The sequence below is a fragment of the Delphinus delphis genome, chromosome 20 (assembly GCF_949987515.2).
Source record: "Delphinus delphis chromosome 20, mDelDel1.2, whole genome shotgun sequence".
Taxonomy (NCBI): domain Eukaryota; kingdom Metazoa; phylum Chordata; class Mammalia; order Artiodactyla; family Delphinidae; genus Delphinus; species Delphinus delphis.
Genome location: NC_082702.1, coordinates 40,590,147 through 40,813,525, shown reverse-complemented (window position 1 = coordinate 40,813,525; position 223,379 = coordinate 40,590,147). Strand labels below are relative to the sequence as shown.

The 223,379-nt window shown below is 48.0% G+C and overlaps 11 protein-coding genes across 20 annotated transcripts; 5 read left to right on the top strand and 6 right to left on the bottom strand.

Annotated features, from left to right (window-relative positions):
- Window positions 1–1,513: 1,513 nt before the first annotated feature.
- THAP11 (THAP domain containing 11) lies at window positions 1,514–4,337 on the bottom strand. The gene has a single exon (XM_059998859.1). The coding sequence runs from the start codon at window positions 3,283–3,285 to the stop codon at window positions 2,362–2,364; it is 924 nt and encodes a 307-aa protein (XP_059854842.1). The 5' UTR covers window positions 3,286–4,337; the 3' UTR covers window positions 1,514–2,361.
- Window positions 4,338–7,634: 3,297 nt separating this feature from the next.
- CENPT (centromere protein T) lies at window positions 7,635–13,293 on the top strand. The gene is made up of 13 exons (XM_059998858.1): window positions 7,635–7,815; window positions 8,897–8,987; window positions 9,128–9,215; window positions 9,323–9,419; window positions 9,540–9,676; window positions 9,789–9,825; window positions 10,041–10,189; window positions 10,897–11,058; window positions 11,371–11,691; window positions 11,944–12,034; window positions 12,632–12,808; window positions 12,888–12,992; window positions 13,074–13,293. The coding sequence occupies exons 1-13, from the start codon at window positions 7,703–7,705 to the stop codon at window positions 13,195–13,197; spliced, it is 1,692 nt and encodes a 563-aa protein (XP_059854841.1). The 5' UTR covers window positions 7,635–7,702; the 3' UTR covers window positions 13,198–13,293.
- A 180-nt stretch (window positions 13,294–13,473) lies between these two features.
- Window positions 13,474–31,295, bottom strand: TSNAXIP1 (translin associated factor X interacting protein 1). Its single transcript, XM_059999522.1, is given in 18 exon segments — window positions 13,474–13,714; window positions 13,925–14,031; window positions 14,125–14,251; window positions 14,460–14,569; window positions 14,670–14,816; window positions 14,970–15,095; window positions 15,330–15,457; window positions 15,534–15,623; window positions 15,626–15,689; window positions 15,761–15,870; window positions 15,873–15,929; window positions 16,352–16,487; window positions 16,824–17,017; window positions 17,592–17,685; window positions 18,842–18,968; window positions 19,098–19,210; window positions 27,022–27,124; window positions 31,246–31,295. Coding segments are annotated over 18 exon segments (2,121 nt in total). The 5' UTR covers window positions 31,293–31,295.
- A 593-nt stretch (window positions 31,296–31,888) lies between these two features.
- On the top strand, window positions 31,889–98,301 carry RANBP10 (RAN binding protein 10). The gene is made up of 14 exons (XM_060000806.1): window positions 31,889–32,138; window positions 32,922–33,033; window positions 56,442–56,494; window positions 79,281–79,448; window positions 85,709–85,731; window positions 87,563–87,747; window positions 90,135–90,247; window positions 91,705–91,813; window positions 91,914–92,062; window positions 92,255–92,459; window positions 93,206–93,327; window positions 93,844–93,989; window positions 94,308–94,419; window positions 94,845–98,301. Exons 1-14 carry the CDS (start codon window positions 31,904–31,906, stop codon window positions 94,973–94,975), a joined length of 1,863 nt encoding a protein of 620 aa, XP_059856789.1. The 5' UTR covers window positions 31,889–31,903; the 3' UTR covers window positions 94,976–98,301.
- Window positions 98,302–100,152: 1,851 nt separating this feature from the next.
- GFOD2 (Gfo/Idh/MocA-like oxidoreductase domain containing 2) lies at window positions 100,153–137,679 on the top strand. Of its 5 annotated transcripts, XM_059999077.1 has the most exons (5): window positions 100,153–100,303; window positions 123,915–124,001; window positions 127,193–127,538; window positions 136,126–137,020; window positions 137,118–137,679. In XM_059999077.1, the coding sequence occupies exons 3-5, from the start codon at window positions 127,280–127,282 to the stop codon at window positions 137,206–137,208; spliced, it is 1,245 nt and encodes a 414-aa protein (XP_059855060.1). In that variant the 5' UTR covers window positions 100,153–100,303; window positions 123,915–124,001; window positions 127,193–127,279; the 3' UTR covers window positions 137,209–137,679. The 5 variants fall into 5 exon arrangements, with proteins under 5 accessions (XP_059855060.1, XP_059855061.1, XP_059855063.1 ...); XM_059999078.1 differs by lacking the exon at window positions 123,915–124,001; XM_059999080.1 differs by having other exon boundaries at window positions 136,126–137,679.
- Window positions 137,680–142,321: 4,642 nt separating this feature from the next.
- On the bottom strand, window positions 142,322–143,958 carry C20H16orf86 (chromosome 20 C16orf86 homolog). Its single transcript, XM_060000721.1, is given in 4 exon segments — window positions 142,322–142,731; window positions 142,835–143,082; window positions 143,415–143,644; window positions 143,854–143,958. Coding segments are annotated over 4 exon segments (993 nt in total).
- A 340-nt stretch (window positions 143,959–144,298) lies between these two features.
- ENKD1 (enkurin domain containing 1) lies at window positions 144,299–147,708 on the top strand. Its single transcript, XM_060000718.1, has 7 exons — window positions 144,299–144,568; window positions 144,665–144,859; window positions 145,427–145,599; window positions 146,608–146,733; window positions 146,833–146,996; window positions 147,097–147,233; window positions 147,323–147,708. Exons 1-7 carry the CDS (start codon window positions 144,433–144,435, stop codon window positions 147,481–147,483), a joined length of 1,092 nt encoding a protein of 363 aa, XP_059856701.1. The 5' UTR covers window positions 144,299–144,432; the 3' UTR covers window positions 147,484–147,708.
- Window positions 147,709–147,889: 181 nt separating this feature from the next.
- On the bottom strand, window positions 147,890–149,940 carry PARD6A (par-6 family cell polarity regulator alpha). Of its 2 annotated transcripts, none has more exons than XM_060000719.1 (3): window positions 149,605–149,940; window positions 149,005–149,227; window positions 147,890–148,767 (listed from the first exon to the last, which is right to left on the bottom strand). In XM_060000719.1, the coding sequence occupies exons 1-3, from the start codon at window positions 149,665–149,667 to the stop codon at window positions 148,013–148,015; spliced, it is 1,041 nt and encodes a 346-aa protein (XP_059856702.1). In that variant the 5' UTR covers window positions 149,668–149,940; the 3' UTR covers window positions 147,890–148,012. The 2 variants fall into 2 exon arrangements, with proteins under 2 accessions (XP_059856702.1, XP_059856703.1); XM_060000720.1 differs by having other exon boundaries at window positions 147,890–148,764.
- A 712-nt stretch (window positions 149,941–150,652) lies between these two features.
- On the top strand, window positions 150,653–153,535 carry ACD (ACD shelterin complex subunit and telomerase recruitment factor). 3 transcript variants are annotated; one of them, XM_060000928.1, is made up of 12 exons: window positions 150,653–150,928; window positions 151,011–151,144; window positions 151,297–151,390; window positions 151,477–151,553; window positions 151,664–151,708; window positions 151,824–151,858; window positions 152,014–152,165; window positions 152,244–152,340; window positions 152,427–152,513; window positions 152,706–153,079; window positions 153,209–153,300; window positions 153,382–153,519. In XM_060000928.1, exons 1-12 carry the CDS (start codon window positions 150,830–150,832, stop codon window positions 153,458–153,460), a joined length of 1,365 nt encoding a protein of 454 aa, XP_059856911.1. In that variant the 5' UTR covers window positions 150,653–150,829; the 3' UTR covers window positions 153,461–153,519. The 3 variants fall into 3 exon arrangements, 2 of the variants coding, with proteins under 2 accessions (XP_059856911.1, XP_059856910.1); XR_009517777.1 differs by having other exon boundaries at window positions 150,711–150,928; window positions 153,187–153,300; window positions 153,382–153,535; XM_060000927.1 differs by having other exon boundaries at window positions 150,711–150,928; window positions 152,244–152,325.
- On the bottom strand, window positions 153,535–166,033 carry CARMIL2 (capping protein regulator and myosin 1 linker 2). The gene is made up of 38 exons (XM_060000929.1): window positions 165,870–166,033; window positions 165,520–165,614; window positions 165,376–165,426; window positions 165,078–165,140; window positions 164,854–164,978; window positions 164,634–164,725; window positions 164,361–164,431; window positions 164,173–164,246; window positions 163,953–164,028; window positions 163,761–163,849; window positions 163,544–163,638; window positions 163,379–163,465; window positions 163,185–163,297; window positions 162,993–163,070; window positions 162,786–162,862; window positions 162,590–162,694; window positions 162,335–162,404; window positions 162,101–162,182; window positions 161,906–162,002; window positions 161,767–161,824; window positions 161,466–161,638; window positions 161,111–161,273; window positions 160,929–161,030; window positions 159,414–159,542; window positions 159,221–159,334; window positions 158,894–159,054; window positions 158,731–158,818; window positions 158,399–158,548; window positions 158,183–158,279; window positions 157,512–157,747; window positions 156,564–156,664; window positions 156,118–156,481; window positions 155,909–156,031; window positions 154,974–155,010; window positions 154,760–154,831; window positions 154,405–154,626; window positions 153,777–153,854; window positions 153,535–153,698 (listed from the first exon to the last, which is right to left on the bottom strand). Exons 1-38 carry the CDS (start codon window positions 165,907–165,909, stop codon window positions 153,586–153,588), a joined length of 4,161 nt encoding a protein of 1,386 aa, XP_059856912.1. The 5' UTR covers window positions 165,910–166,033; the 3' UTR covers window positions 153,535–153,585.
- Window positions 166,034–173,027: 6,994 nt separating this feature from the next.
- CTCF (CCCTC-binding factor) lies at window positions 173,028–222,343 on the bottom strand. 3 transcript variants are annotated; one of them, XM_060000276.1, is made up of 13 exons: window positions 222,122–222,342; window positions 217,023–217,139; window positions 215,594–215,706; window positions 192,771–193,560; window positions 192,265–192,435; window positions 189,185–189,318; window positions 185,714–185,834; window positions 184,974–185,123; window positions 181,054–181,214; window positions 180,342–180,524; window positions 179,428–179,563; window positions 175,697–175,858; window positions 173,028–174,532 (listed from the first exon to the last, which is right to left on the bottom strand). In XM_060000276.1, exons 4-13 carry the CDS (start codon window positions 193,549–193,551, stop codon window positions 174,348–174,350), a joined length of 2,184 nt encoding a protein of 727 aa, XP_059856259.1. In that variant the 5' UTR covers window positions 193,552–193,560; window positions 215,594–215,706; window positions 217,023–217,139; window positions 222,122–222,342; the 3' UTR covers window positions 173,028–174,347. The 3 variants fall into 3 exon arrangements, with proteins under 3 accessions (XP_059856259.1, XP_059856260.1, XP_059856258.1); XM_060000277.1 differs by lacking the exon at window positions 215,594–215,706 and having other exon boundaries at window positions 173,028–174,526; window positions 222,122–222,343; XM_060000275.1 differs by lacking the exon at window positions 215,594–215,706.
- Between the last annotated feature and the right edge of the window lie 1,036 nt (window positions 222,344–223,379).

Below are 223,379 nucleotides of genomic sequence, written 5' to 3'. Positions count from 1 at the left end.
AGGCCTGCTGGGGAAATGCTCTGCAGCTAAGCCAGGGGGGATCACAGGTAAAGTTTATAGCAACAAGTCTTCTCCTGACCAGAGATCTCTCAGTTCTCTTGTTCTTCCAGAAGGGTCCTTCACAGATCCTCACTGTCACCCCCACCGCTCCTCCCGGGAATGCCTCATACGACCAGGCTAGGCTTTGTTTAATTAAATCGCAGATCTCTATTACTTTGCCTGACTAGATTCTTCTCTTATTACTCAGTCAGGGAGACTCTGTATTGCCCTGCTTGTGGTGTATCTAGGACCTCCCTTGCTCTGAGCTGTCCTCCTCCCCTCCAGAAGCTAAAACACCAGATAGGTTGTGTGCTCACAACATCCAGACACCAGAGAGTCCTAGCCAGTCTGGCCCTCACCCTGTCCTGGGAGTGCTGCTGAGAGGTTCAAGTGAGCCAAAGCTGAAACAGTCTAAGTCCCTTCAACACACAGGAGCTAAAGGACACACTAAAGAGCATGGCTTGGGCCTGGGAAAGTCCTCACTCCTAATGAAGGAGGGTGGGGACAGTTGAGCAACTGATCCAATACCTATCCATAAAGGGCTTCAGTCCCACCTGGCCTGGAAGGTCACTGCTGTGCTTCCACCACCTTAGGACAAGCCAGAACTAACCCTAGGAAGGGAGAGATACAGTCCCTTCCACATCTAGGTACTGCACAACCTATCTCCCACCCCTCCTCCCTACCACAGACTTGTTTCTCAAATCAGTGCCAAGGGACCAGAAGAAGAGCAGAAATTAGAGAGACATTAATTTTAGAGTCATTCCAGTTTGAAACCACAGGGAAAGACCCCAGGTAAGTGGCTTTTTCCATAAGTAACAGAGAAAGGAGTCATATGTTTTATGGAGCCCAATAAGTGTCCATTTGTGCCCCAACACCCATGTTAAACATGGCTAGCTTTAAAGGCATCTGTAGCTAGCTTTGAGCTAAATTACTTGGAACTATAAATAAAAATGTCACCTTGCCGCTACAATATCCAATCTAAAGAAAGATGTTAACAGCCAAGAAAATGAGTCAAGGGTCACCAATTCCAACTCCTATGCTTAAAGTCCTCTATGGATCCACCTCCTTCACAATGAAAGTGTACCAAAGTCAAAGGTATCTGTATAAGAGTCCATGGCTGGCTCCAGCTACGGTCTTCACTGATTTAAGTAACTGCGTGCCCATGTGTGCCAGACACCATACTAGGCCTAAGGGCTAAAATAGTGAGCAAAATTCAACTCCAGCTGAAAATTCTTAAGGAATTCAAAACCCTCAGAGAAGTGGGCTGCCACAATTCAGTTTAGTTCTCAGCTGCTCCTTCTCCCAGTTGAAAGGACACAGGGAGCTAACCCATGGACAAACCAGGACCATTTGGTGCAATTTCCAAACTCTTCGGGGTGAGCTGGAACTCTGCAAAGACCTTATAAGGCCAGGGTCCTTGTGCTTAGGGCCTCTTTATGGAGAAACCTAGTCACTGAAGCATCTCTACTCTCAGGGTCAGCCTGGTCCTTGAGACCTAAGGCGGCGAAGGTGGAGGCCTAACAGGAAGTCCATCTCCCCATGTTTCAGGGACCCTTAGCTGAGTCCTTATAAAAATAAATTGGCGAAACCCAAATAAAAACCTTACTTTCTGTTTAATCTGTTTTGCCAAACAAACACAGTGAAAACTTTAGTCTGACTAATTGTACAGAAAATAGAATTTGTAACCAGTAGCAAACATAACAGGATAGACCTAAGTCCCTGGCAAGCTGGATCTCCATCAACAGGTCACCTAGATCCCCTTGTCGATGGCCTCCTGGGAGGGAGGTCCTAGGAGGCAGAGGCACAGATCTGCCAGTCCCCATCAGAATCACAGGCTGCACCTGGGAAGGAAAAGCACAAAAAGTAGAACTGATGTTACTTGGATCTCTTATCACTACACACAGAAGAGTTGTCTCTGATTGCCGGCCAAACTCAAGGTTCAGTTGTTTTCCCAAAGCCACAGTCCTTGGGCATCTCGCCTGCATCCCTAGGGGATAAGTTTCAAGTTCAGTGGTTCTGAAGCCTCTGCTTAACCAGAACCTGCAACATAAACTTGGGGTTGGGGAGTCAAGGTAGGGAGGGGTAGACAAAGTCATAATTGCTGGTGTCACCAGTGCAGAGTCTGAGATCCCAGACTTCAGGACCTTGCTTCAGGAGGAAACAAGAGAGGGTGCTTGGTCACCAGCAAAAGAGTCCAGCTGCCCTAAGGCTCAGTACTGCCAACCAGTGCCCCAGGAGTATGAGGGAGTTCAACAGCGGTGGCCTCAGGTCCCTCTAAGCTGGCAGGAGTCTGGGAGTCCCGAAGGCCGAAAGGGGACTCGTTCACATTCCGTGCTTCTTGCGGATGACAGCCATGGCCAGCAGCCTATCCTTCTCGCGTAGTTCTTCACGGAGTTTGGCTTCGGTGAGACGCAGGTGACGGATGCTGCCCTTCATCTCCTTCATCTTCACCTCCATCAGCGCCAGGATGTCCCGCTGCTCGTTCAGCTTGCGCAAGAGCTCCTCCTCTGTGGTGCCTGACGACAACGAGTACGAGTGGTCGGAGCCAGTATCAGGGAAGCCCTCTTCCCCGACCACCACCAACTGGGGGCCCATGGGGCACTCGGCGGCCTCCAGCCCTGCTGTAGCAGCCTCTAACTCCGACGCAGCGGCTGCGGCGGCTGCGCCCTCTGCGGCCGCGAACTCCACTTGCACCGTCAGGTCAATGGGCTTCACATCTTCTCCCGTAGGAGTGGTGGGAGCCGGAGGCACGGATCCCGGAGGCTGGCTGCTGTCCACAGCAGCCTGAAGGGTGAGGAGCACAGCCGCAGAAGCAGATACCAGGTTCGGCTGCAGCTGGGCGGTCTGGGCAGTGGAGGCGGACGGCGACGGCTGCTGCTGCTGCTGTTGTTGTTGCTGCTGCTGCTGCTGCTGCTGTTGCTGCTGCTGCTGCTGCTGCCTGCGGCGGGCGGCTGCGGCCCCCGCGGGTCTGCGTGCTACTTTGCGCTCGTTGACGCCGCGCAGCGGGAAGATGGTGGGGACCCGCACCGTGTAGGTTTTGCGGCCGCCCTGGAAGTGAACGCTGCAGAGACGGTGGCCCGTGGTGGGCTGGAAGGTGGAGAAGCACCCACTGACGCCGGCACGGGACACATTCTTGAGCCAAAGGCGCCGCAGCTCAGCGTCCTTGGGAAACGTGTAGAAGTGCAACGCCTTGTCCCGGTGCGAGTTGTTGTAGCAGCCTGGCACGCAGCACGTAAAGCCAGGCATGGCTGCGCCGCGCGGCCCGGCCCAGCCCACCGGCCTTCTGAGCCTTTCGACGGCCCGGTCGGTATGCCGCCGCCCGCCCCTCGACGGGCGGCACCGCGCGAGGCCTTCGGCAGCCTCCCACTACTGCCGCCCGGCGCGGCCGGCCTGGCCCGGCGCCCCGCGCCCAGAATACGCCTCCCGTCGGCCCGCGCCGAGCCAGCCGCCCAGCCGCCCGCCTGCGCTCCAGAGTGGGCCCCAGGGACGCCGCGAAGGACCGCCTGGGAAAGAGGACTACGCCCCCCACAATGCACCGCGGCAGAAGCCGCTCACTTCCGGAGCGGGGCGCGCTTGTTCCGGTCTCTTTGCAGGGCACCGCGACAGCCCACGTAGAGCGGACTTTTCCCCTACACGGCTCACCCTCGGCGGACTAGAGAGGCGTATTCGGTTGGAACTCTGTCGCTTGGAGCGCCCTTCGCAAGGACCTGGAATCCTGATGGGGGTCGGGCGGCGCGCGTCTCTCCAGTGCGCAAGCGCCCTGGGCATGTGCCCACGGAAACTATAAGTCCCGAAATGCCTTGCGCTAAACTTGGCGGCTGCGGCCTGGAGCGCCGCCTAAGGGAAAGGTCGGATTGCAAGCGGACCAGGATTCGGACGAGGTTGTGTTGTTCGCCGGAAGCGGTACCCCAACCCTGAGCTGCTGAGTCCACGGCATTCCTGCGGGGGAGGGGAGGAAGGACCTAAGCCTCAGCGCCCCAGAGGACCTCAGGGAGCCCTTTTGTCTGAATTAGAGACTCTCCCCCGACTCAGATGCCGCTTGCCTTGACTGTCTTATTGACCTAAACATAGTCATCACTAGGCGCCTACTGTGCACCGAGCATAGTGCAGGGAGTTGGGAACCTTGCAGGAACCATACCGACCCGGCCTGACTATAGAGGGATGAGGGTCAGACTTTTGGATAATAGATGTGAATGAATGCACACTAATGGATGTCTAATCACAGAAATAAACGCTCCAAAAAAAAAAAAAAATCAACAAGGGAGAGGGAGAAGTGGGAGGCGGAGGCCCAGGAAGAAAAAATCCACGAAAAGCTTGGTTAGGGAGGAGTCGCTGGTTTTTGCCCGGGAACCAGCCTGTAAGAACCTGAGGCAGGAAGGAGCTAGGCTCTGCCCTTAAGGATCCTCAAGGGTAGCCAGAATAGCAGAAGCTCCGAAAGATAACAAACTGGGCCAAGTTAAAAGATTTGTGATTTTATTCTGCCGGTGACTGGGAACTGTTGAAGAGGTGTTAAACGAGAGGTTGGACAGGATTTGTATTGTAACAAGTCACCTCCCCACTCCCTCGACTTCCTTGGGGAAAGTGTTCTAAAGGGCAAGAGAAGCTGTGGAAAACCAGAGAGGAGGCCAGGCACTCGTCATGGAGAATTACCTGTAAGCTAGCCCTCCTTTGTCGAGTTCCCCGTTTCTCCCACTTCTTGCCGTTCTTCACCCTTTCTCCTGACTCTCCTTCCTCACTTTTTTCTCTTCTGATTACAGACCACGGGTATGAATTCGAAGCCTAGTTTATATATTATTTCTAATTATTTGATATAAAAACAAAATAGATCGGGCCTTTTAAAAGTTTGCAAAAGCACTCCAAGTTAACTGTCACTTTTTTAGTTATTCCTTTTTATTTTTGGCTGCATTGGGTCGTTGTTGCCGCACACGGGCTTTTCTCTAGATGCGGCAAGCAGGGGCTACTCTTTGTTGCAGTCCTTGGGCTTCTCATTGCAGTGGCTTCACTTGTTGCAGAGCGCGGGCTCTAGGTGCGCGGGCTTCAATAGTTGTGGCGTGCGGGCTCTAGAGCACAGGCTCAGTAGTTGTGGTGCACAGGCTTAGTTGCTCCGCGGCATGTGGGATCTTCCCAGACCAGGGCTCAAACCCGTGTCCCCTGCATTGGCAGGCGGATTCCTAACCACTGTGCCACCAGGGAAGTCCAAGTTTGTTATTCTTTATTGTAAAACAGACCCATACTTAAAATGTTCTAGAAACATAAACGACAATGGGGAAAAAAAGAACTATTTTTCTGGTCCCAACACCCAAACATTACCATTGCATTTCTGTTTACAACCAATGTAATCCTTGGTTATTTGTGTGGTTTTTTTTTAATTAATTAATTAATTTTTTTTGGCTGTGTTGGGTCTTCGTTTCTATGCGAGGGCTTTCTCTAGTTGCGGCAAGCGGGGGCCACTCTTCATCGTGGTGCGCGGGCCTCTCACTATCATGGCCTCTCTTGTTGCAGAGCACAGGCTCCAGATGCACAGGCTCAGTAGTTGTGGCTCACAGGCCTAGTTGCGCCACAGCATGTGGGATCTTCCCAGACCAGGGCTCGAACCCGTGTCCCCTGCATGGGCAGGCAGACTCTCAACCACTGCGCCACCAGGGAAGCCCCCAGTTTTTTTGATTGTTTGTTCGGTTTTGGTTTTGCTTTCTTGTGTTTTTTGGCCACACCACGCGGCTTGTGGGATTTTAGTTCTTGGACCAGGGATTGAATCCGGGCCCTCGGCAGTGAGAGCGCAGAGTCCTAACCACTGAACCACCAGGGAATTCCCCCAGTGTTTTATTATTTAAAACAATATTTATGGGGCTTCCCTGGTGGCGCAGTGGTTGAGAGTCCGCCTGCCGATGCAGGGGACATAGGTTCGTGCCCTGGTCCGGGAGGATCCCACATGCTGCGGAGCGGCTGGGCCCGTGAGCCATGGCTGCTGAGCCTGCGCGTCCAGATCCTGTGCTCCACAACAGGAGAGGCCACAACAGTGAGAGGTCCGCGTATCGCAAAACAAAAACAAAAACAATATTTATAACATATTATTATTATTTTGTCTGCATTGGGTCTTCGTTGCTGCACACGGGCTTTCTCTAGTTGAGGCAAGAGGGAGCTATTTTTCGTTGCAGTGCACAGGCTTCTCACTGCAGTGGCTTCTCTTTGTTGTGGAGCACGGGGCCTAGGCGCGCAGACTTCAGTAGTTGTTGCTCGCGGGCTCTAGGCTCACCGGCTTCAGTAGTTGTGGCACTGAGGTTCCGTAGATGTGGCTTGCGGGCTCTAGAGCGCAGGCTCAGTAGTTGTGGTGCACGGGTTTAGTTTCTCCGCAGCATGTGGGATCTTCCCGGACCAGGGCTCGAATGTCCTCTGAATTGGCAGGTGGATTCTTAACCGCTACACCAGCAGGGCAGTCCCTGTGTTTTGTTTTGTTTTTTTGACAAATAGTAAATATAAAGTTTAATCAATCGTGTAAACACAGTAAAGACAATCTATGCAAACACAAATAATGCTGTGAAAAGTAAGCTCATTCTCAAATTGTTTTGAAAAGTTTTTAATGTTTTTTCCATATTATCCAGTCCAAAGCTTTACAAATAATAAATAAATATTGCACTTAGGTGGTTGATAGTGATCGCGGAAATGTGCCTGCAAAGGGCTAGCAATTTAAGCCAGATAACACAAAGGTCAGATCTAAATGACGAGGAATATTGATATGATTTTCCTCTGCAGTTCTCTAATTTTGAGAAGCAAGAATCTTATTTTTTCTTTGCTCTATTTTTTAACATAAGCACAAATATGCCCACGCCACTGCCAGTATCTGAAACTTTACACATAATTTAGGAGCATGAAGGAGAACTCCACAGGAAACTCAGAGCTCAAGTTCTATTTCAATTCCCATTAAAATGTAAGAAAGGGGGCAGGGGGCTGTCAATTGGTGAAAATATGGTAATGGAGTCTCCAGCATTAACAGAACTTTTGAGAGCCGAAATTTATCTCAGAATTGATGATGTTTGGAGATTTTAACATCTCTGCTGGATCACAAACAGCCCACTAGCCTCTAAGCCCGCAAACTGATCTCTTGTGATAGATACAGGTCCTATAGACACATCGGTCTTTGCAAATGCAAATCTGATCAGGTCACATATAGAATACAGTTATTTTTTTCCTGGCCCAAATGTGTCTCTCCTCATCTTCGGAGAGGGAGATGAGAATGAGAGACATTCTCACAAATAGTCCCTGCTATTTATTCATGACCTGGCTTATTACTTGTCAGATCCTGAGTTAAACATTATCTAATTGACTCATTACACACACACACACACACCCTTATTAGGTGGTTATCACCCTCACCTTACCTTAGGTGAGGAAACCGAGACTTCGACTGGCTGCACATACTTGCCCAGGCTCAAGGTAAGGATGCCCGCAAAACCCGTTTGCTACCACCACTGTACACACCGGGCGAAGCCGGCGGCAGGACTAGAACTTCAATTCCCGTGGGGCTGTGCGGCAGCCTCGCGAGAGTTGACCTAAATTCAGCAGCATCGCGAGAGTTGGCTTAAATGTGGCGGCGGGAAGGCGGTGATCTGAAGCGGCTACTGAAGGCCAGCTGCTGAAGCGGCTGGGAGGGCTGGCTGCTGAGGCGATGGCGGACAACTATAGCCGGGACAGCGAGCCTACGACGCGCACGCTGCTACGGCGCGTGCTGGATACAGCGGATCCTCGCACCCCGCGGCGACCCCGGAGTGCTCGGACTGAGTATGTGAGGGCGCTGCCCCAACACAAGAACAACCTGAGGGACTGGGCGATGGGGTCCAGAGCTGACCCTGTTTGGAGACGGAAACTGAGTCTCGGAGAGGAGCAGAGTCCAGGGCTCTGAGAACAGGCTCCTTTCTCCTCGCTGGGATCGGGTCAGCTGTTTGTGCGCCCACCCCTGAGACTCCAGGCCGCTCGGGACCTCAGAGCTCAATTATACAGGCGTCCTTGGGGGTCCGCTTCTGGAAGCGAAGGATGGGTGCTCAGAATCTGGACCTCTGCTATGTTCTCTAGGCCAGTTTTCTCCAGAGTATGTCCAGGCATCTGCCCTGAACAGTCTCCCAAGCGGTTCCCAGCTGAAAGATGGGAAAGGAGTTGCAGAGCGTAGCCTGGGTAGCAGTCAGGAGGCAGGAACTGGAAAGATGCTTTGCTAGAGAGCAGCGAATTTGGCCTGACGTGGTGGGAGTGTCAGTGGGTGAGGGCTGTGGTGAGCTTATGGTGCAGAGAGGGTGGAAGATGGCATCTGCTGACTTCCTGGGGCAGTGCAGTTCCTTTATAGACAATGGGAAGCCATTCATCATAGGTTTTAGACCTGTGAGTGATGAGGTGGGAGTTGTGCCAGAGGAACATTTATGTGGTTCTGGAATCTGAGAGGGGATTGGATTGGAGAGAGTAGGGCTGGGGTGACCCATGTGGAGGTTGCTGTCAGACCCTGACTAGTATTTAAAAGGTTTAAAAATATTGAAATATCCCTGAATTGTTTTAGTGTCTAGAATGGATACATTTCCAGTTGTTCCTCTTATCTGTGTGGTTAACCCCTACTTCTGCTGTAGTCACCTCAGTGAAGCCTTCCTCAGCCCTTCTCTCTGGCTGGGTCATCATATTCCTTCTCTCTTCCCATACCCCTCGGCTCCCTTTCATCCACAACCCTGTTGATATAGAACTGGGAATAGGGCTGTGGGAGGGCAAGTGGTTTCTGGTCCCTGTCCCTGAGGGTAAAGGACTTCAGCCAAGATCCCTGACGAAGACCCGTCGCTAGTTCACCCTCCCTACATAATTCTCACAGTTGCTGCTCTTTACACAGTGTCCAGAGAGCCCTGCTTCAAACACCTTCCTCTAGGAGGCTGAGGAGCCAAACAAAGACGACTGCCAGGCGTTGTTCTAATAGAGCCAGGGTAAGTGCTCTACCCGCTGATCACTACAGGGCTCTGGTTGCCTTTCGGGGGCTCTTGAGTTATAGCTCTGCTCTGGAGCCCACCTTGAGGGACTGTCAAGGCAAAGGAACAAATTGATTGCTTGATGCTTTTACCCAAAGTCTGTTGACAGATTGGCCCATGTTCAAGCCAGTGGACACTTGGAGGAACAGACACCCCGGACTCTGCTGAAGAACATCTTACTAACTGGTGAGTGAGCACTGGCCTGCAGTGAGAATCAGGCACCAGCCCTGTGATATCTCTCATTTAGGGCAGCCTTCCCTGCCAACTCCACTCTCTCCTTGCTATTTCTACAGCCCCGGAATCTTCCATCCTAATGCCAGAATCAGTGGTGAAGCCAGTGCTGGCACCGCAGGTGGTCCAGGCTTCCAGACGGGAAAGCGGTCGGGGCAGGTGCAGTAAATTCCCTCCTTGGGCTAGGCTGCTGGGCATTACTAGTCAGGGAGCCTCTTGGGGCTCTAAGAGCCGGAGTTGGGTGCCCTGGCTTGTCTGAGAAAAGCTCCATCCTTGTAGCCTGGAGTTGCAGCTTCCTGAACTTGAGCCCCCCACAACCCTGGCTCCAGGTCTGCTGGCTCTTGGCAGAAGGAAGCAGAGACTGAGGTTGTCAGTGTTTCAGCAAGGAGTGGACTTGGGACTGCCTCCCTCCCAAGGTGAGGTCCTGGACAACACCTGTGGCCACCCTCTCTGTCCTCTGGAGAGACTGAGGAGGACTGAGAGAGGCCTGGGTAACTTATTATGGTTTCTTTTTACATCCTCTTGCAGAGCCTCATGGGAATGCTGATGCCTCTTCCCTCACCAGGTGCTGTTGCCTGTTCCGGGAGTTGGTGGAGGAGAGGCTTGGGGAAGGGGGTGCTGAATAGAATGCAGTCTGGCCATAACTGCTCCATGCTCACAGCATGGTGGCTGGGTTCTAAGAGATGAGAGCACCGGGGCAGCTGGGGGACTCCTGGGGTGGGGGAGGGTGGTTGGACCTCAGGTACCTGACTTTCCTTTGTGCCTTGTCCCTCCCATCAGCTCCCTCAACTTGACCTTCGCCACACCTCTGCAAACACAATCAGTGAAGAGGCCTGGTTTGGCCCGCAGACCTCCTACCCGCCGAGCTGTAGATGTGGGTACACTTTTGCAGGATCTGCGAGATACTTCCCTGGCCTTGGCTCCTCCAGGTAAGGTTGAGATTTCTGTCTTCTGGCCTGTGGGGAAAGTTTCCCCCCATGATTGATGGGAGGTGCTGCTGAGTCCAGGGTTGCTCCTCTCTCCTTTGAGTCAAGAACAGTGAGCAAGCCTGGCCAGTAGGTTTATGAGGACTTTCTGCTTTCTTTCTGCAAATTGCCTCTTGTCTTCTGGGGGCCCAGTCTTAGTCCCTCAGTATCTTCCAGGACCCCATATCCTTGAAGAGCTACAGGACTGAGGGTAGGAAAGGGGTGTGATATGGTGGCTGGAGCTTATTGGGAGGTTAAAAGAGGCTAGGTTTCAGGATCAGCTGTTCAGTCAGAGCTGACCTGGGAGCCTGATTCCAAAAGACAAGTCAAGTTCACCAGGATAAGAGAAGGGTTGCAGGCAGAGGGACCTGAATGAGAAGTGGAGAATGGAGGCATGGGTGAGCAGATTGGGTGGGGCAACCTATGGAGCCTGGGAATGCCAGGCTAAGGAGCAGGAAGGTAAGCAAGGAGAGCTGTGGAAGGGAGATTAGGCTTAGAATAGGCTCAGTCTTCTCTCTCTGAGGGCCACTTGGGCAAGCTTGTGGGTCCACTACCCAGGCCCTGGTGACTGGCTAGCAGAACAGCAGGTGGGCGTGCAAAACACTGAGTGCCCACTGGACCTTGATCTCCAGATGACAGCCTCAGAACCCCTGTTGCTACTCTGCCAACAGACACAGTGTTGGAGGACACCCAGCCCTTCTCCCAGCCCTTGGTTGGCCGTTCCCCCAGTGTGCACCACTCCCTGCCTTGCCGCTCTCACTCTGGGGCTAAAGATGTGGAGAGGGCTGCCAGTCGCAGGACATGGAACAGTGGGCTTGGGCTGCAGAACAACGGTGAGTATGTGGGGCACGCAACCTGGAGCCAAGCCTAGCTTAAGCAAGAATTGGCATTGGTGTTTTTTCCTCCTCAGGCCCATACATGTACCCCGTCACCCCCGAGTCCCTTTGGAGGGCTGTTGATCCCTCCATCCAAGAGCAGAGTCAGTGTTGGGCCAGGAGATTCCAAACCAGTACCCTGGGGCTGCCTCTGGCCCTCTTCCTTCCTTGATGGGCTAGGCTGGGTTTTACTACTCCATTTTTACCTTTCTCAGGGCTACAGCCCTGGCCTACTGCTTTTCCAGCCTATATTCTCTCCCCTTGATTCAGGTGCTGGGAAAGCAGCCCAGCTTCTGGCAGGAAAGGTGGAGGAGGTTGATGCCCTTGCTATGGGCTTTCCGAACATCAGCAGTAATATCTCTGGAGAAGATGGAGTAGAGCCCTTACAGAATGGAGTAGGTGAGGAGGCAGAGGAAAGAATGGAAGAAAGCTTGAGGGAAGTGGAGAAGGCAGCAGAAGCACAAGGATCCGCCAGAGCAGAAGAGCTTGAAGGACACATAGAAGTGACCGAAGCAGAGGGATCCTGGGGGGCTGTCGAGGCCAAGGAGCCAGAAGGATCTTCAGGGGATGAAGACACCTCTGGTAGAACAGGTAAGGGGCCCAGTGCAGGGATCAGGGGGTGGGTGGGTAAGGGACAGCTGTGTCCCTGGCCTTGGAGGAGGGGCTTACCTGGCTTGTGTTTCTGGGCACAGGTGGTCTTGGGCCAGGGAAACTCTGAAAGGCCCCTTGCTTGGCTGGAGCTAGATGGAGCCCTCGAGGAACAGGATAAGGAGGCTGTGGGCCTTCAGGGTTGAGTGAGATGGTCTGGCCTGTGCCCTCTGTAACCCTGCCCTTCCTCTGCAGCAAGCCCAGAGTTGGCCTCCAGCACCCCAGAGTTCCTTCGGGCCAGGCGACTTCAGTTTCTTGAGCCAGCTCCACCGCCTAGCACTGCAGTGTAAGATCCCACGACCCTGTTCCACATGGGCCTCTTGGAAGGGGGCAGGTACTGAGGTTGGCATTGGGTACCACAGAGTTATCACTCTTATCACTCTTCCTTTAGGTATATAGATGATTACCCAGGAGAGCACCCTAAGGTGGGCTGGATGGGGCCCACTCAGCACATCTGTCTGGTGCCTGCTTGCAGGGGCTTAGAGGAGCCTGGGCAGGGGGGAAGTGCCTAGGTTAGTATGCAGTCAGAGAAGGCTTCCTGGAGGAGGATTAGCAGAATGGGACAGGCAGAGTGGGCTGAGTAGGGGGAATGTCCATGCCAAAGCCTGAGGATCATGGGCCTGAGCAAGTACTGGTTTGTATGATGAGGCTAGACTGGGACATTGTGTCCAGATTGTGGAGGGTTGGGGCCCCAGGGAAAGACCAGGCTTCTACATAGCCCCCTGTCCCCACTGCCCCCCAGAAATGGTTGGAGCTGTTGGTCCAGCCTGGCCAAGGAGCACAAGGGCCCCAGTCTTGGCAGGAGCCAGCAAGACTTATGTTTGATTAGCGGCCTCTTTAGGTAGCAGCAGTTCAGCTAACTCTGTTCACTCCTTGCCCCTAGGTTACCTTCAGAGCCTCCGGAGCCTCTGTCGGCCAGGCTTCCTCCCAAGCCCCGAATCCCTGGCTCCAGACCCCGTCAAGATCCCTACAAGACTGGACTGAACCACTATGCGAAACTCTTTAGCTTCTATGCTAAGATGCCTATGGAGAAGAAGGCTGTGGAAATGGTGGAGAAGTGGTGAGTCCTTGACACTTGGGGTGGGGAGAGAAGCCCCTCAGATCATGAACAGTCTGTTTTACCCCTACTTTCTTGGCAGCCTGGACAAGTATTTCCAGCATCTTTGTGACGACTTGGAGGTATTTGCTGCTCATGCTGGTCGCAAGACTGTGAGGCCAGAGGACCTGGAGCTGCTGATGCGAAGGTAAGTGGATGGAAGCAGGGAGGTGCTGGGTGTGGGAGTGCTGGCATTGATTCTCTCATTCTCTATCTTCCTCTGCTGCAGGCAGGGCCTGGTCAGTGACCAAGTCTCCCTGCATGTGCTCGTGGAGCGGCACCTGCCCCTGGAGTACCGACAGCAGCTCATCCCTTGTGCATTCAGTGGCAACACTGTCTTCCCTGCCCAGTAGTGGCCAGGCCTCAACACCTGCCCTGTCCCTACCTGGGGCCCCTTGGCATACACATACACTTCTAGGTTTCCTCCCTGCCCCCCAGCATCAATAAAATGTCACAAACAGAATATGCTGTGCTTTGGTGCATGTTCTGGGACCAGCCAAGCAGCGACCAACCACCCTTCCCTTGACTCCCCAGCATAACCTAGAGAATAGCATGGGTTCAGACAAACAATTTTATAACAACAGTCAGAGGTTAGCAGCACGGGAGCACTCAGGCTGCCCACAGTGGCCTCAGCTTGCAGGTTCCTGCTCTCAGGGCCCCATACGCCTAACATCACTCATCTGAAGCTGTTCCAGTGCAGCCTGGAGCCTTATCACAATGCCTTCTTCCTTTTCCTCGCCCTCTTTTGGCAGTTCTGTCATGGGGAGCTGGAAGGCCTGGCTCAAATAGCTGTTTAGGGTCTGCTTGTCCAGGCTGGGATCAGTGTTCATCAAGGCCTCACGTACCTTGGGTAGGGTCACCTCATCGTGGCTGCCCCCACAAAGAAAGAGAGAGATAGACCTTGACTGTCCTCTCTGTACCTCAGACCCCAAGATGCCCTCTCCCAGGCTTGAGCAGTATGTAGTGCCCAGCAGCAAGCTCGGTGCATAGGGAGACCTGGGGCTTGAGGTGCTACTCTGTGGCCCAGACTGTAGGACTTGCCTATGACTAAGTGAGCCTGAGGTCCCCAGGGTCACTCACAGTTCCAGGTCCAGCTCCTGCTTTAACTCCTGTAAGTATTCATCCTTTTCATCCATGTACTGTTCCCACAGCTTTTGTACAAAGGGCACGCTCTGGCCCTCCTTGTCCTGGGAAGGGGCCACAAGGCAGGGTGAGAGTACACGGCTAGGGTCCAGCAGAGGCTAGGGCAGGACTGGGCAAGTTCCTGGGCCCCAACCCACCTCCATAAATAATACGCAGTAGTTGAGCAAGTCTGCATTGCTGCTGCTGGGATGCCAGCCCCCTGCCTCCATCAGCTCCTGAATTCTCTCGTCCTTCTTGAAGGGGAAGGTACTCTTGAGGGCAGTGCTGTAGGGAGACACGAGGGCTGACAGGCCTGGCTGATGCCTGCCTACCCATCTCCCCGCACCCCTCTGCCAGCCCGACTGGTGCTCAAAAGGGCAGAATGCACTGAGTCTGGCCTTTTCCCACCAGGCTCCCCTTCCCCCTGCACAGCTAGGAGCTTGGCCAGAGGTCATGCTGGGCTGAAGTTTGGGGTGGCCAACTGGTCTCGCACCTTAACTGCTCCATGGTTAGTAGCCCCTCGTTCTGGCTGTCAGCACTGGTCATCTCCTTCAGCAGCTGTGCTATTGTCTCCTTCTGCTTGATGTACACACTCTCTTTCCTCTAGGGGGGAAGCGTTGACCATCTTGCTGTTTCCTAGAGGGGTGGGGATAGAGCTGGCCTATGCCGGAGACAAAGGGTGGAGGGCCAGGCCCAAGCTTACCTTTCCCATCAAGATTGCATAGAACTGACTCATGACCTCATTGGAGTGGAAGAGCTTGGTATATTAAAAAATGGTGTAAGCCCAGGCCATGGCATCACCAGGCCCAAAGCGACGCTCCAGGAAATTGAAGAAGAAATCTGGGAACTTCTGCAGGGTAGGGGGAAGACTGCTTGGTCCGCCTGCCCCACGTCTGTTGGCCCTCCTCCCTGTTCCCTAGCACCTTGAGGGACACCCCCACCCCGCCATGCACCAGAGGACTCAGGCAGCCACACCAGGCCAAAATGGCTAGAGAGATCTGACCTGCTCCTCAGTGATACGTTCCTTCCAGGCATCCTTGAGGAGGTTTACCACATCCTTCTTGGTTGGCTTCTTGTTCTGCATGACACCATCAAACCAAAGGAAAGGGGGGATGGATTCCCCATAACCCTGTATGGAACCATGTCAGCTTATCTCTGGGCCCCTCTGTAGCCCCACCAGCAAGCAGGGCAGAGCCCCAGATAGTTCCCCCAGAACCTCAAGTCTTCTCAGCAGCAAGAAGACTTGCTGGCCATTCTGACTCTGGCCCCAAGCCTCCTGAGCCCAGGGACTTCTCAGCAGCAAGAAGACTTCTGGCCATTCTGACTCTGGCCCCAAGCCTCTTGAGCCCAGGGACTCCCCTACCAGACCACGGAAGAAGTCTTTCTCCTGGAGCAGCCCCTCGCCAATCTCCAGGAGCACATCCACCAGCTGGTCGCTGTTCTTGCCCTCGGCCAGCATTTGCCAGCGATCTCGTCCTCCAGCCACCACATCTGCAGGTGGGGAGAGGGAGCTGGAGTCCAGACCACGCACTTGAGCAGTCCCTAGGGCTCCCATGGCCAGCATTACCTTCACACTTGGACCAGTCTGGCCGCGGTATGGCCGTGCGCTGGATCTCCTGCAGCTCGGAGTAAAACTGGTCCTGCTCCTTCAGCTCGTGTGCAACTGCAACAGCATCTTGTGCTCCTTGCAGAACTCTTCATAGTCGTCTCTCAGGCTGTCCAGCTGTGGGCAGGGTGATTGGTCCTTGCTACTCACCTGCATGGCCCTTCGCTACCCTGCCTGCCCACCAGCACCTGCTCCTGCAGATCCTTGAGGGTCTTCTCCTGCATTTCAAAGTCCCTTCTGGGCACCACGTCTCCAAAGTTGGCCTTCATGGTGTTGAGTTCCATCTGCCTGCGGGTCAGTCTTGCCGGGCCATCTTCAGAGCCACTGTTAACTTCACAGGGTCCTCCTCCCAGACACCTGCCAGGGGGCCCGCCAGCTCATGTCACCCTGCCTCTGGTGCCTGTAGCCCAGGGCAGGGTTGAGTGTCCCTTGGGGCATGTCCCAGGTCTTCCTGCTCTCCCAGCTTGGGAACCCCTGAGTCTTTCCACAGTGCTACCAGCATAGGGCTTTGAGCTTAAATAGAGAAGCCCAGGATGTGGAGTACCAGGCCTGTCCTGCCCTTAGGGAGTCTAGGCTGCTTCAGCTGCCAGTGATTGTTTCCTTCGTAAACAAGTCTATGATTCTCAGGCCAGCTCAGAAGATCCACAGACCCAGGTGGCAGCAGGAACATCTCCCATCGTGAATGAGCAGATAATGGGAGAGTTGAATGAATAGGAGTGGTGAGAGCCAGACTCCTCTCCAGCGCCTCTTCAGGGGAGAGAAACCCACCTTGGGCTTACCTGGGGACTGGGCTAGTGACATGTCTTCCCGCTGGTACCGTAGCTCATTCAGGTCTGCAATAAGGATCTTACGGGCATCTTGCTCGCTGAGGTAGCGCAGATACTCCTCAGCCAAGTTCTTCCTCAGTTTGGTCACCTGTTGGGAAAAGAACAAGAAAGGTAGAAGGAGGAGGAGACTGGTCGTTCCTGAGAATCCAGCAAAGTGCCGAAGCTTCCTCCTGTGGAGAAAATCTGGCAGCCAAGGAGCGGGACTCTGCTGGCATTTGGGGCCATACCAAGCCAGTGCTGAGCTGAGGAGGAGGGCAGCATGTGGAGAGAGGGGTATGGGGGGAGGTGGTGGCTCTGTGTATCATTCCAGGCAGAAGGGTGGAGAGAGCTAGGGGGTCACCCCAGGGCTGAAGGCCTGAAGGTCACCCCTGGGGTGGGAGTGGGAGGAATTGAGGGAGTTGGTCACCATATTACTCCCTTTCACCTCACTCTGCAATGAGATCTTCTCATTCTTCTTATCAATGAGTTTTAGCAAATTCATCTTCTCTTTCTTCAGCATGGAGATTTCATCTCTCTCCTTAGCCCTCATGGCCAGGATCCTCTCGTTGCAGTCCTCATTCACAGTGACAAGCTTCGCCTTCAGGGGCTCCAGAGCCCGAATCTTCTCCCTCTGGTCGGCTAAGCAGGGACAGGTGGGAGAGTCCCTTTGGGGCCATGGAGGACAAACAACCAGGAGACACTGATCCTGAGGTCGCAGTGAGTGGCTATGTCCCTTGCAAACTCGAGGAGTCTATACATGCCTGTTCAAAGCATAGCTCCTGCTTAAGTCCTTCTTGCACTTGCTTTTAAACCAGGGGCAGAGTCCCGATGAGGACCAGGGTCTCACCTATGCCCTTTACCCATACGGCCTTTAGTCCTGCAGCTGCACCATGCCCAGCACCTCCTGAGCCTGGTGAGGGAAGCCCCCTCACTTCCCAGGGGTACACCCTCCCTTCTGGGCTTCACTGTCAATAGAAAAGATGCTCTATTTCCCACAGATACTGCCCCACCATGCTTCCCAAGAATGGGAGGTAGTCAGTTGCCCTGGGGTGCCCTATCACATGACAGTGTAAGCAAAAAGGCTAAGGGCGGCTTGGTGACCTCAAAGCCCAGTTTGTAGCTGCCCCAGCCCTGCTGCAGAACCCAGAAGGTCAGACTAGGATCCTCTCTGCCTCTTCCAGGCTGGGGCCAGGCAGGGAGGCTGCAGTCTTACCCAGAATCACCTCATATGCATTCTTGATGGAGGATAGCAATGGCTTGTATGTTTTGAAGTCCTCTATGAAAAATTCAAAGATTTCTCTGTAAGGCTGGCAAGAAAAGGGAAACTGTCACCTCCTGGCCTATAGCTGCCACTCTCAGTGGGACCTAAGTTTTTCTTTGCTTGGATTAGAAGTGTTCTAGCATGAAGCTGCCAGGCAACTCACATTCAAATAAATGCCACAGGCACCACTGGGGTCTCTCACAGTCAGGGAGCTGAGGGGCGGCTCCATCCCTCTCAGCTGCTCTCTGGTGACCTCTCCTGGTGCTGTCTCTGAGACCTGGCAGACGACCTGGGTCAGGACCTCCCCCTCTCTACCTGAGCCCCCTCTGGCTCTCCAGGCAGCCAGCCTCCTCCATGCACTGTGCTTCAGCTGGCCTCTTACCAGCACCCCTCCCCATCTTACAGCTCTGTGGGGGCAGGAGAAGGTCTAAGGCTCTAGCTTCCAAGTAGAGGTATGGTTTCCTGTCCCACTCGGACACACAGGAAGCTTTCGGAGGCAACACTGTGTATTGGAATGAGCACAGGCTCCCGAACCAGCCCTGAGTTTGAATCCTAGCTCCACTACTGCATAGCCGGATGCCTTCTCTGAGCTTCTGCTTCTTTGTTGGCGAGGTTCCTTTAGCTTGTGAGACCATATCTAAGGCCCCACTCAGAGCCTGGCACATAGACAGTGCTCAGCAAATGCTTCTGTCAGTGACTAAGTCAGAAGTGAGGGATTCCCAGTCATCATTTCCATCTGAGCAGGGATTGGGTGATTCCTTCCCTAATATGCATCAGAATCTAGGTTACATCTAGATTTCTCTCTGTATCTGGCTAAGTTCCTCAAGCTTGGGGCTGTTGTTACTGGGCTGGTAGACATTGTATGACCCCTGCTTGCCCAACTGCCAGGATTTAGGCTCCATTCACTGATACCCAGTGACCCAAGGTCGGTGCTGGGGATCACAGAAGCGACTGGAGTCAGCATTCAGGCCACCTGACTCAGGTAAAGAAACCCAACCCTCAGGAGAGTTTTGGTTCCATGCTGGTAGACTTGCCTGCTCACTGGCTTTGTTAGAGAACAAGTTTCTCTTACCAGGAAGGGGAACCCAAGAGAGCTGGGAAAGGCTGGTCTCACCTGAATGTCTGAAGTGCCTAGTCCTGGTGAGTAAGGTTTCTTCCCAGCCCTGCCCCTGCCCTCCCCCCAGTTATTCTGTGGCTCTGACCTGCAGCCTTAGCTCCTGGGCAGAATCTGTGCCCAGGTCCAGCAGGAGGAGCTCCTTGCGTAGGTAGTTCTCTAGTTGCTCTAGGTACCTTGGCTTGGTAGTGCCCAGGGGCTGCTGCTGCCAGCTACTGCAGGGAGTGGTGGACTGAGATGTGATGGACACCCCACGAGGCCCTTGTGCCCTGGGTCTGGGGCAGCAACACCCCTGCACTGTTTCTGGGCCCAGTCCGTCCACCATCAGGCTAACCCTGGTTTACCCTACTTGCTTCCGGTAGTCATCTGAACAGGGCTTTCGATTATGCAGAATGGTCTGGTCACTGATGTATGTGGGCCTTGGGGACAGGTGGCCACCGATGGAGAACAGACAGGACTATAAGAAGGGAAAGGTGGGGTTACCATGACAATATTGCTCCCCTTCCTGATGTTCCTCTCCAGGCTCCTCCTCCACTCCTGGGTTCCCCCTCCAACATCTCTTAATATGGTTCATAATTAAGACTGTGGTCCTTAGAGTTAGAGAGGGATTAGATTAAACCCTAGGGCCCCCTCATTGGTTATGTGACCACAGACTGAGCCTCAGTCTTTGCATCTGTAAAATGGGAATGGTTGTGCTCCCCATTGCATTGCATTGATGTGAGAATGCAACGAGAAAGAATAGAGAGTGGTTTACACAGACTCAGGCACCTTCTAGGAGCTCAGTAAAGGTGAGTTCTCTTCTGTAGGTTTGTCAGTGAGTATTGAATACCTATGCTATGAAAACAGATATGAGTACTTACTGGGACCATCTCTTGCCCCCACAGCACAGTCCAGCTAAAGAGAGACAGGGGAGGGCAGGCCCAGCCTCAAGCCTGGACTCTCAGGCAGGACTGCAGAGATGCAGCAGGGTGACCTGTGGACCCCAGGAGGAGACTAGGCTCTACCCCCTGGGGGAGGGGGAGGGGAGAGGTGGTAGGGCCCTGAAGTAGTGGGATCTCATTTTGAACCTTGAGCAGGGGTACGGGGTAGTAGTATTTATGAGCTTGTTTTTTCAACTTTTTATGAAATACTCAAAACATGAGAGAAAAAAATGACTCTCTTACCCAGCGAAGCCTACTTCTAGGGTTCATCCATTCAGTCATTCATTTGTTCATCAAACATTTCTGGGTCCATAGCACATGCCAGCCGCTGCTGGGTTCTGGGACATGAAGGAAGCTGGGGGTATGATGGAAGTGGGATGACAAATGAACTGATAAGCAGGTAGTAACTGAAGCTGATGCAGGTCACAGGAGTGTTGGGGCCCTGACTGGAGGGTGCCAGGGGAGGCTGGTCCTCTTAGAGGAGGAAGTGATGATGTCAGTGATTTCAGTAAAGCTTGAGTGACTTCATGGGAGGAGCTGAGGTCACTCTGGAAGAGAGTGATGTGGCAGGGGAGGTGGGGCGGGGTGCACAAAGACTGCCTGGGTAGCGCCAATACCTCAGGGAAACAGCAGGAGTTTTGAAGGGCTATGAACAGGGGCCAATGCCCAAGGAGGGCAGGCGGGCTGAGGCTGAGGTCTGGGCTGGCCAGTGCAGAGGGAACAGAGATGAAGCAGCAGCTTCATGCCTAAGGGCAGTCCTCAAAGCCTTACTTGTGACTATGAAAAAGTCAGAAAACTGCTAAGTGTCTAAAAACAGAAGATTCTTATACAGGCATGAAATGTTTACAAAGAGGCTTAACATGCACTATATCTCTAAGGGTTAAGTAAAGCCTGAAATTAGAGAATAAGCACAACCAGGTAAGATGAAAAACCAGAAAAGATGGAGGAAATAATCCAAAAGGTTATCAGTAATTATTCTCCAGTGATAGGCCCACGGGCGCTTATGTGTCTGTAATCGTGTATTTTTCAAATTTTTCTACAATGCACATAAGTTACTTTGAAGTTTAAAAGAACATTGAATTATTGAATTCAGTATTAAAGCCACCTCTGTGGAAGGCCCTGAGCCCAGCTTTCAGGTTCTTCTGAGATGGAGAGAGACTAGGCCTACCACCCATGTCCCACACATCCAGGTTCTAGGAGTCCTTCCAGGCTAATGGTAACTGGATTCTGACCCTCTTAATGTGGAAAATGCCACTGTTTCCTTGGGCTCTTCTTTGCATTCTATTAGTTCTACCTATTTTTTCTCAATCTTGCAGTCATTCATCCTTTCCCTAAATATTTTGGAAAGTACATAGTAAGCCTTGTTGCTAGGTCCCAGGGAGGACTCCAGCCTCTTGCAAGGGTCTAGGTTGACCCTATCTCTGTACTTCCAGAACTGATGGCATCATACTTCACACTCTTCATAGTCTTTTTTTTTTTTCTAATTGAAGTATAGTTGATTTACAATGTTGTGTTAACACTCTTCATAGTCTTAAGTAACACTCAGCAAATATTGTGGAATAAATATTTAAGGGAGCACAATAATTTAGCTGAATGCAAGGCATAATAAAAATGAAAACACTACTTATTGGGTGTATATGTTCACACATGCTTTTCCTGGGTCCAGAATGCTCCAGCTTGACTATTCAACCTTAGCATCTCAGGGGTTCTCCTTGATACTCTTCCCAATCCCAGCGCCCACACTTCCCCATCATCACACCCCCATCTTCTCTCAGAAACACAGACTTTGTCTGTCTTGTTTACCACTGTATCCACAGTGCCTGGCACACAGTGGGAATCAACAAATATTTGTTGAATAGATAAAAACATAGGGGGGGAAAGAGAGATGATGAAACAGAATTGTAAAGAGTTTAAAGCCCTCCTATCAAAATAAGCTACCTCAAGCAGAGAAAGGTAAAAGACAAATACTAACAGTAATACAGTTGATAATGACAGGTGAGTAGATTTATACATAATTGGAAATAAAGAAGGACAATCTTTTAATGTATACAAAAAACTAATCGTAGGCCACAGATAAGGTGTTAACACATTTTTAAATGAGAAACTGTATACCTTGCATTTCCTGATATAATACAATGAAATAAGAACTGATAATATAAACATACCTCTAAAACACTTAACCATTTACAGAAATTTAAAAATAAATTAATATTTTTCCCGACCCATTTATTACTTAAAGTAAAAATATAACATGTTATAGAAATGTTAAAATTACATGTTCAAAATGTTTGGGATATGATCAGAAAAGCACTCACAAGTTTTTAATTGCTTAAAATCCTTTCACTATCTAAAAATAAATGGTTGGGGCTTCCTTGGTGGCGCAGTGGTTAAGAATCCGCCTGCCAATGCAGGGGACACGGGTTCGAGCCCTGGTCCAGGAAGATCCCAATGCCGCGGAGCAACTAAGCCCGTGTGCCACAACTACTGAGTCTGCGCTCTAGAGCCCGTGAAACACAACTACTGAAGCCCGCACACCTAGAGCCTGTGCTCCGCAACAAGAGAAGCCACCACAATGAGAAGCCTGCGCACCACAACGAGGAGTAGCCCCCACTCGCCACAACTAGAGAAAGCCTGCGTGCAGCAATGAAGACCCAACGCAGCCAATCAATCAATCAATCAATCGTTCTGATGAACCTAGGGGCAGGACAGGAATAAAGACGCAGACATAGAGAATGGGCTTGAGGACACGGGGAGGGGGGAAGGGTAAGCTGGGACGAAGTGAGAGAGTAGTATTAACGTATGTACACTACCAAATATAAAATAGCTAGCTAGTGGGAAGCAGCTGCATGGCACAGGGAAATCAGCTCAGTGCTTTGTGACCACCTAGAGGGGTGGGATAGGGAGGGTGGGAGGGACGTGCAAGAGGGAGGGGATATGGGGATATTTGTATACATATAGCTGATTCACTTTGTTATACAGCAGAAACTAACACAACATTGTAAAGCAATTACACTACAATAAAGATGTAAAAAAATAAAATAAAATCCTTTCACTATTAGGAAAGAAAGCCTCAAGCCTGTGGTTGCCTGAAAAGGAAAAAAATATCATAATAAAAATTTTAAACATAGGAAATAAAAGTAGAAATAGATAAACTGGAAACATGAGAAGCCAAACTTAAAAATCAAGACAGAAAAAGTTTTTTTGAAAGACTATTAAAATTGATGTGATTTTTATAAAAGGACAAAGTAACCCTGGAAGACACCTGGGAAGTTGTCAAAGAAGCACCTAACCTGGTCAGTTAATGATAAGTTTTTCACATTTTCAAGAGGCCAGGCCAACAAGCACATGAAAAGATGCTCAATATCGTTAATTATTAGAGAAATGCAAATCAAACCTACAATGAGGTATCACCTCACACCAGTCAGAATGGCCATGATTAAAAAGTCTACAAATAATAAATGCTGGAGAGGGTGTGGAGAAAAAGGAACCCTCCTACACTGCGGTAGGAATGTAAATTGGTGCAGCCACTATGGAGAACAGTATGGAGGTTTTTTTAAAAAACTAAAAATAGATTTACCATATGATCCTGCTCCTGGGCATATTTCCAGAGAAAATTGTAATTCGAAAAGATACATGCACCCCAATGTTCATAGCAGCACTATTTACAATAGCTAAGACATGGAAGCAACCTGAGTGTTGATCAACAGATGAATGGCTAAAGAAGATGTGGTACATATATACAATGGAATACTACTCTCAGTCATAAAAGAGAATGCAATAATGCCGTTTGCAGCAACACGGATGGACCTAGAGACTATCATATTAATGAAGTAAGTCAGAGAAAGACAAATATATAATATCACTTATATGTGGAATCCAAAAAAATGATACAGGGCTTCCCTGGTGGGGCAGTGGTTAAGAATCCGCCTGCCAAAGCAGGGGACACGGGTTCGAGCCTTGGTCTGGGAAGATCCCACATGCCGCGGAGCAACTAAGCCCGTGCGCCACAACTGCTGAGCCTGCATGCCACAACTACTGAAGCCCATGCACCCTAGAGCCCGTGCTCTGCAACAACAGAAGCCACCGCGATGAGAAGCCCACGCACCACAAGGATGAGTAGCCCCCGCTCACCGCAACTAGAGAAAGCCCGCACAGCAACGAAGACCCAACGCAGCCAAAAATAAATAAATAAATTTATAAAAATAAAATAAAATAAAAATTTAAAATGATACAAATTAACTTATTTACAAAACATAAATAGGCTCACAGGTACAGAAAACAAACTTATGGTTACCAAATGGGATAGAGGGGTGGGTGTGGGGGAGATAAATTAGGAGTTTGGGATTAACATATACACACTACTATATAGAAAACTGCTAAACAACAGGGACCTACTGTATAGCACAGGGAACTATATTCAATATCTTGTAATAACCTATAATGGAAAAGAACCTGAAAAAGAATATATATATTATATATGTAAAGCTGAATTACTTTTCTGTACACTTAAAACTAAGACAACATTGTAAATTAACCAGACTTCAGTTAAAAACAAACAAACAACCAAAAACCAAGAACAAAAACAAAGGGAGACTAGCCTTGAAAATTTCCTGAGCAGACAAAACCAGTTTAGTCATAGAAATAAAGCTTAATTTAGCTTATTTTGGGAGACTTAAAAAATAAAAAAGGCCCATCTTCGTGCTCTGTCTGCCGTTTCTGTAAAGAGAAAAAAGTCACCCTACTTTGATTGCTGGGCATATGCTGCTTTCTTGTCCTGGTTGTTAACAGCTGGTAAGGCCTCCACAAGCGGGTGGTTGGGAGGCGGCGTTCCCGGGAGCTCCGTGCTCTCTGCTTCCCCCTGCAGGTGAAAACGGGAAGGGCGGCCCCGGGGGTCGGGGGCGGCAGGAGGCAACAGCGTCCTCTGGTGGTTGAGAACGGTGTTACTGCCGCCGCGCAGAAGAAAGGGAGTGAAAGAGCCTGGCCCCAGGTCCACTGAGTAGGTGGCAGCTGAGGGGGACGGGGAGCAGGCGCCCCAAGTAATCGGACCTTTCGGGACTGTGGCTGTGCTTGGTCTCCGCTTAGAGTCTACATACCCCTTTCCCTCCCTGATGTCAGGGTCCCCATGTTTGAAGTACCCAGCCTCACAAAGTGTACAGCTCATGTGTCCCCAGATCCTCCAGACAAGACATACTCGCACAAAGAAAACCACCACAGCCCACAGTTCTGCACTGTGAGCTGGAGTTATAAATTTGCTCAGATGTGTTTTTTCACCTGTAAGATTTGGACAATGGCTCTTTGCTTGTTAAATAGTAATAACAATCTTATGATCATATCAACAAAAGCCCCCAAATCTTAATAACACAGTATTTTTTTTTAATTTCAGGGAAAAATATGCTTCCTTTTTTTTTTTTTTTTTTTTTGCCACGCCACGTGGCATGCAGGAATGTGGATCTTAGCTCCCAGACCGGGGATGGAACGTGTGCCCCCTATAGTGGAAGTGTGCAGTCCTAACCACTGTACTGCCAGGGAATTCCCCAGCATTCATTTTTATTTTTTTTTTAATTTTTATTTATTTATTTTAGGTAAGAAGTGGATTTATTTAGAGAGAAACACACTACACAGACAGAGTGTGGGCCATCTCAGAAGGTGAGAAAGGCACCAGGGTATGGGCTTGTTAATTTTCATAGGGGTGGGTAATTTCATAGGCTAATGAGTGGGAGGAGTATTCCAGCTATTTTAGGAAGGGCCGAGGATTTCCGGGAATTGGGCCACCACCCACTTTTTGATCCTTATGGTCCGTCTTGGAACTGTCACGGCACCTGTGGATGTCATTTAGCTTGCTGATGTGAGCATATACTGAGGCTCAAGGTCTAGTGGAATTCGACTTGTCCGCCATCTTGGACCCATTGGGTTCTAATCAATTTATGTCATGTCCTCGGGCTATGTCATTCTTTCAAAGGTTGTGTGCCCTGCCCCCTTCCCTCCTGTTTCATTCCCCTCTCAGAGATTTTACTCCCATATTCTTATGGGAAGCAGAGGGTGATAGTCTGTCTTCTGTAACTGCTTCCAGGCTGAGTAGGGGCATCAACCCTGTCTGTCAGGGAGTAAAAATCTCTGGGTGCCTGATCTAGGGGCCCCAGGGGCAGGGCAGCTCCTTGTTTTAAGTCGGTATGGGCTGGAATCCTCACATAACCAGCATCTTAATGTGGAACTATTGTAATTGTTTCCGTAGCCTTTCTATGAATCTCCTTGATGATGAAGCACTTTTTTTTTAACAGCATCAGAGTACAAAAATATAGTTTTAGATGCTATCCCTTCCAAGGTAGTCTCCCAACCAGGTGTTAGTTCCCCGGAAGTCGCAAAGAGATGGCACAGAAGACGTCACCAACGGTGTTGATGATGAACAGGAGTTGGTCTAGCTATAAGCTTATCACTGTCCCTTCGTGGTCACCAGCTGAAACTGTGCACGTCAAATACAGACTTGAACCCACGTGGCCGGGACTCAAACCCGGTCAAAACCCTGATTGGGACTCGAACCCTTGTGGCTGGGGCTCAGACCCAGCCAACACCCACAGTCTTCCAACTGAGATCACACACCTGGTTTCAGGACTTAATGAAGCTCAGGTTCTTGACGTCTCATTGCAGAAAGAATTCAGTGAGAGACAAAGTGATAGGTAAGAAGTGGATTTATTTAGAGAGAAACACACTCCACAGAGTGTGGGCCACCTCAGAAGGTGAGAAAGGCCCCCAGCATTCATTTTTATATAAAAACTTTAAAGAACATGAATGGAGGGAGAACCTGTCATGAGGCTGGTAAAGAGTCTCTACCTCCAGTGCAGAGCCAACAGCACAATGGAGAAACATCCTTTACTACTGTCTTCACATACATACAGCAATTATGGTGCACATATACCAGCCACTCAAGTACCACATCAGGCACTGTGGCTGTAAAGACAAAAAGATATAGTCATAGCTCTGAAGGACCTTGACAGATCTGGTGGGACCATCCCAGCACCCAGAAGAATGCCTGGCTCATGGCAGGCTGGATGAAGAAATGAGGTCCACTCCAGAATGCTGCGTTGCAGGGGAAGGTTATCTGTGGGCAGGAGCTGAGTCTCTCTCTGCTCGGGGAGGTCTGGGAAGCCTGTTCCGGTGAGGTGCAGCAAGTGTGCACGTTCCCCCATCCCAGAGCCTGCTGGACCTGGCCTCTGAGCCACACTCCCCTAACTGGGGAGAAGCCGCTTGGTGGGGCATAGTTCGGGTGGGTGGTGCTTTTGGGTTGCAGAGAGGGAGGCAGAAAGGATCTGGGGATCAAAATTTAGGGTTCCAACAGGACACGGCCACTAACCAGCAGCGTCTTCCGTTTCTGAGAAAGCTTGCGTTTCTGAGTATTCTTGGCTTCTGTGAGGAAGGAATCATCTACGATCGCTCCTAAAGGTCGCAAGTGTGCTCTGCACAGAGAAGGAGAAGGAAGTGGTGGGTGACAGAGCCTTGAGTGGGAAGTACACTTCCACTCTTCCCAGAGCCACAAGACATGGCTTCCTTTCCCCTCAGAGCCAGGCTCTGGGTCTTCCCAGTGCTGCCTCCAGATTCCCAGAGGTGCTGCCAGCAAGCTCCTGGCTCGGGGCCCAAACCATTTTCCCACATTCCCAGAAACCTTCTCATCACTAGAGTCTCAACAACTCCTGCAGTGGCAGGACACCCTCACCATGAACCCAGAGAACCCTGCAGGCCTATACTTCCCTTCAGTGTTTAGCTGTGGCTGTGATGACAGTTCCGTGCATGTGACAGCCACATTCTGGGGGTGTGATACCAAAAGCAGGTGCTATGGGACAAGAAGTACAGGGTCTGGTGTCCAAGAGCCAGGGTGGGAGTCTTGAGCCTCTACTTACTGGCTGATAGGGCCCAGAGGCTGACATCTGTGTTTCCAATAGGGACCCCCTTGGGCAAGTCATTTAACTTCTTTCAGCCCAGTTTCCTCACAAGGAGGTGGAGACATTTCTTGCATTTTCTATCTCACAATGTTGTGAAGTTTAAGTAAGAGTAAAAGAGATATGCAAAAATAACCTGTAGGGACTTCCTCGGTGGCGCAGTGGTTAAGAATCCACCTGCCAATGCAGGGGACACGGGTTCAAGCCCTGGTACAGGAAGATCCCGCATGCCGCAGAGCTACTAAGCCCGTGAGCCAGAACTACTGAGCCTGCGCTCTAGAGCCCGCGAGCCACAACTACTGAAGCCCACACACCTAGAGCCCGTGCTTTGAAACAAGAGAAGCCACGGCAATGAGAAGCCCGCGCACCTCAATGAAGAGTAGCCCCCGCTTGCCACAACTAGAAAAAGCCAGCAAGCAGCAACGAAGACCCAATGTAGCCAAAAAATTAAAAAATTAAAAATTAATTAATTTAAAAAAACATTAAAAAAAATAAACTGTAAACAGCAAGGAGCTGCAGAGATATTAACTGTGACAGCAGGATGTGGGAAAAGTGGATCATAAAGAACCACTTTTAACTCCTAGGCCTCTTGGGGAGAGCCATCATTGCTCAAGCTAGGAAGGCATTTGGGGGTCTAGAGGAAGGGCTGCCTGTGGGCAGTCAGACTTAGGTGGAACAAAAGGAAGAAGTGATCCCAGTAATCCATGGTGGCGGCAGGTGGGAGTGATTTATGCCACCAGATAGACTTGTGTCTTCATTCCCCTTGCTAGCTGGTGGCCTTGGGTATGCTGTTTAACCTCTTGAAGCTCAGTGTCCTTGTTCATAAAACTGAGACAAGGATTACCCAAACTCCAGGGAAGTTGAGAGCAGTGACGTGATCCCAGTTGGGAAACCCTGTCCTGCAGGGTTCTTCAGTCCTACTTCATGGAGCAGTGACACACCAAACTCCAGTTCTCTATTGTCTCTAAACTGAACAAATGTGAGCAAACCATGTCGAATACGCAGCCGGTGTGGAAAAGGAAAGGCTTTTGCTCAGATGTTTATGGGTTTGAGACAGGATGCAGCAGATCAACCCACCTGCTCACTGGGTTAAATCATACCTTCCTGTCAAGACCAGTCAATTTTCTAAACTCTGTTCTTGCTCCTACTGGAACTACCACATGGGGCAAGGTGAGCAAGAAAACTATGGGGAACTCTACAAATCCTGAGAAGTTGCCAGATGGAAAATCTCTGTAGGTAACATGTTAGTTTTTTGTTGTTGTTGTTGTTGTTGTTGTTTTTCAGAAAGAACTCAGTGAGAGACAAAGTGATATGTAAGAGGTGGATTTATTTGGAGAGAAACACACTCCACAGACAGAGTGTGGGCCATCTCAAAGGCGAGAGTGGCCGGTAACATGTTAGTTTTGAATGCCAAGGGAGACAGTAGTCAAAAACAGATTCGCAAATATTAATTTTAAAAACATCTGGGGCTTCACTGGTGGTGCAGTGGTTAAGAATCCACCTGCCAAAGCAGGGACACAGGTTTGAGCCCTGGTCCAGGAAGATCCCACATGCCGTGGAGCAACTAAGCCTGTGCGCCACAACTACTGAGCCTGCGCTCTAGAGCCCGCAAGCCACAACTACTGAGCCCGCATGCTGCAACTACTGAAGACCACGAGCCACAACTACTGAGCCCGCATGCTGCAACTACTGAAGCCCGTGTGCCTAGAGCCCATGCTCCACAACAAGAGAAGCCACTGCAATGAGAAGCCTGTGCACCGCAATGAAGAGTAGCCCCCGCTCGTCGCAACTAGAGAAAGCCCGCACGCAGCAACGAAGACCCAACGCAGCCAAAAATAAATAAATAAAATAAATAAATTTTAAAACACCTGGTAGAGTCTATACACTTATCCAAAAAGCTTAGGATGCTTCTTTAGTATTATATTAAATATTTTACACCAATTCTCAGAGAGGAATGGGAAATAGATTATCTATATTTCTACTTCAAAGGTGGAGAAAACTCAGTTATTTAACTACTGGCAAGCAGTGGGTTTGACAGGGGGTAAATCCTGGTATTGAGTGAAGTCAAGCTACTGAGTTCCATCCACAAATCTACTGTGCCAGGGATGTGAGGCTGAAAGGAGAAAGCCAATGGGGAGGGGAAACCTGCCGCAGGAAAATGCACAATTCAAAGGTCCCTTTATTTATTTTTTTGGGTACACTGTGTGGCTTGCGGGATATTAGTTCCCCGAGCAGGGATTGAACCCAGGCCCTCGGCAGTAAGAGTGCAGTGTCCTAACGACTGGACCACCAGGGAATTCCCTCAAAGTCCCTTTTAGAGGGTCCTGCTGACATTCGTGTAGTGCTAAGGTCTGGCCCATGCTTCATCATCCTGGCCCTGCTCTAAGGGGAGCTGGAGGAGGACACCCACACTATTCCTCTAAGGGAAGCAGTGAGCTTGGCCCAATATACTATACACCACTAAACACTGGTGAATGAAGAATATGGGCAGGAATGATGTTTTGTACTGTCACCAAATTCAGCATCAGCAATTACATTGTGCTTCCTTCTTAAAATACATGGGGATTCTCTTTCTGAGTCCGTTTCATATCCCTTTCAAACATGATTGCAGTTTCCTAAATCATTCGTGTGTTGGGTAACAACACTCTTTCTCAAGCTTGCTGTCTGGTTTTTGTGATTCATTTCGTGACTTTTCTCGGCTTTGTCTGTCAAGGCGGCATTTAATTTCTTGACTTTTCTAGGCTTTCTCTGTCAAGGCAGCTGACCATGGGGGATTAGAGTTTAGGTGAGATCAGGTTTTTTGCATTAGGAATGAGTAGAAGCGAGAAAGTACATTCATTAAACACTTACTGAATGCCTATTATGTGCAAGAGCTGTCGTGAGAGCTTCATATATGCTGCCTAAATTTTCCCAACAGTTTAAGGTGGGCTGTGTCATTCCCATGTTTGAGATATGGAAACAGAGGCCCAGAAATTAAGAGCCTTCTCTTAGCTCTCAGAGCTAGAAAGGTATTTAGCCAAAATTTTTGTTTTAATATGTATACTTTGTGGCTTTCCTGGCTAACGGAGCTTGTTATCATATTTGCAGTGTCCAGATGCTGCACCCCTGAAGACAGGCAGGAGCTACCTTGAGGCCATGGGATGTTCTTGGACTGCTTAGAGATGCTTCTTTGTCATAAGCCAGTGGGTGAAGAGGTTGTTTATCCTTGTGGCTAATATCTCAGGTATGGGTCTCACATGGCTGGGTTCAAATACTAGCTCCATCACTTATAAACATGTGTAAGACACATGATCTCTTCAGGATTCTATTTCTTTATTTGTAAAATAGTGATATTACTACCTCATAGAGTTGTTGTGAGGGTTAAATATGGTGTATAGAGCACTTGGCACATAATACACGCTCAATAAGAAAAAGCTGGCTATTACTAATGATAAAGTGCGCCTGCCCTTTTACTAGAATATAACGACCTTCCTGGGCTGACAAGTCATCTGAGATTCTGTTTCTGCACCACTGATCCTGTGGGGCTGGAGCCCCAAACCAAAGGACAGAGGCAGGAAGTGCAGAGGTCCGAATCAGGTACCATTTCTCTTTCTGGAAGTACTCAAGGCCTCCTCTCCGCCCTCAGTTAGGCCAGTGCCTACCTCAACGTGGTCGCGAAGCTGGGGCACTGCGGCTTCGGGGAGTCCATGACCCTAGGGCAGCCGGGCAGCCAGCACCAGTGGCCAGGGAAGCTGTGGTAGTTTACAGCCCGTAGCCATGGCGACCAGGTCCCAGCAGCCCAGCGGAGGGGACGGGGTCAGGATTGTGCCACGCCTCCGAGCCCCGCACCCGCGGGCTGGGAGGAAGGCCAAGTAGCAAAGGTGGACTCGAACCGGGAATAGGGTCTCCTCAGAGTCAGTCACTATAGCGGATATGATCCTAGCGACCAGAACTGAGGCAGGGAGATAAACAGAGGCCATGGGGGAGGGAGGTGAACTGAGAGGCCGGAGCCGCGTTGCCAGCGGGAATTGTAGTTTTCGGTGTCCCAGTGTCTCAGCTGAGCAGGCTTATGGCTGAGCGGGTTTGTACTACATCTCCCAGAGATCCTTACGAGCCCAAGCTGGTCCGCCCCTGGAGAGCTCTGCATTGTGGGAAATGGAGTCCAAAATGTGGCGAGGCATAGTGGTGTCGAAGGAAAGGTGCCATACTGGGACTCGGTTTCCCTGCGGCCCAGGTTGGCTCGCTGGCCATTGGCTGAAAGAGGCGGATCTGGTCCCGCTTTTCCCCGCCCCCAGTGACACAATAGCAGCTCCCTCCAAGATGGCGGCGGCGACGGCGGAGCTGGGAGCTGGGAACCTGCAGGTTGGAGACTCCTCCGGCGGGGGCACTGGATGCGGGCTGCCGTCCCCAGGGGAGCAGGAACTGAGCCGGCGCCTGCAGCGCCTGTATCCCGCGGTCAACCAGCACGAGACGCCGCTGCCGCGTTCCTGGAGCCCCAAGGACAAGTACAACTACATCGGCCTCTCCCAGGGCAACCTTCGCGTCCACTACAAAGGTATTGGCCTGTTTGGTCGCAGGGGGAGAAGGCCAGAGCGTCTGCGGGGTGGGTGTGCTGCCCAGCCCGTGCTCCATCACGTCCCTTACGCAGCTCGAGTGCTCCGGCTTGGGCCTTAGTTCCTGCGGGGTGTCTAGGGTGGTGGGGCTGACCAGGCCAAGGATTGACTGCCTAGTCTGCTCTGCCCTGAGACATCTGATGTCAGGAGAACCGCAGCAGGTGTCCAAACCCAGTGCTGGGCTGGACATTCTTCTCAGGGCCTTCCTGCTTGTTTTGGGGTACCTCCGACTCGAGCTAGGCCCTTCACCACTGCTTAGTTTCATAAGTGTCTGAAGAAAGGGGTGGTCACATCCCCTCCATTAGCCAGAGGCCCATGAGCTTGCTCACCTGCCAGACATCCCAGACAAGGCCTAGGGTTCTGCGCTAAAGTTGTGGGGGCGTCTTCCAGGGCTGCCTCTTCCTCCCCTAGTCTTCCAAGTGGGCTGCCTGTATCTTGGAGAGTCTGCCAGCAGCACTAGGGAATCTCTCACATATGCACCCACATTGCATGTACCCTCCTGTGGTTTGAATGGCAGTGTCTCAGGCAGAGCTGCTATTCTCAGGAGGAGGTGAGCCAAAGGTGGGAGGTTTATGTGTTTGCTCAGTTGTTTTCTAATTATTCCTTGGACTATGCAAGGGCTTCCTCTGGCCATGGAGGGGTGAAGTTGCCATGGAGCAGAGAAGAATGAGGCTTCCATTTGCATTTCCTTCTGCTGAAATTTCTTCCTTGCCCTCTTCTATTAGGTCATGGCAAAAATCACAAAGATGCAGCCTCAGTGCGTGCCACCCACCCCATACCTGCTGCCTGTGGCATTTATTACTTTGAGGTGAAGATTGTCAGCAAAGGAAGAGATGGGTAAGCCCCTCCTGACCACATTCTTTCCCCCAACACTGAACTGTTCCCTGTGGTCAGAGTTTGAGGTCTCCTGGTTGACACCTGTGACTGGTGTGAGCTGCTGAGCTGCATTGGTCTGGGCTGCAAAGGGTTGAATAGCGGATACCTCTGTTACCTGGCTGTGGGCATGGCCTGGTCTAAGCAGCAGCTTTTGATGACAAATAGGTACATTTTATAGAGGAGGGGCTTCTCTTTAGTGATAGTGTAATGAGATACATCAACAGGTCAGGGAAACAAATAACAAGTTTACATTAACAAATCAGCGTCCAGAATGGAGTTCCCCCACTGTTGTGTGGTGTTTGTGACTTCCCTCCTTTCACACTCTTGCTGTATTCAAGATTCCTTTTTATCGCATTTAGTCATGGTAGAGGCCCTTGTAGACTTCAAAGGGATAGTAGAGTCTTTGCAGCATTCATCAAAGCTGTGGCAGCCACTGGTCTGTCATCTTAGGGTAAACAGCATGCACATGGTCAGAATCAGATGAGCTTGCTACTCATAAACTTGTTTTTCAGTCCAGGGACTTGAACACCAGTTGGATCAGCTTTAGGAAGGTCCTCATTAAAGTCAGCATTAGGGAGGCTCCCTATTTTAGGGTGATCCAAGCAGATACAGGAAATCAGAGGGGAGATTTTTTCATTTTTCTTCCTTTTCTTCTCCTAGTCTCCCTTTTTTTCTGGCTGTTGTCACAAAGCAGGTGTTTAAGTTATGAAATAACATAATTTTAGCTGCTTTGGAAAGGTTTTCCTCATCAGACCTTAGGTCTGGTGTGGGTAGTTTGTGAACCCCACCAGCGACCTTCCTTCCAACCCTGATGTGTGTTCTTGAGCATTCAGAATACTTCCTCTCTCCTAGGGACTGTTCCTCTTGTGGTACATGCAAAATGCCTGGCCAAGGGGCTCTGCTGGGGGCAATACTGCTGGAATTGGAGCTTTGCCTGCTTCTTCAGTGAAGTTGTAACCTCTGTGCCGGGCAGGGCTCTGTGGTTGTGGGTAGGTCATGGGGCTTTGATCTCCTTGTCTGTACTCTGGGGAGCTAGGCCAGCATCTAAGCTACCTGTAATCCCAGAATTCTATGATTCTGAAATTCTGATTGTGGCAAGCTATTGCATCTTTTACTTTTATCCCCATATAGAGCATTTACCGGTAGGAAGTTTATATTATTGGAGGGCTTTAAATCTTCTATTTTCCCTTTCCACCATCTGATAAAAGCGCATGTATTTAATGTGTTTGAACTAGTGTGAATGAGAACAGCCTCTTAAAACAAAACAAACACTGCAAAAATAGTTACAGTATAGACTGAAATGTTGGTGCTGCAGTCTCATATTGCCAAAGAAATGGAGGGGCATTTCCTAAACTTGTAGGGAAGAAAATGGATTACTTTCTCCAGAGTCCTTAATCGTAGATAACAGCGAGCTAATAAAAGACAAGAACAGTTTTTGAGAAGGTCTCTACATTTCAGTTTAAATGTGGAGACCTGGGTTCCTTCACCTGGCTTTTAACATTTCAGTTATAAGTGGATCTTGCTGGAAAAGGCCCTGTATCTTGTTAGATTGCCTTACTATAGGTATTGCCTGCAAATCCAAAGAAAGTTGAGCATCTTTTCCCAACTTTCCCAGCATTTTTACATGAGGTAAATATAGCTGTTAAGCTGACCTGGAAATCTCAGTTTTAGAAAGGTCCCAGGTCATGTATGCTTGTGGTGGCCTGCTTCAGTTGGCCACTGTCAGAGGAAAGGTGTGTGAATGTCACCTATGGCCTCTTTATGTAATCCCTGAAAGCCTTCCCATGTGGCTAAGATATAGCCAGATGGACCAGGTGTGGTTTTCAGGAGGCCAAGGGCAGTTCCAGGGCAGACAGTGATCAGCTTGTTTCCTGTTTCCCGTCAGTGTTGAAGGTGTTTGGTCCATGACCCAGGTGTTAACCGGTTATGTAGCTTTTCTGTATTATTTAGTTCCGTCCTCATGGCATCTCTGGAAAGTGGCTGGAGCAGATGATGATGTACCTGTTTTGTGGGTGAGCCCTGAGCCCCTGGGATGTTTGGTGACCTGCCTTGGCTGTGGGGCTTAGGGTGCAGTGGAGTAGCCTAACTTGTCAGATGCCCTCACTTGATCCCAGACACGTGTGTCCACGCTGCTGCTGCCTTTCCCTTTTGCATTCCTTCCCTGGGTAGAGTGAGGGAATGTCCAGTTGGATTCTTAGGGGATCACAGTGTTCTTAGGGGACAGAGCTGAAAGGTGCTTAGTGCTGAGTGGGCCCAGACTGACTTACGTGCTCTGCACTGGGCTTGACTGACTTACCATCCCATTGAATCTGTAAACTTGTTTTTCTGTAGATTTGAGTACAGGTTTCCTTTGTAAAAGGTGTTTATGAACCCAGTTGTCAGTGTCATTGTTTTCCCTAAAGGCCTTTGTTCTGACGATGTCTTTTGTAGCAGAACACACTAAGCTTGTCTAATTAGAAAGGTTTCATTTCAAGGGTTATACTGATTCATACCTTCTGTGTGCCAGGTGCATGCTAGGTACAGGGAGAACAACAGTAAAGCCTGCACAGGCCAGCCTTATCCTCAGAGAGCCTCTGGCCTATTCTGTAGCGAGTCCACTGAAAGGCTCTCTACAAGAGGAGGCAGAGCCTGGGTATGGTTTTGAGGGATGAGTAGGAGTTTCTCAGCAGGTGAGGCCTGTTGGGCCTAAAATGAGCCTGGTTGGTAACTGGCTTGACACCTGGGTGCTGGGCTTTCTGGGCACTCCTCAAATATAAGGGAGAGCTGGAGAAGGAGGGGTTATGTTTGAGCTAAGAGCAAGGCTTAGACTGATGGGCTTCAGCTGCATTTGCCGAGTCACCAGAGCTGGGAACCCCAGGAGCAGATCTGGTGGGGTGAGGAGACATCAGAGCCCTGCCACTGGTGCCAGGAGATAAGGGCATCTGGGTTGATCTTGTTAGGAAGCCAAGGAGGCCCTGAAACTGAGGGTCCCTGGGGAAATGACATGCTCAGGCAGAGTTCATGGACCTTTGGGTGTCTCCAGCTCTTAGTGATGACACATGGAGGGTGTGGCTGACTAGGCTGACAGATGCTCCAGTGTGACCCTCAAAATAGACTGTAACATCATCCCAGCAGCACCGGCGGTGGTGGCCTCCTGACATGTGATGAGTGGCTCTACCCAAGAACAGCAAGCCTGGGCTAGAGCACTGGATGGAGCTGCAGGGGTGGGATGCGGGCGCTCTCCTCTCCTCTGCATCTGGTGCTCAGGCCCAGGCCCTGTGGCCCTTTGGCCACAGCCAGCCTGCCTTTCCTTTCACTTGCAGCCAGCTTCCTTTGGCCAGGCAGTAATGTGCTCATCCATTAATTCTCCACATGACAGCGAGGCACCCATTGTTTTGTCCCAGGCCCAGACCTGGGCCCCAGGAGCACAGGCCTGAGGCCTATCTAGAGAGGAGGCAGATAGGCCTGTGCACATGACCTCACAGGCTGGTGTAGGAAAAGCCCATCCATGGTGTGTGCTGTACCCAAGGGTGGCCCAGAGGTTGGACTTCCTCCTGTACCTGAGAGTCTGGGGAAAGCTTCATATAAGAGGTGATGATGCTGAATCTGGAAGGGTAGGTTGGAGGGTTCCAGATGGACAAAGTGAGAAGCGACGCTCTAGACGAAAGGAACAGTGCATCAAAGACGTGGAAGACAGAGCATGAGTTAGGCAGGGGCCAGGTCAGAAATACCTTATGTGCTTTGTCCAGAGAGCTTGGGCTTATCCTGAGGGCAGTAGCGATATACGAGGACTTTGGATCTGCCTGCACTTTTGTTATTTATTTATTTATTTACTTGGCTGCTTGGGGTCTCAGTTGGGGCATGCGGGATTAGTTGTGGCGTGTGAGATCCAGTTCCCTGACCAGGGATCGAACCCAGGCCCCCTGCTTTGGGAGCACGGAGTCTCAACCACTGGACCACCAGGGAAGTCCCCTGCCTGCACTTTTGAGAATGGATAGGGGAGAAGAAACTCTGCTGGTTTGGTTCAGCCAGGCCCCTCTGGCTGAGATTCCTGTCCAGTGCAGGCCAGTGGCTTTATTTTTATTTTATTTTTAAGAATTATTTATTTATTTATTCATTCATTCATTGGCTGCATTGGGTCTTCGTTGCTGTGTGTGGACTTTCTCTAGTTGCGGTGAGCAGGGGCTACTCTTTGTTGTCTCTTGTTGCAGAGCACGGGCTCTAGGCGCGTGGGCTTCAGTAGTTGTGGCTCGCGAGCTCTAGAGCGCAGGCTCGGTAGTTGTGGCACACGGGCTTCGTTGCTCCGCAGCATGTGGGATCTTCCCGGACCAGGGCTCGAACCCGTGTCCTCTTCATTGGCAGGCGGATTCTTAGCCACTGTGCCACCATGGAAGCCCTGGGCCAATGACTTTAGGTCCTTGACTCTGGGCATGGCTTTCCTATAGCAGTTGTCTCTTCTCTCTCTTGGTTGGCCTTTCTCCTATATGGTGGGATGCATAGGCAGGATGTTGAAGACTGGTAGCCAGAGTGGCTTCTCGGAGGTGAAAGGCCTCTGTGTGTGGCTGGTATTCTTTGGTACTCTGGTTTTGTTAAGTCCCATTTGAAAGACAACATTGTCCATGATTTTTCATGGAGACTCAGAGATCCACTCACCCAGTTAAGATCTTACCTGCCATGTTTCTGGTTTGCAGAGCTACTTGAGCACAGGCCCTCCAGTCTAGAGACAGCTTGTGGCTGGCCTCTCACCCTGGGAACCCCACTCCAGTCTCTGTGCATTGTACAGTGCTGTTGAGAAATTTGGTGCTCATCTGTGGACCTGGAGAAGGCCTGTCCTGCCAGCTCTGAGAAGTAGGTGCTGTCTTTGCCCAAGGCAGGTACAAACAGTGATCATGCCCTGTTCTCACCGACATCCCCCCAGTGCTCATGGCCTCAGGAGCAGATGCTGAGCTTTGGGCTGCATCTCTCCCTAGTAACACATTGCACTGTTTCTGGAGATGTGGTGTATTGGGGCTCTGGAGCAGCTTGGAGTGTTGTATTGCTTACCTATATTGGGGGTTAAAGCCCAGGTCTAGTTGGGTGGGTGTACTGAGGTGCAGCTCTGGCCTAGAGTGAGAGGACTGGAGTCCACATAGCATCCTCTTTTCTGGTAAGATCTGTTCCTGCCCTGAGCACATCTGGGCTTCCCTGAGACCTCCCTGCCCACTGTATGTCACCACCCAGGCTCCAACTTCGAGGTGAGAGTGAGGAGTATGGCTTCTTTCTTCATAAATGGGGACTTCCTTGGTCAAGGATCAGCCTCTAGAGAAATTCCTAAAATTCACTTCACATCTACCCCTCCACCACCCCACCCCCATTATTTTTTGTTCTCGGGAATGTTTGGTCTTTTCTTTTCTTTTTGGGGGCCACACCGTGCAGCTTGCGGAATGTTAGTTCCCTGACCAGAGATCAAACCCGGGCCCCCTGCAGTGGAAGCGCAGAGTCCTAACCACCGGACCACCAGGGAATTCCCTGGTCTTTTCCCTAGATGAGTCACCAGGTAAGGGAGATTCCCTGTTAGAGGGGGAGCAGGGAGCTCATCAGAGTGGAGCACAGGAGGCTGGTCTCAGCAGCTCTGCATGGCAGGCACTGTGTGCCATCCTATTCTGGGACCATTGGGAGGGAATCAAGGGCCCAGAGTGGGTGGTCAGAGGTTAGAAGGAAGGGACTGATCACTAGGAGAGGGGTGGATAACACCGTGTCAGAATGTGCAAGGATGTTCCTCTGCCTCCCTAGAAATTTTGTTTAAAATCCACATAAAATGTCTTTCTAGCTCTAGGATCCTTGGTGTTCTGTTGTAATTGAATTGTGAGGTTGTGACTCTTGCTAGAAATGAGACAAGGGGACTTGGTGCTGGAACAGGGCCCAGCCCCCTGCCATGAAGGGGCCAGTGAAAGATGCTCTGGACTGTGTAGGGAAGCAGGGGAGGGGTAAGTCTTAGCATTCCTTGTACACTCTCTTCCTCTCCTACCTCTTGGACCTTAGAGATGGCCTGGGATTCAGGGAAGTTTAGGTTATGGATGACAAGTGTCAAGGCTCAAATAACCCCATTGTCCACTCAGCTTGCATGGCAAATGTTACGGATTGATAGTGGCATTCGTTCTTGTCCAGACAGAGCCCCAGATGTTTTCCCACTGCACAATGCACCAGGCAGCTGCTATCTTTTGGTCAGAGTTGCATCATGAGACAAAACCTACTTACTGGTCCTCAGGGCAGAGACAATTTAAGATGAGAAGAGGTGGAGAGAGGAGAAGGGCAGTTGTGCCCAGATGGTCCAAGGGTTCCGCTTGTCTCTTCTAGAGGACATTGCCGAGGCAGAGCTGAACCAAGAGGAAAGAAGTAGAGGGGATGGTTTGCTGAGCAGAACTGGTTATAACCTGGTCTACAAAACCATGTGTCTGAAATTGGCATGGGCTATTTTATAGAATGCTCTCTTTTAATATCAACTGTTGTGCGAGGAGTTTATTGGTAGTTACATTTGCCTTGCCTTTTTTTTTTTTAATAAATTTATTTTTTTATTTTTAGCTGTGTTGGGTCTTCGTTTCTGTGCGAGGGCTTTCTCTAGTTGCTGCGAGCGGGGGCCACTCTTCATTGCGGTGCGCGGGCCTCTCACTATCGTGGCCTCTCTTGTTGCAGAGCACAGGCTCCGGATGCGCAGGCTCAGCAGCCATGGCTCACGGGCCCAGCCGCTCCATGGCATGTGGGATCTTCCCAGACCAGGGCTCGAACCCGTGTCCCCTGCAATGGCAGGCAGATTCTCAACCACTGCGCCACCAGGGAAGCCCAGCCTTGCCTTTTTTTTTTTAACCAAAATGTATTTTTATTTTACCTATAATTTTCTTTTAAACTGTAAAGGAATACATTCGCTCTTGTAACACCTGACATGGTGTACATTTTAAAAATATCAATAGATAGCAGAAGGGACAGAGAGATGCAGGTTTAAACAAATCCAGGTTATTGCCATTATGTATGTTATATCATTTGAGACTAGTGCAGAAAACAGAAACGATTCCAGATATTTTAAGTTGGAAGGGGTTTATTACATGGAATTTGATGCTTTCAAAATCATTAGGACTTAGTTTCCATGTAATGGTAGGTTACTTGAATAAGACCCCGTGCTGAGAATAATGAAAGATGCTAAGTTACAAACCAGCAAACTCAAGGCCAGTTTCTGGATGAACACCTGTAACTAGAGAACACCTGTAACTAATTAAGGGTAATATCTGAGTACCTAAGAGCATTTGCTGTGTCCACACTGAGCTCTGCTCCAGCTTTATAATTACACAGGGCCAGAGAGGTTAGGGTACAAAGCTTACGGGATGTGGGGTCTGGTGGGAACCCTCTCACATTCAGGTGGGGTGCCAGTTGGTTATACCCTCTAGTTAAGGGCAGTGTCTTTGGTTTTGGAATGTGGTAAGCTCTGGAAATTTTCAAGGCTTGGTACCTGAGTTTCCCAGGAGATTCTTTAGGGAAGGAGCCAGAATGCAGGGTTGTGAATAACCTGCCTAGGGCCACCCATGGGGGCTGTTCCTCCCCTTCCTATCTTGTGGACTCTCTGGGTGTTTTGATGGTGCTGGTGGTAGTGTATGCATGAGTGTCTCCAGACACATTCAGAACCACCTTCCTCTCTGGAAGCATATCCTGTCTCATGGTCCCTTTGCCTTCAGGCTTGCTCTTTCTTGGATGGTACCGGGTTGGGTCCGTTCATCTAATACCCTTCCTCTCAGTGGGGGGGCCTGCACAGAATTGGGCTCAGTGCGTGACTGGGTGGCTTCCTGGTAGAGGGGCAGGGTTGGGGTGCGGCTGCTAGAGGAGCAGCTTGTACACAGTAGCTGGTGTCATGAAGGACTGTGGCTTTAAGCAGGCCCGTCAGACCAGGAAGTAAAATCCCTAGCATCAAATATTAGCCCTCGTTTCAGACCTAAATGTCAGTTGGTGTTTCTCCTGAAATGTCTCGCAGGGACCGTTTTGTAACCACGACCTCAGAGATCCCCTCTGTTGTGGAGGCTGTTGATTTCTTATCTGGGGCAGGTTCTGACAGAGACAAGATTGCCAGCCTTGCGAGCTGCGGCTTACGTGTTAGATGTTAAGAGGAAACTGTCCGATGAGATTCCAGTAGCTCCTTGGGGGGTCTGAGGCAGGGGACGGGGCAGTGGTGACTGGCCGTTTGACCTGAGAGGCTTGACGGCAGAGCTTACCTTCCTGCAGCCCCCGAGAGCCATCTCAGCCCTGAGGCTGAGGAGCTTGTCTCTTCTCTCCTCTTTGTCACTTCCTACCAGAGCTCTGTGGGCCTGGAGACATTCAATTGATGGAACTTAAATTAAAAATGTTCAGGCAATTCCCTGGTGGTCCAGTGGTTAGGACTTGGCACTTTCACTGCCAGGGCCCTAGTTGGATCCCTGGTTGGGGAACTAAGATCCCGCAAGCCTTGTGGCACAGCCAAAAAAAAAAAAGTTCAGGTCCCATAATCATTGGCAACATTTGTTAAAAGTGTCTATGGGCTTGCCAGTCCATAAAATCCACCTTCTCTCTAAGGAGAAATGGATGAAAAGTAAAAAGAGTTAGTTCTGTGTTCTTCACTCTTGTCATCTGCTGTGTGCTTATGGTGAGGGACTTCTTTCTTCTGGCCCTGACCTGAGGTCAGGATACTCCGATGCTTTCCACTGAGCTCTGCCAAGCCCTACTTGTCTTGTCCGGAAAAGCCAGATGAGGCTAATGCTGGCCTGCAGGGCCATAGGAGTGTTTTTGGTGACACTGTGTGTGTGTGTGTGTGTGTGTGTGTGTGCGTGTATGTATGGTAAAATAAATATAAAACGTACCATTTTAGCCATTTATGAAAAATAAATTTATTTATTTTTGGCTGCGTTGGATCTCTGTTGCTGTGTGCGGGCTTTCTCTAGTTGTGGTGAGCGGGGGCTACTCTTCGTTGCGGTGCGCAGGCTTCTAATTGCGGTGGCTTCTCTTGCTGCGGAGCACGGGCTCTAGGTGCGAGGGCTTCAGTAGTTGTGGCACGTGGGCTTAGTTGCTCTGTGGCACGTGGGATCTTCCTGGACCAGGGATTGAACCCGTGTCCCCTGCACTGGCAGGCAGATTCTTAACCACTGCGCTGCCAGGGAAGGTGACCATCTTTTCAGTTCTTTTGAGTGTACACTTAAAAATTGCTTGATTAGCATTCCATGGCGGTCCAGTGGTTGGGACTCTATGCTTCCACTGCAGGGGGCCCGGGTTAGATCCCTGTTCAGGGAACTAGGATCCAGAAGCCCCGTGGTATGACCAAAAAAAAAAAAGAATTGCTTGATTGTTCCATGTTTAACTTTTTGAGGAATCACCAAACGATTTTCCAAAGCAGCTGTACAATTTTATATCCCCACCAGCAATGTGTGACGTTTCTAATTTCTCTACATCCTCACCAACAACTTATTTCCTTTTTTCTTCCTCCCTCCCTTCCTCATCCTAGGTGTGAATTAGTATCTCATTTTGGTTTTGGTTTGCAGTTCCTAATGACTAGTAACGTTGAGCATCTTTTCATGTATTTATTGGCCATTTTTATATCTTCTTTGGCGATACAAATGTCTATTCAAGTCCTTTGGCTATTTTATAATTGAGTTGTTTGTCTTTTTTTTGTTGACTTGTAGGAATTCTATATATATTTTGAATAGTAGATCCTTATAGGATATATGAATTGGAAATATGTTCTCCCATTCTCTAGGTTGTCTTTTCACTTTTTTTTTTTTTTTTTTTTTGCCTCGCTGGGCAGCTTGTGGATTCTCAGTTCCCTGACCAGGGATCAAACCCGTGCCCCCTGCGGTGGGAGTGTGGAGTCCTAACCACTGTACCACCAGGGAATTCCCTCTTTTCACTTTCTTGATAATGACCTTTGATGCATAAAAGTTTTAATTTTGATGAAGTCCAGTTCATCTATTTTTTTCTTTTGGTGCTCATGCTTTTGGTATCATATCTAGGAATCCATGGCCTAAACCAAGGTCATGAATCTTTTCCCCTATGTTATCTTCTAAGAGTTTTATGGTTTTAGCTCTTGTATTATGATCATTGATCCGTTTTGAGTTAATTTTTATATAAGGTATGAAGTAGAAATCCAGTTGTCCCAGCACCAATTGTTGAAGAGACTATTCTTTCCCCATTGAATGGACTTAGCATCCTTGTTGAAAGTAATTCAGCTGTATAAATTTATTTCTGGACTTTTACTTCTATTCTAATAGTCTATATGTCTACCTATGCCAGTACCACACTGTTTTGATTACTGTAGTTTTATAGTAAGTTTTGAAATTGGGAAGTATGAATCCTTTAACTTTGTTCTTTCTTCAAGATTGTTTTAGCTACTTGGGATCCCTTGCAAGTCCATATGGATTTTGAGGACTGACTTTTCCATTTCTACAAAAAACACTGTTGGAATTTTTGTAGGGATTGTGTTGAATCTGTAAATCAATTTAGAGTATATTAACAATACTCTCCATCTTAATAATATTAAGCTTTCCAGTCCATGAACATGGGATGTCTTTCCATTTATTTTTGTCTTCTTTAATTTCTTTTAGCAATGTTTTATAATTTTTTGTATACAAACCTTTTATCTTCTTGGTTAAATTTATTCCTAAGGGTTTTTCTTGTTTGTTTCTTTGTTTGTTTTGATGCTGTTGTAAATGGAATTGTTTTCTTAATTTTCTCCTTCGATTGTTCAGTGTTAGTATATTGAAACTGCTTCTTGTGTGTTGATTTTGCATCCTGCGACTTTGCTATTTATTAGGTCTAGTAAGCTTTCTGTGTATTGTTTGGGACTTTCTATATATAGGATTATCTAGATATAGGATCATGTCATCTGCAAATAGAGATAGTTTTACTTATTCCTCTCCAATTTTTATGCTTTTTATTTCTTTTTCTTGTCTAATCGGTCTGAGTAGAACTTCCAGTACAGTGTTGAATAGCAGTGGTGAAAGGTGGACATCCTTGTATTGTTCCTCATCTTAGGGTAAAAGCTTTCAGTCTTTCACCATTGGGTATGTTGGCTGTGAGTTTTTCGTAAATGCCCTTTATCATGTTGAGGAAGTTCCCTTTTGTTCCTAGTTTTCTGAGTGTTTTTATCATGAAGGGATGCTGGATTTTTCAAAAGCTTTTTCTGTCAATTGAGATGATCGTGTGGTTTTCTTTTTCCTTCTTTCTGTTAATGTGGTTTATTATATTGATTGATTTTATTTTTTTCCTTTGGCTGCATTGGGTCTTCATTGCTGTGTGTGGGCTTTCTCTAGTTGCGGTGAGCGGGGGCTACTCTTCGTTGCCGTACGTGGGCTTCTCATTACAGTGGCTTCTCTTGTCGCGTAGCACGGGCTCTAGGCACGCAGGCTTCAGTAGTTGTAGCATGTGGCCTCAGTAGTTGTGGCACGCGGGCCCTAGAGCACACTGGCTTCAGTAGTTGTGACGCATGGGCTCAGTAGTTGCGATGCGTGGGCTCTAGGGCACGCGGGCTTCAATAGTTGTGGCTTGCGGCCCCTAGAGCACAGGCTCAGTAGTTGTGGCGCATGGGCTTAAGTTGTTCCGCAGCACGTGGGATCTTCTTGGACCAGGGCTCGAACCCACGTCCCCTGCCTTGGCAGGCGGATTCTTTTTTTTTTTTTTTTTTGCAGTACGTGGGCCTCTCACCAATGTGGCCTCTCCCGCCGCGGAGCACAGGCTCCGGACGCGCAGGCTCAGCGGCCATGGCTCACGGGCCCAGCTGCTCCGCGGCATGTGGGATCTTCCCAGACCGGGGCACGAACCTGTGTCCCCTGCATCGGCAGGCGGACTCTCAACCACTGCGCCACCAGGGAAGCCCCAGGCGGATTCTTAACCACTGAGCCACCAGGGAAGTGCCTTGATTGATTTTCTTATGTTAAATTGCCCTTGATTTCCTGGCATAAATCTCACTTGGTCGTGATATTAATCCTTTTAATGATGTTGAATTTGGTTTGCTATAGTTTTGTTGAGGATTTGTGCATCTCTCTTCAGAAGGTATACTGATCTATAATTTCCTTTTCTTTTTATGTCTTCTTGATGGCTTTTTGATTGCTTTTCCAGGGTCTGCCCCATCTTGGTCTTGGAACTGGGTACAACACATTTGCAACAGTACCCAGATATTATTCTGCCAAGAACCGAAGTCTCTAGGCCAGAGCTGGGAAGGTGCTTAGGAGCCCGTTTAGTCCAGTCTCTCTTCTTCTGATAGGGAACCTGAGATGTGGGGTGAAATCAAAGACCCACAGTCCTGAGTTAGGCTGCAGTGTCTGAGACCAGGCTTCAGAGTCTGGGATGTTGTCTCTGGAGCCCTGCCGCAAAGTGTCCCTGTCACTTTAAAACTCTTCAGGGGCTTCTCTTCAGGAGGCAGGAAGGGAATGTCAGACTTGTTGCCAAAGAGGGTCCTTGCGTGGAGCGCTCCAAGCTATCTCTGAGGACCAGGTGGGGGATTACAGCAAAGGGGTGGTCTCCTCCCTCCAGGCCTTGCTGTACATCTTCGAAGGGTGTGAGAGTCCAGAGGCCTGCTTTCTAAGGTCCTGTCCTCTGTCTACCCCCAGGCCTGCCTGGGTCATGGAAGACTCTCCAGTCAGTTAGAGCTGTGCTGAGGCTGTGTCACTTCAGCGGGGTCTCCTGAGGGTCTCCTCTGGGTTATGCTTGGGATGCACCAGGAGCCCCACCTCCTCTACTGAGCATGGATTTTGACCATTTCTTGCTGTTTCTGAAGGTGTGCTCTTCTGATGCAGATTCAGCCCTCCTGTCAAGGCTCAGGGAAGTGAGTATACTGAGGAGCTGACCATGAAGACCAGGTCCCTCATTGCGTCTCTCTGGCATTGAAATGTTGCCCTGGGACAATCCAGGGAGAGTCTGATGGGTGAGAGCCAGCAACCTCTTCAGTATGCAGCCATCAGCTGGCTCTTGAAAATGATTTTTCTATGATTATCAAAGTAATTTATGTTAATTGTAGAAGATCTGGAAAACTAAAGAGAAAAAGGAAGAATCTAAGCTGACTGGAACGGGCTCGCAACTCTCTGCATGACTGCAGTGGTTTCAGCGGACTGTTGCTTTTGTGGGAGAGTCAGCAGAGGCGGATGGAGGGCAGCACGGACCCCAGAAACGACCAGTCCATTCTCAAGGCTGGTCATTTTCCAGGGCCCTGGTTTGGACCTGCTGCCTCAGGGTGGACCTGGCTGTGTGGTCAGCCGAGGGCCACTGCTGCTGCTGCTGCTCTTCTCTCCTGCTCTCTGGGAGATCCTGACCCAGCCCTCTTCTCTCTGGAGCCTGACAGAGAGGCGGAGTCACTCTTCTAGCCCATGTTGTGGTTTTTGCGGTGAAGAGTAGAGACTGAGAAGGTAGAGGCCGACTCATGGCCTCTCTGCCATGAGAGCTTGTCTGTTGTCCCTCTACACTTACTGGCTGTTTCACCTCTCTGACAAATGCTATTTTCTATTTTGCTACCATATTAGAAGAGAGGAGTAAATCAGATGGGTTTACCTTACTTTCAGTCATTTTATGGGGTAAATAACTGTTCCCCCAAGCTTCTCAGATACATCCTGCTACTTGAAAAGAAAGCCCTAGTGGAGATGTGAAGTGTGGGGAACTAAGCTCTGTCTGTGCCTGTCACCAGCTTGGGGAGTGAGAGCCCTTGTTGCGTCCCTCCCAGGAGACCGTGGCAACCTGTGTCTGTTAGTGTTCCTAGCATTGCCTGACCCATTACCAAGAAGGAAGCAAATGCTCACCTTTCTCCTTGGCAGTCCCATGTAAACAGGCATTTGTTTTTAGATGTCCCAAGATCCAGGCCTTCAAGGATGGCCTACTTTCCTTTACCAGATTCCAATACTAGAAGAGCCTCCAGTGCATGAACTAGAAGACAGTGGGGTTGTCCACTCCTTTCAGTGGCTGCCCTGAGGGCTCTCTGGATTCATGGCAATAGCTGAGGAAGCAGACTCTGACAGGCCAAGTGATGTGCCCTTGGGCACATGGTGAAGAGGGGATTTGAATCTGGGTTTGTCCGATATATTTGCTCTGATACAGGTATGTTTCCTGTTCAGCTGTTTGTGCACAGTGTAAAGGCTTGGAGCAGAGCTGGAGCAAGGCTGCTACTGACAGGCACTTAGGCTCCAAACTTTCCAAGTACGTCTCAGAATTGCCCTTTCTTTGGTGACTGGTTGTGTTGGGATGTGTCCTGGGCAGCTCCTCCCCCACCCAGTAAGTTCACCGTATTCTAAAGAACACTTGGCTCTCTCCACATCTTGCCATCCCACTATTTCTTTCCTTGTCCAGCCTTGTCATCTTCCACTGGGATGATTTTGGTAGCCTCTAGTTTTGCCTCTTCAATCCATTTTTCAAATATCAGATGTTTGATCAGTTGCGCCCTTTCTTAAACCCTTTCTGCAGCTTCCCAATGACCTCCCGTGAAGTTCAAACTCCTTAAGCTAGCATGCAGGCTGTGTGTGAATAGCTTGTTTCCGGCTCCAGCTTTGGCTCTTTTTAGGTCTACCCAAGCTGTGACCCAGCCACACTGAACTCTTCTCACTTCCTTGACCACAGGGCTGCTTTCTTGCCTCTACGCCTCAGCACATTCTGTTGCTTCTGCGTGGAACAAGCTCCTTTTTTTTCCCCCTCATCTCCTTTACTAGGTCTTGGCTCAGCCTTCGCTTCCTCTGGGAACCCCCCACTCATTGCACCCTGATTCTCTGGCCCACCCCTGACTTGGCACTGGAAACTGTTCCAGGGCAGGGAATCCGCCCTTGTGTCCCCAGCGCTGTACTAGGCACAGAGGATCTTTGTGGAATGGGTGACTACAGAGGCCTCTATGAAGAGACATTTATCACACCTGTTTTTACAACTTTAGCAAGGACCCAACAGCAGCAAACAACCCATTCATTTTCAAGTGCCACCAGAGATCAACGGAGGGGAGGCAGCGTCAGGGTGACTTCTTAACGTCATTCTTCCTGCTTCTTAGATCCAAAGGTGAACATACTTGGGTTTGGGGTTTTTTTCCTTATTGTTTTGCCTCATTCATGGCAGCCTATCGGAGAGCTGCGACCACATCAGTCCAGGACCTGGCAAGGCACTACACATGTTACTCATCGGTGATTTTTCTTTTTAATAAATTTATTTATTTATGTATTTATTTTTGGCTGTGTTGGGTCTTCATTGCTGTGGGCGGGCTTTCTCTAGTTGCAGCGAGTGGGGGCTCTTCTTCATTGCGGTGGCTTCTCTTGCTGTGGAGCACAGGCTCTAGGCACGTGGGCTTCAGTAGTTGTGGCTCACAGACTCCAGAGCGCAGGCTCAATAGTTGTGGAGCATAGGCTTAGTTGCTCCGCGGCATGTGGGATCTTCCCGGACCAGGGCTCAAACCCATGTCCTCTGCATTGGCAGGCGGATTCTTAACCACTGCGCCACCAGGAGAGTCCCCTCATTGGTGATTGAGAGGAAACCTCAGGTCTTACCTAGATTTTTTGTGAGTGGATGGAGAAGTGAACTTCCCTTGTGCCTGTTATGTCACTAGGTCTGTTGTTGTAAGTCATTTAATTTCACAGTGCTGAAGTCCAATGTCAGCAAGAGGGGAGAATAGTACTGGGGATGTTGTGGCTGAGTTCAGAGCTCACTTACCTGTCATATAGCTCTGTCATGACCTCATACCACCTAGAAGCTGAGGTTCCCATTGAAATGTGGCTGGGAGAGAGCCTGTGACTTTGGTGATAAAATTCTTTACCAACCTGTGAATGGATGAACCCTAGGCGTTTGTTGAATGTCCATTATTTGCCCAGCACTGCACTTGAGTCTTGCTTTTCCTCTGAGGGCTGGAGGCTCCAGCCCATAGCCCCGGCATCCTGAGGTGGGCAGCAGACACAGCATCTGTTCTCCCCACTGTGGTACGAGACGTAGGGTTGGAGCCTGCAGACTTAGGCTCCATCTATTGTGCTTGTTTGTTTGGGTTGAGGGATTGATGTTTGGGAGATATCAGAACCAAATAAACTCATATTCACATGCTGGGTTTTTGGCCAGAGATGACACCTTGGAAAAGGCAGGTAAAGGTATTATCTCCCTGGACCCTAAATGACCAAGCTTGAAGAGAGGAAAAGACTTTATGTAATAACAAATGTTATGATTGGTGGTAGTGGGCTTGAACCTTTTTTTTTTAAACAGTTGTTCTGATATGTGTTCATTTATTTTATTGTGGTAAAATATAAATACATAACATAAAATTTACCATTTTAATCATTCTTAAGTGTACAGTTCAGTGGCCTTAAGTGCATTAACATTGTTGTACAACCATCACCATCATCTGTCTCCAGAACTTTTTCCATCTTGCCAAACTGAAACTCTGTACCCATTAAACAATAACTCCCTATTCTCCCCTCCCCCTAGACCCTGGCAACCACCATTCTTTGTTTTTATGAATTTTATTTCATTTAGCATAGTGTCCTCAAGGTTCATCCCAGTTGTAGCATTTGTCCGAATTTCTTTCCTTTTTACGGCTGTATAATATTCCATTGTGTGTATATACCATATTCTGTTTATCCACTCATCAATAGAAACTTTCTACCCGTTAAAAAACAAAAATTCAGCTGGTGAATTTGAAGATTTAATTGGCTTTATTCAACGGTTCATGAATTGGGCAACATCGCATTTAGCAAGTAGAGAGATACTCCTTCCAAGGGGTTGTACAAAACAAAAGGTTTTTATCTGGCAGAAGGAGGGTGGGGCAAGAAAGTTATTAGCAAAAGAAAAGAAAGGATTGTTTTAGGCAGGACATCTTTTGCAGGAAGGGAATGGTGGGGTTTTATCATGCAGATTACCTCAGTAGTGCTAATCAGGAAATTTCAGATTGATTGTTTAAAGGTCACATTCCTGAGAGAGGTTCAAAGTGCAATTAATTTTTTTTTAAATTAATTAATTAATTAATTTTTGGCTGTGTTGGGTCGTCGTTGCTGTGTGCGGGCTTTCTCTAGTTGCGGTGAGTGGGGGCTGCTCTTTGTTGCAGTGCATGGGCTTCTCATTGTCCTGGCTTCTCTTGTTGCGGAGCACGGGCTCTAGGGGCACAGGCTTCAGTAGTTGTGGCGCACAGGCTTAGTTGCTACGCATGTAGGCATGTGGGAATCTTCCCAGACCAGGGCTCCAACCCGTGTCCCCTGCGTTGGCAGGCAGATTCTTAACCACTGCGCCACCAGGGAAGCCCTAATTTTTTTTTTTTTTTGCGGTACGCGAGCCTCTCACCGTTGCGGCCCCTCCCGCCGCGGAGCACAGGCTCCCGACGCGCAGGCCCAACGGCCACGGCCCACTGGCCCAGCTGCTCCGCGGCTCGCGGGACCCTCCCAGACCGGGGCACGAACCCGCGTCCCCCGCATCGGCAGGAGGACCCCCAACCACCGCGCCACCAGGGAAGCCCTACTTTTTTTTTTTAATTGGGGTATAGTTGATGTGCAGTGAAGTCTTGGTTTGCTGTCCTAGGGGCAGATAACTCCATTTTGGTCTTGTTATTTCTTTTTAATACACCTTTGGCTGATTGTGAATAAAGCCACTATGAATCTGGGTGTCCAGATACCTGTTAGAATTCTGCTTTCAATTCTTTTGGGTATATGCACAGAAGTGGCATTGTTGGATCTTATGGTAATTCTGTGTTTGAATTGCCATATAATTAACTGCCATACTGTTTTCCACAGTGGCTGCACCATTAATACACACGGGTTTCAGTTTCTCTACATTCTCACTAATACTTGTTATTTTCTGGTTTTTTGATAATAACCATACTAAAGGGTGTGAAATGGTATCTCATTGTGGTTTTGATGTGTATTTCCTAACAATTAGTGATGCTGAGCATCTTTTCATGTGCTGATTGGCCATGTGTATCTCTTGTTTATTCAAGTCCCTTGCCCATTTTAATAGAGTTGCTTGTTTTTTTGTTGTTGATTGTAAGAGTTCTTTGTATATCCTGGATATTAAACCCTTATCAGGTATATGATTTGCAAATATTTTTCCCATTTCTTTGGTTGCTTTTCACTGTGTTGACAGTCCTTTGATGTACAAAAGTTAGATGTAGTCCAATTTATTTTTTCTTTTGTTGCCTGTGCTTTGGGTGTCCAAAGAATCCAGGAAATCATTGCCAATCCCAATGTCATAAAGCTTTTCTCCTCTGTTTTCTTCAAAGAGTTTTATAGTTTTAGGTTTTACATTTAGGTCTTTGATCCATTCTGAGTTAATTTTGCATATGGTGTATGGTAAGGATCTCCAACTTCTATTTTTGTTTTTTTTTAATAAATTTATTTTATTTATTTTTGGTTGCGTTGGGTCTTCGTTGCTGTGCGAGGGCTTTCTCTAGTTGTGGCGAACAGGGGCTACTCTTCGTTGCAGTGCACGGGCTTCTCATTGTGGTGGTTTCTCTTGTTGTGGAGCATGGGCTCTAGGTGCACAGGGTTCAGTAGTTGTGGCCCATGCGCTCTAGAGCGCAGGGTTAGTAGTTGTGGCGCATGGGCTTAGTTGCTCTATGGCATGTGGGATCTTCCCGGACTAGGGATCGAACCTGTGTCCCCTGCATTGGCAGGCGGATTCTTAACCACTGCGCCACCAGGGAAGCCCCAACGTCATTCTTTTTTTTTTTTTTTTTTTTAATGGTATGCGGGCCTCTCACTATTGCGGCCTCTCCCGCTGCGGAGCACAGGCTCCGGACGCACAGGCTCAGCGGCCATGGCTCACAGGCCCAGCCGCTCCGCGACATGCGGGATCCTTCTGGACTGGGGCACGAACCCGTGTCCCCTGCATCGGCAGGCGGACTCTCAACCACTGCGCCACCAGGGAAGCCCCCAACTTCATTCTTTTGCATGTGGATATCCAGTTGTCCCAGCACCAGTTGTATATCTATTTGGATATCCACATGTCCCATTTGTTGAAAAGACTATCACTTTCCCATCGAATCGTCTTGGCATCTTTATTGAAATCAGTTGACCACATATAGGAGAGTTTATTTCTGGGTTCTTAATTTAATTTTATTTATTTATTTATTTTGGCTGCATTAGGTCTTCGTTGCTGTGCGCGAGCTTTCTCTAGTTGGGGCATGCAGGGCCTACTCTTCATTTTGGTGCACAGGCTTCTCATTATGGTGGCTTCTCTTGTTGCGGAACATGGGCTCTAGGCACCCGGGCTTCAGTAGTTGTGATGCGTGGGCTCAGTAGTTGTGGAGTATGGGCTTAGTTGCTTGCGGCATGTGGGATCTTCCCGGACCAGGGATCGAACCTGTGTCCCCTGAATTGGCAGGCGGATTCTTAACTACTACACCACCAGGGAAGTCCCCAACTTTTCTTTTCCCAAATGGATGGCATTGATTCTGTATATTGCTTTGGGTAGTATTGACATCTTAACAATATTGTCTTCCAGTCCGTGAACACAGATGTCTTTCCATTTATTTGTTTCTTTTTACTTATTTATTTAAATATTTTATTTATTTATTTGGCTGCGCTGGGTCTTACTTGCAGCATGTGGGATCTAGTTCCCTGACCAAGGACCGAACCCGGGCCCCCTGCATTGGGAGTGTGGAGTCTTAGCCACTGGACCAACAGGGAAGTCCCTGTGTCTTTTTTTAAATTTATTTATTTATAAAATTTTATTTATTTATTTATTGGCTGTGCCGCATGGCTTGCTGGTTCTTAGTTCCCTGACCAGGGATCAAACCCCGGGCCCCAACAGTGAAAGCCCTGAGTCCTAACCACTGGATTGCCAGGGAATTTCCTATTTCTGTCTTCTAAAATTTCAGCAACATTTTAGTTTTTAGTGTACAAGCTTTTTGCCTTCTTGGTAAAGTTAATTCCTAAGTATTTTATTTTTTTTGATACTATTGTAAATGGAATTATTTTCTTGATTTCTTTTTTCCTTTGTTCAGTGTTTATGTTGAAACACAACTGCTTTTTGTGTGTTGATTTTGTATCCTGTGACTTTGCTGAATTTGTTTGTTAGTACTAACAGTTTTTTGTGGAATATAGGATTCCTACATATAGGATCATGTCATCTGTGAACAGAGATAGTTTTACTTATTCCTTTGCAATTTGGATACCTTTTATTTCTTTTTCTTGTCTACTTGCTTTGGCTAGAACTTCTAATACTCTGTTGAATAGAAGTGGCGAAAACAGGCATCTTTGTCCTGTTCCTGATCTTAGAGGAAAAGTTCTCATTCTTTCACCATTGGATATGATGTTAGCTGTGGGTTTCTCATATAAGGCCTTCCTTTTATTATGTTGAGATAGTTTCCTTTTATGCCTAGTTTGTTGAGTGTTTTTGAGAAGTAATTTAATATACCATACAATTCACTCACAGTGTACAATTCACTGTTTTTTTAGTATATTCACAGTGTCCTTATAGTTTTTTTTCTGCTCTTTGCGGATCTTAGACTGGTTGGTTAACAGTTTTTAAGTGTATGAAGACTTGCTGGAAGGCTGCATCTTTTTGTAATTTTAGAACATCATACTTTTGGAAAAGACTTAATATCATCCAATGTTTGAAAAATTGGGACTCATTCCCTTTGAACACTGACTTAGCTTGACCTCATATGAACATGCAACTTAGGCTTCTGTGGGGCTGCTCCCTGTGTCATTGACACTCACGGGGGCATGACATCCAAGTGTGGGTATTGGTCTCCTCTGTGTGCGCTACCCTTAGCTTATCTACTCAGATTCTCAAGTTGACCCTGGGGTTTGAACAGAGGCTCCCAGGCCATCCACTGGTAAACACTGTCCCACCTGTGGGGCAGAGTGTACAGGGAGGTGTTGAGGGCTAACTGCTGGAGGTGGAAGAGGCTTCCCCTATACAGAGACATAAGCAACTTGTGTTTGAGTGCATGTGCCTTAGTAATTCCCTGTTCTCATGGGAAGTTGTGGAACCAGAGCTCTGTTGCTGGTGGCCAAGCATACTCTTCCTGGATGACCCTTGACCTCCCCTATTTGCAGTAGCCTTAAGCAGTTGGGGGTCACCCAGGAAGCACATGTGCTTCAAACATAAGCCCTCATCTTAGTGTCAGGAAACCTGTATGCCAGGGATGGGATCACATGTGATGTTGGGCAGAGGCCAGGCCCCTCTAAACAGGGCAGGATAAGTGGCCTGGCGTCCAAGTCAGGAAAACTCCTGGCTATGTTGCATTTGCATATGTTGATTGATGACTGCAGGGGCAGTTGGGGTAATTTGCTGCTTGGTCAGCTGTGGTGTAAAGGGAATGGAGACCAACTTTTGGCAGCATCTTCCACGTAAAGTAAGGAAGCTGATTATTTGGGCTGCTGTTTTTCTGGGCAAATGTGCAGGTTTTAGTCTAATGGGAATCCTGCCAGCAGGCTTACACAGCTTCTGCTCCTGATGGTCCTTGAAGGTCCCCTCCTGGCAGGAGGTAGCAGGCAGTTTGAGAGTCTTTTGAACCATGGGAGTCATTCTTTGAAGTGCTGTTCCTTTCCCTTTTCTCCTTTCCCTTCCCTCCCCTTTCCCCTAACCCTGTAGGCCAGTTATTCAGCTGCTGCCCTGTGTTGATGCTGTCGTTTCCTGGGTCCTGCCCAGCAAGATGGGGGGGTAGCTGGTTTCAGGGGAAAATGGGTGGGTCAGAGCCTTCCTCCCTGCTCTCCAACACCCAGTGGTGCAGCTGGCCAGAGAAGGGCAAAGGGGCATTTGCTGCAGGTGGAAGTCTCGCAGCTTCAGGAGCACCACGTTGTGGGGACTCTGGTAGTGTTAGGAAACAGGTACATAAGGTGCATGGAACACGCCAGGAGAGAAAAAGAATGGCCCAAGGTGGGGAAATGTATGTAAAATGGTTTCTTGCAGAATTACAACAGGGAACAATTAGAATGTAAATGTAAGCTACTTGGAAATGGTCAAAATAAGGCAACCCCATGTAATTGCTTTTTTAAAAATACATTTTTTATTGTGGTAAAATATACATCACATAAATTTTATCACTTTAACTATTTTTAAGTGAACAGTTCAGTGGCATTAAGCTCATTCACATTGTTTTTATTTACTTATTTATTGTTGGCTGCATTGGGTCTTCGTTGCTGCACATGGGCTTCCTCTAGTTGCGGCGAGCGGGGGCTACTCTTCTTTGCCGTTGCACGGGCTTCTCGTTGCGGTGGCTTCTCTTGTTGCGAAGCACAGGCTCTAGGCACATGGGCTTCAATAGTTGCAGCACGCAGGCTCAGTAGTTGTGGCACACAGCCCTAGAACGCGTGGGCTTCAGTAGTTGCAACGTGTGGGCTCTAGAGCGCAGGCTCAGTAGTTGTGGCACATGGGCTTAGATGCTCCGCGGCATGTGGCATTTTCCCGGACCAGGGATCGAACCCGTGTCCCCTGCATTGGCAGGCAGATTCTTAACCACTGCGCCACGAGGGAAGTCCTTATTCACATTGTTAATGCAACTGTAAAGTTACCCCTTAGCCGTCTTGGTTGGGGTAACCGTAAAGTTACCCCAAGCCGTCTTGGTGTTTTCAATATTGTGAGCTTCTCAACTACCTCTTGATGCTCATATGCGATTAATTCAGGCATCACGTGTGAGTTTCTACTATTTTACACTTAGATAGTGTTGACTTGTTTTTCTTATTTCTAAGTTCTTGGGGAAATACCTCACTGTTTCTTTGTACACTACAAATATTTAGACTAAAAAACCCTGTTCATTTCCTTTTCTGACCTGCCCTCTCATGAGTGCCACTGAGATATCTTTGACAGAGTTGCCCAGCATGGGTCCCACCTGGCTGTAGCTGCCTAAATTGTTTAGGTACCTGGGTGGGAAGAGTATGGGGTGGGTCTCTGGGGCCTCACACACCACCACCTTCAGCTTTGGATGACTGAGGAGACCAGTGGTGAATGTATAGGGCAAGGGTAATGAATTTGGAGACCCCAGAGAAGAAGCCCTGTGTGAGGGGTCTTTACGATCCTATATGAATCCAGCTGGCTTTACTTCTTCCATGTTTTGGTCTTTGCTGAAGAGTGACTTGTCCCTTTGGGCTTGATCTTGCATTATTCTGCCAAGCACTACCTAGGATTGAACTAGTTACTTTAGGCACTTCTTGGGAATAGATTCCGCCACCTTAGCTGGAGCCAGAAACCAAGGGACTGGAAGCAGTGACTCCAGGAAACTTTCCTCTGAAACTGAAGCCGGTGGTTCCTGGTTACAGACACTACCTCCTGTTTCTCCAGCTGCTTAAGGCATTGAGAGATTTCCATTAGAAAATCAAAATGTAAAGGTTCTCCAAGAACCACTAGTTTGTTCAAAGTGTCTCTACATTCATTGCTTTTCCTGTTTTTCTGTCTTTTACCAAGAAATATTTGAGAAGGGAGATGCATAATCATTTGCTAACCAGAATTTTTGTATGTATGCTTTTTCAAAGGTACATGGGAATAGGACTCTCAGCTCAAGGCGTCAACATGAACAGACTTCCTGGTGAGTCATTGGCTAAGAGAACATTTTTCTGCTCTCTTGATCCATTCTGTGATGAGAGTCATGGTGGCAGCCAACAAGCTGGAGAGGACTTTGTTTGCTGGCTGCCTACTTGCTAAGCCAAGCCATTGGGTGGAGGATCCTGAAAGGTGGCCATTGGGCCGGGCTGGTGTGGGCTTCCATTCCAAAAATTAATTGGCAAGTGATTGTCCTTCATGGAATTTGAACTGTTTACAGTCAAAACCAAGTGACCTGAGCTTGCTCCCAGTGGGAATACACCTGATTAGCCCTCACTGCTATTGGCCTTTGCTTACCAGCATGGGACTCTGGCATATATGGAGAGGAAGGCTGCCACCAACATTGGTTCCTTTTTTATCTTACTATGTTAATGACCAGAGTCTTTAAGTGACCTCCATGTGGAAGACAGTTGAGGCAGTTTCTTAATAAATAGGAGGATGTGCGTGAGACTTAGATTTACAGTCAACAAACCTCAGATTTGTGGAAGGCTCTGGACCCTGCAGGTGGGCCTCCTCTACCACCCAGGCACCCTTTCAGCTGTTTTCTGCCCAGCAGTTCATGCCCAGTCCTGGGCTAGGCGCAGTTGAGGGGACAAAAGCCTCTACCAGAAGCTGGTGGGTTCTAGAATATGGTCCTCAGTCCATTTGTCCCTTGAGTGGTGTAAGTGGCATGGTGCAAGCTGTCCTGACACTGTCACGGAGGCAGGAAAAGTCCTTGTGTTTTTGCCCGGGCCCTCTCTCCTTTTTGGCCTCTGACACAGAGAAGGCAGCTGGCTTTTTCCAAGAGTGAGTAGCACTTAAACCGTATGTCTTTTCCAATCTATGTTTAATATCAATCAGGTTTTTTCGTCATTGACATTATAATTTCAAGTACTTGAAATCTAGACCTGCTCAGGATTCAACTAATTGTCAGGAACCTGACTTTTTTAAAAAAATTGGCTTTGATCTGAGCAAAAACTGTCCTTTAGTTATTAATCAGAATGTGTGTGGCATGTTTGGCCTCTTTGTGTAGCGTGCAGCTGTGATCTTTGTTATTCAAGCCTTGGCCTTAGCTGACTAGATGTATCTACAGTGTTCATAGCTCTGTCTCTTTGTGAACAGGGAGCTTAGAAAAATAATTTCCCATCAAAGGTAAACTGATTCTTAAATCTTTTTCTTGCACTAAATGTGCTCCTTGAACTTTTGCATGGCTTTCGTGGCAGAGAAGGTTCATTTTACAAAAGTAACTACTATAATCTGTTATTGGGTGGCACTTTAAGCAACTCTGAACATTGGTTAAATGAATTTTTGTTAATCTGTAAAAGAATACTATGCAGCCATGAAAAAAATGAGGAAGCTTTTCAAGTACTGTTTTGGAGTAATCTCTGGGATGTATCACTAAGTGAAAAATACAATGTATATTATGCTACCAAATGTAAAAAAAATGAGGGAAAATGAATATATCTGTATCTGCTTGTACACGCATAGAATATCTTTGGAAAGCTAAGAAAAACTTGTAATATTGGCTGTCCCTTGGGACAGGGTGGCTGGGGATAGGACTGGGAAGTAAATTTTTCACTTTTGAAGCTTTCACATTTTCTTTCTTGTGAATATATTACCTGTTTTAAAAATATAAATAAAATTAAAATAAAATAACCAAAAGCAAAGCCCCTACATCAAGAAGCCCTCATGCCTGTCTTTTAGCTGGTCTTGGAATGCAGTCTTTTACCATGTGCATGATATTCTGAGTTCCACACACTCATCCTTCTTTAGTAAGAATCGTTTTCGCCTGGCCATTGGGTTTGGGATCCATGGTGTGGAGCAGGTGAGGTAGGAGGAGTTCAAGGTCTGCCTAAATTGACCTGAAACTGTTTGAGATGGAGCCATGTGGAGCTGTCTCAGTCTGTTTGCCTTGTTCATAAGATGGGTCTTTTGACCCCTCTGGGCTGCTTAGAGGTGAGCTGCGGGTCTTGTGCTTTGACATTGTTAATGTAACATTGTTGTGAAGTCGGACCCTGCCTGGCCCTGTAGGGAGAAGGGGCTTGGGGACAGTGGATAAGGTGTTAGTTCATGCACTAACACATCAGGAAAGCTAGCACCTTTTTTACATCCTCACTGGTGCATCTCTCTTTCGGCAAGAGAAAGGAGCCTCAGTGTTCTGTGGATATTGTACCTGTCTTCGTTTTCACTCTGCCTGCCAGCTCCTGCGGGTTTTCCTTCCTGCTGTATCTGATCATCTCCCTGATTATTTCTTAAGGTGGAAAGTAGGAATCAGGTTGCATCTAGATAGGGATTCTCCCTAGGAATGATGGATGCCTCTGGCTTTCCCGGATACAGGGCTGGTTGAATGGCTGTGCAGACCTAGCACAGGACAGATGTAGGGATAGCAGCAAGACACTCCTCTCAGGAATGATGGGGGGGCCTGCCACTGTTCATCCCAGCACTGGGTTTGGAAGATCAGAATCCCCTTTGGTGCTTTCCATTTCCTGGGGTCACTGTGTGTGTGTATGCACGTACACGCATGCATGTGTGTGTGTACGATGAGCGTAACATTCTCCAAAACCAAAAGTATCATCATTCATAAACAGTTATATCTGAAACTACTTGGATGTACTTTGGTAGTGAGGTGAGAGGTAGAGGATGATAACAGCTAAAGCCTTTCTGCCAGTTGCTTCTGATTTCTAAGAGGTCATTGGTTGAGGTGAAAGCTATTTGGACTGTTCTGGATGTATGGTTGGTGGGAGGGGAGTGATGGTAGTGACCTTAGCTGTGTCTAGAATTTGAGACTTTGGTGTTAACTCCAGATGAGATGTTTGAGGGTTGATGTATCTCCTTGATAGATACAGGTGTATTTAGTGGAGAGTAGCTGTAGGGGTGGTTACTGCACCACAGCACTGTGAAGTGGTGTTTCAGCTTGGCATTTAGGGGCAAATAGGAGTTTGCCCGATGGTTTTGGGCAGTGGTACTTTAGGGCCTGAGAGTGGATCCATAAGTTTTCTGCTGTGATGGGATGGCTTCCTGGGAACAGTCAGGATGAACCAGTTGAGGGAAGAGTCTTGTGTACTATGGCAAGGGGCCTGGACTTCTGTATATATAAGCAGTGGGAGCTGCAGGAGCCTTTTTTTTTTTTAATTTTTGTTGAAGTATAGTTGATTTACAATGTGGTGTTAGTTTCAGGTGTACAGCAAAGTGAATCAGTTATACATGTACATATATCCTCTCTTTTTTTTTTAAGATTCTTTTCCCATATAGACTATTACAGACTATTGAGTAGAGTTCCCTGTGCTATACAGCAGGTTCTTATTAGTTATCTATTTTATATATAGTAGTGTGTATATGTCAGTTCCAATCTTCCAATTTATCCCTCCCCCGCCATATCCCCTGGTAACCATAAGTTTGTTTTCTACATCTGTGACTCTACTTCCATTTTGCAAATAAGTTCATTTGTATCCTTTTTTTTAGATTCCACATATAAGTGATATCATTTATTTGTCTTTCTGTGTCTGACTTACTTCACTCAGTATGACAGTCTCTAGGTTCACTCATGTTGCTGCAAATGGCATTATTTTGTTCTTTTTTATGGCTGAGTTTCAGGAGTGTTTTCAGCAGAGGCAAGATGTGATCATATTTGCTAGTTCAGGAGTGAACTAGTTTAGAAGAGGCCTTCTAGAAGGGGTCAAGGCTGGGCTGGGGCTCCTGGGCAGTAGAACTGTGAGAGCTCAGGCATGTCAGGGAACTTCAGGAGGTGGTAGATTAATTTATCAGTGAATCCATCAGGGACAGTTGGTCTTTTAGGGAGGACATGTTTTGGTGTTCTCTTCCTCTCTTGTTAGCTTGTTCAAGTAGCAGCTTTTTCTTGTGGCATTGCTTTTAGTATATTCTGCTTTGGCCATCTGGTTCTCTTAATGTATAGGAAAATGACTATGATTAATATTACTGAAACCTAAAAATGTCTTTGTGACTGATCTTTTAGATTAATTGAATCCGTTTTGTTAATTATTAAATAAAGAACAATCACTGTTATCAATCTGTTGCTTTTTTTTTTTTTTAATATTTATTTATTTATTTATTTTGGGTGCGCTGGTTGTTAGTTGCGGCACATGGGATCTTCGATGTGGCATGCGGGCTTCTTAGTTGCGGCATGCGGACCCTTAGTTGCGGCATGCATGCAGGATCTAGTTCCCCGACCAGGGATCGAACCCGGGCCCCCTGCATTGGGAGCGTGGAGTCTTACCCACTGGACCACTAGGGAAGTAAGTCTGTTTCATACATATTTTTAAATTGAGATATAATTAACATACCATAAAATTCACTCCTTTAAAGTGTACAATTCTGTGGTTTTAATATAGTTACAAAGTTGTGCTACCATCACTGCAGTCTAATTCCAGATTATTTTCATCATCCCAGAGAAAAACCCCATACCCATTAATAGTCATTCCTGGACTTTCCCTCCTTCTAGCCCCTGGAACCACTAATCTACTTTCTGTCTCCATGGATTTTCCTATTCTGGAGATTTCATATCAATAGAATCATATAATATGTTGCCCTTTGTGACTGGCTTCTTTCAGTTAGCGTGTTTTCGAGGTTCGCCTATGCTGTAGCATGTTTCAGAGCTTCATTCCTTCTTGTGGCAGAATATTATTCTGTTGTATGGATATATCACATTTTGCTTATCCATGCATCTGTTGATGGTCATTTAGATTGTTTCCACCTTTTGGCTGTTATGATTGATGCTGCTATAAACATTTGTATACAAGTTTTTTTGTAGACATGTGTTTTCATTTCTCTTGACTGTATACCTAGGAGTAGAAATGCTCGGTCATATGGTAACACTGTTTAGTCATTTGAGGAACTGCCAGACTGTTTTCCATAGTGGCTGCCCCATTTTACATTCCCACTAGCAGTGTATGAGGGTTGATTTCTCCATATCTTTGCCAACACTTGTTATTATCTGACTTTTTGATTATAGTCATCCTAGTGGGTACGAAGTGGTATTTCATTGTGGTTTTCATTTCATTTCCCTGATGACTAATAATATCAAGCCTCTTTTCATGTGCTTATTGACCATTTGTCTGTCTTCCTTGGAGAAATGTCTATTAATATCTTTTACTTTTTTTTTTTTTGGCCACGCTGCGTGGCTTGCCTATTTTTAAATTGGGTTATTTATCTTCTTATTATTGAATTGTAAGAGTTCTTTATATGTTCAGGATACAAGTTTCTTGTCAGTTATATGATTTGAAAATCTTTTCCCCTATTCTTTTATTTTTAATTTTTAAATTAAAAAAATTTTTTATACAGCAGGTTATTAGTCATCAATTTTATACACATCAGTGTATACATGTCAATCCCAATCGCCCAATTCATCACACCACCATCCCCTATTCTTTAGGTTGACTTTTTTTTTCATATCTTTTCTGTTATGGTTTATTTTAAGCTATTAATATAGTTCCCTGTGCTATACAGTAGGACCTTGTTGTTTATCTATTTTATATATAGTAGTTTGTATCTGCTAATCCCAAAGTCCTAATTTATCCCTCCTCTTACCCCCCTTTCCTCTTTGGTAACCGTAAGTTTGTTCTTTATGTCTGTGACTCTGTTTCTGTTTTGTAAATAAATTCATTTGTATCATATTTTAGATTTCACATATACATGGTATCATATGGTATTTGTCTTTTTCTGACTTCACTTAGTATGATAATCTCTAGGTCCATCCATGTTGCTGCAAATGGCATTATTTCGTTGTTTTTTTATGGCTGAGTAGTGTTCCATTGTGTGTGTGTGTGTGTGTGTGTGTGTGTGTGTGTGTGTGTTAGGTTGTCTTTTCTTTATTCTTTTATTTTTTTTTTTTTCCGGCCACACTGAGGCATGTGGGATCTTAGTTCCCCGACCAGGGATCGAACCCGTGCCCCCTGCAGTGGGAGCACAGATTCTTAACCACTGGACTGCCAGGGAAGTCCCAGGTTGTCTTTTCTTGATATCTTTTGAAGTACAACAGTTTTTAATTTTGATGAAGTCCAATTTATCTATTTCTTTCTTTTGTTGCTCATGCTTTTGGTATCATATCTAAGAATCCTTTGCCAAATCCAAGGTCGAGAATATTAAATATGTTTTCTTCTAAGAGGTTCATAATTTTACTCTTTTTTTTTTTTTTTTTGGCCACACCACATAGCATGTGGGATCTTAGTTCCCTGATCAGGAATTGAACCTGTTCCCCGTGCAGTGGAAGTGGGGAGTCCTAACCACTGGACTGCCAGGGAATTCCCATTTTACTCTTCTGTTTAGGTTTTTGATCCATTTTGAGTTAATTAAAAAAAATAATTATTTTTTGGGCTGAGCCAGGTCTTAGTTGCGGCACGCGAGATCTTCGTTGCCATGTGTGGGATCTTTGTTGTGGCGTGTGGGATCTTTAGTTGTGGCATGCAAGCTTTCTCTAGTTGCAGCAAGTGGGGGCTACTCTTCGTTGTGGTGCGCAGGCTTCTCATCGCAGTGGCTTCTCTTGTTGCGGAGCACGGGCTGTCGGTGCGCGGGCTTCAGTAGTTGCAGCATGTGGGTTCAGTAGTTGTGGCTTGATTAGAACTTAAAGTAGCTGGGTGAAGTGGGTATGGAGGTAGTGGAGGCAGTTCTCACCTTCCTTGAGGAACCCAGCAGACTCTCTGTTGCCTATGAATGGTTGATTGTGCTTTGCCAGGCCCTGAAAGTGCAGTTAAGGGGCAGCCAAAGAGCCCTCCAGGCAAGAGCACAGGACTTACTCCTCTGTCTCCACTCTGTCTTTGAGCAGGTCATGGCTCCAGAAACCCCAGTGTTTTGCTTAAGGTCCAGTAGACAGTGAACCCGCTTGCCCCAAAATGAGGTTACCTTCCTGCAGAAACCAGATCCTATACAGACTGCCAACAGACACATGAAAGAATGCTCAACATCATTAATCATTAGAGAAATGCAGATCAAAACTACAATGAGATATCATCTCACACCAGTCAGAATGGCCATCATCAAAAAATCTAGAAACAATAAATGCTGGAGAGGGTGTGGAGAAAAGGGAACCCTCTTGCACTGCTGGTGGGAATGTGAATTGGTACAGCCACTATGGAGAACAGTATGGAGGTTCCTTAAAAAACTACAAATAGAACTACCATATGACCCAGCAATCCCACTACTGGGCATATACCCTGAGAAAACCATAATTCAAAAAGAGTCATGTACCAAAATGTTCATTGCAGCTCTATTTACAATAGCCCGGACATGGAAACAACCTAAGTGCCCATCTTCGGATGAATGGATAAAGAAGATGTGGCACATATATACAATGGAATATTACTCAGCCATAAAAAGAAACGAAATTGAGCTATTTGTAATGAGGTAGATAGACCTAGAGTCTGTCATACAGAGTGAAGTAAGTCAGAAAGAGAAAGACAAATACCGTATGGTAACACATATATATGGAATTTAAGAAAAAAAAATGTCATGAAGAACCTAGGGGTAAGACAGGAATAAAGCCACAGACCTACTAGAGAATGGACTTGAGGATATGGGGAGGGGGAAGGGTAAGCTGTGACAAAGCGAGAGAGAGAGGCATGGACATATATACACTACCAAATGTGAGGTAGATAGCTAGTGGGAAGCAGCCGCATAGCACAGGGAGATCAGCTTGGTGCTTTGTGACCGCCTGGAAGGGTGGGATAGGGAGGGTGGGAGGGAGGGAGACGCAAGAGGGAAGACATATGGGAACATATGTATATGTATAACTGATTCATTTTGTTATAAAGCAGAAACTAACACACCATTTTAAAGCAATTATACCTCAATAAAGATGTTAAAAACAAAATAAAACAAAACAAAAAAACCAGATCCTCATGTGTTCCCTGTCTCTGTTGACAGTCACTGTCCACCTTGGCCCATAAGTGGGAGGAGACCTCAGAGTAATTGTCTCTCATCCCATGGTTCTGCTACTTCCCAAGCATCTCTTTAATTTGGCCCCCTTCTCTATCCCTACTCCATTGGGCTATTTCCATGGCCTCCTGATTAATCTCTTTACCTCAGGCCTCTGCTCTCCATTCCCTTTGTACACTCTGCCCCTTGCCTGCTTTGGACCTCTGACCCCTCTGCCCACAGGACACAGGTGCTGTGGGCCCTGCTCAGCCTTTTCTGCCACCTCTGCCCTCCACACACGCTGCACACCAGTATGTCTGTGTGGGACCCCAAACATCCTGCAGACATTTCCTGCTGTGCCCCTTGGCAGATGTCCTTCTTGCCCTGGAGGTGTCCTTCTTGCTTGTGACACCTCGTGCAGTCTTGCCTGACCCCTTCAGCCATGATCATGTCTCTGATGACACTTGCCACCCTGTCGCATGTGATCCTTCCACATTTATGCAACTGTATCCTTGCTGGGTTGTGAACTCCTTGGGACTGGACCACATCTTTTTATAGCAGCTCTCCCAGAGTGAGCACAGATGCCCTTGGGCTATGGGAGCAGGCCATTCCTGCATTTCCCTGTGCTTTGCCTCAGTGAAGTAGCTTCAGTAAGCCAAATGTGTTTTGGAACCAGTGCCGAGTCAGGTCCCCCTGGCCTGCAACCTGCCTTGGGCTAGAAGCCTTCATCTGGAGCTCAGCCTCCCATCACCGCCCTATTGTGGCACTGATAGTGCATGGGGGCTCTGCCACTACCTTCATTCTGTAGGAGGAGTCACTGTCTCCCCTTTTCTGTATGTCGGGGCTCAGTGTTGTTGAACCAACTACTGGCTCACTTTTGCTCATGTGAGGAAAGACACCTAGGGCTGTGGTTGGCTTCCCGAGCAGTGTAGCTCAGTGGCCAAGAACATAGACTCTGGAGCCACACTGCATTTGCATCCTGGCAGCTGTGTTACCTAGAGCAAGTTACTTAACTGCTCTGGGTCTCAGTTTCCCCATGTGTAAAATGGATGCGATACTAGTACCTAACTCATATATGGGATGGGTATGGGGATTGAGTGCTTAAAGTGCTTAGAATAGTGCCTGATACAAAAGAGGGGTACACAAATTTTAGCTTCTATTGTTATTGAGAAGGTTTTTTTTTGAATGTATGTATATATTTATTTATTTTTGGCTGCGTCGGGTCTTCATTGCTGTGCGTGGCCTTTCTGTAGTTGTGATGAGTGGGGGCTATTTTTCGTTGCTGTGCGCGGGCTTCCCATTGTGGTGGCTTCTCTTGTTGCAGAGCACAGGCTCTAGGCGTGCAGGCTTCAGTAATTGTGGCATGTGGGCTCAGTAGTTGTGGCACGCGGGTTCTAGAGCTCAGGCTCAGTAGTTGTGACACATGGGCTTAGTTGCTCCACGGCATGTGGGATCTTCCTGGACCAGGAATTGAATCCGTGTCCCCTGCATTGGCAGGCGAATTCTTAATCACTGTGCCACCAGAGAAGTCCCCAGAAAGGTTTTTGTTTGTTTGTTTGTTTTTCCTACTTGAGGAAGAAAGTACCTATACATTTAAAGTTCTTTTATGGGTGTTTGTGTATCAGAGTGGAGTTAGGTGTAATCTGAACTACATTTTCTCTCCAGTGCTGTGTTTTCTGTATTTGAGTAGACACGTTTAGTACATTAGCTGGAGGTGAATTACAGAGGACGAAGATGGAATAGCAACCAAAGTCAGGATGTTGATGTTTTGAGTGTTTTCTTATAGGTTTTCCTGTACTGGCTCAGCAAGCCCATCTTTGCCTTTAGGGCTGTCAGGAGTCGAGGGTAGCCACGCTGGGGGTCTCACTTGGCTCTGGGAGCAGGTGGTAACAGGGAGTGCTTTTCGTGTGAGGCTGTGTGCTCAGTTTTTCCTGGGAACATATGGGCATGTCGTAGCTTGCATGGTCAGAGGTTTTCTGTTGGAAGATGTGGAAGTTTTGATGTTTATCTTTTATAAAGTGTTTTTGGCCTCCTTAAGTATGAACCAAGGAACAGGTGTGGCCCAAAATAAGAATGTCAGAACGCTTGACTAAATGGCTTTGCAGCCAGGAAGGATGATCGGCAGGTAGGTGAGTGTACCTGCAGCCCCACCCTTCGGTTGTTGAGCTGGCAGCAAACCGCATGGGCTGGGATCCCTGGATTGGAGAAGCAGGAGGAAAGTCGGGGTGTGGATATAGGGGGATTTGGGCTTCTCCCAAGCTCGGGTGCTTTGAAGGGGGCAAGGATAGAACAGATCTTCCTTCTGTGTCTTGTACGTCAGACAGAGCCAGGGAGACTCAGGCTGTGTTGATAGGTGGCCTCATCCGCATCAGAGCTGGACAGCTGATAGTTTCCTCCTTCCATTTCCTTGGAGGAGACAGCTGTTCTCTTGGGGTAGCATCTATTACCTTAATTACTACAACCCCTCAAAGGAGAACCCAGGCCCGTTGAGGCATCCTTTCCTTGAACTGTTGGAAAAGAAGCAGCTGGAAGAACCACAGATGGGGATTGGGGATGGGGGGGCATATCTTCTGAAGCAAATGGCACCTGGCAGCTGGGCCTCAGTGGGGGTGAGAGGGGAGGGTGTAGTGGTAGGGCAAGGAGGGGTGGCAGGGCGACTGTCTGCTTTCATTCCACATGATGGGTCATGATCAAGTGAGCATCTTTTCCTCTCCCTGGAGCTGACCTTATTAAGACTGTTACCTTACTAACAGAGTGAGCTATTAGGAGCACACCCATGGGAGTGTTTGTGTCCTAATCCCTGTGGCTGGGGCCTGCTTCTACTGGGTGGGACACATTCTGCAAACAGCTGATATTTCATATCTGTGTGTGCCATGGGAAAGGAACAGCAGATAGCAGAGATCAGGGCAGAGCCCTGAGGGGTCCATGCCAGGTTCATGAGGGCAGAGGCTAGCTCCTGTCGGTGTGGCAATAAATAACTGAGTGTTGGATATCCTTCCTCTCTATCCTCCTAAGGATATGCAGAATAAGGTGTCTGCTCAGAGCAAATACCAATAGTAGGTGGCTTTGTGCAGCAGATGTCTTAGAGATTACTGACACGTAAGTGGGTTTCCAGTAGTCTGGAAGTGCTGTTAGTCTGTACCCACCAAATGGGGACTGCTTCTGTCCCACTCCATGTGGGCTGAGACCCTTGTTCCCCACAGCTGATGAGCCCCCTTTGTATTCATCATTGACCACCACCTCTCTTTGGAGCATCTTTCACCTAGGATCTACGTTGCTTCACAGGGGTCTACCGTGGGGCTGCTCATTCTCTCCGTGAGGGAGGTCGTGCTTCTCTCCAGCTGAGTGGGTTGAATTATCAGGGCGCCACTGGGTGTCTGGGTTACCTCCTCCTAATCCCGGCAGTGCGCCTGGGAATAGGCCTCAGCAACCCTGGCTTGATTGTAGGCGCTGTACAAGCCTCCCAAGTGAGTACTGCCTGAGGCTGGTGAAGGGAAGAAGCTGACTCTTGATGGTCCTGAGTTCACGCCTGTAAGGTACCTTGAGGCAGCCCTCCCTGGAAAAGGGGGGCAGCCAGGAGATTCCCTGAAGCCACTGGAACAGCTGCCCAGGACCTGCCCAGCTGTGGGAAGATAGGTTGGGGTTTATGTGCTTGGTGCTGCCCAACCCCTTGTTGCCTTTCTCATTCTGTTCTTTCTTTGAAATGTCCTTAGGAAATGACTGGGTGAGAGTGGAGGGATAGAAACCCAGAGGCCTTGTAGCTCTGGCAGCAGGTTCTACTGGGCAGTCCAGGCAGAGGGTGGTTTGGTAGTTGGGCCCAAGGGCCAGGTAGCTGGTCCAAACTCCTGGTGGTTCACATGGGGGTTAATGGTTTGTGCCACAGGACCCTCCCCAGTCCCTACTATGGAGCTTGTTTCATGTAAGAGGCCCTCTGTTTCCCTGCTGCTCCTCTCTGGGCCAGCAGTGCCCTTGGCCCTGTGGCCAGTTAAGCCCGTGGTCCTTTTCCATGGGCCTTTCTTACCTCACCCACAGGGAGAGCTGTATTACCACAGTGTATCAGGGCTCCTTGGCAGCCTTTTGAAATGAGGCAGCTAAGATAACAAATAAGTTATTATTCCTGGACCTGGGGATTTCTTGTCTACAGTATCCTGTTTTCTTCTTCCAGATACCAGCTCCTACCTCTCTGTAGCACAGAGGTAAAATTTTTGGATTTAAGGCTATGTTTTTCAGGGCAAGTTAAGTCCTTTGAGATAAGAGGTTTCATCGACAGCAGAAGAGCCAGTTCTGAAACCTGAGTTTGTCAGTCTCTGAAAACAGAGATTATCAAGTGTCGTCTGGTGTGGCTGGAGGCTGGGGCCACATGAGGGTGGAGCTGAGTGGGGACCAGTTACTGCTCAACCTCTTGTTGCCTCCTTGAGGGAGTCCGTATCTAGGGGTCCTGGAAATACTGGACTACCACACTGGGCCTTCTTTTGGGAAGGGTTTTATGCATGCCCATTTCTCAGGATCTGGCAGTATGTGCGGAAAGTCACAGGCGCCTACATTACCAGGGGTCATCTGTCCACTAACTTTCCCCAGAACTTTGAAAGGACCTTAGTGGAAATAAGGACAAGCCAAACCCAATCCCAGAGGAGAGATACCAAGGCCTGGGAGCTGAGGTTGTACCTCAGTTTAGTGGGACAGTTCACCCCTTTCCTTAGCCTGATTGAGCATGGATGACAGACCCAGCCTGTTCTCTGGGAGCCTGAGGCATTGGCAGGTAGCCCTGCCAAATGTGCCAGGTGCCACTTGAGCCATGTCTTAGCCAGACCCAGCAAGACCCACCCTGGATGTCCCTGGGCCTCTCCTGGCAATCAGGTATCTATTTCTGTCAGGGTTGGGGAGGAATATGACCTGTAGAAGGCCCCTTTATATGCAGGTGCTGGCTGTACAGTCCCTCACCCTGCCTGCCCATGGCTTCAGGCTGACATCTATCTCAGTGTAGGGCCTGGGTACCCCTATGAGGGCAGGCTCTACATGGTGTCACAGCTATCTGCAGAGATAGCCTTTTTCTCCTGCCCTCTTTGCCTTGGCTTTCATGTTGAACTACCATAAAGAGAAGACCCTCCAGGGCACCCCTGGCCCCTTTGGCCTGGAGCTGCCAGAGCATCACCTTAGGCTTGTGTTGGTCCTGTTCCTTGGTCCCAAGGTTCCTAGAACTTGGGGTAACAGTCTTGTGAGTACTATGACGGGACTTCCTGATGCCACCACACGGAGTTTGCTGAATGAGAGAATCTCTTTTGCTTTCCCATTATCCATTGTCGAGCTGCTCCAGGCAGTGGGTCCTATCAGATTTTTTAAGATATTTGAGGTTATGGGGAAAACATTTGTCTGATGGATTTCCAGGGAGTGGTGACTCTGAGTGAGTGACCATCCTTGAGAAGCAGCCCTGCCATGAGGTCTCCTATGACATATGTGCTCTCTCCACAGCGACCCCAGGTTTAGGAAGCACCTTGGCTAAGCCAGCCCAGCGCCTTCCCTCCATAGCCAGCCCCATGAATGACATGGCTGTTGAACTCTGCCGACTGCTCCGAGGGCCAGGTGACCTCCCCAGGAAACTGGGGACAAGTAAGAGTGGAACAGGCCTAGGGCTGCCGTTGGCGGGCTGTTAGTTAGGAAAGCCAGCTCCACCCCTCTCGCTCCCTCAGGAAAGAAAGGAGCAGGAAGTCCGAAGTGCCCGGCTTGACCATGGAGCTGATGCTAGAGACAGAGAGGGCAGGGAAACTTGCCAGGGAGTGCCTCCTGTAGGCTGGTGTTCCATGTCCATCCTCGTTTAATCTTCCACCAACCCTGAAAGAGTTCAGCCAAGGGAACTCAGAGGGCTAAGAAGAGACAGAATTGGGATTCAAACCCAAGTCTTTCTGATCCCAAAGTCCAGTGATGATCAGGATCCATTTCTTGGGGAGAGATGGCTGATTTGGTGGCATGGGGATCAGTGCTTAGGCTAGTTTGTGATGCCTGAGCTGGACCCTGTGTGCTGGTCATTTGCGGTCTAGGACTAGAACCCAGTGGACAGGCGCAGCACCAGTCCCCTTCCAGGTTTCTGTGCTAATGTGCTGATGATGTGGAAATCTTTCTACTCAGAAGTAGGAGTCCTCGCCATTCCTAGTTCCCCTGGGACTGAGGCCCTTGACGTGTCCTGCCAGGTGGGAGTGGCATGGGGCAGCTCTTGGAGCAATCATGCTGGAGTCCCTGGCACCCCTATAGGGAGTCTCCCACTTTGAGGACACTGTAACCAGGGATGGCATCTGGGAGTGCCAAGATGGTGAGCCATTTCCTCAGCCACCCCCATACTTCTGTGATTGGGAGTTCCCCTCTGAGTGATGATGGAGGGGGAAGTGGGTGGTGCCAGAGCATCTGAACTGGGCACTTGGGGCCTCCTGCCTCCTGGCCTGAAGCCTCCTGGCGTGGCTTCTCCTTGCACCACTGGCATCTGATAGGTGTCTGACGTGTCAGGGATAGGCTTTTCGATGTGGGCACCAGGCTGGCTATCCCTCCATTCTCTCTGGGAGTGACAGGGCTTATTCTCTTTGGAGAGGGAAGAATGGTTAGTTGGGTGGCACTCTCTGTCACAGTGTTGTCCCTATCGTGCAGCACCAGCTATCCTTTGACCCAGAGCCACCTGGACCTGTCTCCCTACAGGGCCTGATAGCTGTGCAGGGCAGCTGAGCCCCCTCGTTTTCTTCTGGCCCTCACATCCCACTGTCCTCTGAGACAGCTGGCTCTGGCCCTGTGGTGAGGGTGACAACTCTAATTCCTGGGCACATCACCCCGGCTTCACACCAGGCCCATCCAGGGATGGGTGACTGCTTATCCTGCCAGGACTCACGCTTAGGAAGTTGTTGACTTTGACTCCAGGGCAGGAATAGGGGGTTGGAGGAGGTCCTGTCCTGAAGCTGAGGGTGGTGGGGCTGGAGGGGAGACTTACCCAGGCAGAGGTATGGGAAAGACCATAGTTGCTAGACTCTCTTAATGAGGAGGACTAAGAACCATGGATTCTTCTAGAGCTGGCAGGGATATTTGCATCACCTGCCCTGTTTCATAGATGAGGAAACTGAGACCAGAGAAGTTAAATGACTTTCCCAGGGATAGAGCCAGGTCTGCAGCCTCTTTCAAAGGTTTGGAAGTGGCTTCGCTATTAGTCTGTGTAAAAGGGGGCATGATATAGCCAGATTGCTCTAACTCCTTTGCTTTGCTTGAAAAGAAAAATCACGATAACAAAACTCACAGTCAAGCCCAGGATTGCCCATGGTGGTATGTCAGCATGGTCTGACCCCAGTGTCTTGTACTTCAGGCTTCCTGCCAGCCCTTGACCCATTTCCCTTTTCATTTCAACATACATTTCTTGAGCACCTACTGTGGGCCACGTGTTATGCAAGGTAAAGAAAAAGATGCTTGGATGTGGCCCCTTTAGTCAGAGAACTTTGGTTGCTTCAAGGTAGAGAATCCCGTCTCTAACCAACTTGGTCAGCCATACCTCAGGGCAAGCAGAGGAGCGAAGTCTTAGGGACTCAAATGGTGTCTGGGACTTTTCTTTCTGTCTCTGTCCCTGTCTTAAAAGTCCCTGCTTTCTGTTTATTAGCTTTAGTCTGTCAAACTGGCTTTCTACATGAAGTTGGAACAATGACAGCACAGAGCTTTGAGACCCGCTCTCCTCCCAGCTCCCTTGTACAAAAATTCCGGGAAGATCTCTTACTGGTCCAGCTTGGGTCAGGGAGGAGGCTAACTAGGATTGGCAGTCCCCACCGAAGCCACAGGGTTGGCACAGGGAAGGAGCTACTTCTTAGGAAAAGGAATGCTATCGCCCAGTGAAGGGGAGCTGGCAGACAAATCCTGGCACTCCTTGTTCCCCTTTCCTGCTGTTTGTTCTTGCAGCCCTGGGGCACTTGTGCCCAGTCCCTTCTCAAAAGTTGATGGAACCCAGCCAGTTACCCACAGGGAGTAGTACTGGTCAGGTGACCAAGCCTAGGGTCCAGAAACCTTGTAGGGGTTACCTGAAGTTTGTTCTGATGGAGCCCAGTCTTCAGGAGCTCATGCTGTTCTACCTTTAAAGCATCTTCCTCTTCCCTACAGTTGGTTGGGGCCACCCCAGGAAGGAGGAGGTTTTGTCTTCACCCTCATGGGTACCTGCTTGGAGCTTACTTGAATGTTCCTCAGAAGATAGGAGACCCGGCGACTTCCCTGGCGGTCCAGTGGTTAAGACTCTGCGCTTCCACTGCAGGGCATGCGGGTTTGATCCCTGTTTGGGAAACTAAATTCCCACAAGCCGCGTGGCTTGGCCAAAAAAAAAAAAAAAAAAGGAGACCCAAGCTTCTGAGAGTGTAATCTGCAGGACCACAGGCCTTTGTGGAGCCTCTCAGTGCCTCAGCTTTCTCAGCCCTCAGATGGGGATTACCATACTTACTGATTGGTTTGGAGTCTTGGAATGTTTCTTACAAGTAGACACCTAGGGCCCTTTGACAATGATGTCTAATTGCTCCCCTTTCATTTTGTAGAGAAGGGAACAAAGGTCTGAGGAGGTGAGTGACTGCCCAGAGCCTACCATCTTGGAGGGACAGTGCTATGTCCAGGACCAGGCTGCAGGGGCCCTTCAGGCCACACTGGCTACCCTGGCACACAGGACTACAGTGTTTCTTTCTAACAGAGGCCAAACCCCCCTCCTTAGCCCGAGACTGACAACAAAAAACAGACTCACTGCAGAATGTGCAACAGCAGTTAGGCCTTGGCCTTGTAGTTTTTCTTCTGTCTGCCCGATTCCTCAAGAATGGCCATGCTGGTACTAGCTTCTGTCTGCTATACAGCTTCTCAAGCCCTGGGGAGAAGGTTCATTGAGGGCGGGGTAACTGAATCCATTTAGAGTAACTTTGTGCCCTTTAACATGTCCTCATCTATTTTGGGCTTCTGGTGCCTTTCTCTTGTGTTTGTTCTGCCCTTTCTAGTCCTTGACTAGCCTGAATTTTTCTTCCAGAGGAAAAACAGAAAGCCATTGTGTGAGGACAACACATAGGAAAATCCTCCAATGACTTCATTTTAAGTTTTCTGTCCACACCACTGTTTGTTTAGTGAGTGTTCCCATGGCAGCCCTGCCACATCTGGGATGAGCCACAGTCATCTCACCTGCCTCGTATTGCCACCCAACTGCTTAGATGTCTAATAAGACATCTCAAACTTAATGTGTCCTAAAGATCTCTTCCTTCTGCCCATCTTCCCTGTCTCTTAGTAAATGGTACCACCATCCACCCATTTGCCTGGACAAAAACCTGGGAGTCATCCTTACTTCCCCTCATACTATCAGTGCCCACATCCAGCAAACCTTGTCACCTCTGCTCCCAGTCTTTCCTAAGTCTCACTCAGATCCAGCCCCACTGGCTCTGTTTCTCAGACATGCTGAGCTCATTCCCATGACCCCAAAAGTTCTTCCTTCTGATTCTCTCATCAAGCAGACCTCTCTGCTCAGGGGTCAGCCCTCAGCGAGGACTAACTTGACTACTCCACCTTGGTCAGTCCTCATCCCCAGTCCCACTTCCAGCCTATCGTCTGGCTTTGTTTTCTTCAGAGCACATTTCCTCTACCAGGTGTTTTCTTGTTTGCTTATTGATTTACTTATATATTAATGTCTTCTCTGCTCCTTTCACACCACCCACCACCCTCACTTTGTCATCTCCATGGAGTAGGCCTTTATTAACTAATTGATGACAGTTGGATGATGCATGTTCTTTCCAGAGGATGGGAAAATAGCACAGAGGTCTTTTTTTAAAAAATTTATTCATTTTATTTACTTACTTTTGTCTGCACTGGGTCTTCATTGCTACGGGCGGGCTTCTCATTGTGGTAGGGCACAGGCTTAGCTGTTCCACGGCATGTGGGATCTTCCTGGACCAGGGCTCGAACCCATGTCCCCTGCATTGGCAGGCGGATTCTTAACCACTGTGCCACCAGGGAAGTCCAACACAGAGGTCTTAAACCAGGCTGCTGCTGCTGCTGCAGCCACTGTTACTAAATGAGCTGTATAATAACATTCTGTTTTTAACACAAGCTACCTTTCAAACACATACATATATACCTTATACACACACACAGGCTCTTAACTGTGTTTGGAAAAAATATTGGCTATGAAATGATAGCTTCAATTGAAGATACATTACAGCTCTGTGATTTTCTTTGAAAAGCTTTTATCTTCATAGCACTTTGACGAACAAGAGACAAGTAGCTGAGGTGTTGCGTCTCTGCACTGATCATTCCAGATGCTCAGAAACTTCTTCTACAGCCATAGTGGACTGTATTAGTTTCCTATTGCTGCTGTAACAATAGTAGTGACTTAAAATAATCATTTTACAGTTCTGGAGGACAGAAGTCCTAAAATCAAGGTGTCAGCAGGGTAGTAGTCTTTCTGGAGGCTCTTGGGGAGAATCCATTTCCTTGCCCTTTTTAGCTTCTAGAGTCCACCTACATTCCTTGATTTATGGCCCCCATTGTCCATCTTCAAAGCCAGCAGTGTAATAGCATCTTTCATTCTTTCTGTGCTTCCACCGTCACATCACCTTTTCTGACTTGACTCTTCTGCCTCTCCCTTACAAGTACCCCTATAATTGCATTATCCTACCCTCCCTGCCCCCAGATAATCCAGGATAATCTCCTCATTTCAAGAGCGTTGACTTAATCACTTCTGCAAAATCTTTATTACCATGCAAGTTAGCATATTTCACAGGTTCTAGAGATTAGGACCTAGGACATCTTTTGGAGGCCTTATTCAGTGTGTCACACGGACTATGAATTTTCTTCCTCTGGGCAAATCTATATAATTGACAAATCATTTGGAAATTGAAGAAAAACAAAACAAAACAGGAAAATGTGTCTATTTTTCAGCCAAACTGAGGTGATGGTGAATCCTGAATTGACTCTAAATAAATATTTTGTTTTTTTATTGAGTTCTTTGGTTTTTAAAAATTTTAAATCCATATTTATAGCTTGAGTAGCTTGAGTTAAAAATTCTATGGTAGGTTTGTCAAAATAATTATATAGTTTATTTTTGAAGAAAAGTATTCAAAAATACTTTAATTTTTATTTTAGGTCTTTGAAAATGTAAGCATCTGTTGTTTTGGTGATCATTATTGAGCAGCTCCCTTACACTGAGACAAAAATAACTCCCAGATATCCTTGAGTCACTGACCAAGTTGGAAACAGTTCTTCCGGATGATTTCTCTAGCTTTAATAAATCAGATGGCCACATTTGTATTAGTTTTTTAAGAGTTACCTACTGCTTCAAAAAAAAAAGTACCTACTGCTTCAATTGGAGAAAGCTAAAAAAAAAAAAAAAAAAGAAAAAAAGAAAACCTTCCAGTGTGTGTCTTTTACCTTCTAGACAGTAAAATCTGCATAAATGATCTGTCACACAGGATCATCCTTGTGTGAGACAGAAGTGGGCTGGAACTAGTCACTACACACAGACACACATACATGTATATGCACACACCTGTGTCACCGACTCCTGATGGTGGGGGTTGGGGGAAGGGTTAGGAAGCAGTGAGTGAGACAGGGACAGTCCCAGGAACAGTGACTGGTGATTGGAGAGGCTCAGCAGGAACCAGAATTGATCAAGGATGTGAGCAGTATGCTAGGGGAGGAACAAAGAATGTTACGGAAATCTTCAAGGGGCAAGCATTGGCAAACCCTGACGCACTGGCCAAAGGGAGGAGCCAGTGAGCATCTGTCAGCAGCGGTGGGCATAGTTCTGAGAGGAACCATAGGAACAGCAAGCAGTCTGTCTACAAGGACTCTTTGGGGACGGCTAGAATGGGCAGTGGCTTTGTTGGACAGTCTTCCCCCACAGCCACATGGCCTCAGGAGGTGGTAAGCAGTGGGCTTGGCTTAAGGGAAGGCTGTGCTGGTCAAGCAGCATAGAGAGAGCCCCACCACCATCCCTGGCATCCCAGGCCACTGGAGCAGAAGTTTGGGTTTCTAGCAGCTGCAGGGCACTGTAGCAGAATAGCCCATCTTGGGAGACTCCATGCCGAGAACTCAGGCCTCTAGCCTGAATTCTGGTGCTCCTGGCTTTCTCTGAATTACACATATGTTCTTTGTATGTGGGAAGTGGGGCTTCTTGCTTAGGAACCCTTTCCCAGTGGGCACTGTAATCTTCACAAAAGCTACCAGAACTAATTGGTGAGTTTGACAAGGATGCAGGATACCAGATGAATATACAAAAAATCAAATACATGTGTGTTTAATAGCTTTATGGAGATAAAATTTACATACCATAAAATCTACTCTTTTAAAGTGTACAGTTCAGTGGTTTTTAACATGTTTACAGAGTTGTGCAACCATTATCATAATCTAATTTTATTTTATTTTATTTATTTTTAAAAATAGAACATATCCTTTGACCCTCAAGGATGCCCCACTTTCTGTACTCTTTTTTTAAAAATAAATTTATTTTTTAAATTTATTTATTTAGGCTGCTTTTGTTTTCCGTTGCTGTGCGCGGCCCTCCCGAGTTGCAGCAAGTGGGGGCCACTCCTCATTGTGGTGCATGGGCTTCTCACTGCAGTGGCTTCTCTTGTTGCAGAGCACAGGCTCCAGTCACGTGCGGGCTTCAGTAGTAGTGGCACTCAGGCTCAGTGGTTGTGGCTCTCCACAACTAGCTGCACACAGCAACAAAGACCCAACACATCCAAAAATAAATAAATAAAATAAATAAAATTTTAAAAATTCAATGTTATTAAAAAATATATATAATATCGAAAGTGAAATACTTAGAAATAAATTTGTTAAAAATCTGTTGAGAGAAATTAAAGAAGACCTAAATAAATGGAGAGGTATACCATGTTCATGGATTTGAATAATCAATATTATTAAGCTATCTATTCTCTCCAAATTGATCTGTAGATTCAACACAATCCCAATCAAAATCCCAGCAGGAAGTCAACTCTACACCAATTAAAAAAAAAAAAAGTGGTAAAGAAAAAAAATCCCAGCAGGCCTTTGAGAGATACTGTTAAGAAAATGAAAAAGACAAGCTACAGACTGGGAGAGAATATTTGCGAAACACATTTTGTATCTAAAATATATCTATAACCTTATAGCTCAGTAAGATATACAACCTGATTTTTTTAAAAAATGGGTTAAAAATTTGAATAGACAATTCAATAATTTTCTAATAAACTGATGGTAAATAAGTATATGAAAAGATGCTCAACATCCTTGGACATTGGGGAAATGCAAATTAAAGCCCCTACATACCTACTAAAATGTCTAAGAGAAGAAGAAAAAAACAAAACAACCGACAGTAACAAGTGCTGGTGAGATTGTGAACTCATACATTGCTGGTGGGAATGCAAAACAGTACTGCTACTTTGGAAAACAGTTTGGCAGTTTGTTATCAAGTAAAAGATATACTTATCTTGTGATGTGGCAGTACCACTTCTTAGTATTTACTTAAGAGAAATGAAAACATATGTTTGCACAAAGACCTATATACAAATATTTATTGGCTTTATTCATAATAGCGAAAAATTAGAAACAACTATATGTCATCAACTAGTGAATGGACAAACTGTGGTATGTCCATACAGTGGAGTACTACTCAGCAATAAAAGAAACAAAATACTGGTATACCTAACAATGTGGATGAATCTCAAATGCATTATGCTAAGTGAAAGATGCCAGACACAAGAAACTCCAAATTCTGTGATTCCATTTATATGACATTCTGTAAAAGGCAAAACCATAGGAACAAATCAGATCAGTGCTGCCGGAGACTTGGGGGTGCGTGGAGTGGAATTGACTGCCAAGAGGCATGAGGAAAAACTCTTTGGAGTGATGGAAATGTTCTATACCTTGATCATGGTGGTGGTAACATTTGTTAAAACTTGTTCAACTATCAATTAAAAAGGAAGACTTTTATTACATGTAAATTATACTTAAGTTAAAAAAAACATTAAAAAAACAACCACCATGGGACTTCCCTGGTGGCGCAGTGATTAGGAATCCGCCTGCCAATGCAGGGGACACGGGTTCGAGCCCTGGTCTGGGAAGATCCCACATGCTGTGGAGCAGCTAAGCCCATGTGCTACAACTACTGAGCCCGTGTGCCACAACTACTGAAGCCCTCACACCTAGAGCCCGTGCTCCACAACAAAGAGAAGCCATCAGGGGCTTCCCTGGTGGTGCAGTGGTTAAGAATCCGCCTGCCAATGCAGGGGACACGGGTTCGATCCCTGGTCCGGGAAGATCCCACATACCACGGAGCAGCTAAGCCCCTGCACCACCACTACTGAGCCTGCGCGCTAGAGCCCGCGAGCCACAACTGCTGAATCTGCACGCCACAACTACTGAAGCTCGTGCGCCGAGAGCCCATTGCTCCTCAACAAGAGAAGCCACTGCAATGAGAAGCCTGCGCACCTCAATGAAGAGTAGCCCCCACTCGCCGCAAATAGAGAAAGCCCGCACGCAGCAACGAAGACCCAGTGCAGCCAGAAATAAATAAATAAGATAAATAAATTAAAAAAAAGAAAAACAACAACCATGATACACCTCAGAGTTCAGTTCAAGCCTCTTCTCCTTCATGAGGCTTTCCCCAACCACCTCCTTGTTTCATGGCCCTCTGGTAAGTCCCTTCCAGGGCACTCATGGTTTTGGTTCCTGTCAACCACAGCTTGGGCTCCTTCTTCAGTAGGGCTGCCTCAACTCCTCAGGGCAGTGACTTGCTGAACTCACTGCTCATTTTGCATAGCCAGACCCTGCCCACAGCTGACTCTGTGAGAGGGCAGGAATGCTGGTGAGGTGGTAGCAGGCTGGGGAGAGGAGCTCAGACCTGGGTGGGCTTCTGTGACTGTCTTGTTTTTCTCTCAAGTACCTCACCTCAGCTCTTGCTCTCTTTTCCCCCACAGGTTGGGATAAACATTCCTATGGTTACCATGGTGATGATGGGCATTCCTTCTGCTCCTCTGGGACTGGCCAGCCCTATGGTCCCACATTCACTACAGGAGACGTGATTGGCTGCTGCGTCAACCTCATCAATGGCACTTGCTTCTACACCAAGAATGGCCACAGCCTTGGTGGGTACATAGGGGACCTTGGAGGGTCTGCCCTGTGGAGCCACTTTGGTTGGTGAGAGGCTTTGAAGCCAAAGCAGTGTTGTAGATCCTCTGCTGAGCTCAAGGCAACTGCAGTCATTTCCTAGCATCGGAGCCCTGCAAGGGGAACGGAGGGTATAGAAGTGGTCCCTTTGTTAATCCATCCATTCAGCAGCATTTATCGAGCCTGGGTCAGTGCTGAGAGAGCAGCAATGTCGTGGTCGTGCTCCTGGCCTGTGTGACACTCGTTGGAGCGAGGTTTAGGGTCAGTGAGAAGTTTGAGGGGCCCTAGTACATACTTGACAGTGGTAGTGATTTGCATGCCTGTCGCCTGGGCCCAGACTTTCTCTGGCCCTTCTGCAGGGCACTGGTTGCTATGGAGCAACAGTGAGGGCTGCTCTAGTACAGGAGGTAAACAGGCCGGAGTCAGATGGGGTCAGATCTCTTCTGGCCTGTTTGTGGTTAATAGACAGCAACCTGGACAGAGTTATATTGAAAAAGCCCCTTTGGTTAAACTGAGAAGGAGGGACTGATTGGAGTAAGGGCTGAGGAAGAGGCAGGTGGCATGAGCCGTGGCCGTGGTGATGGGTGCAGGCAGTGGAGAACAGGCCTGCAAAGGACTAGGGGTGCCGCAGCGGGGCTTAGTGATAGATGGGGTGCACTGGAAAGAAGGGAACATGGTAAAGTGGCTAGATTAGTGGTGCTGTCAACTAGGATCAGAAACCCAGGAGAAGCAGCAGTCCTTGGGAGGTCTTGAGAACTCTGGAGGATACCTTGAAGAGTAGTCCTGTACACATATAGGAATTTAGGATTAGAAACTAAGACAGAGAGGAACTTTGGCTATTCTGACACCTTGCCCTAGTAGGGCTGACTGCTATTTGGCCCTCGAGTGAGTGGAACCCATGGCCAAAGTGGCCCTGAGGTGATACCTAACTGCTGGGCCTGCCTGCCTGGGTTTGCAGAGGTCTCTAATCTGGCAGAACCCTACCAGCCAGGTTGACCACAGACCTTGACAGGAAAGGGAGTTGGGCATTTTACTTTGAACCCAACTTGTAGGAGGCTCACTTGCCCTGGTTTGCGGGACAGTCAAAAGGTGGCTGCCACTCCCCACATCCCTCTGTAGCTTCTCCAGGAGATGAGCCCGGGCAAGACCAGGGGACCTGGGTGGAAATGGGGTTTACTTGTGGCTGGGGCTGAGCGAGCAGGAGCCAGCATTCCTCAACAGGGCCGTCAGATGCCACAGCCTAGAATGGGCAGCCAAGAGCATAGCACAGATGATGCAGAGCTGACCCAGGTGCACATCCGGAAAGACTCTCCCCTGAAATCCATAGCCACCTAGCTGCAGTTGCTGATATCCAGCCTGTGAGGAGCTAGCTGCTGGAGGGCAAGGCCAAGGTCTCAAGATGACTTCTCATTCCCCACTCTGTTCTCTGACTCCAGCTATTTCCTGCCTCTTGACTTTTCTGCTGTCAGAGTCCCAGGGGCCACTGTTATGGGCTATCAGTCCTTACCCAAGCCCTGTTTCACTTGCCTCTCCGAGCCAGGCCCAGTTCTGCCTGTCTGCTCTGAATACCTGCCCTCCTTACATCTCTTCAGCTTGTCCACACTTTGCTCAGAGCATGGAACCTGTTGTGGGACATAAGATTTGGGGCATATCTGCTGTCCCTTCTGTACCTGCACCTCCCTCCTCTGGGCCCTAAGCTCTTTGTCAGTCAGATCCCTAGGTCCCTAAGGAGCTCATGGCCACCTTAATGTCAGCCTGGACCCTCACACTGTTTTTATTTTATTTATTTGTTTATTTATTTAGGCTGGTTTGGGTCTTTGTTGCTGCACGCAGGCTTTCTCTAGTTGTGGCGAGCGGAGGCTACTCTTTCTTGTGGTGCACAGGCTTCTCATTGCGTTGGCTGCTCTTGCTGCAGAGCATGGGCTCTAGGTGCATGGGCTTCAGTAGTTGTGGCACGTGGGCTCAGTAGTTGTGGGACGTGGGCTCAGTAGTTGTAGCTCGTGGGCTGTAGAGCTCAGGCTCAGTAGTTGTGGTGCACGGGCTTAGTTGCTCTGTGGCATGTGGGATATTCCCGGACCAGGGCTTGAACCCATGTCCCCTGCATTGGCAGGCAGATTCTTAACCATTGTGCTACCAGAGAAGCCCCCTCACACTGTTTTTAAAAACTCATCTCCCAGGACTTCCCGGGCAGTCCAGTGGTTAAGACTCCACACTTTCCACTGCAGGGGGCATGGGTTTGATACCTGGTTGGGGAACTAAGATCCCACATGCCATGTGGCACGACCAAAAAAAATAGAAAAATAAAAAAAAAACTCTCTAGTATATGTTTTTTTTGTTTTGGTTTGGTTTTTAAATTAATTAATTTATGTATTTATGGCTGTGTTGGGTCTTCGTTGCTGTGAGCGGGCTTTCTCTAGTTGCAGTGAGCGGGGGCTACTCTTCATTGTGGTGCGCGGGCTTCTTATTGCGGTGGCTTCTCTTATTGCGGAGCACGGGCTCTAGGCACGCAGGCTCAGTAGTTGTGGTGCATGGGCTTAGTTGCTCTGCATGTGGGATCTTCCCGGACCAGGGCTCAAACCCATGTCCCCTGCATTGACAGGCAGATTCTTAACCACTGCACCACCTGGGAAGTCCCCCCTAGTACATGTTTATATAGACCCCATGGAAGTCCTCACACATCTTGTAATAAAACTTCCTTTAGGCCTATATTATCTATTTTTCAAGCCTGTCACGATCTTCTTTGGTCTTGCTTTTTCTATCTCGAGTATTTGGTATCCTCTTCAGCATTGTATTAACCTAACTTTTGATAAACATGTTTATTTGTGTTTTCATCAAGATATTGATAAAAATATTGGAAGAGGACAAGGCTGGATTTGAGCCCTTCAGCCTACAGCTTGTCCAGGTAGACACCAGCCATTTAAGAATCACTTCATTATGTTAATTGAATCTTGTGTTTTTCTGTCTTTTCCACAAGGATACTACTGAGACCTTACTAAAAAATGGATATGACCCGTCCTCTGCATTTTCTAGATAACGAAATTTGATGGAAAGTCAATGAAAGTGATAGACCACTTGGTGAATCTTCTAATGACCTTGTTTCCTTTTCACAAGCCAGCTTATCAAAATAATGCACTTCAGAATCTCACGCAGGATCAGTGAGCCAATCATTGCTCTCTAACCTCAGAACATTTCTCCCTTTAGAGAAGCAGAGTGATGTTTCCTGCCTCTGGCCGCCCCGCTCCTTTTATTTGCTCCGTTGTCCTCTGTCACAGCACTCACCCTATGTGTCATTGGTCAGTTGTCTGTGTAATTATTAGTTGCACACCATCTCTCTTGCTGGAGTTTGCAGCACTTTTAGGGCCAGGCTTACAGCTGGCTCCCTATTGTCTGTCATAGGGCCTAGCTCCTGGGAGGTCTCAGCAAATACTTGATGGGAGAACAAATGAACACTGAGTGAATGGAGACTGGAGACTGACGTCTCACCCACAAGTGGTCCATGAGCTTTCAGAGTAATTTTTTTTTTGCCTGCATTGCACAGCATGTGGGATCTTGGCTTTCCCACCAGGGATCGAACCCACACCCCCTGCAGTGGAAGCGCGGATTCTTTTTCTTTTTTTAAATAAATTTATTTATTTATTTTTGGCTGCGTTGGGTCCTCGTTGCTGCGCGCGGGACCTCTCTAGCTGTGGCGAGCAGGGGCCACTCTTCGCTGCGGTGCATGGGCCTCTCATTGTGGTGGCCTCCCCCGTTGCAGAGCACGGGCTTTAGGGCGCCTGGGCTTAGTTGCTCCGCGGCACGTGGAATCCTCCCAGACCAGGGCTCGAACCTGTGTCTCCTGAATTGGCAGGCAGACTCTTAACCACTGTGCCACCAGGGAAGTCCCCAGAGTAATTTTTATACAGGCTCTTTATACCCTCAGCCTCAGTGACCCCTGAGCTGTGTCTTTTTGGCTAAGGGTACTTCTTAGCAGCAGGTTTGAATGTCCTATTTGCATCCTGGATCTTTGCCTGGCCCTTCTCAGATCTTCCCGTGGGCCATCTCAGATCTTGCCATCACAATGTCTTTGTGGAGGCTCCCAGAGACCTACAGGGAGCGGTGTTGCCCTTGTTCAGTGCAATAGGGGGTGGAGTAGCCTCTTTCCTCATCCTCCTGGAAGCACCTCAAGGCCTTGTCCTTCCTGAGTGCCATTGTGAGTAGAGGTAGGCAAGCCCGAGTAGGTCATCCCCTGGGTAGAAATGTGGCAGTTGTCTCGCCCTGTGGCGCAACTCTAGCCAACTTGTACATAGACCTCACAGTTTATGAAGCAGCTTTCATAGAGAATCTGTTTCTCCTTTCTTCTTGAGGTGTTGGGTATATTGTTACCCCGTTTTTTCAGATGGGCTCAGGGAGGTTGGGTAGCTTGCCAAAGGTCACACTGCAGATAATTGATGGAGACTGGACTCCACTTTCTTCCAGGGTTCTGTGGGCTTCTTCGCGAGCCTGGGAGTACAGCAGCAGTAGCCTGGCCACACTGAGATTCATGGGGGCAGCTCCCATGCAGACCTGGTGGGTGGACACGGAAGGGCTTCCAGATTCCATCCTGCTAGTTCTGTGACTGCTGACTCTGCATGTGGGGCTCAGGAGTGGCCTCAGGCAGGAAGGTCATGGGTTTATGAACTTCTTTCACTGAGGAGCAAAATAGCCCAGTAAAGAATGTAAACAGTCTCTTTGTGCCTTGGTTTTTTCATATGTAAACTAGTGTCAGAGGCATTATACACCTTCCAGGGTTGTTTTGAGGATTAAATGCTTCCTTGTAAGACATGATTCCAGTGCCCAGCACAGAGGAAGAACATGGGATGCTCACTTGGCTGCTGTCAGGATTCTGGCCCCAGGTTTACTGGGAGACCTATCATCAGACCCTCACCTGTTCTTCAGTCTTGCTGGGTTTCACTTTCTTTTTGGGGTGGAGTTGAGGGAGCAGACAGAGACCTCCAAATAGTCAGTGGTTTGAAAACCTCTCAGGCCGAAAGCTTAGGAGCTTCTAGAAGATATAAGAATTTTAAAAAATGGGAAGGCTATGAGCCCTTGGGAGAGTGTCCTTGGGCCTTGAGTCATTTCTCAATCTGCAGAATATGAATGCTCTGGTAGATATGCTGAGGCCCCTCTCCTGCTCAGGGCTGTTCCTATATTTAGGGTCCCTATCCCCTCTACCCTCACTTCTGATTTAGGACTAAGGTCCCTAGAAACATAGCCTCTTCTCTTGGCAGGAGGGTTCAGAGGGTACACAGGCCATTGTTAACTTGGGCTTTGTCAACTCGGAATCTCTCGGGACTCTGGGCAAGTATGGGCTGAAGATGGGCAGCTGCTGCCCTCTCTGTCTCCACTGCTCTGTCAGCTTAGAGATGATATTGGAGCATCAGACTAGAAATGAGTCCAGTCCCACTAGCTTCTGCTGGTTTTATGACTGCTGGCAAATCATTTAACCTCTGAGGCTTACTTTCCACATCTGTAAAATGGGGATAAGAAAGCCTGCTACCCATAGTTGGTATGAGGATCAGATGAGATAATGGATGGAAAAGGTCCTGGCATACACAGGAGGTCTCCCTAAATACATGTTGGATCAAGAGAACAATCAGGCCTAGAGAGGCCTCAGGGTAGATCATTTGGGTTTAGTCCTTCCTAGCAGGTTTTCCCTGAGAGGGTAGAAATGCTGTGGACAAATACCCAAATATCTGACTTCACTTCTGGCCAAGCGACTCAGCAAAGGGAAGGCCAGGGTGTAAACCTACCAGGCGGGACTTCCCTGGTAATGCAGTGGTTAAGAATCTGCTGGCCAATGCAGGGGACATGGGTTTGAGCCCTGATCCGGGAAGATCCCACATGGTAGTTCAATTAAGCCTGTGTGCCACAACTACTGAAGGCTGTGTGCCTAGAGCTCGCGCTCCACAACAAGAGAAGCCACCACTATGAGAAGCCCACGCACTGCAACAAAGAGTAGCCCCCGCTCGTCGCAACTAGAGAAAGCCCACGCGCACAGCAACGAAGACCCGAAACAGCCAAAAATAAATAAATAAATAAATTTATTAAAAATATAAGTAAAATAAAAAATAAACCTACCAAGCCCTGGCTAGTGCTTGTCCTTCACCATAGGGGAGGTGTGATGACCAGCCCCTCCCCCAGCCATTGTGATGGACCCTTGCGGGGCCCACAGGGGCATGGGAAACCAGGTGGCCTGATGACTGTTCCTTTCCCTCCACAGGTATAGCCTTCACAGACCTCCCGGTAAGTACTACTATTGGGTCTCCTGCTCTGGCCCCGGGGGCCGACTGGGAAAGGGCCTGGTGTTACCTGCAAGTGCAGGGTGTGGAGTCCTGCCCTTTCCCCAGCCAGGGATGTGTGCTGTGTCGTCAGCTTGAAGGTACCAGTAGGCGGTACCTGCCAGCGTTCTTCTCTCTCCAGCAGCAAGGCCTGGTCTTCCTCCATGACTCTTAGCAGGTGACAGAGATTTGTGGCATTTCCAAAGGCAGCTAGGAGGTACGGGACGGTGTGGGCAGAGATGAGGTAGCTCCATGGTTCAGCTGGTCTGAACCAGTTCTGTGTGGCTTATAGCTAGTGGACCTGTGTGCAGAGTATAGAAAACTGTTCGTATAGAAACTTGTTCCTGAGCTGTTAGGGAGCCAGGTCCCTGTGCATACCCATCAAAGATCCCTGAGGAAAGCCAGTGCCCTAGAGGACTGAACCTGCTACTGTGCAGGGTACTCCTGGGCCAGAGAGGTGAGATTTATGGGTTTTTCTCCTCTTAGAAAAGGGTGAGGTTTCCTGCTGGCTTCGTTCAGGGCTCATCCCACCTCCTGCACTCCAGTCCTTCTTTGTCATGAGTCATCACAGGCCTTGTCACATGCAGGGCCTCCACCCAGAATGCTGGGAGCCTGGCCTGGCTCTGTGTGCCCTGGCTGGGGTCTGGAAGGAGAAAAGGTTTGCTGACTCTAGGGGCTGCTTAGGGATCCTGGGCTCCCCTGTGATGCTCTAGGAATAGGAAATGCCCCTGTGATCTGAGGGGCCTTCTGAAGCCCAGACTGCAACACGCAGGATCCTGTTAGAACCTCTGTCTATGTATCAAAATCCTTCCCTCCAACCTGGAGTCCCCAGAGAGGGGCTGTGGTCCTAAGCAAAGAAAGGGAACAGACACAGGAGGAGAATTCTGACCCTGAGTGGGGAAGAGTCTAGTGGTGGAGGTATGACATGAAACACCCAGACATGGATGTGATGGCACTCTGTGCCAAGTGCTAGAAAGGCTGAACCCAGTGTGCAGTACCGGCACGTGGTAGTCAGGAATGATACGTGGTCTAAGGATGGAAGGTGGAAGAGAAGACTGGGGACCTGGGGCCAATGAGGAGGAGGCTGGTGAGGCATTGGGCTGTAGCAGTGGGAGCCATAGAAGGCATGGAGTGAGGGAGCGACCTGGCAAAAGCTGGTCAAGGCAGGGGATAGATGGGAAGCAGGGAGCCCCACACCCAGAGGGACATGCCCAAACCTCACTGGCCAGAAGATCCTCCTCTTAGTGAGCCTCAGACAGGAAGGGCAGCAGCCTTTCTTTACCCTTTTCTAGTGTCACCTAACTCCCCTCCTTTCCTCTCTCCCCGCATCCCTTCCTGCCCCCTTATATACCCCCCTTTTTTGTGGCAAAAGGATCCGTGGTCCTGGATCTTTCTGAGAGGAGCCATCATCCACCCCTGCAGCAGATCTTCACGGGCACACCTGCAGGGCTGTGGAGCCCAGCCTGCCTCTCTGTGCCCTGGCTGAGTCCCGAAGGGGGGCCTTGGGCTTTGGGAACACTACAGCCTCTGATGCCGGGCAAGAGACTCCATGTTGAGCCTGCCTTGCTTTTCTTTTGCCATTTCCCCTCAAACTTTGGGGAATAGTGTCTCTGCTAGGGAGGTGGGCAGAATGTGGCTTAGCCCTGCCTCCCCCAGCCATGCTGCAATTCTCTCAAAGCCAAAGCAACGGCCTGCGGGAGCCAGCGCCTTCCCCTCTGTGCCGGAGGTGAGATGAGGCGAGGCCCTGCTGCCCCATTGCCCTCAGGGCCCAACTGACATTTCATTCTCCTCCTCAGGCCAACCTCTACCCCACCGTAGGCCTGCAGACACCTGGGGAGATTGTGGACGCCAACTTTGGGCAGCAACCCTTCCTGTTTGACATTGAGGACTACATGCGGGAGTGGCGTGCCAAGGTCCAGGGTACTGTCCACTGCTTCCCCATCAGTGCCCGGCTTGGCGAGTGGCAGGCGGTGCTGCAGAAGTGAGTGCCCTGCTCCCGCCCTTACCCAGCCCTGCCCCGTCCCAGGGGCCTCACTCTCCTGTAGGCCCCTGTACTGCTACAAGCTGCTCTTGTGAACTTTAGTGGGTAGCGTTCCTTCTGGAAAGCACTCCCAGGATGACTCTGCCTGCTGCTCTCCTCCTCTCTTAGTTCAGTTCTCCAGAGCTGCTCCTAGTTAAACCTTTGCCCCCTCAACTGGATCGGAAGGCCCTGTATGTAATAGCACCAGCAGGGCGGTTTTCCTTCCCCAGGTCATTTTGCAGAGGATGTGCTAGTACGCCCTGTGGTATCTTCCTCTGTGCACTTTTCTTTTCCATCATAGGGAGTGTCTGTCATACCATGACTCTGGCCTAAGGTCACCTCTCAGGGTCAGATCCAGCTAAGTCCCTTGCATCTGTGGCAGTGGTGGTGTGAAGAGGGTCCTCCCTAGGACCTAGCTGGCTCTTGGCTGATTAATTCCCAGCCTCTCCTGGGAAACAGTCTTGATGAGAATCCCAAGGGAGGCCAGATATGGTTCTCTCTTCCACTTGACAGCTGCAGGCCTGAGTGAGGCAATGACCTGTACCCACTCTGCCAGGAGGTGGGTTAGTTTGTTAGCTTGGCTCCCAGGGGTGGGCCGAGAAGGGCTGGGCTTCTACTAGCTCTGGTCATTGCCTTGCAGACACCGGGGTACCAGAGGCCAGCGGGTGGGGGTGGGGTACACACTGGGTTCTTTGTGTAGCCTTCCTTTCTTTAGGGATTGATATTGAGGCAGGCCCCATGGGAGGGCTGAGGCAGGGGCTAGGTGGCCAGACCCTTCTCAGGAATAGCAGCACTACTACATCTTGTTCCCAGCCCCCAGAACTTATAAGAAGCCCTTCCTTGGAGGGCCAGCATGGTGCCAGTCCCCATAGCAGGCTTGCTGGGACAGGCAAGGGGAGAGGTGGGGCTGCCCCAGCTGTGTTGGGGAGGGACTAATACTCTCAGCTGACAGGGCCTGGGCTCAGCACGTGGGTGTATTTGTTTACATGTATGTATCTGTGTGCCTGTGTGTTCATATGTAGTATTTGCTGAGACCTGCATATAACTCATATCTGTGATTTCATATAACTTCGCTTTATGGACATTGTTAATGGCTGTATTATCTCGCAGACACATTTGCCACAAGCCCCTTGGCTGGCTTCCCTTGGTGGTAGGTTCAGGTTATTTCTTCTCTCTTGCTTGTGTAGGTCACCCTTTTGTACATAAAGAGTTTTCCATATTTAAGATTATTTTCTGGGTGTCCTTTCAAGAAGTGGAATTACTGAGTCAAAGGGACTGTACATTTTAGTGGCCTCTGACGTGCATATGGGCGCATCTGAACCGTGTTTTGTCAAGAATTTTTAACCTTGTGTTTATAATAATATAAGTATTATAATTCTTATTCATAATTAATGTTATAAATACATAATTTCATAATAAGAGGTTGTATATATTGACTTCTTGCTTTGCTAGGCACTTTATATGGATCATCTCATTTACCCCTTAAAACATGAGGGAACACACAGCTGAACTTCTGTGCCTTCTGCATGACAGCTCTTCAGACATTTGTGTTGGCAGTTATATTAATGACACTGACATATGCACACACCAAGGTGTTCACTTTTGTACACATCAGATACGAGGACTCTACGTGTGCTGCTGCTTAGCCAGCTTCCAGTGGGATTAAATGGTTTCTGGGCTTCTCAGGGCCATCTCCCAAAGATTGTGTTCCTGTTGGCCACGTTACTGCCTGAAACCTTGGCTTCTTGGGCCCTTAATTTGTTGTGTATCGTGGAGTAACTTGGGTCGTGGGTTAGCTCCCCATCACCGTCTAGAGCCAACACTCCTGAGGGCCAGGTTCACCTGAGCTGGAATGCTTCTGCCGGGCGCGTGGGGCACCTGCAGAGGAGCTCCTGTGTCTGTAGAAGGTACGCACGTGGCATGCATCACCACTGGGCAGCTGCCAGACTGCTTGGCTGGCTGCCCTTCCAGGAAGCCCTCATAGAGACTCTCGGCAGTCTCTGGGTTTGCTTCAGGTCACAGGAGGCAGCCGCTTCTATAAGGAGATGGTATGTGCCTCTGTATGTACTTTTGTTATCATACTTGCCCACCTGTGGGCAGCATATCCCAGAGAAACTGCAGCCACTCCTCCAAGCTGTGAGGACAGATGTGGTGACCTGCCCCTCTTCTGCCTGACTGCATGAGCACTGGGGGATTTTTCATTTGTTTCAGCCCCTTTATTATTCTGTGGAGGTTGCACCTGTAAGATATGTTTAAGGAAGACCTAACAGGGAGATAGTCTGTCCCATCAGGGGGTTGGTGAGAAATGCAGTTCTTAAGTGTCACCTTGAGCATTTCCTTTTTTCTAGCATGGTCTCATCTTACCTGGTGCATCATGGGTATTGTGCCACGGCCACAGCTTTTGCCCGAATGACTGAAACCCCGATTCAGGAAGAACAAGCGTCCATAAAGAACAGACAAAGTAAGGTTGATTCTCCTCTCCCCTCTCCCTCCCTCTCTCACCTGTCCCTAATTCTGCTCTCTGGCTCATGACAGCCGTGGGTAACCTGTCAGGAATCTGTTCAGCTCAGGTCCTCACCAGAAGACCAGCCCACAGCCCAGCCCCAGGCCCTTCTTCTGTCCCTCTTTCAAGACCACACTGTCCAGAAGGACAGTCCAGCAGCATGGGAATGTCTCGGTGCAGCCTCCCTAATGCATACTCTGATGGCCTGGCACAGGCTGGGGCCTGGTATGGCTGGATCTTCCTCCATGCTTGTTTCCTTCCTCCTGCATCCTGGATTCCACTCAGCCTCCTGTTCACGGTCTTCGAGAAAGAGTGTGTTTGCATCTTACCAGTTCAGTGCTCTGCCTTTGCCACCATTTACTCAACCTTGGTAGTTCTGCCTGCCCCTGGGCAGAGAGGGGACTGAAGCAGTCAGACGGGGAAGGCTGATGCTCCGTGGCCACTGTGGTAGACCTTTCTCTGCTTCCCACCTCTGGTCCTGGGCTTTGCAGACCAACAAAGAAGGAGCCAAAGGAAGCTTTCCTGGTGTTCATACTAGCCTGCAAAATGCGTGTTTGGGGCTCTTTTGTGGAAGGAGGGTGCTGGGAAAGAGGAAACAGCCCAGAAAGGAGATAGGAAGGAGAGGAGAGTGAGGGAGAGTAGGTGTGTGTGGACACGTGTGTCTGTGTGTGCCTGCTTGCGTCACTCTGAGCCTGTTGTCTCTGTGTATGTGCATGTGTCTGTGTCTCCCAGAGAAGCCACGCCCAGCCAGACAGTCGGAAAGGGATCCCAGACTTGGGATCTACCCAGAAGTGGCTCCCAGCAAGACGCACCAGGCCCCAGGGCAAGAGCACGATGCCGACGGCCTGAGAGATGTCAGTGTCAGAGCTGCCAGTGTGAGGAGGGTGACCTCCTCTCTCAGCAGGGGGCGCGCCGCAGCCCCTGAAGACTGCCAAGACATGGGCCCTGGCCCAGAATCCATGAGCTCCTATTGGCAACCCCCTGTGAAGCCTGAGGAGAGAAGTCTGTCTGAAGAGGAGCCTCTCAGGCCACGAAGCTGCCCGGGTGCCCATCCTTAGATTATGCTCCCACAGCCAGGACCTCTTCCCCCGCCCAGGTCCCTGGCAACCTGTACTGAATAGGAGCAGGCCTCCAAATTCAACCTGCTGCCTCTGGGCTAAGAGCACCCCCCTCCATTTTCCCCTCTTATTCTTTGAGGACTACCTGACACTTGACAGAAACCAGGATCTGTTGTGGGGCTGGTTGGCCAGGTTGTTTCTTCAGCCTCTTCTGTGAGCATCTCAGTGGGCTTGCCACTCTGAGCCAGCCCACCTGACTCTCAGCTGGTCCGTGCTTGGGACTGGCAGTGTGTAGACGTGTGGCTGTGAGGAAGGTCTGCGGCCCCTCACTCACTGCCGCATTCTTGCTCTCTGCAGAGATCCAGAAGCTGGTGCTGGAGGGCCGTGTGGGTGAGGCCATTGAGACCACACAGCGCTTCTACCCAGGGCTGCTGGAGCACAACCCCAACCTGCTCTTCATGCTCAAGTAAGTTTGGGGCACCGTCAGGTCCCCCACAGCCCAGCTGGTGGTGGGCATACACAACCCAGACCAAGCCCAGAGCGTTGCTGCTCTGCTCCTTCTGCAGGTGCCGACAGTTTGTGGAGATGGTGAATGGGACTGACAGTGAGGTCCGCAGCTTGAGCTCCCGAAGCCCCAAGTCCCAGGACAGCTACCCTGGCTCCCCAAGCCTCAGCCCCCGACACGGCCCCACTAGTTCCCACATGCACAACACAGGTCAGCCACTCTCCAGAGGGCTCTGGGAAGAACTGGTGTGGAGAAGCAAGGCCACCCATACACCCTTCCCTGGGATGGGCTCAAGGCTTGCTGCTGGATTGGGGGAAGGGAAGTGGGACCACTGTAGTTATTCCTGGGGCCCTGCTTGATGGCAAGCTGCCCCTCCTCTTCTGACTGTCCCCCGGCTTTTAGGAGCAGATAGTCCCAGCTGCAGCAATGGTGTCGCTTCCACCAAGAGCAAACAGAACCACAGTAAATACCCTCCGCCCAGCTCCTCCTCTTCCTCGTCGTCGTCCTCGTCCTCCTCATCTCCATCCTCAGTCAATTACTCCGAGTCCAACTCAACAGATTCCACCAAGTCCCAGCCCCACAGCAGTACCAGTAACCAGGAGACCAGGTGCCTGTTCTGCTCTGCTCTGCTTCTTCCTCCTGCCTTCTGCTCTGCGCCCACTGCAGCCTGTCCTTTGAGCGCCACCCTGCCCTTTACCCCCACCTCCATCCCAGGTCTGTGCCTGGAATAGTAGCCGCTGACCCACCAGGCCTGGCATTGGCTCCAGCTTCTGGTCCAACTCTTGATTCAGCTGCCACTTTCCTTGGCCCTGTCTTTCTCCAGAGGCGCTGACGCTGAGAATGTGGTTGCCTCCAAGAATACCAGGCCTCTCAGAACCCCCAGAGTCTATACTAAAGGAGCTTTTACTGGGCTTAGCTTGTGGTCAGCCAGGTTGGGCAGGCAGGGTTTTTAGGTTGCAGACTGTAGGTGGCTTTCAGTAGCCTTCCAGCATGCTACAGGGCTGACCTGGGTTTGGCTTCCAGAGATGCCTATCAGGACTTACCTGCCCTGGTCATTGGGGGTCAGGGGGTGTGTAGAAGGGGTGTATCAACTCAGAGGAGGGCCAGGGTGGGGATGGTCACAGAGGCAGCATGGGGACCAGAGTGGGAGTGAGATAACAAGCCTCTGGGATGGCTGGTGTCACAGTAGGGCCCAAGTATTAGAGCCTGGGAAGCCTGGGAGCTGTCCTTTCATGCCCTTTGGGGGCCTCAGTTTACCCACTGCCAACTGCGGCTAAAGCCTAAATGGAGGCCCAACCAGGCTGCTCCAGTCACATCCCCTTTGCTAACTCCCACCTCAACCCTTCTCCACAGCGACAGTGAGATGGAGATGGAGGCGGAACATTACCCCAATGGTGTGCTGGAGAGCATGTCCACACGCATTGTCAATGGTGCCTACAAGCATGAAGACCTGCAGACGGATGAGTCCAGCATGGGTAAGGCCATGCCCCTGCATGGTGTTCCACAGGCGGCATTGCTCAGTCCCGTTGTCCTCTCCCCTCTGTGGCGGTTGGGATGGGCAGGCTTTGGTGGCTGGAGAAGCTCTATCCAGATCTGGTCCACTGCCTCCTTAGCCAATCATGAATCGGTGCTTGAGGTGGGAGGGCCTCAGCCTGCTGCCCAGAACAAGTTCCCAGCGTTTGTAGCTGGAGGGAGCTGGTGAGAGCAGACACCTTATGAACACCCTTGCATCTTGCAGAGGGTGGGAAGAGGGCAAACTTGAGTCCCGTCTGACTCCTAGACCATGGGCTATAGGTGGACGTAAGAGGAGCTCAGCTCCGGATGGTCCACCTGCTCCTCTCAGCCCTCACTTGCCTCTAGCAGAAGCTGCACCACCCCACCCTACCCCCAGCCAAGGTCCTTCTTGTCGTGTTCTCTTTGGGGACCCCACCCTAGTCCTCCCTTTCTCTCTTTATCCTCCTGATGTGTTCTTTGCTGGGCTCTGGGTGCAGATGATGGGCATCCTCGGCGGCAGCTCTGCGGGGGCAATCAGGCGGCCACAGAAAGGATTATCCTGTTTGGCCGTGAGTTGCAGGCACTGAGTGAGCAGCTGGGCCGGGAATACGGCAAGAATTTGGCCCACACAGAGATGCTGCAGGTACAGGACAAGCCAGGCCCTCATACAGAATGGGCCCCCATTTGGTGGTGGGGCAGTGTGACTGTGGGAGGGCACTGGGGGCAGGCAGCAGCAATGGGACAGAGCGGGCTCTAGTCAAGTCTGCAGTGGGGAACAGGACATCCAGGGTACACCCACCCTCTCTACGTTCTGGGGAGGACACAGCCCTACCTGACCCTTCGGTCAGGGTATGTTGTGCTCTCCGTGGGCACCATGCAGGGCCCTGTATCCCCCTGGAGCCATGGAGGAGGGGGTGCGTGGTGTGTGCCATAGTCCTTTCAAGAATGCCCTGTCCTTTAGGATGCCTTTAGCCTGCTTGCGTACTCAGACCCCTGGAGCTGCCCAGTTGGCCAGCAGCTTGACCCCATCCAGAGGGAGCCTGTATGCGCTGCCCTCAACAGCGCCATTTTAGGTAAGTGGATCTAACAAAAACAGAAGCTGGCCTATGAGTACCTAGGTTGGCCCCTTCACCCCTCCCTAGAAATTGCTGATGTTTATCCAAATCTGGGCAGTGAGCTCTGCCCAGAGGCTCTCTGGTGACCCATAGGACTGTTGGGCTCCCATGGCTGAACCTAAACCCTCACCTCCCTCTGCCCAGCTGAGTTGGCTGGCTAGATCATGATGGGCCCTAGACTATGACCCTGGGCCTTGGCTAGCTCATTGCTCTAAAGAAAGCTGAGATTCACAGGCAGGGCCATGGCCTGGTGACACAGAGACACATGAACGCTCTGTTCCAAGAGATTCTGTCCACTCCCCCCACCTTCTGCTCCCAAGAGAACTTTGACCTGGGCTTAGCCCTGAGCAGGGCAGTGACCAGGCCTTGTCTCTTCTCCACAGAGTCTCAGAACCTGCCAAAGCAGCCCCCTCTGATGCTCGCCTTGGGCCAGGCATCTGAATGTCTACGGCTCATGGCCCGAGCGGGCCTGGGATCTTGCTCCTTTGCCAGAGTCGACGACTACTTGCACTAGCTGACCACACTGTCTGGCCCCACCTGGCCCTCCCTCGGCCCCAGGGCTGGAGCAGCCCTGCCCTCCATCGGCACCTGGTGCAGGGACCTGGAAGCCATGGGCAGAGTCCACTCCTCCTGCCTGGCCTCCCCCGTTCCTCTCCTTCCTTCCCTTCCTTCCTTTCTTTTTCTCCCACCCTCAGTCTCTCTCTCTCCCCCCTTCATGTGCAGCGGCCTATGACACAGTATTGTCTGGTTACTTCTATTTTGAAAGAAGGGGTTTGTTTTGAGGAGAGGTTGGGGTTTTTTAATCTTCCCCCCCACCCCCGACTGAGCCACCAGTATTTATCTCTGGAGAGTTTGTGCTGAGCTGGTTTCTGCTAATTTAGTGGTGAAGCCTATCCAAGTTGGTGATAGCTTATTATTTTCATAAGTAAAAAAAATGAGATTATATATATATATAAATATATATATTAAAAAAAGACACAGTATTTATCGTAGTGTTAGTGGTCCAGCACCTCTTGGGTGAAGCTGTCCAGACACCATACGTTTTTGAGTCCAACTCATTTAAAAAGAATCATCTCTGTCACCTCAGCCAAGTGATTCGTTTATTTCAGGCTTCCCCTTTGTTGAGCCACAGGCCCAGCTGCAGCCTAGGGAAGCCCAGTAGGCTTTGGGGGCCACATAGTGGGCAGGTCAGGCTAAGCTGGTTTGCAGCATCTGAGAGGTGTGGGTCCCTAGGCCCCTGAGAGCTGAACTGAGCAGAGAACTGCAGGGCCCAGGTCCAAAGAAGAGATGAATTGGCCCAGGGCTACACAGCAGAGCAAGGGAGTTAGAGGGTCCTTGGCTAGCACGCTATCTACCGTTCTACCCTGCCTCTCACTGCCTGCCTTGCCTCTCTCTCTCTCTTCCCTTTTCAACATCCTGCCTGTCTTTGTTGTTAAGATGGCCAAATAATTCATTTACTCTAAATTGATTGCCTGAGAGCTGCTGAGTGTCAGGCTGCAGGGAGGAAGTCTCCATACCCAGGACAGAGGCCCTTGAGTACAGGGGCTGCCTTTTTCCTGCCTGGATCTTCACCGTCTCTGCACAGCTCTGATGGAATTGATGCTTTCTGTTGGAAAGCCAAGCCTTGTGGAGACAGATTTTTGGGCTGCCAGTCGCTGGATTGGATGGAACCCTTGACCCCCTAGGCCATGCCTCACTGTAGCTGTGCCAGGCAGCTCCTTTGCAGTTTGGCCCCGGCCACTCTTAGGAAAGACTGTTAAGAATATTTGCTGGCCAGAGGAAAGGACCTCATGGGCTTTACAAATGTCCCACCGTCCATGTCAGACGGATCCTCACAGCTCGTGGGTCGGAAACAGTCCCGGTACTGCCATCAGGGAATCAGGAGAGGAAGGGTTACGATGCTGCCAGGACTTAGGCCGGCCATCTGTGGAGAGGACAGACTGCCCAGGAGGAAGAAAGGGAAGAGGCCTCCCAGAGGAGCACCAGGATGGGCTGGGATTTCCCCATCGGCCTCACAGTGGGAGGGAGTACCCAAGCAGCCCCTGCAAAGGGGCAAGGTCAGAAGTCGAGCTTCCAGTCCCTGCCTGGATCTGGGCTGGCCAAGCTTCTGCTTTCCATCAGTGGATTCAGGAATGGTTGGTGTGGCCTGAGATATTCAGTGCCCACCAGGACTCGCTGGGCCTACAGCTGGACAACAAGAGAAATGACTGAGTTGGACTAACTGCTGGTGATGGGCCCAGTGGCCCTGTGCTCTCCCAGAATTCTGCCCTGGGACATGATCCTGTAGGCTGCTGCTTTTTTCTTGGTCCCTACTAGGGCCCCAGCTGGCATCCCAGAGACTGCAACACATCAGGGGAGTGTTGTCCTGTCTGTAAAGGAAATTCATCCTGTGCAAACTTGGGGATGCCTAGCTTCCAAACCAAGAAGTTGGAAACATCAGGCTCTTAAAATGGTCAGAAGCAAGCAGGATTGGGAATTAAAACCAGAGGCTTTTGCAACTGGAACGAAGTTCAGAGAACATCTACTCCAACAGTCCTCTCCTTTTATAGATAAGGAAACAGGCCCAGGAGATTAAGTGACTTGGCCAAAGTCACACAAGAAATTAGGGCAGAACTGGGACTAACCTCATTCCTGAGGATTGGACAACACTGTTTAGTCCTAAAGCTGAATGGCGGGTGAGGGGTTAGGCTGGCGAGGCCTCCAGCAGTGTCTGCGCAGCTGGTACCTTCAGGGGTGTGTCAGGGATGGGGATGGGTGCCTGGGCTTGGGTTGTAGAGCAGCTGAGCAGCCCAGGAGGGCTCAGGACAGCTGTGTGCTGCTTGGGGTTGGGTGTCCGCCTGCCTCATACTCAGTACCCATGGCCACCTCCCCATTTTCTGTGCCTTATCTCACTGTTTCAGCTGAGTCCAAGTTGTTTACTCTGTTCCTCTCCAGAGGGGCTTTCTGTCCCAGTTGGACAGCATACCTTTGGGACATAAGCCTTTGCCCCACAAGCCGTGGAGAGGTCCAAACTCAAGCTGCTTGAGCCCACTGTCTTGCTGACAGTCCAGGCCTGCCTGCCAGCCCGAGGAGCCCCTTATGCACACCCAGTCCTGCCAGCCTGCTTCCGGGAGCCGAGAGTGGGGAAGGCACCTGGGAGGAGTCCCAGTGAAGAGCTGAACTTGAACCAAGGAGGCAGGAAGAAGACCTGGCTCTGTTGGGTTGTTCAGCCCTCGGGGAGCAGCCTTCCCTACTTACCTTTTCCTCTTGCTTCACCAAATGGTCGCTCCTTCCAGAGCAGAAACTGGCAGACATGCAAAGAAAGCCAGAACCCCTATTCCTCACCTACATGGGTCTGTGGCTGGGTGTCGGCCGGCAGAACAGGGACACCAAGAGATGGAGAAGCGGGGACTGCCCAGCCTCCCAGCACCTTCCTACCCCTTAAGCAAGCACAAAGAAGATGAGGCAGAGACCTGTCAGAGCTGAAAGTTCCTTTGGTCGCTCACAACTCAGGTATGCACACTGTGTGGCAGCTGGGCAGGAGAGCCCTACTTGACCACCAGCCCCGTGCACACGGACCTGTGGCCAGATTGTGGACTCTGGCTGCCTCAGGCGCCGCCTCTTTGCATTGGGTTTTCCTCCATTAGTAACTACAGCTGACACAGACGTCCTCCACATCGTGCACACTGGTTCTGCCTTTGTCCTCGCAAGTTGATACTTGGCATTAGCATGAAACTTGTGGGTGTGGGAGGGTTTAGAGAGAATTCTAACACAAAACATCCTATTAAATTGTACTTGAGAGATGAAAAAACTCCTGTTGTATTTTGACAGAATTATTTTTATTAAAATACACATCCATGAGTAGTCACGAGTGTCTGGTCTCTGTTGTGAGTCTTACCGGGATTGGCACCCTTGATGTGGCACAGCCGTCCTGGAGGGCTTGGCCCCTTCCCAGTCTACTTGTCGAGTGCCTAGGCCCCTGGTGTCTCAAGGATTCTCAAGACTTTTTGCAAGACCCCAAAGAGCATAGATACTTAAAGCTTTGATTCTCTCCCGCGAAACAGCTTTCATCTGAGACAAAGAAAAAGTAGCAAATACAAAAAGGTGGGCCATAGGACCTCTTCTCCTCAAATTAAGATTTTAATGCATTCTAAATACGCTCGCTCCAAACACTGGTCACAGCTCTTCTGAGGGGTATTAAGGTTAGCTTCCTTTCAGTCTGAGGAAAAGAGCTCATGCTCAAAATCCCAGTTTGGGTGACCCCAGAAAATTAACCTTTCTCAGCTTCATTTTCCCCATTCTTAACATGTTAATCCTGCTTCCCCATGTGACAGAGGATTACAGCATGCACAGGGCAGGGCTTGGCACCTAGGGACACAGTACATATGACCACCCTGCCTCCATGAGGATGCTCCCTAGTGTGACTGGCCTGCTCCTGCCTCAAGCTGCCTCCTCTGCTCCCAAGGCACCAGGGTTTTAAGCAGAGGAGGCATAAAATAGATTATGCTGCTGTCCACCTGGAGACAAGACTAGAAGCAAAGAAACCATCTAGAAGGACAAGGCCAAACACAAGAAGGCAGGTTTGAGAAATATTTAGGGGATGTTAGCACCACAGGATGAGTGACCGGATGTGAGGGAGATCGGGGTAGCAAGAGACAAGGTAACTGCAGGCTTTTTGTTGGGGTGTAAGGATGGATAATATAGGGATATATTATCCACAAGATAATACAGGGAACAGAAGGGAATGGGTGGTGGCTAAAAGTCACTGGAGTGAGGAGGTTTGCTGGAGAGCATATAAATCTATCTCAGAGAGACAGGTTTCCTGGAACTGGAAAAGGGTTCTGTGACCCAGTAAATAATGAAAACTGTCATGGATGCTCACAGTGAACATCACCCACTAATTGAAAGCTCTAAAAATCCTGTGTTAAGATGTGTAGCTTAACCCAGCATTTTCCAAACTTACATTACTATAGAATGCTTCCCTCAGGGGCATTTTACAGGACTCTCAGGGAAAAGCTAGTGTAGAGGGAAAAGTGGAGTATTAGATTAAGCACAAATGTCTGGTTCCATAAGTAGAGCCACAGTAAATTCATTTCCCTCCAGACACATTTCCAACATAGCCTGTTTTACACTAAGGCTTACCGGTTTATTTCGCTGCTCTAGCGGACAGTTGGTGAAACAAAGGGTACTCTCGTTACAAAGTGGTGTTTATTTGGGGGGAACTAGGTTCCAGTAAAGAGATCAGGAGGACTGAGGTCACAGTCTTGAAAAGCACTGACTTGTAAGGAACAACCAAAGAACATCCAGAAGAGCACCCCAGACAGGCACGAAAAAGCGAGTCATCAGAAAGCCGCGAAGTCCGGCGAATTCGAGAGAACTGTCGTTCCGCAAAGATACATCGTTATCCAGCAGCAGACCTTCCTTCTTTCTGGGACAACCAATGCCCACCACACTACTCAGACCCTCCTCGCTCTTGCTGCCGGGCGACAGACCGGAAAGAAGCCTAGGCTGGGAAACCTCTCCGTCTGCAGCCTCCACCGCCGGAAACGAATGACCAGGGCTTCCAGCCAGACTGCTTAACCTCCGCCCCCAACCAGCGAGCATGCGCAGCTCTCGGCCAGGCCCCTCCCTGCGGTGGTCCACCCCCGTCAGGGAGCATGCGCGGACCTCCCGCCGTCCCGCCCCTCCCTTTCCAGACCCCGGTTCCTTAGAAACCAGGCGGCGCGTTCCCGGTGGCTGCGCGCTAGATTCTGGGGCCCGTGTGTCCCCGCCAGCCTTCCTCAAGGAGGGCTGGTGGCCGCCGAGACCCGTCCAGACCCTTGGTCTCCGGTGCGGCGCAGGGCGGGGCATGCCAGTTTGCCAGGTGAGAGGCGGCCGGCGACGGCGGGTGAGGATGAAGAAGGGCATGGCGCGGCGGCGAGCGGGCGCCTGCCGGGCCTCCTCCGCGGCTCGGCGCCCGAGGTCGGAGGCGGGGATACGCAGAGCTGGGGCTGGAGGGGGCCGTTCTAACAGCCAGCGCGGGCTCGGAGTTCGGGGGTCGCTCCAGAGTTCGTCCTCCCGCCTCAGAAATAGGACCTGCAAGTTTGGTCGTAGGATTTTAGAATTTTGGCTCCTGGAAGGACCTCGGCCATAACCCATCCCTTTACCGGACGCGAAAACCTAGGCTCCCCCGCCCTGTGCCGAGCAGAACCCCCTACCTGTGTGAGGACCGACGCTTTGTGGATAAGAATGTGAGGTATGGGAACCTCAGACAAAGGGCTCGTGGGGTAGCTGGTCCATCGTCTTTCAGAATGAGATGGTACTTTTGGGGGATAAATCTTTAAGAAAAGAGCGTTCAGGTGGCAGGTGGGAGAAGGGACACTCCAGAAGGTGCGGTGGCTCTGCCAGTCCCGGAGTGTCCACTGGCCAGATCTCCCTGGGCCTGGTCTACCTTTGAAGCTCAAGAAGGAAGCAGATGGACTTGCGAAGACAAAAGGTGAGGTGAAGTATTCTCAAGGCATTATCAGATGAATGGTGAGGGAGGAAGAGGGGGCCGGGAGATCAGGACTTGTGAATGGTGGTGTGAAGAGTTTACAGCAGCATGTAAAGAACAAGACAGGAGTAGAAAAGTTTAAAGCTGCCTTGGATAGATACCAAGGAAGGTTATAAACCTTATTTTTGTTCATTGTTCCCACAGTGTCATGCTGAGGGCAAGACACACGAGGAAGGAAGTAGGTGGCTTTTAGTATCCAGAAACTGGTCGCACAGGGCAGAGGACCTTTGTAAGCTATGGGGCACAGAGGTCTCAGAAGGAAGAGCCCCGAGTCTGTGATCTTCAGGTGAATGGAACAACTGTTTAAATTAGAAAAGACACTTAATGCATTATTGTGATGTGGAGAGATATGGAGAAGATGGTAGTCAGGAAATCTAGATACATTCTTATTTATTTATTTTTGGCTGCCGTTGGGTCTTCGTTGCTGGGCACGGGCTTTCTCTAGTTGCAGAGAGCAGGGGCTCCTCTTCGTTGTGGTAGGCGGGCTTCTCATTGCGGTGGCTTCTCTTGTTGCGGAGCACGGGCTCTAGGTGCACAGGCTTCAATAGTTGTGGCACGTGGGCTCAGTAGTTGTGGCTCATGGGCTCTAGAGCGCAGGCTCAGTAGTTGTGGCGCACGGGCTCAGTTGCTCCGCGGCATGTGGGATCTTCCGGGACCAGGGATCAAACCCTCGTCCCCTGCATTGGCAGGCGGATTCTCAACCACTGCGCCACCAGGGAAGCCCCTAGATACATTCTTGATAAGGAAACTCATTTCCTTCTGAAAAGCTACACCAGGGAACAAGAGTTTTAAGGCCATCCATTTTACAGAAAATGTGAAAAAGTTATTGCTTTTGGACTAGGAGTTTAGAGAATTTATCTGTACCAAGAGCTGAAAATTTTCAGCAGACAGTACTATTGGTAGACACCCACCCCACCCCCACCATTTTACAGCTAAAGATTCTATTGTGAGAGACTTTCTCTTACCACCTGGTTGTTCTATACCTTTCCTATGGAATGATTGGTCTGGATCTGATCTGTTATTTTTATTTGTTGGGAAAATGCAAATATGTGATTTCTATAGTAATACTAGAACCCGTTCGTAGTAGGATTAGCAATGAAAAAATAAGTACTCCCCCAAAAGACATAAATGTTTGTAATATGGGGAAAAGGAGTGTGTGATTTTTAAAAGATGGTCCCTGATTCTAATCATTGAAGTCAGTTTGTTGCTAGCTTGATAAAACTAATTATCACTGTGTATCTGACTTTGCTGCAGGGTTGTTGTTTTTTTTACCCCTCAGAGTGATAAGAGAAGATGCATTGAAAGTATGATGATGTTAATAGGTAAAATTAGTTTAAGGAAGAAAGCTTTGTTCTTCCTGTGTCCATAACTATGGCAATTGCGGCTTTGCATTTTATTGACTTTTCTTCCATCTCTGGAAATATTTGTATAAATACCTCAAGAAATAATGGGGTATTATCAGAAGGATACGTAATCTGTGGGGGAACGTTGGCACTGTTAACCAAATCCTGTCAGAAAAGCTTTATGAAAATTATTGTATTCTGTGTAGAAACCCTCATTACTTTAGCATTGGCCCAGATAGAAGACAGACAAGTAGGCCAAAATCAAAGTAGATGGAAGGGAGCAATTACCATCTGTGGCACTGGATAGGGGGTGGGAGGGTACTTTGAATGTCAGTGCAAATACTTCCTTGAATGAGCATTTGGAGAAAATAGTGCTTAAATGTGGTGAGTGTGCCCCATGGATTTGTGTGCATTATTTTTGCCCCTCTAATCAGAAAGACACTTGTTTTCAGAGGAGAAAGATGCGCACACTCTCAAAGTGTTTCTTCATTGCTATGGCAATGAGACCTTTGACAAATAATTACCTAACATCTATTCCATTTTGTGGGACAGCTGAGCGCAGTTATCAAACCTGGCCTGTAGTAAAGTAATCAACAGTATTTAACAGGCCAACTTACCAGATAAACCAGTAATGCTAGCAGGATTTACTTTCACTGAACTGCTTTTCTAGTTATACAATAAGAGGAGAAATAAAATGGGCACACAGCGTGATCTCATGTAGGAAGTTGTAATACAGAGTTGGTGTTCGGAAAACACAGGAATCAGCGACCACTCACTCAGAAGCAGAAGAGCTCTTCTGATGCCTAACAAGTCACTTGTGTGTTTTTATAATAGGAGGTCCAATTCTAGGATAAATCCACTATTAGAATTGGACAGTGTCTAGAAAAAAATTGGTTGTTTTGCTATATTTGAGAATTCGTTTACAGTATAGTAATAGGACATTATTTTTCTTACATACAAATAAAAGCAGCTTTGTATTAGTAAACTTCAGGACAGCCTAAAAGTCCAAATTACTTGAAAATTTAGATGTCAGGTGTTTTTAAGAGTGGGGAATGAAAGATAGCTGAAATAAGTTTGGGCTCATGAAAGTCAGAATGATAAAAGATGCTGAGAAAAACATGAACACAGTAAGACTACCCAGCACGCTAACATTCACTTATGAATTAGCCATTAGGTCAGGAATGAACTCATTAAAGTACCATGTCTTTAAACCCAGACAAAGGAAATGAGAAATGGAGTAAATATTTCTTTTTCGTGATGATGGGAATGAACACTTAGAAAATAGGATTAAACATTAAGAAGGAAGAGGTGAATGTTCCTGCATTACTTAAATACACTCAAACCCTACCCTTAACACGTGTTCTTTAGTTCCTGCTCTTAGAAGGGGAATTGCAAGTAGTGCCTTTGTCCTAAGTACTGTCGGTTTTCAAGGTTGCCAGTGACAAAATGCCACACTCTTTGGGACCCAGGATTGCCAGGAATTGCTGTGGGGATACCTCAGTCTCCCCACCACCTCTCTGAGCCATTCCCAGAAGCTGCTTCTGTAATGGTTCCTATCTGTCTTCTACTATGAAAGATTAGGAACGAAGGCTTTGAGGAATGGGAACTAAGTACTGAGCACAGTCTTCCTTTCTGGCCTGGGATAACTCTGCTCCTCTCAAACTGTCAGCTCTCAATTTCTCATGAGAATAGATAATCCCAAAATACAACCGGAAATGCTTCTACTTGGCTTTGAGATTTACCATATCACTTTACAACCTCAAAATCTTTATTATTTACTTTCACGATTATATTTTGCTTAGAATGATAATGTTAGGCAAATCATGTAATTTCTGGGCCATAATTTCTTAACCTGTATAATGGTTATAACAGAAAATTGGAAAATGACATAGGTGCCTAACACTAGAGAAAGGAAAAGCTGGTTCATGTAGTCAGTAAAATACCACGTAACCCTTAAAAACTGTCTGTGACGACATGAAAAATGCATATCAAAATAGTAAGTGAAAAAAAATCAGAATACAAAGTTGTGAATACAGTTGGATTACAAGTACATCAAACAGATGTAAAAACTTAGCAAAAAGGAACATAAAAAGAACACATAGTAATTTTCTGTAATGAGTAAATATTAAAACAAACAAACCAACAAACCCCTCCTGAAAGTTTCTTGCTTGTGTAAAGAATGATACTGAACTTGTTTTCTCTCTGCGAGCCTTCACGCCTTCTTGCTCTCTGACTGTATTAAAAGTGGTGGAGGGAGAACGGTGGCAGGGACGGGGCAGCACTGATGTTTCCTAATTAACTCAGGTGTCATGAACCAAACAGTAGTGCCGTTACCTAGGATAATGAATTTACATGTACGTATTTGAAAGGTGACTGTACAGATCTTATGCTGCTTTCTAAGACTGCTATTTCTTTTGGTGCTCGTTGATGAATAGTTTTGACTCTTAAGGTCTCTTTTGGTGCTTGTTGATGGATGGTTTTGTATTATAGCATCTCAAAGCACATTTTAGGATGTTCCACGTGGTTAATGGTTTCTGTAGCTTGGTGATGGTTCCTGCTAGGAAATGGTTATCATCTCAGAGGGGCCTCTCTGGGGGTGGCTCTGGGAGCCTGTGAGATGTGTGTTTGTCATCCAGGCATCCTCTCATTGTCAGGGAAATGGGGGATGGTAGAGAGATCAGCTGTACTTCCTGTTACTTTTCAGCCTTTTGCACTCATATTCCTGTGCCAGGTGCTAAGGGGACATAGCTTGCTTTTTGAAGCAATGGGGGAAATGATTGAACATAGTATTTCTTATCTGATCTTATTTTCGAAGCTAAATCATTGTGCTTAAACGGCTGTTTTGGTTCCCCCAACCGAAGGCTTGCTCCTGATCGTAGTAGTTATTCTTTTAAAATTTTTGTCTTTGTTTCTCCTTCCTTCACTGCTTAATATTCCTGATATGCTAAGATTGTTGTCCAAAGAACATTTAAATGCCTTCAAGTAATTTCCAAATTATTATAGGAGTGTTACCAAATACCTTGACGTGTTAAGTTTCAGGGAGCTGTTATCTCCTTAATACAGTCTTGGTCCTGAAAGAGCTTAGAGTCTCAATAGTGAGGTAAGACATTGAGCATCATTTAAACAATACTCAGAAAATTCTAAAATACTAAAATGAATGGCTATTTTCAGGTGGGCATATCCCATATACACCCTGTATTTTATAACCGGCCTCCTTCATTACACATTAACCAAAAGGAAAACAGGAAAAAGGGGGTGTTATGGCAAAGACTGTCCTGAGATTAGATTATTTTATATCTCAGGTTTAACACAGCTGAGCATGATCATGGCCTAGTTGGTAAGCAGTTTTCCGCATACAAGTTGAGATGTTTGTGAAGGGCACCAGGCATGTCCAGTCACTGGAGAACTACTCAACCTTCCTGGTGACCAGAGGCCATATAACAGAGTTAGAGAACACCGGTCAGGGTTGTTGTGTTCTGGGGTGCCCTAAGAACATCCTACATCCAAAATCTGAAGGAAGGCAGACAGGTAATTCTCTAAAGGGTCTCTTGCTGCCATAGAAATAGCCATTTTCATAGCGACAGGATGCTTGTATCCATATAGAGTGTGGAAAACACAAAGGAAACCTTAGTAAATTAGGTTTGCACATTGAAAAATGTTTTATTATTATAATTAAAAACTCATCCTTTTCTTGGGATTACAGGTAAAACCAAAGTATGTAATATACCTCACTCTAGGGTTGGCTACTTCACATGCATCACAGCCAAGTGTGCTTTACCTCAGCAAAGGCAGAGTCTTTGTCACATGCCTGCCACTCATTGTGTTCCTCTGTCAAATTATTCCTTGGTATTCAACAGTGGGTGTAGCAAGAAATGGAAACTAAGCTCCAGGAACCTGACCTGTCGGGATCACTGCTCTGTGCCCCACCTTCTGGCATAATGCCTGACTCATTGTTGCCCTTACAAATATTAGGGAACGAATGAGGAAAGAACTCTGGTGACTGGATATTGTACCATTAAGTGGAGTGAGGGAGCACAGGAGAAGGAGAGGAAAGATGATTTTGGGTTGGGAGAAGCTGGTAGGTCTCTCGGGTGGGATTTCCAGTAGACACTTAGAAGTATAGAGCCAGTTAAGGACGTTTGCGTGGAGGTCAGAGTGAAGTTGAAGGATTAGATAAAATTGCTCTGTGAGAGAGTAGGGCTGAGGATGGAATTTTCAGGTTGATGTCAGTCTAGAACTCATTGTTAAGGCAATCTTTGAAAAAATAATCTTGCTACTGCCAGACTTTCAAAAGCAATAAGGAATTAATACAGCTGGTAGATAAGTACTTTTTCTTACTGTAATCATCAGCTGAAACTAACTTTCAGATCTAATAATTATCCAGATACCTCTGTGGGTGTTAAATTTACTTCTCCTTTATGACCCAATTTAGCTGACCCTTTTGTACATTGTGTAGTTACACCTCATTAGGCAGGTCATTAGGCCTTTCATTAGTGTCCCTCCTAGGACACTGTGTGGAGGGTAGTGCAGAGATGAGGAACTGGCATCTTTGGCTAGGGCTGGGTATGCTCTCCTGCTCTCTGGTGGCTGCCTAACAGTTTACCTCCGTGTCAGCTTGTAGAAATGGGGGAATAGCATTTCTTTCCTTGGTCCTGTTTGTGTTTTTGCTGTCAGTGAGAAGGCAGCGATCTCTGTGTCACTGAGTCAGTGTAAGACACTTAAAATAAACAAATCATAGAAAAACTAAACCTTGCCACAGAGCCTTTGGATCGTTGAAACCCAGGGACCAAAGTATTTGTCATAACTCATGCGTAAAACTCAATGCCTGTTTGTTTTGTTTGGCTTTTATTTTTCAATGGAAACATACATGTAGGTAAAGAAACACTTTCACATTTATCTGAAAGCAGTCCTTCAGAAAGCAGTGTTACCCTTTCAGACTATAAGTACAAGCTGGTTCATGGGGAGCTCTAACTGAACTGCAGGTAGTCCCTCTGCTGTGAACATGCAGTTCAGAACTCAAGTTGCATACTTCCCCTGGTTCCTGCTCAGGCTCGGGTGATGAGGTGTGGTTGTCTTCCCTCTTGGGTCCAGCACTGCTGTCCACCCAGTGGCAGCCTGTCTACCACAGTGTCTCGATTCCAGGTGTTGGGAGACCCAAAGGAGGGCTGGGGGACAGTTGGACATACCTTTCTAATTAGTTCTTGGTACATGACTGATGGTGAAGGCCACATGGAAGGCTACTTATTTCCCTACCAGTTTCCTGGGTTTTGCAAAAGGAGGATTGAGCTTAAAATTGACCTTTACGTTTTAATTTTATCTCCTTTACCATGCTCAAGAATTATGCTCTTATGTTATAGATTCCTTTGCAACTGGATGTTACGTCATGGCACCCCCCTCCTATGGTAATGTTCCACGTATCAGTTCTGGAGCATCATTCAGAGAAGCTTATATTCAGGGAATTCGCTGGTGGTCCAGTGGTTAGGACTCGGCGCTTTCACTGCTGGGGCTTGGGTTCAATCCCTGGGCAGGGAACTAAGATCCTGCAAGCCCTGTGGTGTGGCCAAAAAAAAAAAACAACAAAGAAGCTTATATTCTTAAAGATTTTAGAACATATTTTATTTACAGTAGGAAGGAGGGACTTCCCTGGTGGCACAGTGGATAAGAATTTGCCTGCCAATGCAGGGGACACGGGTTCGATTCCTGGTCTGGGAAGATCCCACATTCCGTGGAGCAACTAAGCCTGCGTGCCACAACTACTGAGCCCGTGTGCTGCAACTACTGAGGCCAGTGCTTCTAGAGCCCGTGCTCCTCAACAAGAGAAGCCACTGCAAGGAGAAGCCTGAGCACCGCAACAAAGAGTAGCCCCAGCTCGCCACAACTAGAGAAAGCCGGCACGTAGCAACAAAGACCCAACACAGCCAAAAATAAATAGAATTAAATCTTAAAAAAAAAAATAAAATAGGAAGGAAAAGAAGAACTTGAGCAGGAAAAACTGTTGCCTTCTAGTCAGTGCAGCTACCACAAAGGCTTTGACCTGACTTCTTGATTCATCTGTTCTCGTACTTATTCATTCATATGCTCATTCCTCAATCATTACGCAGCAGCACCTACTCAGCTTCATACACTGCTCTGTCCTGGTGACAGCAAAGTGTGAGATGGGCAGATCCCAGTGACAGTGACAGAGATCCCATGACAGATCCCAGTGAAGTGTGACGGGCACTGTGAAAGCCAAAGCTCAGGCACAGCTTTTCTGAAGAAGTGGTATTTAACTGGAGCCCTAACAGATCTGAGAAGGAGTTATCCTGAGGAAATAAGAAAAAGAAAAGATTCTTTCAGGCAGAGCAAACAGTTTGGACCAGAATCTCAGAGCAGGACTGAAAGAGTTAGATTTGGTAGTTGCTAGCATGCTGAGTGCAGTGTAAAGGAGAAAGTGGTAAGGTGGAGAGATGGGAAAAGGCCCAACCCACACTGGGGAGAGCCCGTGAAGGAATTTGGGCTTTATCTTAGGGTCACTTAGAGGCTGGGGAAGAAAATGGTCAGGTCCATTTCCATCGAGACTCACTCGATGTCTGTTCAGGGAACCAGAGCAGTGGATGAATTCAAGGGGCATTAAGATGTCCAATTGATGGGTTGTAGGGATGGACTGGCTGTGGGGGCAGGAAGGCTTCACTGCAGCCAGAGTGGTTCCTTAGGAACCGGTTAGGTTTGAATCACTATCACTTGTTTGAGTCCACTATCACTTACTTTCCCTTCAGGATTGTCTGTTGGCATTTGACTGAACATAGCCCCTAAGTGCTGGATCACTGTGGTCCTGCAAGCCTCGATTGATTATTTATTTACTTACTTATTTATTTATGTATTTATTTATGGCTGCATTGGGTCTTTGTTGCTGCACACGGGCTTTCTCTAGTTGCGGCAAATGGGGGCTACTCTTCGTTGCGGTGTGCGGGCTTCTCATTGCGGTGGCTTCTCTTGTTTTGGAGCATGGGCTCTAGGCGTGCGGGCTTCGGTAGTTGTGGCTCACGGACTTAGTTGCTCCACGGCATGTGGGATCTTCCCGGACCGGGGCACGAACCCGTGTCCCCTGCATCGGCAGGCGGACTCTCAACCACTGCGCCACCAGGGAAGCCCGACAGGTGGATTCTTAACCACTGCGCGCCACCGGGGAAGTCCCAAGGCTTGATTTACAGTGTGCTTCTCTGTTAGAGAGAGGAAACTTGACTACAAGGGGTCTGAGCTAACTGATAAGCTTGAGTCATGTCATGTAGAGGAGTGGTGGTAGTTGGAGAGACAGTTCTGGGTGAGGGCCCCTCTTGACAGGTCAAGTTGTAGCTTAAGACTGAGAGCATCAGCTCATTTTCCTAATCCCAATTGGCAGACAGAGCTATTCTGTTATATGATGCTTTCTTTCCTAAACCATTAAACCAGATTCTGCCCCAGACTATTTATTTAATTAACAATGTAAGTACTCTCTTTATTACATTTGTGAACATATCCCAAGATCATACAGAATTATATACAGTTTTGATGAGTTCAGTATATACGTTTTTGTTTATTGATTAACTACGCAGAAGCAAGGTCTGATATCTTTCATTTTTTTCAGCAAATATTTACTGAGCACCCACTACATATCAGGCCTTGTTCTAGGAACTTGGGGGTATAGCAGTGAACAAAACTGACAAAAAATTCCCTTTCCTCAAGGAGCATGCTTTCTAGCAGGGGTGGTAGGATGAGACCAACAATGGGAAGATAAACCTGTTTCTGATAAGACAGCATTTGAGTAGAGACCTGAAGGAAGTGAGGGAATGAGTAAGCCAAATTGATATCATCTGTACAGTAGAGGGAACAGCCAGCGCAAAGGCCCTGAGACAGAGACATACCTGGTATGTTTGAGATACATACAGCAGTGAACCACTGTGGCTGGAGCAGAGTGAGCAAGGGGAAGAGAAATTGGGTATAAGGTCAGAAAGAGGATAGGGTGCAGACAGATCACATAGGGCCTTTTGTAGGTCAGGGGAAGAACCTTGGCTTTTATTATAAGAGAGATGGGAAGCTTGTGGCACCTTCGGGCAGGGGAGTGGCTTGATCTGACTTACATTTTAATTGCGTCACTCACAGTGCTTTGTTGACAATAGATTGGGGAGCATGGGAAGGGGCAGGGTAGAATCTGGGAGACCAGGTGGGCTGTCATAGTAACACTGGAGAGAGGTGATAGTGACTTGAACTAAGGTGGTGGCAATAGAGTAGTAGGAAGTGCTTGGATACAGGATGCATTTTGAAGGTAGAGAGCCAGCAAAACTTGTTTTTATGGATCAGGTGAGAAGTGTGAGAGAAGAAGGATCAAAGACTACTCCAAGGTTTTGATTTGAACAGTTGGAAAATTTGTGTTATCAGTTCCTGAGATGAAGCCATTGTGGGAAGAGAGAGTTTGGTGGGGAGAAACATCAGGAGTTTAGTTCTGGACATGAAGTCGAAATGTACATCAGATGGGCGGTTGTTTATACTAGCCTGGAGCTCAAGGAAGAGGACCTGGCTGATAACTTTCGGAGTTGTCAGAGAATAGATAGTATTTAAAGCCATGAGACTGAATAGGATCATCAGTCATGAGCCAGGAGCAATGGTTACCACAGTCGTTATCAGGAGAAACTAGCAGAGAAATGGCCAGAGAGGTAGGACGAAACACAGCTAATGTCACAATCTGTTTTAAAAATAAATTGGGGGACTTCCCTAGTGTCTTAGTGGTTCAGAATCCGCCTACCAATGCAGGAGACATGGGTTCGAGCCCTGGTCTGGGAAGATCCCACATGCCGCGGAGCAGCTAAGCCCGTGTGCCACAACTACTGAGCCTGCACTCTAGAGCCCACGAACCACAACTACTGAGCCCGCGTGCCGCAACTACTGAAGCCCGCGCGCCTAGAGCCTGTGCTCCGCAACAAGAGAAGCCACCACAATGAGAAGCCCATGCGCTGCAACCAAGAGTAACCCCTGCTCACTACAACTAGAGAAAGCCCGTGCGTAGCAACAAAGACCCAACGCAGCCAAAAATAAAAATAAATAAATTAAAAAAAAATAGTTTGGGGAATTCCCTGGCTGTCCAGTGGTTAGGACTCTGTGCTTTCAACACAGAGGGCACGGGTTCAATCCCTGGTTGGAGAACTAAGATCCTGCAAGCGACATGGCACGATAAATAAATAAATAAATACATAAATAGGAAGGGAGGGAGGGAGGAAGGAAGGGAACGGAAGGGAAGGGAAGGGAAGGGAAGGGAAGGGAAGGGAAGGAAAGGAAAGGAAGGAAGAAAGATAGGAAGATTGATTGAGGGCCCAACTCAATAACTAGGGTCCTGGCCTCATCACTGGCCACAATGCTTTATTTTAGCGTATTTTATATTAAGATACAATTACTGAAAAAATTCATCCTCAGAAAAATCTAATTCCCAAACAAGCCCCTTGGTACTGGCCCCTTGCAATGTGTCTGAGGGGCCAGAGGCCTGCGGCAAAGTCTGAGGAGGGATGCCCTAAGGGTGCACAGCTCTCAAAGCCTGCTGCTGCTGGGGAGTTCCAGCTGTGGGCTGGTTATGGGGTGTGGGGGGGGGTGGGAGCTGAGCTAGCCACCCTTGTGGTGTGCTAACCTTATTGCCCAACCTGTACAGCTACAACCACAAACTGTTACACATTATTTCTCACTTATAGCCATCATTAACTTCACCTGCCTACGGCGATACCGGAGAAGAACTCCTTTCTGAACCCTCACTTCCTTAGTATGAGTTGTTCGTGAGTGGTGAGGACTTGCCTAACACCCACAGCTCAGCAGCTCATCCAGTGTGATGTTGGCTAGGGAAAAGTGCCCTCTTCAGATCCTCAGCAAGTGCCGAGACTTAGTAGATCATTGGCCTTAGCTTGGCTTCAGCCATTTTCTCCATACAGTCATCCCTCAGTACCTCTGTGTGTGTGTTTGTGTGCGCGTGCGTGCGTGTGTGTGCGTGTGTGCGCGCGTGCACGGGTGGGGGTGTGGGTGTGGTTCCAGGACCCCTATGGATACCTAATACGCGCATGCTCAAGCCCCTTATATAAAATGGCATATAACATACATCCTCTCATATGCTTTATATCATCTCTAGATTACTTAAAATACCTAATACAATGTAAATGCTATGTAAATAGTTGTTAATACAATGTAAAACTATAAATAGTCACTGGTGTGCAGCAAATTCTAGTTTTATGTTTTGGAACATTTTGGTATTTTCTTTTTTTTTTTTAATAGATCAATGGTTGGTTGAATCTGAGGATGCTTAGATACAGAGGGCCAACTGTATTGGTACCAAAAGTATTCTTACACGGTTTTTGTTTTGTTTTAAAGGAAAGAGACTTTTAATTCACACATGTCCATTTAATTTGATTATAGATGAAATCCGCAGGGTGCAAGTAGGTTGTTCTATACCCTTAGACACCACTTATGGTGGTTAAAAATTGAGGTATAATTTACATACAATTAAATGAACAGATGCTAAGTATTCAGTTTGATGAGTTGTGACAAATATATCCCCATGTAACCACAATGCAACACAAGATATAGAGTATTTCCACCATCATTTGTTTCCTGGTGCCCCTTTCTGGTCGGTTCCACACCTCTCTCCTCCACACCCCAACCTGCCAACCACCACGCTACCACTTCTGACTACTGTCATTAATAAGTAAGGTTTGCCTGTTCCTGTACCTCAAATAAATGGAATCCTACAGTATGGGGGGTTTTTTGGTGTATGTGCCTAACATCTTTCACTCAACATAATATTTTTAAGATTCACACATGTTGTTGCATATATTAGTAGTTCATTCATTTTTACTGCTTTTCTGTATTCCATTGTATGCCTATACCATAATTTGTTTATCTAATCTCATTCATAAACATTTGGGTTTATTACCAATGTGGGGCTAAGATGAATTAGGACTGCTGAGAACGTTTTTTGTGGACGTATGTTTTCATTTTCTTGGGTAAATATCTACGAGTGGAATTGCTGTGTCATTGAGTTGATATATGTTTAACTTTAGAAGAAAACGTCAGTTTTCCAAAGAGACTGTACTATTTTACACTGCCACCAACAATGTATGAGAGTTGTATTTGCTCCATATCCTCTCCAAACTTTGGGATTGTCAGTTTTTTTTTTCTTTGCCATTCTAGCAAGTATTTTGAGTATCTCAGCAGTGGTTTTAGTTTGCATATGCCTGATAACTAATGATACGGAGTACCTTTTCATGTGCTTATTGACTTTTCCTGTATCTTTTGTGTGAAGCAATCAAAGTCCTTTGACATTTAAAAAAATCAAGTTGTTCATTTTTTCATCGATTTGTAGGATTTCTTCTGCATACAAGTCCTTTGTTACGTATGTGTTTGGCAAATATTTTTTGCTAATCTGTGGCTTACTTCTTTATTTTTTTAGTGGAGTCTTTTAATGAGCAGAAATTCTTTAAATTTTTGAAATCCAGTTTATCAATGGGTTAATCCTTTTTGTGTCCTGTCCAAGAAATCTTTACCTATTCCATGGCCTTGAAAATGTTCTCTGATACGTTTTTCTAGAAGCTTTATGGTTCTGGCTTTTACATTTAGGTGTTTGATTCATTTTGAATTGATTTTTGTGTACACAGTGAGAAATGAAGGGTCAGGTTTTTTGTTTGCCATATGGAAATCTAATTGTTCCAACACCATTTTTAAAAAATTAATTAATTTATTTATTTTTGGCTGTGTTGAGTCTTCATTGCTGCGCGTGGGCTTTATTTAGTTGCGGTGAGCGGGGGCTACTCTTTGTTGGTGGTGCGCAGGCTTCTCATTGCAGTGGTGTCTCTTGTTGCGGAGCACGGACTCTAGGCGCATAGGCTTCAGTAGTTGTGGCTCGCAGGCTCCAGAGCGCAGGCTCAGTAGTTGTGGCTCACAGGCTTAGTTGCTTCGCGGCATGTGGGATCTTTCCTGACCAGGGCTCGAACCCATGTACCCTGCATTGGCAGACGGATTATTAACCACTGCGCCACCAGGGAAGCCCACAACACCATTTTTTTTTTTTTTTTTGTGGTAGGCGGGCCTCTCACTGTTGTGGCCTCTCCCGTTGCGGAGCACAGGCTCCGGACGCGCAGGCTCAGCGGCCATGGCTCACGGGCCCAGCCGCTCCGCGGCATGTGGGATCTTCCCGGACCGGGGCACGAACCCGTGTCCCCTGCATCGGCAGGCGGACTCTCAACCACTGCGCCACCAGGGAAGCCCAACAACACCATTTTTTAAAAAGAGTTTTCTTTCCCCATTGAATTGATTTAATACTTTGGCTGAAAATCAATTGACTGCATTTGTGTGGCTTGTAGGGTAAATATACTATTACAAGGCAATAAGTTGGTCTGTAGAAATCCCTAATGACTTTTGAAGCCTGGCAGTGAAAAATAGAAAGCATAATTTGTAACTTAAAAATATATGTTACAAGGCAAAGTATTATAGATTTTTTAATAGCTTGGATGGAACTACCCCGGCTCCATCCATCTGTAAGCTTCTGAATAGCTTGATGATTCTAATAGCATCAGGAAGACAAAATTCCAGAACAAGTAATGACATTGAAAAAAAACCCTGAGGGCTTCCCTGGTGGCGCAGTAGTTAAGAATCTGCCTGCCAATGCAGGGTTCAAGCCCTTGGTCCAGGAAGATCCCACGTGCCGCGGAGCAACTAAGCCCATCTACCACAACTACTGAGCCTGTGCTCTAGAGCCCGCGAGCCACAACTACTGAGCCTGCGTGCCACAGCTGCTGAAACCCACGCGCCCATGCTCCGCAACAAGAGAAGCCACCGCAATTAGAGGCCTGCACACTGCAATGAAGAGTAGCCCCTGCTCGCTGCAACTAAAAAGAAAGGTCATGCACAGCAACGAAGACCCAGCGCGGCCATAAATAAATAAATTTATTTATTTAAAAATAAAAACCTGTCATTTGTACACCCATGTTCATAGCAACATTGTTCACAGTAGCTAAAATGTGGAAGCTACCCAAGTGTCTACTGACAGATGAGTGAATAAACAAAATGTGGTATGTGCATGCAGTGGAATATTATCCAGCCTTAAAAGGAAGGAAATTCTGACACATGCTACAACATGGGTGAGCCTTGAGGACGTTGTGCTAAGTGAAATAAGCCAGTCACAAAAGCACAAGTGTAATGTGGTTACACTTATATGAGGTACCTAGGGTAGTCAGACCCATATAGACAGAAAGTAGAACGGTAGTTACCAGGGGCTGGGGGGAGGGGGAATGGGGAGTTATCGTTTAATGGATATAGAGTTTTAGTTCTGCAGGGTGAAAAGAGTTCTATGGATGGGTGGTGGTGAGTGTGCACAATAATGTGAATGTACTGATGCCACTGAACTGTACATTTTTAAATGGTTAAGATGGTAAATTTGATGTTATGTGTATTTTACCACAATTAAAATTTTTGAAAACCTAACTATACAAGTACAGAATATTAGGACATGTGCAAAATCCTACCATGTGTCAGGATAACATGGCTGTCTAAATTCTAAAATGAATGGAAGCAACAGGAGTGTAATATACAGGGAAGAAGGCCAGAATATGCTCAGGATATGGTGTTCAGTTCTGGGGCTGCATTTCAGGGGCATATTGACAATCTAGACAATGGACAGACCAGAGCAGCCTTAGCCAGCAGGATAGAGAATGTGAGGAAGGTCTGAGGGAATTAAGGGAGTTCGGTCTGTAAAGGAGTGTATCAGTTAGCTTTTGTGGTATAACAAACAACCTCAAAATTCAGTACCTTAAGACAAACATTGATTATTTCTCATGGTTCTTAGGGTGACCTGGGTGGTGGTTCTTGTCCAGGTAAGCTCAGCTAGAACTGGATAGCCTGAAATGATCTCAGTCAACTGGCAGTTGACTCACTGTCAGCTGGAGCAGAGGGAATGACTTGGTCACATGTTTCTTATGATCCATTAGGATGGCCTGGGCTCGTTCACATGGTGATGCCTCCAGAGATCCCAGGAGTTGCAACAGAGCAAGCCTTAATGCACAAGTACTTTTCAAACCTCTTGTGTCATGTTGCTAATGTCCCATTGGCCAGAGCAAGTGACATGGCTAAGTACAGAGTCACTGTGCGAAGTGATTGACTACCCAAGGCATGAAACCAAGGAAGGGAATTATTGTGGCCATCTGCAAACAACCTAAGAAACATAGAGGAAACATGAGAGTTTCATTAGGAACATCACAGGTTGTTCCACAGTGTAGAAATAAGACCAATGGGATGGAAGTTAAATGAGGGTAGACTTCATGTCAATCTGAAGTGGAACTTTCTGGCTAAAGTGGCCCCAGAAGAACAGAAGCGGACCACCAGTAAAAGGAGGGCCTTCCCATTGGATGTGTTGGAGAAGCTCTATGACCAGCCTTTCTGACCAACTCGGACCTGTTACATCATCTCCAGGAAGCCTTTTCTGCTTGCACACCACCTGGGGCCCATGTAGTTAATTGTGCTCTTCTCTGTGCCACACACAGGTTCCTGTTGCTCTATCATACCATATAACAAATGTGTTTACCTGCCTGTCTTGTTGATGAAATGGAGTTCCTTAAGGGCATGGATGACATCTGATTCACCATCTCAGTGCCAGTATCTGCAGGAAATTGTGTTCCATCCTCAGATTGCCTCCTGGTGGTCAGATGTATGTGGCAACTCGAGCCATAGAATCTGCCTTTCAGGCAGAATGAAGGGGGAGGTGGGGGGGGAATATGCCCGACAACTGAGATTGCTGTCTTTTTAATTTATTTTGGCTGTGCCAGGTCTTAGTTGCGGCACGCGGGATCTTTTTTGCGGCATGCAGGCTCTTTTTTTATTTATTTATTTTTATAAATTTATTTATTTTATTTTATTTTTGACTGCGTTGGGTCTTTGTGGCTGCGTGCGGGCTTCCTCTAGTTGTGGCGAGCGGGGGCTACTCTTTGTTGCGGTGCATGGGCTTCTTACCGTGGTGGCTTCTCTTGTTGCGGAGCACGGGCTCTAGGCATGTGGGCTTCAGTAGTTGTGGTACACGACCTCAGTAGTTGTGGCTCATGGGCTCTAGAGCGCAGGCTCAGTAGTTGTGACGCACGGACTTAGTTGCTCTGCGGCATGTGGGATCTTCCTGGACCAGGGCTCAAACCCGTGTCCCCTGCATTGGCAGGCAGGTTCTTAACCACTGCGCCACCAGGGAAGTCCCCCAGGCTCTTTTTTTAGTTGCGGCGTGTGGGTTCTTAGTTGCAACGTGCGGGATCTAGTTCCCTGACCAGGGATCAAACCTGGACCCCCTGCATTGGAGTGTGGAGTTTTAACCACTGGACCACCAGGGAAGTCCCGCCCTATCTTAAAAGAACGTTTCCAGAAACTCTACCAAACTGTACCTTGTATTATTTGTCTTCCTAGACACACCTCTTTGCAAGGGAGGCTGGAAAATATAGGTTTTAGCTCAGCACGCTGAAACCCCCAACATTATAAACAAATTGTTGGTAGAAAAGGATTCATAGGCACCTTCTGCCCAGGGTCTGACCCCTACTTAAGCTGCCTAATGAATGAGTGACCTCTCTGAAGTTATGCACTAACGCCAGAGTTCCCAGAATCTGTGACTCTTCACCCACACAGTGAGGTAGCGTGTTCTTTTTATCATAATCCTGGCTACCTTCATGACTATACGCTGTCACTTGGAGCTCCTGGCCTTATAACCCCTGGGATAGGGCAGGGATCAGCACCCCTTTTCTGTAAAGGGCCAGATGGTAAATATTTTAGGCTTTGTGGGCCATATGGTCTATGTTGCAGCTACTTTGCTGTCGTAGCACGTAGATAAAGGAATGGGTGAAACTGTGTTCCAGTAAAACTTTTTACAAAAACGGACTTCCCTGGTGGTCCAGCAGTAAAGAATCTGCCTTACAACGCAGGGGATGCAGGTTCAATCCCTGGTCAGGGAAGTAAGATCGCACATGCTGCGGGGCAACTAAGCCCGTGCAGCACAACTACTGAGCTTGCGTGCCTCAACTAGAGCCCATGTGCTGCAAACTACAGAGCCCACGCGCTCTGAAACCCGAGTGCCACGACTACAGAGCCCACACACCCTGGAGCCTGCACACCACAACTAGAGAGCCCGCACACTGCAACTAAGACCCGATGCAGCCATAAATAAATAAATAATAAATTTTTAAAAAAACAAAAAACAGGTGTCATATTGGATTTGGCCCACCTCTGTGATGGGGAGTAGGTCTCGTCCTGTGGTTTTGCAGAAGCTGTGGCTCCATGGGCTAGACATACAGAAGGTTAGATGATATTTAGCCAGTCTGGGAAGAACAGAATCCACAAATCCCAGGTTTGGCACGTGTCTCAACCGTCAGGCCTCATGGCTTCCCTGTTTCTCTTAATGATACTACAACTTCCCAGGCTTAGAACTTCAATATCAATTTTTAGGGGGTCACATTTTTTTAAAAATATAATTTACATACCAGTAAAATTGACCATTTTTAGTGTACAGTTCTATGAGTTTTGACAAATGCATATAGTCATATAACCACCACCATAGTCAAGATATAGAACAGTTCCTTCACCATTCCCCACCCCCAAAATTCCCTTGTGGCATTTTGTAGTCTCTTCAGGCCCCTGACCCCAATTCTTGGGAACCACTGATCTATTATTCTGCCCCTATAATTTGCCTTTTTTATTATATGATGTAAATGGAATCACGCAGTATGGAGCCTTTGGAGTCTAGCATCTTTCATCTAGCATATAATACATTTGAAATTCACCCATGTCATGGCGTGTATTAGTTCATCCATGTCGTGGCGTGTATTGGTAGTTCTTTTTTTATTGCCGAGTAGTATTCCATTACAGTAATATACTACCATTTGTTGATCCACTCACCAGTTGAAGGACATTTGTGTTGGTTCCAAGTTTTGGCAGTTACAAATAAAGCCAACATTAGACATTATAAAGTAAGCCTTCACATATGGGTTTTTGTGTGAACATAAGTTTTCATTTCTCTTGGTTAATAGCTGGAAGTGGGATTGCTAGGTTGTATGCTGTGTATATTTAACTTAAAAGACGACACACTGTTTTCCAAAGTGGCTGTACCATTTTTCATTTTCACTAACCATGAACAGCTGCTTTATATCCTCGCCAGTTTTTGATATCAGATTTTCTGAATTTCACACATTCCAATAGGTGTGTAGTTGTAATAAATAAGTTTTAATTTGCATTTCTAATTAATGCAATTGAATAATCTCATGACTTGATATGTTGAATTATAGTAATTGATTTTAGAATATTGAAACAGCCTTACATTTTCTTGGTCATCATGCATTGTCCTTTTAACACATTGCTGGATTCAGTTTGCTAATACTTTGTTGAGGATTTTGTGCCTATGTTCATGCGGGATGTTGGTCTATAGTTTGGCGCCATTTTTGGCTTTTCCCTCTCCGCTCATAATCCCAGGTCCTATTGATAGCTGTCTGCTCCACTTCATTCCCTCCATCAGACCCTCCTTATCTCTTATTTTATATCTTAACTGGTTCTCTGTGTCTAGTGTCTCCTGAACTCTATTCCACCTACATCAAATTAAAAAAAAAGAAAATTCAGTACTTTGCTTTGTTTACTGTGTTAGTTAGGGTCCAGGCAGGACACAGCCTGCACATTCAGAGGGCTATTGAAAAGCCTTTAACGGAGAGATTATTTACGATGGTGAGTGCGGTAAGGGAAACCTACAAGGGATGGTGGCCCACCGAGGGACTGGCTACAGCTGATACTGTTACCACCTCAGGCACAGTGGGGGAAGGGAGGGGTACAGGACCCCAGCAAAATCTGTGGCTATGGGAGAGGGGTCCACTGTAGACACTGACCTGGGTCAAGGATCACAGCTCCTGCCAGAGCCACATACTGGTAGGGAGAGAGGCAGAGAATGAATAGTGTAACCTTTCTTCCTGTGCTCTGATCTCCTCCTGAGATTGGCTGGACCCAGATGGAAGCCAGAGGGCCTAAAGCCCACGTGATATAGTTCTTAGAGACTGACCTTCTGATTTGTGGGGGACAGAGCAGAGTAGAGAGGGGATCAGGTGGCGAAGGTGGGACAGAGCAAAAGTACCGAGCACACCCACCAATCAAAGTCCAAACTCCTTAGATTAGCACTTGTGCCACCAGCTCTGGCTCCTACTCCCTTTCTGACTTGTTGCTCCCAAAGTTAAGACTGTGTCTTTTCATCTTTTTATCCGCTACAGTCTCCCTGTTGGGGCCCTCAATGAAGGTGTGATGTATGAACAGAGCATATTGGTTTGAATGGTGGAGCTGAGGCAAGCAGTCGCCAAGCCAGGGAGCAGAATGAACTTTCCTGGCTCATACTCATCGCTAAGGATGAGAGAAGAGTTGTTCCACACGTACAAGCCTCTGTTTTTACAGAGGCTCAGAGAAGCTCAGTAACCTGCTCCAGGTTTCACAACTAGTTGTGGCAGGTGTGTTACACAAAACCAGCTGTGGAACGCTGGAAGAGTTACCTAGCCACTCTAAGCTTCTGCTTTCCTCATCTATAAGACAGGGTTGCGTGGACTTGAAGGGATATACTGTACATTACACTAAACACTGCCTGGCCTATTGCACTCACTGCATATTAGCTTAGAATATTATCTTCATAGTCCTACACAGCTTTCGAAGAGGAGATAGCTAAGGCAGTCATACATAGCTTTAAAAAAAAAAAAAAAAAGATCCATGTAGTGACTTACTATGGGCCAGGCCCTGTTTTAAATGCTCATGAATATTAACTCATTTAATCCTTAACTCCTCTATGAAGTACATACAGTTAACCCCATTTTACAGATGAGGAAACAGAGGCACAGAATGATTAAGAAACTTACCTGACGTTACCTAGTTGGTCAGTGGTGGAGCCAGGATCTGAGCCCAGGCAAGGTTGGCTGCAGATTCCATGCTTCTAACCTCTGTGCTGCCTTCCTCATAACCTATAGCCTTGTCAAACTGTATATAGTCAGTCCTGTCAAGGCACTTTTCCCCCTCCATTCCTGACCAGCATATGATGATTGGAATGCATATGAGCTAGGCAGGACTGGGTTTGTGGAGATCTTTGGAGGCACATGAAAGGTATGTACAAGGATGTTGGGGGCAAGCAATAGGACATGTTGGGGTGAGAAAGGGTAATCACTGAAATAAATGAGGAAAACCAGTTCTGTCTACTGGAGCAGGAAATACCTAGTCAAGCTTGCCTAGCTTCATGCCATCTGGCTTCCTCAGAGGCCAGCTCTTGCCCCTTTATTTATGGATGTTAATGAAGCTGCCCTTTGAGCCACTGTCAGTGAAACAGAGGTTATTAAAATCTCTTCTAATCCGTTCTGTTGTTTTAAGCCACCAGTGCAAATATACACCCAAATATAATTAGAGCATGAAGGAATGAGGTGTGAGAGAGGAAGAAGTGTGCCCTGGGCAGGAATTTAGAGAGGACACGGACATCCTTGCTTATGGTGGCTATGTCTCACTCACCTGACCCTTAGAGCTGTTGTAATGAATGACCCACAAAGTTTAAGCAGGATCTTACTGTGTAGTGCTACAAATTTTACACTCTCAAGCTCCCAGACTATCCATGACTTGTAAGTAACCCCCCAAAAACCTGTAAATGCAGGAAGTGACCAAAAAAGCTAAAGGGAGTTCAGGACATGAAAATTATAGAAGATAGTATGTGACTGACCTGTTCTCTAACTAGAAAGGAATCCTGTAAGGGCAAGAGAATTATCAGCAAAGAGGAAAGAGAGGTGGCTGAGAGGCCACGGACATTATTCACCATCAGAAAGAAAGATGGGACTTCCCTGGCAGTCCAGTGGTTAAGACTCTGTGCTTCCAATGCAGGGAGCACGGGTTCGATCCCCGTTTGGGGAACTAAGATCCCACGTAAGCTAGAACCCAATGGTAGAAATGGTAGAGTGCAGGGAACAAGCCAAGCTCCACAGCCCAGAGAGTAGAGACAGGAGGAGGCAGGAAGCTGACAGGGGTCTGGAGTTAGAGGCAGCTCAAGTCATGCTTATGTCCGTGGTTCACAAAGGCACAGGTGTCCTTCAGGTAGGATCAAGCAGTACCGTAGGATGCTGTACTGTGGGCTCTACAGGCAAACCAACCCGTAACAGAGATGTATACTTCGCACAGTACAGTTGTATCTACGGTAGAAGCAAAAGAGAAGCTGGATCTGAAAATGAAATTAAGAAAACAATTCCATTTACTATAGCATCAAATAAAATAAAATACTTAGAAATAAATTTAACATAAAAGTACTAACTTATACTCTAAAAACTACAAAACATTGTTGAAAGAAATTAGACATCCCATGTTCATGAATCAGAAAACTTAATATTGTTAAGGTGACAACAGTCCCCAAACTGATCTACAGATTCAAAGCAATCTCTACCAAAATCCCAGATTGACAAACTGATCCTAAAATTTATAGGAAAATACAAGGGTCCCATAATAGCCAAAATATTTAAAAAGAACAAAGTTAGAAGACTCACACTTACTGATTTCAGAACTTACTATAAGTTCAGGACAGATGTATAGACCAATGGAATAAAATTGAGAGTCCATAAATAAACCCATACATTTATGATCAACTGATTTTCGGTAAAGGTGCCAAGGTCATTCTGGGGGAAAGACTAGTCTCTTCAACAAATGGGGCTGGAACAACTAAATAACCAAATATAGAAGAATAAAGTTAATTAGTATACCGGGGACTTCCAAGTCTGCAGCACAAGCCCAGCTTTCTCTCCAGAGCTTCACACCCATCTATTCTAAGCTCCACAAAACCCACATGACCAAACCTGAACAGAAGCAATAAAGTAAGATGGTGAGAACATCTTACTTTACTGTACCTCCCAATTCCTTCCTTTCCCCCATCCCCTAATTTACCTTCTGTCTCCAAGGATTTGCCTGTTCTGAACATTTTATATAAATGGAATCATATGTGGCCTTCTGTGACTAGCTTCTTTCACTTAGCATAATGTTTTCAAGGTTCATCTGTGTTGTAGCTTGTATCAGTACTTCATTACTTGTTGTGGCTGAATAGTACTACTTTGTATGGCTATACCAGATTTTGTTTACCGATTCAGCCGTTGATGGACATTTGGGTTGTTTCTACTTTTTGGCTATTATGATTAATTCTCCTGTGAACATTCGTGTACAAATTTATATGTTAATATGATCTAAAAGGGGCTCAATAAACAACTATTCCCCACTGTTTAATTCTCCCAGAAAGAAAAAATACACTCATCATCTGTTACTCTGAAGCCATTGTTTTCATCTTGAGTAACTGTCTCCCCAACTTTTAACTGGTTTATAGCTAGTAATTTTACAGAGCGTTCTTCTTACTAGGTTATCTAGGTAAGTGTTTTGAAACTCATCTCTTTTGGAGATAACCCTTGAAAGTGACCCTACCCAAAGCTAGACCTGTCTTGAGACTTCTGGATCTTGCAGGGCCTTGTAAGTCATACTAAAGCATCTGGACTTCATACTGAGTCCAATGGGAAGTCACTGACGTGTTTAAAAAGGAAGGGAGTGATGTGATTCCGTTTGCATTTTAGAAAGATCTCTGCAGTATGAGGAATGGATGAAGGAAGGAAAGAATGGAAGCAAGAGAGATCAAGTAGAAGGTTGTTGCAGTCATCCAGGTGAGTGGTGCTGGGGGCTAGACTAGGGCAATGGCAGAGGGGATATCAAAGAAGGGGTAGATTTAAGACATAATAAAGAGGGAGGATCAACAAGACTTGATGATGAGTTACCTGTACAGGTAAGGGAATAAAGAGATTGTGATGCTGGCCAGCTTTCTGAGTTGAGGAACTGAGTTGATGATGGTGACATATACCAAGAGACAGAGAATACAGGAAGAAAATGTTTGAGGAAAGGTTTATGATAATTATTAAATGCTGACTGTATACTAGATACTTCACTGGGCACTTACAACCGGACCTCATTTAATCTTCAAAAAACCCCAGGAGCTAAACAGCATTAGACCTGCTTTTCCCATGAAAAACATTGCATTCAGCTAGGAAGTGGTGAGGCCAGAATTTGAACCCAGATGTCCTGGATGCCTTCACCTTGTGTGTTCTCATCATCTTACTTTACTGCTTCTGTTCAGGTTTGGTCGTGTGGGTTTTGTGGAGCTTAGAATATATGGGTGTGAGGCTTTGGAGAGAAAGCTGGGCTTGTGCTGCAGATCTGGAAGTCACTGGTATACTAATTAAAGCCTGGGACATGAGTAGGAAAAAGAATATGTGGAGCAAGAAGAGAAGAGGACACCTCTGACAGAACCTCGAGAAGCTCAACATTGAAGGAGCTGAGGATAAGAGCAGGGGAGCCTGAAAGTAGTGCTCAGAAATGACCAGAAAGGTGGGGGGATGGCATGGATGGGGAAGGAAGAGATGTCTATGTCGCTAGTGCTCACAGTTGGGGAAGGAGGTAGTTAATTATTATGGATTTACAAAAGGAATGCCATGTCTCCATTAAACTGACAAATAGGTTGACTGATCTGTGAGGAGATGCAAGTAAAGCAATGTTACGTGGATAAAAGTAGAACAGCATTTGGATATCCAACATTTGGATACAACTTTTTAAAAATTGTGATTTGCAGAAAGTAGTCAGATTTTTTTAAAAGATAGACTTTTTTTAAAAGTTAGACTAAGGGACTGTAAGGTGTTTATAAAATTATTATTTAAAATGGTACAGGACCTTGGGAGTTCCCTGGCGGTCTAGTGGTTAGGACTTGGCACTTCAACTGCCGTGGGCCCGGGTTCAATCCCTGGTTGCAGAACTAAGATCCCACAAGCTGCGTGGCTTGGCCTAAATAAATAAGTTAATTAATTAAAAATAAAGTAACTAAATAAAATGGTACAGGACCTGTGGAAAACAGTATGGCAGTTCCTCATAAAATTAAAAACAGATTTACCATATGATCCAGCAATTCCACCTCTGGGTATATACCCAAAAGAATTGGAAGCAGAGTCTGGAAGAAGTATTTGTACACCCATGTTCATAACAGCATTATTCATAGTAGCTAAGATGTGGAAGCTATCCAGGTGTTCATGTACAGATGAATGCGTAAGCAAAATGTGGTATATACATACAATGGAATATTATTCAACCTCAAAAAGGGAGGAAATTCTGACATAAGCTACACCATGGATGAACCTTGAGGACATGCTAAGTGAAATAAGCCAGTCACAAAAGGACAAATGCTATAGGATTCCACTTATATAAGGTACCTACAGTAGTCAGATTCATAGAGACATGGTGGTTGCCAGGGGCTGGGGGGAGGGGTTGAAATGAGAAGTTATTGTTTAACGGGGACAAAGTTTCAGTTTTGCAATGTGAAAAGAGTTTTGGAAGTAGATGATGGTGATGGTTACACAACGGTATGAATGTACGTAATACCACTGAGCTGTACACTTAAAAATGGTTAAGGTAGTAAATTTTATGTGTATTTTACCACAGTAAAATAAGAACCAAAAAAAAAAGTGATGGTGACATAGCCTCATCCCTACAGTCTGATTCAGTGGGTCTGGGGTCACCAGTGACTCTATACACAGCTAGTGTGAGGACCACTGGTTTAGCTGAGGGAGTGCTGTGTGGAGAAACCTGAACCCTGCACACACCTAAATCTCACTGTGGTTTCCAAGCAGACTTTTGTTTGGTCTCGTTCTTTATTTCATTTTATAAACCCTTGTGATCAGAAGGAAGAACTCCATAATAAGTAAGAAACATTCATTGTAGAAAATTTAGCAAAGTTCAGAAAACAAAAATCATCCACAATCCCATCAATGTGAGTAATAATTATTAAATTCAGGTCCTTCTGTTATGTCCTCTGTATGGAGTATGGTTATTGATAGAGATATCCTTTATAGTCTCATACATATATACACCTTTTGTGCTTTTTCTGGTTTTGTTTTAAACGAAATTGTTATCATCCTTCACATACTGTTTTCTGTCTTTTCAGTGAATGCATGGTGATGTCTTTCAGGTCACTGAGGGCCTTCTACTCATGATTTTCAGTGGCTCTGTAGTGTTATCAATCTAACCCACTACTGTTATTGAACATCTGTCTCATTTCCCAATTTTTCACTATCTTAGTCAACGTTAGCATGGATATTTTTATATTAAAAATTTCATTCTGGACTTCCCTGGTGGCGCAGTGGTTAAGAATCCGCCTGCCAATGCAGCGGACACGGGTTTGATCCCTGGTCCAGGAAGATCCCACATGCCGTGGAGCAACTAAGCCTGTGTGCCACAACTACCGAGCCCCACAATGAGAAGCCCGCGCACCGCAATGAAGATCCAATGCAGCCAAAAATAAACAAATTTCATTCTAAATATCCTTGTTATTGCTGCTGCTGCTGCTGCCAGTTTGGTAGTTGACATTTTTTTTGGTATTTTTGGTTTCTAGTGAACATTTTCCTATGCTTGCTACCCTTAACTTTTAAATTATAATGTGTATAGCACCTAAGTAGTTCTCTTTCGTCTTTTACTGTAATATAACACTCTTCTTTTTCTTCTGTAATATAATATCATAGAATCATGAACTTGTACAAATTAAGGCCCTGGAGGTTCAGAGTCACACCGAAAATTAAGTAACAGAACAGAAATTTGAACCTAGCTTTACTCATTTTTCATCCTTCCTCCTCCTAGTAGATAGATATTGCTAATATCCTTAAGTCTCCATGGGAGAAGCTTCTGCAGCGTTTCAGTTTGGAGCAATATTTCATTTGTCTTTTGTGGCAGAGAACTTGCTGCTTCTGAATCAGCCCAGAAAGCAGCCTCAGCTGAGTGTGCCCTCCACTAACAGTCAGTGTCCTGCTTTCTGTTCCAGGAGCCATGTGTGACCAGGACTGGGGGATGGTCGTACTCATGCTGGAGACTCTTGTGAGGAGATGAGTTGGTGAACAGAGAAGCCAGCATGAAGATGCTTCCCGGAGTGGGCGTGTTTGGGACTGGCAGCTCTGCCCGGGTTCTGGTCCCACTGCTGCGGGCAGAAGGGTTCACGGTGGAGGCCCTGTGGGGGAAGACTGAGGAGGAGGCGAAGCAGCTTGCCGAGGAGATGAACATCACCTTCTACACCAGCCGGACCGATGACGTCTTGCTGCATCAAGACGTGGATCTGGTGTGCATCAACATCCCCCCTCCGCTTACCCGACAGATATCTGTGAAGGCTCTAGGTACGGACAGTCAGGCCATAGCAAGGGCAGAGTGCGCCTCCCTCTCAGTGGTCCTTGAGTGACACTGCTCTCCTCTGGGCCTGGGTGGTCCTTTTTGGGCCTGGGTCTGGGACAGCACTCATCCCTGAAGCAGTGCCGAGGGAGGGCACATTGGGAGGCCTTATGGCTGGGAGAGGAAATGCTCCAGTGGCTGGGAGACATGCAGTGTTCCCCACCTCCAATAAGTAAATCCCTGAGCAAAAATTAAGCAAATGTCTTTCGAGTTGGCCTGTCACAGGGGTTAGAGATTATTACATTTCAGGCATTGTAAAGTTTGCCTCTGTGAAGTCAGAGTTCAAAGACCTGGGCACTGGGGAATTGGCTGTGATTGATGCATTTGTTCTTCCATTTCTGTGGCACGCAGCACCACAGAAAGGAGAAGAGGATGTGTATCAAGGCTGCCATTTCTCATATTTTGTCAGTCCTTGACTAGATTGAGCACACACCCTTCCCGCCAAGCTTTGCCATTTTGTGTGCCAGAGGGTGGGAAGGCTCTCTGACAGCCCTGGGTTTCCCTGACAGGATCCACAGATCAGCCTGCTCACATCTCTGCTCCCTCCGGAAATAGTTTGCTCGGCCACCTCCTGCCCCTGGCTGGGCATGGCTTGGTGCGCCGTTCTCCTGCAGTTCCTGTTGGGCTTCTCTTTCCTGTCAACTGTAGAAAAATTATTCTCTTTGTCTTATATAGGAATCAGAATCTAATTTAATAGGAAAACAAACCAGTAAACATTCATCCAGCAGTTTTTTTAAAAATGTCTCCTGTGTGCTAGGCACTGTCCTGATGTCGTTCTTGACATTCAGAGCAGTGTTGGATTGGAGCTGTCTCTGCTTTCAGATTTCACAGTCCAGTTGAAGAGACTAGAAGTTACACACATTGCAAGGTAAATGAGAAAAGACTTAAGTAACAATTCAGGTAGCATATAATTAATTGACAGAGTAATTGTTTTATATAAGGTGATGGGAGCCAGGTGTCTCTCTGATGCAGTCAGAGATCTGTGGGTCCAAGGAACTGATATGCCGTGAGGCTGACCGCCACTCCTTCTGGCCACTACCATGGTGGAGGGTCCAAGGCTCTGCTGCTTGTCTCTCCCGTAGTCTGAGGATAAGAGGGTGTCTGTCACCTCTAGCCCAGTGGGTTGGAGAGGATAAGTGTTCATTGAAGTGAGCAGGAATAGCAGTCTGTCTGGTTGTTGATTTAGGGCATGTAAGTTTTGGCCAAAAATTATAGATGGTTTGTCTTTTTCCAGAGACCTCCCTCTGAGGATGTGTGACATTGGAGCTATTCACTGGCCCTAGATTTTTAGGGCAGATAATGCTCCCAGATTGGGTTTAGAAGTAGACTTAAGCCAACACTTTAACAGAGGGCTGGTTCAAGGGAATCAAGCTACCATGGTCACTTGACTTCTCACCATTCCTTGTGGCATGAATGCAGGTTGGTGAGGCTGGGTGTGTGCAGAGGCAGAGTGCTAGAGACTCTGGTCGCCTTCTTGAACTTTAGGGTCCTCACAGAGGCCATTTCTGAGCTGTGTAAGAAGAAAGAGGAGTTCTTTGGGCCCAAGCCTGCTGTTTTCCTGGTACAGGAAAACATTGGACTTTGGGCCATTTAATATAAACAGGAAGGACAGGGATGACCAGAAGCTTCTGGGGTCTTGTATCCCAGCCCTCAGTGAAGTAAGGCCATCAGCCTTCTCTCCACATCTCTGTTGTCAGGAAGGAGGAGGGTATGAATGAGGGTCTTTGGTCTGTTCTTGCAGGTACATGACCACAGGGCCAATTTGGTTGGGCTGGGAGAGCCCTTGTCAGCTGGACCTGCCCTCAGGCACTGCCCACTTAGGCCCCAAAGGAGTCACTGAGCCTGTTGTGACCATGAAGTTGACTCCCTGTGTGCTTTCTTTCTTTTTTTTTTTTTAAGTGAGAATTCTGTCTTAATTTTAACTTATATGGAAGAGGGCATGAGAACTCCTCCAGTTTTCCCAAATGACTTGGTGTGAGTACATGAACTGCTGTAGGTAGAGCACCAAACTGACCTTGACATCAGACCCCACTTCTGACCCTATTTCTGTCCCTCTCAACCTGTGTGGGCCCCTGTGAAATGAGGGTATCATTCAGCCTTTCCAGCATGATATATGACTGCCTCCGAGTACTGACCAAGAAAGACACTGGCATCACGTTACAAGGGAAAGCCAGGCTTTCCTGTTGTCCCACATGGAACAGCAGATTTGTTTAAATTAAATTCACATCAAAAATAAATGGTAGGCATCTCTTCTGGATGTTCGTTAGGTAAGTGTTCACTGAGTTGAATGTAGCTTAGAAATGGAACTAAGCGTTCTGAGTCATCTCAAATGTGAAACACTGTTCTGTAGGTTGGAGGACTATATATGCATATATCTTTATAAATATAAATTTATTTATTTATGGCCGCATTGGGTCTTCGTTGCTGCGCGTGAGCTTTCTCTAGTTGCACTGCGCGGGCTTCTCATTGTGGTGGCTTCTCTTGTTGTGGAGCACGGGCTCTAGGTGCATGGGCTTCAGTAGTTGCGGCACGCGGGGTCAGTAGTTGTGGCTCGTGGACTCTAGAGCACAGGCTCAGTAGTTGTGGCGCACACGCTTAGTTGCTCTGTGACATGTGGGATCTTCCTGGACCAGGGCTCGAACCCGTGTCTCCTGCATTGGCAGGCAGATTCTTAACCACTTTGCCACCAGGGAAGTCCCTGGAGGACTGTATTTAAATTAATGCCTCAAAAGCACGACCCATTCTTTCCTCCTGTAATGTAAAGCTCTGGAAGGAGCTCCTTCTTGGACCTCCCTCCCACCCCCACCCCCCCATCCCACCCATCTAGCTCATCACAGAGTACCGAGCTGAGCTCCCTGTGCTATACCACAGGTTCCCACTAGCTATCTGGTTTACACATGGTAGTGTACTTATGTCAAACCTAATCTCCCAATTCATCCCATCCTCTCCTTCCCCCACTGTGTCCACACATCTGTTCTTTATGCATCTCTGTTCCTGCGCTGCAAATAGGTTCATCTGTACCATTTTTCTAGATTCCACATGTATGCATTAATATACAATATTTGGTTTTCTCTCTGACTTACTTCACAGTGTATGACAGTCTAGGTCCATCCACGTCTCTACAAATGACCGTATCCTGTTCTTTATTATGGCTGAGTAATATTCCATTGTATACAATGTACCACATCTTCTCTATCCATTCATCTGTCGATGGACACTTAGGTTGTTTCCAGGTCCTAGCTATTGTAAACAGTGCTGCAATGAACATTGGGGTACATGTGTCTTTTTGAATTATGGTTTTATCAGGATCTTATTTTCTACTTTTGTTTGACTTTTCATTTTCTTCCACCTCAGATTTCATCCGTGTGGCTTTCCCATGAATTCCTTAAAGGAGAGGGAGGGACTCTAATGTTTTATTTCTCAATTTAGAAGTGGTTCAGAAAAATTTTACTGTACAAAGTGCCCCACCATTTTTGCCATGTTGAATGTTTTCTTAAATCTGTCACTAAAAGGTAAGTTTCTGTGCCCAGTTCTTGGCACTTGTGTGCTTCATTAGAAAAATGCTGGGTTTGCCAATCCTTTCCCCATGGGCTCTTAAGATAACAAGGGATCATTCCTCAAGCAGCCTGACCCAGAAAATATAATCCCATGAACACCAGTCCCTTGGGATGCCTTCCCTGACCCCTCAGTCCAGATCAGGTCCCTGCTATATCTTTCATATTAACATTAATATCATCTTCATTGCATTTATCACAAGTGCAATTCTACTTGTATTCATAGGATAATTTGATTAATGGCTTTCTCTCCCACTAAACTGTAAGTTGTCTGAAAGTAGAGATCATGCCTGATGTTGTGTCCTCTGAGCTTAGCACAGGGCCTGGCACACTGGTTGAATGGAAGTGTTCACAAATTCTACCTGTGCAAGCCCAGTCTGCTGGTGTGACTCAGGGAGCTGACAGGGGCTTGTGACCCAGGAGAGACTGGGCTGTGGGCAGCAGTGATTCTGTCTGGTGGCTATCAAACTTTCTTTTCTAAGTAGCAGAACATTCTTTGTTAAAAAAAAAAAAAAAGGCAGAATCCATGGATTTTGTAAAACATAAAAGTGTTGATTTTTCTGGGGCTGCTTCTCTTCCCTGCTGTTTGAAATCATTTGTCTAGTCCCACACCTCTAAAGAGGGAAACAGCGGTGTTGTCCCAGAGCTGTGAACCTGTGGTGCGTTACTAAGGAACAAAGAGGTGGTTTGGGGCAGCTTCTCAGGGCACTTTACTCCTAGGTCGTCTGGGGAGCATGAGCTGGAGAGAGGTTTGCAGTCTGGAACTTGTTCAGCCTCCAGAAGATCTGAGCTAATGGCACTCGGCATCCATGCTTTCCCCATTCCCTGGAGACAAAAGTGGTTTTCAGCTTCTCTAATATCTCGTTGATTTCCTAACAGGAAAGCTAGATAAACTTAAATAAACATGTCTTTCAAGGCAACGCCACTCTTCCTAAAGGTACAGGACCTGTGCAGCTGGCCTGCAGGAGCCTGGTTTAACTCAAGATGGCCTTTAGCTCCCACACTAGTAATACTACTGGGTCCCAAGTTCAAAAGCTCTCTTACTGTTCAGGCTCAAGAAGGAAGGCCTCTTCCCCTTCCCTGACCTCTCGTGGCATGAAGTAAATATTACTTACTCTAGTTTTATCACCACCAAACTCTCAACAGCCGCAAGAGTCCTTTTCCTCCCAGCCCACCTCCTCTCCTCCCCACCTTGCAGTGTCCACCCCAACCCCTGCTGTGCATAGTTGTAGCAGGAAACCTCTGGGTTGGCCAGAGCTGCAGCCAAGTGGCCAAATTCTCACCCAGTACTGTGGTTCTCCTGTCCCTAATCCTAAAATCCCACAAGTGTGGGGAAGCATTGGAGACCCTCCAAGAGCAGATAGTGATAGCAGTTAGGTGCTACTCTCCTTGTAGGGCCCCGCTTCAGCTCTGGACCCCTGTGCAAGGACCTCTCCCCTTGCCTTGTCCCCCTGCCCTTTCCACACTGCTCCCCGCCTTGGGCATGTAACGCTTGGCTAGCTGTTCTGTTGTCCTGCCAGTACCTGTTGTAAAGCTTTCATTACTGTTTAGAGAAGAGCAGGAGGTTTCAAGAGTTTTGTAAAGTGAAGAGATTGAATTGGGTCATAGGCTACACATGTGTTCCTCCTTGCCGCAGCACTGAGCTTCGTAACACTGGGAGTTCATGCCCGAGAATCCCATATGTGCAGATGGCAAATGCTCTGTGGGGTTCTTGAGGGTCAGGGTGGCAGGGGAGAGGGTAGAAAGTGAGGGGAGCTTGGAAGGATTGGCCAAAGGCACCAGATTATCTCCTGTGGGCTTTGTCAGGATGTGAGCTTCCGAAGGACTGGTCTGGGCCTAACTCTATGAGAGGCCTGATAAAAAGCACATAGAATGAGAAAACTCATCTATGTTCATGTTGATCTTTAAACTTCTTTTTAAAAACTAAATTTTCAAAATATTGAACATTGATATTATTGGCCTGGAAATGTAGCTTCTGTGTGAGTCTTAAAATCTGAGTCACAGTGGACCCTTTTTTTTCCTGTATTTATGACGTCTGCCGGGTCTCTCTCATGGTGATGGTTATAAAATGTACCGGTGACAGAGCTGTGCTGGGCTGAGCACTTTACATATACTGCCTCACTTGACTTACTGTTCTACCCTGCATGGTAGATGGGACTCTCCTTTTACAGTGTAGTAAACCAAAGCCCAGAGAGGTTTAGAAATGTCCCAGGTCATGCAGCAACCAAGCGAGAGAACCAGAATTTGAATCCCAGAGTGGCTCCAAAGCTCGAGTTTGGCACCAATAAATGGCCCTTTCTGAGCAGCCAGCTGTCCTGGGGCCCCATTGTTTCTGTTGCAAGGTGGCCAGACAAGTTCCCCTCCTGAGCCTGTGTGAACAGAATCCATCAGAAGAAGCTACACCCAGGGACTTTCCTGGTGGTCCAGTGGGTGGGACTCTGCGCTCGCATCGTGGGGGGCCCAGGTTCAATCCTTGGTTAGGGAACTAGATCCTGCATGCCGCAACTAAGAGTTCACATGCTGCGACTAAGAATTCCACGTGCTGCAACTAAAAAAAAAGATCCCGCAGGCCACAACGAGGATCCTGTGTGCGCAACTGGGACCCAGCGCAGCCTAAATTAATAAATAAATATTTATTAAAATAAAAAATTAAATAAAAATGTAAAAAAGAAGAAGCCGGACTTCCCTGGTGGTGCAGTGGTAAAGAATCCGCCTACCAGTGCAGGGGACATGGGTTTGAGCCCTGGTCCCGGAGGATCCCACATGCCGTGGAGCAACTAAGCCCGTGTGCCACAACTACTGAGCCTGCGCTCTAGAGCCCGCGAGCCACAACTACTGATGCCTGTGCGCCTAGAGCCCGTGCTCCGCAACAAGAGAAGCCACCACAATGAGAAGCCCACGCACCGCAACGAAGAGTAGCCCCTGCTCGCCGCAACTGGAGAAAGCCCATGTGCAGCAACAAAGACCCAACGCAGCCAAAAATAAATAAATAAATAAATAAAATGTATTTAAAAAAAAGAAAAAAGACTAAGGGAGACCAGTTAAGTTACCATTGCAATAATCCAGGCAAAAAAGTGTGGTGACTTGGATGAGGAAGGTGGCACTGGTGGTAGTGGGAACTGGTGAGATCCTGGATGTAGTTTGAAAGCTAAGCCAACAGGATTTACTGATGATTGAAAGTGGGATGGATGTGAGTGACATCCGTGATTCTGGCTTGAGAAACGGGGAGAAATGAATCGCCATTGACTGAGATGGAGAAAACTCAGGGAAGGGAGTATCAAGAGCTCAGTTTGGGATTCCAACCCTAAACCTACCCCACCACCTTGAATGTCTTTGTGAGTGAGCTACCAATTATCTATCCAATTTCCTACATTTCTTATCGACCCTGTGTAAACCCTCCAACCTGTTTCCTGGTGTGCACTCAGGACTTTAGGAATCCCAGCCGTTTCCTCAGTGCCTTTGCACATGCAGTTTCCTGCCTGGGTGTCCTTTCCCCCTTATGCTCCCTGGAACATTTGCTTCCTTAAAGATCCCTGGCGGCACTCCCCCATGAAGTCTTCCCTTATTCTGCCATCTGTACCAGACCCTTGAGCTTGTTCCCTCAAGAAGCCCATGACTTCTTGGGTGAATTGAGGTCGTGGAATTTGAGTTGCACCCCAAGGGCAGTGTCTGTGGAATGAGTAATGGAATAACTGGATGTCTTCACCCTTCCCTAGCTTGCTGTACCCCCAAACCTGTGTGTGTCCAGTCCATACGACTTCTTGGGCTTTGTAAGTTTTCTGTTGAAGATACTAGCATAAGACTTTCTTCTGCTTGAACCATCCCAAGCTCACAGGAATACTCCAGGAGTTGCTGTCTTTTGGCTGTTCGTACCCTCATGAGCTTTCATCTCATGATGTGGAGGAGTGTTGATCCCTTCCTTTTCCTCGTGTGGGAGCTGCTCAGTCCTCTTGGTCTCTCTCTTCAGGGCTTTGTCTAGCTTTGTTTTGCTCTCTGGGTGCATTCCAGCTGCGATGTACTCAGAACAGGCATGAGACAGAAAGGATGTTTTCTCTCCCTTTCCCCTCCTACTGGAGCCAAGCATTTTCGGGCCTTATGACTACACTAACTTGTTGAACCAGTGTTTTCAGAGGACAATCTGCGAGGAATCTTAGAGCCCTTTCTGCAGTTACAACTGAGAGTGCCAAGCTTATCCCCTAGAATATAGATTTGATTTTCTTACCCCAAGCTGATGATCTAATAAATGCATAAAGGTACATAAGCATGTCCAAGAAGCATGTCCACCTCTCCAGCCCACTTGTATTAGGCAGTGTTCTTGAGATAAACAGAACCAGGAGGATGTATATTGAGAGAGGGAGGTAGAGATTTATTTTCTAAAAACTGATTCATGCTATTGTAGGAGCTGACAGATCTGAAATCTGCAGAGCAAATCTGAGTTCCAGCAAGAGGTGATGTTGCAGACTTGAGTCTGAAGGCAGTCTGGAGGCAGAATTCCTTCCTCTTCAGGGAACTTCAGTCTTTTTTCTCAAGGTCTTCATCTGATGAGTTGAGGCCTACCCACATTATGGAGGGTAATCAGCTCTACTCAAAGTCTACTGGTTTAAATGTTAATCAGATCTAAAGATATCTTCCCAGCAGTGTCTAGACTAGTATTCGATGGGCACCATAACCTAACCAAGTTGACACATAAAATTAACCTTGTACCACCTCTCTACCTCCCACTCCTGGTTTGCACCTTCTGCCTCTACTCCTTTCATTTTTCCTTTAAGAACTTGCTTCTCTTTCTCGAGCCCATAATTCTTTCTCTAGTCCCAGTCACTGGGTACTGTTTTCATCCAAGCTGATCACCTTTCCTCTTGTCCCAGGTCACCACCTGGTCTCAGGCAGCTTTCCTGAGTCACCTGCCTTCCAGAAATGGGTTTTCTTTTCCCAGTGTAAACCCCTTGGGACTTTGAGATTTCCTGCTGTGTTTTATTCTCAGGCATTGGGAAGAATGTGGTTTGTGAGAAGGCAGCAACCTCGGTGGATGCCTTCCGGATGGTGACAGCCTCGCGCTACTACCCACAGCTGATGAGCCTGGTGGGGAACGTGCTGCGCTTCCTGCCTGCCTTCGTGCGCATGAAGCAGCTGATTGCCGAGCACTACGTGGGTGCAGTGATGATCTGTGATGCCCGCGTCTACTCGGGCAGCCTGCTCAGCCCCAACTACGGCTGGATCTGTGATGAGCTCATGGGCGGTGGGGGCCTGCACACCATGGGCACCTACATTGTGGACCTGCTGACCCACCTGACTGGCCAGAAAGCCGAGAAGGTACATGGGCTGCTCAAGACCTTTGTGAGGCAGAATGCAGCCATCCGTGGCATCCGGCATGTCACCAGCGATGACTTCTGTTTCTTCCAGATGCTTATGGGTGGGGGTGTGTGCAGCACAGTAACACTCAACTTCAACATGCCAGGCGCCTTTGTGCACGAGGTCATGGTGGTGGGCTCTGCGGGACGCCTTGTTGCCCGGGGAGCTGACCTCTACGGGCAGAAGAACTCTGCCACACAAGAGGAGCTGCTGCTGAGGGACTCGCTGGCTGTGGGCACGGGGCTCCCCGAGCAGGGGCCCCAGGATGTCCCGCTGCTTTACCTGAAGGGCATGGTCTACATGGTGCAGGCCCTGCGCCAGTCCTTCCAGGGGCAGGGGGACCGCCGCACGTGGGACCATACCCCCGTCTCCATGGCCGCCTCATTCGAGGATGGGCTCTACATGCAGAGCGTGGTGGATGCCATCAAACGGTCGAGCCGATCCGGGGAGTGGGAGGCTGTGGAGGTGCTGACGGAGGAGCCCGACGCCAACCAGAACCTGTGTGAGGCGCTCCAGCGGAATAACCTGTGAGCCTGCACGTGGGCTCCCTGCCACGGGGCAAAGGGTGAGGGAGGAGCTGTGATGGGAGGGCTTGGTTATAGCACAGTGTCTTTCATTTGATAGGTCAACTTGGGCAGAGTTGAATTCGGGTGAATCTGAAGGTGGCCCCAGGAGAACGCCCCCTCCAGTGCTCATTTACTCCTCAGACTGGTGAGGCGGTGCCGTTCCTATTGCCATGGCTGAGAGGGCCGGCACACTGCACAGGGCGGAGCTGCCCCCAGTGTGTGAGCAGTTCCAGCAAAGGCTTGACTTGGGGGCTTCATCAGCCTATTTGTGGTCTTAACTGGATGAGAAAGCACAGCAAGGAGCCAGCTTGGCTTGATTCCTCAGGCCTGAGGAGAAATGACAAGAGGCCTTGTTTCCATGCCCGTCCTGGGCTGGGGCATCTCAGGAATGGTGAGGGCAGGAAGTCATCCCTCAGGGATCTGCACCTGCCCTCGCTCCCATGTGACCAAGCCCTTCCGGCCTGCAGGCTGCCCCTTCCCTGGCGGGGAGGAGGGGTTCTGTAGTAGATGAGCTCTCAGGGGCTGTTGACCTAGGGCAGAGGGCCCCCGAGTTGGCAGAGAGGAGACAAGGGAGAGCTCTGGGACATCTGATAAATGTTAATAAATCAGAAAGTCTGACACTGTGACATGTGGTTGTTGGTTGTTTGTTTGGTAGATTGGGTTTCTTTAATAATGAAAGGCTTGTTGATTGTTGTAGATTTGTTTCTATTTTTCTCTTTCCTTGTGGCTCTATGGCAGCCCTGACCTGCTCTGGATCCTTCACTATCTAGCGGGACACACAGGCTCCTACCACTGTCTGCCCTCATCTCCTGGCTTATTCCTTGCAGCTGAATCCCTCTGGAGCCCTCCAAGAAGTCTTTCCTCAGCAAACAGGACTTAAGACTTCAGGGGGCCAATCAGGCCTGACGTTTAAGGGGAGATAGTGGGAGAGTTCGAGGTCTCCCTGGGCTGGAGGTCAGGAAGGGTTCTGTTCTTGAAACCAAGGGGTTGGCTCCAGAGGAGCCCTGGGAGAGGAGGGGTGAGGAGTGGCCCCAGGGAGGCTAGACGGGGTGAACTGGAGGAAGGCGCTGCCCCTCGGAAGCATTGTAGCCGGGGTGTAGCCGAGCACTGCCTGGCCTAGCCAGCCAGTCTCCAGCTCTGCTTTTACTAACCTGTTCTCCCCACAGGAAGAGGCTTTTAACCCTGTCAGTCAGAGGCAGGTGGGGCAGGACGGTGGGAAAGGACACATCGACTCCTTTGTTCCTCTGCCAGAATTAAGTCTGGACCAGACTTTCCCCTTCTCTAAGCTTCCCTCTTTCTGGCCTGCTGTGGACTCCTCACCAGAAAGAGAGAGGCTCAGAGAGGGCTCCCTCTTCCTCCTGGCACCCTTTATAGGAGTCACCAGGCCTATTTTCCTGTATTGTCCTGGTTTCAGACCTTGTCTTTGTGAGGTAAAATAACAGTGGCTAGTGTTGGGGTGTACTTACTGCATATTGGGGCCCCAGGGATAGATGGTTCACGTGTATTATTCTATTTAATATCCAAACCACTCTACGAGGTACTACTATTAATATTCCCGTTATTCAGAGCAGAGAGGGGCAAAGTTACTTGCCTCCTGTAAGTTATAAGTGACAGAGCTAGGAGCCTGGTCAGGGTCCTCTTACTACAGAGCCTGACCCTGAACTATTCCTTCCTTAGTGCCTGTGGCATCTCAGACTCTTGAGTGCCCAGGCATTGCCCTTCCCCGCTCGGGTCCTCATCCAGGTTACATTCCTCTCTACAGCAGGAATCTCAGCCTGGCCTGAACTAGTAGGTGGACTGTAGAAAGAACCCCACCAGGCAGGATGCTGGTAGAGGTGAAGGAGGAGAAGCTGCTCCCTTCCTCCCGGCTCAGCTCCAGGTCATCCTTCTGTGTGTTAACAGGATGTTGAGATCCCCCCTAAATTTGGGTATTGACCAAGAAAGCACATGCATCCATTGCATCCGACTCAGATGCTCTTACTTAAGAAAGGGCCATGTTATTGACCCACAGTGGCACTTAGGTTTTATAGGACTGCAATAAAACCTCTGGTTTACAAAGATGGATTCCGACCAAGTCCTGGGGCCGACTGTACATGGGCTTAGGGCAGAGCTACTCTTGAGGACCCAGGTCCTCTGTTGGTACTCTGCAGAACCTAGGTCCATGGCCATCCCTCAGACATCTTTACCATCTTGTATCTCTTGGATTGGTGTGGGGGAGGAGAGGTACCATGAAGTGGCCCAGATGCCTGTTCCCAAGGAAGCCAGCAGGGTTCTGGTTCCCAGAGGTGACAGTCAACTGGTTCCAGGCTTGTCCTGCAGCTCCCCCTCCTGGAGGAAGTCAGCATCACCTTCCAGGACCTGTTTCCCAAATCTCAGGATCTTCCTTGGGTCAAAATAAAGTTTTTCCAAGCCAATGAAAAGGCAGTTAGCTTTTCCTCTCTCTTACAGCAAGCAGAAGAGAGCTTCCAGAATACCTTTTGCTTATTTTCCAACCCCCAACCAAATCTAGGCCTCGCACTCACCCAGGCAATGGCAGCAGCCTCCTCACCTCCCTATCGCCAGTCTTTCCCTTCCTTATTCGGCCCTTCACGCTGATGCCCAAGCAACCTCTCCAAAACGTCAGGCCAATATCCCTCGTTGCCTACACCCAGCCTGGTCTGATAGCCAGGCCTCTGCTTCAGCCATGCTAAATGGCCCTCCTACATGGGGCTGACATCTTCCACACTAGTGAGGCTTCATCCCTGGCATATCCTCTGATTGGAAGGCCACCCAACTCTCTCCTTCAGGAAGCAGCTGGAGAGCTGCCTCTTCACTCCTGCAGGCAAAGTGGCAGTCACCCCCACTACCTGTGGCGCCACAGCTCTGGTCCTCAGCCCTTCCGTTATCACGTCTCCTTGAATTATGCTGCCTTAGCATTACACACTTAGAGTGAGCTTCTAGGAGTGGTAGTGGTGTCTTGTTCCTTTCTGTGGCTACTATCACCCACCCTGCTTAGACAAGCCTGACAAGTGAGTAAGCCCTCAGGAAACAGACTGACTCTTCTGTGGTTACTGAGTATTTCCTACGTCACCTGTGAAGAAATAGGAACAGATCTTCCTTATCAGTGCTGGCCTGACCGACACCTCCAGCCCTGGAGACCACACAGAGAAAGGAGATGCTCAGCCTTCTTGGGTCAGGCCTTAGCCAGAGAGCCCCCAGGTTCAGAGATCTTCAGGGCTCAGGAAAGGGCAGGCCCTCCCTGGGCCCCAGGGTGTGGTCTCATGCAAGGCCACTCCTTTGCAGGCCTCTGCTTCCTCAGCCATAAAGTCAGGAGATCAAACTCAGTTATCTTGAAGAGCCCTCTACCTCTAAAATTCCTGGAGAATTCGTGCTCATCCCTATGGACAGCGTTTCAGTCTGCATGGTCCCTGTAGAAGTATCTCCTAGCTCAGTCAGGTCACTGCCCAGGGAGAAGTGTGGGCAAAAAAAATAAATGTCCTGATCCCACGGCTTGCCCTGAGGCCTTGTCATGGGGCCAGTGAGCATCCAAGTGACCCTTAAAAGAGGGAACAGCCTGGGATTATGCCCATTTTCTTCCTATTTCCTCCATATGGGCCTGCCCACCCCCTCCCTTCCTGGATGGCCAGGCCATTCTTACAGGGGCCCCCCCATATGGTCCTGGACTTTGGATGGCCTCAGCCTTTCAGATCCTAACCTGTCCCTCTCTGCAGCTTCCTTGGCTCCCCACCTTGGTCTCCTTATCTTGGTGCCTTTCATGGGGCCCCTCTGTTAGGTTGATGCGGTGCAATGACACATGGCCTTGGGGAGTTCACAGTCTAGTCCCCGAAATAGTTATATAACCCACAGTGGTAGTAGCGTGTAGATGCTACAATGCAGGGCAATACAGCACTGGGTGCTGCCTGGCTCAGCAGGAAGCAAGGCGCCGTGAGTCTTCAAGGGTACATGTTATACTAGCCAGGTTGAGGGTGAAGAAATAAAGGCATTTTAGGCAGGGGAAGCCCCACAGGCAGAGAGGGAAGGTAAGAAAAGGTGTAGTTGGTCAGGGAATTACAGGAAGCCACTAAAAAGTTTTAAGGTAGTTGGGGTAAAACGAGCAGGGTGCTAGAGGGGTAGCAACACCATCAGGGGTTCAGGAGTGTGTAGCAGAATCATTGGGTGGGTTGGTGGGGCAAGGGCCCACAGGCAGGGAGGCTAGTGAGCTCTCACCTGGAGATGACTGTCCCAGGCAAGGGTGCTGACGGGTGTCCGAGAGATTCTCTGTCTGAGAGGGTAGATTCACCTGCCTTCATGCCTGATTAGCTGGCAGGAGTCAATGAGCAAAGAATAGGATGGGGTCTGGGGTGATATCAGGATTTTGGCTTGAACAACTGTGTAGATGAGAAGCAGGAAGAAAAGCAGGTTGGAGGGAGGAGAAATCCATTTAATCTGGAATTCCCTGTGTTTATGATGTCTGAGGGACATGCAAGAGGACCAGGAGGCAGCAGGATAGGGGCTTTCCAAAATGGCCAGCACTGGCCCCCTCTTCCCAGAGACCCCTGAGGATCAGGCGCCGCAGTCATCCAGTGGCTCAGCCACAGGGGTCCAAAGAGAACATTCACCTCTACCACCACCCCTTGCCTGCCAGAAAAAGGCACCAATTCCTCTGTCACCAGGGGCCACTCTGGGGGCAAAGTCTGGTCCAGCTGTGAGAGCTGCCCCTCCTGGGACAGGCAAATGAACTCTGCCACCTCAGAAGGAAGATTCCAAGTGTTGGTCCCCTCAAGGTCAGATCAACGCAGGCCCCTTCCCTGGGAGACAGGGAGCAAGGCCAAGCACCCGCTTCCCATGACGTGACAGTTCTTTTCCTTTCTCTTCCCCAAGTTCTTCCTTACCAACCGCCTTTCCATCCCCACTGTTATCTTGTCTGACCTTCAGGTTCATCTGAGGAGGTTTTAAATGCACAGAACCAGGCCCCGCCCCTGCAGATTCTGATTCATTTAGGCCTGGGGTAGTGCCCAGGAATCTATATTTCTGTCAAGTTCTTGGGCAATCCAGTTCACTCTACTGGGGAATCCTCCACCCTTCTTCCCAGCCTCTCCCTCTTCAGGCATCTTATTTGGGGGATCACAGTCTGAGAAAAGGAAAAACGTTTATTTTTAGCAAACCCAAGATCCCAAGTAGGGGTAGGGGCAGAATCCCCTCTTCCACCTGAGTGCCTAGGGCCATAGACTGCTGCTCTGGTTCAGGCTTGGGAGAAGGGGAGCCCCCAGTGGGGCAGGACAGTCACTTGTACTGAGGAGAGGGTGGGGGTGCAAGTGGGGCAGCGCAGACACTTAGCATCTTGTTGGTGTCCACCTGAGTTGACTTGAGCATCTCAGCCTTGAGGCAACCGCTGACGCCCAGGCTGGGCAAACCCCCAGGCTCCTCGCCAGCTTCCTCTCCCAGGGGAACCAGAGTGTAGGTGGGGGTCATGAACATATTGGGGCAGGGCAAAGTGAGGCCTGAGCCCAGCTCACCTGCCGTGGGCAGCAAGGCCTACAGTTGTTCCACACCTGTCTCCTTGGGGATGAGGGCCAGCTCCGACTCAGGCTTCACCTCAGCCTCGGCCTCCCTGTCCCCCTCCCGTGCCTGGTTCAGCTCAGGGTTGCAATAGTTGATGTACTGGTACAGGGGCCGCAGGCGCTGGGCCTTTCCTGCAAGGACCCGGGGCAGGGTAGGTGCTGGAGCGCCAAGCTGTGCCATGTCAGGGGTCCAGCAGGCGGGGGATAAAGGGAAGGCCCGGGGAATGCCACTCACGCTCCAGTCCTAAGGTCTCTGAGGACGCAGACACTGTGCTGGCCACCACAGGGAGCACTGGGGTTCCCACACTCTTGCGCTTCTTGGCTTTTTTGTGCTGTTTGGCAGACGGCAAGGGCTCACTCTGGCTACTCTCCCGCTCCTCCCTCTGCAGCGGCATCCCCTGTGGCAGCTCAGCTTCAGCCCTAGGATGGGCTTGGTGGCTAGGTCCTGGGAGGCTAGGGGACAAGAAGTCCTGAGGAGCCAGCCTCCAGCCTTGGCTCCTGTGCCCTGTCCTAGGGAATAGCCCTGTCTACCTACCACCCCAGGCCCAGATTCTTGTCCCTTTCCTGGTCAGTGAGGCCCGGGGCTGGACAGGGGCCAAGAGCTCATGAGTTCAGCCCCTTACAAGGCTTTGAGACTCCCTCTCTGGATGTTCCCTACATCAGAGCTCTTGAGGGACAGAAGAGGGGAGGAGTGATGGTGGCGGCAGGGGATAAGTATGTACACTGCAGGAATGCCCAATTTAGGAATCCTACGGAATCCACCCCCATTCCACCTCCCCAGCCCTTCAGCTTCTTCCCTCTGAAAGCCCCCTCACTTGACCAGCTTCCTCTTCAGACCATGACTGGTCCTCACAATGGAGGCCATAGGCCTGGGGCCTTTCTCCTCTAGTGCCTGCACCTCTGGCTTGTGCCTCTCTTCCTCCAGCTTGAGTCTTTCCTCCTGGATCTTTGGCTCTGAGACTGGCCCTGTTGGACACTTGTCTTCACCCTGGGTTTGGCAGGCTTCATGGGCTGGCTCTAGGCACTGGTCTCCCATAACTGGACACTAGAGGTGACACATAGGTAACTGGTCACCATGGCCAGGCAAAGGATACAGGGATCAGCCATTAGATACCAAATACAGATGAAGGGCACCAGCCCATGCCCCTCCCAGGCTGTGGAGCCTGTCCTGGCAGTTAGGGGGTCATTGCACAGAAGCTGGTCTCCTAAAGCTCTGTGGCCAAGTGTTTGAAGGCTAGACAGCCTAATGGTCACCTCAGAATTCTGCGCATGGCCACCAGGCACCTCCGTAAGCTGTGACTGTCCCAATGCTGTTCCCTCTTGGGCCCCTGGCCGCTTCTCAGCCCCTGCTGAGGCCATGGCTGCGGAGGATCAGTGCATCCTCGACGGTTGCTTGGGGGACGTGGCGGGTGGGAGGTGGAGGGCGGACCCTAGACTGGTAGACCGTGAGCTGACCCCGGAGAAGGGCCGGGTTGCGAAGGGCAACTGGCAGCCGGTCTGGCCCCACCCTCAGCTGGAACTACAAGCCCCAGAAGGCTTTGCGCCAGGGGCATTGGCCCCTGACCTCAGGGACGGAAACCATTGTTACCTGGCAACAGCAAAGAGGTCGGGTGGCGGCAGTGGGCGGTGAAACTGCTTGAGTGAGTACCCTGCCCGGGTGAGGAGGGGCTGCCAGCGGGGCAGGGAAGTGGGCTGAGAGCGGAGGTGGCGAGCGCAGGCCAGGGTCGGGAGGCGGGGCGAGGGCCAGGAACGCAGGCAAGGCGGCACAGCTGGGGTCAGGGCCCGGGTCCAGGGAGGAGGTACTGGGCTGAGGAAGGGGGTTCGGGGCCGGAGATGCGTAGCCCGGCAGGCCTCGGTGCATTGTTGCAGAAGGACGACGGCGGCATGTGCGAGGGTCCTTCCCGCATCTCGGGGCCCATCCCCCCAGACCCTACGCTCTGTCCTGACTACTACCGGCGGCCGGCCTCGGGTGAGTTGTGGGGTGCCTCACCCTGGCGAAGCCAGAGCAAGGGTCGGGCCCAGCTCCACCATTGAACTCTGCGCTCCGCCCCGTCTGGCCTCTCAGCCCAAGGGCGCCTTGAGGGAAGCACGCTGAAGTTGGGCCTGCTGACTCCGGACCCCGACCTAGACGCCACCCCTCCCCGCGGACCCCACATCGGTCCCGGAGCCCGAGAAATCCTGGAGCGTGGCCGGCGCGGCGTGGGTGGCGTGCTGCTGCAGCTCGGGGGTATTTCCCTAGGCCCAGGGGCCTCTCCCAAGAGTAAGTTCTGGACAGAAGGGACGGGGCGAGTCTGAAGTCAAAGCTGAGATCAAAAGCAGCTGCTTCTCCTTCCCTGAGGAAGGCTTAGGCTTTACCTCTCTGACTATTAGTTTCCCCGACTATAAAAGTCCTCTCTTCTTCCTCGCAGGAGAGGACTAGATGAGGTATCCCCCAGAAAACCCATAGCTCAGCTTCATTAATTCATGCATCAATGAAAGGTTGTTTCTTGAGTGTCTCCTGTGTGCCAGGCCCTATAGGTGCTAGGAAAACAAGGTTGGAGAAGAGCATCATCGAATCAAGATGAGAGACAATAAACAAGTGAACTGGTGAATATGATATGCAAGATGATTAATGGTATACTTCGCAATAAAAAATGTAGAAAATCATCAGGAATAGAAGAAGATAATTACTGTGTGAGGAAGGGAACAAGGTGACGAGGTGGACTTAGATGGAGATGTCAGGGAGATCCTTCTGTGGGAGGCAGGGTGTGGGCCTGTGTGTTCTCTGTTGTGAGTTGGATTGCATGAGCTGTATGTAGGGCAGAGCCTGGCAACATCTTTTCCCCAGGGAAGGACCCTAAAGACCATGAGAAGGAGAACCTGAGGCGGATCAGGGAGATCCAGAGGCGCTTCCGTGAGCAGGAGCACAGCCGGGAGCAGGACCAGTCCAGGCCCCTGAAGGCTCTCTGGCGCTCACCCAAGTATGACAAAGTGAAGTCCCATGTCAAGGCCCAGCTGCAGGTACCTGCCTCAGGCAGCCAGAAGTATTGCCCATCTTTTTGACAGTTATACTCTGATCTGAGTTATGAGGAGGGTGGAAAACCGCAGGGAACTAAGGTAACAGGGGACTAAGAGATAGCTGGTTCTGCTGCAGAGTGGGGCTGGGGGGCTTTCTCAGGAGTGATGATGGCTGGGTGATTCTGAGGGGCAAGTAGGAATTAGGCCAGGGGAGGATGGAGGAGAACATTCTATAGAGATGGAACCTCACGGATAGAAGTCCTAAGACCAGAGGGAGTGTGGGCAGTGGGGATGCTGTGTTCAATTCACTGTGAGGGAAGAAGAGCGTGAGGTTAGGCCAAGAAGTCACCTGTACCCACATCATAAAGGGCCACATAATCCACTTCTTACCTTTATTTCTAAGGACAATGGGAAGGGCAGGGGCAGGGGTATGTATGGTGGTAGGATTCTATCTGGGTAGATAGTGGCACCACTTCTCTGTCCACGGGTCTGAGACGGAGAGGCAGGATTGAGAGAAAAGACAATAAGGTCATATGTGGATGTGTTGAATCAGGAGCATTTATGGGACTCGCAGGGAGTGGGAATATGTCCAGCAAGCAGGTGGAGAATCAGATGCGGATGTCAGGAGTGAGACCCAGGAGTTATTGAGGATCTGGCAGAGGACGATGAGACCAGGGAAGTGACCCTGGATTTGAGGGCTTGGAGACCAGCTGTTGGTGACCTTGGTGGGGACAGAGCCAGAAATCTTGGCTAGGAAGGAAAGAAAAAAGAAATGGTGGCTGAAGCCAGGACTGAGATAGAAGGAGGGGTATTTGTTTTCTTAAAGATGTGAGAAACACACATGTTTAAATGCTGATGAGGAGAAGTCCTCCTTCATGACGAAGGAGGCCAATTCCAGAGGACTGGTGATAGAGAAAGATCCTGAAAGGCAGGAAGGGCAGAGTCTTGGTCTTATGGCTTGAGACCCTGACCTCAGCCTGACTGATCCCTCTGCTATGCCTTGGCCTACAGGAGCCCAGCCCTGCCTCTGGGACAGAGCCTGCCCATTTCCTGAGGGCACATTCCCGTTGCGGCCCTGGGTTCCCACCACCCCGTGTCCCCAGTCCCCAGCTAACCCCACCAGGTCCCAATGCTAAGGTGAGAGGATGTGTGAGGGCTGGGAGGTAGGGCAGGGATCCTGGGGAGGTTCAGGGGCACAACACAGTGCTATCTCATCATGCTTGCCATGTCCTGCAGGGCCCAGGCCCAAGTGTGGACTTCATTACCCACAATGCTCGCACTGCCAAGAGGGCCCCCCGGCGTCATTCTCGCTCGCTGCAAGTCCTGGCACAGGTGCTGGAGCAGCAACGGCAGGCCCAGGAGCACTACAACGCCACACAGAAGGGTCACGTTCCCCATTAGTAGGTCCTACTGCCCAACACCCAGGGTAAGGGACACTTATGGTGGGTGGGAGCCAGCATCTGCCCTGGGATTATCAATCCTGAGTCTGTTGCATCGCAGCTTGTTGGAGCGGAGGGATCTGTGGCGGCAGGAGGCTGAGGCCCGTCAGCACAGCCAGCCGGACCCGGCCATGCCGCCTGGCCACACTTGCATGCCTGAGAACCAGCGGCTGGAGACACTGAGCAATCTGCTCCAGAGTGAGTATGTGGCCAAAGGAAGCTGGATGGGGAACCCACTGGGGACCATGCTCCCCTGCCCAGCACTTACTGTTCTGGGGCCCCTGTAGGCCAGAGCCAGCTGCTGCATGAGCTGGTGCTCTTGCCTGCTGGGGCGGATTCACTGAGAGCCCAGAGCCATCGTGCTGAGCTGGACCGGAAGCTGATGCAGGTAGAGGAAGCCATCAAGATCTTTTCCCGCCCCAAGGTCTTTGTGAAGATGGATGCCTGAGCCCTTTTATGGGGATAGAGTCAGGGGTCTCACTGAGGATCGCTACATGGTTATAAAGGGCAGGACTGGGCCCCATCATAGAGTGGAGTTTGAAGACAGGAGCAGTGGGTGGGCAGTATCCCCAGAGCACTCTTCCCAGTCACTGGTGGCTGTGGAAGGGCCATCCCAGCCTCTTAACCCCTTTGTCAAAATTAAACTTTTTGTACACAGTGGAGTTTGTTTCCATAAGAGCTTTTCTCACCCTAGAAATGCCAAGCCTGGTGTCCTTCCTGCTGATTGACTACAGGAAGGTTTCTCTGCTGCCCTTATCACTCCTCCACTCCTGCCTCATGTCCAGGCCAGAAGGCAAGATTGTGAGATCAAGGAGGAGGCTAGGGCTGGGAAACAGAAGGACCATAACTGCATTTGTAGAAAACCTTTAATGTTCCCCAGACTGAGAGGGCCCCATGAGCAAGCTAAAAAACCCCACTGGGGAAGTCCCTGCCATGTCCCAGCAGCCGGGAAGGGCAAGGGGCTGCATCTTTGCCTGTCAGAGGCTGAAGCCACTACCATTTCCTTGAATGCTACTCCCCCAGCCAGAGCTGGCCTGCTCCTGATCATCCAGGGAGGGCAGAGAGCTGCGGGCATCAGGAAGTAGGCGGCTTGGGCGCAGGTCCCAGCATGGAGGCCCTTGAGACAGCCCATTGGAACAGGGAGGCTCGCGGTTCTCAATGATCAGATCGCTGCTGTCATCGTCGCTATCAGGCTCAGCAGGCCCAGGCCCAGCAGAAGGAGGCCCTGTCAGACGCCCAGATGCCCCACGCACCACATTATTGCGCTGATTGGCTGGCTTGACAGTGACAATGAGGTTGTGGCTGTTCGCGACCATCATGTCTGTTACTTGGTCCAAGGTCTTCCCAGCTACCTCAATGCCATTGACCTCGAGGATCTCATCACTGACTGCCAGCAGCCCTGTACTCTCAGCCAGGCCCCCTCGTACCAGGCGGGAGATGAAGATGCCTGGAACCCGTTCCAGGCCCTGGGGAGCTACGCGCACACTCATGCCATCTCGGATGTAGAAACCCAGGGGGCGGTCGGAACCATGCTTATGCAGCCGCACCCGTCGGTGGGTCTCAGGCAGTAGGTCCACATCTATGACTGAAGAAACCTGGCGGAAATCTTGTGGCAGGCTGATTAGCAGGGGTGGCCGCGTGCGCAGGGATGCCACTGGCCGAAGTAGGAGCCCTTTCTTGCGCCGCTGCAGAGAGTTGGAGGCAAAGGCCAGGCCACTGGAATCAGCTTCTGCTGCAGGAGAGGGGGACGCTGAGATCAGAGACCCTGCTTTCCCATTTGGGCCCTTTTCCATCAGGCCAAGGCCTGAGGAAGGGGGCACTGTAGCTACTTCCTGCCACTTGGAGGTCAGGCCAAGGGCAGGGACTGCAGAGGGTGAAGCCTGGGCACACTGGGCATGGACTAACCCTTCTAGACTTGCCCTGTCACCCTACCCCACAGAGGCTGCCCACTGTACCCCATCCTCCTCACCCCGCTTCTGCACTAGCAGGCGCAGCGGCGGGGGCCCACTGGCCAGGGCCCGGTGCAGGCTGTCGTCGTTGGTGAGGGGCAGTAGGTTGCCGTGAGCATCCGTATAGCCAAGCAGCACGTCCAGGCCCGGGATCTGGTGTACCACACGCAGCAACCGAGAGAACTCTTGGAAGCCGCTCACCGAAGCGCGGGGCAGCGCGAAGCGTCGGAACTCGGCATCAAACTGGAGGCCGGGGTGGGGGGGCGGGGAGGGGTTAGGATGGAGTCCGTGCCCTTTCTCACCACGGGTCCGAAGGTGGCAGGGGTGAGAAAGACAGGGGGGGGTGCTTCACAACAGCTGCAGCCTTGCACCCAGTACAAGGGACGCTGTCCAAGGTCTTCTCCCCGCCCTCAGGTACCCAGGCCACAGAGGGACTCTTGAGGCCGGCAGTAGAAGGAAGGAGGATGGATGGGGGAAAGCGAGAAGAAAAGCCGGAGAATGGGACGTGGAGGATGGAGGAGAGAAAAAGGTGGTCGGGACCAACGAGTCAGGAAGGGGAGAATGAGGGAATTGGAAGCTCCTAGGGCCGAGGCCGGAGCCGGGGCTGGAGGGGCCCTTACTTTGCTCTTCACCTCGACGATGCTGTCGGGACTGCGTGCCGGAGTCCTCTGCGGCCTGGCCATGGCGGGGCCAGGCGGGCCGGGGATGATGCCCCAGGCGGACCGCCGAGGCGCAGGTGCACAGCCCGGCCGGCCCGCGCCGCCCCGCCCCTGGAGGTAGCACTCGCCCCGCCCCCCTGTCCGGACCGTGACGTCAAGAGGGCAGCGACGGGGAGTTGAACGCGGAGTCCACGTTTCCTAGGAAACGGAGATAAGGGTGGGAGAACCTTTGCGTCCTTCTACGTCATTACGCTACGGTCCCCGCGTCCCGGGAATCTGGGGGAGGGGCTTGGCCAATCCGAGGGGGGAGACAGGGAAGTATTTGTTGAATGCTGTGTACTTTTTTGTAATTTATCATGTTAATCTTTTTTAAAATTAATTATTTTTTTGGCTGTGTTGGGTCTTTGTTGCTGGGCGCGGGTTTTTTTCTAGTTGCCGCAAGCGGGGGCTACTCTTTCGTCGCAGTGGGCAGGCTTCCCATTGCGGTGGCTTCTCTTGTTGTGGAGCACGGGCTCCAGTGGTTGTGGCACGCGGGCTCAGTAGTTGTGGCTCACGGGCTCTAGAGCGCAGTCTCAGTAGTTGTGGCGCACGGGCTCAGTTGCTCAGCGGCATGTAGGATCCCGGACCAGGTTTCGAACCCGTGTTCCCTGCATTGGCAGGCGGATTCTTAACCACTGCGCCACCAGGGAAGCGTGAATGCTATGTACTTTTATTTCCACTGGCCTAACAAGACTGCGCATTTTGTAGATGAGGAAACTGAGTCACAACAAATAATTGCTGAACTCCTTGGGGTCACAGGCGTTGAAGTGGCTTTGAGCCACCCACTCGGACCACCCTTGGCTGCAGCCTCAGGCCCCAGATCCCTCCCACTCCATCGGAGCCAGCCCTTGGCCCCTTCCTGCCCAGTGCCACAGGAGTCTTGAAGAACGGCGCAAACGCCCGGTCGCTGCTTGGAGAGATGCTCGGGTAAGAGTAAGCAGGACAGCATACAGTTGAACCAACACGGGTCTGCAAACAAGTTCCCGAATAGGACGCGCTCGTGCGCACGCGCGGGCACGCTCATGGGCGGGACCTCGACCTCAGGTCCCGCCCAGCCGCCGTACGTTTCCTCTTCCGAGGAGAGGCGGGCCCGCAGCGCTCGCGGGAAGCGCGGTCCCGGTTTGCTCGGCTGGCAACAGCGGCGGGAATGGCAAGCCTGGGGAGTTTGGTTCTGCGGCCTTGGATTCGAGAGCTGGTTCTAGGGTCAGAGGCACTCTCAAGCCCGCGGGCGGGGCAGCTGCTCAAGGTGAGTCCCCACCCCGTTCTCAGGGCCCGGAGACCAGTGCTGGGCCCCGTGCGGTGGGTTTGACGCAGGTCGTCGCCGTCAGGTACTGCAGGAGGCCGAGGCCCCGGGCCCGTCCCGCGCTCCCGACACGTCTGAAGGGGCCACGCTACTTGTGTCCGACGGGACCCACAGTATTCGATGCTTGGTGACGCGGGAGGCTCTGAACGCCTCGGACTGGTGAGAGAGGCTCCGCGGAGCCTGGGAAGATTGGAATCCGGTGGGAGAGCACGAGCCTTGAGCCCGAAGTGGGCGGGTTTCAGGAGGGCGGGCCCCAGGCGGGCGGGGCAGTGTTCAGGCAAGCGCGTTAGTGAGGATCGCGCTCGCTGCAGGGAGGAGAAGGAGTTCGGTTTTCGAGGGGCAGAAGGCCGGCTGCTGCTACTGCAAAACTGCGGGGTCCGCGTCCAAGTCGCCGAGGCAGGCGCGGTGAGTGGTGAGGCTGGCTTCGGTGGGTTACTGGGCCCGACTTCCTGACAACTCCTGAAACCCGGTCCCTGAACTCACCCCTCCAGCACGCGGAGTTCTACCTCCAGGTGGACCGCTTCAGCCTGCTGCCCACGGAGCAGCCCCGGGAACGGGTGACTGGTTGGTAAGTGATGCCTCCACCCTCCAGCTGTACTCCCCACCCAGGCCTGGCTGGCGTTGGCATAGGCCTTGGGCTCCTAGTTATATTGACTGCCTCCTACTTCTCCTTCCCAGCAACCAGGACCCGGATGTGCGGAAAAAGCTCTATGACTGCTTGCAGTGAGTTTGGGGTTGGGCTCTTGGGTCAGGTGTGGTTCGGTCAGGGAATGGAAAATCTGTGTTATCAGATAGGCTTCAGGATTTTTTCTCAGGCTTGTTCCCTCTGTTTCTCTAGGGAGCACCTTTCAGAGTCCACCTCCCCCAGTGCAGGTACTTATAGGGGTTGGTCAGTTGCCCATACTCCCTGAAGAGTGATCTCTCCAGCCATCAGCCCTCTGCTTCCTTAATAAGCTCTTCCCCCCCCCCACCCCCCCCCAGTTCCTCTTCTTTGAGCTTCAGCCCATCCCCGGGTCCTCTGTCCCTAGGCCTTTCACTGTCCCAACTTCTGGATGAGGTAGAGGAGGACCAGGAGCATCGGGGGGCGCTAGTGAGCCTGGCTGAGAGCTGTCTGATGCTGGCAGGCCCTTGCACAGCACCCCCCCTCACCCGCTGGGCGGCCTCACGCTGCAGAGCCACGGTCAGTCTGGGGCTTCTCTTGGGAAATGTCGGAGTGGGGAGTTGGGCAAGGGCCAAACTGAATGTTCTCATCCTACAGGGAGAAGCTGTGTACTCTGTCCCCAGCCTATGGCTGCACATCTCTGAGAATGACCAGCAAATCCTGAGCTCTCTGGGCCCAGGTCAGAGGTCACAGGGTAAGGAGGATTGGAGAGGTCAAGAGGGGAGTGAGTGCCTGCATGCCCAGTGCCCTCCGTGCTGATAAGCCTCCCCTGACCGCCAGGCCCTGAGCTACCCCCACCACACCCGGCTCTACAGGACCTATCGCTGACTCTCATCTCCTCTCCTCCTTCCTCACCCAGTTCCTCAGGTAAGCTGGTGCTCAGGCCCCATGCTCTTGGTGTTGTCTATCAGTTAGATGCCTGGGCTACACAGGATGCTGTGAAAGCGTGCACAGCTGGGTGGGGAGGTGAACACAGTTCCTGCAGGCCTATGTTCACAGGTCATTCAGCTAGTCTGAGCTGAGAGGTCTGTGCCCATGGTGAGTCCCCTTCCTCCTCAGGAGCCCCTGCCCTACCCAGCCATATGCTGTCAGAGGAAAGTGGTGCCAGTATCAGCCTTCTACCTGCCTTGCCCTTGGCTGCTGCAGACCCAGCGCAGAAGGGCAGCTCCCAGCCCCTGTCAGCCATCTGCTCAGCCCATGGCCCCCTGCCCCCCAGTTCCCCACACCCCAGCCATGTACCCAACTCCCCACCCCTGAGCTGCACCCCAAGTCTGTCACCCCTTGGCCATGCCCCCAGTCTACACCAAGCCCCTGTAACCATGGCCCAGAGACCTAGTCTGGAGTACAAGAAGCTAGAGTTACCCCCTAAGACTCGGCAGCCCTCTCCAAGGACAAGAACCACCAAGGAAGCCCTGGAGTCCAGCTCTGTCTGGGTGAGCATAGCACCCCTTACAACTGGAGGGTAAAATGGGGCTGGGCTGGCCTTGGATGAGGTTAGGGGCCTTTTTGGCCTTTAGGCTGCTTTTTGGCTCCTCTCCAGACACAATACCCGCCCCCTTCAGGACCCCGCAAAGACGCATCGTGACGGTTCTGCCTTCCAATATGAGTACGAGCCACCCTGCCCCTCCCTGTGTGCCCAGGTCCAAGCTGCCAGGTGAGTGCCTGGGGGGTGCCCCCACTCTCTTGGTTACCCGTCCCAGTCTCCATTGGCTTACAACCATGGTTCTCTTCCCAGGCTCCCTCCCCAGCTTGTGGCCTGGGCCTTGCACTTTCTGATGGAGCCACAGCCAGAGGCTGAACTAACCCAGGTGTGAGGGGTCGTGAGCACGTGGGAGGATGCGTGCACGGGTCCGTGCCTGGGGGTGGATAAACAGGGCTTCACACCAGCTTCCTTTAAGTTTTTTAATAAAATAATCTCATGCGGCAGGAAAGGAGAAGGTCAGGGGTTGGGGCCGCCGCCTCTTTGGTCTGTGGCTGGGGATGGTGGGCTCCGCTCAGGGTCTGAGGGCTCTGTAGACTGTGAGGGTAGAGGCTCGGCTCCGAGGCCAGATCCTGCACAGGGAGAGAGGAAGGGTCAGGACTGGAGTGAGCAGGCCTGCCGCCCACCCAACTGGCTCCAGCCCCCTTTACCTATGCTTGGAGATGGAGGTGCCTCAAGCTTTGGCCTGCGCTTGAGGACAGGGGAGCGCTGCAGCCGCCGGGGCCGTTCTGAGGGATACAGAAAGACTTGGGGAGGGTTGCTAAGGGCTTGCTGCCTGTCCTCGACCCCCACGCACACTTGCCTTCAGAGCTTCCCCCTTCCCCAGCATCCTCCCACCCCTGGCAGAGGTTGCTTTTGTGGAGGTAGAGCCAGGGCTAGTAGGAAAGGCTTCTCAGACCCTTGCTCCTGGCCTCTGGCTCCCTGATTTCTCAACCCCTCACGCCACTGGTGGCCCCCTCCGAGGACCAGAGCCTCGAAGGGAGCCCCCCCCTCCCCCATCTCCTCCTGCACTCAAGCACACATGGAGGTGTCTCCCCTCACCAACAGGGGCCTGGAGCTGGTCCTCATGCACAGACACTGCTCGTCGACCCGCCAAGAGAGGCCTCGGCCTCAGCTGGCCATCTGGGGGAGGCCAGGGTATCAGGGTATGGTCCCAACAGCTGCCCCCGCTCCAGCCCTTGCCTCCCACTTTCAGGGTCTCCAGAGGAGCTGAGTTCCCAGCAGGGACTCCTCCAGGCCCTAGCCCAGTATTGGGTGGGGGTTAGGGTACCTGCTTACCTTCATTCCTGGAGCCTAAGCAAGAATCCTCTGGGAGGCCCAGGCTGTCTGGGGAGGGGCTGGCTCTTCGGAGGCTTGGGCTGGGACAAGGGGAGGGGGGGCCTGGACCATCCTGTTGACCCCAGCCACGGCCCCTGAGCTCTGCATTCAGCTGCTGCCCTAGTGTCTTCCAGGTGGCAGACTCGGGCCCCTGGCCCCCTGGACCAGGTCTGCATGAAGGGTCTGCAGGGAGAAAGGTGTCAGCCAAGACCTGGGCCAGGCGTCGGAAGTGAACCTGACCAATGGTTTGATCCCCTCCAGCCTGTCCCTGCATGACCCCGCATGACCCCCAACATATACAGTGGCCCTCACTCACCAGCAGACACAGAGTGGGTGCGGGACTTGATCGAGATGGGAGGAGCCTCTGTGGAACTGTCCATAATGTCACCTGCAAAGGCAGGGCTAGGGGCTTAGGCTTAGTGAGGGGAAGAAAAACATGGCTATTCCCACTCTTCTGCCAGGGAGAGCAAACCCCTTGGGGTCTATCTCCTCCCCAAAAATGTACTGCCCTAGACCAGGGTCCCACTTACCATCCGAGCCAGCCTTCTTGATCTCTCCATCTTTGCTCTGTAGGAAATAGGGAAGTTAAGTTTGATCCTGTCCCACCCTCATGCTAGCCTTGTCCTTTTATTCATTCTTGTTATAACCGCCACTAAATGCCCACCGTGGGCTGGGCAAGAACATGGCAAACCCAGTCCTGGTCCTCTTGGAGCTCAGTCTGTGATGGTGGACAGTTAACACACAGAAGCATATGCAAGCACAGACACAGAAAGTAATTTCTTAATTCTGTGATTCACTTTCTATACCTTAATGTTTCTAAATTCAAGCTGAGTTTCACTTCATTTGTGTTTCTTATTTTCCTGAAGTTATTAAAGGGATAGTCCGTAGGGTGGTGGTTCTTATTAGGAACTGCGATCAGAGAGTGGCATTAGCAGGGGGGCCATGGAAGAGAGTGAAGGAAGGCCCACAGGGAAATACAGGGATGGATGAAGAGGGACCTGGTGTAGCCCATGGGTGGGGATGAGAGGCTGGAAGTGGGGCAGGGAGGAGTTCCAGACAGAGGAACCTGTGTAGAGGCTCTGAGATGAACCGGGGTTGAGAGCAGCGAGGTGAAAGCAGTGACCAGGGCTGAGACCCCACTGGGCCTTGAGGCAGGATCAGGAGTTAGGGCAATGTCTTGAGGGAGGAAGCCCCTGGAGGATTTGCTATTTCAAATGCAGATGGCAAAGCCAGATGTCTGTTAGATCATCTGTTAGACCATCCACTTCAAGGAGGAGGTATCAGTGGCCTGGGTCAGGGTAGAAGCCAAGAGAGAAGAAAGGTTGACTCTGATGACTTTTATGGGGAGGGGAAAGAATCGACAGACCTGTCATGAGTCTCCTCCTGGTCACATAAATCACCCACACAAAACAAGCTACGTGTCACTTGCCTCCTCACTTCCCACGTGTGTCCCTTCCCAGCTCACTTGCTTCCTCTTGCCTTCGGCACTCCCGCTGCCTCTGCTCACGCCAATCCTCTGCAGCATCACTTGTACTCGCTGTTCAAAGGTTGGGGCCAGCTCTGTGTCTCCCCGCTCCAGGGGCTGCTGCTGGGGACAGAGATACCTGAGTGGGGAGAGAGCCCACTGCCCTCACTGTTCCTGCAGAGCCTTCACTCCCTGTCACCAGGCCTCACCTTGTCAGGTCTGGCACCCAACGTTGTCTCCTCCTCCTCAGCAGGTAGCAGTATCATGGAGTAGGCCTTGCTTTCCCGAGTGTACCGAGGCCGACTCCTGCGGGTAGGGTCGGGGCTGCTGGTGCCCCCCTCAGCCCCCCCAGCCTCCTCACCACGGCCAGGACGGGCTGGTGGCCGAAGCAAGTCCCCAAGTGTGGTTTTTCGAGAGCGGGGAGCTGCCCCAGGGCTGGTCTCTAGGTCAGGCCGTGACGCACGTGTTGAACGAGGCTTCTTGAAGGCAAAGAGAGTGCCCAGCTTCTTTCGAAGTGTACGGGGGACAGGGGTGGTACCCCCCTCGGCTGCCGGGTCCTCCTCGGGGGCCCAGCTGTGGGGACAGCCAGCAGTAAGTGGGAAGGCCCATGGAGCATTCCACTCTCTCCCACCCCTTGCAATTGCCCCTTACTCACAGGCGATCCTGATGGATCAGCCTTTTGGAGAAGAATTCCTCCACGCCCTCGTCCACACGGGCACTGAGCCCATTCCCTTCCTGCGGCAGGGCCGGGGGCACCTGAGGAACACCACAGGGTTAAGGCTCCAGGCTGAGTGCAACTGTGACTTCTCTCCACCTTCCTTGTCCAACGGCAGGCTCTGGGCAACTCCAGGACTTGGGAGCTGCAGTGACCCTATAGGGCTGCTGACACAAGCTCTCCCACTGTGCAGCTGGTGGGCAGAGATGCTGGTTTCACGTACCCCCCTCGCCTGTAGTTGGCCCTGGACATAACCACTTCACACCCATGCTTGTCCCACAGAGTATCCTAAACACCCTGAACCACCTGGTCAGCAGTAGGCTAGAGCCCACGCACCCGCTGGGTCACACGTTCCCACTTGCCACCCCCTCTGCTCCAAACAGTTCCCTGCAGTACCCTCCACCCCACCCCACCCAGCCTGCTGCCGGCTCAGCGGCGCCTGCTGCTGCGTCAGACCCTCTGGGGGGCCTCAAGCCGGCTCCTCCCCGCCTCTGGCCCCGTGCCCACTGCCCGCGCCAGTACCCAGCCCACACACACACCCGCACCGGACGTGCAGTAAACGCAGGATTGTCCCCACAGCCAGGGGCCCAGCATCTTTCATTAACCCCGGGGGAGGAAGGATAAGACAGACGCCCCCTCTCACACATCTACCCATGCAGCGGCCAACCTGAGGCAGAGTCCTACACCCAAGCGCTCCCCGAACGAAATCCACACACTCGTGACCCTGCATGAGCATGGGGTGGGGGGTTGGCCAAGAAGAAGCCAGAACTCGGCAGTATGACCAGGTGGTCTTGGGCACCCACCTCCCTGCCGGCCATCACCCGTAAGGCGCAGGGCCACTCACGACCCCCAATTTCACGAGCTCTGGAGTGGGGGTAGGGCGCTCACCTGGGGGCCCCCCGGCGGCGGGCGGTGGTGGTGCTGGCGCCGTGGCCGCGGCCGGGCCCGGGTCGGATGACGCAGGGGCTGCCCGGCGGGTGGCAGGTCCATGCGAGGCAATGGGCCGGCCGGGGGCCCAGGGGCGGCGGGGCTCGGAGAGCCACGAGCAGATGGCCCCGCCTGCGGCTCTGCATCTTCCCCCGGAGCCGCCAGCTCGGGCTCCGGCTCTGGTTCCTCAGCAGCACCTGAGGGGAGAGCACCAGAAGAGCACCAAGCGCCAAGCCCAGGGAGGTGGCAGCGGCGGCGCTAGGGCGGCGGGGGACCCGCCCAGGGCGCGGGGAGGGGCCCAGCTACGCTGCCCGCCCCCCCACCCGCCCCTCCCCCGCCGCCGCTGTCCGTGGTGCTGAGCGCGGCCCCGAGCGGCGCGCGGCGCCGCCAAGCATGCGCATCCTGGGGGTAGGGAAGGGGTGGGGGGGGCGGGGAGGTAACGAGGTGAGAGGAGGCTGTGTCCCGGCCCTGGTCTGCTCAGGTCCCACCCTGTACTAACTGACCACAGCGGACCCCAACTTTGCACGCTGCATGGGGGTCCTGGCCCAGCCCACTCAAGGGTCAGGGAGTTCCCGGGACAGGGGTGAATGTACGTGTCCAGGTGTCCAGGTCTAATGGAACTTCAGCCCAACCTGAGTAGCTCTCTTTCCCTGGGCCCTGACTGTGAGTGGAGGGGACCAGGTGAAGACAGCGGTTGGATTCAGGCCACTTCTGTGGAGGACTGTCATCCTGGTGGGGAAGACACAAACTCAGCCTGGGGTGGCGGGGAGCTGCCTCCCCTCCTTCTACACTCCAGAACAAGATGGGAAGATCTAGGGTTCTAGGCCCAGAGTTCTAGGACCACCTACCTTCTGCTCCTCTTCATTCTCCTTTTCCTTCTCCTCAGGGAAGAAAAGACCTTCCAATTCCCCAGGCCCAAGGGGGCTGGGCTCGCCTCCATCTAGTGCCGGTATGACAGGGGGCGTTGCCTCTGTTGCCTGTTGAGCCAGACTCTCCACCTGCAATACCAGGCACCCCAAAGATGGGAGGCAGGGCCTCAGCCATAGTCGTGTCAGTGCAAAGGGAACCCTGAAATACCCCTGGGCTATCTGACCCCAGAAGACATTACAGAACCCCTGCAAGGCAGTGGCTGTGCATGTGCGTGTGCGTGTGTGTGTGTAAGCACGCAGTTCCTGCTCACCAGCCGATCCCGGGCTGCACTGAGACCCGCCACAGCCTGAGCCACAATGCTCTCTGCCAAGGTCCCTGTGACTGACAGGCGCATGTCCCTGACGGCAACAGAGGGCAAGGGTTAGTGTGCTGTCTCTACCCAGCCCAGCCCAGCCCAGCCCTATCCAGCCTACCTGAGCCTCGTGAAGGCATCTTGCAGCAGGTGCTCTGGGAGCAGCTCTGGGAGACCCCCTGAGCCTCCCAGGACCCCCTCTAGCTGCTCCCTCCACCTGGGTCCCTGCAGCATCTGTGGGCAGAGGCTCCTTGTGGTGTCCAGTGTGGTCTGAGTGAAGTCCTGGGCAAAGGTCAGAGCATGGTGAGGGTGTGGCTGGGGCCCAGACCAATTGGCTTGAGGCTCCAACCCTCACAGAACATTGACTCAGGGGATATCACAGGCAAGCCTATGGATGGGGGTCAAGCCTGAATATGGAGGTGGGGCTGGGGCAAGGGCACTATCTCACCTGAATGTCCCGGCGGCAGACCTCGCCCACCTGTCCCAGGAGGCCCTCCAGCTTCTGCCGCAGCTGCCACTGGTGGCTTGGGGAGCTCCCAGCCTCATGTAGAATGGGGAGAATCTGGAGGCCATGGAGGAAAAGGAGTTGCAAATTGACACCTAAGAGGGGAAGGGTCCTTGTAGTGGGAGGGGGTGCTCACACTGAGAGAGAAGTTGGCGTTTTGGATGGCATCCTCAGCCTGGTGCACAGCAGCTTCACCCTGGGGCCCAGCCCCACAGCCCAGCAACTCCACATGCTCCTGCACCGACTGACATAGTTCATTCACTTCCTGGAGGGCAAGAGGAATCAGTCTCAGCCTGGTCCCCTCCCCATCCCCTGACTGCTTCCTTCCCAAGGTCTCCAACAGGGTGAGTGAGGTCCTGAAACTGATACCATCAGGACAGCCACTTAAGGACCCTATCTGTTCAAGGAGGGAGAGCAATGTCTCCTTTAGTTCATTGTAGGTACTTTATATATACTTCCTAAGTGTCCAGAATGGGAAGGAAAAGAGCTGTTAGTCATGTCAGTGTTTTAGAAGTTCAGTCTGTTCATCATCCAGCTAGAGGACAGATTGAGGGATGAAGAGAAATGGGAGTGAGGAGTCATGGAGGAAGGATCAGGGGCAGAGAAGGATGGCTGGGGTGGGAGTAAAGAGTGTGTGTTTGAGAGAGTCGGTCAAGAGGCAGAACCAAGGAGGTCTGTGGGGGCTTCGGTGTGGCCAAGAGAGACATGGACTGAAGCTCTGTCCACAGCATTTGGTGGGTGTGGGCACCAGCGAGATTGGGCTCCAGGGTAGAGAGGAGAGAGAGATGTGGGAGACGATGAGATCACTTGAAGACACAAAATGTGAAGCCCCTGCAGGATGTCTGGGTCACAATGCCTGGGCTCTGGAGCTTGGGAGAGAAGTGTGAATTGGGAATGGATGGATGGGGAACATCTCACCAAGACAAGGTACTGGAGGGAGATGAAGCCAGAAAAAGGGTCACTGGGTTTGGCCACAACAAAGGTCAGTGGAGAGGGGAGGGAAGCCCTGTGAATAGGAAGTCACAGGTGGGGCTACAGTTGGGGGTGGAGAGAAATGATTGAAGATTTTAAAATACCTCCTGTCTTTGACAGGGGAGCCTATTTAAATGCTTTAAGGGAATTCCCTGCAGTCCAGTGGTTAGGACTCCACACTTCCACTGCAGCAGCCCCAGGGTCAATCCCTGGTCCGGGAACTAAGATCCCGCAAGCTGTGCAGAGCAGCCAGAAAATAAAAAAATAAAAATAAAAGGTTTGTAGGAGATACACACTGTAAAGTATTTGCATAGGTGACAGGGCATATTGCTGGCAACATACTCTTAAATAGCTCAGGACAAAAAAAGTTCTGTTTGCTAGTCTTGTAATTTTTCTGTAAGTTTAAAATTAGTTCAAAATTAAAAGAAAGAAAAAAATGCTTTAAAAAAGCAACTAGAAAAAAAAAAAAAGCAACTAGGAGTGTTATTTGGGGAAACTATTTCAAGAGTCTTTGGCTCCTCTGCCGATCAAGGAACGGGACTTGTCTGGGACAGCAGGATTCAGGCACCATGGCCCTAGGAAAGTCAGAGCCTCAGACTTATGGAGGCTCTCAGCTACCACAGCTCTCCCCATCCCCTACCTTCTGTGTGTGCTCAACGTCGAGGGAGGGGATTCTGACCTGTTCGGAGGGGTCTGACCCCAGACCTAGTGGCTTCGGGTGGGAGGTGCAGTCAGTAGAAGCGTGGTCTGCGCGGTTGTTCCGCAGGAGACAGGCTTGGATCTGGGCACAAGAGATATTGAGAACTGGTGGGGGGTGGGGCCAAGGCACAGAGGAGGGCGGGGAAGAGAGGGAACCCCCACCTGATGCACGGCACGTGCTGTCAGTTCAGGGCGGCTGCGCTGCGCCTGGGCCACATCGTTCAGTGGCAGAGGCATGGCCTTCAGGCTGCGGTTCTGCTCCAGGGCCTGTGCCACATCCAGCAGGCCCAGAGCAGACGTGTGGTTCCGGTCCCAGACCACAGACCTGGGCCGGGCCAGGGTTCAGTCGGGGTGGAGCTCTGCAAGGCCCCACCCAACCCCGCTTGCCTTTCCATTCGTCTGGAGCACCCCTGCGCTCCACTTGCTCCGCTTCGTTCAGCTCTGCCCCTTAGCCCAGTAAGCCCCTCCATACACGCCCTCCTCCCCCATTTGGTCCCGTCCCTCTGACCCCGCCCACCGGAGCCTCGTGTTGACCCGAAGCGCCTTGGCCAGCATCTTGGCGCCGGTGTCCCCCATGGCGTTGCCGCTGATATCCAGAGCTGTCAGGTTAGGATTGGCGCCCAGGGCCCGGAGCAGGACGCTGGCGCCCAGTTTCAGTCGCGACTCAGCCACGGACAGAGACTGCAGGGGCTGGGGTTAAGAGAAAGCCATTTGCGGTTGGAGTCAGGGGTCAGCAAGCAAGGCAGGTCAGGGAGCAGGAGTAAGAGGGGTCACAGGGGTCCATCGTCTGAGGATCCTGCATGGTTCTGTGAACTCACACAGTCATCATCCTGCATGAGCTGAACAATCCGGTGCAGGACATCGTCCAGGGTCTCCCTGTGGGCAGGGGCAGCGGTTGGCGGGAGACCCGGGTGGTGGGGTGCTGTTGGGAGGCCCAGGAGTGAGATGGGGGCTCACTTGCACCGGACGTTGAAGTTCCTTCCAAGCGCCACGTGTCGCAGGGACCGACTCCTCCCGATGGCCAGCACCAGAGTCACCATGTCTGAGCCGAAGCCTGGGGGTGGCTCAGGTCAGGCACAAGGCGAGGCTGCGGGGGTGGGAGGGGTGGGAATTTGGAGGATGATGGGAGGATGGGTTTCTGGGCGGCCTCACCATTATCCGCCAGATCCAGGGAGCTCACTGCGCCAGCGTCGCACACTAAGTCTTGAATCACCTGAGCGCCGGCGGAGCGCAGCTGAAGGTGGAAGGTGGAATGAGCTCAGGCCAACAGGCCACAGGTGGGAGGGATTAGGCCCTCAACTGCCCAGCGCTTCCGCCTCGCAGCCCCAGCCCCACAGCCGATGTGTGGGCCCACTGCCCGCTCTCGTCTCTGGGCCGGGCGCTCACCTCACAAGCGCTGAGGTCCAGGTGCAGGTCGTCCATGTGTGTGTTGAGCGCGAGGCCTTCCAAAAGCGCCCTGGGAGGGAATGTCACAGGGGGTGGCGGGAGCTGGGAACAGGGGCCCTAGAGCGCGAATAGCAAGAAGGAAGGCCCAGGATGCCAGGGGGGTCATGGGTGCGATACGAGCGGGGTGAGGTGCTGGAGGCCAGGCCTGGTGGTGGCCGCACAGACGGGGGCCTGGCCGTGGGCAGGGACACTGACCTGAGAGCGTCGGGCGGCAGCTTGCAGCCCGCCAGGCACAGGTACCGAAGCGTCTCGGCGCGGCTGAGGAAGAGCTGCAGCGCGTCCGGCGCAGCCCTGGACTTCCTGGGGCGGGGGAGCGGGTGCATTTGGCTTCCTGGCGTGGGAAGGCGGCTCCCGGCAGAGCCCCACCCTCGCCCCGCCCCGTCCGCCTTACGTGCGGGAGAACACGTTCCTCGAAGCGTCGAGGTGGGTGAGGCTGGCGCAGCAGCCGCGGGACAGCGAGGCAAAGAGCTGCGGGAGGAGCGTGTGGGCTACACTGGCCGGGGGACTGAGCCTCTTCCCGCCCTGCCCTCCAGTCGACCCTTGGGCCTCAGGCCTTGCCAGCCCGACAAATCATCCCCCCCACTGACCACCCCCTCACAGTGTCCAGGGCGGTGTCAGTGCCTGCGAGATTCAGGAACGTCAGAACATTAGGACGGCTCAGGAAACTATAGAGGCCCTGGTGGGAGGATGGAGATGGGAGGGAGGGAGTCAGGGATCACCCCACCAAAAGCTTCCTGACACCCCACTGCCTGCGGCGCCCCCAATCACCGCCCTAAGGATGGCCACTCACCCCATTGTCCTCTGAGGCCCCCAGTGCCCCGGGATTCCCAGAAAGGTCCAAGTGGGTTAGGGCAGAGTCAAAGGCTGCATTGAAAGCCAGCGCCCGGCCCAGAGCCCTCATTCCTGGTGGTGGAGGAGGGGGCTCACAATCAGGCTGCCCCACCTCCCAGCTCCACCTCCCCCAGCCATCCTCAGCCCACCTACCTCGCGGTGTCAACCCAGTCTGCGCCAGGGTGAGTCTTCTCAGGGCTCCAGGATGATGCTCTAGGTGTCTGCTGAGTGCAGCCACGCCTGGAGGATGGGGGCAGCAATATGGGTCTCACCTCCTTCAGCGCCAGCCCCCGGGGGGTTCCCCAGGCTCAGCCGTACCTCGGTCATCCAGCACGTTCCCCGCCAGGCTGAGCTCCCGCAACCCGGAGCTCGTGTGCCCTGCCAGGGCCTGGGCCAGTCGCCGGACAAAGTCTCTGGGGACCAGACCCCAGATGTGAGGCTCTGACCCTGGATTCCCAACTCCTCCCCAGGCCACTAGTCTCTCCATCCCAAGGCCCCAGACTCCCCTCCCCAATCCCTACCCTGTCCCCCCTACCCCCTCAGGCCACAGGTCTCCAGCACCAGCTCCTCCAGGTGGGATGACTGACTCATCATGTGCAGAATCTGTTCCAAGACCTCAAGGCTCTGAGAACCAGAGGATGGGGGGCGCTCAGTGGGCTACACCCTGGCCCCCCAGGCCACGCCCCCACCCCCACCCCCGCCGCCGCCGCCGCGCCTATGCTCTCACCAGCTTCATGTCCACGCAGGAGAGGCACCGGAACCACAGGTTGTAAGACAGGGCGGCCACACTCAAGGCCAGGTCCCTGGGTGGAAGAAAGGGCAGGGGCAGAGCTCAGGGCCCTCCAGCCAGATCCTAGGCCCAGCATCCCCCCTCCATGGAGAGGCTAAGGCCCAGGAATGTGGGTCATGGCATCCTCTTCTCTTCACAGACCTTGCAGGCCACTCACCGACTTCCCAGATGGCTGAAGTCGCCTAGGCTGAAATGGCGGCAGCCCTGACGATGGTAGATGGTGTCCACATCCTGGGTGGGAAGAAAGTACCTCCAACTTACTTGGGATACAAGGCATAGGGAGGGACTCAAAGCACATGGGGGATCAGATGTCTCCAGAGCCTCCAGAGAGGGCCCTACTCTCACCCACTGAATCTCCTCTCGGAAAGGGAAGCCATTGTAGTCACACAGAGCCTCGTATGTCTCCGAAAAGCCACCTGAGTTGGTGCCAGGGGTGTGATGGAGCAGGGGTGGGGGAAAGAGAGACAAAAGGTCAGAGATGGAGGAAGATCAGCCCGAAACTGGGTAGTGGCTGTGCCTTGAGTGGCTCTGTTCAGTTTGTGAGACCTCCAAATCCAGGGGTCAGGATGCAGGAGGGGGTCGGCTGAAAGCCCTGTGTGGCCCCACCTTGGCCCTTACCACAGGGGCTGCTGGGCGAGGTGGCCTCTGAGGGGCTGCTTCTCTCCAGCCGAGCCAGCATGGAGGGGGGCGTGGGCCTCCGGAATAGCTTCCTGAGGAGGGACATGGAGAAGGGGGCAAGGGACTTCTAGGCCCTGGGAGTGAGGTCCCCCACTGCGCCATCCAGAGCACCCCTGGCTGCCCTCCTTCCCCGCCAGCCCCCTCAGTTGCTGGGCCTCACCCAAGGGTGGAGCAAGGGAAGACCTTCCTGATGGCAGCAGCGATGTGCTGGGCCAGCTGTTCCAGGGCAGCCACACCAGGAAATTCCAGGACCAGATCAGGCAGGGATTCCAGCTCAAAGGTGACCTGGGGTGGGTGGGGCAGGGGCTGGGCTCCAAGTGTGGGGCAGGTTGTGGGGAGGGGAAGACCAGACTGCAGGCCCTGGTGGGGCACTAGGGGTCTCACCTGAGGGGGTGTCTCCTGCAGCGCCATGGCCTGGACCTCCAGGTAGCTGAACGTGCAGTCCACCTGCGGAGCGCCTGGGTCAGCCTGGACTAAGGCCTGAGCCCCACCCTCTTGGGAGCCCAGTCCTTTGTGCAGCCTGGATCTCAGAGCTGGACCTGCCTACACTCCAGTCCTGCCTGCTCCCGGGAGCCCAGAGCTGTTGGAAGGGCAGAGCCCGCAAGGACACCACCACAGATGCAGCCCTCATCAAGGAAGCTGCTGGAGGGCAAAGGGGTGGCAGCTGGGCCCTGGGACTCACCCTCAGGGGAAGGCAGGTGTGGAGCAGGTAGGCTCTCCATCGCAGCAGTGCCTGAGGGGAGAGAGTGTCTGACACCCTGGGCAGGGCAAGAGCCTCTTTCTGCCAGGGCCCCAGTGGCCCTCCCAGCCTCTGCCCCCACCATACCAGGACATGACCTTGCTCAGCACCCTCCCGCTCTGGCAGCCAGGTTTTCAGCAGCAGCTCTGCCTCCTTGGGCCACAGGAATCTGGTGATCTCGCCTGTGGAAGGGCAGCCTGCTGGGCAACTGGTCCTCCCATGGAGGTCAATTCATGCCCACGGTCTGTATCGGGCTAGGGGGCCTGGGCTCATCTGTGGGCCAGCGAGGAAGGAGTGGAGTGGATTTCGGCCGCCAAGCCCTCCCGAGGAGCAGAGGGAACCGCTTGCCCGGTGCCACGAGGCACTGGGTGGGCCTCTGCTTTCTGGGGCCGCTCCGCTTCCTCCCAGCCAAGAAGGCGACAAGGGCCAGGGCTTACCTCGCAGCTCGCAGGATATGCCGTCGGGGGTCTGGGCCATGCAGCCGGCCCGGCGGCCGGGTGGCCCAAGGAGCTCCGACGAGAAACGGTAGCGGCGGGTGAGCACAGGAAGCCTGGGGCCTCGGCGCGCACTGCAGCCACCTGCTCCTCCTGCAGCGGAAGGTAAGCGCCGCTTCCTGCCAGGCCGCCCCCGGCCCGGCTCCTCCCTGCCAGGCCTCCGCGGGCTGGGAGAAGTCGCGCGGGTACGACGGTGTAGGAGGGGGGCAGATCCCAGCTGCCCGCCCGCGCCGTCGCTCAGGAGCTACTCCGTTAGGGCAGACCTGGGGAGGGAAGGGAGAGGTGTGGCCGGGAGGGTCTCGCGTGTCGCGTGCCTCTTTCGGTTCCTACCCCACTACTTCCACCCCGCGCCACAGTCCCCGCCGCGAGCACCAGGGGGCGCCGCCCGCTCGGAGATCTCTGCGGCCCGCCTCGGTCCGTCCCCTCCAAAGCCCAGCGGGGAAGATGGACAGCACTTAGGACGCAAGGGGCGTCTGTTCAGAAAGGAGCATCGGATCCCTCCTAAACCTGGAGGGCCCTATCTGTTGCTCCTAACCTGGAGTCCCTCAACCCGTCGGAGAGTCACAAACTGTTGACAGGGTGGAAAAAACACCAGATGGGCCCCACAGCCTTCTCTGCGGCAGAGGTTCCTTAGCTTTCATCAAGTTCAAGCTGGGTCAGGGCCAGAAGATGGGGGTGTACCATCAGGGGGCAGCCAGCCCCAAGGGCTGCAGGGAGGGGTGGAGTGACTCATGAGCAAGGCAATGTATGTGTGTGTGGGGTCCTCTCATGTCTGCATTCTTCCTGAGCTGGAGAGAGTTTGAGGAGGGGGGAACCACTAGGAGAGAGGCCGAGGAGGCCATCAGGTCATGGGATGCATGATACCCTATAAAAGACCAGGGACCTAGGGACTTCCCTGGTGGTGCAGTGGTTAAGACTGTGCGCTCCCAATGCAGCGGGCCCGGGTGCAACCCCGGGTCAGGGAACTAGATCCCACGTACATGCCACAACCAAGGAGCCCGCCTGCTGTAACCAAGACCCGGTGCAACCAAATAAATAAATAAAATAAATATTAAAAAAAACAAAACCAGGGACCTAGATTCCTGAGGGTTCACAGGAGGGGATTCCATTTTTTTCTTCTATTAGTCTAATTAAACTCTATGAGATAAGGAACAGCCCTCTACCCTGCCCACAGCTCAGCCAGGCAGAGGTGAAACAGCCTGAGAGGAGGTGAGAGACACTGGGCAGAGTCTCTTGGTTTCTTTCCCATCTCCAGCTACCCCTCCTCACCTTGAGGCCTGGAGACAGTGGGAGCATTTTCCAGTCATCTGACTGCCACCATCCCCCACAAAATCTCATCTCCCTTTGCTGAGGTCCACCATAGATTAGGACAAAGTAGAAATTGAATAGTAACAACTTGGAGGAAGCCCCCTTCCCTAAAGCAGCAGGGCCAGGTGTGATAGCCCAGGGCCGACAGGGCAGGACTCAGCCGGAGAGGGTGCTGAGTTCCTGCCAACAGAGGTGAGAGGATGTCCTGCTCTGCTGCCTCCCAACTTGAGAGAGAGTTCAGGTTAAGACTCTCACAAGAGACCACACAGAACCCACCAACTGCTTCTAGGGTGCGAGCTCAGCAGCTCTCACACACAGTATGGCCAAGTGGCCAAGAATGAAGGTTCTGAAAGCACACTGCCTGAATTCAAGTCCTGACTCCACCTCTTACTGGCTGTTTGACACTGAGTAAGTCACAATCTTTCTGCGCAACCAGTTCCTGTTTTGTAAGCTGGAGCTATTAACTTACCTTGAAGTGTAAGGATTAAATGTTTACAGAGGTGCTCACAACAGTGGCTGGAACTCAGGGAACACTCACATTTGCCAAGTCTTACCAGGGCAACCTTAAGACTCCAGAACAGAAGGATAGAAAACCCCCCTCACTGGGATTTTTCTGTTTCGAATGACAAGAATGAGAAATACAAGAGGGAATAAGTGCCAAAGGGTTCGAGCTGCTCCCAGGTGGAGGGCGTCTTGAGACCAACAGCTGCACTGGAGGCATAAGCCCCTGTCTAGTGAGTGCTGTGAGGACAAGCAGGGGGCTGCGGAGGAGGAAACCAGGATCAGCCTGGAGATTAGGATGGGGGGCCAGGCTAGCCACACATCTCCGTAACTGCTGGCTGTCAGGGTGACGGTGACAGAACAAGCATAACTGCTATCAGAGACCAAGTGGGACTCAGCTCCCACAAGTGAGTGACTCATGAGAGGGAGAGACGCCTTCAACTTGTTCAAGACTGTCTCTGTGTTCTAGACAGCATGACACTCCGTGGGTGCTCAGGAAATGCTAAAAGCTCATAATGAGGAATAAGCCCCGCCTGCACAGGGTGACAGGCCAGGCTGCAGCTCCCAGAACTGCCAGGAGGCTCCCGTCTCCCGTGTGGAGTAAGAGTGTGAAGGTTTCACATTCAATGGAGTCACACAGGATGTATCATGGGGCTATGCCAATGGAGGAATCTCCTTCCGGCCTTAGCTGCATCACAATGTCACTTTTCTTGCCCCCTCCCCAACCCAAACCAACCTACTTGTAAACAATTTGAATATATACAATTAGAACAGAAAAGCTATGCTGAAGATACAGATAAACTGCTTGCTGTTCTATGAAGAGATTTTCTGTTATACTTAAAAAAAAATTGTTGGGACTTCCCTGGTGGCGCAGTGGTTAAGAATCCGCCTGCCAATGCAGGGGACATGGGTTTGAGCCCTGGTCCGGGAAGATCCCACATGCCGCGGAGCCACTAAGCCCGTGTGCCACAACTACTGAGCCTGTGTGCCACGACTACTGAAGCCCCCACGCCTAGAGCCCATGTTCCGCAACAAGAGAAGCCACAGCAATGAGAAGCCCGCACACCACAATGAAGAGTAGCCCCCGCTTGCCACAACTAGAGAAAGCCTGCGTGCAGCAATGAAGACCCAACTCAACCAAAAAAATAAATAAATAAAATTAATTTAAAAAAAAATTGTTTTGGGGGGTGGGGGTGGGGCGGCTGTGTGGCTTGCAGGATCCTAGTTCCCCGACCAGGGATCGAACCCGGGCCCCCTGCAGTGGAAGCGCAGAGTCCCAACCACTGGACCACCAGGGAAGGCCCTATGCTTAAAATTTTTAAAAAGCTATGTGGCCACTGAAACAACTCTGGTAGGGGGTGCTCTGGTTCCTGGTGGCAGTGGGGGTTAGCCCATGCCTGGGATGGAGACCAAATGCCCTGACAGCCTCGGGCCACTAACATTCAGTCCAAGTTGCTGATTGCCTGGTTCACAGTCCCAAGGCTCCTGACGATACCGATTTTTCTGGGAGACCCGACTGTATGGATACCACAAACCAGCTGAAGCCTTCACACAGCTTCTCCACTGTTACTTACTTTTCACTGAAAACTGGAATTCTGGTTAAAAAACCCTATAATTATCTCGAGATCATAAAAGCTATTTATGACAAACCCACAGCCAATATAATACTCAATGGTGAAAAGCCGAAAGCCTTCCCACTAAAATCTGGAAGAAGACAAGGATGCCCTCGCTCACCTCTTCTATTCAACACAGAATTGGAAATTCTAGCCACAGCAAACAAGAAAAAGAAATAAAAGGTATCTAAATTGGGGGACTTCCCTGGTGGTGCAGTGGTTAAAAGCCGCCTGCCCATGCAGGGGACACGGGTTCGAGCCCTGGTCCGGGAAGATCCCACATGCCACGGAGCAGCTAAGCCCGTGCACCACAACTACTGAGCCCGTGTACCACGACTACTGAAGCACATGTGCCTAACAAGAAGCCCCCGCAGTGAGAAGCCTGCGCACCGCAATAAAGAGTAGCCCCCGCTTGCCTCAACTAGAGAAAGCCTGCGTGAAGCAACGAAGACCCAACGCAGCCAAAAATAAATTTTTTAAAAAAGTATCCAAATTGGAAGGGAAGAGGTAAAACTGTCATTATATGCAGATGATATGATACTATATATAGAAAACCCTAAAGACTCCACACAAAAACTACCAGAACCGATAAATGAATTCAGCAAGATACAAGATTAACATACTGGTTACACTTCTTTACACCAACAAGGAAATATCACAAAGGGAATGTAAAAAAAATACCTTTTAAAATCGCAATCCAAAAAATAAAATACTTAGGAATAAATCTCACCAAGGAGGTGAAAGACTTACAGGCTGAGAACTATAAAACATTAATAAAGGAAACTGAAGATGATTCAAAGAAATGGAAAGATACCCCATGCTCTTGGATTGGAAGAATTAATAATGTTAAAATGGCCATACTACCCAAAGCAATCTACAGTTTTAATGAGACCCCTATCCAGTTACCCATGATATTTTTCACGGAACTAGAACAAATAATCCTAAAATTCATGTGGAACCATAAAAGACCCAGAATTGCCAAAGCGATCCTGAAGAAAAAGAACAAAGCAGGAGGCATAACCCTCCAAGACTTCAGACAATACTACAAAGTTACAGTAATCAAAACTGGCATAAAAACAGACATATGGATCAATGGAACAGAGTAGAGAGCCCAGAAATAAACCCAAAGCTTCAGTCAATTTATCTTTGACAGCGGAGGCAAGAGAATATATAATGGGGGTTTCTCTGGTGGCGCAGTCGTTAAGAATCCGCCTGCCAATGCAGGGGACATGGGTTCGAGCCCTGATCTGGGAAGATCCCACATGCCACGGAGCAACTAAGCCCGTGCGCCACAGCTACTGACGCTGCGCTCTAGAGCCCACGAGCCACAGCTACTGAGCCCGTGCACCACAACTACTGAAGCCCACATGGCTAGAGCCCATGCACCACAACTACTGAAGCCCACATGGCTAGAGCCCATGCTCCACAACAAGAGAAGCCACCACAATGAGAAGCCCACTCACCGCACCGAAGAGTAGCCCCCGCTCACCGTAACTAGAGAAAGCCGTGCACAGCAATGAAGACCCAACGCAGCCAAAAATAAATAAATTAAAAAAAAAATATATATATATAATGGGAAAAAGACAGTCTCTTCAGCAAGTGGTATTGGGAAAGTTGGACAGCTGCATGTAAATCAATGAAGTCAGAACACACTCTCTCGCCATACACAAAAATAAACTCAAATGGCTTAAAGACTTAAACATAGACATGACACCATAAAACTCCTAGAAGGGAACATAGGCAAAACATTCTCTGACACAAATTGTACCAATGTTCTTAGGTCAGTCTCCCAAGCCAATAGAAATAAAAACAAAAATAAACAAATGGGACTTAATCAAACTTACAAGCTTTTGCACAGCAAAGGAAACCATAAGAAAACTGAAAAGACAACCTATGGAATGGGAGAAAATACCTGCAAATGATGTGAATGACAAGGGCTTAATTTCCAAAATATACGAACAGTTCATACAACTTAACAAAGAAAAACAAACAACCGAAGCTAAAAATGGGCAGAAGACCTAAATAGCCATTTCTCCAAACAAGAAACACAGATGACCATATGCACATGAAAAGATGCTCAACATCACTAATTATTAGAGAAATGCAAACCAAAACTACAATGAGGTACCACCTCACACCAGTCAGAATGGCCATCATTATAAAGTCTACAAATAACATGCTGGAGAGGGTACGGAGAAAAGGGAACCTTCCTACACTGTTGATGGGAATGTAAGCTGGTGCAGCCAGTATGGAGGTTCCTCAGAAAACTAAACCATAATTCAAAAAGATACACGCACCCCTATGTTCAAAGCAGCACTATTTGCAACAGCCAAGACACGGAAACCACCTAAATGTCCATCAACAGATGAATGGATAAAGAAGATGTGGTACGTATATACAGTGGAATACTACTCAGCCATAAAAAAGAATGAAATAATGCCATTTGCAGCAACATGGATGCAACTAGAGATTATCATGCTAAGTAAGTCAGAAAGACAAATACCGTATGATATCACTTATATGTGGAATCTAAACTATGACACGAATGCACTCATCTATGAAACAGAAACAGAATCACGGACATAGAGAACAGACTGGTGGTGGTGGTTGCCAAGTGGGAGGGGGGATGGGGGAGGGATGGAGTGGGAGGTTGAGGTTAGCTGATGTAAGCTTTTATATATAAAATGGATAAACAACAAGGTCCTACTGTATAACACAGAGAACTATATTTAATATCATATGACAGGGGTCTTCCCTGGCGGTGCAGTGGATAAGACTCTGTGCTCCCAATGCAGGGGGCTCAGGTTTGATCCCTGGTCTGGGAACGAGATCCCACATGCATGCTGCAACAAAGAATTCGCATGCCACAACTAAGGAGCCCACCTGCCACAACTATAGACCCGGTGCAACCAAATAAATAAAAATGAAAAAAAAATCCTATGATAAACCATAATGCAAAGTAGTATTAAATAAAAAAGAATGTATATATAACTTAATCAACATAACATACTGTAAATACTTCAATTAAAAAAAATTAACAAACAAAAAACCTATAATTAGTGGCCAAAGCTTTCATCTAAAAGGGGCTTGCCAAAGGAATCTACCCAGAAATGGCCAACAGCAGCAAAATGGTATTACACTAATGCATAAACTTCCTAACACACTCCCTTTCCATCCTGCTTCCTAGGTGCTAACAAGCAGCTGTGCTATCTAGGACTCTCTCCCCACAGCCTGGTGGTGGCACATCTGTCTCCCTTTCAAATGAACTTCTCTAGAGCAGACTGGGCCCAGCTTCTCTCTGTTCCCCTGCACTTGGCAGAGCTCAATGTATTTTGATCCCAGCTCTCCTTGAGCTGAGATCTCGAGGCCAGAGATTCCCATCAGCCCCTTCTCCTCTAAGCTCTGTGACCCACCTGCTCTACCACAGGCAACCGGCTCTTCAGTTGGATCATGGGGCTGGCAGCTGTATACACTCACCTCTCTACTCACATACCACTTTTGGGGCACTGAAACTTGCAGCAGGATGCACTCAATATTCCATCACCTGCCAAGATCATCTCTCATTTGCTAGAGAGGAAGTGGTCATCCTGGAAACATAGCTTGCGTCTGAAGGGCGAGGAGGCCTGCACCGCCTGAGGCTACGCACATAGACCCCTCTGGGCCCCTCGTTAAGCAGGAATCACACAAGTTGGAGTGTTTGGAGCACTTGTTAATCCGTTATGATTTATTAGCTGTACAGCAGTAGATCCTCCTCCCCAGCTTTCAACCCCATTACATATTTTATTACAGGTCTCATGTTGGCGTCCTAAAATAATGAAAAATATCACACAGTACAGCTAAGTACAAAATGCATCAACCTAGAGTCTGATAGCTAACTGATGGCTCTCTTAAAAGCAATACACAGAAGAAAAAAGTGTTTGAAATCAGCAAGACTGAGGCTCTCTAAAAAACACATTTTAAACATGTGACAGTTCATGTGCAAGAATCACTTTTTAGTTGGTTTTGCTTCACATTATTATTTTTTGAAGATTCAAAGTTTAAATTACTGACCTAGTGAAATTTTCTGGCCCAGCTTTTAAGAGCTGCTGTGACCCACTCATAATCACCCTTCTGCTTTAACAGAGGATGTATAAAACACAAAATTCAGCTACAAACAAAGCAAAGAAAATGTAGATGGGAAATCATAACAAAGTTAATTGTACAAGGTTCAAATGCTGGCTCCATGGGCTGGAAAATTATGATCTTCCATGTGGGTGTCCGTCACTAGCGGGCAGCAGTCTGGGTGCCATTCTGCTACATGATTGTGATCCAATTCCTTGTCAACATTTACATACTACAGTCTGTGGAAACTTAATTTGCAAGTAATTAAAATGCTGGGTTTTCTTACACTGCACTTTTCAACCTCTTAATTAATGGAAAAGATTAAAATGTAAAAAAAGTTATTTACAAGCTTGACCATACCAGAAACTTTGCCAAGAAAGAGGCAAAGTCTTCAGGACAGAAACCAATCGTAGCATGCCATACTACTGGTGTGCAACTGACTCCAAGCAAAGAGAGTCAGGGCAAAGCAAAAGCAAAAACCAGTTTAAAAGTCTAAGTCCTTCCCAAGTCTGCATTTACAATTAAAAACTCTCCTGGGAAGAAGACCATAGAACTCTGGGAAACCCAGTGGTGGTTTCTGGAGTGGTTTACCATAGCAAGAGAGAGGGTTCAATGTCTCTGTTTCCATCTAAGAAAACCAGTTAGGCGTCAACACTGTCCTCAGCACTTCACAGTAAACCCTCAGGGACTCAGAACATTCCATTATTTGCTAACATCAAACAGCAAGTTCTAGTTAAATCACATTTTTCTAACATCATCCTTGAAGTTTTAGTTCTCAGTATGTTTGGTAAAATGATGCTTTTCCCAAAGCCAAAAGAAGAAAGAAGGGAGAAAAATTAAGATGCGGGCCGTTTAAACACAGCCCAGAGCAGTCCTGGCAACGAGCGAGGCCCCGCCATCACCGGTCCATCATGCTGAGGATCATCTCGGGCGTGAGGTCTCCGTTGGGGGCGTCTGTGGCGGCTGGCTGGGGCTCCTCTTCCTCCCCCTCTGCGGGCTCTGCGTCTGGCTCTTTTTTGACTTCAACTATAATGTTCTCAATTGCACCTGTATTCTGGTCTTCGACCTGAATAATGGCTGTTGCTGGCAAAGAAGAGCATGAACAAAACAAATGCTCCATTAAAGCCCCCAAGGATTGCAAGGGTCTTTTCAGACTTGACACTAAATGAATGTCAGCAACACAGGAAAGCCTTAGATTCGATACAGAGAAAGTCAATCAAAAAGACCTAATAACCTAAAATGCGGCCATACACAAAGCCCCACTACTCTAGATACTATCAAAGAACAAAATGTTGACACTCCTCTTCATATGACTCCCAAATTGCGTATTAAAAAACTCATAAATTTGAGTTTAAATGTCATAAATTTGGGCTTCATAATACTGTGTGTGAGATAGGCAAAAAATGCAGATGGTGCGGGACTAGGAATACTTCACAGAGTGTGGGATGTAGGTCCGTTTTAGAGATGACCCACCTATAGCAAAGAACCTGACATTTTTGAGTCTGAAGTCCTCCCAACACCCAGCGCCCTCCCGCCAGTTCACTCACTCAAATGTGTGTAGGCAAAATAGTTCCCGGGATCTTTAGAGTCAACCACCCCATTGCAATAAGACATCTGGACACGGGGCTCAGGGAGCATGTTAAAAAAATAGATGAAACCCTGTATTTGTTAAAGAAAGAAAAAAAAATTGCCAGCTTTTAGGAGATTCATGAATAGGACAGAGATCTGAGACCCTGCAGAGCCTGCTGTCACAAGGGCCACGTCCCGTACAGGACTGCTACGTGGTGTGACGTGGAGGGTGAACACCTCCTCTGTGTCCTCTCATAAATCAGGAGGCCAGCAATAGAATCCACCAGCCTGGATTTCTTAGGAGGGACAGTGTCAGCTCAGAAATTGCTTTTTCCCTCTATCTTTTAAAATTTGGCTGTTTTACGTTCATTACCACATCAATTTTGCCAGCTGACTATGACTCTGGTTGTTTTGTAAAACTCTCCCACATTAACAGTACCCACCTTGTAGAACATAAGTACCCTTCTACTCTGGATTTTCTCCTACTGAAACCTAACAGGCCTCTAGAGATGTTCCTCCGTAAAAACCAAAAAATCGCTTCCTGAGAGTTTGTTCCCAGTGTGACCTTAATTTGTTCTCATGGCTCAGTTCCCATCTACCCAAAGAATAAGGACCTGTCTGGCCTCCCCACGTGTTAGGAGAGGACGCCAGCCTGCTGTGCTGAGACAGTCAACTTACGCTGGGTCTGTTTGGGCTGGTTGGTTCTGCCAGGGGGGCGTCCTCTCCGCTTCTTGGCAGGTGGTGGGGCTGGGGTCACAGGCTGAGGCTCTGGCTCGGGTTCAATCTCCACGGCAGGCTCCTCCTCATCCTCATTGTCATCCAGGTCTGGCTCAGCATTTTCTTCTCATGAAATCAGGAAGAAGAGGTAGTGGGGCAAGGAGAAGAGTGGTGGAAGAAAAAATAACACACAAATAATCACATATTCTGTGAAGTCTAGTTACGTATTTATTTTCATCGTTAAAAGCCCATTTAAAAAATGCTTTCACTGGAATTTTTGTTATCAGTGTTAACAGAGTACACTGGTATTGATGCAGAATAAGCAAATCAACCCAAATACTATTATTCATATTTTATGTGGACTGGATATTACTTTTTTCTCTAAGCTTTAGATATCAGAATATTGAGTTTTGAATTCTTAGAGGCAACTCCACAATATGCCAGTTATATAAAAAAAACCCACAAATGGTGTTCTAAGTTGAAAATGAAACAAATGTTCCCTCTACCTACTACACAAGGATAAAGCAGGACACTAAGCCTGATATGGACCCCTGAAGAGTGGTAGAAGGTGTGCATGCATGTCTGTGTGTATGAAGTTCTTGAAGCACCGTGAGGTCCTATTTACTAGGAAAAGCATAAGGCCAAGTTTTGGGATTTAATTTAATTCCCAGCTGTTCCAAACCTAACAGGTCATTCTTAACTCCCTTACCTTCTCCCGACTGCCATTATCACATAAAAGGAGAGGGAACTACTATAGAAAGAACACTGACGAGGAGCCTGATAATATGGCTTTGAGTCTCAGATCTCCTAAGTGTGTGACCTGGGACCATGACCACACTGAACCTCAGTTTCCTTGTGTAATCTCTAAAGCACTCCCAAGGATCACAAGGACTGAGATAATGTCTGTAATCGTGCTCTGTAACTTACATTCTACTACATAATCACAGTTGATTTTTACACGGTACATCACAGTTTAAAAATTCTCCATTATTCCATTTAGGCTTCATTAAGTAAGAGATATTACCCTCATTTTATAGAAATAGAGAGAAGCTAAGTGATTTGTAAGGCACAGCTAACCACAGTTTGGGGCTGTTCTGCTGCCCACACCTATAGGCAACCAAAGAGTTCTTGCTACCCCTCCCCCATTGCCAAGGCACAAAATGTACCCCGCCTGCCTTCCTCCAAGAAATGCAGGTTACAAGCACATTCTCTTTCTCTAGCACCAAATGTTTAAATTTAGAAGTCTGTGGGTAAATGCCTGATCTTCAGGACAAAATGCCTTATTTGCCAAGTGACTGAAATCCTAAGTGAAAATGTGGGGAACGTACTGGTACGTGGCAGAGTGTCAAGGACGACACGCTTTCCTGCTGAAGTTATTCAAGCCCCCTATTGCCTAAGTTGGCCCAATGCCTAGAAAATTAAACAAATTCAGTCAGAATTGGGGGAAAAAGCACACAAAGAAGGTTAATAGGGTCAAAGGTTTATTGGCTGGGAGAGACTTTGGCAAAAAGCCTTTGAAAATAGCAGTAGACTCTGCTGGTCAATTTCTGCCGATGGCCAACAGGCAGAACTTCTGGGAGGGAACAAATATGACTGTGTGGCCTTCACCAGCCCAGAAATTCTGGGATAAAGAGACACTAGGGAGCTTCCCTGGTGGCGCAGTGGTTAAGAGTCCGCCTGCCGATGCAGGGGACGCGGGTTCATGCCCCAGTCTGGGAGGATCCCACATGCCGCGAAGCGGCTAGGCCTGTGAGCCATGGCCGCTGAGCCTGCGCGTCTGGAGCCTGTGCTCCGCAACTGGAGAGGCCACAACAGTGAGACGCCCACGTACCGCAAAAAAAAAAAAGAGAGACACTAGGTATGAGGTCCAAAACCAAACACTGTGCTGTACAAACCAGCAGTGCAGAAGACAAAAGGAGGAACTGTAGCAACCTATTAGGAACTGTCAATAAACTCTGCAGGTGAAAGATGCTTCTGGTAAAGTACAATTAGAGAATAGAACTGGTCTTGTTGGGAGATGAACCACAGAAATGAACAGGGAAGAACCATAAGAAAAAAGGGTATGGGACAATGTCTGTGAGTAGGAGGCTCTGCAACGAAGAGCAACTACAGGTATCCTGAAGCTCAAGGTTATCTGTGGATCTCTGCTGGTACTTGAGGCCCTCTGACATTCCTTGGCACCTCCCAACAGTCCACTCAATTTCTTAGGCAAACAAAGGGATCCCACAAAATTCTCAGTAGAGAGTGATGCGCTTTATAAAAATTAAGCAAAGTGACATTTTAAAAGAGGCATTCACTTAAAACCGAGTGAATGAAGATATTGCTTAAAATAGATTTTCTACTAAAAAAGGCAGCAAAAAATAAACTACTCTTATGCTTAGATGAATATTCTCCCAGAAACAGTTAAAGTTCTGAATAGAAAAGTGAAGTCTTTATTAAGATAAAAAAACAAAAGGGACTTTGTTATAGATTTAAGTATTAAAAACCTAGTACTGGGGCTTCCCTGGTGGCGCAGTGGTTGAGAGTCCGCCTGCCGATGCAAGGGACACAGGTTCGTGCCCCGGTCCGGGAAGATCCCACATGCCGCAGAGCGGCTGGGCCCATGAGCCATGGCCGCTGAGCCTGCGCGTCCGGAGCCTGTGCTCCGCAACGGGAGAGGCCACAGCAGTGAGAGGCCCGCGTACCGCAAACAAACAAACAAACAACAAAAAAAACCCCTAGTACTTTCATGAACAAGTTTGATAATAAAACCAATAAAGTAACATAAGTTCTTTAACACATTTTCAGAAATTTCATTTCCTTCCCCACTATTTCTACTGACAAGCAATGCAGAAGACAAAATGAGAACTCCTTAGAAATACATTAGGCATCATCTATAAGTGCATTCTCCAAAACAAAACCCCTCTACATCCTTTTCCACAAAAACCTTAAATCTTTAAGTCACAGATGTGACTTCTTAACTGGCTGCCAGTAGCCCAAGTATCCACATTATAAAACCTAACACTATGGAATAAGTTTGTATAATCAAACGTGATTCCTACATTACCAACACTTTTGTTTGCCACCCCTTTCATGAGTCTAGCACCACAACGCATATACTTTCTGTCTGGATTTCATGACTAACACCCCAAAGAACATCAATGGTAGGAAAATAAGCAAAGTTTTAAATTATAAATGGAGAGATTAAGGTAGGAAGAGAAAGGCTGACCTTCATGGATTTGATCAACACATCTCAAGGCTAGGCTGACACAGGCAGTCAAACCAGAAGTTGGTCAGGATGCTTAAGCAACCTTCTTCATGTCCATTAGATTCACTGCTCAAATCTAGACCAGCTTCCTAAATGTAAAAGCTATGAACATAGAAAAGAAACTCTGCTGGCCTTAGAATATCACTAATCTGAGTAAATTGAGTAAAGATATTAATTTTGCTTCAGCTTTAACTGAACATAATATATAATATCTTATCAAGCAATGGAATGCCATGAGAAAAAAAAAGAAAAAAAAAGAAAATTTGCTCCAGGGATAAACTAACTGCTGTTGTAAATATATACACACATCAGGAAGATTAGAGGTTTAAAGGAAGTATGAGAGACTGGCTTATCTCTGTAACCCAGCATGTCCATATGTAAATACACTGGAAACTCTGCACCAAAACCTGCCATGTATAACTAACTCAAGAAACAAGTTACTTACCACTGTCAGAGGAGTCTTCCTTTTTAGAGCGCATCTTTCTTTTCCTTCCACGTTTACTCTTCTTCGTTTCTCCTCCATTTTCCCCTTCTACACCATCTGGACCAGCACAATTATCAGCATGTCTTGCCATGGTATTCTAACAAAAGGAACAAAACCCTCTTTCACATTACTAAAAAAGGTAAGATTAAAATTGGAAGTTCTCTTTTAGTTTAATAAAAAAAACAACCGGGGGGCAGCGGGTGTTGGGGCGGGAATCCTATTAAGTCTCAATGTTCTAGTATCTGCTAAATGTGTCCTGAACATACTCTCCCCATCAGAGGAAATGGTCTCCATCTGGAGGGGGCAGGGAGAGAGACAAGGGTGGGCAAGAGAGGAGAGTTGCTCAGAAGATGAGGTTGGATCCTCTGAGCAGGGGAGAATCAGACCAACCTCCCTGTCCTGTGCAGACCTGACAAACATGGCCCTAAGTGAAGATCCAGCACAGAACTGTTAAAAAAAAAAAGTACTGAGTTCCCAGGACTTCCCTGGTGGTCCAGTGGCTAAGATTCCACACTCCCAAAACAGGGGGCCTGGGTTCGATCCCTGGTTAGGGAACTAGATCCTACATGCCACAACTAAGAGTTCACATGATGCACCTAAAGAGCCCACATGCTGCAACAAAGATCCTGCAGGCCACAACTAAGACCTGGTGCGGCCAAATAAATAAATAAATAAAAATATACTGAGTTCCCCATCAGTGGAAGGGTTCACACATGGACAGAAAACCTCAAGGTGGGGATGACTGACCCTTTTCCAAATGACAGTTCATCTCTATATTTATAAGCTCAGTGGAAAAGACTGCCCTGCTTTGCAGTGGAAGCTCAAGAACGTGGTATCAAGAACTGTAAGACAGGAAGTAAAGTTCTGACTCTTACCCGGCGTGTAAATGTTTTCCCACACTTAGAACAGACGAAGGCCGCGGGGACAAAGTTGGGGTCATGATAGCGTTTGAAGTGCATGTCAAGGAGCTGTTTCTGGCGGAAGGTCTTGTCGCAGTGGCTGCAGGCATAAGGCTTCTCTCCGGTGTGGGTGCGCTTATGCATGATCATGTGCCTCTCCTGAAAGAAAGTGGGGTGGGGAAGGTCTCAGAGCCTGTCCTAGGGCTGCTACCTCAGCCACCATCTGTGTGCGTGTAGCTGACAAGACCTTTCACTCCCAAGGGTCTAGGCTCAAAGCTGCTTATTGAGAGGATAAAGTTAACCATACTGGGGTACAAAACTGCTTCCCCAAATCCTAGGATAGATACGCTCACTCCTGCTGGGCTGCTTCTGTAGATCACTCCCAAGCATCAGGCCCCAGAACCAGATTCTTCCCTTCTCTCAAGTCCGGGACTTACTTCCCATGGTTTTGAGAAAAGCTAGCAGTCTGCCTGGAGCAGGTGGAGGGTAGGGGAAGGTGTGACTGAATAAAACTGTCAGTTGGAACCAGACATGATACAATCGAGAAGCAGGACCTTCAGTGACAATCTCATAAACCACGTTTGAAAATATCCTTAAAAATAGTCACCATACAAGGTATATAAAAACCCCCTGATAAAACCTAACAATAATGGGACAGCAACCATTTTCTAACTATGAAAGGCTCTACCTGTCTGCAAGCGTAATCACACTGATCACACTTAAAGCGCTTCTCGTTCTTATGTGACTTCTGGTGCTGGATGAGGGCATAGCGCTCATGAAACACAGCATCGCAGTATCGGCATTTCTTGCCCTGCTCAATGTAGGAATGCTGCTTTCGCAAGTGGACACCTGAAAGCAAAATAGAAAGCGCGGTCCAACTTGTGAAAACACAAACAAGCATTTCAAAGAGTTAAGAATACATTTCTTTCTGCTTCTTAAAATACTCTGGCTGTTATACAGAAAATGAATAAAAAGAATAACAGACGTGGGGAGACTAGTTGAGACGTTGAAACTGGATAGGTGAAAGAAGGTGGTGGTTTGGATAAAGGAGATGGCAGTGGGTACGGAGGGAAGGAGAAGAACTAAGAGTGATGAGAGACCTAAGAAGTTGAATCAACAGGATTGAGTGACTGGCCAGAGAGTGAGGAAGAGAAAGGTGGGTATCAGGAATGACCTCCAGGTTTCTGGCTTGGAAAACTGAGCAGATGGTGGGGCCATTTACTGAGACAAGGAATAGTGGAACAAGGCTGAAGCCCAAGCTGTGTTTATCTCTGGGGCAAGGGAGTAAAGGGCTTTTAGACCTTCAGTTTTGGACATGTTGAAGGTGAAATGCCAATGATATCAAGTAGGGATAGGGATGGCAAGGAATAGATGGGTACATAAGCCTTAATCAGAGGACGGATTTGAGTGAGACCAAGAGAACTGATGAAATCACTAAGGCAAAGAAAGAAACAGTATGGGTCATGCCTTAAGAAACCTAACAGTTAAGGCCAGTGAGAGGAAAAAGGATTAAAACAAGAGAAGGCTGAGAAGGAACAGTCAGAGAAATCAGAAGAAAACCAACAGGATGTAGTGCCATGAAAGCCAAAGGAAGACAGTGTTTTAAGGAGGAGGGTGCAGCCCGCTATGAATAATGATGCTAAGAGATCAAGGCAGATGGGGGAGTTGAACATTTCCTGCATTCTGCAATGTGGGGTCACTGGTGATCTTAGTCAGTCACTTTATAGAGTGATGGGTATAAGCCAGATGGGAAGGAAACTAGAAGCTGAGGAAGAGAGGGCTGTGAGGGATATAACTCTTCATGAGCATTGGCTAGAAAGGAAACAAGAGTTAAACCTAGAAGGGAAAGACTTTTTTAAAAAAAAGACAAGAGAGATGAAAGCACATTTGGAGTTGAGGCGAAAGATTAAGGAGTGAGAACATGAAAATGAAGGTAAAGATGCGATACCTGACCACGGAAAGGCTGCCAAGAACACAGGAGAGTGGGATCAGGGCAAAGGGACAGGCCACAGACAAGAGTGACACAAACTCTCTAGTAGCAGATGGGGAAAGAGGATGAATGCAGGTAGATTTACACATCTGATAACAGGAAATGTGAAGTTTCAACCTGTTGCCTTTATTTTTTTGTGAAGTAGGAAAAGAGGTTACATACTGAGACCACGGAGGCAAAGAGAAAAGGGAAGGAAGATCAGAGGTTTAAAGAAAGTTAACAATGATTTATTCCACTCTGTCATGGAACCTCCCACATCGCAGGCACCCAAACATTTGTGAAATGAATGAATGAATGGACAAACTCGCTGAGGAGAATGCGAGCACAATTGATGAGGACAAACAGCTGGATTATTCAGGAGCCCAGCTGCATTTGGGATCATGAATTTATGGTGCTACCAATCTGCTCAATCAAGGTGATATCACATCAAACTTAAAGAGGGCCAATTCTGGGGAATGGAAATAAGGTAGGGGAAAGGGATGGCTCACTTTTAACTCTCTACACATGTTCACTATATGAAGGCCTTTTATACACACATATATTATTCCAAATAATTTTTAGGCCTCAACTTTCCCCTTCTGGTCCTCAGATAGAGACTTAATAGTTAAAGACTTTCTTTCATACATTCTTATTAAATACTTACAATAATGATTCTGTAAAGTAGGAATTATTCTTATACCTCAGTTAAAAAAAAAAGACTTCGAGCAGTAAGTATTTGAAGGTGAATCTTGACTCTGGTAGGTCTGTCAAGATTCTCCATGCTTTCCTGTGTCCCAAAAATGATGAATCTTAATTATTGCATATTAGTGTGAAATCAGACCTACTTTGGGGAACACAAACTTGTTTGGGAATAGTTTTGGGAGATAACTATTATTTGACAGCTCCTAGGCAATTGAGTGCCTCATAAAGAACTTGTTATGCAGGGTCTAAGGGGTTTCATGCAAGTATAAAACACTCAAGGTTTTTATTCGCATCATGAAAGTGAGTAACTTAAAAAAAAAACTAAATATTCAAACAGGGGCCTAACAGCTCACACACCGCCATGAGATATTACTGGTTTAGGTTTTAGTTTCTATACAGTGCGAACAGTAAAACTCTTTCATTTACCTGAGGACAGTACCTCTTAATTTTTTCTAACAAAGTCCTTTCAAGAGCAGAGTAGGATGAACACATGACCCACTGGATCTTATGTGGAGCCCAAAGTCCTCTACTTCAAGCTCACAGTTTCATCTTAAAAACGTTAGTCAGTCTACAGTTTGTTCAATATAGTCATATTAACGTAAAAATGTTTTAAGACACCAGCTCAATTGGATAACTTTACTCAAAACCTTCTGAGTATAACCAATGCTGCAGAAAGACAGGCCAAGTTTATGCTGTGGCTCAGTATGATCCTGATATGACCTGGGTACTTATGTACTCCCCTGTGTGAGAAACAGCTCTAGAGGGTTCGAGAGGACTCAAGTCCAGCTTTGCCACTCATAAGCTGTGTTGTGTAGCTTTGGTCAAGACATCTGTTCATCATCTATAAAGCTAGAATATACCTTGATGACTTCATATGGTAGTTGTGAAGATCAAATGAGTAAAGAAGTAAAATAAAAGTAAAAGACAACCTGGAAAGTACAATTTATCTAAGTTTATATTATTACTATTATTCAGGGAGCAATGAATTTTGGATAAAGAACAGACTGGGGCAATATTTTTATCTCTTTTAAATAATAAAAACGAAGGGATAAATCCAGGTGACCTTATCTTTAAGAATATGGGTCACAGTATGGGACTTCCCTGGTGCTGCAGTGGTTAAGAATCTGCATGCATGCCAATGCAGGGGACATGGTTCGAGCCCTGGTCCAGGAAGATCCCACATGCCGCAGAGCAACTAAGCCCGTGAGCCACAACTACTGAGCCTGAGCTCTAGAGCCCACAAGCCACAACTACCGAGCGTGCATGCCACAACTACTGAAGCCTTCATGCCTAGAGCCTGTGCTCCGCAACAAAAGAGGCCACTGCAATTAGGGGCCCACGCACCGCAACAAAGAGTAGCCCCCACTCGCTGCAACTAGAAAAAGCCTGCGCGCAGCAACGAAGACACAACGCAGCCACAAATAAATGAATAAATAGATAAATAAATTAATTTTTTTTTAAAAAGAATATGGGTCATACTAAAATTTCTACCACCAAACTCTGCCTCTATATAAACTCTAGTTTAATTATGCACAGATATATAGCTATCAACAAACCAATAAAAACAGTCCCATTACCTAAAGTACAAATATTGTGAAAAAAACCTGAAGTCAACTGACCTTAGTTCGAATCATACTATGTCACTTCTCTATTTGGGGGCTTTAATTATACTGTTTTCTCTCATTACAGCTGCCATTAATTTATAGATGAGCTATAGTCAGGGAAGAATCTTGTAGCCTACTTCAGTATAGTAGCCTAGCTTCAGTAAGAGAAAGAAGACAGAAGAAAGTATCACTAGCACCTAAGCAATGACTTTTATTAAACAGCAGGCCATTCACATTCACAAAACTTACATGAAGGAAGTAATTTGTGATCTCCATTATTCTCACAAATTTGTCAAAATATATTTTTCATTTGCCACTAGTTAATTTACTTACCCAAATCACTTTTTCGGGCTATGACAGTGTCACAGTGGGGACAGTGAAATTTGGCCACATTTTCTGTGTGCTTCTGTAAAATGTGCATCTTCATGGTACCACTTTGGGTAAACCGTGCATGACAAATATAACATTCATAAGGTTTTTCCCCTTAAAAGGAAATACAAAATGAACAACTTAGATGAAATAACTGAATACTATCATTTAATTGGAGGATAATCCAGGTGGCAGATGTGCTAATCCACAGAGAATCTACAGTTCTTAATTTAGGAAGGATGAGGCTCAGGCCCACTGCCTGGCTCATGCCTATCTTCAGAGATGGAAAAGAAGTCCCAAACTATGGCCACCACCTCTGCTTTGCCCAGCTCTGCCACGGAGTCCTTCACATTTTAGTAAGAGTAGTTCCTACAGCAGTACTTACCTTTGGGGGAAAGCAGACGGGATGACAGGAGGACCTGCAAGATTTTCTTTTTAGGAAAAGAGAGTACTCTGGAAAACTGACAAGTTGGGTTACTTATGTAACCTACCCAGACTTCTTCTAACAGTAAAAACTTTCCATTCTCCAATGTATATTCAGAGCAATGAACTCCAAGGATATGCCAGAGAAGCATTTATCAATTATATACTACTCTCATGCCAGCTTCCATTCGGGTAACTAATAGGGGCATGTGGTGGTTCACAGGGTCCCACGGGATCCACTAAAAAGCGGTTCATTAATACGAGGAAGGGAGAAGTCCTACCTGAATGGGTTCTCATGTGCCTTTTCAGCTTGTATGTGTCCCTGCTGGCGTAACTGCATAAGCTGCACTGGAAAGGACGCTCTCCAGTGTGAGAGCGAATGTGACGTTTTAATTTGCTGACCTGAAACACAAAAGCAACCGAACCTCTTAAACTTTCGTTAACATAGATTGTGACATGAGAATACTGTGGGTCAGGCACAAAAGCTTATTTTTTGGACACTGCAGTTCATAATACAGAAGAAGTCTAAAAGACAGTATTTCTTCCTCCTCATTATTTCTAACTGTTGCCTCTCAAATCCCTATCATAATCCAAGGGAAAAGGGTAAAATGGATAGGGGCATAGATGAGTCAAGATGGGCTATTATTAACTGTTAGGCTGGGTGATAGGCACATGGGGGTGTATTATACTAGTCTATCTACTTCTACATATGTTTGAAATTTTCCATAATAGTTTAAAAATAATCCATGCTTATTTATGGATCAATTTTCTAACAAATTTTGAATCCAAGTTAATAAATGCATTAATTCCCTTAAGTCTCTCTTCCTATCATCAGCACTTCCCTAACAGACCAGGCACCAGGGGCCTCTCACCTTCCTCACTATGGACTTATGCTTTTCATCTTTCATTAAGTACCTTACCAACAGAACAGTGACTTTCAAACTTGACTCTAAGAAGTGTTTTGAACACTTAATGTTTCCTTTGAAAATTTTAAAAAGTGTTCCAATTTTTACATTAAAATCTCCCTGTATTTCTAAGTGCTATATAGTCAAATTCCACACACTGTAAGGCTAAAGAATGGTCCCAACAGCATTACTGAATAATTCTCTTTCCAAAACTTGCCTATTTATCATATATTAAATTCCTATATACACAAGGATCTATTCTTTTTCAACAATCTATTTGTTTATTCCTGCTCCAATATCACAGTCTTCATTTACCATATAGTTTTCAAACAGCCAATAGCACAAGCCCCTCATTCTTTTTTTTGTTTTTTACAATTTATTTATTCATTTATTTATGGCTGCGTTGGGTCTTCATTGCTGTGTGCGGGCTTTCTCTAGTTGTGGCAAGTGGGGGCTACTCTTCGTTGTGGTGTGCAGGCTTCTCATTGCGGTGGCTTCTCTTGTGGAGCATGGGCTCTAGGTGCACAGGCTTCAGTAGTTGTGGCACGTGGGCTCAGTAGTTGTGGCTCATGGGATCTAGAGCGCAGGCTCAGTAGTTGTGGTGCACAGACTTAGTTGTTCCACGGCATGTGGGATCTCCCCAGACCAGGGCTCAAACCCGTGTCCCATGCATTGGCAGGTGGATTCTTAACCACTGAGCCACCAGGGAAGCCCAAGCCCCTCATTCGTTTTTCAAAATTTTCTTAGTCATTCATATTTACTCTTCCAGCTGAAATTTAGAATCAAGCTGAAATGTGTATTTATTTATGTCCTTTGGAAAAATGTGAGACGTTTTCCTCTTACAGGTAGGTATCAGATGTTTTTTGCTGTTCAGTTTATCCCTAGGTCATTTTATTGCTGTTAAGAGTTTGAACCTGTTTCCTACTATTGATATTGTATAAATAAGTCACTGATTCTTGTGTATTTATCTTGGATCTGACCACCCAAATGAACTCTTACTGCTTTAGGTTTTTCAGCCAATACTCTTGAATTTTCTATGTAAGCAAATATGTCTGCAAGACATGACAGTTTTGTCTTTCCATTTATAATTCATTTATTATTTTATACTATTAGCTAGGATTTCCAATACAATGTTGAAATGGTAACAGTAGGAATGGAAATCTTGTTCCAAAGTTTAATGGGAATACTTCCAGTGTTTCAGAGTTAATTAGGCTGGGTTTACTATAGGTTTCCAGTATATACTCCTTATAATAAATTTTTTTTTTTTTTGGCTGCACTGGGTCTTCGTTGCTGCACGGGCTTTCTCTAGTTGCAGCGAGTGGGGGCTGCTCTTTGTTGCAGTGTGCAGACTTAGTTGCTCTGCGGCATGTGGGATCTCCCTGGACCAGGGCTGAACCAGTGTTCCCTGCATTGGCAGGCAGATTCTTAACCACTGCGCCACCAGGGAAGTCCCTAAAGATATTTTTTTCTACTCTTGACTTGCTAGAACTCTAAACAGTAATAAGTATTAAATTTTATGATTTTTCAATAACCTATAGAAATGATATGGTTTTTCTTTAATCTCTCAGTGTAGTACAAACCAATAATATCCTAATGCTGAATTATTCTTGCATTTTAGATACATTCTACTTAGTAATCACTTATTTTTTAAATCTATTACCAAATTTGGTTTGTTAATTCACTTAGAATTTTGGTTTTCCTGTGAGAAACAGAAACAGTTTTCTTTTGGAAGTATCCTTATCCAGTTTTGGTAACAGCGTAGCCTCAAATAATAAAGGTGATAAATAAAGCAAGCAAGCAAGCTAGCTAGCTAGCTAGCTGATGGGCCTTAGTTGCAGCACGTAGGATCTTAGTTGTGGCACACAGGACCTTCATTATGGCACACAGGATCTTTTAGTTGCAGCATGTGGGATCTTTTAGTTGAAGCATGTGGGATCTAGTTCCCTCACCAGGGATGGAGCCCAGGCCCCCTGCATTGGGAGCGCAGAATCTTAGCCACTGGAGCACTAGGGAAGTCCCTAAAATCTTCCATTTTGAAGTGCTCTTGGTATAGTTACTCACTTCTTTGAAGTTAGGTAGAACTTGCCTGTAATAATATGTGGATCAGTGCTCTGTTTTATTAGATGATTTTTAAAAAATTAATTAATTAATTATATTTTGGCTGCGTTGGATCTTTGTTGCTGCGTGTGGGCTTTCTCTAATTGTGGCGAGCGAGGGCTACTCTTCGTTGTAGTGTGCGGGCTTCTCATTGCAGTGGCTTCTCATTGCGGAGCACGGGCTCTACATGCGCGGGCTTCAGTATTTGCAGCACACGGACTCAGTAGCTGCAGCACGTGGGCCCTAGAGTGCGCAGGCTTCAACAGTTGTGGCGTGTGGGCTCTAGAGCGCAGGCTCAGTAGTTGTGGCACATGGGCGCAGTTGTTCCAAGGCATGTGGGGTTGTGGTGGGTCTTCCTGAACCAGGGCTCGAACCTGTGTCCCCTGCATTGGCAGGCAGGTTCTTAACCACTGTGCCACCAGGGAAGTTCCTATTGCTCCTTTTTGTTTTTGTTTTTTTTTGGTTGCGGGTCTTAGTTGCGGCATGCATGTGGGATCTAGTTCCCTGACCAGGGATCGAACCTGGGCCTTATCCACTGCGCCACCAGGGAAGTCCCGTTACTGCTCTTTTTTTAATGGGAAAACCTTTCACACTCATTACAGGTTTTTTTTTTTTTGGTGGTAGGGAGGGGGAGTGCGAGTGTAGTAATCTAGCAAGATTTTCTATCTTGTATTAAGTCAGTATGAGGACAGTTCATACTGGAATCATGATGATCTTCAGAGAGGAACCAACAAGGAGCTGAATACTCACTTCTACACTGGCGTAATCGCACATGGAACACTTAAATGGCTTCTCATGGGTGTGTTTGTAACGACGATGCCGCACCAATTCTCCACTAGTCACAAAGGCCATGTCGCAGTCTGGGCACTTGTGAGGACGAGTACCTAGAGAAAGGAGGGTATAAAAGAAAGACAAGATTAAGGGCACAGTTAATTACAGAGTTCAATGTGTGACACAACTGCTACATGAGGTTGGATCCTGGTCATCTCATCAACCCTCCCTGAGAGTAGCTCCAAAAACTATGGGTGAGCCCAGCTGACTTTACAACATTAACCCCAAAATATTAGAAACACATGCCAAACATTTAGTTTCTCTTAATTATCCATTTGAGTATGCTGCCTTTGAATACAAAATATTTTTTACCCCTATTTTGTGAATATTCTGGTCACTATGGATTAAAGGTCAACAGAAACACCATTCTGTTTCAACCCTTCTAAAAAATATACAACATCTTTAAACCTCAATTTTTATCAAGTACAGGCCACAGAATTAATAGTTATTTGATTCAAGATCCTTTTGCACATCAAATCTTACTGTTATTATGATTATACATATAGGGCCACTGGGCTGTCCATATTGACCAACTTTTTCTTTAAAAAAAATACAAATATAATAACATGTTTTCTGTATAAATTTGGTTTGATAAGGTATTCTAGAGATTTATCAAAGGCTTTATAAAGTAGTATTGCCTTTTATGTTATGTGATTTAAACAGATCATTTTCAAACATCAATATCTAATATTCTGTGATCTGAAAGTCAAATCATGGAATATTTAAATATTTTTATGAACTAATAATATACCCTCTATATTTGTTTTGTTTTTTCTTTCACTGAGATAATCTCACTGTTTTTAATATGTCTTCCCATAGTAGCCCCATAACATAACATTACTTTAGTAGATCTTCTCTAGCCACTTTATATTCTGAACACTGCACTGAAAATATCCTGCCCAGGTAATAATGATAATAAAGAGATAAAGCTGACAGTAGAACACAGTGCTACCTTCATAGGTTATTATTTAGAAACTAGGGAGTATCTGTAATTGTGGGCTGTGGGTAAGGGGTGAACAGCAAGGTAATCTCAAACACCAAAATCAAAGGCTACTTTTGAGAGTGGAATTAAGAAGAGTCACAATGTAATGAATGGGTCCAGCCATCTGCAGAAATGATTCTCCCAGAGATTGAGAAAACACTGGAGAGGGAAATGTGATTGGATATGATAGTAACTAGAAAGTTCCAAAGAATGTTCATTTGCTCAATTTGCTTCTTTACTACCACTGAGGATTAAGAGTGAAGGATAGAGTTCTTATCTATGAAAAATGTATAGTCTGGTGGTACAAACAGGTAAGTAAAACGACGACTAAGAGAAGGAAAGCAACATCCATTTCTATTAGGACGAGGTAAGTTGAAAACAAAGAATTTCCAGTGTTTACCTAGTATTATCTAGGAGAGAGAAAGAGGCCTGCCTCTGGTAGACATAAGGATGGCAATTAGGAAAGAAGTGGACACTGCTGTGGGACAGGAGTTTTCATCGGGTTGACCCACATGACTGCCTACGTCCCTCTGCTCAAGGTCCATGGCTCACCAAGTCACCCTTCAATTGCTACAGCATCCTGACATAGGCAAAGGCGCCCCCTAGAATGCAATACGACTGCATCTAGAAAATAAAAAGGTATATTCTTCCACATAAACTGATTTTCTGATATGAATCTGACTCTTGAGGATTTGGTTAGTATGAATTAGTCCTGCCAAATCATTCCTGAATAACCAGACAGACTGAATTTCTTATTTTCAAAGCTGAGGACTAGACCATGACATGCAGCGCCCACATCAAGGCACTCCCGTTCTGGCAAGTCCTATAATGCGGCCAGCTGCTTTCATGTAGTCATATGCCCTTTCCCTAGGGTTTCAAACTACCAAATAAAAAATATTATTATCAAGTGTCTGGGTAGAAACTAGGTAGTTGGTGAAAAGTGACCAAGTCACATTAGCAAATATACTAATGCACAGTATACTGCTCATTGGCCAATCCCTACTTGATCACATTCATCAGACAAACAGCACATCAAATAAAAAATAAGAATCATCATATAAAACGAGGTGGAGAATCTGGATAGAGGAAAGCTATTCTGCATGAAGAACTAGGTGAAAGAAGTTTCTATTAGCACTTGCAGCCAAATGCCAACGCCAAAAGTATAAAGAGCCCAGAAGAGAGTCTAAAGAGAGCTTTAGCCCATAGTCTCTCCTCTTTAGTGACCCCAGAACATGACTGCAGCCAACATGAAGCTAATATTAGAGTATTAAGTATGTGTGGACCATGAATAAATAAATGTTTGAATTGCTGGAATGGTGCCTTAAATTTTCCATTCTGGGATTATGAATTATCTTCTTTGAGGTAAAACAACCAGAAACCATAGTTTTTACAAAGGTAGGATTTCATTTCTATTTCTAATGTTCTTCCTCATAATGCCTGGCAATTACTGCCTGGGAATTTAGGGGGGGTTAGTTTTTGTCATTGCTGTTAAAACCTCAGCAACACAGTGGTGATACCTTTGGGAAATATTATAGGTTAACTACCACAGAAAATCTTTTTCTGAATCACCATCCTTATAAAATTTAGATTATTTTCCACTAAACTTTCTTTACATTTGCCTATAACTAAGTCCATCTGCTTACAATAAATCAAGATCACAAAGAGGGTACCATAAGAAAGAACAAAAATTCTTCCCACTCTTATTCCCACTGGAATCAGCTTAGATGATATTTAAAACCCAAGTTTAAACCTTTGCTATGCTGTAGCCCCCAACATTCTTTTTTTTTTTTTTTTTTGCGGTACGCGGGCCTCTCACTGTTGTGGCCTCTCCCGCTGCGGAGCACAGGCTCCGGACGCGCAGGCTCAGCGGCCATGGCTCACGGGCCCAGCCGCTCCGCGGCATGTGGGATCTTCCTGGACCGGGGCGCGAACCCATGTCCCCTGCATCGGCAGGCGGACTCTCAACCACTGTGCCACCAGGGAAGCCCCACCCCCAACATTCTTAACCAGCACCCACCTGTGTGTGTGTTAAGGTGATTCCTCAGAAGGGTGACTGTCCTGAATGCCCTGCCACAGAGATGGCACTTGTGTGGTCTCTCATCAGTGTGACTTTTCATGTGCCGATCCAAATTTGAACGCCGTGGACATGTGTAACTGCAAAGCTCACACTGGAATGTCTTCTTTACACCTATGTGCAAAATAAAACACTTACTTGTTGCAGGGTTTCAAAGTGTTAAGATTAATCCTAATCTTAAACTTCCACAAATACATTTCATTAGCCTTTTATAACTAAAGCCAACTAAGTCACATTGAGTTATAATTATCTCATGCCACTAATAGATTTACTTCTTTCTCTTCAGGACTTAAGAAGTACTCAATCTGGAAAAACTTCTTTTAGACTGGCGCCCACATCACAATCTTTAAAATAAATGCATTTAATGTAAAATAACCTGCACAGGCACTGTGTTATGTGCTTTATCCCGAAAAGGTTTTATGAGAGTATAATGGATAAACTCATTTTACCTTTCTTTTTAATTTTTGTTGGTTTTGGAGGCTTCATGTTACCAACCACTTTCTCTGCGTTAACCTCTGACAGCAGACCCTCCTGCTGCTCTTCCTCAAAATCGTACACAGACACATCCACATCTTTGCCCTCCTCCGTGTAACGCAGTTTGCTCTTTTTGGTTTTCTTTGTTTTTTTGGCTGGTGGTTGATAGTCTGGGTCTTTTTGCCAACTAGGATCTTCCTGAGGCGGAAGTTCCCCTTGCTCTAGCGTCTCCACCTCTCCATTGGCCCCCACTTTTACCACTTGAAACCCTTCAGGCAAAGGTAAGGTGTGACATATCATGGGTTCACTTTCTGCAAGGCCCTCTTTAGACACTTCATTCTCATAAGCCCCCTGAAGTTCTTCTACTGAAGTGGTAGCAACAGGTACAGTCACGGGAACGGGTACTTGCACAAGCTGAAGTTCTCCTATGTTTATAGGCTGTTCCTCCATATTTACAACCTGCAAGGTTATAATCTGGGTATCGTCTACAGCAGCCTCTGCTTCTGGAGCAACTGCACCCTCCATTACTTCAGTCTTCATCTGAAGAAGGGTAGGATCCAGCTGTTCCATCATTACCATCTGTACACTGCTATTGACATCCTGGACCACCTCACCCCCATCAGTCTGGTTCTGGGGTAGGTGGCAAGCGTCCTCTTCTTGGCCCCCTTCCCGGCGTCTCTGGTAAGTCTTTCTCTCCTTTCCTTTAATGAAAGTTTCAGACTCTTCCACAATGGCTTCAACCGCCTCACCTTCCATTTCCCCTTCCTTTATTAAGGGAGAACACAGATTATTATATAAAATAAAATTTGCCTAATTGAAAACATATACATTTTAAACAAAAAAGACCCCTGATGAATGAATTAGGCACCAGTGGTTGTTAATATTACAAAAAGACACAACAGATATTATTTACCTCCTGATGGAAGAATGGAATACCACCTATGAAGCAGTCTTGTCAAACAAAACAAAAAAATCTGAAACGAATCAAGCCTCTAGATCCAACTACCAATTAACAGGAAACTGGTGACAGATGATATTAAATTATACTACAGGGATGAAATTCAGACTGAAGGAAACTGCAGGAATAACTACCCAGTTTCTTCTGCAAATAAATCACCAGGAGAAAAAAAAAATGGGAAGGGTAGAGGGAGAACCTACAGATCAGTGGTTCTCAACCTGGGGTAACTATGCCTCCAAGAGACATCTGGCAAGGCCTGGACACATTTCTGGTTGTCACTACTGCGGCAGGTGTGCTACCAGTATCTAGTAGATGCTCTGGCAGAGGCCAGAGATGTTACTAAACATCCTGCTATGCACAGGTCAGTCCTCCACAGCAAAGAATTAATGGTCCCCAAAAATCAATAGTGCAGAGGTTGAGAAACTCTGATATAGACAAAAGAGGCCTAAGAGATACAGCAATCACAGTGTATGGATCCTGTTTGGATTCTGATTCAAACCAACAAATGGTTTAAAAAATTGCCACGAGGACTTCCCTGGTGGCACAGTGGATAAGAATCCACCTGCCAGTGCAGGGGACACAGGTTTGATCCCTGGTCTGGGAAGATCCCACATGCCGCAGAGCAACTAAGCCCGTGCACCACAACTACTGAGCCTGTGCTCTAGAGCCCACGTGCCACAGCTACTGAAGCCCATGCACCTAGAGCCACAGAGTAGCCACCGCAAGGAGAAGCCTGCGCACCACAACGAAGAGTAGCCCCCGCTCGCCACAACTAGAGAAAGCTCGCACGCAGCAACTAAGACCCAACACAGCCCAAAATAAATAAAATGAAATCTTTTTTTTTTTTTTTTAAAGGGACTTCCCTGGTGGCACAGTGGTTAAGAGTCCACCTGCCAATGCAGGGGACATGGGTTCGAGCCCTGGTCCGGGAAGACCCCACATGCCACGGAGCAACTAAGCCTGTGCGCCGCAACTACTGAGCCTACGCTCTAGAGCCTGTGCTCCGCAACAAGAAGCCCACACACCGCAACAAAGAGTAGCCCCCGCTCGTAGCAACGAAGACCCAACGCAGCCAAAAATAAAGAAATAAATTTATTAAAAAAGAAAAAAGCCACAAGACAATGAGATTCAACTCTGACTGGATATTTGTTATTAAAGAGTTATTCACAAAACTGGTTTAAATCTTACACATTTCTTATATCTGGCAGAGGACCTCACTGTTTTTAGCTAAATTCTCCCTTAGAAAACAAGCCACCAGAGTTTTTTTTGGAGCCAAAATCAGAACTTGGATCCAGACTCCAATAGTCCTGCTTGTAGCTACACACACCGCTACCTCCTGTCTCATACCATCAACTTGACATTCATGTATCTCTCTTGTCTGTAAGACCATGAGTTCCTTGAGGACAGAGACCATGAAAACAAGTAGTTTTTAACTCTTGAGCACTACGCCCAGGTTGGTAAGAACACAATAAATGCTAACTGAATATATAAAAGAAAACAGAAAAAAAAAATCAGTTTTTTTCTGATTCACAGTTTCTGGCTCTTATGTCTTTTGAGTGCTGAGAGTACCCAGATACCTAAGAATAAAATGAGTTTGATCAATTATGTAATTCATATCAATCTGACTTAACAAAACTGACAAATACATAAAAGGTTAATTCAAAATTAAAATTTAAAGTGTTTTGTATTCTTGCCCTCGTCTCAAACAAAGCTTTTGCTACTTCTATTAGACACACGTTTCTTCAATTCAGGTACCTTAACACTATCCATACTAGCAGTCAGAGAAGGCTCTCTAAGTCAGGACCACCTGTAAAGCAGTACAAAGACTAAGACTATGCAGGCCTGGTCCTGCATTCTAGGAGTATTGTCTAACAAAAAAGACAGAATAGGTACAATGGCTCAAGGTAAAAGTGGTAGGTTTGGAGAACCCTACATAACCAGGTGTGAGATCAAGATGGGCAGGATATTTAAAGACAGCATGGTGTGTGTGCACACACACAAATTTTGCAGGGGAGGGGGTCCCTACGTAGAAAAAATTGGTTATGAGAAAGAATAAAACAGTTAAAGAAAAAAAGACTTAAAAAGCACAGGATAAGGCTTCCGTGGTGGTGCAGTGGTTGAGAGTCCGCCTGCCGATGCAGGGGACACGGGTTCATGGCCCGGTCCGGGAAGATCCCACATGCCGCGGAGCGGCTGGGCCCATGAGCCATGGCCGCTGAGCCTGCACATCCGGAGCCTGTGCTCTGCAACCGGAGAGGCCACAACAGTGAGAGGCCCGCGTACCTCAAAAAAAAAAAAAAAAAAAAAGGTACAGGACAGAGGAAAGGGTAGAAAGAGACAGAAGAAAGATGTACTGGTTGTGGCCATAGATTGGACGGTCTTGAATGACAAAATATTAAGACCATACTCATTTGGCTGTCAATGGGAAATCACATATGCTTTCTTTCTTTCTTTCCTTTTTAAAATTTTATTTATTTTATTTTTGGCCGCATTGGGTCTTTGTTGCTGTGTATGGGCTTCCTCTAGTTGCAGCGAGTGGAGGCTACTCTTCATTGTGGTGCACGGGCTTCTCATTGCGGTGGCTTCTCTTGTCGCAGAGCACGGGCTCTAGGCACGTGGGCTTCAGTAGTTGTGGCACATGGGCTTAGTTGCTCTGCAGCATGTGGGATCTTCCCGGACCAGGGCTCGAACCCACGTCGCCTGCACTGGCAGGGGGATTCTTAACCACTGTGCCACCAGGGAAGTCCCACATACGCTTTCTGAGCAGGGGAAATTAAGATTTACTTGGTTCATAAAGAATAGTGTTTGATTTCTTCAACAAAGTGTATCCGTATTTTTGCAAAAGGGAAAGATGCATGATACATATAATGCCCTCTGGCTTTCAAGGCCCTTCAGTATCTGACCCCAGATAACCTATTCAGATTCATGACTTGTTGGTCTTTAGCCATTACTTTTCCCTGTATGTGTCTGCTGATAAAACAACCACACTATTATGCACTTAAAATTTTTCTCAAAATGATCCATTTCCCCAGTTGGCTTGTTAAAGCTCTTTGAGGGCAAAAGCCAGGCTTGAAGCAACCTACATATTTGGACAGACTCAGCAAACCTCACCATCTGCATGGAACGAAAACCAAGGCTAATGGAAAACCTTGTGGGTTGTTGGGTTGTCCTGATTTGTTCTGCCATTACCTGCTTTCATTAGTCCCTTATTCTCAACAACCAAGAGTATATATACTATTGATACAATGCTCAGTGCAAAGATCTCTTACAATCTGTTCCATTAACAGCAAGGACAAATATAACAAAATGTTACCGCAGAACATGAGGGTCAAGGGACATTTGTGAAGTGCTTTATAATTTGCCTGTAAATAAAAAATGTCTGAGCATCAATGTGCTAGCATTTTTATAAGATCTTATTTATATTTCTGATCACTAAAGACTACTTGAGCCAAGATCCTAACTATAATTACTTTTATATAACCAATACTGTTCAGATGGATTTGTCTTGGGACAGGAATGTTCTATACTGGCACTATCCAATAGAAATATAATGGAAGCCACAAAAGTGAGCCACATATGTACCATTAAAAAATTTCCAGGGACTTCCCTGGTAGCACAGTGGTTGAGAATCCGCCTGCCAATGCAGGGGACACGCGTTTGATCCCTGGTCCGGGAAGATCCCACATGCTGTGGAGCAACTAAGCCCGTGCACCACAACTACTGAGCCTGCACTCTAGAACCTGTGAGCCACAACCACTGAGCCCGCGTGCCACAACTACTGAAGCCTGCGCGCCTGCAGCCCGCGCTCCACAACAAGAGAAACCACTGCAATGAGAAGCCCACGCACCACAATGGAGAGTAGCCCCCGCTTGACACAACTAGAGAAAGCCTGTAAGCAGCAACAAAGACCCAACACCACCAAAAATAAAAACAAATTAAAAAAAAAAAAGATTCTAGTAGCCATATTTAACAAGAAACAGGTAAAATTAATTTTAGTAATCTATTTTATTTAACCCAGTATGTCCAAAATATTATCATTTCAAGATAAAATCAATATAAAAAATTGAGATATTATATATTCTTTCTTCATAAGCCTCTGAAATCTGGTATATATTTTATAGTACACCTCAATCTGAACTAGTCACACTGTAAGTTCTCAACAGCCACATGTGGTTAAGGGCTACTGTACTGGACAGCACAGTTTATACCTCTGTTATTCAAAGTATGATCTGAGGACCAGCAGCGTTGGCTTAACCTTGGAACTTGTTAGAAACACAGAACTTCAGGCTCCACTCTTGACCCACAGAATCAGAATTTGCAACTTAATAGATCCCTAAGTGGTGTCATATATTAAAGTTTGAGATGTACTACTTTATACCATTACTCATCTCACATTTTTTTTTTTGCGGTATGCGGGCCCCTCACTTTTGTGGCCTCTCCCGTTGCGGAGCACAGGCTCTGGACTCCCGGGCCCAGCTGCTCCGCGGCATGTGGGATCTTCCCGGACCGGGGCACGAACCCGTGTCCCCTGCATTAGCAGGCGGACTCCCAACCACTGCGCCACCAGGGAAGCCCTCACATCTTTTCTTTTTTCTTTTTTTTTTTTTTTTATGGTACGCGGGCCTCTCACTGTTGTGGCCTCTCCCGTTGCGGAGCACAGGCTCCTGACGCGCAGGCTCAGCAGCCATGGCTCAGGGACCTAGCCGCTCCGCGGCATGTGGGATCTTCCCAGACCGGGCACGAACCCGTATCCCCTGCATCGGCAGGCGGACTCTCAACCACTGCGCCACCAGGGAAGTCCCCTCACATCTTTTAAAAAAGCATTTTCCAGGCCATGAAGGTCTGAAATTAGTACCCCAGCAAAGATAGTAACTTCAATGTTGGAGTTAGGAACAGAGAAAAAGCCCCATCCACCTTGGAAACAGTCTTGGAAAAGTATCAAAGGACAAAAAAATTCACAAGCTGTAGATGCTACTGCTAGCCCTGCCACAGAATCACTACATAATCCCAGGCTATTTAGATATCCTCAATAATAAAACCGGTAGAGGGACTTCCCTGGTGGCGCAGTAGTTAAGAATCCGCCTTCCAATGCAGGGGATGTGGGTTCGATCCCTGGTCAGGGAACTAGATCCCACATGCATGCTGCAACTAAGAGTTTGCACGCCACAACTCAGGAGCCCGTGAGCCACAACTAAGGAGTCTGAGAGCCTCAACTAAGTAGGCTGCCTGCCAAAACTAAGACCTGGCGCAACCAAAATAAATTAAAAAAAAAAAGTGGAGGAAAAACATTTAATCTCTGAGCTCTGTGACATTTTGTAGCACACAACAATTTGAAGAACACAGAAAAATCCATGTTGTCTCTGCCATGAATTTGAGAACTTAAAATATTAGAAATTGCTTTTAATAACCAAGTACAACCTAAAAGAGGTTACGGAATTATAAACCAGGTGAAAAAGAATTGGTACAAAGGAGTACAAATTGAAACCAACTGTGCTGCCAGGGGGTTGAGCTGACAAGAGTGTTCTCTCACTGTGAAAAAACACATGGCACAAGGTCCATGAACATCAGCATCTATTCAGGGTCTTAAAGCAGTAGGTTCTATTATCCCAAAGAAAAATCAGACACAAAGTAGCAAGCCACCAGCCTCGCCCATACACTGCTTGGAAATCCCTGCCAGCAGTGCATCCCTTCCAGCAGTGGATCCTTCTACTTAACTTCCACCAAGGAAAAGGAGTCTATGAATCAGTAACAAACTTAATAGCCTGGACCAGGTCGCTCTCCTCACTCCCTGGGGACGGTACTCTCCTAGCTGTGTCACCCCATTAGCGGTTCTGATCCATCCCTTTCCTCCCTCTATGGACTCAGCTGTGCCTCCTGCTTTCCATTCAGTTCCTCTGGAGTCTCTCATGTTCTCTGCCTCTCTCCTTGCTTGAGTTAGGCATGCTTTCTAGGTTTTGTCAAATCTTTTTGTGGACCAACGCCATTAAAAACGGGTTTACATTAACTTCTGGACACAACTTTTTCAGATTATTAAAGCATATTAGTCTATTTATAGAAGTCTGAAAAATGAAGCACATATAAAATTTTTTTAAAAAGTTGTTCGCAATTCCTATACCTAGAGATAATCACCTAGTATACTTTGGTGCTGTTTTCTGAGTTTTTTTCCTCTTATGGATATGTATTTTTAAATATAGATGAGATCGTGTATATGGTTTTGCTCTTATCTTAAGAACCTGTCCTTGCCCTGTCTAGCCCTCTGTGGTCCCTGTGCTTGGTCTACAAGCACCATTCACCAGGAACCACACCAGCCAACCCAAAGGCTTCCCCCTCATCCTCAAACTCAGTTTCTTTGGCATATAACAGTATGAAACTCATACTCTTCCTTCATCAGCCTTTCAGAATTCTCCCTTGGCTTCCCTTGTCTCTGAGAGCTCCTCCACCAGCCGCTCTGAGCACATCAAGGCTCTGGCTCTGTTCCCTTCTCCGTAGCCATTTGGTTCACTAGCCGTTTTACTTCAGCTGTCTCCACCCAAATCCACATGCGCAAACCCACAGTTTCACTGCCTAAAGGATCTCTCTCATGTGTTTGGCTATCACCTTCAACTCAATGGCATTGGATAAGGAATAAAGAAACCTGGGGAATTTCCTCGCAGTCCAGTGGTTAGGACTCAGCGCTTTCACTGCTGTGGCCTGGATTCGATCCCTGGTGGGGCAACTAAAATCCCGCAAGCTGCAAGGTGCGGCTTGAAAAAAAAGAAAAGAAAGAAACCTAGATTCTAATCCCTAATCCAACCAAATGAGCTTGGCAAATGGGTTAGTCTTCTGGGCTGCAGTAGCACACAAAAAATGGAACTCTGAAGACCAGATCCTTCCTGTATTCTCTACCATCTTGGTGAAAAACTGAAGCTTAGGAACACTTCTTAAAAAATCATTCTATCAACTTATGGGTAGAAGATGGGGCAGGAGGAGGTTCCCTCAGACTGAGGCAGAGTGAAACTGGCACATGGGGGTGAGGGAGCTGGAAGAGAGGAAACTGGTATTTGAGCACCACCCTGCCCTTGCTCACTGCTGTTCTCACTGTGAAAAAACACATGCTGACTGGTTGAGTGGGAGGATACACAGGCCCAGACTCTAACGCAAAGGCCCCCCGAGGTCAAGGCCCCTGAGGTCTGCCTATGCTCCTACACCACCAGCCTGGCCTGAATCCTAGGGGAACCTGCTGGATCAGCCCTCCCCCTCTTGCCTGTCAGCTTTATATTGCTCAAATCTTTTAATCTTAAAACTCCTCTTAACGCCTCTTGACAATTTAGCATCTGCCATCTCCGTATTCCCCCACACTCAACCCCACACTAGCTGTCTCTATACCTTTACTTCTCTTCCATGCCTCATTTCACCAGTCTGGTTTCTGTTCCCCAATACTCTACTGAACTGCTCTGAAGCCAGCGATGGCCCTTAATTGGTAAATCCAAAGGAGATTTTTCTGTCCTTATCTGACTTGACCTCTCTGTGGAATTCAGCATCCTATTCTAGGCTTTATCCCAGAATTATGCCAGACCATCAGAAAGCTGGGTATACTTGGGGCACATGGTCTTATCCCCTACAGAACTTGCTTTCACCAAGTTTTGTTTTGGCATTATGCCCTTGGCTTACACTAAAGTATACATGGGAGAAATTTCATTTGGAGTTACATGCTTGGAAAAGCTTTGCTTCAACTAAGCAATTTTTTTCTTTCACTGTGAGACCTATGTAACAGGATCATGTTACCATTACTTTAGCTGGCCACACCCTAATAAATCTTTTTCCTCTCAAACTATGTAGTAACCTTTTATTCTAATTTATTCTAATTTGTATTTTCTGGGGTTTTGACTTTATATCATTTACCATTTGTATTTTCTATACATTTCTTCAAATTCTTTGTGGAACAAGATGAGCTATAAACCTGAAATTGTATACACATATATATTTAATAGAAAATACAGAAAAACACAGAAATACAAAGTTGTAACAATCTTAACATAACCTCAATTCAAAATTTGCAGACCTATTTGAAGATCACAAAATTCTTCCAGGAGGCATAAAAGACCTCATTAAATAGGGGACACTACTATCTATATCCATGATCAGAAAGGCCAAACATTGTAAAGATGTTAATTATTTCTAGTTCATTTAATCTTCAAAATCTCTGAAAAATAAACAAGATATTGAGTATAGCAATAAAATTTCTGAAAAATGAAGCCCACTTTTTTTTTTTGGCCGCATTGGGTCTTCGTTGCTGTATGCCAGCTTTCCCTAGTTTCAACGAGCTGGGGCTACTCTTCATTGCAATGCATGGGCTTCTCATTGTGGTGGCTGCTTTTGTTGTGGAGCACGGGCTCTAGGTGCTCAGGCTTCGGTAGTTGTGGCGCACGGGCTTAGTTGCTCCACGGGATGTGGGATCTTCCCGGACCAGGGCTCAAACCAGCGTTGCCTGCATTGGCAGGCGGATTCTTTAACCACTGCGCCACCAAGGAAGTCCCCAGAAGGCCATTTTTTATTTCCAAATATTAACATAGTATAAAGCCACAATAAGTAATACAGTACTGTCACTATCACAGCCAGCCAATGTAAACAGAGAATCCAGAAAAAAACTCCTAGCATATAAAAAGTTGTCTACAACTTTTTAAAATCAGTTTAAAATTAGTGGGGGAGGTCTTCCCTGGTGGTGCAGTGGTTAAGAATCCACCTGCCAATGCAGGGGATACGGGTTTGAGCCCTGGCCCGGGAAGATACCACATGCCACGAAGCAACTAAGCCCGTGCGCCACAACTACTGAGCCTGTGCTCAAGAGCCCACAAGCCACAACTACTGAGCCCGTATGCCACAATTACTGAAGCCCGCGTGCCTAGAGCCCGTACTCCACAAGAAAAGCCACGACAATGAGAAGCCCGCACACTGCAACGAGGAGAGTAGCCCCACTCACCGCAAATAGAGAAAGCCCATGCACAGCAATGACGACCCAACACAGCCAAAATCAAAAAAAAACAAATAAATTTTTAAAAAACAATAACAAAAATAAAATTAGTAGGGGAAAGAGAATTATTTGATAAAAGGTACCAGAAAAACTATAAATACTTGGAAAACAATGAGTTATACCTTTAATCCACCTGGAATATATTCTGTTGTCAGAGATAAGGAGAGACATTAACAAAAACACAAAAAAGACACTGGAGTTCCCAGGCGGTCCAGTGGTTAGGACTCCACGCTGTCACTGCCAAGGGCCCAGGTTCAATCTCTGGTCAGGGAACTGGGATCCCACAAGCCACAGGGCCACACACACACAAAAAAAGACAAATCCAAACACCAAACTTGAAATAAGATATAGGTGAGTGGCCTTCTGATCTCAGAATAAGGAAGGCTTTGTGTTTAGATTCCTAAATAATAGAAGAGCCTAGAGGAAACTGTTGAAATTTTGACCACCTTAACGTAAAAATAAATAAATTTTTTTGTAAAAACAAAAACATGTTGAATAAAATGGCCAACAAGAAAATATATTTGCAGCATTTTATGACAAAGGATTAATACTAATATCCTTATTATATAAGTAATTGTAAATTTTTTTTAAATTTTCTTTATTTTCTTTATTTTCTTTTCAGCTGCACTGGTTCTCCATTGCTGCACACAGGCTTTTCCTCTAGTTGAGGCGAATGGGGACTACTCTTCGTTGCGGTGCGTGGGCTTCTCACTGCGGTGGCTTCTCTTGCTGCGGAGCACGGGCTCTAGGCGCGCGGGCTTCAGTAGTTGTGGTGCCTGGGCTCAGCAGTTGTGGTTCGAGGGTTCTGGAGAGCAGGCTCAGTAGTTGTGGCGCACAGGCTTAGCTGCTCCGCGGCATGTGGGATCTTCCCGGACCAGGGCTTGAACCCATGTCCCCTGTATTGGCAGGCGGATTCTTAACCACTGTGCCACCAGGGAAGTCCCCAGTAATTGTAAATTTTATAAGAATAAGACCAATACCAAAAGAGAAAGCTGGGAAAAGGACACAAGTACATCATTCAAAGAAATACAAATGGCAGATGAGTGAGAAAAAAAAAAAAACACAACCAAATCTCCTAAACATTGAGAGGAATACAAATTAAAATAATGTCACAGCATTTTACCTCTATTAAACTGTTAAGGCTGTTTTAAAGGATAACTCCCAATGTTGGTCAAGGTGCAGTGAAATGAGTGAGGTAACTCACAGATACAGAGAACAATCTAGTGGTTGCCAGAGAGGAGGTGAGTTGGCGGGGTGGGCGAAAAAGGTGAAGGGGACTAGAGGTACAAACTACCGGTTACAAAATAAATGTTACAGAGAATAAAAAATATTAACATTGTATGGTGTGCAATCTAAAAAAATATCGAATCACTATGTTGCACACCTGAAACTAATATGATGTTGGAGGTAAACTAAACTTCAATGAAAAAAACTCAAAAAAACAGCAAGGTAACTGGTGATATGAATCAAGAATTTTTAAAATATTCAAATTACTGTGATCCAGTAATTCCACTTCAGACTTTATGCCCAGAAATAATCAGAGGACTTCCCTGGTGGCTCAGGCTAAGAATCCGCCTGCCAATGCAAGAGACATGGGTTCGTGCCCTAGCCGGGAAGATCCCACATGTCGCGGAGCAAGTAAGCCCATGTGCCACAACTACTGAGCCTGCGCTCTAAAGCCCACAAGCCACAACTACTGAGCCCACGTGCCACAACTACTGAAGCCTGAGTGCTTAGAGCCTGTGCTCTGCAACATGAGAAGCCACTGAAGTGAGAAGTTCACACACCGCAACGAAGAGTAGTCCCCGCTCACTACAACTAGAGAAAGCCCGTGCGTAGCAACGAAGACCCAATGCAGCCAAAAATAAATATTAAAAAAATAAATTAATTTTAAAAAAAGAAATAATCAGAGATGAACACGAAGATTATAAGGACATTATTAATCAGAGTGAATAATTATAAACAACCTAAAGGTACAACCACAGGAGAATAGTTAAATTTGGTAAATGATGATACATCCATGAAACAGAATATTATGCAGATATTAAAAATCATGTTTTAATATAATCCTTATATGAGGAAAATACTAGTTCCATATCTAAAAAAAGGGGGGGGCAAGAGGAGAAACAGAATGGAATAGTCATTAAGAGCTTAGGCTTTCCAACCAGAGACCTGCATTCCAATTCTGGTTCTTCTACTTACTAGCAGTGTGGCCTGGAGTGAGACATGCTACCCTTCTGTACCTCAGTTTCCTTTTCTACAAAACAAAGATAATAATCATATCCATTTCACTGGTTGTCATAAAGATTAAATAAAACAATGCAGGCAGAGCCTGGCTACTGTGCTCCTCTGTATCCTTATAGGTCACCCCAGAAGGCAATGAACACATGTTAGCTTAACATATGACCTTTCTGTTTCTTAGAATTCTAATCACAAACCTTAGATAAATTTTCCCCACAAAAATGACTTCTCTGATAAACTACCAATTATCTACAGAGTGAAGGTAGCAACCAGTAGACAGAATCTGGTGACTGATCAAATCCAGGAATGAAAGAGAAAAAGAGCCAAAAAGGAACAAAACAGCCTCCCAGGCTGGTCTATAAGTCTGTCCAGCATATTGCTTCCAGACTAAATCTTCCTGAAATGAGGCAGAAAAACTCATGAGGATTGAGGGTTACTCAATCAACTCCGAACTCTTTGGCTTCGATCCCAGAGTTCTGTATGATCTGTTACCATCCTTTTGACCCATCCAACCGCACCTTTGGGGTATCTCCCACACAAGAGCCTACTGTCTTGTCCCCTCCAGGTCAAGTTATCCCCTATTCAAAGTCTTCTCAACCTTGACCAGTGCAGACTGAACTCTAATTTATTTGTTTCATTTTTGTTATTTTGTCTGTAATATACTGTTCTATGTATCTGTCTTTTCCCCTAATAGACTATTAGCTCGTTAAGGGCAGAAACTATGCCTTTTACTTCTGAATACTCTATAGCAATGAACACAAAAACAGTGTTAGGTAAGCAGCAGACATTCAATACTGGTGTCACTGTCATATGAAACATGTATAAATGGTTCCTGCACATGACAAAAGCAGGAAGAGAACATGGAAAAACAAAACCTTGTTTGTATGCTATGTGGAATCTTAACTATATGAATTTATATCCTTTATTGCTATGTTTGTGTCATTTCTCAAATAGAAAAAAATAAGTCTTAACAACAAGTACAGGTTTAAGATTTCAAAAATCCTGCCACAAAAATAAAAGCTAATTGTGAATACATTAATTTTTGAAGATGTTAAGACTTAGTAATTTATCACCTGATTATGTGGCTAGATAGCAAATGTGTCAGGTTATTTCTCAAAGGAAAACAACCAAAATAACCTTTCATACTCAGTAGTTCAGAGTTTAGTCATTTGGGGACACTGGTTATTATAAAATATATGTGTACTAAGAATAACACATGTGCATTGAGAATAAGACAGTAGAGAAGGACAATTTCCAGAAGCCTGCTTTATAAATAAAATCACCAAAACTTTTTGTTTAATACACTATTGTTGTTCTCTACAGGGACAACAGATAGCTAAAACCCCAACTTATTTCCTGGAGCAGATCAGAAGACCGTCTACACTCTTGGCAAGAAACAGCAGCCCCAACTCCCCACTGAGATTCCATAAGCCACAGCAATTCTGAAATAGCCTAACATGGAGGTCACCTAACAACTTGCCTTCAGTCTGCTCAATACAAAACATCAGACATCATTAGAAGGCAGAGAAGAGAGGAGACACCTTGTAGCTTTCTCTTTTCTAGATCTTTAAATTAGAAGAATGCTTTTAGCCAGGAGGCTGAAAAACCTAGTCCAGTATTCTGACTGCAGAGGATACTAAGTGTCATTAGGACAAGGGAAAAAAAAAAAGGAATTACAAATAAGTAACCAGTTTCTCCTGAGAATGAAAGGAAAAGCTGACTTTTATTAGATGCAGAACACTAGCCAAAAATAACAAAAATTATTTACCCTTTTGGAACAAAAGTTAGGTTTAAAAAGTCAAATAAAATAACCATTTTATTCTACTATTTCTGAAAATATATACATCATCGTCTTATCTGACAGCTTAAGATAACTCAAAGCAAAGTATCATGCTGATTAATACTGAGTACCAGGAAAGTTGCAAACTACCATAAAGAATGGGGAGGAGTTGAGTGGAAAGGATGACTCAGTCTGAGAAGAAGAAAAACATTAGCGTCCATTTACTTCAGGGTGACTGGAAGCGGAAGCAGCCTTTATCTGAAGTAGCACTCACCTACTCAGTCACATGTACACCTTTCTCTTCCCTGTTGTGTGCCATTAACTTTAATAAGAACAGATGGGGCATTTGGGGGAGGGGGGAGAAGTAATTAAAAGGGAAATAAAATTGTATCTCTTTTAAGTAAAAAAGGTTAAGAGCACCCCAGTTTTTAACCCACCTTTCTCCCCATTTGTTAATATTAAAAGGTGCAGTCAAAGCAGAACAATGATTCTAACAGCTACTTGAAAAAATCTATTTATGGAGAGCTTTGAACCTAGGAGATAAGGAAATACATATATACTAATAAAATATTTGTAATTGCAACAATATTAATTCAACAATATGGTGAAACAACCATAGGAGGTGAAAGAATTCTTTTGCTACAAAGAATAAGAAGTGCTAAACCAATAATTCTTTTATCAAAAGGCACCTGATGCTGGGTACACAGAAATTAATTTCCCTTTTAATTACTTGGGGAAAAAAGTCCTAACTGCATAGGGCTTGGTTCTCAGAGAGCTCCTCAGCTGACAGGGAGACAAAGAGAACAACAAACAAGAGCTATATAGCGTGTGCTATAACAGAGGTTAACACATACTTCCCACCATCCTGGCAAAAAGGATAGCTCAAGCTGGTGAAGGAGGGCTTTAACAAGAGGAACTGCTAAAGGTGGATCTGAAAGGATAAAATAGACCTTGACAGGCGAACTACAGTAGAGAGAAACATTCTAGCAGAGGAAACAGTAAGTGGAAAAAACTTTAATATGTACGGAATTAGACAAACTTTGTGCAAAAAAATTCAAGTGGGACTGCATTAAACCACCTCGTTTATTATTGTGACCTGGTTTCATAGGTCATGTTCTAGGCCCTCATTAAGGGTACCGTGTTTATTTCACTTATTGGACATTTATACGTGAAACAGAAGACAAAGCCTTTCTGGCAGTCAGCAACCTAGTGCCACAGTATGGATTGGAGGCTGCCTCCCAGGCACGAGCGATCCCTCTCTGCTTTCTACAGCCTGAATGACACTTTTGCTGGCATACAGCAACCTAATGCCTCATTTCTCCTTGTTCTCCCAAGGGTGACTATGTCAGAGACCACCAGGTCCCTCCTTGCCCTGCTCCAGGCCCATAATCCTGAAAGCAGCTCAGAGTTAAGACTGTCTTTAGAGTGCTCCTACAATGTTTCATCACTGAGAATATGAGAAAGGTTGGGGATGTACAGCAAGTATCACCTTGAATAAATAATTATGTTATAAAAAGGAATAAATTACACACATACAGTATAAAATATACAGTACATCTATGGATTGGGGGCAGGTTCTACCTGAGCAGTGGTTCCCAAACCTGGTTGGTGTCAAAATCACCTGGTGAGCTTTCAAATGCACAGATCCCAGAGATTCTGATTCAATAGGTCTGGGGTGGGACAGACCTTATTTCAAAAGGTCCCAAGGTAATCCTGATATAGAATGTCTGCTGACTATGGCTTTGAAGTGACTGACCTATTGATAGAACACAACAGCTATGCACCCTAAATGCAAGTCGACATAAATCAAAACCACTTAAATACCCATGGTTTTCTACTATTAGAATTTTTGGTTCATTCTTTACAACAAAGAATCATTTCATTTACTTATTTGGAATAATAATAAAAAAAAAAGCCTACCTCAAAACTAATATGATTCCCATATAAGCAATAATGGAATGTATGACTCAAGAAGGAAGTTCTAAAATTTCACCTCTATTGTGGGTAGCATCAATATCAAAAGAACTCTCTAGATGGTATGGACAAGCTCAACATACAACAAAAGGAAAAAGGGGGAAAGAAAAAGAGAAATGGACACACATAACGGAGTGAATTCATGGTTTTGCAGTGTGTGTCAGTGACCATGTGGCCACTGCTCCAGGGTCTCTATAACCCAGTACTCACTCCTGAAGGCTACTTTGTAGAAACAAGACCATTTTATTTGGTAAATGGGATCTCCTATAAGGTCAAGGTTAAATCAGAAGTCAACAGCTTAAACAATGTCTGTACTAAAGGCATAGTAATAGCAATAATAAGTGGCAATATACTGCCTTTGAACAAAGATCAAAAAACAGTTAATATGAAAAAAATACAGAGACATCCTTAGTGAGTAAACAGTATAGCATAAAATATGAATAACAGTTAAAGTGTTGTTCAACAGAACAAAGAAATCTGAAAAACAGAAAAAGGCCATACACGCATAGGAACACAGAGAATTTTAAACAATAAAAGAAACAAAATGCTACTTTGAACTAATATTAGGTTATAAAAACAAGTAATCTGTCAACTTGGTTACTCCTGAGAAATATGGAAACAAATAGAGGAAAAAAAGAAATATAAAACGTAAAATAGACAGCTAGTGGGAAGCAGCCGCATAGCACAGGGAGATCAGCTCAGTGCTTTGTGACCACCTAGAGGGGTGGGATAGGGAGGGTGGGAGGGAGGGAGACGCAAGAGGGAAGAGATATGGGAACATATGTATATATATAACTGATTGACTTTGTTATAAAGCAGAAACTAACACACCATTGTAAAGCAATTATACTCCAATAAAGATGTTAAAAAAAAAGAAATACAGACAAAAGCTTAATCAAATACTCAAAAGACAAGACAAAAGAAGGATCAAAGGCCTTGTCCGCCAAGGAGCTGGAAAGTAAAAAATGTATTACATAATAAAATTTATTCCCAACAGGAAACCAAGTCACTACTATTTTATAGTCTCAACATATACCTACAACAAAAAGATTTTAAACAGAAGTAGAAAGCTGTAAGATACAAATAAAACAGAAACATAAGAAATACTAAAAACAATTAGGGTGTCCTCTATTATTATAGTTCTGCACCATACTTCTGTGAATGTATAGTATCTTGCACACACTTAACAATTTGTGACAGTGATTATGCTATACCAGAGTTTTGTAATACCAGAGTTTATCTAAAAAGTAGTAGGCTGGGGGCTTCCTACTTCCGCCTGCCAATGCAGGGGACATGGGTTTGAGCTCTGGTCCGGGAAGGTCCCACATGCCGCGGAGCAACGAAGCCCGTGCGCCACAACTACTGAGCCTGCGCTCTAGAGCCTGCAAGCCACAACGACTGAGCCTGCAAGCCACAACTACTGAAGCCCGCACGCCTAGAGCCCGTGCTCCGCAACAAAGTGTAGCCCCCGGTCACCTCAACTAGAGAAAGCCCACGCGCAGCAACGAAGACCCAACACAGCCAAAAATAAATAAAATAAATAAATTAATTAAAAAAAGAAAAAAGAATCTGCTTTCCAATGCAGGGGACATGGGTTCGATCCCTGGTCGGGGAACTAAGATGCCACATGCTGCGGGGCAACTAAGCCCATGTGTCACACTACTGAGCCCACGCTCTGCAACTGGAGAGAAGCCCAAGCGCCACAATGAAGATCCCGCGTGCTGCAACTAAGACCCAAAGCAGCCAAAAAAAAAAAAAGATAGTCTACCAGACTGGCTCTCCCCCTGCTCCATTAGGGTATATTTTAAACTAGAAAGGCTGCTCTAAGTCAGGGTATAATTCCCCCCCCCCCCGCCCTCCCCACTGCACACAAAGCATCAAGATATCTGTCTGCTCTTTTCTTCAAAAGCCCTCACCCATCTAGGACATTTTAGGACTCTATTTCCTCCTTCCTTGTTGGGGAAGCTAGTGTATCACCTACCTCTTTCAAAATAAGAAACACAGGATTTAATTTGTGTGAAAAATGTTTAGAGCTATAGCTATATACTTGATAGGATTCTGAATAGATTAAAGTCTATGCACTCAAATTTACAATTAACTTGGCTTTCATTCAAGGTCAATTTACTCTTATTTTAGAAATAATTCAAACCATGGGGAATAAGGAGACATGAAGTATTAGAGGCAAACAGCTAAGGCCAACAACAAGGAATAGTTTAGAAAGCTTAACATTTAGCAATAAGGAAGTATGTTCCCAGTAATTTGAGGTAACATAGGGTATCTAACAAGGAAAATGTTCATAACATATAACATGAAAAAAGGTTACAAAAGAGGACACAGGATAGGATTCCAGCTTAGTTTAACAAAACAAAACAAAAAATACAACAAAACTAGACAAACAGCAATTCTGTTGAGATCCCCTACCTTAAGTCAGGCCGACATTATATCTTGCCTGGCCAAGTGCGATGGCCTCCTGACTAGTTTCCCTGCTTTCCCTCTTGCTCCATTACCACCCATTTTTTACACAGTGGCCATAGATTTCTAAAATATAAATTCATTATCAGCAAGGAGACTTCCCTTCTGAAACCTCCCATGCTAAAACTCTTAGGCTGAAGTCTAAACCCTTTCACTGGGCCTACAGGGTCCTTCAAGGCCCTATCAGCAGATCTGCATCCAGCCTCATCCACTCTGCTCTAGTCACTGCTTTCAGTATCCAGAACGTCCTAGGTTTCTTTTCTCTTGCCTCTGGGCCTTTGTACATGCCACTCTCTCTTCTAGGAATATATAAGCAGTTCAATGTCTATGAATTTATCGTACAGATACACTAGTACATGTGCCCAAAGAGCTGTATGCAAGAAGGATAATTATTTTAGCATCTTTCTCTAACAGCAAAAGATCGAAAACAACTCAAATGTCCAGAACAATGTGTATAGTATGCTACCATTTGTGTTTTTTTAAAAAAAGATACATAAACACATGTTTATATATATGTAGAATTTTCTCTGGAAGGATATATGAAAAATTGGTAATATTTATTACCTCTGGGGAAGAAAACTGAGGGATGAGAGGCAGGGGGAAGTTATTACTTTTCACTATTATCATTTTGTACTGTTTGAAACATTTCCTCTCATGTCCTTGTATTGAATGTGGTAGTCACAGAATACTTGCACAATTACATGTTGTTGTTGTTGTTGTTGTTTTTGCGGTACGCGGGCCTCTCACTGTTGTGGTCTCTCCCGTTGTGGAGCACAGGCTCCGGACACACAGACTCAGTGGCCATGGCTCACGGGCCTAGCCACTCCGCTGCATGTGGGATCTTCCCGGACTGGGGAACGAACCCGTGTCCCCTGCATCAGCAGGCGGACTCTCAACCACTACGCCACCAGGGAAGCCCTACATGTTGTTTTAAAAACTGTACCGTATGTACATGCCCATTTACAAAAGTGGAGGAAAAAACCGAAAGGAAACACACCAAACTATTAATAGTGTTTACCTCTAGGGAAAAGAGTAAAAGGTTCGTTAGGTTCTAGTATAATTCTACAATTGTTAGACTCTACCAAAGAATGAAACTAAACATTACTCGAATGATACAAAAAAAGTTTAAGACCAAATTTAAGGAAAGTTTTAAGAATTGTCACTGCAACCTCAATTCCCTCTAACACTTGGGCAGATACATGGCTGCCAGTGCCCTCCACCTGCCTGCACTTTTGCAACTGTTCCTGCAAGGCTCTCGAGCCTAACTTTACTAGGCAAAAATACTTTTATTATTTCTTTATACTTATTGGAAAGCTTCAGTACTACTTCCTATTGTATCGTATTCCTTTTTCCCTTTAAAAATTATACAATACAGATAATAGGAGAAAACTCTGATAAGCAAGAATATGAACTTATACATTTTACATAAACATGCTGGTTTATATCCAGTCCCCTCCCCATATATACACGTATTTACTCTCACACGAAATCACATTGTGCATACTATTTGATAATCTGCTTTCTTTATGTAGCATGTCTCAAATCCCTCTCCATTTCAATATATTTCTAGATGTAATAAAATGGTTGCTTGACATTCTATTACAGTTGTCCCTGGGTATCCACAGGGAATTGGCTCTAGGACACCTCCCAGCCCTGGCCAGATACCCAAAATCTGTGGATGCTCAAGTCCCTTATATATAAAATGGCACAGTATAATGGTCCCTCTTTATCACATTTGGTTGAATCTGCAGATACAGAGGACTATCTGTAAATAGGTGTATTATAATTTAATTAGTCCTCTATTGTTGAATATTGTTACTCCTAAATTTTGATAATTCTGAGAAAAAAAACCTATTTGCATTATAAAATAACTATGTTATAAAACTACAGAAAACCAAGAAAAGTCACCCCAAACCTAACCACCCTCACACTACTAGTTTATTTTGTTCTGACTAGTGTTTTGATGCCTATCCATTTAGTCTTTTTTTCCTTGGCATTCATTCATTCAAACAAGCTCTTGCTATATGCCAGGTTATTACTGTTTGAGTTTTTCTTTACTTTTCTTCCATAACAATTTTTTGTACCATATTTTAATTTTTTTCTTCCAGTTTTACTTAGGTATAATTGATGTATAGCATTTTAATAAGTTCAAGGTGTACAGCATATGATTTGACTTACATACGTCATGAAATATTTACCACAGTAAGTTTAGTGAACATCCATCATTTCATACAAATATAAAATTAAAGAAATAGAAAAAAATATTTTTCTCCATGATGAGACTCAGGATTTACTCTTAACTTTCATATATAACATACAGCAGTTGTTAATTATACTTATCACCTTGCACATATAAGCACCCTAAGTGCTTATGTATCTTATACATAAGTACTTATGTATCTTATAAATGGAAGTTTGTATCTTTTGACTGCCTTCATCCAATTCCCTGCCTACCCCTCCCCCCACCATGTACTATATTAAAAAACAAAAACAAAAACTTCTCATAAGCATTTTGCTGGTTAATAGTCTTCCCAATCAGCTTTTTTTTAGTGGTTGTCGAACATCACTCCCAACATGGGATTTGATCCTGTTTACTTATCCATTTGTCTACTGCTCAATATATTTCTGATCAACTTCCTGATAAGTCCCACTTAAGTTCACTTAACTTTTGTACTCTCTGGTGGTCATCACTATTCGATTTAATGCAAAATATATACAATGACCAACTATTGCTAAAGTGTAAAGATCATCGCTTTACCCCTATGTAGCACATTATAGTTAGTTACAAACACACAGCTGACTCTCAAAGAACATGGGGTTTAAGGGAGAGCTGAACTTCCATGTAGTTTAAAATCCAAGTTTAATTTATAGTCAGCCCTCCATATACACCACACCCTCATTAGTGGATTCAGCCAACTGTGGGTTGTAGCACCTTAGTATTTACTAGTACCGTAGTATTTACTATGGGGGGAAAAAAATCTGTGTATAAGTGGACCAAGCAGTTCAAGCCCACATTGTTCAAGGGCCAATTGTATATATTTCCCCCTAACGATACTACATTTAACTGTCATAAGCCTCCAATACAGTAGATATATCATTTTACAAATGGGAAGGAAGGGACAAGGAAGTAACCCTTAATGAACTTGCCACAGCTATTAAGCTGCACACTGGCTAAGCCTTGGTGCCCTAGTAAGATTAAAATCTAATTTTATGCTTCCTTTGTATTTCCTGATACACCTAGATCAGGGTCTCTCCTCCAGAAAGCCTTTCCCAACACCTTTCACTAACTTCTGTAACTGACCATCCTCCCTGCACCCTGAACATAGTTTTATCAGAGCACTGACAACACTTATCTATAGATCTCTTACCCCATACTCTACTTAAGACCCTCAGGAAAAGGAACCTTTTCTTACTCATCTTGAAATCCCCAGTACCTAATGCACTCCCTGGCACAAAGTAGAAAGGCAAGTGTTCAAAGGATGGAATGAGCACATTAAAAGTGCTCAATAAATAAATATTGCAGGTATTTAGAGCACATCTGAGTTGATCCAATTTACATCATTTCACAGAAAGTCACACTTCAGTATATCTAGAACCAGTTAGGTTCAAATATAAAACCTGTGTTCAAAGAGCAGGCATTATCAATACAGAAAATGTAATTCTTAAGTGCCATTTACATTAAGAGCAATACTCTAGTAACAATACTTAGAAACTGTAAAACACACAAAACAGTTAAGAATAGATGCTTTCAAATAATTATTTTAGGAGTCATAAGGTCCATAGCTTAGGATTTAGCCATTTTATTATGACTCTGACTAACCTGAATGGGGGCGGGGGGGAGGGTACAAAAACCAGTATAAATTGTTAATTATGCTTCAGTTAATGTGACATTTGTTTTCAAAATTCTGTTTTATAGAATTTACAGTTTTAGACCTGATTTTGCTCATTACTGCTGCTTTTCTTTTAAATTATAATTCTTATATCATTGGAATGGTCTTGATGACTTGGTCCAGCCATCTAGAACTGTCTACCAATCTGCAAAGAGCTCTTGTTCATGTTGGGCATGTGTAGTAACATGCATACAAGCAAACAAGCTCCATTTAATACAATTTAACTTCTATAGTCCACAGTAGATACTCCAGGGGACAAAGTAAGGAGCTGGATGGTAGAGCTGTTACATAGCTTGAAAGTACTGCTTCTCAAATGTTTGCACTGTAGTACCTATACAAATAGGGCTTCCCACTCCCAAGCACTCGTGCCCTATTTTGTTGAAGACCTGTGTTATCTTAGATAGTCATAGAGTTCACATACTTCTCCTAAAATATACATCTGCTTTAATGTAAGAAAATTTGTAATTACTTACCAGTTAAATTACTTAACTCACCGCCCCCTCAGTGAGCACAATTGAAGCTCCAAGAAGATGGGTCATGTTTATCTTGTGGCTTCAAGTACCCGGGAATCATACCACTTTGTACCCTAAGGGTATTCATATCCCAGTTTGAGAACCAGGGATCTAAACAATTAAACTAGTCATAACACTTAAAAGTGACCAAAATGTTCTTACAACCCCATTCCCCAAATTCTTAAGGCTAGTTTTCTCAATAACTTTTCAAATCAGTATTGTTTCTCTTTTCAGCAGCTCATTAGTATGCACTGTGTGTCAACATTAAAACAACCTGCAGGGCACAAGTTATTTCTGGAGCGACAGAATACTAGCACATACATCTTGTCCTTCATATCTATCGAGGTACCAAGCTGCCCACTTGGAAAACAGAGTTGAAGAAGAGAAGAGCTTTCACTCCTGTTCCCTTCCTCCTCTCTATTTTCCAGGCACAGCTTGTGAGAAAAATCTTAATAGTCATTTAGATGATTCATTCATATAAGCTTATCTAACTCAGCATTTGTAACCCTCACTTTTACACTCCTTTTCGCCATTACACAAGTGCAATTAAACTATTTTCACATTTTTTAGGGGATAAGCAAGATGTTCTTCCTGGTAGCCTGAGAAGAGATGATTTTCACACCTAGAACCCTACTTTATTGTTAATGAAATCCCAAAGCCCAGTAGACTCTGACATTTATGAGAGGCCTGTTTCAAGTTCCCTATACTGTTCATTATATTTCATAGCAGAAATTGTAGGCTAAAGTAAATTTTAAGTGACCCTTTCAAATGTTTTTAAAAAAATTATTTATAATGACTGTAACACTATGAAGCAAACATGGGTTATCAGCTAGGTTAACTCAAATTAAGTGAGACAATTTTTATCTAGGATACCAGCTTCCCCAATAATAGGATTCCATCTGTTCCTCATCAAAATTACAAATTGCCACAAGCCCTGGACTTCTGAGGTCATTTGCCAAGAGTCAAAATATACATTTTGGAATGTATATTTGGGTTGAATGAAACGTATATTTGGAATGTATTTTGGGTTTCTACAGAAAAGCAGCCACCATATCCTTGTGTCTTTCTGTGTACGTACTCAGAATGGTACTTGATGCTTTATACACATTCTCATCAACTCCGAGAATAGTCTCTTTAACTGGTATTATTCTCACAAATAAGGGCTGTAGGAGTAGAAAGGTTAAGTAATTTGCCCAGTGTCACCCAGCTAGTAATACAACAGTGCACGCAGAGTTTCAAATGGAGTACTGCCTGAATATAAAGCTTGTATGCCCTCAATCACCCACTGTCCTGTATCTCCTATACCCAAGAATGATCCAGCAAATCCTCCAACCCCAGGAAGGTCTTATTACTCCTATTTTTAAGACCAAGAAATGGAAACAGCATTTACCTCTCCGTGGCTGCAAAGTCAGTTTGAGCAGGGAAGACAGAACTCAGCCCTCAAGCCTCTGGTCAGCAATCTGTCTACTACTGCATCTTGTTCTTTGGCCCCAGGTCTGTGATCATTCTAAAATAGAAGCACAAATCATTTTATGAACACCAAACACACACAAATGCAGATACAGTATGAAAAGCAAAATGATGGCAAGAGGAAGACTAATAAAATTGGGAAACAATATACTTGCTAAAATGTCACATTACTAATTGACATGCTGTAAATGTCTATCAAGTCAATAATAAAACCTTCACTTATTTTTTTTTTTTAATTTTAATTTTTTACAGTACGCAGGCCTCTCCCGTTGCTGAGCACAGGCTCCGGACGCGCAGGCTCAGCAGCCATGGCTCACGGGCCCAGCCGCTCTGCGGCATGTGGGATCTTCCTGGACCGGGGCACGAACCCATGTCCCCTGCATTGGCAGGCGGACTCTCAACCACTGCACCACCAGGGAAGCCCCCTTTACTTATTTTTTTAAACATTTGCTAAATATATAAAGAACTGAAGATTTCTGATTATCAAAATAGCACCCCATTGTGACCTTGCAACCAAATAATGTAAATACAGTTAAACTACCAAAAAATTAATTCTTACAGATGCAGTAATACTCCTTTAACAGTTTATTTCCTTATCTTCAGCAAGTAGTGGTTTTACTGATTAAGTTAGTTTAAACCACAAGTAAAGACTGTATTTTTCATGTAATAAGATAACTACGGGGGGAGCTTTCACTACTGACCTTTGAAAATCCTAGAAGCACAGCAACGAAATATCTTTTTTTAGACAGATAACAAAATACTTTTAGGTCATATTGTTACCTGACAATTCTCTCCCTAAAATACAAATAAATGGACTGTCAGGCTTCAGGCAATGGTAGAGTGGTACTTAACTCCGTGGCAGGGGGTGGGGGGGAGAAACTCCCAAATGAAATGAAAGAGCTAAATTTAAGCATTTCCAAAGAATTTGGCATATGAGGTAATTAAGAGGGAACCCATCTCATAACTAAAGCCCACAAAACTAAACTGATATAATACTTTACCAGATGAAGGTAAAGAAAAGTCTCCTCTGTTGAAAAGGCAATTTATAACAACATAAGAGAATTAGTGCATTTAGTCCACGAAACACTTTTGTATTGGAGTCCATATATTGTCACTAATGTGCGTCAAAAGGAATGAAATTTTATGCCCCTGAAAACTGATGGGTGACTAAAATAAGATCAAGTGTGGAAAAATCACTATTCTTGGGGTATATGTTAGCAGTCTATATGCAATGCCATATCTTTGCATTCAAATACTAAACACTGAGAAAATGCACAAAGGTACTTCCAGGGAAGATATGAAGACAACAACTAGAGAAAGTTTGGGGATGTTTTAAAAAATATATATGGTATGCCAAATTTACACATATAATTGTGAACCATGGTCTTCAAAGTTATACATTACTTGCCATTATTGTTCTTTCTAAACCTGTATACTTTCTCAAAGCATTAAATTATGACAAATCCTACTTGTTTGAAGAGGGACCTAATTTTTGGCAAAAAAGCCTCTAGTCGTCTGAAACCAAGATAGGTAAGCAAGTTAGACAGATGGTCAACTAGGTTTCTGGTTTAAAAAAATGAAATACAGCCTATAAAGTAGTTAATGTAGAGTGAATTTGATGCCAGTAGCATCCCTGAAGCAAAAAAACAGCCTCTGGAGGAACATTCTGCCAGCAGGCACCACTCTGCAAGGCTCTGCCTCAGGGCCCTAGTCAGCCACAGGTGGCTTCTGCCACTCCCAAGGAACTCCCCAAGCCACTCAGAGAAGTCCTTGGTGGGTGCCCTCATTTTTTCTATGTCCTTTAAAGCAAAATCCTAAAGCTCTTAAAATTTGAATGCATATTAAGGCTAACTTTTACAGCTCCTAAATTTTAAGTTGGTTGAATGGATCCCTACAGATAACTTTTACAGCTACTGTTTTTTTTTTTTTTTTTTGCAGTACACGGGCCTCTCACTGTTGTGGCCTCTCCCATTGCTGAGCACAGGCTCCGGACGCGCAGGCTCAGCGGCCATGGCTCACGGGCCCAGGAGCTCCGCGGCAATGTGGGATCTTCCCGGACTGGGGCACGAACCCGCGTCCTCTGCACTGTCAGGCGGACTCTCAACCACTGCGCCACCAGGGAAGCCCTACAGCTACTCTTAAATAAGCAGTATTTTCCTATGTTTACCAGCTACTCTTAAATAAGCAGTATTTTCCTAGGTAGGTAATCATTCCTGTTGTAATCTTCCTCATACTAGTGATTTAAGTTTCTTTGGGTAAACTTATGTCCTGAATTTATTCTCTCTGTAAACTTAGTTTTCCAATAAAAACAAAGGGGACTTCCCTGGTGGTCCGGTGGTTAAGACTCTTAAAAAGAAAAAAAAAAAAAAGACTCTGCACTCCCAATGCAGGGGGCACCAGTTAGATCTCCGGGTTCTATCTCTGGTCAGGAAACTAAGATCCCGCATGGTGCACGGTGCAGCCAAAACAAACAAAGTATGAATCCTGGCATACAGGAAATCTTAAAGGACAGCAACTCTGTAGACAAGATCTATACCATTAAAACGACATATAGGGGACTTCCCTGGTGGCGCGGTGGTTAGGAGTCCACCTGCCAATGCAGGGGACACGGGCTCGAGCTCTGGTCCAGAAAGATCCCGCATGCCGTGAAGCAACTAAGCCCATGTGTCACAACTACCGAGCCCACACAAGAGAAGCCACCACAATGAGAAGCCTGCGCACGGCAACGAAGAGTAGCCCCCCCGCCGTCGCGACAACTAGAGAAAGCCCACGCACAGCAAGGAAGACCCAACACAGCCATACACATACACATACATACATAAATAAATAAATAGAGTATTAAAAAAAAAAGACATAAACGATGTGTAAGACCAAGAAGTTGATGGCTGTACATGGCACAACTGAAATCAAGAAGCAAAACATGGTCTATGGAGCACAGTGCTACTGGGAAAACAAGCTTTCCTCCTGACTCAACTACAGACCCGCTGGATTTTAACCCGTGTGGACCTTATTTTAATATGTAAAACATGCCACCTGCCATCCATAATTTCAAAAGGAAAGTAAAACTGAAAATTACAAGAATGCCAAAAATTACACAAATGGACCAATGTTTTAGACAATTAAGCATGGTTCTATTCTCAAGCCTGATGCTCCATCAACACTACTGCATTTAGTTACTTAGGGCAACTTTATTATGGAGGAGAGGGAGAAGGAACATTTTTGTAGGGTTCAAAAAAGTAATGTTGAAAACACTCCCCTATGGAGGCATTTGCTGCAGAATCCTACAGATAGAGATTACACACAGTAGACCGGTCAATTTTGCTTAGCACCAGGCTGTTTTAATATCCTCATAAACTTAACATAGCCTCCCCACTCCCCCTCCCCGCTATTTAATCAAGACTTTCCTCTCTCCAAAGCAACCCCAGTTGATACATCAAGTGCTGCACGATATTGTATTAAGGTACTAGAATATTTGAGGGAAAAGAAAAAACTGGCAATTCGACAGGAAGCTTTTTAATGATGCAAGAGAACTTAAGGACAGAATAAATTTAACATACATTCCCTGTTTAACTTCTTTTGCCACCTAAAGGGGACCTGGAATTTTAACTTTCCTATTTGATGTAAACTCAAAGAAAGCAGGAAAACGCTACATATGCGAATGTTTACTTATTGCTGAACTCAGGGCTGCAGGAAGTCAGCTACTAAAAAGTAGTTACATTACGCGTAGATATTTATAAACCAACTGCAACTAGTGACCCAGGATTTAATTACAACATCATCCCTCATATTTCAGCATATGGGCAAATTACCAGTGGAGTCAAGAATAAATTCATTCTGCCCTACTGGCGCTTTAGATCGGGTTGCACAATCCCGGGGCAAAACTGCCTTCGCCTAGCCCTAAAAGCATCAGGTACTAAATACTGTAGTAAGTTAGCGTCAGGACGTTTTAAAGCGAGACGGAAACTCAAGAGTTGCCTGAACCAATTTAGCCAGCCCATAATCCCGAATTCAGGAATCTGTCACGTCACTTGAGATCATAATGAAATTAAGTTTTGATCCCTTTGAGATCTCTTAGCGCACAAAGTCAGGCTCCTATCACTGCAAGGGGAATCCGACCCTGGCTCGAGAAAAACTTGTGGAACTCGTGTCCTTTCCGCCCACCGTGGGGGGGCCGCACCGGTCGGGTCGGGCGAGGAGCCCGGGCGCTAGTTTGGGGGCGCAGTGGGGCTCGGCGGGGGCGGCGAGCGCGCGTCCCCCCGCCCGCTCAGGCGGCGTCGAGGCGCGAGCAGCTCAGCCAGCCTTGCAGAGGGAGCTCTCGGCAGCTCTGGGGTCCCTCTACTCGCAGCCGCAGCAGCGCCGCCTGCGCCACTCGGTGGAGACGGAGACCAGCGGCGGCGACGCGCGGACTAGGAGCGACCGCGGAGCAGCCGGGCGGCGGGGGACGCTCGCAAGGCCGCAGGGTAGGTTCCGGGACTGGGCAGGCTGGAGGATGGGCAGCCCGAGAGGCGTCGGCAAGGGCCCGACACCCATACTGCATGGAGACCTGGCTGCGCGCGCGGTGGCTGGGTGTCGACACTTGAGCGAGGCGGGCGCGGAAGCCGGGGAGCGGAGATCGCCTCTCGGCTGAGGCCACCCATGGCGGGAGGGGCGGAGGGCAGAGGGCGGGCCGCGGCCGGGTGATCGGTCGGGCCAAGAGCTGGCCTCGAGGGCAGAGACAAAGGAAGGAAAATGGAGTCGCCAGCGCGCGGGCCTCTGTCGGTGCCACCGCCGGAGGCCTAGCGCGCCGTAGGAGGGAGGCCTAGCGAGCGATCGAGCGGGCGGACGGGGTGGGGGGGGGCAGCCGGGCCGCGGCGGCGACGGGCAATGGCGGCGGCCGCGCCGCAGCAGGGACGGTAGAGGGAGACAAACACCCCCCGGCGGCGGCGCTGGCGCCGGGCTACAGCCAGCGCCGACCGGAGCGGCCCCATCGTGACACCTAGAGGCGGCCCGCGAAACCTCCTCCACCCGGGGCCCCCTTACCTCCGCGCCACACCCCCCGCAGCGCTCGCTCCGCCGCCGCTCCACCGCTCCGGCCACCCGGCGTCCCCAGCCAGCTCCGCGCACCCGCACCGGCTACCGCCACCGCCGCTGCCGCCAAAGAAGCAGCTCCGCGCACGGTTTAATCGCTCCACAGACTCGGACACAAAATGGCGGCGGCGCGGTGCAGTGCGCCTGCGTCGGCGCTGCCGGGGCCGCGGGTGCTGATAAGGGAAGGGACGGGTGGGGGGGCCGGTCGGGCGACGAGTGGAGGGCGGGGGAGGAAAGGTGAGGGGAGGGGTTGGCGCAGGGCAGCATGGGAGGCGGCCCCGGGCGCCAACTTTCAAAAGCGGGCGCGATGGCGTCACGGGACGCGCTGCGGGTCGCGTCACGCCGCACGCGCCCTCGACCGGTCGCGCGTGGGTTCTTAGGGAGCCCGAGGTCCGGGCTCCCGCTGGGTGGGGCTTCCTGGGCGGAGGCAGTCGCCTCTGGGCGGTCCAGGATCCCGGCCCGGTTGACCTGGTTCCTTAGCTGCAGTCACCCGCTCTGAATCCGTAAGGGAGGGGGTCGGGGGGTAGGGTGTTTGGAGGAAGCGCGCGCGGGGCTAGGCGGTGGGGCTAGGCGGTGGGGCTGAGGCGGTTCTTGGGCGGGACCCCTGTTGGGGCCCCGCCCCAGTCTCCTCCCTAGCAGGGCCGGACCCGCCCTCCGAGCGCAGCTCCGCAGCCCGCCACCGGGTAAGGCCGGGCGGGTCCCTTCTCGCTCCCGGCTCCTCAGAAGCAATCCAGCGCCTGCGAGCCACGGCAAGCAGGGCTGTCCTTGCCCCGCGGTTTTGCGGGATCTCTCCCCCCTACAAGAGGGCCTCCTAATACCGGGTGTGAGAGAAGAGGGCGAGGGCTTTCTGGTGTGCCCAGGCCATCTCAGCCCGGAGAGGCCAGAAGAAGGCCAGACTTGATGCTTTTATACGATCATAGCAGTCTTTTGCCAAAAGGACTTTCTGTATTTGGAGCGGCGTAGTTGTGTATTTTATAAACGTACATTTCTTGTTTTTGCCCGAGAGCTGTTGAGCTCTTTGTGGGCGGGGTCCTTCAGCCCCTCACAGTGCGGTCGCCCCTCCCCCTCCCTGAGATGCACCTGCGGACTCTACCCAACCAGCGGTAAAATTCCCTGAAGACTGACTGGAAGATGTTCTGGTGGCTCAGGGAGGAGAGTCTTTGATACTTATGGTAATCTGACTCAGGACTGTATTCTCAACTCCCTTACC

Bases quoted from the DNA above. Each gene is read 5' to 3' on its own strand.
- PARD6A (XM_060000719.1), bottom strand. From the start codon at position 149,667: ATGGCCAGGCCGCAGAGGACTCCGGCACGCAGTCCCGACAGCATCGTC. The intron at 149,228-149,604 runs GTAAGGGCCCCT...CCCGGCCTCCAG, and splicing joins TCGTCGAGGTGAAGAGCAAA to TTTGATGCCGAGTTCCGACG. The intron at 148,768-149,004 runs GTGAGGAGGATG...CCTCTCCTGCAG, and splicing joins CCTGCTAGTGCAGAAGCGGG to CAGAAGCTGATTCCAGTGGC.
- CARMIL2 (XM_060000929.1), bottom strand. From the start codon at position 165,909: ATGGCCCAGACCCCCGACGGCATATCCTGCGAGCTGCGAG. The intron at 163,850-163,952 runs GTGAGAGCATAG...TCTGGTTCTCAG, and splicing joins CCTGCGTGGACATGAAGCTG to AGCCTTGAGGTCTTGGAACA. The intron at 155,011-155,908 runs GTGAGCTGGGAA...TATTTCCTACAG, and splicing joins CCGAAGGCAAGAGGAAGCAA to AGCAAAGATGGAGAGATCAA.
- CTCF (XM_060000276.1), bottom strand. From the start codon at position 193,551: ATGGAAGGTGAGGCGGTTGAAGCCATTGTGGAAGAGTCTGAAACTTTC. The intron at 192,436-192,770 runs GTAAAATGAGTT...TTTTGCACATAG, and splicing joins AACAAAAATTAAAAAGAAAG to GTGTAAAGAAGACATTCCAG. The intron at 185,835-189,184 runs GTGAGTATTCAG...TTTGTGTTTCAG, and splicing joins GCGATTACGCCAGTGTAGAA to GTCAGCAAATTAAAACGTCA.
- ACD (XM_060000928.1), top strand. From the start codon at position 150,830: ATGGCAAGCCTGGGGAGTTTGGTTCTGCGGCCTTGGATTCGAGAGCTG. The intron at 151,859-152,013 runs GTACTTATAGGG...CTCTGTCCCTAG, and splicing joins GTCCACCTCCCCCAGTGCAG to GCCTTTCACTGTCCCAACTT. The intron at 152,514-152,705 runs GTAAGCTGGTGC...CTTCCTCCTCAG, and splicing joins TTCCTCACCCAGTTCCTCAG to GAGCCCCTGCCCTACCCAGC.
- RANBP10 (XM_060000806.1), top strand. From the start codon at position 31,904: ATGGCGGCGGCGACGGCGGAGCTGGGAGCTGGGAACCTGCAGGTTGGA. The intron at 79,449-85,708 runs GTGGGTACATAG...TTCCCTCCACAG, and splicing joins CAAGAATGGCCACAGCCTTG to GTATAGCCTTCACAGACCTC. The intron at 92,460-93,205 runs GTGCCTGTTCTG...CCTTCTCCACAG, and splicing joins ACCAGTAACCAGGAGACCAG to CGACAGTGAGATGGAGATGG.
- THAP11 (XM_059998859.1), bottom strand. From the start codon at position 3,285: ATGCCTGGCTTTACGTGCTGCGTGCCAGGCTGCTACAACAACTCGCAC.
- GFOD2 (XM_059999078.1), top strand. From the start codon at position 127,280: ATGAAGATGCTTCCCGGAGTGGGCGTGTTTGGGACTGGCAGCTCTGCC. The intron at 127,539-136,125 runs GTACGGACAGTC...TTTTATTCTCAG, and splicing joins GATATCTGTGAAGGCTCTAG to GCATTGGGAAGAATGTGGTT. The intron at 137,021-137,117 runs GTGAGCCTGCAC...TTCATTTGATAG, and splicing joins GCGCTCCAGCGGAATAACCT to GTCAACTTGGGCAGAGTTGA.
- ENKD1 (XM_060000718.1), top strand. From the start codon at position 144,433: ATGCGTAGCCCGGCAGGCCTCGGTGCATTGTTGCAGAAGGACGACGGC. The intron at 144,569-144,664 runs GTGAGTTGTGGG...CTGGCCTCTCAG, and splicing joins CTACCGGCGGCCGGCCTCGG to CCCAAGGGCGCCTTGAGGGA. The intron at 145,600-146,607 runs GTACCTGCCTCA...CTTGGCCTACAG, and splicing joins ATGTCAAGGCCCAGCTGCAG to GAGCCCAGCCCTGCCTCTGG.
- CENPT (XM_059998858.1), top strand. From the start codon at position 7,703: ATGGCGGACAACTATAGCCGGGACAGCGAGCCTACGACGCGCACGCTG. The intron at 10,190-10,896 runs GTAAGGTTGAGA...CTCTGCCAACAG, and splicing joins CCTGGCCTTGGCTCCTCCAG to ACACAGTGTTGGAGGACACC. The intron at 12,809-12,887 runs GTGAGTCCTTGA...CTTTCTTGGCAG, and splicing joins GTGGAAATGGTGGAGAAGTG to CCTGGACAAGTATTTCCAGC.